This window comes from Trachurus trachurus, assembly GCF_905171665.1.
Source record: "Trachurus trachurus genome assembly, chromosome: 18".
NCBI classification, from domain to species: domain Eukaryota; kingdom Metazoa; phylum Chordata; class Actinopteri; order Carangiformes; family Carangidae; genus Trachurus; species Trachurus trachurus.
In genome coordinates this window covers 20,179,827-20,468,184 of record NC_139909.1, presented here as the reverse complement: position 1 = coordinate 20,468,184, position 288,358 = coordinate 20,179,827, and the positions used below count along the sequence as shown (strand labels likewise).

At 41.6% G+C, this 288,358-nt stretch overlaps 3 protein-coding genes across 8 annotated transcripts; 1 reads left to right on the top strand and 2 right to left on the bottom strand.

Moving 5' to 3' along the window:
• Positions 1 to 98,863: 98,863 nt before the first annotated feature.
• Positions 98,864 to 114,306, top strand: elavl2 (ELAV like neuron-specific RNA binding protein 2; the record flags this gene model as incomplete). 6 transcript variants are annotated; one of them, XM_083992500.1, is made up of 7 exons in its annotated part: positions 98,864 to 98,950; positions 100,116 to 100,359; positions 105,564 to 105,667; positions 108,688 to 108,841; positions 110,884 to 111,109; positions 111,833 to 111,871; positions 113,976 to 114,306. In XM_083992500.1, 7 exons carry the CDS (start codon positions 98,879 to 98,881, stop codon positions 114,304 to 114,306), a joined length of 1,170 nt encoding a protein of 389 aa, XP_083848626.1. The 6 variants fall into 6 exon arrangements, with proteins under 6 accessions (XP_083848626.1, XP_083848623.1, XP_083848622.1 ...); XM_083992497.1 differs by having other exon boundaries at positions 98,879 to 98,950; positions 100,119 to 100,359; positions 113,979 to 114,306; XM_083992496.1 differs by having other exon boundaries at positions 98,879 to 98,950; positions 100,119 to 100,359.
• Positions 114,307 to 137,547: 23,241 nt separating this feature from the next.
• Positions 137,548 to 276,702, bottom strand: LOC311001781 (glucosidase 2 subunit beta-like). Its single transcript, XM_083992938.1, has 15 exons — positions 276,493 to 276,702; positions 275,960 to 276,076; positions 273,482 to 273,577; positions 271,681 to 271,738; positions 270,511 to 270,628; positions 264,348 to 264,477; positions 257,395 to 257,461; positions 251,392 to 251,470; positions 231,209 to 231,295; positions 218,392 to 218,461; positions 183,260 to 183,329; positions 180,265 to 180,354; positions 160,374 to 160,445; positions 142,699 to 142,798; positions 137,548 to 138,549 (listed from the first exon to the last, which is right to left on the bottom strand). The coding sequence occupies exons 1-15, from the start codon at positions 276,572 to 276,574 to the stop codon at positions 138,412 to 138,414; spliced, it is 1,374 nt and encodes a 457-aa protein (XP_083849064.1). The 5' UTR covers positions 276,575 to 276,702; the 3' UTR covers positions 137,548 to 138,411.
• Positions 276,703 to 277,652: 950 nt separating this feature from the next.
• On the bottom strand, positions 277,653 to 279,164 carry LOC311001789 (doublesex- and mab-3-related transcription factor A1-like; the record flags this gene model as incomplete). The annotated part of the gene is made up of 2 exons (XM_083992945.1): positions 277,653 to 278,440; positions 278,687 to 279,164. The coding sequence occupies 2 exons, from the start codon at positions 279,162 to 279,164 to the stop codon at positions 277,653 to 277,655; spliced, it is 1,266 nt and encodes a 421-aa protein (XP_083849071.1).
• Between the last annotated feature and the right edge of the window lie 9,194 nt (positions 279,165 to 288,358).

Genomic DNA, 288,358 nt, shown 5'->3' with positions numbered 1-288,358 from the left:
CTGCCCCCTGACTTTTCCACTTTTTTTCTTAGACTTCGTATGTATTATCATTTTTTATTTAGCCTATTTTGTTTTGATGCTAATGCAGCATTACTATGAGTATTAGTCAGGGTCTTATGCAGAATAATTCAGTCATATAAAGATTAGACTACTGGGGTTTTTTGTGGGCCCCACTGGGCACTGGGCCCCTGGAATTATCATCACCTTTCTCCCGGCCCTGAGTACATGGTCAAAGACCATTGTCCACTGTGCAGTGCTTATCTTGGTCACAACCTTTGAAGAACCTTAAATAGTTGCCATTAGGGCTTGCATATAATTTCATTGCTATACACTAGCTAATCGAAATGTTGCTACTGCTACATTGTTAGCATCAACAGCTGTACCAGTCTATGTTGCAGTTCAGTACTGAGTTTCATCCCTTTACTTAAAAAGGGGCTCTTTCCAGCTTTAAGAAGCAATCATCTTGTTTTCTATCACTTTTTTTGTATAAAAGTTAGTATGCTAACCAGCTAGCCCCAGTCCAGCCAAACGGTCTTGTCTTTTCCAATAGCGAATCACTCTGCTCTAGTCCTGTATAAAAAAAAGCAGGTTGTTATCACCTACAGTTATATTTTAAATTCTGGGGACCGGACACTGATTATTATCACAGGAGGTAGAAGTGTGGTGATGTAGGCTAGTATAAAGAGTAGTAGTAACCATGACAACAGATATCATAAGGCTACAAATTATTTTAACCAAAATCATGATCTTTTCATAAACCCCACCAAATAGTTTTTGTGCCAAACCTCAATTGAGCCATAACCTTTTATTAGTTATAGTAACCATGGTAATAATTCATGCATCACTCTTGGTGCAGCGGCTTGTTCATTACAGTAACCATGACGATGATGTGGGTGACGCAGTAGGAGAGACTCCTGAATGTTGAAATTATGGCCCACATGGTTGTTCAAGTTAGAGGACTTGTTTAGAAGTTGTGCTGCTTATAGTGAATCATAGCTTCTTGTAATGTAGCTACACAGAAGACTGGGGTGATGGTGGGTGTGGTCACTGTGGACAGTTGGAGCATGTTGTCTATAGGTTTAGAGTTCTTCGTAATTGAACTTTAGATGATCAGAGATGCTATTGAACAGGAGATTCAGATTTCCATTTTTGAGACACATTCCTCCACAGCTCCAGGTGTAGCTACTGCAGTAAGTGAGTTTGTAACACATACTCATGACCCACATGAAAACACAGTTTCTGTCTTCATTTCTCTTTGTTGGTAAAATGACCTAAAAATTGAATAATTCTGGGAACTATGCAAATAGGCAAAGCAAATGACCATTATGATTATGCATCATTTAAAATTCAGATGAAAAAGATGAAGCCCCTATTTTGTAACATCCATCAATATGGTAATTTTAACATTTACTCCCCCTGTTCTCCTTTTCTTGGTTCTGTATTTTCTACTCTGAGACTTGAAAGTACTGCAGCTGCTTGAAAGCACACAGCCATGAACCACACATAGTCAGCCACACACAACACACACACACATACGGGTAGTGTAGACACACAAACACACACTGCTGCAGTGGTAGAATTATTCTGTGTAGGTAAAGTCTCATTTTCTTCCCCTCACCTACTTATTCTGATACTCACATTCCAAAATATTAATCACCGAATTATCTTTGGCACAAAATTTCATTTAATTTGCTCCAGGCACTCTGGTCTCTAGACAATCCCTGGTGCTCAACCAATGTATGCAAATAGCAAAGGAGTCTTTGTTAATTAAAGAATTTTCATAAAAGAAGAAAACACGGCGTATCCATTAACATATCGTGTGTTGTCTAGCTGTTTCTAGCAGCAGCTACATTGGCAGAGACAAACGGATGTTCTGTAACTCCTTGGGACAGGGGAGTTTGCTCTCATAGATGTTTATTTAGTTTCAACAGATTATCATAATGAAGATTAATGTGTAAACACATGAGGAGGTACAGCTTTAAGGTTTGCCTTATTTGAATGATGTTTATCCAGCAGGAAAAACAGGTGTGGCCAGTGCAGAGACATCCATTATGTTGAGGAGTAAGGATCTGACTTCATAGGTGGACAAAAGATATTGTATTTGTGCTGCAAACTGTAGTAGGACCAAATCAAGTAGGACCATTGAAAAAATCTTAGATTTGCTTTATTTTTTTTGTGTTGATGCCGTAAAAACAGGCTACATTCAATTGTCAGGCGACTTGCTGGGTCTGTATTAGGGGTCAGGGTAACACTTTACAATAAGGTTTCCCTTAATTAACGTTAGTAGTACATTATTAAGCATTAATATATAAACTAATGTGTTATTTAATGCTGAGTAATGCATACATAATGATAACTAATTACATTATTCAACTTTTATTATTACTTAATAATTTATTAACTAACTTTGAGTAGTAAACATTAATTAACTGCTTGCTAATAGGCTACATTAAAGCAGATATCAGTGGAATGTTTTTGTTAATATAAGTCCTAAATAGTCCTATTTTCCGTCAGCAATCACTTACATGAAGTATTTCAGCCTAAACACGAGTCTCTCCGTCACTCTGCTCTGCTGTAACCCGAGGAGAAAATTTTCCTCGTGGGATACAAGTGTTATCCAATGAGGAGAGAGAACGGCATGAAGGGCTGTGTGTGCAGCCAAGGGATGCGCGTGAATGTGGTGACGTAGCACGAGGACCAATTGATGCCTGACAAGGGCGGGGGCTGCTAACTCATGGTGCGTTCAAAGAAACTCGTACTTTGTGTTTTTCCTTCCTGTGAAGTCATACCAGTTCGATCTGGTACGAGTTCACGGGTCGGAAGTTACGAGTGGCCGTTATAGGGAACTTTCACAGACAACAGGATGGTAAAAACACGAGCTACGGGTTACCTGGAACGCTACCAAGTCGTAGTTGTGACTTGAAGCTGTAACTTACGGTTTCAAAAGCCTGCCTTGAACGCAGCATTAGCCGAAACGGCCGTGAAGCTGATATCTGCTTTAATTAATGTGTTTCCTAATCCTAAGTAATACATAATAATGATTGTTAATATATCTGTAAACAGTTCATTAATGCTTAATAATGTACTAACTAACGTTAATTAAGGGACCCTTATTGTAAAGTGTTACCGGGGTCAGTAAAGTTACTGACTTTTCATTTGAATTTAATAGATTTATTTGCAGTTTCTTTGATAAGACAATTCAGCGTTTCTCTTCTGAGTTACATTCACTGCATCCTGTTATCTTGCCAAAAAGTCATCTGATTCCAATGAGCTCTAAGGAGAGTACTGGTATGGGATCAGTAAGCTGTAGATGCAGTATTCTATATTGAAAATCAGTATTGGTAGACAAAAAGTTTAATCAGTGCAATGCTGATCTTATATTGGGTGTTCACCAGCAACAAGCACTGACAGCTAGCCGTCTATGCTTGTCTATGAACTTGTTCTTAATTTCATTTCCACATAATTTACTGTATCATGTAAAATTACATGCCTCACCCATAGTTTAAATATTGCACAATGTAAACAGAGTGGCGGGGATAAACACATAGGGCATACACGCTGAATTACCTTAATTACAGTTATATTGGATTGACATGTGAAAAATAACAAGGTCAAAACAAAACGAATCATTTGTCCATGAAACTCATACAACTGAAAAAAAACAGCTATGGGGTTGATTTTATCCTACTGTTCTAATTTTCACCCAATGTAGTGAAAAGATAGATACAAAAAACAAAAACAAAAATAAGTTATGCATGATAATCTTGAAATACTTTGTTACCTTGTCCATGGTTCTCAGCCCCCAGGCCTGTTTGATACATTTTAAAAAGCAAATCACACATTTCTATTTACCATTTAATCAAAGGCTAAATAATTCCCAAACAAAGCTGGGTACTGTACTGTAGTTTTCTGAAAGTGGGAGAAATTGCACATGCTAGGAAGATTTTCAATTGTGGATTTATACACATTTGGTTCACTTTTGAGTTTTTACTGCAGCAAAATGTCGTCTGAGGGATTGATGCAAAATAAACTCCAGTCCATGACAATGAAGGAAAATGTCACCCAGCAGTCCATTGATGTCTTTTAATAGGTTTTGCACACCAGTGGTGGTCTGTGACAATACCTGTTCATGGGATCAATAAATGATTGGCTTTGTTCTTCTGACTGGATTTGTTGTCAATAAGGGGAAAAAAACAACAACTTTGTCCTTTAACAACTTCAACAACACCAAAAACCAGAAAAAATAGACACCATATAATCCCAGTGGGAGCAGAATAGGCATGCCGCTAATTGGCATACAGTAAAATGTGATATGATATTACTTTTGTGGCACTGTAGATGGCTTATGTCCATTTTCATAAGCATTATAGTTATTTATGTCATTTTGCCTAACCCCAGTATGCATATAAGGATATCCATGCACTGTCATCAGGGAGATATGGAGTCATTTTGAGTCATAAAGAGAGCTTAAGTTTATGCTTCGAGCTACAAAATCAGTAATTTGTTGCTTTTCATCAAAATAAAAGCGATTATAGGGTGGAGTGCTGCTGGGAAAATTGTTGCAGTGCTCTCTGCACCAACAATACGCGGTTAGGTTTCTCCTCTTCAGCCTGACTAAAAATAAAGCTGAATTGCAGCCAGGGAAGGTCAGTATGGATTATGGAGCGCCGCGCTCCCCGTGGAAAAGAGTTGTTTGTTGTCCGTCCCAATGTCAGATCGAGAATCAGGAGGGAAAGTGCCTCTCTCAGCAGGTCCAGACTTCCTGTCAATGATAATCCGATGGAATGGCTGATCTGGGCCGGATGGACCGAGGCCAGCCTGGAAGAGACAAGCCGGACAGTCTGGATGAAGCTTGTGTAGTGCTCAGAAAGCGTCCAGGCTGATAAAGCAAGGAGGATAAATCGATTGCTTACACAGATTACACGTTGGATGTGGCTTTTTTTAAGGTATTCGATACCAATGCAGTTAAGAGACGTAGCATTTGTTATAGTTTGTTTTTATTAGGCGGTGAATCTAAAAATGACATGATGTTGGGATTTATCTCTGCTTAAGAAACAAAGCAGCCTCTGCCCTTTCAATCAGCACAGTAAAAAAATGCTTATTCACTGTGCAAAATCTATATCATCAACACCCATTGTGCATTGTACATAAACTGGAGAAACCCAGCATTAAAACCATTTACATATTCCCCTGAAATTGATTCTAGGCCAACCAGAGTTGGAGAAGAGCTATATTAAGTTTCTACATTTGGGGGAAAGGGAAAATAAGACCAATAGGAGGCAGGCAGAGATGGAGGTCACACCTGTGTTTGCTGACAGGACAGCATGTTCCACACTCAGGGCGATCACATCCAGATGGTGAAATCTCACGGAGGTATGAGATGAGGCCCAATTACTGGAGCCGCAGAGTAAATCTTTCTGGGCGATATGCTTTTCAACAGTCTCCGAGATCTGTCTGAGCAGCTGATGACGCGCTAAACTTCAGGTAGATGTTGCAACAGTCGTGGAAACAGCTCTCAACCTTGATGTGGGATGAATTCCTCTTTTTTTCCCCCCGCCGCTTCACAAAAAAAAAAAAAAAACTGGGTTTGCAAACCTTACAAAGCGAGGCGCTCGGAGAACGGAGGCCCGTCTAATTGCCAAATCTGAAAAGTACAAGTGAGTCATTGGACAAATTATGCGCATTCACTCAACTCAAATGAGCACACACATACACTCAAGCTCACCTCATTTTGAAGATCAATGCTCATCGTCGTCTTTATTACCTCTGTGGAATGATTTGACTTCTCAGCATGACACAGCATTAATGTCCGACATCAGCGACGATGACGCCAAAGGTGATGCCGCTGTTTTGTGTTTACTTCTTGTGTGATTTGGCCCCTTAAGCAGTCGCAACCTCGGGGCCCGCGCGGGGGGAGAACGAGTCCGCGTTCGCGTCCTTGACTAATGCTAATGTGTGATTGATTGATGCATTAAGCAGGAATCGATAAGTAAGCCTGTTCAAAATGAAATAGAATGATGTGCCTCGTGCTTTCTTTTTTTCTTTTTTCTCCATACTGTATACTAATTTGCGGCGTTGGCTCTTGTGATGTTGATTTGTGTTTGTTGAGTGGCATGGTGAGAGCGGTGCTACAGTCATAATACCACTATAGAGCAGAATAAAGCAGCAGAAATGGTTGGTTACCTAATGTCCAGGGCCAATTTTCCACTCCTGCCTATGTGCTTCATCTCCCCTGTGTTGCATAAACAGCTTCCACAATGTGATTCATGCTAGTGTGCTCGTGTGTTCCACCAGATGTCAAATGAAACATGAGCTGCGTCCAAATCCGTTCATTCTCTCAACTCCCCGGTCCTCCGAAGGCTCCATCGTGCTGGAAATTTTGTTGTCACAGAGTTGCGAAATTGACTCGCTGTGTTAATTACTGTATCTGGGTTGTATTTGCCTCAGATCACTACTCAAATTTTTACACCACATTTTGGTGAATTTATTGTTAATTTTTATGAAGAAACTCTTCAGGAATGAATAAATGTAGGAAACAAATGAATCAATCATAATGCCCTTATATACTAATTATAGATCAACAGTAATATAGGAAAAACATTGTCACGCTATTCATCCAAACTGAACAAATCAGCCAATGATGCCCTGTGGTCCATATTTGACACAATTCATGTACAAGCAGTGTTGAAAGACGTCTACCCTGTTTATCCAAGGTCATTATGAATATTTTGAATGTTTTCTCAATGTTTGTTTGCTTTTTCGTTTTCGTATCATGCCTAGTTTCTTTTTGGCCTCTGGAAACTTCGATGTTGTTGTACTACATTTGACAGCCTGAAAGTTGATTTGTGTTGTAGATTTAACTTCAAAACTAAAAATGACGAAGAAAAAGAAAAACATACAGCGTGTGCGAGTTTGCAAGGTTCAACATGGCTGACTACCACAACAACAACTCTGGCGTAATCACGTTACGTTACCTTCTTGCTCCTAGAGCATCATGGGTAATGAAGTCCATTATAATGTAACTCCAAATCAAATGAAATACAGTCTCCTTTTTAAGGGTTAACCACATATTCAACATATGAACTGTTTTTATCAATATTAATGTTAACTTGTATTTTAACTCATTAACTTATTTATCATTTATTTATTCTTCTGAAATAATGTCTTTCCAACGAATAAATTCTCAACAATTTGACAACACATTGTTCACCTTGTCATATTTACATACAAAAAAGAACATAGAATGTGAAATACAGAAACTAACGATACAGTGTATCAGCAGCAATTGGACTGTGGGGCTAATTAACCCTTTTTTTATTATTTCATTAATCTTTGATTTGCATTTTTCAACATCCTGTCTGTTTTTCACTACACTCTTCCCACTCCTATAAGACCTCAGAAATCTCATGGCAACACAGAGTTCAAACTAACGATTGTGTGGCTTTGTCGTCCTCACAGCCCTGTTGGGTAATATCAGTGTCATCCGTGATGGCAAAGAGGTCCAGCATTGTGACAGCCAGCCTAACTCCACAGGACAGCCTTCACGATATTACCCTTCACCTGTGATGAGTATTGAAATTACACTGACCCATGATGACCAATCCTTTATGTCTGTTGTAATTGTGCGTTCGCGTTTCTTCAGGTGGCAGCGTTAATTGCAGACAAAGAGAAAACCTGCAAAAGGACAAAAGTTGAATCATTTCCAGAAAGCGGCCTATTAATTATGATGTGCTGTAATTGCAGATCTTTGGGGCAGGCCAGTTATTAGATTGAAGTGGAAGCTGGCAGCCCAGGTCTCCTGTGTTTTGGAAATAACTGACACCACTAACTGTTAGATTGTCACTGCTGCGACTCAGTCACATCAGATCAGATCATATTTACCATAAATAGAGTCGGGGTCAGGAGGAGATATGAGGTTGGAAATGAACACGTGGCATGTCGGGACATTTCAGGGAATTATCCGGGGATAATTTCAGTAGCCCATTTTGTGTAGGGTGGTGGATGCTGCAGCCATCTTTGTCACACAAGTAAAAAAGACAAATTTCAAAATTCGTCTTTAGCCATTTTCCCAGAAAATTAAGCAAAGAAAAAAAACACACATGTAGCTATTCATGTGTTAAATGTTCTAGAGGCCCATCAAATCCATTAGCACAAGGTCTTTGCAATGAGGCCATGGTGAGCATTAGAATCAAATTAATCTGGGTCAACAAAGCAATCAACAAATATAAATAAGCCTTTAGATGCATAGGCTGGTGGCTGGTAGTTAAGAGGGAATACCATGGACATATGTCTAGACCAACTGTACAAGGACATTTGTCTTGGAGTCTGGAAATGCCATCACGGTGACGATGAATTTCTCCTCCACAATCAGACGTTTGGTTCTTTGTTTATGTGCAGCAAAAGTTGAGAACATAATTTACCTCATATTTCTAAATCTAATATTTAGAAGTTTGCTAATTTGATGGTGATAAAGACAATTTTGCTATCCTGCCGTGTTTCTGAAAAAGCTATTAATATGGAACATATTATTAACAAAACTGCTGATTCTAAAAGGAGCCATTAGTTAAAAACTGCATGTTGAAAATCTCTAATATGCGCTAATATCCCCTTGAGGGATCGAGATATTTTATGAATTGTGTTCCACATTGATGGCATTTGGGTGTAACAACGATACAGATGCCATATGTTTACATCTCAATCATTTCAGAATTTTTTTTTCAGAACCGTTTTGAGGAAGCAGATGGCTGCTTTGACTGCAGTTAAATAAAGAGCTTGCTGCAGGTTGAGAATGTACCCGGTTTTATTATTTCTCTTGACTATTCTCACTGTGATTTGATTTGCTCAGAAAGAGGCAAACAAACACTGCATCTGTGGAAAACACGGAGACCTTGGGATGATTCACACTTTGTTTGATACTGTTCAAAAACCTCTGACAGTTTCCGTCCATTCTCCTCCACCCTTTGCCGATTACAATTCCTCTGTGTATCTCCTCTGTTATCAATAAGCTACTGTATACGCAAGCTTCATCATCATGTGACCTGACTCGGGGTCTCGCTCACGCCATCCATAATGGGAATCAATTGTCCTGAGTCACTAAACAATTATTTAAAAAATTCTTATGCGTTCAAGTAAAAAAGAAGAAAAAGGGAGGGCCACTTCAGTTGGCTGATTAATTTGCCATATTTGTTGTGGACTTCCTATCTAATGCACCGGTTAACACACATATTATGGGGGGTTCGCCAATGGTCCTCCTGTCCATTACTGCTCCTTGTGGACACGCATCACTGACAGGGTGATGAGAGGGAGGCACGACTGCCCTTTCCTCTACATCTTTGTGACCTTTTTAAAAATTTTGAAATAGTGCTGCTCTGGGCTTTCGTTTGCCAAAGACGGGGGCCCGTGGTCTCGAAGAAAATTATACAGCACTTAAAAGAAAGACCTTGGTCCTGCATAGATGGTGGCTATGATGAAAATGCAATGTAAAACAAACCACAGTGCGAAAACACATACACACAAAAAAAAACATTTTTTTAGAGGTGGAGTAAAAAAATGTGGAAAGTGGCACTGGCAGCCAGCTAGTCAGTAATGTCTTTCGAACTTTGTGAAGTTGAAACGGGAGATCAGCGGAGATTAAGCATTAGCTTGTAGCTAATGTTAGCTAGCGTCGTTAGCTACTAGCTAGTGAGTGACCAAAACAATGATTTTTCCTGTTCAATCGCTCTTTATCCATGTCTGTCTTCTATCACGGACACCATTTTCCTGATGTATAAATTCATTCAAATTTTCATTACAAGCACTTTAAATCTGCCTAATTTTCACTGGTTTCCTTAACCCTTCCGTGACCATTGTTTGTCCAACCTAGCTACAGTAACCGTGGATGGCGGGGCTTGACAAAGGGTCAATTAGACGTACCGCCCCCTTAGCTCTGTTGCTGTGCCGGCGCTACACGTGTCGTCACATCAGTTTTTGTTGTGTGGACCAAGGACGTGCAGTCAGGGGAGGCAGGAGAGGCAGAGCCTCACCTGCCATCATGAGAAGAAAAAAATAATAATAATAATAAAATAAAATAAGTATTAATATTTTTCCACTGGCCTATGATTTGAATGCATTTTCATTGCGGTTCCGACCAGTTTTGATCATTTCTGTGGTCAAAATCGCCGAAATCCTGTATTTCCTGTTCAAATACAGTTAAGAGACGAGAGGTGCGGCAGCGCAGCGACGTGCCTCACCCCATACAGCTCAATCCCTCACTAAGTGGCTTGTGCTCGTGCACTTGGCGCGTGCTGGTTGCCATTTCTCTGTATGTTTCCAATATCCTGCTTTGAAAACATTTTTATTATACATCTTCATTGTTATAGTGTTTGGTAATGTATTTCACGTATGTATGTAATATTTAAGTTTAGTTTGAGTCTTTTGATCGGAGAAAAATACACAAGGAAAAAGCCTGCCTTGAGGCAGGCAGTGTCGGTGCCTCGCCGCTGGGGGCGATAGTGAGCCTGAAGTTCAATATAAATACCCGAGTTACTGTTGCTAACAAACAAACAATCAGTCCAATATGCTAAATTGAGACAGAGAGACTTGTAAAACTCAAACAAGATAAGGAGGACTTTTACAACGAGGTCACAGAGATCTTTGTCCAGAAGGAAAGGCGAATGGACTTCATTTACAAGTAAAGGTAAGAACACCACACCACTCGAGTCTGTGTATGTGGTTCTGTGATGTCCAGCTGCGGACTCTCCGCTCCGCTATCACACAACGTCTTTCAGAACCACTGGGGTGGACAGCGGCGCGGAGGGAGAAAAGCACTGTGTTTATGCTACTGTTTATATTTATTTCTGTTTGCCTATGCTACAAAGGCACGGATACTGATCCTTCGTATTTGTCAATCTCGGTGTTTTATTTTGAAAATAGTTTTTATTTTGAAAATTGACCGGATTCTCTCAGGGTTTTTTTGTTTGACTTCCTGTCCGGCTTGTCGCTGTCGCTCGCGGCTCGCGCACAACAGGGCTCCCCCGAAAATCACTGTGCAATTCGAACACTGCTAAAGAGAACCAGTCTATTTCTATTTTCTGGAAGTTGTTGTTTATGTACAAAATCTCTTAAAGCCCATGATCGCCCGTTTCAGCAGTTTAACATGCAAGCGATAGCCTGTGCGTCTCTCCCTCCTCGCCGCTGTCCACACCTGTGGTTCTGAAAGATGTTGTGTGATAGCGGAGCGGAGTCAGCAGGTGGATTTGTTGTGGGATTATTAGGAAGCTGCTGATTTTTGTTACATTTGTGGACTTGCATTGGCGGGATGAAAACCCTTTCACCCGAATTCATGCTATTTTATTAGAATTAGCCTACTATTGTAAATCTGACTTTCAAAGTCAGTGCCTTAGAATTACGATTGTAAATCTGACTTTCAAAGTCAGTGCCTTAGAATTACGATTGTAAATCTGACTTTCAAAGTCAGTGCCTCCCCAACTACAAACCTCACCGCACGTCACTGGTGTGGACGTAGAGCTGCCGGTAAAAGCAGAGTCTTTTTTTAATTTCCTGTTTATTCAGCTGCAGCGGTGGCGCCTGGTGTTATCACAGTACACACACAACTTTTTTTTCATCAACTGATCCGCAGACCACTTGTGTGCTGATCCATGGAGAGCGATCCAAACGGATCACGGATCAACAACGATCCGTTACACCACACATGCTCTGGTCCTGACCAGCTGAGCCAGAGCGCAATGGATGTGGCGCTGCACCACTGGCAAGAAAAAAAACTGATCGACATGCTGCTGGTGTTAATACACTGCTGTTTTTATTATGATAATTATGACAGTTTCTTGTCAGTTTTTTTATATTGGCTAATTTTTTCCTTAGTCTTAGTTGTATTTATATTTGGCTATGAATATTCTGTTCAACTTGCACGTCACAAAATGCCTTAAAATGAAAAGGCACCATTTTTGGGCAAAGTTTGTATGTTTTCCATTCTTTAAGCACCAGTTTGGGCACCTACCTGTAAGCACTGGCACTGTTTCAAAAGTACCAGTTTGGCACCGGTATTGGAAAAAACCTAAACGATACCCATAGTCAGTGCTGACTCCCACTAGACGTAACTCTTTGTTCGTGTTATTTTAAATCTACCGAGTCATTAGCAGCCACTGCACAGGTCAGTGTTTGAGCTACTCCTGCATTTTTGAAGGGAAGGGGGTCTATGCTAGTGTTAGCTCTCTCTCTTACTTGGCTCTAGTTGTGGTGACTGCAGATGTCAGCTTTAGATGGCACAACTCTGCAACTTTTATAAAGGCACAGCTTATGACAAGCTCCAATGTTGTGTAGGAGGTGTTTGATATTTGATGTGACCCTTGTGCCTAATGGCTCTAAACACACAATCACCAGCTAATCTCAATGTTGATGTTCCATTTCGGTGATAGAAACCATGCTTCCCCTGGCACTTGGCCTTTTCGCCCCACTTACCTAATAGCTGTCGGCACATTGATCAACCCCTATGCTGTCTGTCACCTCCCGTGTGCCGAACCACTGATGAGCTCAGAACAGACAGCGCCTCTCGCGTCGCCTTCCTCAAAAAGGAAAGGTACCGGTATCCGTGACCTTTTTACGAGTTTGGACCACAATTTACCGAAAATTAGCCCAGGCTGACATGTAAATGATCCGGAGAAAGGGCAGCGGAATCAATTTCCCTTTAGTTTAGATATTACTGTAGCTTCTGGAGGGAGAACCAGAAAACAATTACAAAGATTTAAAAGCAAAACAACGAGGGAGAGATCAGCGAAACCAAGAAAAAGACATGACCTTTTTGGTTTGAAAAATAAAGTGCGCAGGACCTTTATGAACTGTGCACTTACGACTCATCATTATCAACAATCGTTCAGACTCAGACTAAGGAAAATTGTAAACCGCGGCCTTATCTTCACATATGATAATTGTAGCTCTCAAAGAATCATATTTCATTTAAGTTGTGAAATGTTCAACTAAAGGCTTTCATGTCTACATTGTGCTTTCCTCCTGTCAGCTCCATAGTAACGCAGGACTTGCCGGAGATGTTGACCTGCGCCACAGGATGTCCTTTAAAGAGGCATCATTTACATCCATAATCACAGTGTTCTCGTCTCATGGGGGCCTTGCTCTTTAAATCCTCTTGTTAGGTCTGGATATCAGGCATTGATACGCTCTCCCCAATGGCACAATACTTTTTAAACCAATTAGGTGGCCCTGCCTCCCAAGACAACACCATTGACAAGTAGCCAATGTAATTTCCATAACAGAGCGATTGGCACCCTCAAGGCCGATCCTGCAGCTTTCAGGAAGGCGCCGCCGTGCATCTTAGCAATGTTCTCAATTTACTGGTTTGGAAAGTCACATCATCAACAAGCCAAAGACTTAAATGTCTCAAAAGGTTGGAGTCAGCAAAGTTTTGAGCTTTAATTGCCAGTCTGTAATAATGTCGTCAATACAGCTCATGACTGGCTTGATGCTTGTTACTCTACCAGTGGCTGTTTCTCAAGGACAATTACCAGTTCTCCTTCCTCTCGCGGCGTCTGAGAACACTGCGACCCCATATTACAGCCGCGCAGTGAATCAGCTTTATTGGATTACCTCTCAACCTTGACCCCATTCCCCACCCTGTCTGAGGAGGAGCAGACCATCTCAATGTGGGAACCCGTCTCCTGCTAAACTATTTCTACCTGACTCCATGCTCCAGTAATATATTAGAGCCTTCAGACTCTCTGGGGGTTGTTTATGTTGACCTCTGATCAGGCTAAATTGAGATTAGGGATGTCAAAAACCTACAAATGAGGGGATATAGAAGGGCTATATACACATACACAGAGGCGACATATTTAGGAGGATGTGTCACTGATACTAGTCATGCTGTTTTAGCTTAAATAATATGGATATATTGATGCTTTAACCTTGTTTTCATGTCCTGAACCTTTGAGGCATCTTTTGCCCTTTTAAATGAAATGGATGAAATTATGGCACTCGAAAGCAAAGCATTAACCCGTAATGACTTCTAAGAGGTCATGAAATGATGAAAAGCTACAAAAGATAGACTGAAAAAAAAATCCCTGCAGAAAATATTTATTTTGAAGCTAATGTTCCCCCAGCTGTTTCTATTTGCTGTGCTAGCTCTACCTCCTCAACCTCTGATATATGGGCTATAAGAGCTGGCTCACAGTGACATTATCATGCATTGCATTAACCATACTGCATTATTCAAATATATATTTAAAAACAAGGGAAAAAAAGGCCTTTAAGTGACGGCACAATTTAAATCAAGCAGCCGCAGCTCCCACAGTTGTCATGAATTGTCATGAAATGCCATGATTCAAACATGCCTTTGCTTCTTCATGGTCACCGTTGCCCTTTAGAAAGCCTGAAACGCGTTGCATTCACAGACGCAGACCACCGCATGAATAGTTGTCAAGAGATGTTATCACAAACATTTCAACCTTTTTGAAGTATCAAAAGCCTGCCTAAACATGTCGGAACACGCGGCGGCATTGCTCAGGCCTGCCAGGACCCCACTGATGTCCTTGATGAGATGTGATATCCATGTAATCAATCCCAAATGGATGCCTCATGCTCTGAACACCCCTTGCATTATAATTTTTTTATAGATATATAATCTGGGTGACACAGACAGCAGGGCAGTAGGGGAGATAAATGTGCAGCATATGAAATTTTACATGCTTTGTTCCTTTTAAAGATGTGCTTTGTGATAAAAGTCAGTCTTATCAGTGCTGGATGCTATGATAACAGAGGCCTATATTAAACCAGTCTATTGGTGAAACACTAAAGGGACTTTAGGCAGCTTTTTTCTGACTTTCCTGAAAGAAGCGTGATTTGAAGGGATAGAAAGACGTACGTCATTTTTACTAAGAGCAATCCCTAAGATACGGGGGTGAAGAACTGCTAAGGAAGAAAGACAGTAAAAGAATAACTTGGGATTAGTCAAGTTAGAGATGTCAAAGTGCCATTGTTCATGATGTTCAGGCTCCACAGACTTCTCCAGCTTAAGAGGCAGAAAAATCCATTGCACGCAAACATTCAGTTGACACCGAAACAACATCTAGAAATCATCAAAACAGACATTTTACAGCCACATAATCACAGAGAAGCCTCACAGTTACAGTGGTCAGGGCATGTCTCTCTGCAGCTGACACAAGACCAAAAAAAAAACTCAATTGAAAATCATTTCAAAACAGCAGGAGAGCAACGTAACAGACTTCCAAGGCAGCAGCAGCAGCGGCAGCGGCAACGGCGAGAGCTGCTGCATCCACAGTCTCAGGCTCTTCAATTGAGCCTCTCTAGTCACGTAAGGTGCGTGGGCGAGCGAAGGCTCTGGTTTCTATGTCTTTGCCGGCCTGTCGGTTTCATCAGCGGGTGCACCGCTCTGTTACCCGACATCCTCCTCCAGAGAAGACACCTGCTGTTTTCATCTTGAAATCTCATGTCGGTCTGTGATCAATCACTCCATGTCAAGAGAAAGCAATATTGATCCATGGCTGTAGTGTTTGGTTGTTCTGAGTGTGTTGGTTGCACCGCAGCCTACAGTACTCAAGTTGTTCTTCGTTTGCATCCGGCTTTCCTGTATCAATAACAGGTAAAAAAAAAAAAAAAAAAAAAAGTATATTTATTTTATATCTTTATTTATATATATACTGTATATATATCTATATCTATATATATACAGTATGTATGTACTTTTTTTACACATGTATATATCAGAAATTGCCATGCTTCAGGAGCAGACACAGCTTTCAGTGTTTCTACCTTTAACACAACAGCACCACTTTCTTGGTAACCCGTGTGTAAAGATAGAAAAATGTTTGATTTCAGGCAACACGGAGCGTCAGATGTGCCACAAGAAAGAAAGTAAGTGAGGACAGCCCTTAAAGTGGGTGACTTTCCTAGCTAATGGTGCTGTCAGCGTCTAATCACACTGTCAACTACCATTACGGTTAAGGCGTCCATCTTGTCTCTGTATTCAGCCTCAGCCTGAACTTTAAAGCGCTTGAATTCTTAGATGGACGCAATTACACAAACCTTAGAACCACAGTCTTTTTCAGATGTCTCCCTTGAGAAAACTTTTAACACATGAGAGTGTCTTTAGCAGGTTGTGTTCTCATCTCATATCTTTGTTATTTTGGTATTTTGTGCTTTTTTTTTTCCTTTGCATTGTTCCGCAGACAGCTAATGTTCAAGTTAACTTATAGGTTTTAAATTGTACTGCTATTAGCCCCTGTGGCTAAATTTGTTCTGTGCATTTGACCCTTCCTAACTATATAGGAGCGCTGTGCAGCGCCTGGGGAGCAACTCTACTTCTGAGGCCAGCATCTTGGTCAAGGGCAAAGACCAAACATGCTTGTCCTCAGGGTGGGAAAAAAATCCCACGCAGACACGTGGAGGACATGTGACCTCCATACACAAATTCTTGATCCGGCCTTAGTGAGGTTTACACCCAGGAGCCCAACCACCCCATAACACATTTAAAGGAGAATAAGAATATAGTAACGGTCCCTTGTGGGTGGCTATGGTGTCATTACCATTGGCAATCAACATTGTCATCAGTGCTTTGTGTACATGTATGCGTGAAAGTGGGTGAGAAACAAAACAAGAGCCACGACATGCATGAAATGATTTTTTGTCAGAAAATAGTGAAAAAAAAAAATCCCCATCACAGTTTCTCAGAGCCCAAAGCGACACCTTCGATTTGCTTGGTTTGTCCAACAGTCCAAGAAATTCAATATATGGCGGATCATATAAAACGAAGAAAAAAAAGCAAATCATTACATTTGTGAAGCTGGAACTAATGAGTGTTGGTCGATCCACAGCTGTGGTCCAGACTGAAATATCTCAGTAACTACTGGATGGATTGCCATGAAATTGTGTAGAGATGTTCATAGTCTCCAAGGAGTGAAACACCATCATTAGGTCAAAAAGGATGACATTTCCATCTGTGTTCACCGCTAAACAGCAAATATCAAAATGCTAACTTGCTAGGTGATGAACATTGCTCCACAATTGTGCCCAACTGAAAACATATTACTACTTTGTGAGCTACAAGTAGCCTACCTGCAATTGTTTCTCAATGTTGTGAGTTTTATCTTACACAGGGGCGTTGTCTCTTTTCGAGAGCATGGTGGCAATTGACAAGGGCGTCAGCCATCTTTTTCTTTACAATACAAGGGGTTATAGGTCAGAGCAGGGCCACATCTTCAGGGTGGACTTGAAGCTATAATGACTCGGTACTGGAAAATGACAAGACGGCTTGTAATGGGCCAGAACTAGCAAACTTGCTAATTGGCTACAAGGAAGAAGTGATACAAAAGAGTTAATATTGGAGTAGTTTTTTACTGCAGGAGGGTAAAGGACTTAAGTTGCATGTCTGTAAGTGAACAGCTACTAATGCTAACTTTGACTTCTTAGCAATGGCAAAACTCACAATTAGCTGCTTTAAAACAAGATTTTTTTGGACACTGCTCACATTTTCCCACAGCTCTAATGTGTTCCAACAGTGATTGATGCATCGCTGTTGGAAACTAGTTTGCATTCTCAATTAGTTAAATCAGATCACCAAACTCACTTTTTGAGCGGACTGTGTGTCAGATTTCACTGCCCCTTGTGTGCCAGATCAAAGCAGCTCATGAATAGATTCCTCCCCCAAATCCATGCAAATCAAACATGGCGGTTGTTGTTTGTCAGAGTGCCGACGTCTGTGTGCTCTTATTAATCTCTATAATTTCAACAGACACAAGTGGGGATGCTATCATTTTTGTGTCTGGAACATTGGCCTATTGGTTATGGTTGAATTATTCATGTGAACCACAGGATTGCTGCTTGGCTACGTGGTCCATGTCAATGACTGTCTGGGGGCTGACAGGCCGAGTGCTGGGGATGGTGCGATGATGGGAGAGTGAAAATGATGTATGCTCTCTCCGCTAACTTTTCTTCATCAGCAGAAACGGTAGACTTGTTTTTTAACCAGCACAATGGAGCTTGGCCACGATCCAGGATTGCTTCCTCCATCACCAACCCATATTGCCCAATAAAACATTTTCAACATGCTCAGATATCTGCTGGTGAATTGATCTCTACTGCTGCAGCAACATAGTAGTATGTCACGATGATGCATGTTTTGGTGGAACTGATCATCTCAAACCGCTAAGGCAAAGGCAATTTATGCCAACTGCTTGACAGCAGCATATATCCAAAGGTCTTCTGCACAGGAAAAGTTCCAGACAAAGTGAAACTGTCATTGTCTTTGAGATGAAACTTTGACTGCACTGTTTTTTCTTTTCATGCATCCCCACTTTTCATTATGCTTAAACAGACTCTTGAGATGAAAAGCCAAAAACTAGTAAATATGTGTTACTTCATGAGAACATTTGGTACCTAGCTCTTTCTAATATGATAGCTTTAATTAACAATTTGCAATTTGTAATTAATGGCTCATAACCATATTGTTTACCAAAGATTAGTGAAAAGCAACAAGGAGGCCTTATGTCTGAATTGTCAGGTTGTGAAAAGTGCCTGGGCCTGCTGAGTATTTGATGGTGAAGTCATTACCAAAGGATTGAGAGCCCCTAACATTTTAATAGGCAATCAAATCTGCATTTATAAGAAATGTTTGAGTCAATAATAAAGTTTTCCTACAAGAATCCATCAAGTTTGGAAGAGTTGTAAGTTTTAGAAAGTGGTTTTTCAAAGATTTTTCAGTAGTCAAACAAACAAAGTATAAAGTATTTAGATCCTCTTTGTCTTCTCTTTTCTTTTATTCTTTTTTTTTTTTTTTTGGACAAAACAAGCGTTTTGAAGATGAAAATTACGGAAATTATGACGGCCATTTTTCACACTCTCATGGACCAAACGAATAATCGATCATTTGAGAATATAACTGCCGTATTCACAGATAATGCAAATAATGCCGCCCCAGGTTTTTCATTCCCCGAACATTGTGCTTATTAATGGCTCGTAACTGATCAATAAAGCATTAAAAATGGTGTGCCTTTATGAGAGAGTGGTCATATTTTTCAGCTGTAACTCCTTCCTCCAGCCTTGTCATATATTTAGCCATTATTTGTGCACAGCCAGTTCTGTAACGGATGTCCGTCTACATTTGTGCCAGATGTGTTTGGCACCATCATGAGAGTTTTTTAACATGGAACTTTAATTTCATATGTTCTTTAAACTGAAGGAGTGGTGGGCCCTTAAGCCCACCAATGATAATGCCAAATAAAATGTAATAGCCCTAGAGCCTATGATTCATGTCTTGATCCCTGCAGCTACATTAAACAAGCATTGATCGTCCCCAACGCCCACCCTAATCCTAATGCAAAAAATAAATACCGTGTAAATTCCCCCAGCAGATATTCCTCCGCTTTCTCTGAGAGACCGTGCCGAGTGCGTGCAATCAATACATGCTTTTGGGTGTAAAATAACCTTTTGATGACCAGTGAGGAAATGCAAGCCATTCAGGCCGTTTCTCACACACATGTATTGATTTCCCCATCTGTGTTTTCTACCCCCCTCCACCTCCACCTCCCCCAGACTCCAACATGCCGCCATGGTCTTTTCTTGATTCTGGCATTGGGTGGAAATCCTCTTTCTTTTCAACTCATGTGGAAGCTCTGAGTGGAGTGTAACCTCAGATGTGGTTGTGAGTGCAAGCGAAGAGAAGAGGTGTTGTTGCCCCGCTCTGCCTCTTTCTCTTTGCCTCTGTGGTTTTAAAGGTTGGTTAAGCCGGTTTGTTTTCCCCTCTGTGGCGAGAGGGGAAGCTGTCCTGCTCTCCTTACTCAGCTGAGCAACCATCACAGTCCACTTAGTCTCCTTTCAACACTTTTTTTTCTCTAGAAATGCTGCTTTTGTGCGGAGCTGTAGCTCATGTGTTTGTTAAGCTGATATCAAACTGCAAAAATGTTGAAGGACATGAGGAAGTTGGATATGTAAATAAAAGTGATTGCACCTGTGAGAAAATTGAATCAAATCAGACTTTCCACTGACATTTTCACCACCCTGACCTTTAAAGCAATTCAGAAACTGCTTTATATTCTTATTTATATACTTGAATCATACACATAGGCTACGTATGTGCATGTCATTTGCTTTTACTCTTTCTGCCAGCTTGTGAAATATGTTTTCCCATTTTTTGTATTCATTGTGATCTACAGAAAGGTATTGATGTTTTACATTCTCTTAAAAATCTGGACTCTTTTTTTCATCCAACTCTCCTGCATCCAAAATACTAGAAACCTCATGGTCCCTGGATTGTTCAATATATTTAATGAATTATGTTAATAAATCTCCTTCTTCCACCAGAGTAAGCAGCCCCAGTGCAGACTCAGCTTTCTTTGTGGACTTTGGTGCCGGCCAAATAAGATTTGTGCCCTACATCGTGGGCATTTACTTTGTCAGACGGCTTATTACCATGCCCGTGTTGCAGCATAATCTACAAAGGGACGGAAGGCTAAGACTAATTTGTTAGGTCGTTAGGTTAAGGGTAAAGTTATCACGGGGGATGAGAGTCTATTGCAGATAAGCCACTGAAAAATACAGATGATATAAAGTGGCAAGAAAAACTTTTGAAGCCCTTTGGAATGAAATGGTTTTCTGGATTAATCAGTAATAAAATGTGGTCTGATCTTTGTCTAAGGCACAAGTGCAGGCAAACACACTGTGCACAAGATAGTTACACACAAGCACTTAAGTATATTTTTTATCTTTATTGAACACGACCTGGGAGATAAAAAGTTAGAGTTGGTCAAACTTCAAATCAGATCTGCATGATGATCGGGAGGAATTCGGACCATTCTTGCTGCTTCAACTCAGTCTTATTCTTTAGGATGTCTGGTCTCAACATGTCCATGGGTTAAGGGTTTGGGCTCGGCTTGGCCTGGGCCATTCTCTTTGTTCGGAGTCATTCTGTAAATTTACATAATGTTTAGGATCCTTGTTCTGCCGCATCTCTTAGCTCAGCTGCCCTGGCATCATCCTCAAAGACACCTTCATGGTTGCATTTTATTCTGAAGCTATTCAGTTTTATGAATCGATAAAAAACTTTCCCAGTGGTGTTGTGGAGTGTAAAGTTACTCTTTAGCAAACTCCAGGGATGTGATGTGTTTTGTTTTTTGTTTTTGTCACGGATGGTGTCCCTGCTCCATTTAACTATGTAGCATGATTTGCATATGGCAGACTCATGTCCACAGATCCGAGGCCGCTCCATCATCACTGAACATCTGTATTGTGCTTTTGGAATCAACATGCTGGACACCACGTAGCCCGAAACTAAATCAGTTTGTCTAACTCAGACTTAATCAACAATTGATTGATTGATTGTTTGATTATGAGTCCTTGGAGATCTCTTTTGTGTTGGGCATAGTTCACATTAGAAGTTGTTTCTTGTCAAATGGAACTTAAATGATTAGTCAAGGTAGCTGCAACAAACACCTCCAACCTGGTTTCATTGACCTGAGTCTGTTTGCTAACTCCTGACTCCTAAGACAGGGGTTTGAATACTTCTGGAAACTACTATTGCTGATGTTTGATTGATGTACTCAGTATGGACAAGAACAACACAATGTGTATATTAGTGTAAATGTTTTCTTGTAGTTTGTCTAATTGCAAATTAGATGATGACACGACCATATTTCAAGGCATATTTACAAATGATTCACTCACTTTCACTTGCAAATGCAAAGCATGAGGGAGAGAAAAGTTGAATTTTTTATTGCAGTTATGATATCTGTACTTAAAAAAAAAAATCCCAACCCCCTAACCCTTCTGCAAGTTTTTTCTAAATCAAGGTAAAAGTAAAAGACACAGACGAGAGTCTCTGATAACACCTAAAGAAGTGTTGAACAAACCTGCAGGTAAACGAATCAATCCGCTCATCACTTGGATGTGTCGGTGCACACGTGCCTCTGCCCCTTTTGTCCGTGTCAGAGTCGATATCAGCCATTGATTGTACATGTGCGGAGGTGCAGGAACCTTTGTTTGAGACAGGCAATGAACATCTTAAGTGCTTCATGTCAAGTGCTTTGGTGATAGCTGGTGTCATCATATACGCCGGCTTGTGCTGTATGTTAATTTGTGGTTATTTTGCAAAGCGATTTTCTGAATGTATTCGTGACACATGGATGCCACGGCTCGTGTATAATACCTGACAGCACTGTGACCGTACATGGCCACGTGTCTGAGGATTCTTTGAACACGTAGGCAGGAGAGCTCGCCTCGCCATCTCTTGGCGGAGCCATCCCCGCAGCAGCTGCTCCAAGACATTGTCATCACTCTCCCCATAATGAGCCCAGGGTGAGATGGGAAGGTAGGGCGGCAGGGGTGGGGAGCGCCACTTGGCGTTGAGTGGAAAAAACCTGCAGTGACACAAGCTGTCTACATGGACATGTGGGAACGCCAGACTTTCTGAGACTCCTCAGGTGCTTTCTTTCTATCTATCTATCTATCTATCTATCTATCTATCTATCTATCTATCTATCTATCTATCTATCTATCTATCTATCTATCTATCTATCTATCTATCTATCTATCTATCTATCTATCTATCTATCTATCTATCTATCTGTCTGTGCGGTCATATACTGTACTGATGATCTCATTGTCAGTAAGACTATACGAGTGCAATTAATAAACCTTTAACAGTGTTTGACAATTTAGCCACGGCACATCATCATTTCATGCCCTCTCAACTTGAATCACTTCATAGGAGGCGATGACACCTAATCGGCCTCAATTGTTGTTAATCAGCATAAAGATCCCTACAATTTCTTAAACCGCAACCGCTTCTCCCCCCCCACCCCCTCTCTCCCTCTGTTTCTCAGGGCCCAAGAACCTGGGCAGAGAAAAAGGCAATTAAGCTAATGCAGTATGGGTGTCATAAGGTTGTAGATATTTCAAGAGCAGAGCAATTTACCACTTGGAAAAAAAAAGAGGAGAGGGCTTGCATAAAACATTCCACTCTCTCCCAGATTTATTATGCTTTTAGTTGTGTTTTATGTGATACAATTAGCGGTAGGTGCCAATAAGGCTCGCAGCTCAAGGACGTGGTCATCGCCTGGCCATCTGTCATTAATTGCATTCTCCTGTTATGCGGCAGGCAGGCCGGCGAGCGGGCAGGCCCAAGGGGGAAGAGTTGAGCTGTGTGTCACAAGGCACCTCACACCACAGGTGTGGATTTAACATTTATGTCAGTGTGGATCTGCACTTTAGGAGATAAAAAATAGGACGGCAGACTTGTCCTAGAAACAGTTTAAAGTTAAGAACTGAGCTCTGAATGTTCTTTTGTTTCAGATGTAATGTTTTATGAGCAGATTTTTTTTATGTATTATTATTTTTTGAAGAATTTAATTGTTTTTGACTTTGGAGGGATCGAGGAATAAAAGAGCAAAGACAAGCAGAGCTGATATCTTCTAATTAGAAATGGCTGTTGTATTGTCATATATTTATAAGAATAAATGAATAATGCCTTCCACAGGAAAACACCATCACAGGACAACAAAAGCCTGCTCAATTTAGAAATTCTGCATTGTGATACAGCAGCACATTATAGCCTTATCAACTGCCTTGACTGTGACATCTTCATTAAGAAGCAAATGGGTGTAGAACTGCAGAGGGCAGCAATGGTATGAACAGGGATGGCCCCGAGTGCCATGTTATCTGTGAGAAGGGAGGGGAGACCTGACTGCAAATTTTCCCATGATGCTCACACACAGCCGCAGCGCGTATAACTTACGTCTGCGGAGAAGCCGAGTCGGCTCTTCATCTACTCTTTTTAATCAAGAATCTGGGACTAGTTTGCTTTATGGCTTCCGTTTTATGGGCTTTACATTAGCGTGTAGTCTGATATCTGAGCGCAAACAGGCCACCACAACATCCAGAGAATACAAAGCACCTGATCTGTTTCTTTACTGCTGTAGTAATGACTATGTTTCTTTTCCTTTCTGGCGAATGCCTACTGATATTGGTGTTTCTAGTGCTTTTTAACAGCTTGTTTCTATGCCCCAGCGGCATGACAGTAACACCCTTTATCAAGAGCTGTTAAGGTGCACTGTGAAAATTCAAAAGCAGGTGTGAAAAGCTTCCTATAGGTCAAATAAATCCGGTGTCAGGCTGATGTGCTCTATTCTGCAGTCTTTTGATTCAGAAATGAATACAGTGTGCCTACCCACAGCCAGGAAATGGGAGAATATGAACAGTACATTGCTTGTGTACAACCACATTCTGGGAAACTGAGTCAGATAACATATTTTTATACAAAGAAATTAATTTACTGCATTAAAAATCATCCACGTGGGAGATTTGTCTAGTGAAAACATGTTTTCCATCCTGTAGCAATAAGTCAGCTGAAAAAAGCAACTAAATAACAAAGTATGATGGACCACAACTGTAGGAGAAGATGCGCAAAATCAAAAGTAGCTGCCAAAGATTTCAGTGCATGAGCATCCACACCCTCCACCAGTGTGTCACTGATGTTTGCAAGCTTAATGGGATTTGATCTAAATTTAGAGGGATCATGTCTCGCTTGTATTTAAAATTTGGATTGCAGATACCTGGGCAAATTGCTACTTTGTGCAGCTTTCTGACAATGTGTCATGACAAGGAAGCCTCGCTGCTGCCTGCTGCCGAGAAGGACACGAGACGTTGGGGTCTATTTTGGGGGAATCGGGAGGGGAAACGGCACCATGTCCCCCCCTCTCATCAGCGGAAAGCGAGTAAAAGCAAGATGGCACCCCGTGGCGTTGTTGAAGGACAGGTGGGGAGATGAGTTCCTGACACACTTTGGCATGTGTGCGCAGAATCACCCGTCACGTCTGGGCTTGACAGCGTTCATTTTGTCGGCGAGGGTTTGACTTGACAGGCTGGCAGAGATGCAAATGATCATTTCCTGCTCGTTTTTCTTTTTTTTTTTTTGGTTTCATGAAAGCCAAAGGTTGGCAGGCGAAAGTTGCTAGAGCATTCAGAGCTGTGAGAGTGGATGTCTGGTCCATCTTCGGATTGGGTTGAGGGACTTGTGATTGACAGATATTTATGAGTGAGCTGGCAGAGTACATGCAAACAAATAGACAAGGGCGAAGTCAACATGTTTGAAATCTTTGGAGGTCCGCTGAGAATGGGAAACCTACTGATTTGATGAGCTCAGCATCAAACAGCTTATGAATATTAGCATGTGCATCACAGCGTGTACATATAAACACACTGTCGAACAGCCCTGAAACTATGAGAGAATCCAGATTTTATCTCAATCGTCTAATTATGAATTAATTCAATAAATGTGCATACCAGTTCATCTGAGACATCTTGAGATTTGTAAATATTTTGAAAGTATTTGTTAAAGGGGGGTGCAGAAGAATAGGCATAAAAAGGGCTTGCTGATGGGCTCGGGAATAGCAGGCTGGGATACACCATCTGGCCTATTCTGCATATTCTTTCCATTAGAATTGCAGATTGGAGGTAGACTGAAATTTTGGAACGTCAGCGGTGGCAGACCTCACAGGGAAACGACCAAAGCAGGAACAACAAACTGTTGAAGGCGATTATCGTTTAAGCCAGTGGATGATGACAACGACGGCTAAATTAAGAACGTGTGACTTTTTTGTTGCTCATTTTAGATCTACACGTGTTCCCCTCTTTCCTTGGTGTTCAGGAGGAAATGCAGTGTTGTCATTGTTGTAAAGCTTCACGTCAAGTGAAGAGAGTGTGTAAACATTGTTGGTGGATATTCAATGCTTAATGCAAGGCCATTTATTTTCTTCTCAAAAGAATACTCTGACTTTACTAGCCCGGCAAAGAGCGAAAGCAGGGTTGCCAGGTTTGCATTTTTCCCGCGGAATTGGGCTACTTTTTAAGTGTTGCGTCAGGTACAAAAATTATGTCCACGTTGGGCATAGGAATGATGATGATAATGCTTGAATAATATGATGAATGAATTATATTTTGACAAATGTTTACCCAAATCATGTCAAACTGACTCCAGGCCAGATCAGCATACCCCACATACACACCTGCATGCCCCACAGACACACAAATGATATGCCAATGCTGTATGACATCACCGTAGCACCTAACCAACCACAGCATTAGCACCACTGTCCAGTGCCCACCACTTGCCTGAAATACATACAGTACTTACTATATGTATTTACACAAGGCCATTTTCGGGAAAATTGCCTTTATGTTTATGGTGTTATTTTATAGATATTTGAATACCGGTACATATTGCAATTATAGCAATGTTGTTGGACTTTAAGGGCAACTTATATGTTTTTTTATGGGCAAATTTTGATTTCTGGTATTGGGTTGGTTTATAGGCAACCCGGTAGGTGGGTTGTGGGCTGGTTTTGAGTTGCTGTTTAGCTGCTTTTGCTTCATAGATCTGTGTGGAAGCAAGGAGATATAGCTAGCTAGAAGCAGCTAGCTTCAAGATTAAAATGCTAATTAAGACATTTTATTTTGTTAAATGTTTTACAGCATGCTAGTGAGGTTTAGGTGATGTTTAGTGATGTATTTTTTAACTTTGTAGAGAAAACGAGGTTAGCTGTTTACCATTATAGCCTAGCAGAATATGTCTTGCTAGCTAAGTTATGAGAGTGGCTTCAATATTCAAAGTAGAATGTTGAACTATTCCTTTAATATTCTGCTTTCAGGTGACATACAAGATAGGTTTTAGTTTACATTTTTTCGCTGAAGGTCCATTTGTAAGTGTTTGCCTGACCTTTCACCTGTATTTCATGGTTCTCATTGGTGTATAGATGCTGTTGTCATGGAGTTGATTTGTAGTTGTCATCACGCATGAATCCATTACTTTATTATAACCGGTAGATGAGCTGAGCAGGAGGCCCTGTTTGATTCAAGAGTCTTTGTTAGTATCAAACGCTAAAACACTTTTTCGTCCAATTCAAAGGTGAAGTTTTAAACGTGGTGATTCATTTTCGGCGGAAGTAAATGTACTTTAAGCAACCTCAGGTTTATGTACCTCATCTCTGTGGTTATAAACTCTTGCGCTGTTATCATTGTCCTTAATAATTAGTTTCACATATCTGAGAAGTGTGTGTGGACCTGGACCCCCTCCCCATCATTGACAATTTCAAGGACTTTGTTTTACTTAACACTTTAAAAACGTCGGCTATAATGTGCAACTGTGGTCAGTGTTTATGAACAACCATAAAGCCAAACTTAGTGTAGCGTCACAGCCAAGCTATTATACAATAAAAGTTAATGTGCATGAAGAGAGGAGAAGAGAAGAAAGGACAATGCAATCATTAAATAGGAAATTACTGCTGTGTCACTCAAATGAATGTGGTGCATAATAACAGCATTGGAGGTTTTAGTGGTAATGGTAAATGCAACAAAAAACTTAAACCTGAAGTGACTAAAGGGAAAAAATGCTGTTAAATTTTATGTCAAAGAAGAAGACAATGATTGGGATTTTGGTAAATGAGACCAGACTAAAGTACATATTGTGATTTCTCAAAGCTGAAAACACTTAATAACACCCCAAGGCATCGAAAAACAGATCTGCAAAGTAGTTTTGAGAGGGAGCCAGAATATATGAAACTCTCAAAACTTGGCCACTGAGTCAGAGCAGACATAGGAAAAATCAATAGAAGCAGATGCCCTATTTTCCCTTCGTCTTGAAAACAGATATATATATAAAAAAGCCTTATCCTCAAAGGTTAATGCCTGTTCTCTCAGCCCGTGTAGGAGCACTTGAGCCTGGGGACACGAGGTCTGATGGAAACGGGAACTGGGATGGAGTGCACATGGTCAGGAACATCTCTGGCATTTCATCCTCCTGTGGAAGTGATGCAACATTGCCCTGACATTACTCAGCCCGGAGAAGATGAATCAGGTGCAGACAGAGCCCAAGTCACACTGCAATATGTGGTTTTTGAGGCCAAAAAAAAAAAAAAAAGACGCCAGTATATTGAGGAATGAGATTAGAAATATGGATTCATGACTGATTGATGAAAATACATTAAAAACACCACAAATGAGAATTTAACTGCTTTTCCCAGGGTGAAGTGAAGTTGTCATCTGTGGCCAAAGTGTGTATTTACTGTAGAAGAATTATTCTATTATAAGTCTTTCGAGCTAAAATCAGGACACTGAGATAATGGAAAGTTCCTTGCAGGTTACAGAATATGTTTCCCTGCCCTTTAACTTAAAGCTTTGGCATATATATTTGCCAGGGGTTGACATAATAAGACATATCCTAAGCCTGTGAATATTCTCATTTGTCCAGGTCATAGTTATCTCAAGGAAATTTAAATCGAAAGCAACTGGACTTGGTTATTTGTAAAATAATAATAACAAATAACCAAGTCCAGTTGCTTTCGATTTAAATTTCCTTGAGAAGACATATCCTCTGGATGAGTGTTATTGGGTTCCAGGTAGAATATGGCCACTTCATGTGGGTGGTTTTCAAGAGGCAACACTACAGAATACAGAGAATACAATGCAGCTTGTACGGCTCATCAGGTATCAATGTTAAATCTATCTTGACTCAGTTCAAGGTCCCAATCATTGTATGCCTTTGTGTCAACAGTAACGTCATGAAAAGAGCTTTGCATGACAAATTTGTTTTTGCTGATTACATAAAATGCATCATCCCACACTTCCCAATGGCAGTTCAAGACCACCTACAGTACTTGTTGGTACCTTTAATGTGCAGGACATTTTTTTCCTCTTTGGGTTTTCAGGTTCATCGTATTTTGAACTTTTATTCTAGGAGCTTTCAGGACAGAAGGAAAGACTTGCCGCAGAGAAAGGCAGAGGAGCAAGCTGACCCCAGGAAAGGACACACAGCTAGCTGCCACAGACAGTAGATTACACTTTATCACATTTAAAGGATTGGGACCTTGAAATAATGCACCTTTAATATAATTACCTGCCAGTAGCACAAGAGCAGGAAAAAAACACACACGCACATCTTTTGAGTGTCACCTCATATCTGGCCTGACCTTCGGTGAGCCACTTAGAATTTCTGCTGGCATGAAATCTTTTGTCCTCCTAAACTTGATTTTCGTTTGAATTGGGGGGACAGAAGCTTTTAATCCAAGGCCTGAACCGTTTAATTAAGTATTTTCCTTATCAGTATTTCTTCGATAAGGTGTGTAGAATTGGTTCAAAAGGTACATTGATTAAGGTAAGAACGGGAAAGTGATAATATAGCTTATTTCAATACTCAAACTTTCCGGAGAAGATTGGAAATCGTAGAAATCAAGACTGACAGAAAAGTTGCACACGAGTTCGACAGAGAGAAAACTTAAAGGAAATTTGTGATGATTTGGTGCTATTTGTATAAGAACGCCATTGTTCCTTTAGATAATTCAGCCTGATTATTTTATTTCACTTAAGTTATTCTAGCTGATAGTAAGTGATCTCATTTGTTATATAGCAATAAGTTTTGCTGTTGCTATCAGGTCTTCTTTTCTTCAGAAATTAGCATGCTAACCAGCTAGCCCCGACCCTATTGTCAATTCACTGTAGCTTCTATTCTGCCCTGGAGATTAGCACTGCTCTGCAGACCTATTAAAAAATCTTTTAACGTCTTTTAAATGCAACTATGGCGGAAGGAAAGCCCGGCCAGAAACCATTTTTGGCGGGCAGAGAATAAGTTTCTTTTTTACAGCATCTTCTCGCCTGTTGCCAATTTCCTGTTGCCATTTTTCAATGAATGTTGCTAGTTGCTTCTCGCAAAACACACTCTCTGCCGTACAAACATGGCGGCGCAAGATGGCAACGCTCTCTAAAGCAAGACACTTGCTATATTAAAAGAATAATTATAAGGCTAAGAAACCAAACTAATTTTATTTTATAGCGGTCACACACTTATACAAATATATTCATGGGTAGTATATTCAGATTTTTCCAATAAACCTTGCCAAATATTACACTCTGGACCTTTAAAACACCCACCTAATATGTGACTGAACAGCTGAACAAATCTGAGCTAAGGGCAGTACTGTAATTGTGTTTTGTACAGATCAAAACTTTTTGAAGAATGATATGTTACAGTATAAAAGTCCCGTTGATCTGCATCTTGCAATTTTTTATTGAACCAATAACTATTTACCAGTATGAAAAGCAGTATTTTATGGCCAATTGCAGTTATAAGTTGCGTGTCTGTTAGCCTGATGCATCAGCCGCTTACTTCATTACATTTCATATAGCGTCTGAACACGAGCCATAGGGATTCGTTTGCTTCCGGGAGGCGGTTGCTTACATTTGCTTCAACTAATCGCTGCTGCTTGGTGGTCACGTGTGCTATACACCGGTTAAGCTCATAGGTTAATCTTGAGCGCTTGAGTTCAACGTCATCGCCTTCACTTACCCGTCTGTTCGCTGAGCGGACGGAGCAAACCGAAACGCATTGCTAGTGTCCTGACTACATTGTTGAGGCAAATGAAATTTGCCGGAACCAGTAGGCGGCGCTAGCCTGGCTACGTGTCTGTTGCACCACCTGTCAATGATAGGTTTGGTGAAAGGTATAATCTGCAGCATCTGCAGTGACACTCTACTGAACTCCATTTCTGTATCAATACAGCAAAATTAGAGTGTCAAACAACTTCAGATTAAAAATAATAAATATTTATTGAATGTATTCATCATTGCTGGTGGGAGCACTGACTATAAACCGTCTAACTACTAGCCATTTAGGGAAACTAATGTGCGTGTGATGCAAAGGACGAAGTATTGTGGAACGTCATTTGAATGTTAGTTCATCATACTGTGTTACACAAGAGTCTCTGCTCTTATTAAGACATATTTCTAAGACATATTCACATGTGTTGTGATGAATCCTTCCAGCCTAGAGGTTTGTTAGGGTGAGGATAGATTTGTTGCTTGTCTTCCTCTACATTTCTCACAACGTAACCTCTCAGGATGGGTTTGCTGTCCCTAATGCACCATACACGTGTCACTTTAAATGGAACTCTGGAGACTGTTTTATTAAAATGTCTTTGTCGTTATCACCAGTAACTGACACCAAGTCAACTGGGGTTAAGATTTTAAGGAAAAGAAAGGCTATTTCCAGGTGCTTATATGAAAAATGTATCACTGTGTGGATAAATTACCTCTAAAATAGTCTGTGCAAGGTGAATCCTTCAACATAAATCAAGTCTTATTAAACATTAGCTTGCTGCTGTGTGTTCTCTATTGCTATTCTTGTTGGGGTCAGCTGGATGTGTTTGCCCGGCCAGATTATGACTTGATTGGCTGCGTTGGTAATGATCTGCATTAGCTCCATTATTGGAAACCATAAAACTCAGCAAGAGAATGAACTCAATCTTGTTAATATCAATTTCCTTAATGTTAAAAGCACTGAGGTAGATATCTAAAGGGAGCTGCAGCTGAGAGGAGGAGAGGGAAGGGGGGAAAGACATGTTCTGATGCACTACAGCAAAGCGGATGCGTATCTAATCTGACACCTAACAGCACTCCTGGCTAATGTCTTGATAGGGCATAAGTGGATCATTTCTGCCCTTAGAAAATTTTCCCTGGTGCAGCTTAAAAGACGGAGAGTGAAAAATCTCTGCCTTTTCATCAAACTATGAACCCTCTCCGTTCTCTTTGCTCTTCGTGTAATATTTTCTCTGTCTCCAGCCTTATTGATTTTGGATTACAGTCGCTTTATGTTTCCCCGCATCCCGTGCGTCGGTACCGTGAGATACCTCACCCCATGCTTCCTACTGTGGTGTTGGTTTCCAGCTCATCAATTCCATGAGCTGTTTATAGTCCCGTGTTACTTTACTTCAAATGTCAACAGAAAAATTTCCCAACTCTACCCTGTTGAATAGAATACAGGAAGTGTGTGTGTGTGTTTCTTTCTTTTTCCCCAGGTTGATGCAGGATGGAGGAGGAGCGCAGACATCTATCACATCTTTGCTTTGTCATGGCTGAAATGAAAGTATGTCGCTGGGAGGAGCTTGTTTGAGTGTTGTGTTACTCTGTATTCCAGCAGTGGCACAAATGTCCCCAGTTGTGCTGCAATAATCCACCTCTTTTATACTCTACGAGGATAAACAAATCTTTTCACTCTTTATTGAACCGTGCGCCGCGCGCCGGTGAAGGTTAAGGCACGGAATATTTATTCTCCTCGTGAAACCGCGTTGACTTTGAAGTGAACGCTTCATCAAGCAAGTGACTCACCCTTTAATGTATGCTTTCATATGTAAATGTTTGACCAACAGATCAGTTTTGGAAACGGTAACCGCTCATTTTAGTATTTGCTCGACTAATAACATATAGGAGGCGAGAGCCAGCGATGTGGCTGCGCTGCAAGTCAACAATTACCCAACGGATGGTGGAAATAACAGGGTAGACGTAAGCCGCTCCCGTGTCCCCGCTCGCCACGATTGATGAGTTCATTTATCTCTCCTGTCTTCTGCCTTTTCGCCCCTCTGTTGCTATGAAAATGAATAGTCCATTTAAAATGGAGAAATCATGCCCTGAAAAAAACCTGTCTTTACAATACCACAGAGGCATATTTATTTCATCTTAAAGGGGAGGTTTGAGGTCACCCTCCAGTCCTTCCCCAGTGACATTTTCCGACTTGGCATTCTGTGACATTTCCAGTTAAATATTGCTGATATTCCTGCAGAGGAATTAAAAGCATGTCTAAAAGGGACACCAGCATTAAAGCTCTTTCTCTCCCTCTCTATCTTCCTCCCTCACTCCCTCCTTCTCTCTTCCTCTCTGTCTCTTCATCCTGAAACACTCCGTTTCCCTCCTCTTCACGCAGCAACACAGGCTTACATGCACTACCTACTAAGTGTGGTTGACTTGCATCTCCAGGTATTAGAGGAAGTCTTTTTAATCCAAAAGGATTACCAAAAATTCTATCACCCGGAATATACAGGAGACAGACACAGAGTGTGTGACTAGAGAAAGCTTATGATGCTATTTTGAGCAAAAATTTGCAGATTAAGATGCGGTAGCATGCCAAGAAGCACACATGGGAGACGAAATGGCCTTAACAAGTGTCCTACATATGTAAAAATGGATTGGCTGAAGAATATGAAGAATCTAAATTTACCCACCGGTGCTAAATATAGTTTCTATTTTCATCTTTTTCAAGCCTACAAAATGTTTTGGACAAAAAAACATTTGTTTTTGTTTGTTTTGTTGTTTATTTACACCAACTAGCTGCTAGCTAAACTAACTACGGTAACTAAACAGCTAGAATTAGCTTGTTCTGTCTGTTAATATTGAAACCACATTTTAAGTGTTGTTTGATCTTGAACATAAGTGTCTCATTTACAAGAGAGCATGATCTCAATGATCAGTAGAGAACTAAGCTATTGATACTGATATTTGAGTGAAATAATGATATGAACTTGTACATTCAAGTTCCTAACAGTCACTTCAGTTTCATTTGTAGCTACAGCACCAAATCGTCCTTTACCTCAAGGCACCTTACAATGAGCAAGCACTTGGTGACAAAGGAGTGGGAAAGCTCTGACAAGACATACCTCAACTTATAAAACGTTATGCAATTACTGGACTCAATGACCAGGTAACGTCGGCTTGGGTTAGGTAATATTTCCCTCTAAGTGTAATTCTACTAAGTGAAGCATTGTATTTAAAAAGGACAGGCAGGGATTTAACTTTATGATTTCTAGCTTATGACCCTACTGTAACTACTACTGTAACATAGTTGATTGCTTTTGATTGGCTGCCAATGTCCCAGCCACACAATGCTGAAGTCAAGCCAAAGTATTTCTTAAAAGGATAGTTCAACATTTTGGAAAATTGGCCCATTGCCATAATCCCTATAGTTTTAGGAGTAGGTTCGTTAGCTTTACTTGTCGGTGTAAGCTATTTTTAGAACGGCGGAGCAGAGCCGCGAGTTGCTCAGAGCTATACGGAGGCTCATGGGATTTCTTGGTTTCCCTCATCAAACTAATCAAATACACAATCCAACAACTCCAAAACGCTCTGGTGGACAAGTTGTGACCTGCACATTCACCACGCTATGAGATAATAACACAACGTTACCAGACAGAGTTGTTTTCGAGACTGCTTGCCGAAAAACTGCCCCTGACAGAAACGCGCATTAGCAGTTTTGCATGAATTTACCTCTAAAACAACTCTGTCTCGTAACGTTCCGTTATTATCTCATAGCGGCTCTGCTCCACCATTCTAAAAACAGCTTGCACCGACAATTAAAGGTAATGAACCTACTCCTAAAACTATAAGGATTACGGCAATGGGCCAATTTGCCAAAATGTTGAACTATCCCTTTAAGTTTTAACGACGCAACCACAACTGGTCAACATTTTGAAACTAGCTTGTGCACTTTCCGAGACCTTCGAAAGGACTTCATACACAAACCGGGTTCAGGGAGAATACACTGGTGCTGCTCATCAGTCAATGTAATTAAAAGAGCAACACTAATCAATGTTGACAGTCATTCATTGTCTCCACAGGGTTGCATGGTTTAGCCAGTCACTCACCGAGTGTTACATCAGTAGGACTTCTGCTCTTAGTGGCAGTGTTGTGTGCATCCAAGGTCTTTTAAGTGTTCCCTATTGATTCATCAGACCATTAGCTCCGATACACCGCACAGTCCCTAAAAGTGATTACTAACGCAGCATCATCTGTCATTTATTTAGTTTAACAAAGCACCTTTTTAGTTTAGTCATCATGACTAACGTCTTCTCTCACATTGGCATGATGAGAGCATGAACTGCTGCTCTCATTGTTCGAGAGACACGTCCGACTGTCATAACACATCAATATATTAGCCGTGTGTGGAAGTACCTCACGTCGGCAAAGGAGGAGAAACAGCAAAGCTGTTTTGCAGTTATTTAAAGTATCTTGCTAAGACATTGTTTGAATTGTCATTATGTAGTAATCAAAATAAAATCAGGCGTTTTTAGCACTGCATTTCAACAAAAACACTGTACTGAGAAATGCTAAACCACTTCATAGAACAGAGATAAACTACGGTTTCTCAGTGGGTATGTCACTACAAGCCATATACAGTCATCTTAATCTTTATTTTATAAAAAAAAAAAAATACTGATAAGAGCAGCTTTAAGTTTCAAATAGAAGGGCTGTGTAAAGGTTACACTGTGTAACTGTGTGAAGGTAAATATGTCGGTTTCTTCCAGGCTGCAGCTTGACTTTTTCTTGTGGTTTGTCATTATGCTCTTCTTGTCCTTGGCGGCGGAGCCAGGCTCTGTATCTGGCTGGGACTGATTCATGTGCCATGTCTCCACTCCCAACACATCATCCACACTCATCACAGAGAATCTCTGTAAATAATCCATGATAAATATGGTACTACACCCACCTATAAATCTTTGTCATTAGAGGCCTCTGGATTTAATTTTCTACTGCCATTGCCAGCAGGATAATGATCAGCGCCTAGGGTCAAGACCATAAATGCACAGAATTTCCGAGCCCTTAAATCGTAACTTTTATGAGTTTTCACAGAATTTTCACTTTTTTTTCCTTCTTTTTTAGACTGCACCTTGAGGATGCAGAGTCAAGCGTTTTTACACATTTGGACCGAACCACAGAACCAGATCTGCAGCAGGAGATAGTAATTGATCGTAATCAAAATGTAAAGTAAGCCCGAGCCTTCTCGCTAATGGATTTAATAGTTTATTTGACTGGAGAGGTGAATCAATCTTAAGATATTGACCACAGGATCCTGAAGGATTAAGGATGGGCCAAAGGGTCGCAGGGGCAGACCAGTGTTTTTGCTGCGGGAAGGCTAGTGCCTGCATAAAGTCCTGGATTTTAAGCAGTTTAGCATATTGAATGGAAATTAACCTTCGTCTGAGGGAGAGCCCAAGACAAGCAAATCCTCTTTCATTTGTTTATTCATTCATTAGTCCAGGAATGACAGGACTATTAAAGATGCTCCGATGCTCGGCATGCAAAAGTTTGCCAAAGACAAAATTCTTTCAGTAACTTACAGGGAACTGTTTACCACATTCTGCCAGTAGGAAGTTATTAATATTGGATAGATTTCATTTTGAAATGCAAACACGAAAAAAAATTAAAGTGTTTATAGCCTCACAGTGGCTGAACGAAGGGCCCGCCATTAAAATTATGTGTGCTTTCTCCGTTGCCAGGTTCCACTGTGAATATTTCCTTGAGGATAATGCAGGATCAAGTGCTCATGATATTGACATTGTAAGCATGGTGGTGATGGAGGGTCTCAGCAGTTAGTAGCCCTCAATGGAGCACAAACAATAACTTCTCTAGCAGCCGGTGTCAGAGCCAATCAATACCAGCCCAGTCAAAAAATAAAAAAAGGAAAAACTCCAGTGAATAAAATATGGATTATGAGCAGCTCCCAGCCTTCATCTCACATCCGTGGGTATACTGTATATGCATGTGGCATATTTTCTCAGCAAATGGAGATAAACCTCCAACCTATCTATTTATGTGCTGTTGACACTGGCACCCGACCATGCAATCAACACAGAGCACTCGCTTCAGTTTGCAAAAATTAGAAGTGAAATTTTTGATTGTGCCATTAAAGAGGGTCCTCATTATGACTTGGGAAGGACAATTTGCATGCTCTATTCCACAGAATCTGAATGAGGCTCAAATCAATTATACTCATTATCCAGGCAACTGATTGGTATGTGGTCAGATGCGCACCCTGCAGAGGTAGCGCCGTGGTTACCGGGCAGGCCAACAGCACACACACACACACACACACAAAAAGGGGAAAAAAAGACTTCATAACTTTAGTAGCTGGCCTTTTTACTTGAAGCACACATACACAGAGGTCATAGAAACACTGAGTAGTGTGTGATGCTGCACCACATTAATTAGCGCTTTAAAGCATTTATTTTGTTTTGTTGCTTCTCACGCACAAGAATGTGTGTGATTCACCTACGACTAATGAAAATAATTATTAGCCGCAGCTCTAGCCGTATTAGTGGTTTGTCTTTTACCTGAGTCAGGGTTGCAGAGCTGCTTGGCCGTAGCAGCACCTATGGGTGGCACTGTGTGAGTTCGTTTTATTCCTCTGCACCTCTGAAATATTCATCCAGGCAGGTGACAGTGTTGGAAATCCTATTTTAAGGTATTAAAGTATTCAAGAGCTGTGTTCTATTAGTATTTATTACATAAGAGCAAAGTCTTTATTCGTACATTCAACTCTTTTTCAGACCAAGCAGGTATAGTGCAAGGTTGTGGGAAGAATGAAGAGCAGCACATAATCCTGCAGAGCAGCTAACCAGGACGTTCCGGACTACGTCAGAATGTAAACAATTCGCCGTTTCCATTGTCTAACCCGGAGTGCCGGTCCTCTTGAGATGTTTAAAAGCAAGTCTGTGAAGGATTAGAGAGTAGAAGTCAGTGTATTTGGAGGTCAACATGTAATCTAGTTGAACTTTTGGCTGCAGAAATCGGGAAGAAACAAGCACAGCACAGCGTGTGTGCTGCTGTGATGTTATTTTAATGGGAAAAAACAGCCTAAAGCAATGTTGGTTTTTAATTATAACATATTTGGACCAGGCATTAAGATCATATCATGATGTGGTGAGATGATAAACTGTATTGAAGAGAATTTAATGCTTTGTCTTTGCAGTAAAAGTTAAAGTGAGTACAGTAATAGTAAAAGACAGTCAGTCGTTGGGTGTAATCATATCTTCTAATGTGATAAATCAGTATTATTTTTTTTATCAGTGAGCTTATCAGGGGAATCCCTTAGCAATGATGTACTGTAACTGCTGGCAGATGTTAAAAAGGTTGCTCCCGCCCACTCACTGTATCTGTATTGTAGATGAGAGAAGCTTCACCTACCACCCAAGTTGAAATATTAATAATAACCTTAGCAACCTGTGTTTGTCTGCGTTTTTTTTTTCTTTTCTTTTCTTTTTTCTTTTTTTTTGCAGCTTCAGAGGAATCCCCCAGTGAGGCTCCCCTAGCAGCCAGGAGGAGTGCATCGCGAGCATAGCGCCCACCCGACACTTTGCCAACTTGAGCAATGCCTTGGCAAGTTATTAGATAAGGTTTTCCTTTCGCCTGGTGGTGGGTAACCAGGCTGCTTTTCCCTGCCACGGGCTCAGCTAAGGCTGCGGGGCAATATTTGCTCTCATGAGTATCTCCAAGATCGTGCCGCTATTGGCAGGTTAAACGACTGGACAACAGCCAAACGCACAGTGGCCCCCGCCACAAATCAGCTCACCCCTCTGGCAAAATACGCTTCTGAACGGAGAGACACGGGCCCGGGGAATGGATGCTTGCATTTTCAGTGTGTTTGTGGAAGAAACACGGTGGCCTCAGTAATCAATGCTGGATTAATCTCTCTCATCAGATAGATATTTGCAGCCTCAATTTAAGCCACCGCCGCTCATGTTTTGTGCATTAAACCACAAATACCATGATTGCTTTGCCTATTTGCGCCTCGTCTATAGAGAGTTGTTCTTGTTGACAGAGCTATTAGTCTGAGAGATACCACAAAATTCATCATAGTCACCCTGCGGTTGTTTCACAAATTCATCATTTCATTACTTTTCCGCAGAGGGTGGCGGCGGCGGCGAGAGAGAGAGAGAGAGAGAGAGAGAGAGGGCTCATGGAGATACCGTGTTTTTGATAGCATCAAATTCCCAGAGGGGAAACAAAACACAGTGGTTCTTTTCAGCTGGTAGGGTGTGGCATTGGATTAAAGAAATCCTCAGTGATCGCCAAAACAAGGGCAGGAATTAAAATGTAAATTTGCGAGTGCTTGGTTAGAGAAACTAAAAAGGTTTTCATTATATCTTGATCAGAAAGCCATTTATCTCAAGGCTCTCAATATGACTGGCCCCCTAATCTGTCAGACAGATAATTAATATCTGCTTATTGAGTAAATGAAAGTCATTATCTTGATTTCCTTCAGATAATTTATCTGTCTGTGCTTCTCAGTGAGGACACTTTATGGTGTGGGCCACTTTGCCTCAGCAGGCATTGATTACAGTCCAAATATATGCTGTTAAGCTGCTTTTTTTTTTACATAATTAGCTGTAAGGTCAAGGTGGTCTTTGTCAATAAAACAGATTACACAAACAGCATTTAAACAATACATTAAATCCATTAAGATCTGCACAGATTCCACCAAAAACAACTCCTGACAGCCTCAAGCTGTTTCTTCTCTTCCTCTGGACATGCATCACAATCAAAACGCTCCTCTTTTCTTCTATTACAATGCCCCCACATCACTGCCGAGCCCACTCTCCAATGTAAATCACAGCACACATCCGGACGAGAAACCATGGCAACCAACATACATACATACGTACATCGATTGCTACACTCACTGACTATATTTGGGGATTTAATAATAAATAGTTTGCTGCATCAACACATACACAGAGGAGAGGCTGCAATTTAAATGTGAGTGTGTGTGTTGTTTTTAAAAAAATAATGTTGTAATTACTGATTTTCACTTTTCACATTTACATAATAAATGTCCTATTAGTATTTTACAACGGGCGCTCTAAATGTCACACGCTGATGTGCATGTGCGCATCAGCGTGTGTGCAAATGATTTTGGACCAACTTAAAAGCTGATTTTGATGAAAACACTGCATAACAAATTTAATTGGTCACCTCCAGTGTATAAGACCAAATTGCTGCATTACTATTGATAGGTTCTTATTTTCTCTGTTTTTTTCTCTCCCCCTCTCTTTCTGCAGGGCCCCATTAGGAGAAAGATCTGATCCTGGATCCACTGTGGTTCAGAGCGTAAAGCAGGTCAAAGGAAACTCACAGGTTGGTACCTTGAAATGCCACGAAGAGGTAACGTGTAGGGGAGAATGTGTAATCATCTCAAACCAAAATAAAATCCAAATTAGGCAGCAGCTTGTGTGACTGCATCTCCCCAATAAGAGACCAGTTACTCCTCTTAAAGGAGAATTCCGGTCATTTTTGACCCCTAAATCGTTGTCCTGATGGTCACCCAGTGTTGGGGGGAGCAAAAAAACGCGACTAAAATTGATGCAGGCAAACCGGAGTTACACCATGGCTAGACGGCGCTAGCAATAGCGACAACGCTAAAGTATGGGGGCAATTTTTTCAACCACAACAAACACTCAAAAAACAATCAAATATCTATGGTACATGACTCGAATCCTTACAAGACACCACTGAACTCATATAGTGTACAGTATAAACAGTATAAACTTTGTGGTTTTGCATGTAATCACTCACCTCAGACAGCCAAACTCTGAAACATCCTGGAAAGACATTATTATCCGATTGCAGAGCACCTGCTCTCCCCGCCACAGAAACAAACTTTTTCCTTTCCTTGTTGTGATGATTTATTTACAAAAATAAACGGTCGGAGATATTTTGGACATTACCACTGCACTGCTCGACCGTTTATTTGCTCCCCCCAACACTGGGTGACCATCAGGACAACGATTTAGGGGTAAAAAATGACCGGAATTCTCCTTTAATTCTCGACCGCACTTAAAACTCAAAATCTCACACCAAACATGGCCTCCGAGTCGACGGCATACATTTGCACTTCTATTTCCCTCTCTTTACTCATTGGATTTGGAGGAGCAAAGCGGCAGCGACTCTGTATCCACGCCCTGCTGTGAGCCCTCAGGAGTGAGTGGAGTCCGTGGCGCTTCTCACCCAGGTGGACATCCAGACAGGGAGGCCGCCTCAGCCCAGGCCAGGCGCCTCCCGCTGGCAAGCCTCTGGCCGGGTGCCTCGGCCCGGCTGCTCCCTGTCGTCTGGCTCAGCAGGGGGGGCGGGGGTCTGTGTTTGCTGACAGGGGTTGTCCCTGTGCCCAGCGGAGGCAGGGGTAGAGGGGGGGAAAAAAAGCGGTTTGACTTCTCGTCTAATGGGCCGAGGCATTACCGTGAGATTGTGCGACTGATGGTGTTGTTTACACTTGTGTGCAAAATCAAGTAAACATACAGTTAGTGGCTGGCAGGGTTGCGTGGGATGTTCACGCCTCAGGCTTAAATTTAAACCCAGCGTAGAGTATAGTGGCCGACGTTGCAGCTGTCCTCTTTTTATCCCGCATCTGCCCTACATTAATGCTGCAGACATTTATTTGTTGAACCAAATCAGTGCACTGTCCAACAAAACTCAAGTGCTCTCAAGCAACTAGTTGCCAGATCAGAAATTGTAATTTTCAATCACTTCAAAGTGAAGCAAACTTGATTTTAATTTTAGAAAAGAAAAAAAATCCTCAAAATGCAGCTGCATCAATAGCAACAGGAAACGAGCATCGAGAAATACATGTGCAATTGTTTTATGAGGAGGTTGTAGCTCATGTTTTTCTTAAAGGGACAATATGCCACTTTGGAAACTGTGTAGCCTATAGTCAGTCACTGTCACATGTCAATTAAAGAGGAACTATGCAAGTTTGTTACCTTAACTATGCTACATTTTTACCTTAAAGCAGAAGTAAGCGATCCGGTCGTTTTGGCTAACTTCTTGTCAGCCGATGGAGTTAGCAGTCCCCGCCCTCGTCCCTACGTCACCACATTCACGTGCATCCCTTGGCTGCACACACAGAGAGGACCGCCCCTTTATGCCGTTCTCTCTCCTCATTGGATAAAGGTTGTAGGATACAAGGAAAGTTTTCTCCTCGGCTTACAGCAGAGCAGAGTGACTGACAGACCCGTGTTTCAGACCAAACACTCTAAGTGATTGCTGTCGGAAGATATAACTATTTAAGACTTATATTAACACACATATTCTGCTTACTTCTGCTTTAATTAAACAGGTTCAGAGTAATTGTGATGGTTAAATAAATGACTTGTAACCTGTTACAGGGAGAATGGAGGCTCTCTGCTTTCCACCTAGCGTCTCTTGGCTGAAAATCAACCTTGCAAGATCCGACCCGGTGTCTCAGCTCTCATCGCGGCGGCACCACGACACAAACGCACCCCGTAACCCATAATCTCTTGTTTATGACAGATAAGACTACACAAATATACACATCATAACACATATTATATAACATTATCCACTACCCCATGGATTGCTTTCTCGTCAGCTTCTTTGAAAACAAATGCACATGGCCAAGAGGAGGGTTAGCAAAACAGCGGAAAAGCGACCAGTAGTTCCCCTTTAATGTTAATTAGTGAGCATGAAACCTGCTGGAAGTCTGATTTCTTTCATTTCATCCAGAACCAACCTAGCCGTCTCTACCTACAGGTAGGCTACTGTCTACAGGTTTTATGCTAAATTAAGCTAAACTAACAGTCTCCCAGCTGTATCTTTGCATTAATGAGACTAGCATTAATCCCCTCATCTAACTCTTGACAAGAATGTCTGCTGACAACGTACCAAGCTGTTCCCTGAATGTGGAGCTGCAGTGATGAGATGATTAGCTTAACATTAACAGCTAGCCAGGGTAAAAAATGTGCCTGTCGACATGTCCAAAGCTAATTAGCATGTAGCATTTACTGTGTAAAATGCATACACAAACAGAATATCTAATTCTGAGAGAGAAAGCTGATACAAAATATCAAACTATTCCTTTAAAAAATGTCAAAATAAAATAAACACTCAGTCAAGTCCCTGAAACAAGAATGAGAAATCTGCCCAGAGTGAAAAAGGTCAAGTCAAACTTGTCCGGGAGCATTTTCTGTCACCCTACTGTTTTTGCCATGTCACAACCTGAGCACTAACTCAGATTTTGTCGTCTATAGAAAGGAGTCAGTCAAGTCGGCTTCTCTCATCGCGAAGCCGATGTTTGGCTTGTCTAATGTTTAGGAGCCACGTGATGTATGGGATCTACTCTAGTCCTGGCTGCCAGGCCCCTCGGAGATGAAGGGAGGTGGCGGTTCAGGGCAACACTGACAGGAGGCTTTATCTTGAAATCTCCGTCACTCGCCCATGTTAGACCTTCTCCTGTACGTTCAGGAGGCTGTCGTGCACGCCGCTACTGCTTCTCCTTTGTTACATAACCTGCCACCCCTTACTGCAAAGACCTATTACACACCCCCTCACACACACACACACACACACACACACACACACACACACACACACACACACACACACACACACACACACACACACACACACACACACACACACACACACACATATATGTTCACTGCAGACACATCCAATGGCTGGAATGAGTTCTGACTGCTGCGAATGCACACGGTAAAGGGCGCTATGGAATATGAGGGTGAATGAGGTCCATAGCGAAGATAATACTGATCATATAGTGCTGGAGTCCAAAGCAATTTCCTCCTCTCTCCCCAGCACCTCCGCCTCTGTATCGGACATAACATCCTGAGACAGTGGAGATTGGTGGCCAGGATACTGAATTTTTCATGAGGCAGGAAAGGTTAGATAAGATCCTCCCACGTTCTGGAGATAGTGCACTTACAGATTTGTCTTTGGAGCAGAGTGGTAGAAAATAAATTTGGATGGCTCAGGTTTTGAATGTGACCCCCCCTCAGCTTAAAAGAACATCCGGAGATAAAATGTTCCTCAGGTCAGGAGCGCTGAAACTGATGTAGAAGTGAGACAAAATATTTTCTACCTGTCATGATGGCAGAAGCATGACTCATGGATTTGAAAAATACATCATGGCCTAAATACTGCTATCTATGAGCAGTACTTCCCCTGTTACTTTTTTTTTGGTAAAGTCACATTTAACAATTTATCTACAGATTACAATAGGTTATTTGACAATTACATTGATTGTACAGGATGCTGCAATGTGCCTTCTGAGTTTTAGAAGAAAAAACAGAAAGACAGAGCCACTTAGAGAGAAAAGGCGACTTAATTTTGATTGTCACGATTGTTATTATAATTTTTCATTTGCACACAAGAGGTAGGAAAATAAATATAAAATGATCACAAAAGACACATAAGAGAAAACAGACAATGGAAGAATATGAGAAGTAACATTGTTCAAAGCATTGGAAGGTTTTTCAACAAGAACAGATGTTTTATTTTTTATTATTTTAAACATATTGGCAAAAAAAATAATAATCGTGGATTTATCGTATCATTTCCTCAGTCTTCAATTTGATTTATTCAACTTTTAGTAGTGTGTAGCTTACTGTAGCAAGAAATATTCATGCTCATAGGTACGGGATGTGTTTCTTAATGTTTGGTGACAGTTTAAAACAGAAGCATCCCCATGATGATACTCGTGTTTTACTCAAAATGGTTTGTGGGGGAGAAGATTACAGGCTTAGAAACAACCACAAAGCCACACTGGGAGGAATCCAACACAGAGACATGGGAGTTGGATGGAGGGGAGGCTTGATGGTAGGCCTGGGTAAATGCTCCCCTGGGGCTTTTTTTTTTTTTTTTTTCTCCAGGCAGAAGACATCTACAAATATTTCCATAATCACAAGAAAAGCCCAGTGATTGCCAGGCCCAAAGCCCAGATGTAGCAGACAACATGTTTGAGCTCTTAGTTGGAAAGGTCAGTAGCTGCTCCTCAAACATGGATAAAAAGCCACGCTGCCATTTCCAGTCTCATCCTCAACACACAGGTTGCAGTCTTTTCTTGACAGGGAATGAGCTTCTCTCTCCTCAACAGCCCAGACAGGAGAATACCGGCAGGCCAGAGGAGTGAGGATATTGCTTTGTGTAGCATGTAGTGTAGACGTGCTGATACTTGACAATGATTTGATGCTTTTTGGTGTAGATTTTTGCATTCCAATCCAATCCAACTTTATTTGTAAAGCACTTTGAAGCATCCACAGTGGACCAAAGTGCTGTTCGGAATAATAAATAAAAGACATCAGAAATAAAAGACATTACAGCTCACACCAGGCATAAAATTACATGCAAAATACAAATAACATAAATTAAAAGACTCAGGTCCTCCGGCTTCCTCCCACAGACATGCAGGTGAGGTTAACTGCCGACTTTAATGTCCGTCTATTATACTCTGTCTGTATACATTAGCCCTATGATTGACTGGTGACCTGGGTGTATCCCACCTCTCTCCCTAAATCAGCTGAGATTGGCTCCAGCTCCCCCCACCACACCAGTGAGGATAAGTGGTACAGAAGTAAAAATAGTCAACGTCTCACCAAGGGGTCAAAGGCCAAGGAGAGGAGGTGGGTTTTACGAAGAGATTTAAAGAGGAACTATGCATGGTTTTTACCTTAACTATGCTTTATTTGTATCTTAATTAAACCGCTTCAGAGTAATTGTGATGGTTTAATAAATAACTTAAAGCAAGTGATCCGGTCGTTTTGGCTAACTTTTTGTCAGCCGATGGAGTTAGCAGTCCCCGCCCTCGTCATGGATCTATTGGTCCTCGTCCCTACGTCACCACATTCACGCGCATCCCTTGGCTGCACACACAGCCCTTCATGCCGTTCTCTCTCCTCATTGGATAATGGTTGTAGGATACAAGGAAGTATACAAGAAGTTTTCTCCTCGGCTTACAGCAGAGCAGAGTGACTGACAGACCCGTGTTTCAGACCAAACACTCTATGTAAGTGATTGCTGTCAGAAGATATAACTATTTAAGACTTAAATTAACACAAATATTCCGCTTACTTCTGCTTTAACTTGTTTCAGGGAGAATGGAGGCTCTCTGCTCTCCACCTAGCATCTCTTGGCCGAAAATCAACCTTGCAAGATCCAGCGCCCCGGTGCCCCAGATCTCGTCTCGGCACCACCGCACGACAAACGCACCCCGTAACCTGTAATCTCTTATTTATGACAGATAAGACTACACAAATAAACAAACCGTAATGCGTACATGATAAAGAATGTTATCCCCCGGCCCGCTCCATGGATTGATTTTCTCGCCGGCTTTCGTTGTAAACAAATGCACATGGTCAAGAGGAAGGTTAGCAAAGTAGTGGAAAAGCGACCGGACTAGCATAGCTCCCAGGCAGAGAAGAGGTCTTTCTACTGTGCTGAGGCATTGTATATGCATGCAGCATAATTACCTTGTGTATGGATATAGCTGGTTAAAGTCAGCCATATCTTTTTTTTTCTTCTTCTTCTTGCTGGCATCGAGTTGCCCACCTAATCAGCTCAGTCTCGGCTAAACCTCTCACTGCCTCACTGGAAGCCCTTCAACTGAGGACGTGTTTTGACATGCAGGTCAGCTCTAAATTAAGCTCGCATGACACTAGCAATAATCAAGAAATGGCATTCCATTTGTGTTAAACTCTGCTTGTTGAGCTGACCATTAACTGACTATGACTCACCACTTGTGTGGCGGCTGCGGTGACGTGCGCCAACTCTTTTGCAAATAATGATTAAAGGACTTTTTATTGGAGTGAGCTTTTCATGTTGCGGGATAAAAATGACCTTTTAGTGCTTTTCAGAGCTGAAGAGTTGTCAAAGCATAATGTGGGAGTGTGAGTTGATGGGTATGTAATTTATGGGGACGCTGTGAATTTGTTTTCCACATTAGCGCCAGCAAAAGAAGTCTGTAAATTCAGAAACTTTATGAAAGCCATTCTCCGCAAGGAATTTGTTTTCTCCAAGCCCATTGGTAAGCAAAAAAAATCGGCTGCATTTTTAATCACTGTTGAACAATTCAGGATTATGTAAAAAATAAATAAATAAATAAAAAATCTTATTCATGTCAGTTCAGTCTGCAGAGCTTGTACTCTAAGCTCGTTTTACCATATTAAGGATTCCTTTGATAATGGTTGGAACTGCCAAATCAAGGGCTGGCAAATATTCCAGAGGTGCAGGTAGTCACATCCTCTGACATTCAAGGACAGATTTGGTATAAGCAGGCAGGGGAGCCGGCCCGGCGTCCACAACGACGCGTTTAATGACCCCCTACAAACGTGCTTTGATAAATATGCATGTGTTACTGGTGTTTTGTGCAGTCAGGCAAGGTCACTGTACAAAGGTGAGTATTTGTAAATCTGGGATGGAAACAGGTCATGTTGCTGCACATGCCGATTAAAGAGCTTTTTTTTTTTTTTTTCCTCTCCGCGCTGAACAAAGTGACCTCTGAGAGGTTGAAGTCTTTTGTCACAGCTGAGATATTCTGTACATTAAACTAGGCAGCGTAAAAGCGTATCAGCGTCCAAACCTGCCTCCCATAGAAATTAGAACTGAGCCGCAGCAACAAAATGTTTTGAAGGAAGCTTAATCACAGGTTGGATTATGCTCAGAGTCAACGCAGCACTGGTGCTTAGACCTTAGCAGCAAGTGGATCACTGTGGAAGTGATGCATGGCTTTTTAAGATCCTTCCAGAAGTAGGAGTCATCTCCCAGAGCTTAGACTGGTAAAGGTGATGAGGAATGGGAACGTCATCATGTGAGGGAAACCTTTAATGGGATGTTTGATTGGAGATGATCTGGTGTCCATGGTTGAAGAACTATGGATTGGACACCATCATCAGTCATCAATAATCATCTCCAATCAAACACCCCCTCTGCTGAAGAGGCTGGGGGCAGGGTACAGAACCATTACAGTCCTTAAATAATGTTCCAAATAAAGTTTGGCATGTTACATGTGACTGGCTAAAGCAATGAATAAGTGGGTGGAGCTTGTAGATGTCAGTCGTTTATAGAGAGCCAAAGCGGAAGCAGGAAGTAACGTCGTCATGGGTCCTTAATTCGGAAAAAGTCTCCATGTAAGTGAACGGGAGTCAAAATTTTATTTCATAATCTGATTGAATTGTGTCATGAGAAAAAAATATGACCTCTACATGTTTAAAACATTGCGTTTCATGCCAAGAAATCAGCAGTTTATCGTAAAACTATTGTAAAATAAAATTCCAAAGAATCGTCACACACCAAATGCCGCCCTTTCCCGTGTCAGTTGGTGACGTATTTTGTGTGGGACACCAGATTTGTAGTCCGTAGAGCGTTGTCACATAAAATACATTCTTCCGTTGCCGTTTTACGATAAACTGCTGATTTTTTGGCATGAAACGTGATGTTTTAAACAGGTAGAGGTCATATTTTTTTCTCATGACACAATTCAATTGGATCATGAAATAAAATTTTGACTCCTGTTCACTTACATGGAGACTTTTTCCGAATTGAGGACCCATGGCAACGTTACTTCCTGCTTCCTCTTCGGCTCTCTATATAGCAGGAAGGTATGCATGAGGAGAGCTGAGCTTTGTTGGTAGCACTAAACCAGACCAAAATATTTCCCAAACCAAAACCAAGTGCTGTGTGTGCACAGTGATATCAATACCTTAAATAATGCTGTAGTCACCCCAAGAAGAACTTGTTCCGCAAGATCATATACTGTACTTTGGTGGAAAACTAAATTCCACTGATATGTTCAGAATCAGCATATTAACGACTTCCCAGATAAATTAATGATATTTCTAATGATCTGTGTATGTTGATAAAGTGATATGATCTCATGAATCTTACAAGTGCTGCTTTTGAGCCATTTGCTTTAGATTGGAAATGAGATTTTAGCCACTGAACAAACATTAGCATTAAAAATAAGTTAGTAAATAAAAGCCTCACTGGAAATAGATGGAGTTTCCAGGTGAGCACAATAATCCTATTCACTAAAGTCAAGGTGATGCTGACAGGTCTTACTGAATCTTTTATCTGGACTTGTTTTCTTTTTCTTTTCTTTTTTTTTATTAGCATAGAGCGGTGTAGAGAACATTCAGGTGGCAGGCTTATTATCTTCGACACTGCTGCTGCTGCTTTTTAAAGGTAAATAAAAAAACACATTCACAGAGGTAAATTATATTAGCTGTAGTTAAAGCAGAAGTGAGTGATATATTTGTGTTAATATAAGTATGAAATAGTTATATCCTCCGACAGCAATCACTTACATAGAGTGTTTGGACCGAAACACGGGTCTCTCAGTGACTCTGCTCTGAGAACGGCATGCAGGGCTGTGTGTGCAGCCAAGGGACGCCGTGAATGTGGTGACGTAGGGACGAGGACTGTTATGGTGCGTTCAAGGAAACTCGTAACTCGTGTTTTTCCAACCTGTGAAGTCGTACCAGTTCGATCTGGTACGAGTTCACGGGTCGGATGTTACGAGTGGCCGTTATAGTGACTTTCACAGGTAAAACAGGTCGGAAAAACACGAGTGGGTTGCCTGGAACGCTACAAAATCGTAAGTTGTGACTTGAAGCTGTAATTTACGGTTTCAAAAGCCTGCCTGGAACGCAGCATTAGCCAAAACGACCGGATCGCTTACTTCTGCTTTAATACAGTAAGCCTTATTTCATTAAAGGTCTTTCCCAAAGGCCAAAAGGAAACTGTAAACAGGTGCTGCTCTGCTCGGCGACCACAGGTGAGGTTGGATCTGGGACTTTTTGGTTTAGCTGTGTATAACTTCAGTGTAATTACTTACAAATGTTGAAACGTAATCTTTAATATTGAGTGTGAAAGTTCATTAATGAGCGTGGAAATTGTCGGCAGGCGATAAATAAGCTCTACCTTCCTCTGGAGCTTTCAATCACTGCAGACAGACTTCCTCAGCGAGTGGAGTGTGTGCAGCTGTCATGTGGATAATGTAATAATGCACATAAGCGCCTATAGCCTAAGCTGTGTGTGTGTGTCATCTTCCCTGCTCCCACATAAAGAAAAAAGAAAAATATAAATGCTCTAAATAATTGAAGCTCCCTATTGGCAGGATAATTAATATGAGTTTATTTAATGTCTGTTATATTTCATTTTAGTTTAGAATATACAGTTGTTGTTTTTTTTGTGTGTGTGTGGACAAAAGAGTTCCTCTTTCGATCACTTTGGCTAAACATGGCCCTCCTCAAGTCCCGAGGGGGTAATCACTACATTTCCCAGTGATGCCTGCTTGGCTAAGCAGTTTTAATACACAAATCAATTTTGCATTACCCCTTCTGGCTGTGAGTGCTCATAGTGTTAGAGCCATGAAAAATTGATGGGCCTTAGCATGCAGATTGCAACCCCAGTGAATCTTAAATCTGGCCAGGTCCTTTTTTTTTTTAACAAGACAATGTCATTGGGGTGGGCTGACTGTTTGTTTTGCTTGTAAAACGTTTCTTTTTTTGGGAGGGGGGGAGAGACAGCTGCTCCAGTGCAGGGAGGAAGAAAAAAAAACTGTTAAGAAGCACAGCAGGAGAGAGTATGATGTGTGTGTGTGGATGGGAGGAAACGGAAAAAGTTTTCAGTAACTCTAAGTGATACAGTACACACGCATACACAGACATGCACACTGTGTACACACACAATATAGACAATATAAACAAGTATTATTCCTGCTTCTCTGTATTAGAACGCTTTAAATATTACGCCCAGTATCTTAAAAAGCATTTGTTTTTGCCAAAGCAATTATATTGTGTCATTTGGTGAGCCGCTCTGTATTTGACCGGCTGATGACTTGACTGCTGAAAGAAATTATAGCGCCCATAATTAGCTTTCACTATGAAATGAAGCTATCATGGGAGAGAATGAGGAAATTTCACACTTTGGAAATTAGATTTTGCAAGGTGCTGTGCCGATGTCCTTGAGTAAAGGCACATCAAAAGCCTTTTTGTTCCCCCTCCCCCCCTCACTCGGTCCCTTTCTTTGACAAATACAGACAAAAAACTGCAATGAACAGCAAATTGAACAGCAAAGAGGCATTTGGAGGATCTAACTACCACATTTGCTAATGTAATGATTTCTTTCAGTCTAACAATACAGACGGTCTCTTCATTTCATCCTTAGTCTTGAAATGTGCAGGCGCTGGTATTCACAATTGAGTCTTTGCTTTGAGATTTTATAATGCTAACTTCAACATTAGATTAATACTAAATTGACATTGCATCTTATCAACAGTATTTTTTCCATTATCGTCTGACAAACAGTGTTGGGGAATGAAAAAGTCCACACCAGTCGCACATTTTAACCTGTTGGCCCATGGGCCATGGACACACAGTAGTTATCACTATATTATATCACGACTACTGGACCACACCCATCCTCACACTGGGCCTTCATTTTGTTGTCAAATACACACCTGGAAAGTTTTGTGACTGCATCATGCACAGTTGTGTTGTGTTGCAGTTGCAAAAAGTCCACACACACACACACACACACACACACACACACACACACACACACACACACACACACACACACACACACACACACACACACACACACACGAACACACAGACAGACAGACATATAAACACCTGCCAAAGTCTCTCAAATCTCCTCTGTGGGAGTTCCCACGACAGTAGGTGTCTCCAGAACCACATTTGGCCATGCTGACACGCGCACACACACACACACACGCACACACACACACACACACACACACACACACTAGAGCTGAACAGTGCAGATAAACAAATCTTATTTTGGCAAATATTGTGATTGAGACATGAGTCATGTTTTAGTTTGAATGTTCACTTTTGCGTTTTATTTCCACTGAAGAAAATGTAGAAGCAATGATGTGATTCCTTTTTTTTTTTCTTTTTTTTTGGAACTTGTACTAAAACAAGCATGTTCCCTTACATCTGAAGGACAATTTTTTTTAGTGCAGGGCATCTCTGTGGGACCAGATGTTTTGTTTGGGACACATTTTACCTTTACACTGCAGCACATTGCACTTGGCTGTATTGCAGTTTTTGATAATATCTTGATAAACTCTCCAGACCAGCCCTATAACACACACACACACACACACACACACACACACACACACACACACACTCACACTCACACTGTGCCCTTAGTCACACACCCACACACACAAACCCCCTCCCTGCTGTCTTTAAAGTCCTTAAAGGTGCCCTGTGGAGTTTCTAGTAAACAAACAGTTTGTATATCTGGGGCCTTCACCTTGCTGATTCTTTTTATTAAACATAAATGTAAAATTTGCGCACGGCACATACAAAGCGAGGACCCTGTATGGAGGGGGGGAAAAAAACAATAAAAGCACTACTTGTGCTTCTAAACTCCACATGGTGTCTTTAATGTGCAGCAGTACGCATGGCATTTGCATTAACAGGTCTGTAGGAAAATATTTATGCACTCAAAAAGAGTCGAGGCGTGCCGGTAATGGTGAACAACATTATGCAGCATGTCAAAATATTCGCCATCTGAACTATAGGTGCAAAAAAGTATGTGTACGCATCACTCAGTGCCCCCCCGTCACAGCTATACGGATAAAGGGCCGTATGAGTAGGAAAATGTACATGATTATCCCTTCACAGTGTAAATGTCAGGACATGTGGTGTGGATGGAGGTGACACGTGCAGATAATGGAGCACATGTAGTCCAGCGCAGGGGAAAAAACTGCTGTAGTGGCACCTCGGGTGGCAGAAGCCTGTGTTATTTGGACTGGGTGATACCTACAGTCTGACATAGTGACTTATATACTCCACTGCTCATCCACTGTAGCTCTGGATGCTGATTTGCAACACTGTGACACGCCGAAGGAGGTCTTAGGTGGTAAAAGTCACGATTTTTTTTTTTTTTTGCTTTTTCGGGGGTGAGCACGAATCTAAATCTCACACGCCTGACTCCAAAAAAAAAAGAAAGAAAAAAAAAGAAAACAGGATGCTGCACTCTACAGTTTCTCTATGGAGAAGGGGGTTTGTTGCCATGACAATAGTAATGTCACTTCAATGGCAGAGATGTTAAGATGGCGGGTGTGTTGCATTTCATATGCAGGTGCTATGCACAGAGGAGAAGTGATACAGATAATGGAATCAATTTCCTGTGATTTCTGAAGCAGAGAGCTCGCTGAGAAATAATAAAGGAATTAAATGAGCTAGCGCTAAACATCATTCACCGGTTACCAACGGCTATTTGAGTTCAGATTGCTACTTAGCCAGTAGAATTGAAAAAAAAAGAGAGACAGACTTTGCTTCCTCTCGTAATTCGCTGTGATTCCTTAAAAGCTCACTTTCTTTTGTGAACAAAACGCACATGGGGAGGTTTCAGCCTTTCTTTTTTGGCCACGTTCTTTTTTTTAAACATGTATGAGAGCTGCTGTGTAACAGGAACAGGAGGGAAGGGAGTGCTTTTACCCTGCAGACAACAGCCTAAACCACTCTAAAAAAGAATGAACTAAAATAAAGATCTGTAATTGACTCCACCACAGTGATAATTTCCCATTCAACGCACGGCTGACTTGCAGGTCTTGTTATTGCACATACAGTAGCAAGTAATCTGATCAGTCCTCTGCTGTATCTGGCTATCTGATAGCTCGTCGCAGGTCAATGACAATGATTTTTTCTTTTTTTTCTTACCATCTGCCTGTTCAATACTAACATGCTTATTTTGTACTTTTGACCTGCCCGGCCTCGTGAGCAGCAGTGTCCCCAGAAAAACAAGCATCTGTCACACACTAAATTTTCCATGGGGAGAAAGAATAAAAATCCTCTAAAAGCTCGGTTGTATGCAGTTTTCTAACTGAATCTGCTGTCAGCTCTGAGAGGTCGAGTTGTGACATATAGGAACTGACAACTCAAAATCATACTGGGTGCCCTGGATGAGCTGAAGATGTTTAGGCCATTAAATCAAACGTATACTTATCAAACATTGGTGCGCCTCTGGACATTTTGGATGGCTGCACTTTCATGCATTTCATTGAATTGTCAGTGTCTGTCCTCATGTCAGACTGCATGCTAGTTACTTTAAGCTAAACCAGAGACCACATGCAATATGACATTGGGAAATATAGAGATCATAGAAACAAAGTAAAAACAAGTGAGATGTAAGCAGGGCTGTTGTATAGGGGAGAAAGGTGATGATAATTCTAGGGGCCCAGCGCCCAGTGCTGCCCACAAAAAACCCCAATAGTCTAATCTTTGTATGACTGATATTCTGCATAAGACCCTGACTAAAACTCATAGTAATGCTGCATTAGCATCAAAACAAAGTAGGCTAAATAAAAAATGATACGTAGTCTGAAAAAAAAAACTGGAAAAGTCAGGGGGTAGGGGCCCACTTTAGTATTCTTTAAGGGGGCCCAGAATTCCTGGCAACGGCCCTGGATGTAAGTGGTTAAAGGGACAACGAGGAGTTTTGGAAAAGCGAAGCGTTTTCACACTACATTTATGAGCCTCCGCGCGCACCGTAAAATTATTTTGACCGGCGCAAGACGGACTCATGTTTTCATTCATCAAGAATTAAAGTCAGAGGTTCAAAGAGGTTCACATACCGACGTAGTTCCGACCATAAACGGCGATTCAGCTGCGTTATTCTCATGACTCGTTGCGAAACCGAAAGTAAAAAACGCTGGTTGGCTCGACCAGCATCTCCGCCACCACTAATAATAACAAAATAACGATAGAGACAGAACGATATATTTATCGAAAATGGGCCCATTAACAAGTGTGGGTAGCGGAGATTCATCCACATTAACGTGAGACTTTTTTAATAACCGAATAGAAACTCCTCGTTGTCTCTTTAAGACAAGGGAAGGCAGACATACAGTATTAAAGCTGCACCTATCAATATCATCAGGCTGTTGTCGGTTGCGCAGCAGGTTATTATGACCGATACATACATTTACAGTTACAGTTTGTTGTTATGCGACATCTACGGGGTTCAATCTCCAGCTGTTACGTGTTTATTAAAGTAACCATAACAACAAAGATCATCAAATGTTGAGGAAGTGCTTGTTGTAATTGAAATAACAATCTTTCCCTAAACCTAACCAAGTTGTACCTTGACTGCATGGTGGACAATCAGTACGCTGCTGTCGGTATACAGTTCATCATGGTAACCGTGGCAACTAAGGTCCGGTACGCATGGATGCCGCTGGAGGTGCACTTGTTTTTCAGGGGACATTACTATTGGCTGTAGCAGATGATTGAAAATATGGTTGTTGAGGTTGAAAGACTTGCTGTTACATATTGACAATGGATCAATAGACTACAAGAAGGTATAGAATTAACATCCAGCTCTGGCGTTGTATAGGTGAAACCTTCATGTTCTCCTTTCCCGCCATTCAAATCAATCCTTGTTTCCACCTCCCGGCAGCTGTCCATTGAAAAACACAGATGACAGATTTACAGTGAACACTAGTATAGCTGCTCAGCTGCAAACAGGTGGAGACCAAATTGTATCAAAAAGAAGACAGAACACAGGATTGATATGTATTAAAAAATGTAGCCTATGCTAACGTTGCTTTGTATCAGCATGTGAATTGGTTATTGGTATTACAGAAGAATACAGCCAGTAAAAGTGTTTATGACATAAAAGGTAGAAATGTGAAAGATGATAAGTCCGTTATATAAAAATAAAATTGGCTTTTTTTTCTCTAACCATGAACTTTTATTCTCATTTGTCTACTTTCAGTACTGTCTCATTGAAGGGAAATAATGTGGTCTTTAGAATGATGGCACTATACTTAACTGTTTTTATGATCTTCTCCTACACTTTAACTCTCTTCTTGTCTATATGTTTTGCAACCTCTCCACTTATATCACCCAACTTCTTTATCAGGACAATATACAGAGTCTGCAGACCGCAGTGTTTTCTTGTCTCCAACAATTTTCAATTATGTTTGTGGTATCTGGAAATAGCAGAGTGAAAACTATCTGCTTCCTCCTCCCCTCAGACTAAAATCCCTGCAAAGACCAATTCGGGCGCTGCAATAAATTTAGCTCACCATTATGAAACACCGACTCATTTGGCTACAAGGTGGCTCGCCCTCCCAGCGGTTGGACAATCCCATTGATTGGACAGTCCTCTGAACATAATTTTAGACGTGTTGAAAGGGACATTAGCTGCCTGTGCAAGCTGTTCTGGGGAATATTGGTCCTCTACATCAACTCAAAGAGGGGCCGGGCGGCCAAGCAATTCTCTCCCTCAGTCTGTTCACTGACAGTGAGTCGTATTACAGCAACTTAATGTATGACGGCTGTTGTGTTTACCGCACATCCACATGTGTCACTTCAAGGGGTGATCAGTGTGGCAAATTAAGCAATCGACGCTAAACGACCTCGCTGTATGTGGAATGTTCTCATCATTATTTTGTCTGTCCTGCTGCATCAATGTCTCCTGTCTCAAACGAGATCTATTCCCTTAAAGAATTGAAAGGTTTGGACGTTTTTATGCTTTGAAAATCGATTTTAACTTAAATATCTACCAGACTATGTTTTTACCACATCAGTCAAAAACACATTAGATGTTCAAAACAATCCGTGTTACACCCGCCAATTGACTTCTACATCTTGGCAGGGCTGCCACTGCCAGCAGACGATATAACAGGCTTATAGTGTGCTCCATATATCGCCTTAGTCAGTAAGCCAGGGATCATCTTTTTCACATCATTATATATAAGGGGCTGTATTGTATGGGAGAAAATTTCCATTTACAAGTAGCACACTTGAACGTGATTGACATATCAGAAAAAGGTAAATTGTACGTGCTTTTAAAATAAGCTTTAATGTTGGATGACATTTATCTTCAGTGAAAGGACGTGTCACGTCTAGCGTAACAATACGGTACACATACAGAGAAGTTGCCATGGAACGAGTGAAGGACTCACTTCTCATCATGAATAGTTGTGCGTTCGCATCCGTGTGTCATTGTTAGACATAAAACCAACATGAAATAATCATAAAATAAACATTGCGGCAGAGTTTTTATAGAATAGGTTGACAACAGAAATCAAACATAAACATCAGAATGAACAAAGTTGTCAAATGAATGAATGGGTAAACAGAGGGGGGAAAATCCTTGATAAATAAATCTAACAAAATAAATAAAAACTTACAGTACCGAGTAACTGAGTTTAATTAATCTGCCAGGTATTATTTATTTCCGAGGTCTCACCGAGATCAAGCTTCCTTTTACAAGAGAACAAAGAATTAATAAGATTGCTACCAAATTATCATTGTATACGCCAATTAAAGTAATCAGAAAGAATCAAACAAAATCTAGTGATGAAGTGGAAACAAAGCAAACTGAACTGTTTTTACAATGAGGGCTGACTTGAAAGACTTGTTGGGGATTATTATGGATGTAATTGGTCCTGGGAGTGGCACTTTTGTAGATTTACATATAAATGGATGAAAAGATCACTTCAAGCTCAGGAGGTGTGAGCTGCAGTCTTCGGGTATCTCCACAGATGTCGTGTCTATCGCTCCGATGAAGTCTGCGCTTTGGCTCGATCCACTCGAGGACAAGGGAGGGGCTTATTCTGACTGAAGTTGTGTGCTTTGGGTCACTGTTTTCACTGTCGTCAAGGTGAACCATCATCTCAGTCTCAGGCCATGTGCGCTCTAGAGCGGGCTTTTATTTGACAACTTCATCCAAAAATATTCAATCTATTGACCAAAAACTAGTGTTGTGGTCAAGACCGCTTAGACCAGTGTTTTTCAACCTTGGGGTCGGGACCCCATGTTGGGTCGCCTGAAATTCAAATGGGGTCACCTGAAATGTCTAGTAATTGATAAAAATAAAAAAAAACTACTGATAACAATTTTTTAACTAATTATTATTATTTTAAAAATTATGATTAAAAACACCACAGACAATCTTAAACAACTGAATTCTATACTTTCACTTTCTCTAATATAAATCGAGTTCAAATAAAATGCAGCATATAAAAACATATGAGCTGGCGCATCTTGATTGACGGGGTCACCAGAAATTTGTGATGTTAAAATGGGGTCATGAGCCAAAAAAGGTTGGGAACAACTGGCTTAAACCAAGACAAAGAAAAGACGAAGACTTTGAGGGGGTCGAAACCGAGTCAAGACCGAGCCCAAACCAATGTGAGACTATTTTCAAGACCATTACTGTATTCAGTACCAGTACTCATAATAATCATGTGGCTTGATATTTACTTTATTCCTCAGCTCAAAAGAAAAGGTGAATCTATACTATATTTAATTGAAACGAAGTTTGGATTGAACAGAATCTGCTGAAGTCTCCCACTTTTGACACTGGTGCAACCAAGTTTTTTTTCTTCAGATGATTACATTTTGTAGAACATTTTTTATTATAGTAAAGATCTTGAATTACATTACATAAAACAAAGTGAGCGACAGGGAGATATTTGTGGCAAGATTTCACTGCAGCTATGGTCTTGAGAAAAAATCCAGAGTCCTGAGACTGAGATAAGACCAAGTAAAAATGTAGTCAATTCAAGTCTAAGACCTTGAAAATGTGGCCTCAAGACCGATCTTGGGTACCACAGCACTACCGAAAACCCACGCAGCCCCTCCCAGCTAGTGCTTTAACTGTAGGCACCGGTGAGGTCGGTGATCATGAAACTGATAACAACTGGGTGTGATGTGCTACTGCAGGGCAGGGAGGGGGAATGGGACACAAAAGTAGTAAGTAATGTGTAGGAAAGTAAAGATTCATCAGTGGTTATGGGCCATTTAGCAGCTCATTTAGTGTTAATCAGGAGTGACTGGTTGAGAAAATGTTCAGTATGCAGATGCACATCCTAGTAACTAATCACGGGGCGTTTGTTCATTAGTATACCTAGCAGTTTGTTATCACCGAACGTCTCATTTACTATATAATTCTTTAGCAAAATTTCCTATTACCACCCATTAATCAGCAGCGGTACAGTAGCTATACCTGTGTTACCTGATGAAATGATCCTAAAGCTTGTAGAAACATGACATCAGTGAAGAGGGGGGGGTCATGTTATTGTTGCCATGTGTGCGTTGTATATTTGCTCTATGTCTCTGGGTGTGTGTCTGTCTGTTAGCGAGAGAGAGAAAAAAAGAATGGTGAAGGAGAATGGGAGAGATGTGAGTGGCCCATCTATGAAAGCGCCATTAAATTGTCAGTTATGATGGATGTTCCGCCTTTTCTGCATTAACTGGTACATTAGAAGTCATTAATTCTTCAGGATGTGCACTGGAGATCAGAGCCTCCCAGGGGGTCTCACTGCCTTGATAAAGCAGGGGAGAAGGAGAGGGAGAGAGAGAGAGAGGGATGAAGGGAGAGATAAAGGGAGTGTGGCAGCTGAAAGAATGGAGAAAGAGAGATCCTTGCAGAGTGATGACCGTTTTTCCTTTTTTTGGGGGGTTTTGATGCCTGCTCAGTTTGTTTCAGTGGCCTTGAGCAGAGAGACTGATGCGAGGGCGACTCTTTCGCAGCCCACAGTGGACATCTGAGACGCAGCTTCTTTTCTTTTCTTTTTTTTTGTTCTGTCAAGGAGAAGCAGCAAAACACAATTAGCGCTGTTTACAGCACTTTGCCTCCGACAACAGATAAGTTGCGTTTTGTCTCTTAACGGCTGAAGTATGCTTTTAAGATCACATAGCATCCTTGTCCTCGCTCTCCACTCTGTAGTGTTAGATGCACTTACCAGAGGTCACGTGCATGCGCCCTCAAAAAGATGGCCACGCTGTGTTTCTCATGAATTACGCACCAATCAGGAGTGACTTTTTTTTATTTTATTTTATTTTTTATTTTATCATAAGGCAGTATGTTTTCAGAAAACAGCAATTAGCTCACTTTTTTTGTAAGCATTAGAGGTGGATACAGCGGAATAGTTTCCCTCCTAACGTCCTTTGTAAATTGTCAAACCAGAAAACAACATTTCACCGCCAATTAAACAACAATTACCGGACATGGCGCACTTTGATGCGTGACTAGGAATTGCTCACAACATTGCTAATGTGTCTCTCTCCTTCTCCCACACACAGGCCTCCCTGATTTTTCTCTCTTTCTTTCTTTTTTTTCTTTTTTTAAATGAAACCTTGAAAAGTGGACGAGGCAGAGAAGAGCTCTAACTAGAAGCCAGCTAATGGAGATGGAACATTTCTGTTGCCCACCTCTGTGGGAAGTTAAATAACACCCGCAGGGACTTGAAATCATGCGGTATACGGCTCCTCGAGATTTTATTTTCGTGACCCGCTTTGCGCGAGAGCGACCCTCCCCCCACCCCGCCATCTGTTGTGTTTTAAAAGCAGTAAATATGTTAAATTGCGGGGTCAACAGGGACAAATGGAGGAAGTTAGCACCTCGCGGAGAAAAAACGAGACAAAGCTCCCATCAGTGTCCCACTATCCCCCTCAGACATGTTCCAGTCCACCACAACCGGCGCCAGGTATTTATCACACCGTGACAGGAGGTCACCGGCGAGTCGCACAACTATTGTTGCCATCCTCTGTATGAACTGTCAAACTTTCTGGGCTGAGGCCATAGCTGCTTTTCTCTTTCTCTTTCTCTCTCTACTCTCTCTCTACTTGCTTTGATTAATGGATCATCTCATCCTAAAAAGAGAGAGACAGGAAGTGCAAGTGTTCCAAAGTCGGATGAAGTTTGTTTTTTTTCCCGAATGATTCTAGAGGAAGCATGTGTGAAAGTTCAGACTTATCAAGATTAGAAACACAACCACGTCCATTGCCCAGACCTTTTCTTACAAAAACAAAACAAAGGCATGTTTTTTTGAACAATCCAACGTTTTCTCAAGGTTTCATTTTGACCCCTCCAGGTATTAAAGAGGAACTATGCAAGATTTTTACCTTAATTAAACAGCTTCAGAGAAAATGTGATGGTTGAATGACTTGTTATGGGGAGATAATGGAGATTCTCTGCCTTTCATCTTGCATCTCTTGGCCAAAAACCAACTGACCCGGTGTCCCAGATCTCATCTCACGAGAAACATGGTAGCCTACTGTATATGTTTTACGGCACTATGACATTAACACTTTGGGTAATCCGTAAAACTCTTACAGATTGCCTTCTGGCTGTCTTTGTTAAAAAGAAATGCACATGCCCTGGGAGGGAAGAGGAAATATGCACTCCGAAACTGTAGGGGGAGCTCCGTAGAGGAAAAATCAACCAAAACTGTGAAAAAGCGACCGGACTAGCAAGCCCCCAATTTAGAAACCCAAACAACCTGCTCCGAAAAAAAAACTCTTAAATTCCCCTTCTCTTTGACAAATACATCTTCCTCGACTCCCACATACCTCAAGTGAACAAAGGGACCATTCAGGTCTTTGAAATTTGACACAACTGTTGTTTTTTTCTTCTTTTTAAACAGTGTCTTGCACTTTTTCCATTCATAGTTGTCCCATATTAGATTATGTTGAAATAATCCAATCAAATTTGTCTTTCCATTATGAAAATAAAAATTGCTCCATTCATACATGAATTTCAATCTTATTTATATTTGATGTGAAAATTACAACATCATTCATATGCAAAAGAACAGTTCCCTTTGAATTCACATTTAATTTCATTACATCAATGGCAGGCCCTTACATTGGTGCATTGTTCATTTTGTCATTTAATGCCATACATATACTCACTTTTGTGTAAATATATGGTATATACATAAGTGGAAAATGATATTTTAACTGGACTGAATGCTGTCAGTATAACATGAGTAGTCTATAGGACAGATTTTGAAGTGCTATGATTGTTAAAATGTCATGTTTTATTCTCTGTCAGCTCAATAAAAAGGAGAATGAATTAGACAAGCAGAAGGTCCATGGACACCCAAGGTGTTTCAAACCAAGTTTGATCTTTGTCAAGTCAAATTCAAAGTCATTCAAAACATTGTCTCTGTTCAGGTTTTTGAAACTACAAGTACACACACACACACACACACACACACACACACACACACACACTTCTTTATTATTAAAGTACCCATTCAGTGAACAACGTGAGGCTTTTCAGACAACTATCTCCAGTCGCGGCCACTCATTCTCACCACTGTAACGGCCTCTCTGACTCACACCTATACCTTTTCTCTTTCATCAGCAGAAAGCCATACACTTGAGCTGATTCTTCCCACCTATTAAAATGTGTCAGAAATATCTCACGTCTATTACACAAGCGGAAAAAAAAGTTACCTCCAGTATAAGGTCCGACGACTCACCGCTCGTGGATCTTACCCCTCCCCCTCCCTCCGATCTCTTCCTGCTGGTATTGAATCTGTCAGCAGCAGTGTGTGAGAAGGAAGGATAGACTTTCCAGTGATCGTGTGTGTGTGTGTGTGTGTGTGTGTGTGTGTGTGTGTGTGTGTGTGTGTGTTTTTCCTTTATGGTTCTTGTCTGATGATGATCGTGGCTGACCTCGGGGGCGTTAAGCGTGCCGAACCTTCACTCTATTACTGCACTTCAATGCAGCCCACACATTTTGAGCGCCGAGTTGAATGGAGAGGGGCTCTCTAAGCACTAAACCCTCCACCGAGCCGGCTGACCTGTGGCAGATTTCTCTCATCACCCAAGACCTTCCTGGAATACACACTGGGCCTGACTAATTACTCTTAAAAACAAGTGGGATGTGGGTGGTTTGTAATTGGCAAGTGTCAGCATCCAGTGAAAGATCACTCGTCTTCGGGGCATGTGTGTCTGAGCCTCCCATTCATGTAGTCTCTCCTCAGCCAGCTGATTCTATGTGTTCGTGCTTCGCTGTTTTATCCTACACGCTGCAAATTTGTTTAAATCAATGATTTTTGTAATGGAGAAGAAAAAAGAAAAAAAAATTATCCTGGAGAGTCAAGTTGTGAATCTGTAGAATACAAGCAGCTTTATATATACTGTATAAATAGATATTTTAATTACGACTTCAACCTGTTACGAGCGTTTTATTCAGAAAAGCGAGTGCGAAGAGGAGAAAGAGGTTTCTCCCAGCTGTAAATTGGCCGGGCCAGCGTGCACAGGCAGTGTGGAAAACAAGCTCAGCATTAAGCTGCGGTGTGATCTGGAAGTGAGTGGGTGGGATGCCATACATTACAAGAGGCATATCCACTGACAGGAGGCAGCCAGAATAGTGGCACTTTGTTTCCAATTAGAATCCAGCAGTGGCCACATAGTAATTACATCTCTCCATGTTGGAGAGGGGGAACTGGACACTTTTTTAAAATCCATTTTGCACCAAAAAACGGTCGCTAAATATTCTATGAGTCACTGAGCGATGCATCCAGCTGAGGGTATTTTAGTAGGAGATGGAATTCCTGTTTAATAGATCAACAACACAATTCCTTTGGGAGCGCCTTTGTTTGCTCAAGGTATGAGTGGAAGTTGTTTTACTTGGTATGACAAGGACTAGTATCGACGTTCGCCGCTGCCTGAGAATGTGGGACACCATCCGTAGAAAATGTGAAATCCGTTTCCCCCCTCTCTCTCTCTGCCTCACGGCGAGGCGGGAAGCCCGGGCGCCGCTGTTTAAGCCGCGGCCTCCTCCATCGGTTCATCGTTCGCAATAAAGCCACGTGTCCGTCCGAAAGCCTTTTTTTTTCAGAGGAGGTATAATTACAACGCATTGGGGCCGATTATGCAGGGGCACCAAATGGCAGGGAAATAATAAAGGAGGTTTCACTTTTAGCTGTCACATGACATGCTGCCCGAATGACAAAGGAAAACATAAAAAGAAGGGAGAAGTAGGTTTCAAAAAGACGTATATGAGATATGCCAAGTACATCAAGAGCGACCTTAAACTTTTAAAGGAGAAGATATTGAAAATGGAATTATGAACTGTCATGGGCAAAAGTAGTAAGTCATTTCCTTTTCCCCCATGGCCATTCATGGCCTTTGCAGTGGCTCTAATATTAGAAAATATTACTGCAAGAATTATTTTCTGACATTCAAATGTTATTGCTTCCACCGGCGCGCTCCTGTCGCCGCTCCCCTCCTGTTCATTTGGATATTTGACAAGTGTGACAGATAAAGAGACAGAGAGACACTGCTTGGAGGTTTTTTTGTTGTTTTTAGCCGGTAAACCCCTTTTCCGGCCTCAAACTCTCAGCTGCTTCTTGGAAAGACCATAAATGTATCAATAATTGAGCGTCTCACTAAAAAGGGTGGGGTGTTGGGGGGGCATTAAAAATTTTATGGCTTGTCATTATGCCCCCTCTCTCAACACCACCACCACCACATCTCACCTCCCGTTTTTTTTTTTTTTCTCTTTTCCCCTCAGCAGTGTCTCTCTCTTCCTCCTCAGCAGGAAGCGCCGTGATATGAAGACGTCTCCCAGGAGCTCAGTATTCCCGCCTCGCCTCGCCTCGCCCCGGCCGGAGCCCTCAGCTTCACAGGGGCTTTTAAAGGTATCATCTGCTGAACCCCGAGAGGAAACAATACAGAAAACAAAGATGGCTTACTTTATTATTTTTTTTACAGTTCCATGACTAAAAGTGGCATGAAAGCAATCCTCTAATATAAGTTTTACGGCCTGAGCTTTGAGGTTTTAGTCACTTTTTCGCACCATAATCCAACATCAGCATTAACTCCACATGTGTTGCTTATTGTTGCTTCCCTTTTGATGTTTGACCTTCACTCTTTACATTTACAGGAGGAAAGTTTACCTCTGCTCACCATTAAACCAGGGTTTAAGACGTGCGCAGGTTTGGAAGCTACAGTAAATGTGATCCAATATCATATCTGACAAATTAATATTCAAAGCAGAGTATATTAATAAAACCTTAAAATGTGACTCAGGGGACCTTTAAAAATACTTTGCAGGCCTACTTTTAAGGCAGTCTGGCAGTTCAGCAATGTAATTAACTTTTTAAAAAATTACATTGCAGGGCTCTAATGATGTTCTAATTAAAACAAGTGCCTGTTAAAAGCGTTAAATTCACATCAGAGTCAGCGTTTATATATCAGTGTATTTTCTGAACATGTGTAAACTAGTTTGAACACTGAAGCAAAAGCCCCAAATTAAAGATATTAACTTATATCAGCTTTTTTTTTTACTTTTACATTAAAAATACACATAAAAGCACACACAAAAATGAAGCAGCTAATTTAATGGGAAGTGTTTGTCAGGCTGAACTAATCATGTAAATACTTGAGTGCCCCTGCATCAACAAGTCAAGCGATGGTAATACAATGTTGTGTCTAGACAAGGCATTTTGGGATTTTTTTTCCTCCTTTGCTTTTTTAAGGGAGGGGGGCTTAGTTGGTCAGACATTTAATAATTTAGAGCTGTTTTCCGCCTTCCCCCTACGGTGCTGAATTTTCAGAGCTAACAAACAAGCAGAGCCTGTAAAATCTTGTGTTATCTTCCGGGTTTCGATTGTATGGGATAAAAACCTAAATTAGTTCTGCGATCAGTTATAATCCAGACTACAAACTAGTTCCTCAGAGTTTTCTCCTCTTTTGAGTTGTTTGAGGCGTAACAGAGCGGCTCGTGGCCTCCCTCTTCCCGCTGACCCGACTTGACAGGAGGCCATTGTAGTTTCTCTGGGTATGTGTCAAGTTTATTCTCATATTTTATATATTTATTTCTCTCTCTCTCTTTTTTTGCACTTCACGGTCTCTCTGTGTGTACGCTGTGACATGGTGGTCCTTGCATGTTCGCCGGAGCGTAAAATTCTGTCGTTACAGACAGCAGGACTCTGGTTACAGCGCCTAGTGTTTGACAGCCTCTTGCATTCGATGACAGTGCTTTCTCGCCTGTGGCTTGTTTTTTTGGAGGGCTATTTCTGCACGCGTACGGATTACGATTGGCTCCATTCAAAAACGTAGAGATTTGTAAGGTGAGGTGTGTGGATGGTGGATCCCTGCGCCCGCGGAGACTTTGGTTTTCCAAGCGTGGGTGGGTGTGTGGTGCCTCCCTGGACTCCAGCACTGCTATAGTCACTATAGTTAAACTCCAGAAACAGCTCGGCTATCGAGCCAGTGGGTCAGGCGGGGGGATTCACCCAGCAGCCTGTCGCACCACAGCTTCCAATTACTTGTCTTTCACCCGCAGCCAACACTTCCTCCTCATGAAGCTTTGTTTTACCAGCACCATGCCCTGAAACATATCTCAGCTACACCAAACCTGTCAGTGGAAGGGGTCCTTCAGGAGCTCACTTTACTCTTCCTCTTCCTCTCTTGTTTCTTTTCCTCTCTCCCCCCCAACTCTGCCGCCTCATTCCCCAGAATCCTCCCCTCTTCCTACACTACCTGTGTGTCATCCTTCTGTTCTAATGAGAGGCAGGGATCAGCGAGGCAGACCCCTGGAGTTTGACAGAGCTACCTGTTGTGCCTCCACATTTCCTCCTCCATAGCTCGCACTCTCTCTCTATCTTTTTTTTTCTCCCGCTCGCACTCTCTCTTCCTCTCCCGCTCTCTCTCCCTAAACACCAGAGCTGTCGACTCTTGGCAGTTTGATTCTAAACTGTTCCCCCGTGTCGGGAGTAGCTGCCATGACAGAGAATAAAACGAGTGAAATGTAGAGTTTGTAGTGAACAATGTGAGGATTGGCTTCCTCTCTACATGGTGTGTGGAAGGCCAGAGTAGTCTTCTTCTTCTTCTTCTTTTTTCCAAGTCTAGCAGGGATTTCTTTGTATTTTCTTGATTTTTTGTGAAAGAAATAGTTCGACATTTCGGGAAATGCACTTATTTGCTTTCCCTCCACGAGGAAGTTGGGAGGAATTCAATCAAACTCGTGTTAGAGGAAGAGGAGACAGAGAGCAGGAGTCGGGTCTAGTCTGACTCACAATAAGACAGGAGGAAACAGCTGGCCTGAACCTGTCCAAAGTTTTTTTTTTTTAAAAAAAGCCCATTTGTGACTTTAAGGGGAGTTTCGAATGTGTCATCTCCTCCCCACCTCTTGTGTTAATTCTGTCCTAGTTTCCTTTCTGTTGTCCTTCCACAAATCCCTCTGTTCTTAAAGTATCAGGCCCAGATTTGTGTTGTCTGTCTGAGCCGAGCTGTCTCTGCCTTCCTTGTACAACTTGTACTGTACCCACTTCTTCTTCTTCTAGTCGTGGACAGCATGGACTACGTACGATACCAATACTGTGTGTCAGTCAGTTCTGCTGGGAGTACATTTCTGTCCATTAGCTGACCAAACCATAACTCCTATAGAGCTGCTTCCAGCCGAAACCGCAGCGTGGAAGCTTTGGCATGCCGCTCACTGCACCCAACGTTTGTTCACTTTGGGTAGCAACTCAGTGAATTGACATTCACTTTGTGTATGCACGAAGAGATTCAATTAATCTACTTAAGAAGTTGTTACTAGGCATGATATATTTCCCATTGTGGTCAAGTACAGGTCAGAGTTTTCTTAGCTTTGCATGTGTGAGGCTGGTATCGAAGTTTGCATCCTAATTTTGGAACTCACATTTGCATATTTGCTAAATATATTGATTCCTTTAAGTGCATTAGGAAGAGGGATTTACAGATGCATCCTGGGATTTGTATTGAAGCAATTATTTGATGAACAACAGGTTTATTTGTCCAGCCAGAAAAGGTTGGTTGTGTCTTGCTAAGTTTCCCCATCCTAAGGTCAGGTCTTGTATTTTGTTGTTCCTGTCCTTTAGTCACTTATCTCTTACCTCATTTCAGGTCCCTTCAGTTCGTAGTCTTTGTCTGCCCTAATGTCTTCCACTTTTGTCTCAGACCGTCTCCCTTGTCCTATTGTAGATTTGTGCCAGTTCATCTTTGTTCTTCAGTCAAACGTTCCAACCTTCAGTCCCTTGTGTGTTGATAGTCCTCTGACCTTTGACTGTGTTCTTGCGTCCCGATACAGATAGCCTCTGCCAGTGCTTTGTACAATTTGTTGTACAGTAAACCTGTATGAACTTAAACATGTCTACTGTCTTGGGTTCAAACATTGTTCCTGGTCCTGGTACTTAGGTGCTAAGCTAACTTCAAATATATTTATATTACAGGTGATGGCAGGCAGTTTTCATTTATTTATCTTTCATTTGGACGGAGCCAAGATACTTGTTTCCCCTGCTGCTAGCTTTGATGCTAAGCTAACTTTAACATGTTCTGATGCAAAAGCACAAACCTGGTGTCGATTTTCTCAAAGCAAAACACTGTACCTACGATTGGGCAGGATAAACAAACACAGTCCAGCCACATTGTAAAAAAAAAAAAAAAACATAACTAAGTTTGCAAGGGAAAGGACTTGCAAACTTTGGCGTCGTGCAAAAGGTGTCAGTCGGATCTCGGCTTGTGTGCAAACTCAGAAATGTCAGCTCCGCAGTGAGAATTCCTAAAGTAGCATGAAACGCAAACAAACCGTAGGATTCAACTCCCACCTCCCCTTGCCTCGACACTTATCCGCTCGCAACATCACGGAGATTGAGAAATCACTCTGCAAACGGTGGCACACGTGCCACGCTGCTTTCAACGTCAAGTCACTCAGGTACAAGCCAAGAGAAAGAGAAGGAGAAAACCCAACTCTTACTTTCTTTTTTTTTCCTTCTTTTCCTCATGGATTCAGCTGAAATATTATCTAATGGGGTTTTTTAGCCTCACCAGCAGTTACCATGGCAACCATATAATGAGTGACAGCAGGAGCTTTTGAGCAGCCACCAGTGAGGCGCACTATTTCAGTCTGGATATTTCCAGAATTAACGTAGACGTGCATCGGGTCAAGTCAGGTTAGCTTTGTTATTTGAACTGTGACACTTCAGCAGCTAAACTGGGGCCGTCTTTAACAGAGGCCAGGCTATTTGTGTTCACTGGAAAGATTTTAGATAAAATGGCAGAAGTGTAAATGGTGCTGTAACTGCACAGCACTGTGTTTCACCAACTTGCTGTCAGCGGTGCCCTTGGCAACTTCTCCTTCTTCTTCCTTCTCTTCCTTCTTGTCAGTGAGATATTGTCACAAAGAGTTCATTCAACCTAAATGCTTCTAATTTGATTTCTAAATAAACAAAATAAGAGCTGTGGTATTTAATTAGGCTCTTGAAATTGATTTTTATTCATAGTGAAATGCCACTTTGTCCTTTATGGTAATAGATTTATTTGTTCTGCGCTTCTCCGTCCCTTTGTGGAAAATACTGCGACTCATACAATGCAGCAAAAAGGCAAAAATGGAGAGACGGGGAGAAAAGAGGAAAGAAGAGACGGCGAGAAAGAAAAAGACAGACAGTGACTTCTCGAGCTCTCACTGTTCAGCTCACACACTGCTGTCAAGTAGGTCAATGCGACAGGCTTGACTGGTTTTCTCTTCTGTAGTGTTTTTTGTTCAGGCTCTCGCTGAATAGGTGCCATGGTGGATTCACCTGTTTGATAAAAGCCTGCACAAATGCAGAGTGAGCTGCACTGACTGATCTCATGTGGAGACACCACTGCGTGCTTCCTTTTCAAGCCAAAGTAAGAGATTATTCATTAACCTAAATGAGCTGGAGATTCACCAAAACAAAAAAAAAATCGCTTAAAACACCGAAAACTTCAAACAATGTTACGAAGTTCATCTAAAGTTCATCAAATGCCGTGGGACATATGATGATCTTTAAGCTCGGATGCTTTTTTTCGAGGGACAGATAATCTCCATGGGGACCAGCTGAGCCATTCTCATTGAAGTCATCTTCCTTCACAGTCGTAGATTTTGGAAAATGTTGAGCATAATGACTTGTACCCTCCACTTCACGGGCCCTCTTCCTGCACACTCGACTGCTTCAAAAAGACCACATCTGACTCATAATAGACCTCATTAGACTTGTATTGAATAAGCTCTGGGCCCCGAGTAACTTAGCCTCACTGTTAGCTGCTTTTTTTTTTGCCTCTGTGTGTATGTTCCATTAGAGAATTAAAGATTAATTGCCAAATTTCTCCGGTTTAAAGCATTGATTAATAACACTGCGAATCACTGGTGGATCCAGAAGATTAATGTCATGAGATTCGCCCCCTTTAGATAGCTATTGATTTTGATTTGCTCAAATATGCCTGTCTTCTCCTCCCGGGAGGGCAGAGGCTGTACAAAGCACAAACTATGAGCCAGCCCGCTTTAAATTACATTTAGTGAGTCAAAGCTTAAAATACGAGCGTTGTGGATTAGGATTCACTTAATTGGGCGGCGAGCATTTGTAACCAAAGAGGTTCCCAATGGCAACAAAAGATCAAAAACCGAAACGTAAATTCAAATCAGCAAAGAACAAAAAGATTAAACGCAGCCTTTTGTAACCGTTCCGATATCAATGGACTCCCGATTTTTTAAAATGGCGATACTGTCTAGTTTCTATTTCAAGAATCCAGTCTGTTCCTTTTTCTATAGCTTCAGCTTATGTTGTCTCCCGCTGCCCACGAAGCACGCACAGTCGCACAGGCAAAGAGGAAGACAATTGTCTTTTTGTGGTTGTCACATTTTTTACTGTTCAATTCCAATCTCAGTCACAACAAATCACAGCGACTGAAGCATTTCGTCTGTTTCAACAGGGATGGGGGTGGGGGGGGGGGGTTCTTTATTATTTGCGCGCCACTGGGAGGTAGTCTTCCAAACACGGGATTATGCCCATTGTGATCTGCTTAAGCACACCGTATTAGCCATATTCTCATGAAATTGCATGAAAGCCACTTTGAAACGTAGGATGCTTCTGATATGCCTGTGTCAGGGGAACAGGCGCCATATCTGGGAGCGCGTGATCTCAGATTCAATTATGGCTCCATTTTAAATGAGATATCTTTGCTGTAAAAAAAAAAAAAAAAAAAAAAAAATCCCAGATTGTAGCGCTTTGAAATGGAAACGGGAGTAATTCACGAGACCTATGTGTGATCTGCAAAAAGGAGTTGTATCAAACGGATTTGCGACGGCAGTCTCTGTAGAATATTCATCCGTTTTTTTCCACCGCAAGTGCAGGTATATTTAACGCTGTACAAGAATGGAGGGGAGAGATATGAGAGCGCATGAGACTGTGTCAATGGAAGATTGCACATATACAGCTGCTGCAAGTGTAAAATCAGAGCAAAGGCTTGTATTCTGGGAGACCTTGGCACCGTGCTCCACATGGCTGACACTCACTGGGTGGATAATTCGTTCAGAATGATCTCCTTTCTTTTCTGTCTTCATCCTATGATTCTCTCCTTTCTTTTATTTCAGTGCTTTGATATAATTATTTAGTGACAACAGCAAAGAAAAGTTGAGTGTCTGTGAGTTTCAAGTGGATGTCTGAGTGGACCCCGCATCCCAAGCCTGTTGAACTCAATCAATGGAGCTAAGATGGACCATCGGTTGCAGGTCACGTAATCTATGTTGGAGGAATGTTTGTCTCTTTGATTGAGCTGTCCCTTGGGTCTACATTAATTGGTCTCTCTATAATCACAGGCAGACCCCGTATGATCAGACTCCGCTGCCCTGGAAGGAGGCGGCTGAGATAATCCTCTCTCCTGGATGTTCCAATTTTTGAGACAGAAATCGAAATAGATTTTTGTCGTCTTCTTCGTCTCTCATTCGCGCTGGCACCTGAAGTTCTCTGACTCACCGGCTCTTCACAGACATGTACAGTGTGAAGACTCCCCAGAACTTTTTGATACTGTAAAGTTATGCATGCTAGAAGACGCCGGCAATGTCTGTCCACCGCAGCGACTGAAAAGTAAGACGGGTGACGCATCCCTGCTTCCTCCTACTGTACAAAACTCAAGGTAAAGTATGCTGGGTACGAGTACTGCCAGAGCCTGCACAGGCGTGATCACAGCTGTCAGTTATGGGGTTCCCAAACTTTTCCCTGCCAAGGTCTCCCAAATAGCATTAGCTTCTGGCTGGGGACCTCCTTTGTAAACCACCAGGTCAACACAACAGTTAATGACATCATGAATTATATTTTGACTGGCAGGCATTATTTCAATTATTATTTGCATTTTCTCTCATCTTCCCTCCAATTTGCTGAGGACCCCCTAGCACCCCCTGGCGGCCCCCCCAGGGGGCCCTGGCCCCCACTTTTGGCACTACACTCCTGTTTTAGAGCATCAAACAACTAATTATGACCAAACCCATCTGAAAACTGAGCTACCTACTATTGGCAGTCGGTCAGAATTTTTTTTGACTCTCAAGTAATCCATTGTGTTCCTGACACAACATCTCATATCCCAACATATCCCAACAAGTGAATTCTGGGATAGATTTCATGAAATCTGTGCAGGATGTGCAGGATGAACCATCATCAGTTATAATATGTGAAGAGCTCATTTGCAAAAGCAGATAAGTGCCATTTTGAAAAAAATGAGCTGAGGCTTTGTAATTATTCTTTGCATAGTGTTGTTTTCAATAAAACTTAATTTTTTTGAGATATGTCTGTTTTGTTACATCTCAAAGTCACTCAACTTTGGTTTGACTGATATCACCTTATTTAAATAAAAAATGAAGATTCTAGAATTTTTTTTAAACTGAGTTATCTGCTTTTGCAAATGAACTCTTCATGTGTTACCTTTTTATGTCTGAAACTGGCATTATTGTGATTCTTATTTATTTTAGGATGCCCTTTAACATCAGGCAGAGGGACTACCGAGGAAAATGTTTTGATGTTTTAAAAATGTACACTGTCCCTTTTCAAATAAACAAATCAGATTAAATTTCTTTAGTGTATTTAAAACATAAAACATTTGATTTGGAACAAAAATGACATTGCCTTGTGGTGGATCACCAAGCCTGCCAACTGGTTGACTGGAGGATATTCAGTTGTTAACACTGTACAGCAGCACTCCTGGGTCAAACCACACTCATCTTGACAATTGTTCTTCATTTTGATGTCGACCACATGCCTGTAAATATTTTGTGCCCGCATGGCGCACGGTTGGAAAGCTCAAGTATATTGTCCATTGTGAGCATGTTAGCTTTCCTTGTCTTGGCTCCATTTGATAGTTCTTTGAATGTCCTCACCCCCAATTTGTCCAATTTTAATAGACGTTGATGCATTCTAGCAGTGTAGGTCCAGACATAAACATCTCAAGGTGGAAAGAAAAAGTTTAGATCAACAAAGCTAGATGACCAAAGTTAACTTCCATCCTTCCTGCAGCGATGGAGGTGAATGTAGTGTTGAAAGTTCATGTAAACAATAAACCTACAGCTGCTCCAACAAAGTCTGTGTCTGTACAAAGGGTAGTTTGTCTGTACAGATGGCGTTACTACACCCTCTGATGCATTATTAAGACTATACTGTACTGCAGGAAGTAGTGCTTTACAATGCCATCAGGTCTGGTGAGAAAAAAGGCGAGTAACAAGGGAAGTCAGGCTGGATGGTCAGGAGTTCACTCTACAGAGAGATAATGACCCAGGACATTAGGAGTAAAGAAGTGGAGAGTGGCTTCACATGATGGAAGAGCAGCACAGTCTCCACACTTAAACCCCACGGAGCTTGTTTGGGATGAACTGGACAGAGGGGAAAAGAAAGGACACTACACTGCAACACATTGAATCATATTTTATTTCAATTGTAGAAAGAAACTGCATGTGTAGAAAGTGTGTTAAAAAAAAAACAGTGTCGTCAAACTTAGATTAGATTGAGTTCATTTGTCCTTTCCAGGAAAATTGTTTCCACATTCCGTAGGGAAGACCGGGGTAAGTTGAGCCACTTTTCATATTCAGGATCACGACATGAAGGCAATTATATATCTGCATATACAGTACTGTAAATTCTCGAATAGAAGCCCAGGCTTTTACTTGCTTTAACTGCCGAACTGACCCGGCTTATATTTGAGACAGGTGTCTATATGGGACAGGCTTTTATTTAATTTTGAACAAATCATATGCTCAGCAAAGAGAGAAAATACTCTCGAATCTTCTATTCTTACTGTTTTAAAGGGCAAGAATAAAGAGTCGGATCCAGAGCATACATTCATTTAGAAGTTTCATCAGCACCAATTAAACCTCTTCTGAATAAATGTGTGTTCCGGCCATGTATATACGCTCTTTCCTTGGGTCACTTGGAGTTCTCAACGGGCCGGGCCTTCAACACCTGCGGGTCAAACTGGGTCTTAATTTTCAGGCCTGTTGATGACTCCAGTACAAATTAAACAGCTTAGAAACTGCTCAAACAAGTGATTGTGGGCTTTGAGAGGTTTTGCACATCCACAAGAATTTTGAGAAAATAGAAATAGACCCGGCTTCTAATTGAGACCGGCTTTTATTTGCTCAAACCTGTAGCCAGACCCGGCCAGTATAGGAGGCCGGCGATTAGCCTACATCGCGTCTTGGGAAAAATCCCTCATCTTTCTATCTTCAGCTACGAAAACACTCACATGTCACAAAAGAACATAGATACAGGTCTGTGTCTTTTGATCTTTTTGAGGCAGCTTTCTGTTTGAAAATGCCACATTTACGTTTTCCCCTCAGACATCCAGATATTAGCCACCTAGCACATCGCTAACTCACCACGACTCCCATGCTGTTGCCTTTTTCCTGCTGCCTCTCTGCTTTATTACATGGAGATATACAGCCTCAGGATATGAGCCCATTTTTCAACTGGCACGAATGTGTCTTTGCTGTAATTGTCGTCTCCCGAGGCAAATTTGTGTCTGTTTACATTGACCCTCACGTGCGGTTGTGACACCCGTAAGAACGTGCTTTGTGTTTAGCTTTAGCCCAGCTTAGCCTGCATGGGACCAAAGTAGTTCTTAAATGAATCCGCGAGTCCTCCTTGTCCTCTATGGATGCATTTCCAATCACATCTCGATAAATCCTTTTTGCAATAATGAATGACATATATGCACGATTCATCTTCCCAGTAAAGCCAGGCTGTCTAATTTGGACAAATATTTCTTTGGCTGGAAGCAATTAAATGTAGTGATGCACTAATGTGACACTGCAGAGCTGAATCATACCTCAGACGGTGAACCAAAATAGGATCCAACGTGTTTCTCTTTAGTTAAATTCATTAGGGCGGAGAAGCCATTATCTCAGCAAACTGCCATGGCTGAATAATTAATCATTCCATCACTTGTTTGTTTGACCTGAATGTATAACATTTATCCCCCTCGCTCGTCGCCTCCTAATGAAATCCTTTCTTTAATTTGAGAAAAAAAAATTGTTGGCTCTTCATGTTTTAGTCCAGCAAAGTCCCGGCTGACTCTTGATTTGACTAATGCATAATAAATTGCGGTTATCCGGCACTTTTTGAACCACAAGGTCACAGACACCTTGAGGTATAAAAAGAGTATGATTCTAGTTAGTTTCCACTGCAGTGGGGTCAGTTTCCATCCTACCCAGACGTTTTGTCATCTGGATTATGGGCTTGAACATTGTAAAAGTCATAATTCGGTATCTATGTTCAGCTCAGGGCACATTCAGGCTCTAATGGGAGATAGTTTACTTGAACATAAACATCATAGCCTGATTGTAGGGAGAAGGCTTTGTGTTTAAATCCCTATAGAGAGGAACATATGTTCACATGGAGCATTTCTGTGTGGTGTTGGCATGAGACTCTGGTCCTATATAGTGCTTTAGAGAAAATAGCAAAACCACACTATATAATACTCAGTTAAGCCCTGAATTGGAAATGTCTCTTAAGTCAATATATAACAGTTGTGATATGTATTTATAGTATCAAAAATAAAAGTACTCCCTGTGACTGTTATGCCATTATAGAGGCTGTAAAATCCTCAGATTATTATCCTTACTGACACATTGATGTGGTAGCAGCGCTGTGCACTTATAAGTAGGTAGAGATGGAGCTAATAAACTGGCTGCTGATGATGAATCTGACAGTTATTTTCTTTCCAGATTGACATTGTTTGAGTTGTCCCTGAGGTTCAGGGTCATCTCAGGTCTATATCATGTAACGCAACATACTTTCTGAGCCTGGTCTTTTTATATAAAAATAAATCTTCATTTGTGATATAGCAAAATGTTTTGGAGTAAAAAATAAAATGTTCCCCTGTCTCCCTTGGAAATATGGTGGAATTATAAAGTGCCGTGAAAATGCCAGAGTAAGAACGAGTATTATTTATTTAGTTTTCCCGTCAGAACTATTTGAATAAATACATTTGTGGTGTTTATATTTGAACACCCCCAAAATGCTATTTTCATGTTTGTTTTGGAAAAGCTGACATTTCGGAGGTGCCGCATTAGGCTTTCACAACAATAGCAGGCAAAAGGTGGGAACAGATTTTGGCTGGCAATAACCACAATTAATTACACATGTGCCTGCAATAGGTGTTCATGCTTTTAAGCTCCAATGAAATAATAATGAAAGTAAAACACCCTCTGTGCTCTCTTTCTCTCTCTCTTGTGCTTTCACTTTCCTGGACTGATTTTCCTTATTGTAATTGATAAGTGGGTGAAATGATACAAGGACTGGGTGTGCAGTGCGCGGCTGGTAAACAGGTTTAAAAAAGAACAAGATTGTACTGTAAATTGACCTGTGCTTTTGTTAAGCAGGTTGGCAGCAGAAGATAAGTAGCCCTTTTTAAGGGACTCAGTGGAAAAAGAATGAGTGGAAGGAGCTCAGAGAAATTAGCTCATGACTAACTTTTCCACTGGTCACAGTTTGACCCCCGGTGTCTTCAGTGTTGAGCGCACGATGATGCTCTTGATGAAGCAACGCAGGCCTGTGTCATCAATTAAGACACAATGTGCTAAGGCGTTGCTGCCGTAATGGGCTTCTAATGAGCATGCAGAGCCGGCAAACAAAAATAAATAGTGGAGACACAGAGATGAAGCCGTTGCTAATCAAAGAGCTTATTTTCTCAAAACTCGGTGTATTTTCTCGCAGCCAGAGGTTGAAAACAGAGACAATTGGCTTTCAATCAGACCCAACGCTCAGAAAAACTCTCTTCTTCTACAACCTAAGACATTTGGATTTAAAAAAAAAAGAAGAAGGAGAGCCAAAGATCAAACTGCACTTAAGAGACAAAGTGTGAGCAGTCCGGAGACGCTGTTTAATGATGCCCTTTGTTTGTTTTCTGGGAAATTCACTTTCTAATCTCCCGGACTCTGTGAAGGCTTGCCAGGGAGCGGTGCCACATAAAACCCACCCTTGATTTCTTATTTTATCTGTGGACAACCAAATCGATCGTTTTCGTCTCCCCTGCACCTGCTCCCCCTCCTCCTCCCTCCCCCAACCCCCCACCCCAAAAGAGATAGGCCCATGCTGTCCATCCTGCTCTCCAATAAGACCATTTAGACCAGGCTATTTCAGGGGGAGAATGAGACACCGGGTGGTCAAGCGCTCCTCAGTGTCTCCCAGAGACAAGTGTGTGTATGTGTGTGTAAAAAAAAAAAAAAAAAAAAAAGCATTGAAATTTCCCAGGATCTTGACACATCTAATTGAGATTTCATGCCCTATTTTCCCAGAGATCCGAAACCTCGTTCTGTTCTACTGCAAGCAGTATTTCCCCAAGGATCCAGATGAAAGAAATTGTTTTCAGGTTTTATTTGGTTTTTGTTGCTTTAAGGGTTTTTTTTTTCTATCACATCGCTCGAGCAGCTTTTCAATAAAAGTGCCTTTTTTTTTTGTTCAGTAGACAAAGTGACTGCAGTTGATTTGGTTTGTCTGAAAGGTAGTGAAAAAAATGAATTCCAATAAACTTTCTGTTGCTTTCATCAGAATAATTCATTTGACTGCATGCATAGGTACTGTCATGATTGCTGCCAAAAAAAAAAAAAAAAAAAAAAACTGCAGTATTGTGCAGCTGCTCTCATTCTTGTTCATTTTTATGCATCGGACCATCAAAGAACGCCTTCAGCTATTCGTGGCTGTCACTCAAAATGTTTGACAAGTGGTTTTAAAAATTGATAATGCTCCTTTCAGTGTCCTTGACCTTGAATATCTGATCTATCTATTATATTTTATATTCTTTCTCTATCTTTTCCCCAGGTCTCTGCAGTCTGGAACAAACTCTGATGTATTTGGCAAAGAAAGACCCATGTTAAACAATTAAATACGCATGATAATTAAATTTCAATAAAGTCCTTATGTCTCATATTGTATAGCCCATATCAATTTGTCTAGCTGTATTATGTGCTACCATGTCACACTGTCATTTTTGTCTCAGCGGTCCCCGTGCTCCTGCAGTGACATCACCCAGTCTTGCATTACATAGCCGTAACAGTCACAGTGGGAGCACCAGCTTCCCAGCAGGACCCATATTGGATGCTCTACAATCAATGACATCATGCGTGAGCATCATCCTCAAATACCATGGGGAAATATACAAAAAGGGGTAGTGATCTCAGCCCCCCCCCCACTCCCCCCTCCCAAAAGGCTCTCTGTTCTGCTCATGTGAAGCAGGTGACATGACAGCAAGACATTAGCAGCACAAGAGCAAAGACATTAAGTGATTTTGTTCTTCGGGCTTTGAGGTTTGATGTTCTTTCTGTTTGTTCTTTTTTTTTTTTCTTCTCCCTGTGCTTTGTCAGTGCTTACATAGAAAGTATGGAGGAAAAAACGACCAAGTTACCTTGAATGAAACATGTTTATATTGAATAAGACTGAAGTGCAGGAAAGAAAAATAGGTCCATGCATAAGCTACTTTTTTTTTTTTTTACATTACATTTAAGGCCTTTCTCAGTGCTGCTACCACTTTGTAGAATATGAGATCATAATACTGAGCTCCTCTTTTATATAAGGGACAGTCTGTACAGAAAAAATGTGGGCGACACATGGAGTGACTCGTGTTTTATCAATATGTTGTTTCTTATACTAAAAGATCCAGATCATTTACTATGATTTTAAGAAAATGCTCTCTGAAGTCTGGTGTAAGTTGTTGGCTTTGAGGGAGGTCTGCGCTCTCAGGTTGCCTTTCTACTTCTTCTTTAGGTTTACAGTAAAATATCCAGTTCCTCAAGTCTGTCTTGAGTCAGATGTCTATATGAACAACTTCTTTTTTTTTATCATTCCTCTAGTGGCCATGATCCCTTTATATCCGACATAAGTGGTGTGGTGCAAAATCCACACGATCCATTCAATGCAAAAAAATGTATTCAGAAGTTTGTCTAAAGTTGAGAGGGTGCTTCAGCAGTCTCAGCTGGACGAATAAAGTGGATATACGTACAGTCTCAGGCTTTTTTTTTATTATGAAGGTTCCTATTTGTGATTCCACAGACAGTGTGTTCCTGCTGAACTTGGTAAGCCGGATCTGTGGAGGTTATCTACTTCATTTATCTAACTCTGCCTCATTTTAATTCAGATTAACCCTGGAATATGGGTCCCCTCTGCCCCCCCACCATCACTTACACTGGAAGCGTGTTAGAGAGAACAGGAGCGGTGATAATTGTGAATCTGTCCTTTTAACCATGTATCAGACCGGATCACCTAATGGCCATTTTGTGACACCCCAGTGACTAGTTTCCCCATTTCTCTGTCTCGCTCTTTCTCTATTTTTCACATTTACTTTGGAAATTTCGAAATTTTTCACATAACAGAGGAGAGTTTAGTGGCCGTTCATGATTCATGAATATGATAACATACGGGATTATCTCGGAAAGCTGTAAATCACAGCGTAATGTGACTTCACATACATTACTTTCACTAGTTAGTTAGATACACGATTGTTTGCATCATCAAAAGAGAGTGAATACAGTGACATTGCAAATTCGAGGATTACGTGTATCACAGTGTGGAGTAGTCCAAATGTGCCTATTAAAGTCACAGTAGAAAAACAGTTGTTATGCAAAGACACCATTGAGCCGAGCTGTAGTTACAAGAGCTGACATACCAGGTCATAACAATCTGCACTTCCCTCTGATCACAGCAATCTTTGGGCTAAAAGTGGAAACGACAATCAGAGAGATATTTTACCGCACATTACCCTCTTTTTCAGCTTTTCAAGGAGGCTCGTCTCCAGATTTTTTTTTTTTGTCCTTTCCCCAGCAGGGAGCATTAATAATCATCTCCATGCAATGCTGAGACCATTGTCACACAAGTGGCTCCAGCACAGGGGACGCTAATGTCTCACAGGAACCGCTATTGACATCTCAGTCTCTTTGCTAGAAGCTATTGGAGAGACAGAACCTGCGTGTGATAAAATGCAGGCCTGTCATCCTCGCGGGGTTTTGCCTGTAAGTGTGCAGGGAGGGCAAGGGGTGGAGGGTGGGGGGGTCAAGAGCACTCACCCTTGACATTTAATAGCAGGAGGTGGGACCCACTGGATCAGTCATACAGATAATCAATGAGTAGAGATGAGATGAGAGGATCCAAATGGAGAGGGGATGGTGCTGGAGGTGTTTTGTTCTTTTTGCTTTTTTCAGTGACCATCACTACAAGAAAGCAGGGCCGTATAGGGGAGAAAGGTGATGATAATTCTAGGGGCCCAGCGCCCAGTGGGGCCCACAAAAAACCCCAGTAGTCTAATCTTTGTATGACTGAATTATTCTGCATAAGACCCTGACTAATACTCACAGTAATGCTGCATTAGCATCAAAACAAAGTAGGCTAAATAAAAAATGATAATACATACGTAGTTTAAGAAAAAAAGTGTAAAGGTCAGGGGCCCACTTTAGTATTCTTTCAGGGGCCCCAGAATTCCTAGCAACGGCCCTGACTACAAGAAAGCATCAACTTTCAGTAACAGAAATACATATTTCATCAGCGTACCTTACAGAAACACACGAGCTGTGGTTTCATTTTCACTCACAGTTTGTTGTCGGCCGCCATTTGGATTAATTATGAGCATTTTTTCCTTTGAAGTGTGCTGCGCTTGAGAAATATTTTTTTTGATCTTTTAGTTTAAGTAAAAGTAGCAGTACCACAGTTTACAAGAAAAAGCCCTGCGTTAAAACATTTAAATCTCGCATTTAAAACAGCATTTTAATGTCACATCTGGCTGAAGTGGAGCATGCTAAGTAATTTACACCCTTGTATAGAGTTTAATCTATAACAATTCATCTCACCACAGAAGCAGGAGGTTTTTTATCCGTGACATGGAGGGACTGAAATTTGACATGTGTTTTGTGATATGTGGCATATTGTGATTTATGAGTCACCAAGGCAGAAGAGAGCGCCCCCTGCTGTGCCTGATTATTGACCTGCCGTAAGTTGGAAAGCGACCCACCTCCCCCTCCCCCCTTATGTCTGGACGGCTCAGATGGTTTGAGGCTTTGGTGCTCGGCAGCACAGAGATGGATCGGGTTAACGACCCCCGGCATTGACCTGCATCCCCTCCGAGGGGGGTGTACATATTACACATTTGTTCATATTTGTGGCCCTGAAATATAGATGGCTATCTGATCCCCAGTCAGGCTCCGATCCCGGTGCTTTCTCTCCATTAGAAGTATATTGCTTTACAGTAAAGAGTCCCCTGATTAACCTGTACTCCACCTTTTAGCCCACGACCAGTAAGTGCTGTGCAGCATTACATGATGATACCCTCAGATGAATATTGAGCTTTTCTAGCCAAAATCTTCCAACATTATTGTTTATTTTTTATTTTTTATATACTTTATCTCAATGTTTTTCAACCTTGGGGTCGGGACACCACGTGGGGTCGCCTGGAATTCAAATGGGGTCGCCTGAAATGTCTAGTAATTGATAAAAAAAAATTACTGATGAAAAAATTATTTTAACTCATTTTAAAAACACCACACACAATCTTAAACAACTGTATCTATACTTTCACTTACTCAAATATAAATTGAGTTCAAGTAAAATGCAACATATAAAAATATCTGAGCTGACGCATGATTGATGGCCACGATCACATGACTGCACCTGATTGGGGGTCGCCAGAAATTTGTTGTCAAAATGGGATCACGAGCCAAAAAAGGTTGGGAACCACTGCTTTATCTGTTTTGTTTTGTCTTTTCCAAAATGTGCTTAATTCTTTCTTCTTTTTTTTCTCTGTCTGTGCTTCAGCTGTTAGATGTTTCATCATGGGGGAAGAGACAATAAGGTGAACCTCTTTGGCCCCGCCCCTCAGACAGCCTGTCATGGGCGTGGCCAGGAAGCAGTGTGCCACACCACCAAGCTGCAGGTGGATATCAGAACAGGAAGTATCAGCCGATGCGAGTGGTAAAGTTGTTGTGTGTTTCATGTACAAAACAAAGGCTGCTGCTGCAGCACTAGGGGCAGTCTGCTGGTGCAACAGTAGAGTAGGCGAAGAGAAAATGAAATTCATGTGAGGAAGCTAAAAAAAAACACTTTCTCCAGAGGGGACACTAGCAATGTGCTAACCATGCAATTGTCAATTCAACAGGAAGAAGGAAGAGGAAGAGGCAGAGGAGGAAGAAGCCAGTGCACTGTTGTTTGTTGGCTTGTTCATCACCATGAAGACAATTTAAGCCTCCTGAACCCACTAAATCACTTTAAATTTGATTCATATGATGACATTCTGGCTGTAAAATGGTTTGCTCTGCTCCCAGGTGAATCTTTTATCTGACCGGCTATTTAAAAGGGGGGCTGCTTGCTTCTAACAAAAGTCAAATATGTCCATTCTCCCACACTGTGCTGTGCTTCTTCGTCTCCTTGGTGGAATCAAAATGGTTGTTTTCTTACCGCTGGCTGGGTGTGGTGTAGCTGGCCAGGAGCATGCTGTGAGGGCCTGACAGGAAAGACGGTGCTGGAACCAAAAGCTACAGGAGCCTGGTAAGATTTTCTAATGATTGTTGCCTTGGCTGCCACGCAAGCGAAACCTCCCCGAGCAGCATAATATTCAATACCCTATAGTGCAACCCCGAGCCTAAATTATTGACTGGCTCGCCTGTGATAATGTCGCTGGGTGTTTAACCTAATGTAAGTCAGGCTTTAAAGAAGGAGCCCAGCTGTAGGCTACCTGAAGTGAAAGAGTTTGTTGAGATGACAAGAGAAATTAGCTCAGCAGCCCCCTTTTTTATTAGGTGTTAATTTGCTGCCTCCATATTCTTCCTGTCCAATTCTATTCCTGGAAACGAGTCACTCAGAACTATTGGTGCCGTTATATTTCCCCTGATTTATCCTGATATATTGACCCTTCCCTGTGTCTGATCTTTTAAATATAATCTACCTAGCCAGTAAGCCTTCCTGACATTCTTTTGAGACACACTTTCACAAATCACGATTAAAAATAGGGCCAATAGGTCCATGTTCTTTCATTTTAGGAATTCTTATATGCTATCTAAATGCTAATGATCTAATTGATATTTGTGGGCATGAATAACTTCACCTAAAGCCAGAAAACCAGAATTATGAGAGTTAAACATCTACCACCAAGATGTAAAGCTTGGAAATACATTTTTTTGAAGATTGGTTTTGATTTTTTTTTATATATATATACCTTTGTCGTGAAAATATTGGACACTGTTGGAAACTGTCTCAATAGACTGTTAATCAGGCTGGATCTTAATGTGACATCTATGTAAGTGAGACACTTTGTTTCTCATCATGTCTGTGCTGAGTGACACATGTTCATACTGCACCATGTGAATAAGTCCAGTTTGAAAACATGATGTGCTTTTTTAAAATTATTTTGCACCAACAGGAAATGATGCATTGTTTGCGACAGCGCGAGTTATTCAGCTGCGACTGCTGAATGCCTGCGCCAAATTTATCTCTGAAAAACATCACAAATATGCAGTAACCTGAAGTACTCCTTAATGTTCTTTTTTTTCTACTTCTTCAGCATTTCAGCTGTTGCCAAGGTTGAGTTTTTTTCTGTTTGTTTGTTTTATTTATTTTCCAGGTGTGAGAAGACTTCTTTTTTTCTTTTTCTTTTTGCAGAACTTGAATTGAGCTATACTGTCAGCTGAATCACTGAGAATCTCACCAGACGAGTTGCACCTCCATTTTGTTTAAGCCGTGAACACGAGCACAGAGGTAGCTTTGTTGTGTTTTAATATTGTTTCTTCCTGGGCTCCATTTCTGAAGCTGTATATACTAAAGACCACAATCCAGAAGACTGTCTTGTCTACCCACTGAAAACATTTTTAATGTTCAAATAAATGCACTAATGTACACACAAAATTAACGTGCACGTTGATTTTTCATAATCTAAGCTTTGTTTTCAGACCAACTGCATAGTAAGACTGTGTTGCCGTATAGTGAAATTATCAACATTGCATCCCGTTATGAATTGAGTCTACTATAATGGCGTTGATCACAAACAAGTGCTCACTTATGCCTGTCATTGCTTTTGCTGTGGTTGGGTCAAAGGTTACAAAGGCCCATTGCAAAACTTTATCTACTTTCTTGTTTATATAATATAGGTATGTAAGAAAGTGGATAATGATAATACTAGAAATCCAGAGAGGTGTTTTCTTTATATATATCATATATATAAGGTCGGCTTCTCAATTACTCTTTGTATATCCTTAGGGATCCTGCTGTACAACTTGTGAAATGATACTACTGTTAGTTCATAATGAGAAACTCAGATTTTCAATTATTTCTACTTCATTTTAAATATGATTGAAAGTGTGTTGCAACAGCAATGACAAATTTTTACACTATTGTTTTATGATGTGAGGTTTTAATGCCCCCTATGAATGAGTGAAGTGTGTTAGTAGTGAGATTTACATGTAAACCACTGTAAGCATGCACTTATCTTAGCATGAAGTGTTCAGAAAACCATGCATGTAATTTTGTGTTGATTCGACAAGGTACAACTGTATGCCTGTCATTGCTTTTGCTGTGGTTGGGTCAAAGGTTACAAAGGCTCATTGCAAAACTTTATCTGGTGAACTTTCTAAATTTCTGGTTTTCTATAATGTAAAAAAGCAGATAATCATAATACTAGAAATCCAGAGAGGTGTTTCCTTTATATATACACATAGTTGTAAAGGTCAGTTTCTCTATTTCTCTTTGTATGTGCTTAGGGATCCCGTTGTACAACTTCTATGAATCTGTGAAATGATACTGTTGGTTTGTAATGAGTAACTCAGATTTTCCATTATTTCTACATAATCTTAAGTGATTGAAAGTGTGTTGCAACAGCAATAATTTATTTGTAGCCTACACTATTATTTTTTGATTTGGGGCTTGGGAATGAGTGAAGTGTGTTTAGTAGTAAGATTTACATGTCAACCACTGTACAGCATGCACTTATGTTAGCATAAAGTGTTCAGAAAAAGCATGCATGAATTTTTGTGTTGATTGAACAATGTGTAAGACGTTGTTGCATGGTTGGATTTTCTATAATAGGCCTGCTCGTGCTGTTGCTTTGAAGGGCTCCTGCAGTGAGCTTATGAGCCTTTAGCCTTTTTCCCGGCTCTACTGTGTGTATATATACTGAAGCACTTTTCTACTGAAAGCATCGATCTCCCCTCTCACTTGTATCCATGCGAGCCTAACTGTTGCTCCACCCTTCTGAAAGTCGACCAAAAAAAAAGAAAAATATGTACACGGGATAAGTGTGCTTCTGCCACTCCTGCTGCACACAAGTGCCAGGCTCACCTCACCAGTGTGCATTGGTGTGCTGTGATTTTACTACGAGTAAAAAAAAGAAAAAAAAGAAAAGCCGTTCGCTGTTGTTTTAATACATGTCAGGGGAGCTCGATATTAACGCCCACCTTTTGTTTCTAGCCTGTAGGTCGCGTATAGAGAGGCTGACCATTGACTGTGAGTCTGTGAGGCAGACAGTGAGAGGCACGTAGGCTGCTGAGTGAGAAGGAGGGAGGGAGGGAGGGGGGAGAGAGGGGTGCTGTCCGCGGTGCTGAAACCTGCTGAATGCACGGGAACCGAGTGTGTTTCTGCACCGACGCAAAACGTTTTGCAGCAAAAAAAAAAAAAATGAATCACCAAATTCAAGATTTCACACAAGAGGTTGACAGGAGAGTGCCGAAATGGCGCAGACAGACAGCAGAGGAGGGGGGGGGGGGGTATGATGTTAGAAAGAGAGAGAAAAACAAAAAGACACGGTGGAGGATAAGCAGTGGTTTGGCCTGTTAGGGAAAATGTTTCCGAGTTGTATATTATTGCCTGAAGTGGAGCAAAGCAGCACACAAAGCTGAGGTGGTTTTTAACAGGGTCAGCTGCTCCTTTTCTTGAAGGCAGTGACAGCAGCAGCAGCAGCAGCGGCGGCGGTGGTGGTGGTGGTGGTAGTGATGTATAAAACACATTTGTGAGAAAGGGTAAAAAATAAAAATAAAAAAAAAAAACGAAATCCACTCCAGCCTCGGTGTTATTCCCGCCTGCTGCGCTGTGCATCTCTTCGTCGAGGCAATGTTTGACTTCAAATGCCATATTTAGGAAAAATGCCTTGATCGCTGTGAGTGACTGGGGCGCGGACGAATGGCATCTTGTGATTTGGAAAGACGGCCGAGCCCGACGAGGGAGCGGGGTGAGAGCCAATGGTGTTGAAGAGCCTCTGTGTGCATAAGCGGTGGATGGAGCTACTCCTAGGTATACTTCCGCGTCCAATGCGTGTTCATGTGTAGGTTGAATGGATGAAACGGGGAGAGAGCGGAGAGGTATAGGCATGCTGTGATACGGCCCTATATATTTGCCGGCAGGACTATCTTCCTTTTAAAGACAACCTCCTTCTTGCATTGGTTTTCACTCAGTGATGTCGCGTATTTGTGTGGCGCACCTGTAAAGAGCGAGAGAGGCAGAAGCCGGCTTTTTTAATTATTTGATTCCTTTTATTTCTTCTGTTCTTTTTTCCTTATGTTTCATGCATTTGCTGAAAGGAACTCATTTCTGTGTTTTGATTTAATAAATATTTCATTTCCTCATTTTATCTTGTTTGTGTTGGCTTTTATGTTTCCAAGTTTGAACTAAGAGAGAGCGGAATTCATCATTTTACACGCTATTGGCCAGGTGTTTCATTCAGAGATTGTTTGCCTAAGGACGTCCATAACTTTCATTTATAGAAACGGTAAGATATTTTTATACACATTTGCTCATTCACCCTGAAACATTTTAAATCGATTCATTATTTTTTCTTTCTTCCAGCCTATGTCGGTTCTTTAGAGGACAGTGTGTAGCGCAGATCATGCATTTCACTGTAGTCTCCGGCTGTCTTAGTGCATGTGAACGCGATAGGAAAGTCACCGTGATGCATTCATGTTTCCATTGACGGCTGATTTTCAACTCTTGAATTGCGGTGCCTGGGCATATCATAGACTTACACGACAGGATAAGTGGGCTACCTCCGCACATGTGCTCGTTGCAGAGGGGGAAAAAAAGAAAAGAAGGAAAGAAAACCTCCCCAAGTCTTCAGACATGGACGGACGCTTCTATTGCTCCAGTGTGTAGAAATATAGGCCTTGGTGCTGAAACGTGGGATCCGCATAGTAGTCGGCTATTTTACCACATCTGAACTAAAAACGTTATCATGTTGGACATACTAGCGTGTTGGCGGTGTTTTATATGTGCGATTTCATACTGGGAGTTGCAACAATAGCTGCAGGAGGCAAACTGATCATTTATCTGATTTTCTTTTTTTTCTTTCTTTCTTTTTTAAATCTGAGCTCTATCATCATTATCAAAACTTGCATTTTGTTTAAGATTTATATGTGAATACTTGGCTAAATAGAAATGTGATTTAAACTTAGTGGGGGGGGCTATAGTATGGATATGTTCTTGGATTTAATAGTAAAATAGCCCATAGGGCTGACTGGAGATTCTGTCTAACTCTAAGAGGAGTAATATAGGTTAAGTGCAGCCTGTGTGTTGCACTACTTGGAGTTGCTGGATGGTATTGTTGAAGTTGTGCTATCATAGGCATATTTGTATGATATTCCAATATTTCCATGTGGGGTTTAACAGTCCTAGCTATAGCTACTACTCTGGATTTCTAGTCTTTAAAAAAATCAATTGAAGATTTGCAGCCTCACCTTTTAACTAAAGGTAATTTATCAGTAGGCTATAAGATTATTATTTTTTTTTTTACCTGTTATAGGCTACTCATTAATGTGAAATGTCTATTGCACAGGTGCAGAAATAACATCGGAGAGGAATCTAAAATAGGAATAGCAATGCTTAGCTATATATCCCAGTGGCAATTGTAGCTAGTGGATCAGATCAACTATCAGTAATCTTGCTGGTGTGCTCTGAATGCCCAGGGGATGCTTATGGCAACCAGACGCAGCTTTAGGGGCCTCTGCTCCAGCAGCTTCATTGCTCTGTATTGTTTTTTTTCTCTCTCCCCTTCACTGACACTTGGCATTGCATCAGGTTAGGTTGAATGGAGCAAAGTAGCCTACACCTGCAGCAAATCAATTGGTTAATAGTCTATTTCCGGGTTTGAGACGGGGTCTTCGCTGATTGGCTGACCGTCTGATTAGTTTATTTAGGGTGGCCGCGTTCCCGCCACCGCCCCCTATTCTCCTGCGCAAAGACTGCGACCGAAAGTTTAATGTCTGCAGACTTTACATCAATATATACCCGCGACGCCGATTCAGCACTTCAAGGTAAGACACCACAGAGTCAGTGTGAAAACGTTAACGACCCAAGTTAACTGTGACGAAAATGTACAGAGAAAATTAGCATTTTTAAAGAGCAAACTGCAGCTAACTCTAGCAAAGACGGACAGACGCTGCCACCGCAGTGAGACGCCCGAGTCGGACATGTTGCTTTCAGGACCTCCTTTGGAAATATTGATGATTTAGGGTGTGTTATCGGGTGTGTTCAATACTACATTGGCCAAATAGAGAATTGCGGTAGTAGCGAGCGCAGAGCCGCATTTCTGTGCTAGCTACCACGCAACATTAGCTCAACATGAGCCCCACTAAAACGTTGAAGTTTGCGGCCGCCGTCCGCACTCAGCGGGCGGATTCGCCACTGACGACGGACGGGCTGGCGGCCGTCCAAACCCGGGTGTAACTTTACGATTAGCATGGAGTTGCTTTTTTAAATGCTAAAGAAACAAGAAGCGAGTTTTGTTAGAAAAAAAGAAAAGGAAAAAATATTAGCATCTGGTAGAGATAAACGTGGCCTGGGAGTATTGGCTTTTAGATCACGGTCTGTGTTGGTCTAGTTGCACACGTTACCGGCGGCAGCACAGGTGTCGCTGATTAACTGATTAAAGCAGCTTCACCGTGTGCTTCAGCTAATTGGGTAGACATTACAGCTCACCGTTTAAACCCGGCTGATTTCAACAGTCACCTTTACCCTTTAAAGTGTAGGCTATATTATCTTTAGTAGCCTAATATTTTTTTAAATTCTGATTTATTTTAACATGCCTATCTGGAGCTGGGAAGCAGGTGTACTTTTTTCTAATGTTTTCCTATTTCTAATAAGTCAAATCAAATCCTGATTAAAACTGCAGGAATATGTACATTTATTCTGCGTGCACAGACAATGGCCTTTCTTTTCTCTTTTTCTTTCTTTCATTGCATAAACCATATTTTTCTAGGCATTATCTTTGACATTAGTGGCAGCAGTTTTAACCTGACATCAGCAGGTAGGAATAGCTGGCTCACTGTCCTCTTGTAAATGGTCAAAAAGGATGTTTTTTTTCTTGATCAAAGCAGCTCCAGGTAGAAGAACAGGTTATTGTTCAGAGAAGTTTTTTTTTGTGTGCTCAAAGGCTTTGAAGCCAGTAGTAAGACTATAATCTGTGGTATAAACAAAGGCATATTCTTTGCAAATTGCATTTTTGGAGCTTACGGGTGTAGTATGTGGCCTTGAATATTGAGTAGGTGAATGTGTTGAAGCCACAGGCTTCAATCTGAGTTATAGTTGGCAGTCTGCAGTGAGTAATCTTCAGTTGGTAGGTCATGAAAAGATTACATATCATCCAGCCAGCAGCTAAAAGCCTGACCAGTTAATTTACCAGGAGGTTGCCAAAACACAGGACATCTGTGGTCCTGTGGGTATAGGGGGACAGCCTAACGAAAGGGAATGAGGTTGTTTACTGAGGACTCAAATGTGATGCAGTGTTTACTGTAAAATTTGCATGTCGCTGGTATTCCTTTGATTGAGCACAATTCATTAGCAAGCCATTTGGACATTGTGATGTCTTGATTTACAGTCCATGTTTTTCATTCATTAAAACTTATTGCAAAGTATTTTGATACAGTATGACAGAGGAAAAATGTAGCGTTTTTTGCTGAATATGTGGTTTGCTATAATGCTTTTTATTCAGTTACGAGAAAATGTACCACTTCAAAATCAAATTTACTTCTTGATATAATAAGTATGCTGTTGGTCTTGTATCTGAACATTAGATATAAAGATGATTGTGCAATGTCAGTACTTGAGTGCCATTGCAGGTCTAATCAAAAGTTCAGCTTTAGATGGGAGATGCCAGCGTTTTCCTATTTCTATATATATCTCTCTGCCGTTTTTAGGCATATTTTTTTCTCGGTGTGCATGCAGCTTCCACCATTGTAGCAGCGTCTGTGCTCCTGAGAGGGACAAGAGATAAGAGCGGTTGTCTTTATGTATTATTGAGCCCCCACGTTTGCCTTTCTAAATAAAGGCTGCTGACAGAGTGACTAAAATGCAGGACAGTGAGTGAACTTCCAAAGGCCACATCTCTCTGCTCTGCACAGCAATGTGTGCCGCTGTCAAAACTGGGTTAGTGTACAGTGGGTGGCTTTAGCAAAAAAGCAATTTTGCCCCCTTTGTCCTTCTTAAATGCCCATCCCCCTTTCTTCTCCTCCTCATGCCCTCTCCCTCCGCTCCCCCCCTCTGCAGTTGATCTGGCCTGGTCTCTGTGGATGGAGCACAGGACTGTTTTCTCTCCTTCCTTATTGTCTGTTGGCCACAGGGTGGCCCTCCCTCTGCATGTGTCGGTCATTACTCGAGGCCAGCATTGCAGTGTCCCTGAACCCTGTCACTGCATCACAGAGGCCTTAATAGATCACCATACCCCATGGTCCATATAGGCCTGAGTCTAGTGAGTGTTGTAATGTTATTCATGTGGGGACAGAGGTGGTGTAAAATATACAGTGTGTCCATACATGTTATTTCTAATGTATAATTATTGGATTGATCCTCATTAGAAAGCAACTTTATTGTCATGACTAAACCCAAGTTAGCTGCTTAATTCATAAGGTCAAAGTAAATTATTTTTGCTCTAAATAGACTTTATAGCTGAAAACAAAGTGAACACTTTAGAAACTGAAATATCTCAACCATCTAAATTTTAAGCACAGTTGTAAATGGACGGCAAGTGTCACTTGCCTTTAAGCTTTACACATTTTGAATCTCCAAATGTGTTGTTTGCAGCTATGGCATCACTATCATTAAACCAAGGTTTAGCGTAGAACTGGCAGCTTTTTTTATACATTTTGTACCTGTTTAATAACGGCTGAGTAGTATGCAGTTTGTGTTGATTGTGGTTTCACTCTTAATTTTAGAGTTTAAATATGAATAAATTATCAGAATATACTATATTGAATACTAATGAGATTATTCATTAGTTGATTCTTTTTATCTAATTTCGGAAATCATTTTTTATCATAAATGACAGATTGTCTTCCTACTTTTTAATGAAATAGAATAAAGACTGACAGCAAATTTGAAAAATATTCTTTCACCAGCAACTTGTTGATATTTTTTCATTCGTTTTCTAACAGCATCAAGCCAGAAAGAATAAAAAAAAAAATGCCTCTGGTCAAAGTCAAGTCAATATTGATGAACATGTGTTGCAATGTCTTGAGCAATACAAACTGCCCAACAGAATTTTGTTGAATGAGAACTGTGTAGTGAGTGTATGTGTTTTTTTTATTTTCAAATATTTTTTTCCCCTCTACCAACATTGCTAGATTATTCCCTTTTCCACAATTGCTGGTGAGAAATTGTGCACTTGTACATTGGAGGCACACTGCCAATTATGACTCAGAGTTGCGTCACTTTTCAGTATTATTCTGACACGCTCTGGCTGACACTATACCCAACTTTCAATCCTACCCACTGTAGCCTGTCACCTTCGGGACAAACTTTATACATGTATGCTGATACACTACTGCTTATCTTTAAATGCTGAACTACAAAGAAGTATGCTTCCTAGCATGGACTGGTAGAGCAAAGATTGGGGGGAAGAAAAAGAAAACATTGTGCAGAGGTGTGGACTGCAGCGCAGCATAACATCGCTCGGAGATGTGATGTAGTAAATGACATGCAGCTTGCTTTCAGCAGGCCAGATTCAATTAGCGTTAGGGTGGTATAATCTTTGAAGTTAAAAATGTGTGTTTAAATGTCAGTGTCTGTGGTCAGGTAATGCTTTCACCTAGAAATATAACTGCTATTAGTTTCAGTGTTTGCACCTCACTGCTGCCATTACATTAGCTTATTTTTCTGGTGGTCCAGAACTTTCATCATTTTATGCTGTAGAAAGTTATGCTGTAGCATTTTCTTTTGTACACTTTAGTTTGTGTGTGTGGGTATACTAGTCACAGATATGTTTTCAGTTGGGATATTTTGAACTTTTACTTGTGGGCTTTTAGTTTTCAAGGACAGGCCGTGCATGTCAGTGTGTGCACTCTGGACTTCTTCACTCTGCAGCTTGTCACGCATACTTGGTCAATTTAATCCTCTGAGGAGCTAGTAGATTCGTGCCTCCTCACTTTTAAGTGCTCAGTGTCATAAAAGTACATGTTGATGTCACTGTTGACTTAAGGTTAAGGTTGTAGGAGTTCTGCAGTTATGTGATCTTTAGATTGGCTTTTTTCAGTTATTGATGTACATATATCCACATTTTAAAATGTTATCCTTCATTTACCCTCATTGTTTTGAGCCCATGCAAGATGCAGTTGACAGACTGACTGAAGGAATGCATGACACTGCTTTGTTTGACTTGCTAATACTAGGAGGGGGGAAACTTTAAAAAAGCAAACAAAAAAAAAAAACACTGTCAATTGAGTTTGCGTGTGGTGTGTGTGGATTTCTGCATGTATTGGAGTAAAACGTTTAGCTTAAGTTTGTTACTTCCCTTCTCTAAAATCTCAAATGTTTCAGAAGTCCTGAAACATGTAAAATGTTGAACTACAGAGGATTGCCCTTACTGCTGCTGTTAATTGAAATTAAAATGGCAGGTTAAGTATCCTCAAGTGGCAGTGGTGCCTTAAATACATAATTTGGATTGAACTTTGGTCTTTTTTAATTGTGGGTTAAACCTCTCTCTCCAGGTAGCAGTGAGTTTTATGGAGCTAGGCATGTGAGCAGGGCTAGAGCAGCAACTTCTTTTTCATGAGGATTTTTTATTCTTATTTGCTTAGTCAGTCAAATGTGACAAAAAATGGCAGAGCCCCTCTCGTGTTGCTTGATTTGTCTCAACATCAGACAAAACTCCTAGGTTTATGATGAAATAAAGAAAAAGTCAGTGAACAGATTTTACTTGATAGAATAACCTGAATCAATTATGAAAATAGAGGAATTAATTTTCTTTTGAGTCACTAATATACAATGATACCTCTAATCATTTCAGGTATGAAATGTTGTCAGTTTGTGATCAATTCAGCATGAGTTGATTGACAGCTGTATTTCAGTCAAGAGTTTGATCAGCTGTGAAATCTTTCTTCCAAACTCCTACTCAGTCACTTTTCCATGTAATTAATTAGCAGTGAGTGAGCTGCTAAGACGGAGCCAGTACCACCAGCTTCAGAGGTTCAAGGATGATACGTGGCTAAAGTCACTAAAGTGTAATATTTGTTGAAGTATTTTGATGGATGACTTGCATGTAGCTTTTCATTAGTTTTGAACGTCCCTCATGGTTTCTGCATATTAATGAGCGTTTGTCTCTTTTAGGTCACTATATTTGAGTTGGGAATCACTGCAGTCTCCTCATAGTAATACTGCATTCGGCGGCTTTTCTTCCCCTTGTGAGAAAGCTATGGGATCTGAGGGTACCAATAACTAGACACGCTACACTTTAATGAGTCCCTAAAAGGCAGCCTGCTCAGTAGGGTAAAATTGTGGAGGTGGATGGTTTATCTTAGCAGTGATGGGAAACAAAAAAAGAACCTCGTGGTCTTTATCTGGGGTTGGTTTCTGACGAAAACTGTGAGGCAAGCCCTCAAGGGGAACAAGATGCTCCGCACTGAAATGCCTGCACTAAGAGGCGGCTGCTGGCTGGCTGCACACAGTGAAAGCCTTGACTGAATTTTTTGGGGAGAGGCGTCTTGCCAAGCTTCCTCTTCCAAGTGTTTATCTAATGAAATATTTCTGCCTTGTGGCACTATCTCAGACGGGACAATAGCCAATGTTTGTGCTTTGTACTTAGAATAAAAGGTGAAGCATACAAAATAGATTGAAGTAAATCATTTTCTTCAACAATATGTTCTCATGTGGCCTGTTTTTCCTCCTCGTGTTACTATGCACGTGGGGGGAGGCTGCTTCTGGAGTGGGTAACTGCTTTTTGCAATTTTTGGCATATGGAACATTTTGGACGAATTTCACTTAGGTTTTTGGCTTTTCTCTTAAATGTGTGTCCTTGTATCCTTTCTGTCATGTTAACAAAAAAGCCAAAAAAGTTGAACTGTTGAAGCAGTACTTGTTTTGCAGTCACTTCCTGATTACGCTTTGAGACAAATGACAGATGGAAAGAGCAGCAGGAGGGTTAAGTTGACCCTGTGAAGTTTAAAACCTCATCCTTGTGTGGCCCGATTGGTTGCAGTGCGTTTGATGTAGATGTGGACTGTACTTGCCACAATTAATTTTGCTTCAAGTTGTTCAGGTTACTGGTGTTTTGGCATAAAATATTTGTGAACTGGTAACAATCTTTCAGTCAGTTTTGGGGGTATGACAATAATTCAGTTTTATCATTTAGTGTCATGTTTGATGTTTTTAGTCTTTACATATTTTCCCTTGATCTGTGAGGCCTCATTTACACTTGATAGGGGCTGTCTGAGGGTAGATTAAAAGTAAACAGCTGAGCTTATGTTTGACATAGTAAACATAAGCTATAATGCCCAAATGAACAACTTATTGTATCATGGCCTGCTGCCTTTTTATCCTTGCAGGGGTGAACAGCACAGCATATCGGTCTGTTCACCACTTTGCACGGCTACCATCTCTGTGCACAGCTAATGTTGCCCATCTTCAGCAATTAAGTTACAGCTTTTAAGGGATGCTAATGATCGATTTTCTGCCCTGGTAGAGTCTTTCTTGGGTGTGGTTTCCCATATGAGAGGAAATGTGTGGAAAGTAGCTACAGATAAAATATTAATTTAGTTTTTGTTATAGTATTGTTGTTGTTGTTGATGTACTGACATATCACACTGGATATGGAGAAACGGTTTTGACTAAACTTTGGATACCATAATGTGGTGAATACCGAGTGATAAAGCATAACGTACTTGTGGTCTGCAGAAATCCATCAGCTGAAGCTAGTTTGCTGATTTGCTTTCATTTCTTTGTGTTTATTAAGTTATATATAACACAGACTGTGCATATCATCTGTTAGATGTGGTCACTGGTAATGTTTCTGATGAGATTGAAACAGCTCTTCTTACTGGTACGAACCTCTTGCATTCATGTCACCCTCCTGGTTATAATCTTTGGCTGGCAGGCGAAAAGATGTGGCTACCAGCGCCATCTGTGTCGACAGGAAATGGCAGAGAGGTTGGCAGAGAGAGATCACATTTGCATAGGACTGGCTGTTCCTAAATTTGTAAATAAAGTTTTGATGCTTACTGTTATTTGTAGTTCAGTATGAGATTATTGCTTGAGCAATATTTAAGGGAGATGTAATGAAACGCAAAACGGTTAGGCTAAATGATGTAAAGAAAGACAAGTGTTGGATGTGTTCTTTTTTCTTTTTTTCTTCCTTGGACCAGTCTGCCTATTGGTTTGAAATTTGTCATAAGTTGTTGTTCTCCCGTTTATTGTTGTTGTGAATGTGAATGATTTACTTCTTTTTTTCTGCTGATTTTGCTGTTTCCTCTAGTGCAGGGGTGTCGAACTGATTTTAGTTCAGGGGCCACAAACGGCGCAATTTGATCTCAAGTGGGCCGGACCAGTAAAATAACAGCATGATAACCTTTAAATAAAAAGAACTTTGAATTTTTCCCTTTGTATTAAACTATTTATAAGATGTTTACAGTTAATGAACTATCCTTTTACAAAACATATTATGAACATCTTGAAATTTTTTGCTAAAAATATGTGCAACCTCGCAAATTCATCCTGAGGGCCGGATGGGACCCTCTGCTGGATTGGTTTTGACCTGTGGGCCGCACGTTTGACAACCCTGCTCTAGTGAATGAAATTTATCTGTAGTAATAGGTCATGTGAGTTGAAGCTGAAGCTATTTGCTGTATGGCTGTAATTCTGTTTTTTTTTTTTTTTGCTTAGGTTGTTTAGTCAGTAGGTTTTGACCTTGGTTCAGGAACATGACAGCGAATCAGATGACTCATGTATTTGCATTTGCGCACTGCAACATTGCCTATGTAGTTTCTCCACAGAATATTCAGAAGCCTGAAAACAGTGATGTGTTTAGGAGTGAATTTCATAATAACAGTCCATCCACACATCTCTCAAAACTGCAAGCAATGTGGGCCTGAATGTTCAGCATTCACGTAAATGACATTGTGCCCTGACATTTTAATTTCTAAATGTCCATTTTTATAATTTCATCAAAATGTCTTGAAAGATAAAGACGGTCCAATGAAGGTTGACTGTCTTTAAAAAGCTTGTTTTGTTAAATCAAAACTAAAAAAAAAAACATTAAGCTACCGCTGTGAGACACGATCAGCATATTTAAATTGTCAGGTTTTGTTACATCACTGCTCAGAATAAATCAGTCAAACCCAGTCACTATGAAGCAGCAAGCTGTTAAGTGATGCTGCTACTCTATAATGTATTTTCATGTGTGCACTGTGCCTTACGCCATTTTAAACATGGACTCTAAACTGCTTCGTATCTGCAAACACTGGGGCGAGCATATTGTGTGTGTGTGTGTGTGTGTGTGTGTGTGTGTGTGTGAGACATGGGATGTCGTGTAATTCAGTTGAAAATGTTTGTGAGGAGGTTCTTGCACAGACTCGCATACAGCTTCTCAAACACAGCTGACTCAACCAAAGTATTGGCTCTAGTCCACTGTGTCCTGTCACAACAGTGGATTCTGGGAGAAATAATGGGTAAATAAAAGTGACCAATTTATTTGCTGTGCTGTACCCAAAAAAAAAGGAAAGGACACTTTTGTTAGTGCCGTGATAATGGATTATAAGGGGGAAAGTGAACATGTGCTGGCAGAGAGTGGTCATCTGATTATTGACACATGGTTTCAGATTGAATTGAGGAAAAAACAAACTGTGTGAAACTTGGAAATCACAAAGCTGTAACATGCAGTTGACCCGTCCTAAAAGCAGGTAAATGCCAGGACTGCGTCACATATTTGTCGCTAAATGTCGTGCAGAGTCTGCGTCCTGCAAGAGTTCCTGTTGTCCAAAAACTGTAGTGTTACAGAAAAGGACAGAGGTGGGATTACTTTTTTCATCGGTGCTTATCTGGAATCAACATTTCCATTACTAGATATATCTGTATAATATGTTATATATTTACATATATACATACATATTAAATATATACAGTAACACATGTTGATAAATGCAAACTATTCAGTTTCTTTGGCATCCAGTTTAGTGCACTTTGCCCCTTTGGCAAAATACAGTCACCTATCTGGCAAGCTCTGTTCACCAAGATACTTACAGAATATGAAGATATGAATATATCTATATAAATAACCCTGTTGAGCACATTTGTCATTTTTAGTCAAGCCATCAGAGTGGACCCACATGCTTACAGTACTAAGATTTTTCACGCTTGGATGCACTGAGGTTGTAATTATTTTTTAATCAAATAAGAATCCAGTTCGGATCTAAAGCTGTTTGATCTGACTGACACGGAGCGGTTTGCTGCAGTTTGTCAGTTTATGTGCATTTATGTATCTTATAATGTGCAGCTCGGCTAATCAGTGCGTCTGTCAGTGACAGCTGAGCAGTGGCGGAGTTGTGACACAATTAACAGGCAGAGAAGAGCAGCAAATGAAAAGAAGACGGCTTGTTCAAAAAAAATCAAAGGTCCTTTTCTGTCATGACGACTGCACAGACTTTATTTTGTCAAGACTGAAAATACTGTTCAGGCAAGAAATTTCTTGAAGGACTCTGACTGAATATGTAAAGAAAGTGAAAGGAAAAGGATGCTTTAGCTGTGTTGATTGACAAGTTCAACATACACTTGTATGGACCACAGTTTGAGAGCACAGAATATGTTTTAAAAGGCAGATGGCTGAACAAAAATCGAAATGAAAAGTAGTGCAATCAAGATGACATAAAGAATTTATCGTCCTCTGGCTTTCTGAAATATTAGATTAGGGAGTCCTAAAATTTTAATGTTTTTAATGTGTGGTGAAATACTAAAAATGGCACATGACGTTTTACATGCTCTGCACTAGGAAATATTGATCAGGTTTTTGTACCTGTCCACCTGACAACTGCAATCCTGTTTTCTGCTCTTGACTGAAGAAAATCAATTTGCATCCGAGTTGACTTTTTACCTAGATGCAGCCAAGTAGGTGACACTAATTCATAAATGGCAGGCTAACTGTGCAGCCATCTGGGGTGAAATTTTGATAGTTTGTAAAAAACCCTTACAACACAAAGTCTGTTTAATTATGTTTTGCTCTGTAAATATATAAATGTTTCCATATAGAGACAGAGCGAAGCAGGCACTGGCGCTAGGCTACACCCTGACATTTATACTGCCCATCCTTTTGTTTTGCCTGACAAGCTGAACATGGAGCTTTTCTGTTGCTGCTACACATCTTGAAACAGAAAGTTGGTAAATGACTTATAATTTTAATTGCCAGCTGTGATCAATTTTCTTCATTTCAATTTAAAGTTAGCATAATGAATGTGCTAGTTGTTTTTATTGTGGTGATTTGACTAGTTGGATTTAAAAATCAGTATTATTTGGTAAATTGTTTATTGCTGTTTTACCTTATTTGTGGTGACTTTTTAGTTGATTGTCAGCCTTGGGTTGTGTTCTTGTTAAGTACTGTAAATCTGTTTTGTTTATGGGTGAACCTTTATCATCTCACCTCAGTGATGCCCTGAACCTGTTGTCAATGGTTTTTTTTTTTTAAAGTATCAGTATGTGAATACTTGTGTGAGAAATGTACATTATTTAGTTTTTGGATGCTTGCAGTTTTAGTGTGTAGTGTGCTAAAGTCTGGCTAAACAGAGGCAGGATGTGTCAGCGTAACATAAGCATCAGCTCTGTTGCTGGATGTGAGCAATCTGAGCAGATCAATTGATTTGTGCTTTCCAGTTTAAGTGAGCATCTTTGTGCCGCAATCCCATCCATTTTACTAATTGCCATTCCTCATGCTTATTGTCCTTGATGTTGTGGCCAGGTTTCTTTCTTAACTGCACACTCTACACCTCTCCGTTCTGCTGTTTGCTCCTCACTGTAGATGAACTGTGACTAAGTGAGACATTGCCTTTTGCCTTCTCCCTGGTTTAAGCCAATCTGCATGGACAGCTAGTTCAAAAAATATAGCCTCCTTCTCTTCTCCCCAACAATGACATGTGATCACCTCTGACTGTTGCTTTTGTTCTTGTTGATCTAACATGAAGTGCTTTTTGTGTCCACATTTTCAGACGGCAACTCCAAACTAACATGGCAGTCAGACTGTGCGATGTGGCTTCTCTGCTTAGAAGTGGTTCGTGGGCGCCTGAGCCTTGGACTGGGGTCTGTGGCACTTCTTTTTTGAAATCATATGGCCAGATGGCCTGTTTTTAGTCTCAGTGCTCAGGCCATACCAATGACGTTAGCTCTGTCATGATCAAACCAAATTAATCACGTGTTCAATTTGGAATTCGGGCACTTTTTTTAGGTTTTGTTTATGAAAAGCTACCAAGTTGTTAATGCTTGATTTAATTGGTATGGTCTAAACCTGTGTGCTACTCTGATTTATTTCTCTTATAGAAACACTTTCTCAAATAACAATGTCATGGCCCCTTTGCACAAATTACTCAAAATGTGATTGTCTAAGAATATTATGCATTGTTGTGTGTGACACTTATCTGCTTTCTGCACATGGTGAATCTGTTAACAAAGGATGTCTCTTCATACATTAACTTGCTGCTGGTTGCCTTCACTGATTATTATATTGTTTTAAGGTCTGTCGTCCGACGCTAGCATACTGATGGTTGCATAATTGGTGCTTCTATACGCTTTGCATCTCTAGTTTATTTTGTGGAATGAAAATGTTTCACTTTCGTCGACATACTTAACCTTGAAAGATATGTTTTAAATTGCTACCTAAAATTTTATATTGCTTACTCAATTGTTGAGCCTCTGACAGATTAATAGGCCGTCACATTGCTTTCTTTGTCCCAAGTCTCTTCTGTTTGTCCAGAAACAAAAGCAGCAATCATGAATAGCAGAGAGGAAATTCATTGTACCATCTTGTTTTCTTATTTTCTACTTTTTTTCCCACCTATGTTAGCAATGTAGGATCTAACATTTACATGTAACCAGATGTTTATCCTAAAGGCACCACATACATAATTGAGAAACCATTCTCAACCTGGTCTGAGGTGGACATAGTATTGACTTTTTATAATTGTGATGACCTCCAATGTTACTTCTACTTTACTACACTAAATTATAGAAAGGCACAATTAAAAAAAAGCATGAAGAATAGTTTTGACAGTTTGTTTTATTGAAACAAGTGGTTCAATTTAAAAGCCGCATCTTCTCTGTTGACAGAAAAAGGAATTTTATTTTGTTCAACCCAAAATCCCCAAGAAAACAATGTTTTATGTGTGAAGAGCATCCTTTTTTAACTATCTGGAAGTGTTTTGTTAGATTTGCATGGTTTTGATTTGATTTTTTTTTTCTGTTTCTTTAGCAGGTAATTGCTGCCATGGAAACACAGCTGTCCAATGGGCCAACTTGCAACAACACAAGCAACGGTCCTTCAACAATCTCAAACAACTGCTCCTCACCTGTAGAGTCAGGGAGCATAGAGGACAGTAAAACTAACTTGATAGTCAACTATCTGCCTCAGAACATGACCCAAGAAGAGCTGAAGAGTTTGTTTGGGAGCATCGGAGAAATTGAGTCCTGTAAACTTGTTCGAGACAAAATAACAGGTAACCCACCTGATCGCTTTGCTATGGCTGGTTAGTAGCTTTGGCCCAACAGATACTCTGATCTGAATTTGTCTGCAAGTATGTGGATTCATCTTGGCATTTAAGTGGCACACAAATTTAAAAAAAATGAGTATGCTAGATATCATGCAAGTTAAAAGTAATAAATGCAAAATGATCATCTTGACTTGTATTGAATCCAGATCGGGCATCAGTGGGGCCCTACTAACAGTATTGTCCACATCAAAGGTTTTTTGCATACAGCATGTGATTTTTTTTTTTTTTTTTTTTCCTCCTCTGATTCTGTGATGTCTTAGCATCATAAATTATGGATTTTTTTTTTTGCCCCCCAATAAATGCAGGCACCTTCATTTTGAAAGTCAGCCAATCATTCTGCATCTCAGGGAATATTAGGCACACTCACATAGCAGCCTTTGTAAAAACCTGGCAAGCTGCAACATAAGGACTGATTTTAATTGCTGTATATGCTGATTTAATATGTTGGATGATACTAGTGCTACTAGCAAAATGGCATTACCTAAAAAACTGTGCTCTAGGGAAATTGAAATGGATACTATGGAACACAAATAGGGTATTTCCTTGGCTCTTTATTAGAGAATTATTAGGGAATACATATTTAATTGTACAATTACATTCCTGTTATCTGGACAGATGGAAGACATGCATATGATCTTGGGTTGTTTTAATGGGAGGAATGCACCTGGCAGAGGCACGCACTGACATGGCCTGTTTGACATCAGCAGGTAGATGGTGCCTGAGGCTGCTGGATTCATACTGCTTGCTGTTTTGGTCAAGGTTACCAAGAACTTTCTCCATCTGTTCCTTATAATGCACTCGATTGGTCAGGCACATGAGGCGCTCTGGCCTTTTTAAGGATGTTTGCACACATCTGTTTCATTTGCATGTGATCCTGGCACATCAGCAGCCCTGGCTGACAACATATTTTTCTGTCGGAAAGAAGCAGGAGGGCACAGGGCTTCTTGAAAATCACTGTTGAACTAAGAGGCTAGAACTCTGATAATTATAGATTATCTTTATTCTGAGACTTCAAGGTTGCCACCTTCATTAAATTAACATGGAAGATGTGCGGCTGCCCACATCTGGCTTTGAAATATTAATACTATTCAATATTTCACGATGGTTATATGTAGCTGGCCAGTATGTTGTTAACCACCAACAGCCTGAACTCTAAAATTGTTGTCAACTTTGCTACACATGTTTAGCTAATCTGTTTGTCTCTTTGCTTTAGTCATGCATTTCTATCATAGATGCATTTGTAGTAAATAACTTTAAATAATTAAACAAAGAGAATTAAGTGAGGTGTGGCACTGCATAAGTGCAGCATGAATCAAAGCGTTTATATTTTATGTCACTGGAAACAAATGTCAGCAGGAGGTAGACCACAAGCTAAGAGTGGTGTTTGTAGGTATGGAAGGCATGGTGTAAATACATGAGAGCCTCATTATGCTTTTGTAGAATTTAGAGTTTTGCAGTGATGGTGAAATTTGTCAAGTATCAAGTCTTGCATGGAGTAAATGCCCTCGTGTAACCATGCATACAACAAATGCATTTGATAATGTGTGAAATGGGTTGAGCTGAATTGACAAGTGATCCTTGTTTAAAATTAGTGCTATGCAGTCTGCTTGGGTGATTGAACATAATGTGTTAATATGCAACATGATATGTTGCATATTTAGAGGAGCAAGTGTGAACATGGCCGAATGGAAGTAGTTTAAGTGCCAGCAGCTACATGAAACGAGTTGTTGAAAAGCAACCTGCCCTTGAGCGAAAAGGACTTGAGGCGTTCCCACTTGCCTTTCTTTTAAGTTGGCCACTACAGATGAAAACTGATTTACCAAAATATCTTAACCTTTTTGTGGTTAAGCTAGAAAACATTTTTCCATGGGTCCCCTGATTACTCAAGACTTTAAAATCAGGTTTGATATTTTAGCTGACCTGTACACAAATAAATAAAAACATTTGGTTCCTCTACAATGCCACCTTCCTACTTTATAGACATGGGAAGTTTTAAAAATGAATCAAAAACAGGATAAAGTAAAACAGGAAAGTATATCCAGACTGTTTAACCTTGTAGACTTGCTCTCCCACAATGTTTATTTAACACCAGGCACTTTTTTTTATACAGAACTGTAAGATACTTTTTTTTTTTTTTATAGTTTTGATGTTGTGATAAGTAGATGTTTTGAGTCCCTTTTCAAAAAGAGACCAACATAACTGAGTTTTTAAATTCAATGTGTGATAAACCAGATTATATTTTGACAGCATACTGCCACTGAAGTAAATGAAGTGTATGCCTGGAAAAAATATGCGTGGGGAAGCTTTCCAATGAAAATGCATTTCAGTCCAAAACAATAAAGAAAGCCTTCATTTGTAATCACAAGTGAAAAAACATTTATTTTGGATCATCCAGGCGTATGTTCCAACAGTACAGACCAAATGGCAAACCAGATTTTCATTTGTTTTTCTTGCATTTTTAGTGACCACAGGCTTTTGCTATTTAGTGTCATGCTACACTTTATAAGTGCAATCTAATCTATTTGAGTTTGAATATACTACTAGTCACATCTGGATATGTATGATTTTTTTTTTATTAGCTGTTTTTATTTAAAAGCAGCAAAAATCATTGTTTGCTTCAAGTATTTTTAGGAAGGCACCTATGCTTCTTTGACATGGTGCTGTCAATGTGAGTTACTTTGCTCCATGCCATAAGCAGCTGTGGCAGCTTATAAGTGGAGCTTGTAAGATTTTATTTGTCTGTCAAGACATATCCTGTTGTTGGAAATCTATGCATATTTATGAAGTTTTGTTTTAGTTTCTCATGAACACCTTTTACAAAAAGAAGTCATGTATATAATTAGTTTTCAAGAAGGGACCTGATAAATTATGTTGGATTAGGGATGGCAGTTGCACAAGGATCTTTAGTGAAACAGTTTGTTGTTCATGGAACATTTCCAAAGGAGCAATAATTTAAAAAAGAGCCTTTTTTTAAAAAAAATTCTGAAACATAAATGTATCAGGCTTAAAAGGGTATGTTCTTGTCTCTCGGGTTGGCAGTAGATGTTGTGTTAAGGACAACACCTAAGTAAGATTGAAAGCTTTGACAAACAAACTGAGGCTGATGTTTGTTTGGCTAAAAGTAAACATGGTCTGTGCCTCTAGTGCTTGAGTGGAAGAATGTGCTTATTACATCATGTGCTAGTATTCAATTTATTTGATGTTGGTCACAATCTTTTTTCTTTTTTTTTTTTATCCCATGTGTGAGTCAGAAAAGGGGGCTGATTTCTGTTGAACTGTAGTTTTTGTTAAGGCTGGGATTTATACGGTATCCATTTGATTATACAAAATGTAGTTCAGATTGATGATGGCAGCTTTGCCCAGTAACTAACCAGAGTGCTTTTATAAAATAAGTTGTTAAACTAGTATCTTAAAAAAAAGAAGAAGATGAAAAACCCAACCCTTTTAACCAATAAAAGCTTAAATTGGGGCAGGAAAAACTGACTTAAGATTCAATTGGAAGAAAAAAAAATTGGCTCTTAATGTTATTCAGAGCCTCCAAGTCATTTCTCAGGAATGATGCTCTGATTTCAATTTCTGCACTACATAAAACCCTATCCCCTCCAGACTATGTTGCTTTTGTCTCTCCCTTGGCCCTGTGGCAATGGATTTAAGCCAGCCTACATCTGTGTATTGGTGCTACATCAGATGCTAAGTAATCACCAGAGAGATCCATGCTTCCTCTTTGCTTTAAATGCTCTCGCCTTGGCTGCTGCTGCTGCTGCTGCTGCTGCTACTGCTGCTGCAGCGGCTTAGTCTTTGTGTCATTTTCCTCCCACTATGGGCAGCACTAGTCTTTTAAAGGAAGCTGGGTGCAGTTGTCTGTTTGAAAGTGCTTCCCTGCATACCGCCTCTACTCCTTAATGACAGCTGAAGTTGTTTGTTGGAGGAACATGCTTAGGGGCCTCCCCGTTATATCAGTGGACGTAGCGGGTATTAGACGTTCCATAGGAAGACATCACTATAAGGGCGTAACATGCCCACATGCAGCATGTACAGTGGAACGCAGTGTGGCAGGCGGTTTGCCCTCAGGGTTTAAGTAAAAGTGTCATTTCACCAGCTCATTTCAAAGGCTCAGCATGTTTCTCCTGGCTATAACAGTCCCTGAGATGCAAGGTGAAATAAAGTTTATGAACTTCTCTTGATCACAGATGAACAACCCATGAGAGCAATGACTCACAGTGGGAAGACAGATAATCCAGTATGATGCATATAGGGCTTTCAGATGTACAGTAGAGCCGACCTAATAGCAATGCTGCAAGCAATATTTAGCTGTCTGCCTGTATTTTTCATACCAATACACCAATGTATCCTGATTTAAATCCATAGGTTATTTTTTGAATTAGAGCAGATTTATATTCTATCAGTATGTGAGGCTTACAAATGTGTATATTTGAGACAATGGTAAAACCAGAAGTAACATGATTTTGATATTTTTTTAAAAAGTACAGCTTAGGTGCCTCATCCCTAGTTCATATTTGTGCATCTTGCTGAATCTATGCTCTGCTTCAACGTGATATTTGGATATATGTGGAAATATTAACATCTAATCTCACATGAAGTTCTCGATACAATTCAAGTTGCTTATATGTCGTATTAATATGCTGAAACTGCTTGAGCTGGTGAACTTGACCGGCAGTAGAATTGCGGAGAGACCCAGCAGTGTGGGTGGAGGAAATTGAATTGCCTCTGTGCACATAAAGAGTGGGTGTCAATCTATTGTACATTTTAGAGATAAACTGTAGAGAGAGGGGAACACATTGCGCCTCAGCTACTGCACTATGTCAGATGAGTTGGTGTGAGAGCAGAGCAATTGCTTGTCGTTTTTAATTTAAGACATGTTTGTCAAAGAGTTGGTTTGAGAATTACTAAGGTTGTAAGCTAAAGATGTGCTGGTTGGAAATTGGCTTTTGACTTCCTGTGTTCCTCATGCTCTCTCTGCCAGATAAGAAATGAAGACTGACTTGTTCATCTGTGTGTCCTTGTATTCCTCAAGCTTCATTTTCGAGTATTATGTAGTAGTGATACATTGTTGGTGTTTGCATTCAGCCGTCACTTTTCACTCTTTATTAAGTGTGACATTGAACATATTCTTGTTCTTCCGTTTTCAGGACAGAGCCTAGGCTATGGATTTGTGAATTACGTGGACCCGAAGGACGCAGAAAAAGCCATCAATACTTTAAATGGCTTGAGACTTCAGACCAAAACCATCAAGGTAAGATATCATCATTCTTTTAAATTGCTAGCAGGCATTGCCATGTACATTTTAATCATCTCCAATAAGCAAGTTAAGCAAACAGTCATATTGAACTCACCCAAATCTGTTACCATCCACGACTGTTTGCTAAAAATCCAAGATATGCTGAACATGTTTAGGTCTCTGGGTTGGAGTCGCAGCATAATGAGGCTGGAGAAATGTGGGGTGGAAAGGGAGCCTATTGTTAATCTGGTCACAGGCAGCTTTGCCTGGGCCTCAAGTAGAGCAGAACTGTTTCTATGGTTGCATGTGCTGTAGCACTGCTGTATGCCTTTACAGGGAGGTGGCTGCCATTAGCATTCATCAGGCAATGTAGCACTCAATGTGCTGGTGGAAAAACTCATTTGCTTCATATAGTGCTGCAAGATTTGTGGATGGTGGAGCCAGATTATTAGATGTGATATTATTTCACAGTGGCCATACAAGGAGCTAGCCAGATGCCTTCTCACATTGGACAGAGGGTATTAGAGAAAATGTCTGCAGGCAAAAGCACATTTTGTGATTTGAACATCCTGTTTGAATAGTACAAAAATGTGTATGCTGTATGCTTGATTTCTGTATCTAGCATTTAAATATCATTGTGAAAATGTAGAATATTTTGACAGTGGAAGATATGCCATATTATGAACCATAACACTTTATTTCTGTGAATCAAACACCAAACAGATCTTTCTCTCCACCTTCTTCACTTCATATATCTAAAAGTAGAACATGGGAACATTTTTTTATATATATATTGCACATCCAAAATTCTCTGGCTGCTCTGTCAGAAGTGCAAATAAACCCCAGTTGAGGTAGAGGAATATACTTTGCAAATATTAGCATCAAATGAAGTGTGAAGGTGAGACTGGGAGGGAGGCAGGGATGAGAAGTGGGGGAGTTGCCTGGCTGTGGGCAGAGAGCTTTAGCTATCACGTTCACTTTGTCAGCCTTCCCTCTAGGGCAGAAGCAGGGTGAGTTTTGAGGTAGGGTGACCAAGTGGAGTTTGTATCGATCTGAGAGCATAAAGGAATCCTTTTGAAGGTTTAATTAAAGTGCTTTTTTCATGCAATCCATTGCATAAGATTGCAGTGCGGGGCTTGGTATAAAGCCATTTAACACGTCTGACACTGTAATTAAATAGCCGTGTTGCGATTCAGGTAATTGACAGTCAAGTCAGAAGAATCTGCAGCCACCAGATGGAGGGAGTAGCAAGATGCAGCAGACCCTTGACTCTTGCTGTGTTACTTTCTCTCTCCCTCTCTGATTCTTTCATGTGGGCTGCAGGACCATCGATCCATTTTTACACATTAACCCCTGAATTTAGGTGGTTCAGTATCTGCATGGTATTGTATAAATGCCAACTAAACTGAAATTGGGATGTACAGAGAAAATGAATTTATGATTACTCAGGGATGTAATGATGTATTGATCCACAGGACCTGGATGGCTCTCTGCCCCCCTTCTGTGCTCTATGTTTGCTGTTTGCTGTGTTTATGCACTGTGTGCTGCGTGTTTGTTCCCCCCTGCTGGGGGATCTCAACGTACCTTGTCACTTAAAACAGGAATATGTGAGATTAGTTTTAAGAGACAGTCACACTGATATGTCTCGAGCAGTTTGCTAGAAATGTTGAATTTATTTTTAAATGAGAGCTGTCTAGACAGGCCTGATGCTGCATCTATCTATGTCAGGTTTCCAGCTGAGTTGATGGACAGAAAAGTGCCAGTTTGACTTTTTCTGGACAGGCTGATTTGTCACTGTCCGTTTTACTGATAAGAGTCATTCTTAAATTTGCTCCGGGGAAAGAAAAGCAGCCTGATAAACAGACCATGAAGCAGAGACATTATCCAGTACACCACCCTAATGTTGTGGGAAGTAAATGATATCAATCAAAATGGTCAATAGCAACTGTAAAAATGTAAATTTATACGGGCACAGCTTTGAACCAAATGTTTTTTTTTCTGTCACCATGTTATATTTTTGTCTCGCATGCTCCACAACAGCCAATCAACATATCTGTCAATGTTTCACTCTGACCGACTACTGTGGTTCCTCCCTTAAGATTAACAGGAGCTCTTTTTAGCAAATTTAACAGCTGTGGAGTGTTTTTGCAGTCTGTGTTTATTAGCCACAAACAGCCAACGACAGCAGGAATGTTTGCTGTAGCAGGCACCGACTGTGTGTGTACGCTACAACGCAGACTGATGTCAACTCCTACCAGAAACTCAGTTTGCTTATTTTCTTCAGACCCTCTCCCTTTCCTCCTGCCTGCACATTCATACAGTCTGATAGCTGTGGGCTAAGAACTTATGCTCCCGTCTGCTCAGTTCATGTCACAAATATTTGCTTCATTTAGCCTGAACACACCTTTAGTAGTTCTCCAAGTCATTATACAGGTTTTAAACTGGGGAATCATGTGCCATCAACAACTATGACTGTTGTATCAGTTATCTATCTATCTATCTATCTATCTATCTATCTATCTATCTATCTATCTATCTATCTATCTATCTATCTATCTATCTATCTATCTATCTATCTATCTATCTATCTATCTATCTATCTATCTATCGCAAATGCCTCCCTTGAATACTTTAGCAATCTTAGAAATACAAGTTTCATCAATATATTGAAATGGTATCAGCACTGTTGTGTTGCTGATTTGCCATACTGCACAGTGTCAAACAAATTAAAAGAATAGTGCAAATATTTAATCGTAGCAAGCTTTTTTTTGGTGTGCCAAAGCATCCTGTGGTCTGTGATGACCTTATCACATAAAGTATATTTAAAATGAACTGTCACGTTAATACCAGTTTTCAATCTATGTAATAGAAATTGTATCTGCTCATTTTCAATTTGAACAAATGTGCAGAAGTGTGATGAGTAGCCTCCCTTGACCTCAGACAAGATGAGGTGTTTTGCAGGTCTGTTGCTGTGTGTGCTAGAGCTGGTTGCAGTAATAATGTACCAATGGTTATGTTAACTTCTCTGCCTGTAGGTTTCCTATGCGCGTCCAAGTTCTGCCTCCATCAGAGATGCAAATTTGTACGTCAGTGGCTTGCCAAAGACCATGACTCAGAAAGAACTGGAGCAGCTCTTCTCTCAGTATGGACGCATCATTACCTCACGTATTCTGGTGGACCAGGTGACTGGTGAGTAGAACATGACAGCTGTCCCATGGTTTTGCGCCCCCAGCCCCCACACCCTTATTCCTTTTCTACTATGCCACTTTCCTCCCCTTCGTTCCACACTGGCTCCCTAACAAAATGACACAGCAGGGCCTGAGAAATATATCAGAGGTGGTGGTGGTTTGACGTCTCTAAAAAATGCAATTTTCCACTAGAGGTGTTCATAAATATGCATAGATGGATAGAATATGAAATGGGTGTTTAAGTAGCAGGACTCAATGCTTCATAATTTCTTTTTTCCCTCCAATCTCTCTTCTGCCTGCACTTGCCTTCTCCAGCTTTTGCCTTTCTTTCTTTTTTTCCCTCATCCCCAAGGTGTACATGCAATGCCTGCCTGATGGCGAAAAATTAAATGTTTTTAGAGTAGTTATATTCGCAACTGTCATGTGGAGGCAGAACCCACGTATGAAACACTAATAAACATAATCTTTCACTGGGACAGTGTGCTGCTGAAACATATAAAGTTCCTTCAGGCATGCATAATGGGAATAGCTGTCTTTATTTCTCAAACATAAAATCACTTGTATCAAGAGAATTTATTTTCCATTTACATTTGTATGAATGGAGAAATCTCTGGTGAAGCTGTAAGAAAGGGGAAATACAATCACTAAAAAAGAAAGAGAAATTGCAACCTGCTTGTGCAACCAAGCTCATGGACACTAGTTACTTGTATTTTCTTATGCATTTTAATGTTGTGTCTCCCAAGGATAAAACACATAAGATTAAACATTTTGAGAACACAAGTACTGGATTGCATACCAAATGCAAAGGCACAAACATTTAGTTTAAAAAAAAACAAAAAAAACATAACGTTTTTAACAGAAAGAAAGCAGATGTCAAATTGACAAACATGCAGCAAGTAGAAGTACTACATGCATCACGGGGGACTGGAGTGATGGACCTGTTTTTGATTTGGCAAAGGTACTACTGAAGCTCAAGGCTGTTTGGCAGTCAGCAGGAAGAAACAAGACCAAGAGTGAAAAGACATGTATGGATGTCCCAAGAGGGCAGGAAGAGGTAAAGAAGTTAAAGGAATAATGTTGAACTTGTAACATCTGTGGTTTTTAAAGGGGTTTTAAAAAGTATCCTTGTGGATTTTTTTATTTTTTTTTATTTTTTTATATCCACAAAATAGCTAGCCAACACTGAAAACCAATGTAGTAGCTAGATAACCATGGTAACTTGCTAAGGTTATTTTGTAAATTAATACTGATTAATTTACAATTGATTATCACAAAGATTTCTAGCAGTCATCAATATATTTTGTCTGTATAGGTTGAATGACAGTGATGCATTGAAGGGTTTCTCTTTTTCCACCTCTTTGTGCCGTCTTGGGACATATGTACATGTCACAATCTTCGGTCTTGGTCTCCCGCTGCTCAGTGTCCAATTATTTGAAGGTTTTATTGCTGCTGTGGCTGCGTCACTTTTTTCACCTCCATTTTCCCCCCTATTGCTACCCATGTTTGGTATTTGCAACTGTCCTTGATTTGGAAAGGGTCATTACTAATGTTAGTAGTTCTGCTTTGTGTTTCAGTTATTTGCACTTCTTCTGGGTTGTAGATCACATAATGTCATGGTCACATCAGCATTGGTTGTGAAACCTTCATGTGAAATTGGTTTGGGATTTGAATTATTGACTGGCAAATGCACAAAATGCAAATCTTATGTAAAAATATGTTTAAGTTAATGTAGCTCAATTTCAATGACCAAAAAAAAAACCTTTTTGCTGTACGTTGTACTTTGCATTGCAGTCCAATGACGCACCCTCAGAGCAATGCCCTGCACTTGAGATACCTCACTTTTTACAGAGGGTGTGGGTACAATAAACATGACTAGATAACATATTGTATCACTGTTCAGGGAAATAAATTGATAAGGAAATACTTCTGTTGACACAACTGTACCTATTTAAATTTACAGTGTAGATCAATAATGTAATATTTTCATGGCTGTCAATGGAAATTTAGCATGTAACTAATATTATGACTGTATGCTGTGAACAGGTGTTTCCAGAGGGGTTGGCTTTATTCGTTTTGACCGGCGAGTTGAGGCTGAGGAAGCCATTAAGGGTCTGAACTGTCAGAAGCCGCCTGGTGCCACTGAACCTATTACAGTGAAGTTTGCGAACAACCCAAGCCAGAAGACCAGTCAGGCACTGCTGTCCCAGCTGTATCAATCACCCAATCGAAGGTACCCAGGACCCCTCGCACAGCAGGCACAACGCTTCAGGTAAAAGGGGCACACCAAAAAAAAAAAAAAATCTGATTAGAGCCAAACACAGTTAATACTGTAAGTGATGCTGAATCTGTTGACCCTGTGAGGCATTTTGAAATTAGCATTCAAATTGTCTCACAGCAGTATTATGAAAATATTCTGTGTTGGAGCTCATCAATACTCTGAATGGAATAATTCATCCCCATATTCACATTTTCAACTTTGCTGTGTTCCTCCTGTTGCAGATGTAGGCCTACGACACAATTGGGCTGGAGCACATTTTGACACATATGGAAATGAGATGAGCAATACTCTGGTGGATAATTCAGTAGATGGCCTCAAAGTTTTTAGACAGTTACCCTGGTTAGTTGCCACAAATGTGGAAATGAATCCATAAATGAATTTGCTCCTCAATCCACTGATTGACCTCAGTGGTTCAGTATGAAAAAAGTATTTGTGGAAATTGAATTTTCACATCATATCCTGTGAAAGCTGCAATATTTGCAGCCTATCTCATGCTTCGTATGTGAACTGAATGGCTCCTCTTGGTTGGGTTGTGTAGGTTGAATATTGATAAACAAGTTCCGTTAACATGTTAATAAGGACACAAGTCTTGGGATTACTTTAATTATGGCAACAGGATTATTGCTCATCTCTGTCATCCTGTCAAAATGCATCATCACCATCATAAACAACTATCTTTATTTTGACATTAATTTAATGTTTGTTTTTATTTAGGCTGGACAATCTGCTGAACATGGCCTATGGAGTCAAAAGGTAAATTGATTTTCTTTTTTAGATTGTATAGGCTGCTTTAATTGATCCTGGGGGAAATTCAGACTTAACACCAGGGAGCTGATGGGATATATATTTTTTTTATGTTCGTTTGTTTTGTTTTTCCTTCATGAGCTTTTGGTAATTTTGCGTAGGTAGTGAACACTGCATAGGATAATTCAATATCAGGTTGTTGAGCAAAAAACTGCTTTTGTGTGTATGCATTGGTGCTAATATACATTATTTAGCTGTTGTGTTTGAAATGGGCTGTTTGTGTCTTAACAGCAAGTGATCGTGTAACTATTTAGTGTAAATGCAAGATGCAGAACTAAGACCTGTATGTTGGATGCGGGGAGGAGAGGGCCAGTGCCAACAGGCAATGGAGGGTGTCACTACCTGCTCTTCTGATCTGGGGCTAACACTAATTTGTGCCATGATTACATTCTACTAGTAAACATGCATTTAATATAAGTGTAAATCATTTAAGACTTGTTTATCAGAGTTTTATCTAAAGTTGTACCTTTTTTTTTTTTGTTACAAAAAAGGTGCATGGGCACATTTATGCTGTCCTCAGCCTGTCCTTAGGACAACATGTCACATCAGGCTCCAGTGCCATTCAAAGCCAGGACCTGCTGGATATAAGGTGCCATTGGATTGGCAACTGAAACGTGAAATTAAATCACTCATGCACAGAATTTTAGAAAAAGTGTCTGGGCTGTATGACCAGCCACAAATTGTAAAATATATATTTTGTTTTCAAATGTTTCTTTTGATAGCATGGACACAAACTTACAAAAGCAGAATAAGATAATGATGATTTAAAAAAAACACACATGGCATATTACAGTATCTTTTTTATGAGAGGGGGGAAAGGAAACTAAATGCACAGCATACAGTACCATTAGTATAAGCAAGGTAATTATCATACTGACACTCCATAGGCTGCAGTTGTGTATTTGAAGAGGGCACCTTAATGGTTCTCCATTACTGTACGCATATTGGGCAGACTGTACAACATGTACAGTTGAAGTTAAACGTAACCATGTGTAGTTTCTAGCAGGGGAAACTTAATTTATTTAGTGCCCCTCTCTAACGTTAGGTTAGTGACAGTGATGCAGCAAAGTGCTTTAATCCCAACATAATGTCACAACATGTCTAGATTAAAGTGTTGTCTACGCTGCTTGTCTACATAACAAAGGACAGAGTTTTACAATCTCTTTCTTGCTATTGCACAAAATTGCATACTTGTATTTTGAGCTACATACCCTTACCTTGATCTATTATGGACAGCCCTGTCCTGTTTAAACTTGGTTGCGTCAGACGTCTTTCAGGATTCGCCAGGATACCAGTTTGTCTAAGTTCAGTTTTATAAGAATGCCTTCCTTGGGTATGATTGAAGTCCAGTCCCCTGAAAGCTCAAAGGCCCATCACCAGCGACAATAGACTTGTGATTTCTTTTCTGCCCTGCTCGTTGGCTGACGTCTTGGTTGCCAAATCTCTCTCCGGGTCCTTGATGCTGGGAGCACACCTGTCATGGTGGATGTTCCCTGAGAGGCCAACTGGAGCAGCTAATCTTACATGACACCTGCTGCAATAATTCATAGGCTTTCTATGCACTTAGAATTTTGTTTTTTCAAACTGCAAAATCACATTTACCAAAGGCCGGGAGTTTGTATGCTTCTTTTTTCCAACTCTGGCACGAATTCCTACTTGGATATGGTGTTTATTTACCGTTTTAATTTTCCAGTTTTTGGTTTCCATTTAATTACTCTGTACGCTCATGGTCTGCTTAAAAAGCTGCTCAATGACAACTCAGCCTTTCTGTTCTTTTTTTTGATGTGGCTGATTTGAAAACTTATTTCCCAGCTGAGGGGGGAAAAAAAGAAAGAGTATCTTGTTCATCTAATGATTTATGTAGAAGTGTTAACACTGTGACTGAGAGTATTGTAAACATGGCACAGGATGAAGTGTGGCTAGCACTGATCCCTAAAAAGACTTGTCAGATTGTGTTAGGCTTGTTGGCACCATCTCTTGTCTTATAAAAAGGCCAGTTTTACCCTCATTGTGGCTCTTGCCTTGAACTATGTTACTTTTTGTATTTTTACAGCAGGTTCTCCCCCATGGCCATAGACGGGGTGACCAGCTTGGCTGGCATCAACATCCCGGGGCACGCAGGGACTGGCTGGTGTATCTTCGTCTACAACCTGGCTCCAGATGCAGATGAAAGCATCCTTTGGCAGATGTTTGGGCCGTTTGGTGCCGTCACAAACGTCAAAGTTATTCGCGACTTCAACACAAACAAGTGCAAAGGATTTGGTTTTGTCACCATGACTAACTACGACGAGGCAGCCGTGGCCATCGCCAGCTTGAATGGATACCGCCTTGGGGACAGAGTGCTGCAAGTCTCGTTCAAAACCAACAAAACACACAAAGCCTAATACCCACTGAGATTGTTTCTAGAAAACTCAGCAGAAAATGGAAACAGAAAATGGAAGCGTATCGACCGTAACTTTCTACATTAGTAAAAACAGCTTTGTAAATCAGTGTTACGAAGAAAAACAATATTTAGCGTCCAACAATGTGATTTTTCTTTTTTTTTTCATTGCTACGCTTTGAATCTTCTCAATATACTTTAAAACCGGAAAAAAAAATCCTGCAGGTTTTACTGCCTGTGATGTTGAATTCTCTTGCTGTCTTTACAGATGGACCATCTAAAACGTTACTATAGGTTTTGTCATTTTGTTGCACATCTGCTTTGAAACAGTAAGTCTTGTAAGGTTATGTGTAGTGATTTTCTTTGTATTTTTGTGTCCTGATTTGCCTTAGGTGCGTTTATGCCTTCAGTGGTTAGCAAGTACTTACTTTGATCTCTTTGCGGTTTTGTTGATTTTGCAAGTGTTCTGTTTATTGTAATATGAGTTGGTTATTGGTTGGCTGCATAATGTTGCTTATTGTAAACTTAACGGATAAAAGACAAAAAAAAAATTCTTAAAGCAGTACCTTGCCAAAGAGCTAAGAACCTCTTTGATGTGGGTTTAAAAAGCATCTATTTTTATAAAAAGAAAAATTTGGAGAAACTTTTTACTGGACCTGGAACTAAATATTTTGACTTGGATACTTTGAGAAATATCTTCATATGACACCTTGTGAGCTTTTGAACTTTACAAGAAAGTTTGCAGTGGTTGAAATTTCTGGAGAGATTTATGATGTAAAAGATACCTTTTGAGATCTTTGTATTATCTTTAGATTATAGAATCAATGGCAGTGCTGGTTTCATTTGTAAAATCATCTGTGGGTCCCCCTGTCATCCTGGTTGTTATGACTAGCAACTCGCTTTCCGATTCGATTTGGAAAACGGACAAAAATACAAAGGTTTATTCGCAAAAAGTGCATGCAAAATTATAAAGTGGAGATATCTCTTAAAAGGTAAATGGGGGGATAAAAATCAGTTCTTCCTAAAGGATTCCCTTCAGACGGAGCTCATGGTGTTCTGTGATGTACCTACGATATATCATTAGACTGATTTTGTCTTAATATCAACCAATAAGGGTTTTTACATACTTTGTATGAAAGAATGAGGACAAGCCAGTGAAGGCAGCAGCTTAAGAAAACCTAGTCTGAAGAATAGAACGGATTACTCCTGAGCTTTGAGCTATGTAAATAAGTCCTTTTTTATGTTGAGTATTTGGCAGACTTCTTTTGGTTCTAGTTTGGACTTCATTGGAAAGTGTGATATTATATATATCGTTTTCCTTTTACTTTTATGGAGTATGTACGGTATTTTCATTTTGGGTATTTACCTTTTTTTAATTTCAGTTTCCCTTGAGTTGAAAAACTTGATTTGTTGTCCTATGGACTAGCATTACAGTGCATCAAATTTGTTGGTTGTTTGGTCTGTAGATAGTCTTGCTTCGTAAAAAAAAAAAAAAAAAAGGTATTAAGAAACTATAGACATTTGTTTTTGTTTTTTATATATAAACATTATAGATATATATTTATGTGGTAAAGAATGGATATAAACCACAGTTTTGAACTATTTGATTTTTGTTTGTTTTTTTCATACTCATATATATATATACGTAATGCATATAACCTGTCTTTAAAATCGTAAAAAGGTGTATATTGCTTTATTCACTTCAGGGGAAGGTCAGTGAAGCAGTTCCATTAACAATAGCTAAATTGGTCGCAGGAGTTTGTCGAACAACATCTAATTCATCTTGAACAAACAAATGGAGGCTGCGGAGCCTTAGATGCACTGAATACTGCACCTGCATCCTGCTTGGTATTTAAACCAATTACTAGTCATGCTTCCCCTTAAATGAGCAGTGTGCTATGCATTATATAATTATCTTTGCGACTGCTTTTTCTTGTTTATCTATTCCTTCTTTGTGTTACTTGTAAAAGTTAAACTTTAAGTCTAGATGAGTTGTGATACTTGCTGCTGTGGGGTAGAGACAACATTTTTCATGCCTGACCTGTCATTGTTAAAAAAAAAACTTTTTTCTTTTTTGTAACTTCTTCATGATGATTTGGTCTTGACAAATTGTGCTGGTGGTCCGACATGAAAAAATGTTCCCTCCCACCCCTCTTATCTCAATTCTTAATATGAGAATGATTATTTATTTGAAGTTGTATAGTCTGACTTGGTTCACAGCATTTTTGGAATAGAATATCTTTTGTTGAGTATTTAAAAGGATGTACATGTTCTTTACTTTGTGTTTGGATACTTTGGATTTTTTCCATGTTCGGTACATCAATAAATAAGTTGAAGGGCAATGCAGCTTCGTGAATGGATCCTATCATTCCTTTTTTCTTTTTTGCTAACATGTGGTTGGCAGGTTTAGCATGTAAAGTTGCCAGTAATTCACATTCATGAAAGGGGAAAACTTTGAAAACTCAGTTCCTATGTTTTAGTTGAAGGTAGAATTGCACTCATTTTACTAAACTCATCTGATTAGCTTTAGCTATTACTCCTTTCACAGATGGTCAATATTTCTTTTGGGAAATTTATTTAATTTTTTTTTAATTTTTTTTTTTATTTCAGATCCTTTGAGGAGATGCCTTTTTATTTCCATATGGTAAATATGAAACTACAGGCTGAATAGCTCACCATAGAAACAGGAAGTGGAGAGAAGCAGGACTGAAGCAGGCAAGCTGTCTCCCACCACTTTACAGTCTTTATGCTAAGCTAACTACTGGCTGTAATGTCACATCTATCGTATAAACAAAATGGATTTCCATCATTCAGCGACAAAGTGAACAATTAACTAAAATACTGATTATTCTCAAGTATTTTTTTCTTGTCTGTAAATTATAATTATCTCCTGCTTTGTTTCACCCAGCCTCAGAACACCATGTTTTCATGTTGGAGAGCGAGCGCTCGGTGTTTGATGTTCGCTGCACTTGTTGACTGACAGTTTTTAGCGTCTCAGACCTCGATTAGATTTTCAGTAATTTAAGCTTCTTCCTCTTTTTTTTTGTTTTGTATCACATAAGTGTAGCTGTAGCAAGAAACAGCTCTTTAAATAAACAGTATTTTACAGCTTTGAGCTTCAAATGACTGAAAAATGCTAATCCATTTTCAAGTTACGTCAGCAAATACATTTGGGCAGATTTCAGGTGCTGGCTTGAATGTACCATCACAGGGAGCAGCACACAGCTTGAAGGAAGAAGCCTGATAGAGTATTGATTTTTTCCCCTTCTTTTTTTTATTTCTTTTTCCTTTTTTTAAATTTCTTTTTTTATATTTATATATATATTTTATTTTTTTTTTATCTCATGCTCCACTTGAGGCCGACAGTCTTGCTGAAGATGAAATGGCCTGCTTTGAAGTGCGCTTCCCTACTGCGCAGCCACCTCACACTGCCCGACTTGTCATTTTAGGGGCATCGCAAGGACGCAGATGGAAGTCGCTGAAGATGCCACGCTGCCTCTTTGTCTGATGTATCCTCTGTTTGGGGGAGGAAAGAGTTCCAGCATATCACTCAGTTTAATGAAAACAGTATTTATGGCGTGCTCAATCATGTAGTCATACTTGCACTCTGTTTGGCTAGCGGAAGATAAAGAGGCTAATCTGTGCTCTGCTTTAAAAAGCTTTCCCCGAGTCTCTCCCATATTTACTGTGCCATTAGCCTGCATGTTGGGACAGAAGTAATCTTTCCTGACAGCAGTTTTTTACTATAAAGGGAGTGGTTCTTTCAGTTTAAATACATCCCATATGCCAATATCAAGATTTGCACTGCACTTCTTACGTCTTGCCTTACTGGAAAGATCCTGATGTGAGGAGCTTTGGCTGAGTGACAGTATGTTTGGGTTCTTCTGGCATGTTTGAGGCTCTGAGACTGGTCTTACCATGGCAGACAAGTTGTTTGATTGGACGTCTTGGAGCTATATGTTGTGATTACATGCTGCTAGTAAAAATGGGATTAGGCTTTAACAGTTCACGGCCATCACTGATGAGTCGGCGTAACTTGATGTCACGTCCGTCTTAGTTATTTGACAATAAACGCAGCGATTTTTTCAGTCGCCGTGTTTTCCTCTCGACGTCGCCGTGGTTTCCACTGCTAGTTGAAAATGTCTTTGAGTTCTTTTTTGAATGCTTTGGATAAGCAGTCCGTCAGATGGCACGACGGAGTACAAGGGACGGAAATGAGCTTTTAACTTTTGAAGAGGACACCATTTCATCCTGAGTGACGTCTCGCTGCTTGATAGTCAAAGGGCAAAAAAATTAAACGGTGTCTTTTTAATAGAAGGTGTCTAATCAAAACTAACCCGGACCATAAAGGCAGAAGAAGTCATTACGGCTCGGCGGCACCGTCTGATCTGGCTCGCACGGCGCTCCCTAACCTTTTGTCAGACAGCCCCGTCAAAAGGCCTCAGATGAATTGCTTTTAAACTACAGCGGTGGGGGACGTATTCATATACTGTAATTGAGCAGAAGCAGATTCAACCCAACACTCAGAAATATTAAGTACATATTGTAAGAGAAAAGTACTTTAAATGCAATGAAGATTACATCCACTTGTCCTATAGTTTTCATACATTATCGAGCTGTTGCCTGTGAAGCGCTAAACTATAAGCAGCAGTTGTAGCTGGTCTGGGTCGAGTGAACTCTGTTTGTTTTCCACTTTCATAACAGTGAATCAGATCTCATCTTATAGCTGCTCAGTAGTGCATAGTTATGTGAAATCACATAATTCCCGGTGGAGTTCTGCTGGATGCGGAGCATGTGGATGGAAAAGGTCACTAGTAGCTGTAGAAATAAAGTAGAAGTTTGAAGTTGTATAACAAGTATGTCACATTATTGGAGTAAATTCACACTTTTAATTGTTTTTCAATGAGCACTTTATTAGGAACGCTAGGGCCTGTTTCTGCTGTTTGAAACCATCCATGTTGACTTGATTGTATCATATCATTTCTGCAGATGTGTCAGCTGCACATTCAGCCCAACAATGTCCCACTGTTCTCGGCTCTGGTGACGGTGGTGTGTGTCCACTGAAAGTTCACTGAACCGGTCTTTTTGCCTTGTGGCCACACAGGGATGCAGATGATTGGTAACGAGGTTCAGATATCAGAGCTGTGGTTGATTGGTACCACAAAAGCAATTCCTACGCCACCCGGCGCTGTAAACAGGAGGCAGTTATGGTCCATGGGTTTATGTTGTTGACCCGACCATCTGCGCCCCTTCATGTCCAGAGACTCAGATTTCTGTCCTCAAGGTTCAGTGTTTGTCCTCTCTCCTTCCCAAAAAGTGCTTATCTGAGGTAATGTAGCTCTCTCTCTCTCTGCTCCATCTACAGCCTGGCCGTTCTCCTCTGTACTCTCACATCAACCGTCATCTCTGGCGTTTTTTGTTTCTAGCCCCGTTCAGACTAAAAACTCCAGAGACTGAAAAATCTCAGGAGATCAGCAGTTTCAGAAACACTTAAACCGGCCTGACCCGCACCGACAATCACGCTACAGTCAAAGTCACTTTAGATCCAGGAAAAGTTCAACGGAGGGCAGCTGCCCCCAATTCAACTCCTCACGGCCTGAATGACTGAGAATCTTCACAGACATTACAGAGATCATTTCCCCTCACACTGATGTTTGAACATTAACCGAGGCTCAAGCATCACTGCATCCATCACTTTTACCCTCTTATAACTGTTTATCATCGGCCGCAGCTCTCTATTTCAACCATATATCGCTTTACATTCTAATTAATGCTCTTATTTCACAGTAGCTTAGTTACCCGGTAACTGCAGAAGGACCCCTTGTTGAGACAACCCAGCTGTCTGGTCCTCCCCCTTTTGAACATCTACTGCATTTTGTAGGGAAGAGGAACCCTTTATGGTGTGTGTCCTTGATGTACAGTAGCTGTAAAGTGATGCACCCCTGACCCGCAGCTCCCACGTGGCCGACATATAGTGATTGGAGCTCGAGCAGCGCGTTCGCCCTCCCTCCATCCCTCCATCCCTCCCTCTACCCTACATTTCAGTCCGTGTTAATGAAGAAGAGGGTCACCCAGATGGTCCCTCCATTACCACGCCACCCATTTGCCGCTCTCACCCTCATAACCGCACCCCCCTCTCGCCTCCGCCCCCTTTGCACTCGTGAAATCTAACATACTGTAGCTATGTAATGAGACAGGAGATAAATAAAACATGCTTGTACATTTTGTCCAGAGCTGCTGATGTCAGCAGGCGCACGTAAACACATTTGCATACCCGTCTGCCCATGTGATTTATAGCCCGGGTTTTCTATTACACTCATTTAGAACTTGCACCTACCCTCCTCCTCCTCCTCCTCCTCTGATTCTGCAGCATCACAAAGACCTTTTTAATCTCACGCTTCTCTCCTATTGTGCAACGTGGCCAGCTTATTTAAGCACAGATAAACAGGATAATAAGAGTTTGTGAATACTTCCATGAGCTTCTTTTAGCTTTTAAGATCTAGACTTGACCTGAGCGTTGACTCTGAACCTCTGATTTAAACAGGATGACCTGAGTGGGGAAGGTTATATTTCTTGAGCATTTACTTTACTGCCAATCAATTAATGTCACAAGGTGATTGATGATAAGTTTTGTGAACTTGAATAACGACAAACATGTTTTTTTTCATTCCATCGTGTTCAACATGGTCAAGTGGCTCTTCAAGTTTTAGATTGACAGCTCTAATTAAATAGCTAATTACGCTCAGGAGTCAGTCTGGACAACTCTGCAGGTTTGCTGTTGATTTGTTCTTGACATTGAGGGCTCGTCTGAGAACAGAAAGCTCGGGAAAAAAACGTAATGTGCCCTCATGTCATTGAAAATGATATTCCTGCATCTGACACGGAGCCAACCTTTCTCAAATCTCTTGTTTCACTTTGTCGAATCAGAATAACTTTAAAGTGTTTATGCATCACGGCATACATTTCATACAGATGTAGTACAGAAATGTGCGGCTCCTCAGGAACCCATCAAAGTCATTTTGAAACAATGAAAACATGGCAAGACGCATCGTTTCCCCTTGTTTTCGGTCCCAGAGACGGCGCCGCACAGCAAGCCACACTACATTAATTTCTCTGCTGGAATTGGATTAGATTGAGCCGAAAGAATTTAACATTAAATGTATTTACTTTCACCACATTACCCAGTTATCTGTTTGATAGAGTGAGGAAGTTTTTAAGTCGCAATAACTGACACTTTTCCAGTGTTTTATTTGAAGTAGGGATCCACGAGAAGATAAGAGTTGTGGGTTCAAGAGCCAAAAGCCGAGCCCGCTCTCTCAGGCTTCTCTCTGGAGCCATAGCAACAACGGGTCAATGAATTAGCACTGATTGGTTGATTGGCTGTTTTTGAATTATCAGATGGATTCATATCAGATTTTCCAGACAGTTGGATCAGGGTGGGCGGGGCTTGAGCACAGCTGAGGATGGTGACAGCATTGTGGATTTAAGGCTCTAAATACAGGCTGTGTGCTCTTTGATACTTTAACAGTATTAAAGCGATAGTTCAACATTTTGTCAAATTGGCCCATTGCCATAATCCCTATAGTCATAGCAGTAGGTTCGTTACCTTTATTTGTCGGTGCAAGCTATTTTTAGAACGGCGGAGCAGAGCCGTGAGCTGCTCAGAGCTACACTACAGAGGCTAATGGAATTTCTTGGTTTCCCTCATCAAACTCATCAAATACACAATCCAACAACTCCAAAACGCTGTGACCTGCACATTCACCACGCTATGAGATAATAACGGAACGTTATGAGGCAGAGTTGTTTTAGAGTCAGAGACTGCTTGCTGAAAAACTGCCCCTGAAGGCAACGTGCATCAGCGGTTTAGCATGAATTTGCCTCTAAAACAGCTCCGTCTTGTAACGTTACATTATTATCTCATAGCGTGGTGAATGTGCAGGTCACAACTTGTCCACCAGAGTGTTTTGGAGTTGTTTGATTGTGTATTTGATGAGTTTGATGAGGGAAACCAAGAAATCCCATGAGCCTCCGTAGCGTAGCTCTGAGCAGCTCGCGGCTCTGCTCCGCTGTTCTAACAATAGCTTACACCGACAATTAAAGGTAACGAACCTACTCCTAAGACTATAGGGATTATGGCAATTGGCCAATTTGACAAAATGTTGAACTATCCCTTTAATACAGAACCTGCTTTACAGTCAAAAAGCTGTTTGTTTCCCACTATATGTTGCTGTGTTGTGGTGTTGAGGTTTTTATTTTTTGCTTTACAGGCCCGTCGCCAATATCTGCTTAACGTCCTGTGAGCTGGTGTGTGCGTGGTCCTTGACCTCACCAGCTCATCGCCTGACCCTCCAGGTCGAGATGCACGGGTGTCATTCATCTCTCTCCGCTCTGCTACAAAGCAGCAGCGTTATCCACTCGGTATTCATCCTCTTGCAGAACATTGTCTTTCATCCAGCAGATGAAAAAAAAAAAAAAAAAAAAGCACTCTTAAAATTTTAAATGAAAAGGCCTTAAGCTGATTGTGGTGGAGTGGATGAGTAGTGGTCCTTTATGTGACTTGTATATGATCCCTTTAATGGCCCGGTGTCACGGATAATTCACAGGTAAATTCACAAGTGCCTTCTCTCTGCGTGCACGGTTCTTCCATTAAGCACACCCTGAAATTTTCTTTTTAACAAGCGGCTACGAAGGGTTAGGCGCGCTTGCACCTGTCTATTGGAGAGGACAAGTGGTGATCAGCGGTCCTTGTTGGTTGTGCACGAATCCAAATGAGTCAATTACAAAGTTGAAAACAGTGAAATGGAGTTAAAGTAGCGTTTTTAACCGGCTTGAAATTAATTAAATGTTGAAGGTCAGAGGAAGTAAGACCTTTTTTTTTTCTATTTTCCACTGTATTCAGAAATACTCTATTCTCCTTACTGCCACTGACAGATGCCATGTGGCTTACACAGTGTAATACACAATGTTGAATGCCTCTCTTTTGCATCATATTTCCATTTTGTCAGACATCAATGAGTCCCTGCTCGGCGTTGGACCTTGTTCTGCCGTCTTCCTATTCCTCGCCGTCCACGGTCAAACATGTTCAGTGATTGGATTTAAGTTCTTACATCACGACCGGTTGAAGCTTGGCGTCCTCCAGCCGCGTCAGATCAGCGAAGACTTCCATCAGCGAGGCATCATCTATCTTCCCTAACGACGGCTCCATGTTATTCTCCCTATGAGGCCTTGGCACCTCCATTCCATAATGAGGCAGTGAAGAAAAGGGGTGCAGATTAGAATAACAGCCTTAACTAATCCATAACAGGCCGATGAGGCGCCACGTTTGGGGAAACCGTGTCATTTCTCATTTTGCAGTGCCATGGCAAAATCTCTCCTCTCTCTCAAACCCCCCACGCAAAACAAGCCCCAAGAATAGCTGCTGTGGCAAGCCGCCGGCACAAGGACGGCAATCAACAACACATAGCTCCTTTCCCTGTCTCTCTCTCTCTCCCTTTTTTCTCGGCTCCCGCCAATAGTCTGAGGAGAGCAGACGGGAAATCCATGCCTCTGACTGTTGTCTTTGGAAATCAAAGATGAGTTTAAGCTCTGAGAAAACTACCGCGGTCTCCGACCACATCTCAGGGACAGAGGCTGTTCTGATTGCTATCGACAAGTTTTGTTCTTTTTTAAATGAAGCTTTTTCTTGAAGCGGCCAGGCTCCCAAGCCGATACGTTTTTAGAAAATGGGTTCATTTCTCAAGGTTTTCGGCGCTCGCCGGGGGCCCCTGCTGGTCGAAGGAATTCACAGCAGGCTCGTTTGTTAGAGATTAAGTCAAAGGTGCAACGAAAATGATTATTTTTCACTGACAAAGTACTTAACCCACAAAGAGCTTTGAGGTTAATGTAAGAGAAATAAACAACACTTTAGGTGGTTTATAGCTCAGGTCAACATCTCAGTGGCAATGTTTACCACTCAAACATAAGAACAGATAAGCTGCATTGTTTTCAAACCCTTTCCTGCACTTAATCAGGATCAGATACCAGACTTAAGAAATACTTAAACTTTCTAAGGGGCAAGAGTGTTCATCAAATGTGAAATTAACAATCTAAATGAATTACAGAATGATGGCATCTAAGCTTGTCTGCATGTAAAATTTAAATCAGCTTTGAAATGCTGTTTGGAGATCAGTAAAATCAAGCTGCGACAGTCCAATAGCTAGGTTCACACACTGAAAATTACAACAAATGCCGTCTTATTGGATTTAAATGTATTTTTCTTCATGTATCATGAACTGAAAAGGACCCCAAAATACACCCTTGAGGAACTCCTTTTTGCAAACACCTAGTAGCTGTTTCAGTTTCTTTCCTGAATCCAAACCATGACTTTTCGAATATGCACGTAACAAAACCCAATGTGTATTTTTAGTTCTGCTTAAAAAAACCATAGCTGCAAAACCGCTGTGCTTCTCCGTTCTGTTATGATGTTGACACAACCTGTCACAGTGTTGTGGTCAAAGTGAAATCCCCAGGAAATCGTGTCAGGCGAGAAGAGTCACGACCGTGTTGTGTGGCGGCTGTGTGCGAGTGTCAGGTTCTGTCGTCGCTGCGGCACAGACTGAAGAGCTGTTGCTGCGGTTCTGCCCATTTTTCTACCACTTACTCAGCAACTGTAGAGAATCACATGAGTGGTAATGATGAGGGGGGGGTGCAGAGCAGCTTCTGTTGTATGCTAAGAGTCAGGTTTATGACTGCAGTGCAATTAGCTGTACCAAACCAAACAAAGCAGAAAGCTATCTATCTGTGTTAGGTTAGGTTGAGTGTGAAACAGAGACACCAAAATCATGCATTTTGACATTCCTGACTGGTTGCAACACCCCACCGATGAAGGCGTGAGGTCTTAATGAAAGCTCAGCATGACTGCTGTCTGTTTGTCCTAGAAGCCCCGATTTCTGCGCGTGGCACATCTGGCCACGTTTTGCATGTTTATGATGCGCCCATGCATTTACATGGCGCGCGGCTTTGCATCGGCGTGTTTACATGTGCACTAGGCGGAGGCTGAAGTAGCTGCCGGCTGTTTTCGCCAGCGTCTGCTCTGCCGTAATAAGGCCTGATTTAAAGTTGACCAGAGCACACCAGGAATAGTGCCTCGCTCCTCATTTCCTCTGCCGCCAGTGGAGATGAGATCTCTTCACAATATTTACCCAGGGAATAATGATGTTTGATTTGACTCTCTTCTGGGTGTGTCTCTGTGAGGGCTATTTTCGCCCACTGCTGCCACTGGGAGAGGAAGCAGACAAGGAGCTGTGTCCACAAGAAAGAAAAAGAAGGAAAAAAAAAAAAGAGCCTCAGATCATTGTTTATGGATGATGCTGGGTCGGAGTATTTCTGTGCTCGGCCTTCAGAATGTAGAGCTACTGCGTTGCACTGTCGGTAGCGTGACTCACAGTCTGTTTCTTAGCTTATTGCATTTCACTTCAATGCTCCTGACCGACTCAGGTTAGAATCAGTGTGAGGATGCTGCGTTTCAGATGCAGGGAAGGAGAAGGGAAGAGTTGTCCCATCAGCACAGATATGTACATGTAAAAAGCTGCATCTCTGCGGTTGGTTAGCATCTTTCAGTTGTCGCTTTCTAGCTCTTTGTCTCCTCTCTTTTTGTCTCTCTGTTGACATTTTGCATCACTTTGGGTTGTTTCGTGTCTCCTAGTTGTTCCTCCATCTCTTTGTTGTGTAAATTTACATCTCTTATCATGTTTTTGTAGTCCTTTGTAGCTGTTTTGTGTCTCTTTGTAGTGCTATTTCCGTTGGGTTTGTCTCTTTGGTTGTTGCACATGTCTCCCTGCCTCCAGTCACATTCTGAGATTGTTTAACAAAATCTCGCTGCCCTTTTGACCCCCGGCCTGCTCAGTTTATCCATCCATAACAAACATGAAACATAATCATCTGTATTTGCGAAGCTCCAAAAATCACATGTTTTGAGTTCTGCGATAAATCACTTTGATTGATTTAGCGCCACGGATGGATTTATTAGATTTCTGCATTCAATTTTAATGTTTTATTTTGACACAGCATTAATGTGGAGTGTTTTAGCGCCGACAGAACCGAAGAGACGCGCGCTGTCAAGGCTTTATTAAACCTTCACTCCTCACCGTGCACGCCGAGGCAGATGTTGCTTTTAGGAGGCAAAACAAGTGGGAAAAGGGAAATGCTTAAAACCAGTTAGCTTCTCTAACAAAACCCTTTATTAAAATGTCAATTTTGATTGGAATTTATTATGCGCAGCCGCTATTCAAAGCTAAAGTAGAGCTCGGGAATCCTCTGGGATTGTGGGTTGTATTTACCCTCCACGAGTTTCCTTAGCAGCTCAGCTTGAACGCTGCTGACATCCCAGCTACAGGAACACACTGTAGTATTTACCTCATTACAGCCTGCACCCTCTGAGGAGGAGAGTCATTTGCATGGCTGCTTGTCAAACCACGTTAATATTGACAAAGATTTGCACCTATTTTAATCACGCCACGTAAAGAGGTATACAAAGTTGTTTATGACTGCTCCACCACTGAGCAATGGGCACACATAACATACTGCAGTGCACATTAAAAAAGATTGCACTTTGTTCCGAGCAGCGATTGCAAATCACAGACATCAGAGAGGCAGAGGGAAAATAGATGACTGCGATGGCAGTTTGAGTCGAACAAAAATGCATTTACATATTAAACCACACGGCAGCGCGTGGAGCGAGGCTCTGTTTGAATTGCACGCTCCAGCCTGCGAGGAGAAGCAGGGGCCTCGCCGCTGTGACTGCGGTACCGTAAATTTGAAGTTGTTTACGGATGCTGCCATCTTGGTGCGCTCCGGGAGGGAAACTTGGAGCAGGGCCATTTACCGGCAGCTTGATGAGAGTGCAGTGAGGCGAGTTAATTAATACAACATCCCTGGGCCCACGGGCTAGGCTGCAAAGCCAACCCGGGAGGGAGGGAGGGAGGGAGGGAGGAGATGGAGAGAGAGAGAGGAACATGGAGAAAGGGGACAGAAGGAATTATGTCTAAATACACAGAGAGAATCAAACTGTGAATAATACAGCTACAGTAAAACACAATGGAGTGACACAGCTTAGACCAGAGTGTGATATTTTTAGGTGGTTTTGAGCATCGCAGATGACAGTTTGGTCTCTGAGCAATCAGAACTTACACAACAATGAACAGCGACTTATGAATGAAAGTGACCTCTCATCACTCTGCAGTGTGTGAGTCACAGGTTTCCGTTGCCTCTTTTCCACCAAAAAGAACCTGGTGTTGGTGCCAGTGCTTAGCTGGTTCAACCATGGGGAGCGAGTCAGAGCCACGCTGCAATGGCTGCTCCTACTATAGAGTTCTCGACAGGCCTGAACATTTATTAGCATTAATTCTCAGCCAGAACCCAGACAAAAAAAAAGGAGAAAAGTAAGGCAATCTGCGTCATAATTGCAGCATTTTGACGGGGTGAGGTTTGGATTCTGATGAATGTTAACAGTTGTTGTTTGCTAGGGTTGACAACTGTCCCGTTTTGTCCGGGGCATCCTATATTTTTATCGTAACGATTTTGTCCCGTTTTCAAAATAAAATGTGCATTGTCTTTACATCTTGCATCTACAGTATGTTTGAGTGCCTGTATGTGAGACTGTGTGCTGCTGTGATAGGCTGGCTAACACATGACGCTACCGAGACAAGCCTGAAGAAAAGAATGATCGCAGAAGTATAGAAAAGAACCCGCCCGGTGCCCGGTGTCCCCGGTCCCTTTTTATCCACTTCAGGAAGTTAGCAACCCTATTGTTAGCTACAAGACGTTAGTCCTTAGTTTTAACTGCTGTGCTTGCATCTATTACAAAGCAGTTAAACTAATGTAATAAGATATTGATAATGTCTATGACCGAGGTTGCGCTGGTCCTGTTGGTCAGGTTACCCTGGCCTCAGTCTGGAACCAGTTTTAGGTGGTCGAAAAGCAAAGAAGCAGTGATACTAAGTCAGACTCTGGCTCCCAACTAGCACTGGAACCAGCTTGTTGTGCTGCGTCTTCCCCAGCATACAGCATGTCGTCTCCACCTCAGAGACTCAGCTCCTTCAAATTAGCATCTCTGTGGCTCCCTCCTACTGGAATAACTGGATACCACTGCTGAAGCTGGAGATGAGGGGGAGACTCGCAGCAGACTGGCGCTCCAGCGAGAGAGGACTTTTTTTTTTTTTTTAACAACTGAAGAGCATCCAGGTCCAACCCACTCCAACAGACACTTGAAACAAATGGATCCATCGGCCTCGGCGACCTCTTAAACAAAGCGGAAAAGCAGCAACTTTGGTTTCCCTTCCCCTGCAACCGATTTTTGGTAAACTGTAAAAGCTAAGATGTTTTCACCCGTCGCTCCGCGGTTGCTGCTTCCCCTTAACTTTGCCTCAGTGAGAAAAACTCTTGTCTGTTGCGCTCCATCAAACAAGAGGAAAAAACTTGCCTGGAGATAGAGGAGTCCGTAGGGAGGTCCTCGCCTCCTCCTCTCACTCTTTCTCTCTCCGTCTGTATCCATTTATTTTAGCTGGCAAAAAAACAACTTTGGGACCAAGGTTGTCAAACAACTCTATTTTTTTTTTTGCTCCCCAGCTGAGGTGCACATGAACATGGGAGGGATAAAACCAAATAACAATCTGCAAACTCAGCTTTCGAAGACTATTCTTGAATTCTTACTCGCGTAATGACCGCTCCTCCTCTACACCTCACAATGATACCATTTTTTTTCCTTCTCTTTCTTAATAATAAACTCCGTCATTCATTGACTGAGTTTATCACGTCCGCGGATCAGCCAAATGACGGCAGCAAAATACTGTAAATAGCTCCGGCTGCCAGAAGACACAAAAGAGATAGGGGCTATAAATACCCTGAATAAATCCTCCTAATCAGGAAGCGAGAGGAGCACGAGTTGTGTTGATATCGGAAACTGGTGGCTGAATCCCATTTTAAATGCTTTCGCCAGCTTTTCCTTTTGGTTAGTGTTTAGAATTCACTCGATAATTACCATATTAAAATGCATGTAGGAGTCTGTGCAGTTGTGGTGGGAAAAGATAAGGCTGCGAGAGTAGGGAGGGAAAGAAAAAAAAAAAAAGTCCACCGGAGGCCTATCAGTCAGTTCTGAATTGCTTTATAATTACTGAGATGCACAGACATAATTTCCTTCTAAAAATAATGCAAAGTTTCATTTCCCTCCTCTGCCTTAATACTGTTGTGTGGAGAAGGAGGGGAGGGGAGGGGAGGGAGCGCTCTCCTCCACCCCACTCTCTCTCTTTCTCTCCCGAATGCATTAACTTAACCTCTTCCTGTACGAGCCGGTGTGGTGCCATGTTAAGCACAGTGTAGCCTAGTTTCTGCACAGCGTGAGCGGCGCTGCCTCCCTGTTTTGGGATCGCAGAAGAATCCAAATTCTGACACATTGGGGTTGTTTTCATGAATATGACAGAGTCTCCAGCTGAAGTTCGTCGCGACTTGTTGGAGTTTTATTTGCATAGATTCCTCATAAGTTTTTATCTCCAGTGTGCTGTTGACACAAAGAGGAATTATCCGCGCGGTATCGAACAGCGAGATGTGTCGGTGTTGCTTTGACCTTAATTAGACCGAGCCTGCATGGTGACAGTTTAATGGGCTCTGTGATGGAGGTTTAGGCCAAAGGAGAGCTGGATGCTTCTTTTATTTTTTTTTATTTTATTCCCCCGAGTAGATCAGGGTCTGTCCTGGTTATAGTTACCGTCACTGTCGACTGGAACACAACTCATATAAAACCTCTGCCATCAGAACGAGTCCAAAGTGACAGATCACCTGAAGTTCTGGTTTGTTCCAGCCTCAAACTCAAATGCTAAACCTTAATGGAACAGAGCAACATGCAATAAATATACAGGGATTTTTTTTTTTGCATTTTTATTGATCTTGATTTCATGTTTCTGGGCTGTTTTGTGTAGCTGCTTGTCAAATTGTGTGTGTTTCTGTGTTTCTCAGGAAGCAGCAGACTGTAGCTCTGTGCCCAGGACAAATTCCCTTCGGGGACAACAAAGTTTACCCGACTCTACTAAAACAGAAAGGTCAAAACCTTCAGTGCTCCTGCTCCTATTAGTTTCGGCTAGTTTTAACAGGAGTATTTTACACACGAGCATCAGTGTGTGTGTGTAAAGTTAAAGCTAAATGATCTACAGACACTGCTACTTTTTCTTTTAGCCACGTTAGCAGTGTGTCCGGATGTAGCTTCCCCAATGACTGACGTGGTCGTCCTAGCATTTTGTGTTCTGCTGTGAAACATCTCAACATCTGAGGCTGGATGACAGATCAGCAGCTGTGTGTTTTTATCATTTAGACACCGTGTGATATTTATAGAGACCAGGGTTTCTCTTTTCGGAAGGCCTCGCCCACTGAAAGAGTAGAGCCTAGGAGAGGAGAGGGAAAGGAAAAGGTTGCAGGAGACGGGGCCTGCGTGACGACCGGCAGGTTCTCCTGTGATGAAATATTGATGGCGCTGACTTTGATTCTGCAATGGGTACTTTTGATCCAGATCTGTCGCGGCAGAGGAGACACCCTCCCCCCTCTATTCTTCCTCAGGTGCATCGCCGGCCTTTTTCGCTTTCGAAAAATGCCATCCACCCTCTGCTAGCTTTGATCAAATGTGTAGACTTTGAAGAGGAACTTATAGAGATCAATGCTGTGTGTATACAGCCAGGGCCGATACTGTCGGTCTATAACTCAATATGTTGCAGCGGCTTTTTGTTGGATGGGCGCCAGTGACCGAGGGGTGGGGTGGGTAGGGTGGGGGGCTTTGCCAGTTTGTCGGTTGTTGACTTTTATTTATCGCGGCTGCTGCTGTAATTGATGACTGAATCAGCACTGTCTGGAAAAAAAACTAACCGCTGACTTCTTTGCTTTTTTTCACCTCGCCTCCCCCTCGCAGCACTGATCTGAAATTTAAATCCAAATCTTCCAAAGGAGAGAAAAAGCACGCCGTCTATTATTTAAAGAGACAAAATTTCATTCACAAAATCTCAGGGCATTGTTCTAGCTTACAAATCCTGCAGGCTGCTCTTTGCAGATTTGCAGATCACCCCCCCTAGTGCAGCCGTACTTTGCTTTTCCACCGCTTTTTATTCTCTCAAAAGAGTCAAGTGCTCTTTTCTTTTGTCTGCCTTACAATCCAGTGTGTGTGTGGAGAGTATGAGGTGTCCAGTGCAGAGCTGTGTCCCTGGATAATGGAGCAGAGAGCCATCTGTCTGTCTGGCCGGCCATCCGTCCACATCCTCAAATCCTATCAGTGTGTCTCACCTGCTAATGAAAAGCTAGCAGGTACTCTGCTGCAGCCCTTAAAATGGATGACTTCCCTGCACAGCAGAGGCTGCCGCGCACACCATCACTCTTCTTCTTTGTCTCTCCTTCCCTTTTTCCAACCCTCCCTGCTGAATGCCAACTCCATTTCAACCATTTCTTTTTTTTTCTCCATTTCTTTTCTCCTTTTCTCTGCACAGGTCCAACTTGTTTGATTTAAATTCAGTGGAATCGCGCGACAAGCAAATATCATGGTTTTACCATCCGCCGTCTGTTTACCTCCTCCTCTAAATGAAAATCTCCTATTTGTTTTGAAAACTAAATTGGCTCCTCCTTGTTTACCCTATCACTTAGAAGAACCCGACACTTCCTCCTCTTCCTCCCCCCTCTCCCGCTCGTCCCCCCGGTAACCTGCATTATGCAACACAAAAATAATGGCCCAGCCCCGGCCACGCTATATGTTTGAAACGGCGGCTTCGTTAATAATTGCCATAATTGTATAAGTATGTGGAAACTGCTCCACAAAATGGAGCAATGACTGTTATCAGGTTGATAACCAATAATTACTTACAAACTCTGTGCTCATTAAGCAGCTCCTGTGGAGAAACCCAGCTCGATATAGCCCTCCAGAATCCCCTCCCCTCGCCCACCAGGATCCCGCTGCTCTCCCTCTCCCTCTTGTTATATCCCACTTTCTCTCCTCTCTCTCTCTCTCCTTCCATCCAGATCCTGCTTTTCATTCCATCTGTTATCCATGTTGTTCTGTTTCAATCACTTCCTATCTCCTCACTCAGCCTTTGCTTTTCTTTGTCCCCCTCTCTCTCCCTTCTTTCTCTTTCTCTCTCCCTTCTCGGCCCTCCATCCTCTATCTGTGACTAGTGATCACTGTAATCTTTCTCCCCTCCACACATTTTCCTGCTAAATCCCAACATCCTGTTTATTTATGTACAGGGCACGCTGCTCTCCACCTCCCCTCCTCTTCTCTGGTCTTTCTCTCCCTGAAAGATTAACCATCCCCTCTGCATCTCTTCTCATCTATCATCCTAATGGGGGCTACAAGAGGGAAAAAACAACAATTTGCTGAGGGAGAAACAGCCACAAAAGGGCACGGAAAGTGTTTGGATTGCCGCTGTCGATCAAGTCGCAGTCTGCTAGCTGGTGGCGCTCATCTTAACAGCGGAAATTGTCACCTGCGAAGGCACGAGCGCACTGACTCTCCACTCGTAAACACCTAAAGAAGTGACGTTTATGGCCCCGTTACACATTCACTTCGGGTTACTTTGCTGCACGAGGCCCGTCCTCACTTCCATTCTCTAAAAATAGAACATGAAGATGAAATAATAATCACATTTCTTTATTAAATCCCCAAAAACACCCAAAATGAACATCTTAAATCATTTGATATGTAATGTTAAAAAGGCAGTGAGCTGTGTCTCTGGCAGCAGATCATGTTAACATCTGTTGCCTTCCATAAACTGGCCTCAATATGTGAAGTTTTTATTGGCAAAAGAAAAAAAAAACGGATTAAAATGTTAGAAAACAAAAGAAAAAAAGTTAAACTTGGATTCAGAATTATAACAAAAACAGATTTTGAAACTTTAACATCATAAGCTGCTGTTTTGCATTTCCATTTGTATTTCTCTCAACTTCTTTTATCATCACAAACATTCGGTGACCTCTCCCCGTCGCTCTGGTAAACACAGGTAAACTGAAGCTCGCTGCAAACACGACTACAAAGGTAGGGCATTATTAGGTTTTATGTAAATCAGCAGCGGCTCCCGAAAACACTGTTGATTTGCGTCATCATCCCTGTTGGTTAATTTCAATTTGTAACCCGTGTTCCCTTTTGTCGGTGCACTTTGTCTTTGTTTGATACGCGCTGTCATGACGCCGGGATTGTTCCTCTTGACATTTGAAGCCATTTTCGCAGCGTTTTAAAGCAGCTCACCTGCACTCTGGGGCGCAGACAATTTGGTCTCTTTTCAACCACGAGCTGACATTAAACATAATATGACTTTTGTGGCAGTGTTGGTAATTGTCCTGCGTATTTATTTATTTATTTTTTGGGATGTAATTCATTCATTCCCTGGCTTCCTCAGGCCCCTGCTCCTCCTCCTCCTCCTCCTCCTCCTGTAAGTGGGAGCAGCCGACTGCAGGAGGCCCCTGGTAACCACATGCTATCACAGCTCGGCCTTCCAGCCTCCAACCGCGGCACGCTTACACTCATCCACTCCACAGGGGAAGTGTTGAGCCTCGCTCGCCGACGTGAGAGCACAAACACAGAAACATTCACCCTCCGCTAGGATAGGCTCGTACCAGCCCTCCCTCTTCAACTGCCACCTCCCCCTCTCTCTCTCTCTTTCCTCTCCTTCCCTCACTCTTCTCTCCTCAGTCAGCTCGTCCCTCTCCTCCTCTCAGAGCACAGTCTCCCCTCCAGCACCGTCCTGGTCGCTGTCATTTTTGTCGTTGTTTATTCCTCTATCTGTCTCCTTCTCCTCCTCCTGTCAATATTAGTCTTAGTTCATCTGCTTCTCTAATTCTCTCTCTCCTCTTCCTGGTTCTCCTGCTCAGAGAAGTGTGAGAACATCCACTGGTCCACATCCACATATTTTTTACATTAGAAATATTATTGGTTTGTTTGAGGTTTTGTTTGGATATTTAATATTCAGCTGTAGCAAAAGTTGTTGCAGTTGAGCTGAAGTGACACAGACTCACTGTAAAGTTGCTATAATTAACATTTTGACAGTGATGAAGAGTTATGATAAAGAGATCACGCTTAGTATCAAGTAGCCCCTGGGTCTTTCAGATTGTTGTTTTGATTTGACAGGCCATAACTTTATTGTTTTGGTCGGCTCGTTGACATTATTTCAGGATCAAAGCTGTAGCCTCTCTACAAAGCTGATAAGGAGTTGGTGGAGACCAAAACAGAGCTAAAAGGAGAGTGATGAGCACTAGAGCTCATCAGGTGGATCCTCTGCTGAAGTTAAATGAAAGTTCCTGTTGTTACTGGGTGATTTTGAGTTATTTATAGTTATATATTATTATATATAGTTATAGTTATATGCCGTTCTCTCTCCTCATTGGATAAAGGTTGTAGGATACAAGGAAAGTTTTCTCCTCGGCTTACAGCAGAGCAGAGTGACTGACAGACCCGTGTTTCAGACCAAACACTCTATGTAAGTGATTGCTGTCGGAAGATATAACTATTTAAGACTTATATTAACACAAATATATCACTTACTTCTGCTTTAAGTATTTAAAGACAGTAACTAGTCACAAGTTAGATTTGCCACAACATAAACACAAATATCTAAGATGTCTAAGTGATCTGTTGTCAGCTCGTCCTGTTTCATTATTGCAGGTTAAAAAAAGTTAATTTGTTGAAATGTTTTTTATATGGAGAGAAATAAGTAAACATTCAATAATTACAGCACAAAAACTCCATATGTTTACAGGCTTTAGTGCATAATTTGAAAAACAGGATCAATTAGGTTTTTAGGTAGGTCTTTTTTCATTAAATTAAATGTTGACACTCTCCACAAAGAGAAAAATAAAGCATTTAGTAGCTGTATAGAGTAGCCTCTACAGTATATCCTCCTGTATATACTGTAGTACTGAAGGCTCACAAAACAAATGCCTTTGAATTGCCTGGGAAAAAAAAAAAAAAAATCAAATATGCATGCTAGAGGCTGGGAGGCGTCAGTGACTGAATAGATTGGAGTAAGCGTGGACGTGAGGGAGATGGATGTGACTGTCGCACGCCGACTCAACGCCAGCGCCCTTTTTCTACTCCCTCTCAGCCCCGAGGGGAGAACTGGCCTTCCTCAAAAGAAGGAGGCTTAAAAACAATCTCTGAAAGAGTGAGAGCGGCGCCGTGGTGCGGTGGGCGTCAGTCAACCAGTCAGTCGACCAGTCAGTCAGTCAGTCAGGGCTCCACTGTCTCCCACTCCACAGAACAGGTAGCCTGAACTAGTTTCTACAAAGCTGAGTCGGAGATTTAATGCAATGAAAAGCCTCTGGGCCCTTTTAGCAATTTGGAGTCAACACACAAATACGCCCACGCTCAACTGGAAAGACTTTCCATCCCTGCCCCTTCATGTGCTGAATGGAGGTGTGTGTGCGTGTGTGTCTGAGCATGTGCTCAGTTTCCCTACTGAATCCCTCCCACAACTCCCTCCTTCCCTTTTCTGATCTGAAGCAGCACATCAAGCGGTCAGTCGGTAAAAAAAAAACAAAAAAAAAAACAGTGCGCTCTTTTTTTTCTTTCCCCAAATAACTGTCCATTTAAGCTGCAGCCTTCTAACATAGTTCCCACCCACGCGGTGCGGGGTGAGTCAGGTAATTTAACACATTATGATCAATGAGTAAAGCGAGGCGCTGCTGTTACCCCGCAGACTGTCCAATCTCTCCCTTCGTGAGAGGAGAAAGTTCTCTCGGAAGACGCCGTCACGTGGCCGCCATATGGCGACAGAGCCATATAAAGTTTTCTCCAGATGCCAGTGATGAAATGTTGCCTTCTGCAACATTAGACAGAGTGCTGCTCTTGACACTGTCTGTGTGATTGGCAGCATTTCCAGCTGTTGGTAAGAGTATCTGTGCAGGCTGACTGTGTGTGCTTTTTCTTTTTTACGCTGACGACATGAGCTCCGGCATCTGTTGCACGTTTGAAATGTTGAGCGAGTGCGAGATTAAAATGAACAGTGATACTGTGTTCATCAAAAACATTTCTGTGTTGCCAGCTTAAAGGGATAGTTCACCCATAATTCAATTCAAATTTCACTCATTATCTACTCACCCTCATGTCGACTAAGGGCTGGGAGAATTTTCAGAGTCCTCCGTGCCTTCTCTGAGTTATGGGGGGGTCCGCGCAGCAGTATTTGTCCATATAATGGTTGTGAATGGATACCACTTTTCTTCGTCCAAAAAGACACACCAAAAAATATCCAAATACCTCCATACTGCTCGTCTGTAATGTCTCTCTTGTATTGAAGCCCCGACATGAGAAATTGTTCCGCCGGTCAGTGCAAATCTCGACTACAAACAAGCTTAAAATATAGACTTATTTAATTTTTTTCGGAACAATTTATCATGTCAGGTCTTCAATACAAGAGGGACATTACAGACGAGCAGTATGGAGGTATTTGGATGTTTTTTGGTGTGTCTTTTTGGACAAAGAAAAAGTGAGCCCCATTCACAACCATTATATGAACAAATACTGCTGTGCGGACCCCCCCGTAACTCCAAGAAGCACGGGAGGACTCTGAAACTTCTCCCAGGCCTTAGTCGACATGAGGGTGAGTAGATAATGAGTGAAATTTGAATTTTGGGTGAACTATCCCTTTAACTGATCGATTTGAATTTTGTATAAAGAAAGAGTTTAGTTTTCGTAGACATGTCTGGCGTCTGGGTTTGGTGACACCCTCGGCAGAACTTCACCATTATACGGAAAAGCGAAGGTGAAAGCAAATAGTTAGATTCACCGTCAGACGGAGCGTGTGGACGGGAGCTGAGGCCGGGTAAATAAAAAGCAGCAGTCCCTGGGCTACGGGGCCTGAGGCTATTGCATTGCTAGCAGGCAAACAGCCACCCAGCTGCCCCAGCAGGGTAGGAATATATCAGGCAGCCTATTGGATACCTGACAGCTGATTTAGCTCCCCCTTAATGAGCAGAGGGCTCTGCTGCAGAAACCCCACAATCTATTACATAACAAGCACAGAGAGAGGCCCCACTGCAAGAGATGTTATATTCAGTAAACAATGAGCTAATAAGAGTTCAAAGCATGTAAGTGTTGTGAAAAAACAGTAATCCAGCACGTTAGTATATGATTCAGTATATTAGACCTTAAACTTATACGTTAAGTGTATATAAAGACAGTAACTAGTCACAAGTTAGATTTGTAGCAATGTCACTTTATTTCTACATTGCATTACACAGTGCAGTGCTTTATTTTACATTGTTGCTATTGTCAACAAATCAGATGTAAAGACCAGTTGATATTTAGCAACCTAACCTCGTAAACTAAAATGTAAACCTTTAAAAACAGGCCACAGATGTCCACAGGTTACACAGCATGGGGTCTAAATAATCTCCTAAAAACAGCTGGTTACCGAAGTGTTTGGCAAAACATTTGTCGAGGACTATTTTCAGCTGCGGATTTATACACATAAGTCGGTATTTACAGCAGCAGGAAGACAGCGTTGGTCATGATGAACATGTCACCCGGTCGCGGTGCATCGACACGTTTCTAATACATGCTGGTGTTTGCTCTATGCTAAGCTTCATCAGGCTTTGGCTAAATAGGTAACAGAATCACACTGTTGTTGGTTTTATGGATTTATTAGCAATGAGACAGAAAAGTGGATATGACCTTTGCTGAAGACTATAATAAATGTAGTTAAAGTTGTGCTTTAGAATAAGCAGCAGCTACATGTTATTACACACTGCAGCTGGTCTGCTGTAGTTGCACTTTATTTGTTCAGTTATTTACACAGTAATCTGGTTGGACCTTAAATGTAAACACTATTGAGGATTATACTGTGATGTTATTAATACTCGGTGTTCAGTAAATGCTGCATTCCAGTACGATCACATAACAGAAATGAAGCAGCACTGTAACAATCGATGGTCTAGGACCAGTGTTACGAAAACTCTGATTCTGACCTCAGCGAGTCTTGCTTGGAAGTGTATATGTTCTGACAACACAGATGTCAGAGGGGACCCTCAGGACCCCGGCCTGTCACCGCGGGCTAGCCATCCAGGGGGTTTGGGGGGAGGGCTAAATTAATCTAGGCTAGGCCAGTAAGGGAAGGGGTCACAGTTCGCTGTGTATGCCCCGCTGCTTTAGCACCGGCTGACAGGCCACAGGAGTCTGAAAGTCCATGATGTACTGGCATTTGCTGGGCTCCTTCACCGATCGCAAGGCTGTCTCTGTTCCGCATGTCAGCGTGACCTAGAAAAGCACAAAGAGAGAAAAGTTGAGGTGGTGTGGGGAGAAGTGCTGTTGTTACCCAGAGTCAAGAGCATAGCCAGTTTTATCTAGGGAGGGGGGAGGGGGAGGGAGGGGTGATAGAAGACGCTGTCCTGCCTTTTGTTTTAATGATTTTCCAACCTGTTTAAACTTTTGTGCAGGAGTGGGGAAACGGCTACAAATGACAGGATTATGCAGAAGGAGCTGGCATTTCAAACATATTCAGGTCTCTCCTCAAATAAAAGGATTGCTCTGCGCACAGGTTGTGTTTTTATCGCCGCCTCAACACTGCAATCAAGAAAACACGAGAACCCCAAGCGTTGCCGCGGCTGCGGGACACTGGCATTATGGGACATCTCGGCTGCCGTCGGCGGGACGGGGGGGAGAGGATGTGATTATCGCTGTCGTGTCATTTAATCTGTAACATTGACGCCACCCGCAAGAGGAGCGGGGAGGGAAAGAAAACACAACTTATTTTACTTCTAGGGGGTTTCCATAGCAACCTCTCACATCATACTGCACCCTGAACAGACAATCCCTCTGGCGAACAAAGGCACCTGGAGAGGGGGAGAGATAGGAACTTGACAGGTATTATTGTGCTGAAGTTTTGAGCCTGGTACAACCGCTGATTTGGATTTGTCCTGTCGTTGGATTAAAAATAGAGGCTTTTCTCATGTCACTTATGTATGTTGTTGCACTGATGTACAGGTGTGTGTGGGGAAAATGTCTGTAGTGGCAGATATATCGGTTCACAGACGACGAGTGTTGGGATTTTATTATATAAATTGCAAATTTGAATTACTAGAATATTAGAGTTCTTTGTCTGACTGTGTGTCAGTATTTCTGCTCATTTTACATGAATAGAAATAATTGAAGTGAAATTAACTTCATCTTGTTATATAAAACAGATGTTTACACAGTTTTCCTCTAAAACTTGTGTAAAAAAAAAAAAAAAAAAAGGTAATAAATAGGATATCGCATTCCATTAAAGGCTAAAAAGCCTAAAAAAATACTTAAATAGGATATCACGAAATAAATTGCGATAATATTGTATCATGGCTTAGGTATCATGATATTGTGATATATTGGGATTCCCACCTTTATAATAATTTCCCAATTGAGTTCATTTAGCATCTGAATGAGTATAGTCAGGACTGAGAAAATAAGCCACATGTCTGGGTTTTAATTAGTTTGAGCTGTAGATAAGGATATTGATCAAAGCTATTTCTAACAAACATGTGTTCAGATGGACTCACTACAGACACATACTGTATGTGTGTGTTAGTTGTAGCCAAACCCACTGCTCACGTGTAACAGTCACAGTCCACTCAAACAGTTGAGTTCAAGCTCCCCTGTGGACTTTAAGGATACACTGTGCACTGCTTGAGTCTTGGATTACCTCCATATCCACCAGTGAAACAATACATCATTGGTCCCACTCCTCAAGTATAGAGAGAAGTGTGTTTCAGAGCAGAAAGAAGAGAGCACTATCCAAAGATGAGGTTCAGCATTTCAAAAATAATGAGCGTCGACTTCTGACGAGACTTCATTTATGCCGACTGCACACGGTTAGGAGGTCGTATCAAAGGAATTCAGTTTAGTCTTTTCAAAGGCGGCCCCTGGATGGCATGAGTACATACATTCACAAACGGCATTTATTGGACTCTGATTTGAAGAGGGGGCCAGGCAAAGAAAAATGAGATGATTAAATGTGCTACATTTTTAATTGAGCAAATTCTCACACAAAATGTAAATGGGTGTCATGAAAAGTAACAGAAATGTGGAAGGGAACCCTGGGAAAACGGAGGGTGGAGGAGGAGAACGCTGCGAGAGAACGCAACGTAAAAACCAATGCAGACTGACAGAGAGAGGAAAGCAAGTCAGCTTCCATCACTTGGCTTCGGACAAAACATGTTTTTGCCAGAGTGCTGAGCAGGCCACAAGCTTCTGCTACTGATTGACTTCTCCTCCAGCGCTCAAACGCACACATCCTGTCCTGTAAAGAGCAGACTGGGCTCAAATGGTCCATGATGAATGTGAGGAGAGGAGAGGAGCGTCGCTCAGCCTCGCTTTACAATTAACTAAAGTGATATCCGCACGCATGGACATGATATCAGGGAACTTTGATCAAATTTGGTCTTTCAAAGAAAAAAACACATAAAGTAAAACACTAATTAGCAAAAATACACTGTTTTGTAGTTTTGTAGTTAACCCTTTTTCTTATTGAGATGAATGAATGGATGGGTGATAGATAGATACCAGACAGACAGATAGATAGATAGATAGATAGTAGACAGACAGACAGACAGACAGACATTTATGGTCATACGTTTATGACTGACAAATGCCGTAATGTCTCTTATTTTGAAATTTCCAGGACGTTTAACTCTCCTGTGGTATAACCATTTCCTGTTAAGCCTCCTTTACCAGCCTGCTGCAGTATATTCATACTGAGAATAATATATTCTATTCTTCTCAGCCATTCTTGAGGTCTATACCTACATACAGTACAGGCTCTTATTTTCTCTGGGATGTCACCTCAAACAGGGTGTGTTCCTCCATTGGTCTTTGATTACGGGGCAATCGTAGAAAATATGGAAGCGGTCTGCATTTTGCTTTCCGCCGTTTCTCCAGCAAACAGGGTGGTTACCGCTATAGTGGGATTTCTGAGGGGGTTGTAGCAAAATACCTTATCAGGTTTTTCCCTCCTTTTCCGCGAGCTCTATTGTTCCCTCCATATTGTCGTCTATTCTTCCTCAGATTATAATCCTTCCTTCTCCCATTTTGTTTAAAGGCATAAAGCCGAATGCTTTTTAGGATTTGACTGCATGAAATGATTCCACCGGTCTAAGCAGTTCTGTCAGCTTTTGTTATAATATGTTGCATCTGCAAATATTGATAAAAGTCTTGGTTTTCTAATAAGTGTCCCTCTGTAAGCACTTCTAAACAGATCAGTGTTCCCTCTGTAATTACACTGCATAGAGCTGTTATTCCATTAGCCGTCCAGTCCCTAAATTCAGCATCCAATTTATTCGGTGTAAAGTCTGACTCATATGCACACCATTTCAGAATAGCAATATCTCCCTCTAGTTTATATTCTTTTCTAATAGTGGTCTCATACTTTTGGACCCCATTGTATTCATTTTAATGGATTCAATCCTTGAGCTGACACTACAGAAAGGAAATAACTTCCATCTTTCTGTGTCCTTCCTTATTTTTTAATTTACTGTATAGGGAAATAGCTGTATAGCCCATCAGCCGACGCCATTGGAATAACTGGGTTTTACCAATGTCAATGTATCCTGATAATTTACCACCGATACATCAAAATGTTGAATTTCCCCTGGATTATGTCGAACAAAAACCATTGGAATTAATTAGAGTGTGAAAAACTTTCCGTTAAAAAAGGAACATTATACTGAATTTTCATGTAGGCTGCTGCAAATGAAGAAATCAGTGTTTCTTGGTGCAGTGCAAGCAGATGTAATTGAAACTTTATCAAGTCAAGTTGATAAATCATTTGTTGTTTCCCTATTTCGCATAACAATCTGTCAGGAGTCTGTCACCACTTGATGAATGTGGCCATCTTTATATATGATATTCCTTATATCACTTCTCCTTATATCAATTATATGATCAGGATGATGATGGAAATGTATGTTATACTAAATTGGAGGCAGAGTTGCATTTGTATAAATTGCAAATGAAAACAAAACAGATCAGAAACCCTATATCACAGTCTGTAATATAATATAAAACATATAAAACAAGTCAAATGAGTAATAACCACCTTGTTCTCTGCAGTTGAAAGTAAATAGAGTTCACAGTACATCATGGGAACATAAAAGTATTATATATTATTTGCTCGCATTTGTGTTGTTCAACAATGTAAATCAATATGTAAACTAACAATCATAAAAGCATCATTGGTATGAATATTTTCCTTGAGCATATTTGCGATTGTGAAACGGAGGCTGTGGAATCTCTCTTCTTTTTGTTCCCTCTATCCATCTGTTTATTTGACATTCTGACAGTGTGCACTTTCCATTTGTTCACCTGTCTATTAGTTTATTCATGCCTTCCTATGTCAGTGTGTGTGTGTGTGTTTGTATGTACATGTGTAGTACTCACTGTTGCACTGCGTGAACCTCCTTGCCAGCAGGGCTCTCCATTCTCATACACCATCTGACTGTACGGGTTCTCCTGCGTTCTTACCCACATCCCCCACTTCCTGAAAAAGAAAAACAGAAATAAGAAAACACATAGTGATTTTCGATACTTTGCTTCCACAGAGTTTTTTTTTTTTAAATCTGCAATTTCCTCTCTCTTTTATTCGCAGTTAGAACAAATTGAACATAGCAACACATCATTTTTTAAACGCCACTCGATCGGCTTATTGGAAAATACTTTCTCCCAGTAAAAATAAAAAGCTGGCAAGATGGCCGGTCTGGCACTGCCCTTCTTCTGGTTGCTGGCACCGTCGCTTTTCGCGTCCCTTCTCCTCTTCAACAATGGAGGGGAAATATTAATTACCATTTTGTCAGAGTTAATTCAGTATGCAATAACACACAGGGGAAGGAGAAGAGAAAAAAAAAAAAAAAACACAGTGAAGCTCATCTCAGACGAGCCTGTGCCTGCCCAGTGCTGGCTAATTACATTCTCACCAAACATTTCAAGGGGAGTTAGGGAAACCAAAGCAAACCGGGACACCGGTGGACACAGTCCAGCAACGTATCCACAGAGGCCGTGTGATTACGTGTTTTTTACCAGGTTTAACTTCCTCTGATCTTTCGCTGAACTCAAGCCGCTTCTTTGAGGCGGTGACGACCTGCCGTCGTGCTGCTGCTAACTGTCGTTTTTCTTTCTTTCTTTTTTTGTTTTGCTTGTAAAACATTGTAATTCTGTTAGGGAGGAAAATCTTTTTTCTGCATCTGGTTGACTGAAGATTTTTTTTTTTTTTTTTTACTGAAGTGTGCCTGGCTTTGATCTCCGTCCCACATAGGCTAGCAAACTGTTTTCTGTCTGCAATGCTAAATAGTCAAGACGGAGGAAATCAATCTTTTCACTTTCAGGTAAATGGGAAAAGAAACCTGATGCTCCGCAGGCTTCTTTTTTTAATCAACCCCTTGTCAATGGTCTGTTAATCATTCTAGATAAAAAAAAAAGAAAAAGAAAATCCTAACGGCTATAAATTCAACGTAACTTTTAATACGTCTAAGTGCTTTTCTCTCTGGTGCCAACCCTGTCACAGGTGCACAACACTTGATGAATGTGGCCACGCTGACCTTTCCACAGAGGCAACATCGCCCCTACTCCCTGCTCTCAGTCCTCATAGAGGCTAATCTGCTGTAATTCATGACCCACTGCTATATTTTCATTAGTCTTGATTGATCTCAAAATGACATTATACTGATGGACTGATGCTGAATCATTATGTCAGATTTGTCACTTGTCAACATCACTTTTTCGGGAAGTTTCCCCAAACATCAAACATGTCTGGATCACCAATTTTAAAGGGATAGTTCACCCAAAATTCAAATTTCACTCACTATCTACTCACCCTCATGTCGACTAAGGGCTGGGAGAATTTTCAGAGTCCTCTCTGAGTTACAGGGGGGTCCGCGCAGCAGTATTTGTCCATATAATGGTTGTGAATGGTACTCACTTTTCTTTGTCCAAAAAGACACACCAAAAGACATCCAAATACCTCCATACTGCTCGTCTGTAATGTTCCTCCTGTATTGAAGCCCCGACATGAGAAATTGTTCCGCGTGATTTGCACTGACACAGGAAGAGCAGTGAACTGAGACACTGGGAGCTTCCGCTACAAACAAGCTTAAAATATAGACTTATTTAATTTTTTTCGAAACAATTTCTCATGTCGGGGCTTCAATACAAGAGGAACATTACAGACGAGCACTATGGAGGTATTTGGATGTTTTTTGGTGTGTCTTTTTGGACGAAGAAAAGTGAGCACCATTCACAACCATTATATGGACAAATACTGCTGCGCGGACCATCCCCATAACTCAGAGAAGGCACGGAGGACTCTGAAAATTCTCCCAGCCCTTAGTCGACATGAGGGTGAGTAGATAATGAGTGAAACTTGAATTTTGGGTGAACTACCCCTTTAAAAAAAAGAAAAAAGAATATGGCAGGCTGTGGAAATACACATTTTTTCTAGTTCTTTACTTTATTCTTGTTTGACCTTGGAGAGGGTCAAACAGGGAGACCTCTCTGATTTGTAAAAACCACTCTGCGGTGGTTACAGACACGTCTGTCTTCAGGTCCCTCAGTGTGGCTTTTCTGCCGACCATGACGCGCATGGCTTATTTAAGATGCCTGAACGGGTTAGTCGGAGGTGAATTGCTCACACAAGTGGAAGCCGAGCTGGGCCCGAGCGTCTCGCCTTTTTCCTTCCAGCCTGTTTGATTGGGTTTTAGCACTCTGTTAGCACCGGGGAGGCCCTCAAATGGATTGCTGTCAGGGCCCGGCAGACATGGCAAGCGGAGAAAGTGACAGTGCTTCTGCTTCTCGCTGCTAGTTGACCGCCGATCCCTCGCGCATCACCTCCGCCACCCCCCACCCCCACAACCCCCAACATCCCCTCACCTTCGTTCACTTCCTCCTTTAATCTCCATTCTCGCTCTGTCAGCCGTCCCGCGCCCCAGGAGGCAGCGTAGGCCCTGTCAATTAGGCTTGAGTTATCACTGAGATGTGGCCAACACACTCCAGTCATCTGGACTCGCAGGAGTCACGAGATGGAATCTTATTGACAGATCATTCCCTGTAATAATACCTACTTGCACTCGGTATTGGCAGGCCTATTTCCTACAGTCATTCTACACTTATCACCAGAATAGTGCACACAGCTTGTTATTTACACCTTGGAAGGAAAAAAAAACACCACCACATTGGACCTTATTGCTTAATTTCATGGCATTAACATTTCTATATGTTAGTCTGACCCTGTGACAGACAATATAGCACAACCCAAATGTGTAAAATGGACCCCCTGGCTCAATGACAACTTCATTTTCTCCTCCAATTTATCACAGTTGGGCTTAAAGCTGCAGACATGCTACAGATGATGTCGGCTTGCTCTGGCGGCAGCAGCAGGGCCGGTCTCCTTAAATTATCTGGGTTACTGTACGTATTTTCTTCCTTCATAACATGTTGGCTGATCTGCCGCACCTGTTTTTCTGCAGCCAAGCTGGAAACCCTGTTCGCCTGCCCGGCATTAGAGAAAAAAAACAAAAAAAACAGCTCACACCCCAACATTACTATTCAGATCACTGGCTCCAATTTTTCCAAGGGAGAAGACACATTTCTGTTTTCAGTACAGTACAAGAAAAAAACAAACACAAATGGAGATAATTAAAATATGTAAACAGATTAACATTGGCAGTGGAGAGTAAATCACATCTTAGCTTTTGTGGAAATCCATTCCCAAACCACATGGAGGCAAGAGAGGGGCCACGGAGGCAGACTTCCTTTTAATGATTAATGACGGGAGATATTGAACACATGCTACTTTTAAGACTTAAAACGTCGAGAATCTTATTTAAGGATATCTGGGTTATGACTCATTCTTTGTCTGGTGTCCTCTAATACCATAAAATGCACCTTCCATCACAGATAAACCTTTAATAGCGGCGTATCAGGCCAGCTAAACCCATTACCCATACATTTACTTTACATTGTGGATGAGATAGTAGGGGGGTGGGAGAACTCAGACGTACCTCTAACTGCTCGCTTTCATTTAATTTCCTCTCTGAATCGCTAAGGTGTGATTTCCATTGATGCAAAGAATGGCAGATGGAGCTGTGATTTAATTACATCCACTAGCCACGAAAATACCATTAAAAAATTGCAGTTTCAGCTCCTTTAGAGCCAAGTTTACTGCTAAAGACTCAAGATGGAGCCGGAGAAGGATAGAAAAACAACAATAACGTGTCCAAACTTCCATTTTTCCCCCCATTTTTGTGAATGTTATGACAACATCGGGCTGCAAGTGATATTGTTTTACTGACTTTTTATAATCTTATCCTCATTAGGAATAATTAGCGTTAAAAAAAAGCTGATTAGCTTCCTTTTCTTCTTCTGATAATGGCTTGAGCTGATATAAGCTCTTCTTATTTCTTTAAAACGATGCGGTCGCCAGTGATTCTGTTTTAAACTTCACCGCGGCGCTAATCCTCACGCCTCGAGTGATAAATCCCGAAGATCCACAGCTAATCTTGCTCAACACTGAGTGGAGAGTTACCCCCTCTGATATAGCCACAAATCAACCTTTCAGAAGCAATTATCATTTAGACAACTCTACTCTGGTGTTTAAACACCCCGCAGATACTTTAGGGGGGGGGGGGGGGGGAGAGAGAGAGAAAAAGAAAAAAAAATCTGGGCCAAAAGTGTGTATTTGTGTATGCATTGATGTGTGTCTGTGTAAAGCTTGTGTGTGTGTGTGTGTGTGTGTTTTGAGACCCTGGGCCTTCACTGGAGAGAAACTGGATGAACAAAACCACAGGGAGAAAAGAACACAGTGGTGGCCCCGTTTGGTATGTCTGTGGTTTCCTCAAGTAAACTGAATATAAATTTGCTCATTTGCCTTCAGTCCTCTGTGTGTGTGTGTGTGTGTGTGTGTGTGTTTGTAGACATTAGAAAGCTGACGTAAGCTCCACTGAAGCATCATGGTTAGACTCAAAAACTGCATCCGTGAAACATGCTTACATCCATATGTATCGCATGTGAAAGACTTCTAACAGAAAAGGTGCTAATTTGAAAGGAGGAGAAGCTAAACACATTTCTCGGTGTGAGGTACTGAAATAAAAGGCCGTTAGGTTTTCTTTCTTTTTTTCCCCCAAAATCACACACTGTTCTGGCGCCGGTATTGAAACATTTCAGAAGCTAACCAGCCCTACAGGCAGCTCCTATCTCTTCCTATTAGAGAGCAGCAGCATCAGGCTAAGTCACTCAAACACACTCAGCTCATTTGCAGTAACTGATGTGCCAGCTCAGCATCAGATTACTTGTAAATACTCCTCTCTACCCGGCACCTCCTCATCCTGAATCCTAACCTTAGCCGCGATGCTAATGACATACAGTACCAGTGTTAAGATGGTGCAACGTCTGCGCTTATTACTGTCACTTTCGCACTGTAGCATCCGCTCATTAGCCGCCACGGCGATGAATTACACCTCGCAGCCCCTCGCTCGCTTTAACAAGGGGGTCTGGAGCAGCCAGTTAGCCCCCTCCTCGCCGCCCGCGCCCGTTAATGTGCTAATCATTTAAAGCCTGAGACGTGGCAGGTGAGGAGAGACAGAGAGAGAGCAATTTGGAAACCGCTGGTTCATTTGGGTTCGGTGAATCACCAAAAAATAAAAAAAAAAGGCCGACCACCACCGACCGTGTGCCACTCACGTAAGGTCACCAATCAGCGAGCGGCTGCTCTCAGATGAGCCCGGCCACTGTTATTACTGTGCCAGTCACTGATGCTCCTCTCGCCCTGCTGCCACCCATGGCGCCCAGCACCTTGCTAAATAATTTATAGGTGTTGGAACATGTGAAGGGCACATGCTCGGGCAGGGCTTTGCTTTCACTACATGTCATGTTCCTGATATACACAAAGAAGGCGTTCATACCTCCTCTTTTTGCCTTTGCTAGTAGGTATTTCTAAATTATGGAGTGCGGGAGTGGATTAAATATATTATTACATAATGAATACTAATGAACGTGGGGATATAAATAAATCCTCAACAGGTCAGATCTCCCACAAATCAGATGTTTCTGTTTAATGTGGATGTTTGGTTGGCCGGTTTTCATAGAGTGTTGACCTAATTATTTTACAACAGTGTGACACATTTTGTGTGTCTGTTCGCGCGCATAGACATCAACGGCGAGGCGTTACGCGGGCGCATCAGCGGCTCCTGACAGATATGAATCGGGGGCTGATGTCAAACCCAAATCAGTATTCTGTTAACAGCTCACTTGTGCCTCATTAACGACTGGGCTAGATGTTGCCATGGCTACCCAGCAGAAAGGCCATCAGGGGTTCACAGTGTCAACTCCACCCACCCTCCACTGCCTACCACTTTAACCCTCTCCTCAGACACACAAGAGTCATTACCCCCTTCACCTTGATTGCCAGATAGAGTGTGGGCCGATGGGTTCAGGGACACATTAAGAACACAAATATATAGGCGTTTACATTTCCTATAGTAGGCTAGTGAGTGTGTTGAGTGTGTTTTTTTGTCTTGTATGTGGTTGTCAGTAGCTGCACTACTGTACTGTGGCATGCTCCTCTTTGAGTGTTGGGCATAAGCGGCTGCCATGTTCCCAGGTAAAGAGGGGCCCTCTCTTTGCTAATGGCACTCCAGCAAATGACCTTGACAGCTTGAAAATGAGCGCATTAAGTAGAACACTTAAATGTATAATTATGCACTTGTTCCAGCGGAACTGTCACTACTCTGTAGGTTAAATCATTACGGCTTAGATAAGATGGAAAATAAATAAATAAATAATAAAACATCTTTTATTTTTTATTTTTTATTTAATGCCTATCAAAACAATTAAGAGACGAAACTGGCTTTGATATGAACATATGAGGGGGAGCATCACTCCACTCATTAAGTGAACGCATTCATAACGCAATGCAAATCAGTGGCGGCGAGTAAAGCAACAAACAGCCATTAGTCAGTTTACTGAAAAGAAATGTGCATGGAAATGTGATGTGCTTGTTTTCGACGTGACAGCGTGATAAAAAATTTAATCAGGGGAGCAAGATAATGAAGATTATGCATGTAACACTAGCACTGTGTGCTGCTTGTATGATGCAAACCTATAGAAATATTAAAATTAGGGATGTACCGAAATTCTGGGTCGATACAGATACCGATGTTTGAAATAACAATTTGGCTGATGACCGATGCTGGTACCGATGTTTTTTCTCGGTTGTTTATTCCACTTTTGTGTAAAGGAACCATAGAAATCTTCATTACTCACAAAAAAATGTCATTTTCGCTCACTTAACCTTAGCAAATTGAACGTGCACACACTCTCTGGTGTCTGTGGCGCAATATGCCACAATATCACTGCCAATGCCATCATTATTTTCCGATGGCCAATGGCAGTCAATGAGGCGAATATCAGCCGCATGCATTGGTGCATCACTAATCAAAATGTAAAATGTAACGTGTAATGCCTTTACATTAGAAAAATGTCTCATCATCCAAATCCAGGTGTCATATAAATGTGACGTCGCCCATACTGTCAACAATACGCCAGTATCAAATTAGCATAAAAAGGATTGTTATTCAACCTTCACATACAGATAGTGTTCACTCAGATGAACGCAAATTAATAAAACTTCACTCTAGAATAATTGATTAATTTGTTCTCTTAATTCGTCTAGACAGGGCTGATTATGAATAACTGACTTTTTATGACTGAGGTTTTTTTTTTTTTTTTTAGCAAAGTGATACTGAAATACATTTATTATTTCTGTCTTTAGTCATCCTTAACAAAAGCCATTTCCCATGAGCCCTTGACCGTGGAGAGTTAAAGGTCACCAGTTCAACACAATGAGGTGAGTCAATGAGCGGGTGGAGGGCCGGAGACAGCAGGACAGTAAAGACCGAGTGATGGAAATGTTTTTCAACAGCAGAGATTACAACTAAAAAAAAAGCATGTATGATAATTTATCGTTAGCTTGCCCACTTATAAACTGACGTTAGATGCTAATCCACTTTTTACTTACAACTGATTGTTAGAGCTGTGGTTGTGATTGCTGGTCATTTCTGTACTTAATTGACCTAACACTGTCAGTGTCTCACACATCAGAGCTGTTGGAAGCTGAAAACAATCAAATCGCAACACTGTCAAAACGTCGGAAAAATATCCTTCTTGTATTTTTAGCCCGTATACCTGGCGGCGCTAAGTCGGAGAAGCTACAGTATTTTGTCGAGAGCTTGTTTCAAGTGTGTCGTTCCCTGATTCCATCTCAGGTTGACGTTCAGCTTCTTTGTGCTCATTTGTAACCTGCTTGTGTTTGAGCAGTTTTACAGTAATAATCTTACAGCTCCCTCGCGATTGCTGTGCAATAAAATGGCCACCTATCGAGATAATTAGCTACAGTAATTTTCTCCTGTTTATACATGCGCAGCCACTGCAGAAAACTGCAAGTGAACAGTAATTAATCTTGGAAGGAGAAGGGACGTGATATATTTGCCATCACAATTTCATTCCCCCCCTCTTTATACTTTTTAAAATGACGTTTCTTTAGCTGCCCTCAAGACAAATTGACGCTTATTGATCAAATACATATTTTCATATTAGAGTAGTCTCCTGTCGTGCCAATGAATTTGCTCAGCTGGATCGTACATGCTAAGGCCTCTCGGAGGGGATTGACAGCCTGGAGGCATTCACATGGCTGCACCTCTGCCTCTCAGCACCTGGACATTTTCTCTGTTACATTCCGGGGGATCTATTATTTAAAGCGCTATAAGAGCTGCAAAACAATGTAAGGTCACAAGCCTGGCAAGTCGTTGTGAGAAAACTGTTGTTGTATGTCTGTACGTAGCTCCAAGAAAAAGAAAAAGGCAGATGTGGAGAAATCACACGTATACAGTATAGCTACAAACCGTCAACCTATTTGTATTTTCCACGGTGGCCAGAACATCCCACTCTCTCTGGGGTTGCTCTGTGCTGTCATTTCAACTGCCTGGCTCCTTCGCAGTGGGCACACACAGTCATTCACTGTGGTTTCAATGTTGCTAGGCTACCTCACTTCTCCACTGTTTGCTGTTGAAAATCTACTGTTCAATAAAGCAGTTCTAGGGAGACCTGTGGGTTTGAATACTGAGCGATATGAACCTGCAGGAGAAACTGACAACACTAATAGCTTCTTTTTTTTAAGTTTCACAATAGACTTTTTAAATATGTTTTATTTGTTCCTGTGAGTTGACAACATAGTAGCGCTATCTGTGCCTACCTACCTGCAGCCTATGCATCTCCTTCATAATATTCATGCATCTGGACATTTATAACCTTCATACATTGTGAGTCACAGCCCAAGTGGTGAAAATCTTCCCTTTTTGCTGCTCTTTTAAGCTTTGTATATTCATACCTCAGTGTCTAGGAGTTATTATTGTTATTCCTGTTTTGTCTATCCAGTTTTTCAGCTGGGCGTGTTCCAAGCTTGGACCGTTAAACGCAGTGTGTTTCCAAGGTTGAAAGGGTGAACAACAAGCAAGCTGCTCGCCGGGGCCCTGCACAATTTCAGCGCTGCCTTTTCTTCCTCCTCCTCCCGCCGCGTGCCCCTCGATGATGACGAGTGCAGAGCAGTTTGACCCCGGCACAATAGAAAGGCCCCGGCTCCTTGAACTTTCCAGGGCGACACACGCCGACCCACACCCCCCACCCCCCCACCCCCTGACCCCGACCGCGTGGCCACCTGATTTCCCTGGAGTCCCAAAACAAAAAAACTCATTGGATGACCCCAGGACTGATCCCTTCCTCCTCCGCTACATTTAAATCATCCCACCCTCCTCTGTCTGGAGGAAACAACGAGGATGCTATTCTTAAGGCTTCCTATTTTTATTCATCTGTCCACATACGTCTACGGGTGGATACGTCCATGTTTTTCGATTTTTTTTCCCACATCTTTTCCTCCACGCTGACCTTTAGAAAAGCATAAAAGATTACCGCTGTCACTTATTTGGCTCAACATGCAGAGCGAAGGTTTCCGAGTTCAAACCTCTCTGTCTGTCTGTCCTGTATCATTACGGCAGGAGCCATTTCCATGTGTTTATCCTAAGCTGACTCTGAGAGGGGGCCACATAAATATTTCAAATGCACTTCAGCTCGTGGTGAAAGGTTATTATGGCCAGGCACTGTTGTGAGGGCATACTTTAAAGAGTTGTTTTTTTTGTTGTTGTTGTGGTTGTTAGGAGCAAATGGCTTGAATACTGAGCTAATTACTGGGTGTTGACAATGTACTTCCTGGGGACTTGTGTTTTTAAAACTTAAATGGATCGGACTGATAGTGAGCTGTGGTGCTGCATGTGTTTAAGCCATTAGAGTCATTTGAAAGGAATTAAAATGAAATTATATATTGGGTGCTCGCTGCTGACTGGAAGGAGCCGTTTCCGGTGTCCCGTGTTAGATTTTATCTTTCAGTGTGTGTGGTCGGATATACGCTTCATAGTGCTGTGGTACCGGTCTCGAGACCACATTTTAAAGGTCTTTGTCTTGTCTATGATCGACTACATTTTCACTTGGTTTTGTCTCGGTCCAGCTCGGATTTTTTCTCAAGACCCGTCAAGACCATAGCTGCGGTGACATCTTTCATTTAACTGCCAATGTCTCTCTCACTTCGGTTTACGTAATGTAATTCAATAACTTTAAGATAATTCAAATTGTTCTACAAAATATGCTTGTGTAACCATCTGAAAAACTTGGTTGCACCAATGTGTTCTTATGTGTTCTTTAGTTCAATCCAAACTTTGTTTCAATTAAAAATGGTATAGATTTTACATACAATTGTCTTTTCTTTTTAGCTGAGGAATAATGTAAATATCAAGCCACATATAAGTACTAGTACTGAATACAGAAATAGTCTTGAAAATGGTCATACATTGGTTTGGTCTCGGTCTTAGTCTTGGTCTTGCCCCCCTTGGTCTTGGTCCTGACTCTGTCTCGGGTTAGGTGGTCTCGACCACAACATGAACGCTCCATATTGAGAAGTTGAGAGAATTAAATTATCATTTTTTGGCAGATGGAGTAAACTGTTTGTATTTGGGGCAAACAGCTCATTTGAAAGAAGCTGAACTAGCCCTTTTCCCTGCTTCCAGGCTACGCTAACTAGCTCTACATTTATGCTGCATGTATGTCTGTATGGATGAGTTTCATTGTGTTGATCAGTGTGTTTGAGTCTTCAGTGTTACCTCTCCCTCTTCCTCTTCCTTCAGGCTTTATGCTGAGCGAACCAGATGCTTCTATCTCCAAACTTGATTCGATGCAGATATGAGAGCGAGTGTCAATATTCATATCTCAGTCATCTGTTCCTATTGGTTTCCATTAAGGCAACATGGAACCAAAGAGGCTGGAAAGTTGCTGTTGCGTAAACTGCCAATGTATTAGTTGCAAATTACGATATTGTACTGAGAAACAAACAAACATTACAACCTTCAATACATCATTATTGATGAAAAACATCAATACCAGGGAGGCTGGTGGGAAATGAGTGTGACATGCTGGTGACAAAGTGTGATCAATGTTTGTATAGGTAGAGTATGCACTCTGTGTGTGTGTTTCCTCCTCTAACAAACAAAACTGTATGCTTATATAAGCTCATACAAGCACAACACAAACCCCTATATGCTGCTGCACATTACCGATTTAGGTATGTGTGTATTTGTTTGTCTTTTGAGACGTAAACCCCCGTGTTCGCCGTCCTGTCATTGTAACCGGCGTGTCTTGGTGTGGGTGGGGGTGCGGGACATTATGAAGATGGACGACGCTGTCACAGTGGGATGGTGTTTGTCGCAATGCAAGCATTTTCTTCTACTCTATTATCATTATCGCTGCTGATGTTATTGTTGCAATGGCCATTTCAGGAAGCGGTTGAGCTGCCGAGACCGAAAGGCAGGAAGGCGAAATGGAAAATGGGAGACATTGGAATTCAAGAGGTGAATATGAGTTGTATAATATCTACATTTACAGATAATTGGGAGCATACAGTATGACTGCCGTGCCTTATGAAATCTTTATGGCGATGCGTGTGTGGCCACAATATAAGAGCAAGCAAGCTACAAAAGAAAGTGTTCCCCGGCTGATTTATTGTTTCCTAAGAACATTTGTATGGTTAATGGTCTAACGCCAACTATTCTGCAAAACCAAGCATGAAGGAAGGTTAGGACTCAGGGAACAATTTTAACATTTATGAGGCTTGACGCACTTCACAAACTGAGCGCGCTTGGCCATGAGCCATAATCAGAATTCAGCAGCAACACCCTCGGTTTAATACAGCAGAAACGTAACATAACTAATACAAATTAGCGGGAATGGTAGCAGCGAGTATCAGCAATGTCATTGCCACAGTAGTCACAGTTCCGGCTTTGCACTTTCATTGACAGGCCACACATGTTAATGCTGTTTCTCCCTCTCTCTCTCTCTCTTTCTCTCCCTCCCCCCCCTTTTTTTCTCCTCCTCTTCACATGGTTGTCCTTTAGGATGCCGGAGCAGGTGTGATAAATGCTGTCGTTTAAATCAAAGCACTCCCCCCTCTCTCCCCAACCCCCCTCTGGGGAGAAGGAGGATGCCTCCATGCAGATTGATATCAGGAGGCCCAGCCATATCCTGCAAGGGGCTGACTGATGGTCTGTCTGGATAAAAAATGAACTTTATTCCCAGCGTGCGAGCTATGATTCATGTGCCGCCCCACCCCCCCACCCCCCATCCCTCCTCTCCTTCCCCAAAACCATTCCACATACACTTTCTGAAAACAGTATAGTACATCATATAGTGCTGCACTGCCTGCCTACACGCCGGCCAAATACCAATGAGGTGTTTGGGTTTGCATGTGATGAACTGAGCGAAGTATCAAACTAGTGCTAACCTTGACATTAACGCGCTGTGGTAAAATAAAATAAAAAATAGAAAAAATAAAAAAGGAGGGATCAGGATCATTCGGTCCTTTTTCATCTCAGCAACATCGCTCTTGCAGCATTTCATGTGAAATATATATTCTCAATCTTCCCCTCGGGTGCTGTTTGGCAAGCGATTTTGTTCCAGACAGAGTGACCAACCCGCGTGAGTCGGAGATGTGTTTGACCACTGGTACCGTTTGGTCCTTCTGCCCTTCCATACCATCATGAGTGACAGGCAGGCAGCAGCTCTGGGGGTCACATTACTCACAGTTAGCATTCTGTTCTTCCCTTTTCCTTTTTTTTCCTCTTCCTGCGCTAAAAACATGGTGAAGCATTTGCACTTTCCGCTCCAAAAGTGAGTGGGTAGTGTGGGAGATGGCGGTGCAAAAAAGAACACAGCCCTGCTTTAGATTCCAATTAATTTGCCATCTGAAAGCAAAACTATATGTGCAGGGACAGATAATTGCTAATAAATTATCTTCAACATCTTACTTCAGCTGCCAAGAAAAGACGAGCGGAGCCTAATGGCGTCGCATCTCAAAGGAGTCAAACTGTTTTGACACTGTGTTGCAAATCTTCCCTGGTCATTTAGGCCTTTATATTGTCTGTGCGTAAAACAAGTTGTTAGCCCGTGTGACCGCTCCAGCCAAAACAGCACCGCTATTGAGCCCCCCCACCCAGCCGCCCATCCATCCCTCTTCAGGGAGGAGCTGCAGCAAATCATAAAAGCCTTTTTTTTTTCTTCCAAGAGAGGTGTCAATGTCGATGGAATAGCTTTTCCGTAATTGCACCCTATAAAAGTGTCGGATGGCTGACGGTGAAGGCTAATGAGAGAGCGGAACAGGACAGTGAGGCGACATCCCGTAATTATCACCTCAAATCGAACATTCAAAGAAGAGGGAAAAAAAAAAAAAAGTGAAAGAACGGGGGGGAAACGTTGTATAAGTTTCTTTTTCCTTGATCTGTTTGACAAAGAAGTTGGAATGATGAGAAGGTGGAAAAAGGTGGTGTGAAAAGTTGTTGTTTCATAAAAAAAAAATCAAAACACATCTGACTGAAAGAGTTACTGTTAAAGTGCAGGTAGTGTTTTGGACTTGGAGCAATTTCACTTCCAATCAATGCACCGACACTCCTGAGGAACAAAGAATGAGAAAAAAATGTTCAGTGACATCTAAGAGGTTGAGGCTTGTACGGCTGCTGAGTGGCGTCTTACAGGCGTTCCCACACACACATATACACACACACACCGCTGTCCAGCTCGTCCACACTGTCAATCCCGGGGGGACGGTAAAAGGCCAGAGCATAATCCTTTAGATGAAATTGAAACCCTTTGAGGCTGAGGAAATATAACCCCAGCAGTATATGAAACTCACCCCCTGTTTGTCATTGATCAAAAGGTATTAAGCCTATAATAGAGATCTGTTAGCGATTGATTAAAGGTCATATGAAGCCTAACGGAGGTTGAATAACAATAAGAATAAAAAAAAAATCAATAGCGCAAAATATTGGTTTTAGGATAACTTTACACGAACACTGTAACAATGATTAAAGAGCTTTACGGGTATTTCTATCAGGTCCATTCATAAAAATGAAGAATGTGGTCATGTGGATTTATCAAATTATATAAAAAATGAAGTAATGGTTTTAATTTTCAGTGTTATTTCTGGATACCTGTTCTAACTCTGCTCTGCCTTTCCCTCCATCTCCACTGACTCTGCCAGATTGTCTTTGTACCACGTGCCTTATCTCAGTCTGTTTTGATCCTGCCCGTGCTGTTGACCTTGCCTGTGTTGTGTTTTTTTTTTCCAGGGAGTGGGATTTTGCCTCAGCCCAAACCTTTGTACTTGTGTTTTGCCTGTTTGGATTTATATATTCCTATGTAAAGACTGTTTACTTTTACATCTGCCTCCTGAGTGCTCTTGGCTTCCTTGTCTGAGAATCGTGACACTTTCTGGCTTTATTGGATGATAAAAGACCAAGGACGACAAAATGTATTTGGGATTCCAAAAAGCTGCTATGGAAAAAAAAACTAAACAAAAAAAAACCAACAACCAGCTTTTTGTGGTTTTATATTAGAAGTGTGAATATGCTCCGAAACAAACTCTGAAATGTCACAGCACACAATATATTCACAATGCTGTGAAACTCAAAGTGTCGAACTGCAAACGTTAAATTGTTACCGTCTAGTCCTGGGTGGTGCAGATGGTGCTGTAAGATGGCTGCACTGATGAGAGCTCTGAGTCAACTCAGCAAACCTGTGTGGATTTCCTTTTTTTATTACTGGCTGTTTTTTTTTTGTCTTTTTTTTCTCTCTCGCACGGCGGCGCTATCAAACGTTCAGTTTGACAAACACGGATCGGAGATATCATCATCAGACGGCTCGGACCTTTTGACACGACAGACGGCGTACTCCCCTTTTGTTTACTTACACGTCGGAGAGAGAAAACACAGAGAGGGAAGCTTGCAGGGACTCCGAAGAACCCGATTAAAAACAAACTAAACAAAACCAAAAAAACAACAACAACAAATCTACTTTTCCCAGTGTTCTGCTGTTTGATGCTCAGTTCCTGGACAAGAACCTACTGTAGGTGAGCTGCACTCATGGATTAACACCAAGAGGCGTTCACTGACACATGGCTGCAGCCCGGAGCACCCGACTGTGTCGTCACTCTGGAGGGTTTGTCCGGCTACCAACACGACACAACAACACACTGGGATACGCCAACATTTTTTTTTCGTGTCTTGCCTCACTCCCGAGTCCATGACAAGCAGATAGACACCATCCTTTCGACTGTGCGTGCAGTAACAAGGGAGATACGGGCAGAGCTGGCGCACCGCTGGAAGTGCATCAGTAGTGTTAGCCTGCCTCCTATCAGCAGTGTGTCGTTCATTTGTCTAAATACCAGCTTTCCAGCGAATTCGACGCTACTCAAGCTAGCCGTTGTGACCAACGCACTTCCGGCTACTTTCACAAAATAAAACACCCGTTGCCCTTTACATACAGAAAACCATGACGATAGAATTTGTGCTTTTACTTTGAAATAGGAAGCTAACCTACCCTCGATGTAGCTAGCTTGAACCAAAATAAACCGTCTTGGCTTGAACCCTCCATTTTGACCAATCTCGTCCGGAGAGTCAGCTCTGAGACGAAGATTGGTCCGTTTAGAGTTTCTGAAGAGTGTCTCTGATGACTTTACGTGGAGGCAGGCTAACACTACCTATGCACTTCCAGCTTTTGAGCTAAGCTAATTACGGGCGATACGGGCTCTCCCTTGTTACTGCACGCACAGTCGAAAGGATGGTGTCTATCTGCTGGTCATGGACTCGGGAGTGAGGCAAGCAGTGGTGGACAGTAACGGAGTAAATTTACTTGAGTACTGTACTTAAGTACATATCCAGAGGATTTGTACTTTACTTGAGTATTAGATTTATTTGGTACTTATTACTCTTACTTGAATACATTTCCAAGACAAATATTTGTACTTTTACTCGAGTTAATTTCTAGGAAGGCTGAAAAGTACTTGTTACTTTTTTTTTTTTTTTTTCTAAAATCCTATTGGACACAAGCTGTGTTTGTCAAAGAAGGAAACCCTAACCCCTAAAAGCAGCACATCAGTGCAGCTGGTTTCAAAGAGTTCATTCTCAGAAACAAGAGTTAAAAGGTCCTTAAATTCATTTAGAAAAAATTATAGACTAGTAGGCTAATTCATTGATGTGAAAAATAAGAAATGTACTCTTACTATTACTTTTACTTAAAGTAAATTTAAAATCATATAGCCTACTTTTGGATACTTAAGTAGCTACCTTTAAAAGCAAGTACTTTTTTACTCTTACTCGAGTAACATGTCGACTGAGCTACTTTTACTTGTAACCGAGTAAATTTTGACCAGTAGTATTTGTACTCTTACTCAAGTACTGGGGTCGAGTAGTACTCTGTCCATCTCTGGAGGCATAACACGTAAAAAAAAAAAAGTTGGAGTATCCCTTTAACTCTTCCTTAGCCATGGATGACTGTCTTTTAAAAAAAGTACTGTACAGTAAGTTAGATCTCTCTTTTTTTTCTTACTTCCCCACAGAGTTCAGTCCTCCTCACAGCTGTTTACCCCTCCCCCCACAGGTTGATAAATCTATCCCCAGTTGTGCTGTACAGGATTGTAAATGGACCGAAGTCTCATACCCATATGCTTAGTTCAGTTTTTGGGAGCAACTTTAACAGAAACAACACAAGGACGACTCTCCCAAAATACTATCAAGATATCACTTCCCCCACCCTGGTCTGAGTCTCTGGTGGTTCCTCTCCACTCAGACGTGTCTATCTGAAAACACTCACCTGTCCTTCCTTGTGGAGGGCACCACTACTGTTTTCTGTGTATGGGAGGAAACTGCAGAAGGAAGAGCTGGTTTCCGAAGTCGTTTACCGATGGGACAAAGAGACTGAGGAGGGTGGGGGTTTGGGGGGTGGGGTGGGATGCTTACACAACTACTGACTGGCAGATGTTTGAGGACACCGCCCATGGCAACATCAGTGAACACACACATAAATATCCGAGTGTTGTTCCAACAGCCACTGTCTTCACCAATTGAAAACACACACTGCCAGGGGAGAGCTCAACTCAAAGTATGGACCACTGTCTTCAGCTCAGGAGACACTGACATCCATAGAGCATCACGGAAGACTTTAGAAATGTCATATCCTCCACCCTCCATGGCCAGATGACGTCCCGAGTAACCAGGACAACAACCACCCTCTTACACTCATCATAACTCATTCAAACGACTATCTTCTGCTCCATCTCCATCTCACAGAGTGGTGGAGGCAGGACAGCACATGACTGCTGCTGTTGAACCTCTATACATGTCAGATACTGTACTGTATGTACAGCACAGTGTTATAATTTATTCATATTCTTATCCAATCTTTATTCTTCTTCCAATCTTGTATTCTATATTTTATGTAACTAGTGCTCTTATTGCTGATATGACCTGTTTTTTCCCCCCCATCCGGTACATTTCACTGTAGCGCTGACCCTGTGTTAACCTAGAAATGATTAATACAAAAGAACTGTCTGATTGCATTTAGTAGATTTCCATTGCTGCTGACATATACCGGCTGGTCATCTTTTGTGGTTTTACAAGAGGTGAGGTGATTGAGGTACTTACCCTAATGAGACCTCTGTTCCTGCAGTGTTCTTCTGTGTGACTTGATTGAATGGGCACAGGGTGTAAGTATACCTGCAGAGAGAAAAGGGAACATGAGGAGAAAATGGTACCCAAGATATAAAAGAGACCAGAGAGAAAATATTAGCTTTTGCTGTATCTCATTTTTTCTCATGTTATGAATAAAAAAGATAAAACATGTCTACTTGTCTGATTTAATTTATCACAGAAATAAGTGTATTTTTGTTCAGGAACTACTCCAGAAATGACACTACAGTGTAATAATGCCAAAGTCTCAGAGCTGTATGGTTTGTTGACCAGGTAACATGTTCAAATTTAGTTTTCAATTATAAAATGTCAAACTCAGCAAATAACAATGTAATGTTTTTATATTAAAGCTGAAAAACTATATATGTACCCCCTAGCTCTATGGATGTTTTTAGTGTCTTTCAGCTTGTTGTTTTGGTTGTATGGCACACACTTTAAAGGGATAGTTCAACATTTTGGCAAATTGGCCTTTAATTGCTGGTGCAAGCTATTTTTAGAACAACAACTCCAAAACGCTCTGGTGGACAAGTTGTGACCTGCACATTCACCACGCTATGAGATAATAACAGAACGTTACGAGACGGAGTCGTTTTCGAGATAACTCGACAACTCTGTCTCAAAACGTTCCGTTATTATCTCATAGTGTGGTGAATGTGCAGGTCACAACTTGTCCACCAGAGCGTTTTGGAGTTGTTGGATTGTGTATTTGATGAGTTTGATGAAGGAAACCAAAAAATCCCATTAGCCTCCGTAGCGTAGCTCTGAGCAGCTCGCTCCTTTAATTCCTAAAACTATAGGGATTATGGCAATGGGCCAATTTGCCAAAATGTTGAACTATTCCTTTAAAAGTTGCTCGTATTACAGCAGCAGTGATATGCCAGCATTATGTTTCCAGCTTGCATCTGCTCCACCAAGAGCCCACAGACATCAGTCCAGTATAAACTGTTACAACAACACAGTACTTAAATGCAGACAAGCAACAGTAGAGTGAGTAAACACACAGTCCAGCACCAAACAGTGTTTTACTACAGTATGCGGAATTACTGAAGAGTGAGACTGTCTGGGCTCAGCGGCAACCTACTGGGACAGAAGATTGACAAGGAGCTACCAGTTACACTGCCACCCACAGCTCCTCCACCACGGCAAAGAAAGACGAGTATGGAGGAGTTAGCAATTAGCAGAGACCATCACTAATGCATTCGCTGGATATAGCGCTGGAGTACAAGCGCCATCACCAGCTCCAGTAACAGACTGATCAAAGACCTTGATGGTGAAACCGACAGGGGCGAATCGGGAGCCAAGGCTTTTTTTTTTTTTTTCCTTGACATTTGAACCATTACAGTGTCTGTTATAAAAGAGCATAGGATGCCCAGACAACCACAACCAGAGAGAGAAAGAGAGAGAGAGAGAGGGAAAAAAATGCAGGGTGGAGGGAAGGGAGAAAAAAAAAATGGCGTAAGTAGATGTGGGCCGGGAAGTGCGGGGGGGATCAAAAGCTGTATGAGAGAAAAAGCAAGATGAAAGAAAAGAAAATGATGAACATCAGAGAAAAGGGGGGGATAGTGGGAGAGAGAGGTAAGTGATTGGCTGGCCGAGATCTTTTTTTTTTTTTTTGCTCATGCGCTTGTTTGCCGATTGCATTTAATGCCTCTCATCTCAGAGACTTTCATTTATCTGTCCATGTCTACTGTATGTTTTGATGGGGATGCCCCAGCTCCCATCCGCCAGATATAAAGGGCCGGAAAAAAAAAAAAATAAAAAAAAATAACAGAAGCATCTTTTTTGACTGCAGAGTAAGCAGTACAGCTCAGAGTAGAATTAAATGTGTCTCACCATGACTAAGCCAATTGAGAATCCATTGCCCCTCTGAGGAATTTGACACTGTGCAGCATGGTTCCTACTGGGCTGTGCTCATAGTGGTTTTATGTCATTGACTACAGTAGTTTATCCCTAAACTATACACACACACACACACACACACACACACACACACACACACACACACACACACACACACACACACACACACACACACACACACACACACACACACACACACACACACACACACACACACACACACACACACACATATAGTATATGTACGTATGTGTCTTTTATAGATCTGCTGTCAACCTCTCTCTTCCGGCCACCACTTTGACCTCGGTTGAAATAACTCAGTAGCGACTGGATGGATTGCGTTGAAATGTGATGCAAGCGTTCACGTCGCCCTCAGGATGAATGAAAATTTCAGCGACCCTCCGCGACCTCTTAATCCATCACCACCGCTGCCGAAGCGACGCCGCTTTGCCCACGGAGCCCGCAGCCTCTTTGTCTCCTTTCCCCGAGCTTACGGATTGGTTAAAGGTTTTTCTTCACAGCTGGCCTTGACCTCATCAAGGACACTCAACACCTTGAGTCAGCTGCAACCATCGCATTATAAGTTCGCCGAACACCCACAACTGAAGTACCTGAGAGAACTTACATAACCGCTGGATTTGAAATAGAAATGGACACTCGGCCGGAGCACCGAAATGCAAAATAAAATGTCAAATTAGCCAAATAACCTCACCATGCGACATAGAAAGAGAATGAATCACACAACGCTCTCTTGACACCTGCTTTATTGTTCCTTATACACGCCACTAGATTCATTAAGTTTGTAAAGCAGGTGTTTCAGCAACAACAAACATCCTCATCTGAGCCCAGAAACAGATGGCACTGATAGACGGAGGGATACCGAAGAGAGGGAAAGGGGGGAAGGAAAAAAAAAAGGGGTAACGCAGTGAAAAAGCAATCAACTGAGTCCCATAGGGGAGTTCCTCTGTATGTCTCTACCTTTCTCCCCCTCTCTATCACCCTCTCTTTTACCCTCAAGGCAAAGCCATTCATCCCTGCCCACTTTTGCTGACACGCCAGCACTGCACACACACACGTAAGAAGAAAAAAAAAAGAAAAAAAATGCTAGGCTATTTGTGTGCGGGGGCACTGTGATCTGACCTTGGATGCTCGCCTCCATGTGGCAGCTTGTGAGAAAACAAAAGCAGGCAAGGCAACACAGAAAACGTGTCGATGGTTTAGAGAGCGAGAGAGACAGAGACAGAGAGGAAGAAAAAAAAGAGAAAAAGTTCGGAGAGATTAGAAATGTCGAGCCCAACATGCGGATGGAGGCGCAGGTTGATTAGCTGTCTGTCTCCGAGACAGACACTTCACATTCTGTCGCCTCCATTACATAAACGGGACGCCGCAGAAAGGTCAAACAAGTACATTTACACAAACTGTCCCCAGCTATCCTCTGCGAGTTGAGCACAGTGTGTGACACGAAGGAGGAAATATCCGCCGAGATGGACGGGCGGGTGACAAAGGCTTTTTGAGGGGAGAAGAGGCTGACAGCGATGGAAATGTGAGGCTGAGAAACAGCCAAAGTCAGGAGGAGAGGAAAGAACGGGAAGGATGAAAAGCAATAATGATAAAGAAATTTTTTTTTTTTAAAAGTGGGCAAAATGGGAGTGGGAGAAAAATCAGACCGAGCTGGTAGTGACGCCGTGCAAATGAATCACCGAGCGAACAGGCCGCAAATATGACAGATGATGACGCGCGACAAAGCGGGGGGACACTGGGCGGAGGATTCAAAGGATAAGAAAGGAAGGAGAAACGAGGAGATAAATCCTGCTGGGCCTCACTGATTAAACCTTTGACAATAATTAGAAGGCTATACGACGAGCGAGCAGATCAGAAATGACTACGGTGATCCTCCCATTTGGGTCCTGAACTCCACGCTGAGTCTCTCTCCCTGTTCCCCCACGTTCAATCTGTCACCATCTGACAATGCGGCACTGACACCAGCCATAATAAGTCGGTGCGGCTGTGTCAATCTTCGGCAGGTGTTCTGAAGCTGGAAGGTACACGGTTAGAGAATAAATATCTTAGATGCAACCACTTAGGCCCCGAGGCGGTATTTCATACCTCACTGGTTCGGACCGTTGCCTTAGTTCACTCAGAATTCTGCTGAATTCTGGAGCTGAAGTGGAGCGAGAGCAAATTAATGAAATAAATTGAGATAACACTTATCTCAGTCTATGTATGCTAAAACAGAAACCACTGTTGACATAAGAAATTAAACAAACCGGTAACAATTTAACTTAATTTATAATAAGTGTGTGAATTTGTAATCACTTTTTTAATTTCTCATTTCTCTTTCATTTCTTTATCTTTGTGTATTTATACATACAGGTATGTGTGAATGTTACAATGTATGTATATAAGATCTCAGTGTTATAGGAATAAGAGCCAGACACAAGTTGACAGATGTATTATGTTATGTTGAAAAAAACAATAAAACGATGAGAAAGAAAAACAACATTCTTGATAATATACTGTTACTGTATATACAGTCCTGGAACATATTACCAGCTTACGTTAGAGACTGTGCCACTTACACCACTTTCAAAAAGACCCTCAAACAGTGGTTAGTAGCAAGCCAGACCTGCTCTCATACGTAACTTTTTGTCTTTCTATTTTTCTATATGGACTCTTAATGGGAATTAATGTGAATTGGGACCTATTTTTTGTGTAAAACTGTGTTTTATCTATTTGTATACTGGTATATTGTTTGTATGTTATGACTTGCCTTAGGACAACGGCTGTGAATGAGCAACTATGCTAACTCCGGCATATTTACATCGATGCTCTGGCTGACATGTTGATTAATATGCAATGTCCTAATCAAATAAATAATAAATAAAAATAAAATTATATATACATATATATATACACACATTTTCACAAAGGGAGTTACAGTTTCCGCATCCCCGTGCTACCAGATGTTCAGTTACTACTAATAACAATGAACACTACGATAACTGGACCCACGCTGTTATCAACGTCAATTCTGAGTTCTAACAGAGTCACTAAACTTGTGTTTTCACAGGGGAAAAAAGACATAAGCATATTTATTCCTGAGTCCATGGAGACCGAGTCAAGAGAGGGAGAAGGAGAGAGAGAGGGAGAGAGAGAGAGCAATTAGGCCTTTCTCCCACTAGACTGCTCTGTGACGGCGTGGGTGGAGTTCACGCAGGGTGACACTGCAAACTGCAGCAACGTCAACACTAGCTAATTGGTTTACAGGTAACGCTGTGTTCATTCGGCTGGCAGGCCAGAGGTCGGAGGTGACTCGGCAATGTACAGTGACGTGGTTAATTGTTTAGTAGCAAACTTTATGGAGAGCCAACACATTTATCAGTAGAGCGGCTTTCAAAATAAAAAACATCAACATTGCGTAACAGGTTACACTGCAGGCGCTTTGAGTTCTATATTTATTAAGCCGTCATGTTGTTGGTGATACTTCTACATTATTTACCAAGGAGAAGGAAAAGTACCTACCCCATATTTGAAGGCCTGTGTTAATATGTAAAGTGAGTTTATATATATGTTTACATTGAAAATACTGCAGGTCAGAGAAGGTAATGACGTGTAACACTCGAGTCTCAAAGAGCGTTTATGTTGTTGTTAGAAACACACCATTGAAACACAGTGTTGCAAACTCCAAAACAAATAAGCCCCTCTTTCTGCTGAGCTATGAGCAATTGTGAGAGATAATAATTAATTGCTTTAGCACCTTATTCGGGCAGTGCACAAGGTGTTTGCAATTAAATGCTAATAACAGTCACATTTACAGAAAAACAAAGGAACTTGTAGCAGAAGCGGCAATATGTGCAAATAACATCTGCCTAAATTGAATGGAAAAGAAATTAAATGCATGTACTGATCGTTTGGAGAGGACAATGTGTCTGGCTCTTTTGTTTCTCTGCGTTACTGCAGCTCAGGCTAGTAAAGAAAAAGAAGTAGCAAAGTGTGTGTGTGTGCTGAAGAAGCGAGAGACTGTTACCACTATGATATTTACAGCTTTTACTTGTCCAGAGAAACAAAACATTGTCCAGTCAAATGGCTTGCTTGGACTTAAAGGAGACATATTATTCCCCTTTTCCCACAAATTAAAATAGTCCCCAGGTGTCTTAAAGAAGTGTCTGTGAGATGCTTCAGTCAAAATACCCCAAGGATCACAGCTCTTTTCATCCACTCAAAACAGCCCTGTTCACAACGGCTGGTTTCAGTGCCTGTCCCTTTAAATGCAAATGAGCCCCCGCTCACCCCGCCCCCTCTACCGGTACTCACAGGTAGGGGTGGACAGCTTGTAAAAACCACAAGGATTTCAACCTTGGGAGTCTGCAAATTACATTTTTTTTGTTGTTGTCAATTCTCAAATTTTGAGGGGCGGAAGGTACGGAGCCTTCAAAAAGTGATATTTCCATGTCACCTTTAATGGAGTACACACTGACATTTTTGGGAAGTTGCTACGCCAAATAACTTAGAACAAAGACAACAAACTAGGGAAAAAGTTAGCTTAGCCTAGCCTAGCCTAGCTACCCGGATGTCACAGCACCCAGCTAAATAGTCGCACAAACATGCTGTAGCTATTTCCATGTTGAACCCACAACCTGTTGTTTGTTATCTTCAGCTAGCTGCTTCTCCTTCTTTTTGGTACATAGCCTACGCTAAGCCAAGCTAACCAGGTGTTTGGCTGCAGCTTCGTATTGGATTAAACTCAGTATCATTTACTAATCTAAAATGTTGGGAAACACAAATATGTCCCTTCTTTAACACTTGGCACACCCATGACTTAGCAGATTTAATCAGTCTGAACACACAGTAGCCCTAAAGTAACTAGAAGAATTTCTGACTAAACCCTGAGTCGACAGTGAATCATCTGACCTGCTTGTAAAGGCAGCAAGGTTGTCTTGCGTCTGTCTGCAGCGGCACCGGATGTGGGGGTGGGTTGTTTATTTTAGGTAATTTTTTCAATATTAAATGAGTAACCATCAAAGATTAATACAATATATTATTTACTATGTACTAGTCAAACTTACTGTTTCTTTTCTTGTTTTTTGGCACAATCTCTGTGTTAGCTGCAGACTGTGGTAGCCTACCTGTCAGACGAGTTGGTCATGGATACTGTCTGGATCACTACACAAAATGATGCCCATAGGCTGAGATGCATCAGTAACGACATGGATGGCCATAAAGGTTGTGCACAATCTGGAAGGAATAATCCTATTGATTTGATGACCTCTTGATCTTACTTTCTGTGCCACCATCAGGCCTTATTTTTTTATTTCCCATGTTCCATATGCACAGCTGCTTATTTTCTAGCTGCTATGTACCGTACTCTAAGTTTTATATCATTCTATAAATAATGACAATAATTTATTCTAAGTCAAGAGGTTGAGACATATTGAAGTTGTATTCATTTTAATTAATTGAAAGTTACTCAATTGTTTTTTTTACTATTGAAATTATATTGAAACTGTAACAGACGACTTTTAACACATTCCTTGTAGAGACTATCAGTCTTGCGTCAAATAGTGGATTCCACTGTATGCAGAATACTGGATGCAGGTTGATATTTTTCAAGGTTTAGTACTGTAGGTTTAGTTTGGTCTGCAGTGATGGGACAGACCCAAAATCTCTGTTGCCTTCCCTGTCTGTCTGTCTGTCTGTGTCTGTCCCTCCCTTAATCAGCAGATCCAGCTTCAAGCCTGTGTGTCCACAAGTCTATACCTTGCTGAAATGTCATTACAGTTGCAACTGCACCAATGTTACAGCCAGGTACACTGCAGAACCAAAACTTCTTCCTTCTCTCGGTGTCTCAGGCCTGTGTCTAGTTAAAGTATATTCTGACCCATCAAACAGAAAACAAACACCTATTATGGATTGTAGCCCTCACAGTGAAACCTGCAGAGCACACTGTGTACCTTGTTTTAACACACTCGGTAAGAATAAAATGGGCACCTGGAAAAGGGCATTCCCTGGACTAAACTCGGATAAGTGCTGATGAGGTGAGTTATGTTTTTTTTCCTGTTTGAGTTGAACTTACAAAAATGCAGAGCTAGTCATGCCACAACATATTGTATTGCTCCTGTTTGTGGCTTTTTTCTCTTCTAGTTCAGCTTGCAATGATTTTTCTTTTATTTTACAGTGAATCAATGTGACATCTGGAAATTAGAAGAGAGTTTACGTGCGCGCTTACAATACAGTATGTTTTTTTTTCTTTTTAGAAATATGGATGACTCAGTATTAAATAAGCCTTCAATCAAAATGTTGCTGTTGTTAGTTCCCAGACGCACAAAACACACACACTGAAGCAGAAAGTTTTGTAAAGATAAATAAAATATGAGGAATCACTGATTAATTTTTTTCAACCACAATAGTGTTTGTTCAAATAACAGTGTCATAATGTTAGAGCTGGTCAGCACATGCAGTATGGCCCTCCTTATAATGTACTATTTAACTACACATTTAAATTAAACTGCATAAATATACCGTGTATAATTAGTTAGCATACTTAGCTTTATCTGCTCAATACATTACAGTCAGGGATTTAACGCCTTCCAATGCAGCTTTTATTAAACCATTACTTATAATCACTGCTTTGTTATAACTATTGTTACTGTGCTTTCATTATGTAATAAGAGAGAGCCTATTTCTATTTTACAAAGAAACTGCTTCGCCTTTATACAGAGGACATTTTTCCTGGAGTGTATCTAATATAAGAGCAACCTACTGTGGGAGATGAAGGTGGGAGCGAGGCACTTTGATTTATGTCCTGATGGTGAAAAAGTTCTGCAGTGTTTGAATCTCTTTCCTACACTGAAAGTATTGAAAAAAAAAAAAAGTACAGCTGCAATGACAGTTTTTACTTTTAGTGCTGCTAAAATTCGAATGGTCAGCTCATCGGGCCGCGAGAGCAATTATGGAATCGAATTCCAGTAGTAGGACTGATATTAGGTAGACTATTTAAAATGACATCGTTATCACTGTGAGGTTGAGTCAGTGCAATTTCTTTCACTTGGTACTTGAGTGGAGGGTTTGCGGGCTGCTCAAAGACCCTGGTACTTCGCTCTAGAGCCAGTTAGAAAGAAGACATACTCAAAGTAGGCCATTTTTCAGTTTACCTTCATTTTCCACATGGCGAACCACAAATTCAAGTCTGAATAAAACGCTGTATGGTGTTTTTACCATGAGTCTGATTGAAGTTCGCTTTCCTGACAGCCCATCAAATTTTGGCCTTGAAATTCTCCATGCAAAGCTGAGAGCCAATGCACAAGGTTGATATACGATATACATTTCTTTTTCTTTCTTTTTTCTTTTTTTTTTTTTTTTTATCTTATTATGCTTTCTGTGAAGCAACAAGAAGAGGGAAGGTGAATGCACAGTAGAGACCTCTTTCCCACACAAATTACCCAGGAAAAAAAAAGAGAAAATAACACAGAGCGAAAGAGCCTCTCTCCCTGAGAAGATGCCTCCATTTATATGCGAAAAAATGGGAAACAAAACAAGCCAAACTTGAAGCCAATTTAGTTTTTAGAGCCATCACTAAGGGCAATGAAGCAAATAGCCTCTGGCAGATCATTTAAAGCTGCTTTCTCCCTGCCATCTCTCAAGATGTTACGTTATTATTGCCGTTATTTTCTTCTCAAAATAGGTGAAGGTTGAGGGATGTGGAAGATATGATAGGAACTAAGGGACAACAGCTGGTCTGTATGGCTCTTGAAAACCTCTGCTAATATATTAATCTATTGTGGAATAATGGCACTTCAAAAATGAAATCCACTGCACATAAATACCCATGTTAGTTCTGTTTTTTTTTTATATTATAAATTGAAATAGACTAATAAACCAGCCGCAACTCCCACATGTTGACCTTCCAGCCCATGAGTAATCAGTATTCACAGATTGAACCACACCCGTCTTCAAACACAAAGTGAAAGACACAATAGCTACTTATAATATAGGAACTACCTGATACTCATTACAGCTTCTGATGTGGTTGTTGGAATTTGAATGCAGCCTTTGTTCACATCTCAACTCCACACCTCTACAGTAGCTGCGTCTAACACACACAGACACATACACATTTGTTAGAGCGCTGAGAATACCTTTGTGGTAGTTCCTGCCACAGTTGGTGTCTTTAGAAACACACAGACACACACACACACAAGGTTAAAAAAAACAAAAAAACCCAGCAGCCTCTCTACCACGGCTGGTAATCAGATCATGTTGTCATGTTATTACTATTTCATTAGTTTCACGAGCAGAAGCTACATAACTGAAAAGATGCCGGGAGCTTTTTAGACAATTTCCATTGCGACCTCAAAGAAAACAATCAGAGGGCTTTCTTTTTCTTCGTTGGGCCTAAAGGGACCTTTCCCATAACGTGGTATACAGTACAATAATACAGAGCAGAATGTAAAGGATGCTACGTAGGTGTGGAGCAAGTTGGCTGAAAATAATATTTGACACTTTTCCTCCTCAAAGGTGTAAAAAACACGGCTCTTAACACTAAGGAGTGTTGGGGAATCTACTTCTACATAACTTAAGGTGATAATTAGAGTTCCCACTTTAAAACTGAGCTAGAATTATCGCCTCATGGTTGTATGGCTCCACCAGCCACGGAAACTGCAGTTGTACATGCACAATTGTTGAGCCTCATAATACATATGATACACACTATTAAGGAGTTAATAAAAGGCCTGCAGCCTTTAATTGTAACACGACGCCCCCCCCTTTGGTTTTTCTAGAGTCTTCAACCACATGTTGAGATCTTCATTAGCAGCTGGAGTCTTGTCAGTTGTCATGGAAATAATTGATTGCTAAGATCACAAGGTGGGGCTGAAAGGACTAAAGTCTTTTCTGAAACTATATTTGAAGATGCTTAAATACAAAAAATCCTTCTTTTTTTTTGAGACAGTTGTAACTACAGCTTGATTTGTGAACAGATTGTTCACATATGGCTGACACCAAGGCACTGCAATAAGATCAGCATCAACACCATTATAAAATCTAACATGTTGGATTGGAGCATAAGTGAAGGGGCAAATATGGAGAGAACATTTTTTTTTAAATAATGGGCTGATGTGACAGAAGAGGGTGAATCTGTGGAGCCAGGCTGAGGTCAATCAAGGGCTTACAGAGGTTTTTTTTTCTTCTTTCAATTCATATACGCATACACACCATGCACTCTGGTCTATAGGTGATGAGACGGCACCATCATGACTACTATTTTCATTTCTAAGTGTGCATTTGAAGATTACTCCCTTTCAAATGTCAGACGATGAGGTGAAGCAGAACTACATAACTACCTCCTGCCTCCGTCTGTGTGTTGAACATGAACACAGCAGACATGTCTCTCTCAGGGTGAAGAGTTCAGATGTGGATGGCCTGGCTGTTAAATATCACTCTTTTACTATTATTTTCGCTGCCATAAACTGATCAGGATGATTTATTTCAATAATGTGCTTCAAATTACACCAAACTATTAACTCCATTTCAATGCAGATATTGCTGAAGGTAGCTGATTACTAGATCAGAAGCACCATACTGTACTGTAGGTGTGCTAATACCATCATTAAAGGGATAGTTCACCCAAAATTAAAATTTCACTCATTATCTACTCACCCTCATGTCGACTAAGGGCTGGGAGAATTTTCAGAGTCCTCCGTGCCTTCTCGGAGTTACGGGGGGGTCCATGCAGCAGCATTTGTCCATATAATGGTTGTGAATGGTGCTCACTTTTCTTCCTCCAAAACACACACCAAAAAAAACATCCAAATACCTCCATACTGCTCGTCTGTAATGTCCCTCTTGTATTGAAGCCCCGACATGAGAAATTGTTCCGCCGGTCAGTGCAAATCTCACAGGAAGAGCAGTGAACCGAGACACTGGGAGCTTCCGCTACAAACAAGCTTAAAATATAGACTTATTTAATTTTTTTCGGAACAATTTCTCATGTCGGGGCTTCAATACAAGAGGGACATTACAGAGGAGCAGTATAGAGGTATTTGGATGTTTTTTGGTGTGTCTTTTTGGACGAAGAAAAGTGAACACCATTCACAACCATTATATGGACAAATACTACTGCGCGAACCCCCCGTAACTCAGAGAAGGCACGGAGGACTCCCAGCCCTTAGTCGACATGAGTAGAGTATGAGATATAATGAGTGAAATTTGAATTTTGGGTGAACTATCCCTTTAACTCCTCTGTAAATAAAAAAAAACCTTAATGTCTCACAAGATGCTAAATGAAATGCCTGAAAGTGAAACCTTTAAAAACTATGTCTAATTATTACAATGGATCCTCAAGAAGAAAAGAAACATCACCGTGTGCTGGATAGTAATTACACTTTGCTGGAATTCTTGCAGTTGTCGAATTAGATCATATTAGTTTTGATTAGATAAAATAAATTCTGTCGAGCTCGCTAGGAGGTTCAGGTTGTCGCAGCAGGAATTATAAGTGAGACACAGCAGGAAAAGAAATATAATATAAACATTGCATAACATTGGGATTGTAATTTTTATACACAGAGACACTTCGCTGTCTCTCTTTTAAGTTTATTGATTTTTTTTTTACTTTGTGCTTGTTCTCTCCCGGGTCTCTATGTTAAACCTGGATGATCTCATTGTCTGTTTTAGGTCAAACCAATTTAAAAATTTAAATGCATCTCTTTGGCCCACATTCTGTCCAAAACAAAGGGAAGGGCAGCGGCTAGACGACTGTTTCCATTTAACTAAACTGTAACAGAATATCTGTGTCATAGCAGACATAGTTACATTTTCTATTAATGTGACAGGGATGTGTTGTTAATTAATGTATTTGAAATCACAGTTATGTTGATCCTGAACATATCAGTAAAATGTCAGACAGCATATTTGTTTCCTGTCAAAACAACTGATCTGGCAGAACATCAACTTCCATTACAAAGCACTTTCTCATCTGTATCACAGATCAAGGTTTGACTTATACTTGTGCTTATATACAAAGTAAATGAAGACGGTTATGTCAGTGATTCTAGTCAGTTTTAGTTGGTTTTGTAGTTTCTTTCCATTATTACGCCTTTTTTTTTTATTCTAAAGCTGCTTTTCATTTAGTTTTAGTAGTTTTTATTAAAGATACAGTAATAACCACTGATCTCCAACCCAATGCAACAATGGCCATATTCGGTACCACAGATAGAAGACATTCTACAGTAAAGAAAATATATAAAGACATCATTGCTTTGACAGCGCTGCTTGCACATAGAATATTATTACACTGGAAATCAGAAAATCCACCTAAAGTATCTGTATGGTTTAGTAACTGAACGCAATTCATGCAGTTAGAGAAAATAAAATACACTCTCAGGGAGTCTAGGGACAAATTATTTTCTGTCTGGGATCCACTGTTGATGCACTTGGGTAAACTTAAAACTGTGCCCACCTGGTACCACTCAGCAGCCCTCTTTGCATTTGTATTTGTGATATTTATCTATGTAAACCGTTTGTCCTGGCAGTGGTGGCGAGCATATATGCTCTTTTTCTTATATTGTTTAAATTTAACTTAATCAATTGATTTATTTATTGGGTGTCCTGCATGTTCTTTGTGGTTTTGTGATTCAAGCATTGTTCTAAGGACCTTTCTGTTTTTGTGTCTATATACACAAGTGAAGGGCAATTAAAATAAAATTGAAGAAAAAAAAAAAAGGTAATAACCATGCTGCAAACTAACCTATTTCCAACAGAATCATAAAGGTGTCAGGTCTCCACATTAAAAAGAAAGAGCAGTTAAGTTTTTCAGGTATAGGTGCAGTCATAAGGTATGGTAGCACCTGGTGAACACAGGATATTTACAAGCCTTGGCGCTCACTGGATAATGCGTCCGTGACCACTTGAACCTGGGAGGAAGCACTGCAGTGTGCATGAGGCGACTCTTCCAGCTTACTGCCCACAGACTACATCCTGAATATGAACAAACCTTTTTGTCCAAACTGGCGCAGGTACCCGTCTGCTTGGGCCAAGCTGACCCAGGCACACGTAACGCAGGCGGGCTCCACTCTGGGTTCATGGTCACCTCCATGCACAGGAAATGGAACATACAGTAATTGCAGCCAGTGTTTTGGTGGTTGGGTTTTTAGAGGTCTGTCTTCTCTCGGACTGAGATGTAATAATGCCTGTGCAGGAGCGATGGGTTGAAAATTTAACTCGAGCTTCTTTAAAAACTTAAAAAACTAGGACAAGAATGACAACAATAAAGATGATTAACTTGGCTCTAATTTGTCTCGTTCTGAGTCAGACGCAGGAAGTCCTGGTGTGCTGTAACAAGCTGGGATAAACAAGATATGAAAAGTTGACCCACTATTTCAGCACAGCCCACAGATACTCTGTCCAACTCTCTGGCCATGAAGTTGTCAGGATAACAAAGACTGATGAGATATTATTATATGACCCCGCCAGACACACATACACTCCCTGCCAACCCACCGGTCTACTGGACCAATGGAGAGCTCCTGCTACTTCAGATGGTCGCCCCTGCTGGTGACTGGGCACAGTCCCCGCTAGTTCTCTTGCCTACAGGAAGGGACCGGCGTCGCCGCGGCCAAAGGCTTTGTTGAATCACAATCGGGTGAAGGAGGCAGCGATTCAACTGGAAGATTTACTGTCTGTGCTTTTGTGGTCTGCAGGAAACATTAAGAGCACCAAACTCTGAGAAATAAATAGCTCACAGCAGAGATGCTGCACCAGTTCACCTAATGGAATTAAACAGAAACTTGAAAGATGGAACAGATTTGCAGAAACACACAGGAGGAGGCTGAGCTTTTAATCTAAACATGTTTTGATGAAAAGCGCCGCATTACAAACTAAATGTAAAAGAATTACTCATCATAATTATGTAAAATGAGTTATAAAAGATGGTAAAAGTTCTACTGGTTTTAAAGAATAACTCTGAAATAATATTCTATGTCTTCCAATTAAATGAACAAAACCGACAACAGAGTGATTCTCCTAACAAGTACTATCTGTGTAGCCAAAGCCTGATATAGCATCTTCCTCTGTGCCATAGATTTCCATTGTTGTCATGTTTATTTTGAGTCCTGCTGCCGCAGATACTCGCTAGCACACCAAATCCCCGGCTGAAAACAGCCCCCAACAAATGCTCTACTTACACCTGTTTGAGTGAATTACACAATGTGGAGCTGTTTAGGGGGAATATTAGCCTATGTCTGTTTGTTTTTTTTTAATGAAAGTACATGTGTTTTAAAGGATGAATGTCTTCATTTGGGGTTACCACAGGCAGAGGGCTAAGATATTATTGATTTGGGTCATTTAATGTGAAAAATGATAAAATATTGGCTTTATTTTTCTTTAACATGTCAGATCTCCTGTGACACTACCTTTAAAGCAGATTAATGCAATCCTACTGCCCCCTCTGTTATTGACAAATGACCACATGTGACCTTTTGGAGTTAATTAATTGCATGAGGAGCTGATTAAGAGTAATGTTAAATTTCATGCTTTAATTTAACAACAGTGTCCGTGCCACATCTATCATAATTTGAAAGCTACTGGGTGTGAAAAGTGCTGGTGCTCTAAGGCACAGACTTGCATAAGCAGCCACTGCAGCACGACCACTTTATTTCAACAGCATTCCAATTACGGTTATCCAGGGCTCCTGCCTCTCTGTCCCTTTGATAAACCAGGACAAACAAGGTTTTCTTTTCATTTGTGCGTATGTATGCATTTGTCTGCTGTTCTATGTGGCCTCTGTTAGTTGCTCTTATGGCATCGCGCCGGTTTCTAAGAGCGGTCGGCCCTCGCGCGGCATCTGGAAACGACTGCTTAAGTTGCATTAATACTGAAAGCAACTTTTTTTTTTTTTCCTTCATTTCATTGGGAAACCTGAAATGACACATGCTCTTAACAACATCATTACCAGCAAGAGCTTCACTGAAATGTTTCAATTCCTGACAAATACTTTGCCATCCACAGGCAGAATGCAAATAACTTACTCTCTTAAGATCCCAATGGTCCTGTCAACCCCTATTTGCAACCAGATATTATTCATGGTGCAGCTGTTATGAAATCTACCACATATATGGCTCTTCATTTCCACGTTGCTCTCACCGCAGTCAGCAGACACATGTAGGGCTCCACGCCACCCGCCCTTGCCGTGGTTTGAAACAGCTCCCTCTAGGCTAGCCCGACGGAGTCTCTTTCTTCCCTGGAAGAACCCGGCGCGCTGTTAAGGCCATGTGATGTTCTACAGACAGTTGGAAGTGTCACTTGTGCTGCGTTATCCTTCTCTCTTCTCTGTCAAAGCTGAACCACAGTGGCGGGCATGACTCACTGAAGTGCTGTACTTTCTAATGACACGAGAGCGGAGGCTGAGTCAATCTGACCTGACAGTCTTGCATAAATCATGGCCCTTCGATTTAAGTTGCTTTGAGGAGTGTCAACAAATCCACAGGAGGAATATTAGACTCTGCTGTAGGTAGGGACTCCGCCTCTGAGAACTCATTATAGGGTGTCTTCCTTCATGCTGTGCCAGGCTGTGTTGACTGAATTGCCAAGCTTATTTCTGATTCACTGGCAGGAGCCCGCGTTTTAAATTCCCGACTCGCGATAAGAGCCCACCAGCACCCTAAAGACCATTTCAGGGGAAATACATGGGTTTTTAATGGGTGCATTTTCAGAGGTGAGGGTTTCAATTGCTTGTACAGCAATGTAAAAAAAAAAAAAAAAAAAGCTAACTCTGGGCTGGAAAGAGATGCATGAAAATATAGCAATAAATGCCATTAAATGATAATGCACCAAAAAACAAGCCTTGTCTCTTAGCTTTTATTCATGTTGTTTATGGTCTTTAGAGAAACTGATGAGAAGGCAATGTGCGGAGTGCTACTACACAGCGTTTAGCTTCTCATCTCGCCGTTAATCATTCTACTTGAAAGTGTTCAACAACAAAAGGCTGTTTCCCCCCTTTGAAATCAAAGTAATTATATATTTTTTTCTCCCCCGGACAAACAACAGAAAGCTTCAAGCCTCCTCTGTTCGCGGCACCATCATGAAGCAAGGCTGAGGAAATAACTCCACAAAGAGGTGCGGAGAAGCGAGTCCTCCCTCGCAAAGACAAAAGAGGACGATGAGAAATTTCGAGATGAACAACTGTGGCCTTTACTGTCTAAGAGTAAACACGACCAAACTCAATTCCTGCGCATCTCATCAAAGCTATTGGGTGATTCCAACTCCAATAAACCAAGCTGCTCCACATGTCAGTCCCGCCGCCAACTGATCCTCAACTCGTTCAATTTAAAGTCTTTTCGCTGCCACGCCCCACGCCCCACGCCAGCACCAGTTGAGTTCCTCTCATTTAAATAATGCACAGCTATTAGTTATATTAAAGACAGGCAGCGTTTCAGCTCAGGAAACTTTTATGACTCCAGGCATTTTTTCCGATATTGGCTGCCAGTCAAAGGAAAAAAAAAAAAATATATATATATATCAGAGGGAGCAATTTAATCAAACGTGAGAGATCTAAACACCAGGGAGGGCGGATGTAAGATGGTTTCAACCCGATGATGAAGAAGCTGGAGAGAGAAGTGTGCGATTCTGTTCCATTACTGGAGAGGAACTGTAGCTCTGCTAGTTCACTACTCGAGGGCATGGGAGGGAGTGCTATAGAAAGCCGTTGGTTTATGTGTCTGTCAATGTCATGTCTTCTCAGGATCACGGTTCAAGGCGAATGGCAAGAAGAAAGGGGGGCAGGGAGGGGAAGCTGGTACATCGCTGAGAGGGTGCTGGTGGGTCAAAGGACCTTCAACTGAGTTAACACTGGTGGATATTGTGCTCTTCGGTGATTTGAAGGATGGAAAATAACATGCAGTGTATGATGCCAATGGGCCGGAGACAGAGAGGTAACAGAGCGCAGCAGTGTGTGTTTTCTGTGCAGAAGGCTGGGGGTGGGAGATTGAGAGAAAAGACCCTAACTTGATACAGCTCGGAAGAATTGGATTAAACCTACAAGACTGTTATTCATTACAGCCTGTGCTACAGTTTCCTGTGGCTGAAACATTTTTTTTTTTTTGGTTTGGAGAGGTTAGTTTTCAAAACTGCGCACTGTGGTTACCAGGATACCCTTTCAGTGAGTGTGTCATCAGCTGTCAGGATGTAGCTCTGCTAACATCCAGGAAAGGCTTCCACACAGGAGGGAAACACCAGACAGGTTGTGAACACGGCTCTTTAAACCCATAACCCCACACTTTATTCAGCTGATAATACTGTAGGTCTCTTTGTCTTCAAAGATCCAGTTACCACTATACACAATTAGCTAGTGCTAATTTTAATAATGCTAATAATAATGCTAATATTTGGAGAAAAATACAATGTTTAATCTAATCCTCAAACTAGTTTTTCTTTTGATATATATATTTTTTAAAAACACAACTCTCTTGTGACCTGCCATGTCTGGTTACGGTTGCTAAGTTAGCTACTATTATCTGTTTGGGGGAGGGGTTTAAAAACGGTGGAAAAGGGTGGAATGCTAATGATCGCCATCTTGGCTACAGTAGGCTAGATAGCGAAAGGGAAGGGACTACCATACGCTGTACTGTACAATTATGTTGCATATAAGACATTATTGGGTTAATTTAGCGTCTGAACTGAATTACTGCCGATACGGTGTGGTGTCCGTGGCTGACTATCAACGGCTTAACGTTACCCACCGAGCTAATGCTAGCTGTTGCACTTTGCGAATATTTACAACTCGTTAAGCCTCTGACCACACATCTAATGCTAAAGTCTTCTACAGTGTTGACAATTTAACACGCATGAACAACAAACATACGCCATAACCAGTTAAATGCGGAAGCTACAGTTCGTCTGCTAGTGATGGCTAGCAGCAGTAGCTCAATTCAATGGGCGAATGTTGCGATCGTCATTTCTGGTAAGTGCATGACCAATGACCACTGTATTCGATTTGAGAAACAAAGGGGTAGTATTCGTCCATCATGGAGGTCATTGTTTGACTGCTCTGACAAAAACTTGTATAGCTCTCCTCCACTTGCTTTTTAAATGATGATTTAAATGAGGATCAGTACGACAGAATGCCCTCCACAGCTTAAAGCCTCTCATAACCATCATGCAGTGTTGTTATCCAACACTAAAAAAGACGGGTACATTTTTTCTAGTTGAAGTTTCTGGTCTGGGTACAAGAACTGCAACTTTCCTTTTCCTCAAGATGTTGCCTCATAAATGGCAAACTAAGCAAACAAATCACACTGGCGTACAAGGGCATGGGAAAACCACTGATTCCAAGGATATCTGAAAAAATGTATTTGCAGTGCAGATCTCAGATAATTTTCTTTCAAAACTGCAACCACCCACAGGCTTCTAAAGCTCCAGCTGGCAAGCAATCCTGAGGAGAACAGATTCTACCCCAGCAGGGGCCATAGGGATGCAGCGGGAGAGAGTAAAAGAAGCTCATTCTGTTGATTAAATTTAGTTGATTTAGCTGCTTGGCTTCTCCAGGGTGACTTGGAGCTCACAAATTATCAACTTTAAATGGTGGATCTTAACTGAGATGGTTCACATTTGCTACAGATAGAATTTGTTTTAGTACAGTTGCACAAAATAAGATGGATTCCAGCTTCTAGTTAACATATTGATTTTGTGATCTTTAAAACTGTTTTACTTTTCTATCTATTGAGTTTTATGGCTTCCTGCAGAGCACGGCTGTTGCACAAGTAATTGCTTTCCGTGATTTCCATTATTGAGAGTGCGCATAAGTATAAAAAGCTTTAACAATTCATTGTGAAAGGCATGAAAATGCATTTTTGACAGTGTGTGTTTTTCATTATTAGAATAAAAGCGTATTTTTGTATGCGACCACACATCTTAGGGCTAAATTCTATATTAATGCCAGACGAAAAAAAAAAAAAAGGCATATAAATCAAAAAGTCAAGAAAAGTCTGTCAGAACTTACTCATATACTTTCAGCTTGTAACACTGGCCGCTCAAAAACAGAAACTCCCAATCGGGTCCGTAGTCTATGGCCACCTTCTTCCGCAGATCACTGGGGAAACAAAAGTAAACATATTACATAGAAAATTGTGGAAATAAGTTTGGTAACACTTTACTTGACACCTATCTCTAAAACGCATTCTTACCATACTTATAATGAGTTATAATGCAGTTATATCACTGTATAACTATAGTTATAAACAATCATAAATTACCATAAGGCTTTATAACAATAAGCATAACAGAACATTTTTTAATGGCTTATAAGGTCAAGTATTAGAGTTATAATGCTCTATTGTTATTATGGTAATATATGAGTATTTATAATGATAGTTACACACGTCTATACGGCAATTATAACACATTATAACTATATTTATAATGTATTATCGATATGGGCATTGTCATTGAGTTACAAACAATTATAACGTATCATAATACCTGACCTTATAAGTCATGATAAAATGCTTTATAGTGTGTTGTGATTATTGTTATAAAGCATTATGATCATTTGAGTGTTTATAATTATAGTTATACAGTGCTATAACTGCATTATAACTCATTATAAATATGGTTATAATGCGTTATAGAGATAGGCGTCAAATAAAGTGTTACCATAAGTTTTTACTGATTCGTGACACCAAGCAAGATCTTAAACAGAAACAGGAAGGGTTAGATGTAGCGGGCCATCCACAGCAACAACTTATGACAACTTTAAAAATCTTTTTATGGTCGGTGGAGTCCACATTTCAACTTTACAGACAACTGTATCACCAGACTCATTGACAGCCAGTCAGAAGTATTTCTACAAAATAAGAATAGACAGAATAATAAAGATATCAGGTGATACAATCATTGAGCTCACCCTTAGAATCAGTGTCCATGCACGTTTTACTATCATTCATCATTATGGATGTTTGCCTCTTTATTGTTACAAGTTCATGGTGTGGACAGCTCATTTAAGCCTTAACTTACTTTATTTAATGGTGTTAGTAGTAGTAGTAGCACAGCGACACGAATGCTCCTTTCCTCATGAAAAAGACAGCTGTTTTTGAATGCATGGGGTGTGACAAGCAGCTGTAATAACTTCTGGATGACTCCTAACTGTGCTGACAATGTCGCTTTATTTTCCCTTTCTGCTCTCAGTGACTGACTTCTTGGATAGTATGTTGATGAGGTGGCCCTTTAAAGCCCATTTCTATGCAGTGTGTCCAATTATCTTAGCTGGTGAGGGCTGCTTTCCTTCGCTAATCGCAAATAAGGAAACCGAGCCCTATCTCTAACGGTGCATTGGCCCTAATTATCATATTCATAACCCAGAATTGCTAATGGGGTTAACAAATGTTTAGGGAGGGTGATTGTTTCGCTTGAGGTTGATAAGGTAGTGTAGCAGAGGGGGGTGATTCGGGGTCAGAAAACCAATGCAGGTTGCGTAACATAGTGTGCATGTTATTCTCAGTGGGGCAGGGGTCACAACACTCGTGCACTGAGTCAATTTTCCCAGAAATTGCCCTTTACAGAACGCTAAACGAATGAAAAGGTATGGACTAATACGATAGGGACTTTTTTTTTTTTTCCCCCAGTTCCAAAAGGTATGAAAACACAACGGCTGTAGCACATAACTGTCCACATACTGATAAAGGACATGGCCTCAGGAGAACAATGGGGGAAAGCAAATACATATCTAGTGCTCCAACACGCATAAATGATGGTGAGTAATTTGACCAGGAGCCATCGGAGCAAGGTGGACGAGAAGAAATGGAGCAACTGAAGTCATGCCAGATCTCTTTCCCCGCTCATGCTGGCATTTGTTTGGAGGGGGGGGGGATCTTGACCTTTTGGTAACTGCCATCTCTGTGGTTGGCCCTCCTCTCTCTGTACTGTAATGAACAGTTTGTGGGCCTTAGGGCCGCGGTAGCTACTTATCAGCTATTGCTGGCTGGCTCGGAGCTCTGTGAAAACATTTGAGGGGAAGAAAGAAGTCTCATCCCGACACGCTCAGGCCTTTTGTTTTTCCCTCTCAGCTGTTACAGGCATGAGTGTGTGAGCGTGTGGTTGAACACGATGCTACAGAATCATCTAAATGTCTTAATAGTACATTTAAAGGGATAGTTCAACATTTTGGAAAATTGGCCCATTGCCATAATCCCTATGGTCATAGGAGTAGGTTTGTTACCTTGTTGGTTACCAGCTGTTTTGAATGAATTTACCTCTAAAACAACTTAGAATTTACCTCTAAAACCACCTCTAAAACAACGTTTTGGAGTTGTTGGATTGTGTATTTGATGAGTTTGATGAAGGAAACCAAGAAATCCCATTAGCTTCCATAGTGCAGCTCTGAGCAGCTTGCGGCTCTGCTCCACCGTTCTAAAAATAGTTTGCACCGACAAATAAAGGGTATGACTGTAGGGATTATGGCAATGGGCTAATTTGCCAAAATGTTGAACTATCCCTTTAAAAAAGTGAAATATTCCTGGATGAAAATACAAGTATGAGGTTAATTTGTTATATCATGGTCATGTTTTCTATAATAATAATAATCATTACAGGGTTTGCCACATTTATTTATGCCATGTCTGTCTATCTGTCTTCTTTTTTTTTTGTAAATGCCACCAAAAAGTTTGGATGATTCATGCCCATGCAGAGAGTCCTCGGCTCTCGGAACTAAGTTAACAGACCTACCCACTAGAGCACAGTAGGCAACCAATAGCGTTTGTTTTTCTTCATTAAAATTAGCCTTAGGTATCACACAGTGCAAATTCATTACTGTGCAGCTTTCCTCACCACTGATGGAGTCTATTTTAAGGCCCCCCGTTACATATCATGCCACCCTGCTTACAACAGCAATGTGAGAGGGAAATGCATAGTCAACACAAAAGTGACAAATGTTGAGGATTTAGCTACAGACACATGACAATGGGAGCTAACCCCCCCCCTTTGTTTTCTTTTCTTCTTACCTTATTTCCATGTTGACTGTATCATAGGCTTCTTCTACCTTCTTCAGATTGGTAGCCTCCCACTTTGCAGCTAGACACAACAAAAGGTCAGACAATTTAACAATGCAGAGTTGTTGCATCTCAACAGATGTATGTTGCCTAACAGTATAGCTTCTTAATATAGCCTGTTACATCTAGTGCTGGGAGAGGAGCAAGGCTACATACTGTATATAAACAGGAAAAAAAAAATGCTATTTCCAGGTGTGGTAACTGCTGAAAGACCCACAGGCTTATTAGTCTCTTCGCACCGACAACTGTGTTAACCAAGACTGGGAGAGGAGTCGGAGGGAGTGTGTGAGAGCAGCAAAAGGTGACCACAGCGATGATGTGCTTGTCTGTCTTTGTCAAACTGGTATGTTCCTGGTATGACAACATGTCAGACTGTGGCGGAGAGCTACAACGATTCAAAATTCCTTCTGATAATTATGACAGGTAGAAATAACTACAGAGAAAATGGAATGTGTGACTGTAACTGTGAAGTGTACAATGCAGTTGTAATTACTTCTTAGTACAGCAATGACTTCATTTTGTAGTGTAGTAACAATATTCACCCTTCTTTTCCCTCTATTTTGGTTTCCAACAAATATCATGTTACTTTGTTCTTTTGTCTACTGATATAAAAACAATGATTGATGCAGATTTAAGATCTTTATGCAAAACATGCCCATGCTACTGCAGGATTTTTGTCATCGTGTTATTGAAAACTGAAAATCTCACGTTACTGGTCAAACTGAATTTGCAGCCTCCAGATGTGACTTGAGGATTTGGCATTATTACTATTTTTTGGCACTAACAATTCATTATCAAAGTAATCAAAAAAGCCTTTAATGGATAAGACAGTTGTAGAGAGACAGGATATGAGGGGGAATGGCATGCAGCAAAGGGCCATCGGTGGAATCGGACCGGGGCCGCTGCAGTGAGGTCCGACTGCGCTAAACGACGCCTCAGACTCATCGATTATTTAAACAAACTTAGAAATATTACATTGTTGTTTCACTTTCCATTCATCCTGTACCCTCTATGGCTAAAAAGTGAAAAAGCAGTGTTGTGTTTCATGTAAGGACACAAATGTATCCAACAAAATCTGAAGTTGCAATGCCAGTCAAATATTTGTCACATCAATAGGGTGAGAAATCAATAACACAGTCAATATTATGCAGTTTCTGAGCTATATCTAAAATGTGCAAAACACATGTCCATTCTTATTAAGAGCAACATCCCATTAAGTTATTGATTATCTGTTGTGGATCGCATTTCAAAAGTGGCTGACACCACAGTAGAAGCACAGCAGAATCATTGCTGAAGTGAACCATGTCGACCACAGTGTCTCTCTGCAGAATTAAAAAAACACCGACAACAGAAAAGAAAAAAGAGAGAGAGTGGAAACCTGGAGAACAGAAGGATGAGAGCAGAAAATAGATGCAGAGAACAGTCAGGTTTAATTGTCTCCTGCCGATGGACCTGGGGATTTAGTGGGGTTTCTGGAAGTGGACAGGTTTGTCTCCGTCGTCGAGGAAACTCTCGCCGGGGCCTGGCGCCGTGGCAACGGAGGAGAATGTGCATGCGGTAAGGACTGTGTGGGAAGCTGTCACAGCCCTGGCCTGAATACCAATTAGCATGTTCCTTGCATGTGGTCTCAGCTGGTTGCCCATAAAGATACCCTCCCCACACTATTCCCCCAGCACCTATTTCTTGCCGAACCTCGTACAGATGTGGTGCGTCCAAGAGGCAAGCTGTGATTTTCCATGCGGTAACGGCTATTTTTATAGCACCAAGAAGGGGGAGAGATCTGTCCCTAACCCACCCCCCGATCCCCTCAAACTCCTTCAGAAAATCCCAGTCATACACACAAGGATGTTCTTACCAGCCCTCTCTTGCATACTCTCATACTCCTTCTCTTGCCCTATTTCTCTCTCCCTCTCTCTCTCTCTCTCTCACACAGACACACCAATCATCGGGCTCAGCAATGACAAAAGGAGACGCAGAATCCCAAGTGGGTGACATTTGACCCCTTGCAGCAGCCCAGTCATATATGGAGAGAGTGGTGATGGTGGGGGAAGCAGGGAGGGAGGGAGGGAGGGAGGCGGTGGGGGCTGAGGCGAGAGCAGAGCAGCCAGCCAGGCGTACTGAAGTACCCAGAGCAGGGAACACAGGGCGAGTAAAGCCTCTCAAATGGTCTCTGCACCAGTCAGGCCGACATAACCTGAGGCCGATGTACAATGTACCAAAAAGACCTCGTGCTTATGGTCTAATGACTGCGAGGATTAAATTATGGGTCCTACGGTCAATGGATGTCACGGCTTCACAATCAGAGCGAGCACAAATTAACCGGACAAGCCTGTTTTTTTTTTCTGTGTGCTCATTCTACATCTTTTGTTAGTGTGCAAATTAAACCTAATTAGCATAATGGCTCACTTCAATAATCAGATCCTAACAATTGTTTATGCAAAGGATGAATATGGCTTTTGTTATCGGAAAAAAAAGACTTTCGTTTTTGCATTTTTAAAATTTTTAGGGGTGGGTGGTTCATATGGAAAATGTAGAAGACATGATTTCACACTGATGTAAAAAAGTGACCGGTGGGCGACACTTCCCTCCTCAAGAAGTGTACTGTACTTCGTTTTTAGCACTAGACGGTTGTTAAATCAGAGAGGCCGCGTACAAAAATAGAAGGAGGAATACAGTATATAGTATATAGTGTATGCCATCTTCTGTGGGAAATCTCCTGTGCATACGCACCTTGAGCCGGAGACCGGAGATGCTCTGTTTACATGCGAACGGATCAATAGGCGAGGCAATTTCTCTGCAGCTCTAAGAAAAGAAACCGGGGAGTCGGTCGGTTGGTTGTTGGTTGTTGGTTTGCGCGTCGTGGCCGTTCCTCAACAAAACAAAAAGGCAACGCAGCGAGGCCACCCTTGAACCTCGCACTCGCACAGGCACCTTTGGCGAGATTACGTCGACTAACAGGCACGTGTAGGAGTTTGCTTTGTTGTCTGCAAAAAAGGCTGCGCTTTAAAATAAAGACTGGCAGCTCACTCAAGCTTCCACTCTTCCTTCATAAACCCCCCACCCTTTCTTCATCGCCATCTATCATCCCCTCCTTTTCTTCTTGCATTTTGACTTTTAACATTCTCCTCTCCTTCAATATTTTCAGCATGAGCTCCTCAGAGTCTTCCTGTCACCCTCACCTCCCTCTCTCCAGCATTCCTCTCCGTTTCCCTCAGATTTCACTCCTGAGCTGATGAACTTGTTCTGCCTGCAGAGAGCGGAGGGGGGAGTGGGAAGAGATAAAATATAGGTTGAGGATTCTTGTAATGAAATGTTTATGGCAGGCTGTAACAATGAACGAGAGGCCTCTCAGATACCGTCAACAACAGGGATGGCTTTGGCGTTAACAGCCACCTGCTGGCACTGAACACCAACACCCTGAGGGGCAAATGACTCCTCTTTTCTAAGTGTATCAAAAATATACACTGAAGAAATGTAATAAAAGATAAATTACGTGATAGAAGATTGATTTTCATTTCTATCTTACATTGAATACTCAGAATAGACAATCTAACAAATTATTCCATTTCCTTATGTTTCTCTTTTGAGCCGTCCAAATCTCATAAATGATTCTGAAACTGTAGCACAGGCTGCTGGGAGTTGAGAGGAGGTCAATCTCGCCCCCTGCATAATCGTTGTGTTGGAGTGTCTGATTGTATTAGAGGTGAGTGAATAACAGTAGCTGGCAGAAATAGCATCATGTTTTGAACTATCAGTGCAATTCATAGCCCTGTGACTGACTCAGTTTGTATTCATTCTCCCACACTCTCCTGCAACTCTCTTTTTTATCCACGCTGGTTGAAGGACAAGCTCGGCACCACGACTTAGGACGCAATGAAAATTAAGAATGGGTCCATTCACTGCTTAACTGCTTTTATATTAAATGACGCTGCTGCCGCTGCTAATGGTGAGCATCGGTGACCACAATTAATGATATAATCATAAGAATACGGTCAAATATTGTAACTGCAATGTCAAATGTGCATTATCTGCTACACATAGGCATCTAACTATAATCCTCTTGCACCAGTTGCAGGCGACAAGGTCAATCACCGGGTTTACATATGTAAACATGATGCGTGAGAGATAGAATTAGTACCGGAACAATTAGTCAATTAGTAAACTGACAGGGAATTAATCAATTTAACATTTACAGCAATTTGTCAATAAGAAGAATGTTTTCATCTTTACAAATCTCTGAAGTTGGCCCTTTTCTCTTCTTTAAATATTTGAAAATAGCATCAAATACACTGTTAAAAAAAAGTTTTTAAAGACGTCAGATTCTAGAAAAACTGTAACAGGCATCTATGACTGATGTATCACTATGATTTATCAAAAAAGTAAGACACCAGCTAGAATCACATTATACATCTAATATGGTTGCAAAGTTTTAGAGACTAAAAGGAAATCAGTCTGTTAGCTTAGCTTAGGCTAAAAACGGCAAGCTAGCAACTAGCAAGCTAGCCTGGCTGCGTCCGAGGGTGTGTTTGTGCAAATATTGGTTAGAAATTCTACCTAAAAACTCTAAAATAAGCCTCACTTCAAGAACTTAACCATCACCTGATGAAGATATTTAATTTTTGTATTCAATGAGTCATTTATTCAGGAGTTCTGTGGTCTTGAGTTTGTCTGGAAGTACCAAGTCCCCCAAACCAAAACTTCTGAAGGTCACCGTTTAACACTCACCATGTTTTATCCACACCAAATCTGAGGGTGTCATGTGCTGGACAATGTCTTGGCCCGGAGCAGTGACTTAACCGGAGTCTTTTTTGTCACCTTGAAGTTGCCAGGCAACCAGCTGAGTCACTGCTCCTGGCAGAAAGAAATAGTCTGGCGCATAACACTTTGACCTTTGTGTGGAGCCGGCCCAGCTGTGTGACAGGTTCCCACTTTTTATTTATTTTTTTATGTTTCAACTACATGTGGAATTGCAGATGTTTTAAACATGTTCTAAAATCTGAACAAACTCATAAAGGTGCTGAGGTATTAATATGTCTGTAATAATAGTATGCAAAAGCAGTAAAATGCATGTAAATGCGGCAGTCACAGTCAACTGCTCATATTACCATGATGATGCGTAATTACTATTTAACATTTAAACGGAGAAGGGGACCCAATGAGCAGAATAAACAGTCTGCGTGGTGTGAGTTCACTCTGCAACAACTGGGTGCTGTTTATGAATATGTATGATGTAACAAACGCCTAGGAGCTGACCTACTTCTGTGTCTCCTCTGCTCATGACTTGGTCCCCTTCCGGGGTAATTCTGTCATCTTGCAACATACTGTAATAGCAGGAAGCATGCGACTCTCATGTACAAATCAACATGCTCCTTTTTGATGGTTTTGCGAGTGATGATCACCGTCTGCGGAAGGGAAGGCGGCTCAGTAGGTGGTTGTGCAGCCGTAGGAACAGTCAGGGTCTGGTAACGACAGGTTATTCATTCCCAGCATGCATCGCTGACATGAGCATTTTGACATGTTTATCATTTTTTTGGTTCGCCTAAATGTCGACGTTAGGATCAAAAACAGAGATTTTTTTCTACGGGAGTCGCACTCAAATCGACTTATGTTTGAATCTGCTCTCAAATAGTCATGTGACACAAATACAAGGAAACGCAGGAAATGGAGTAAATGCGTGATGGACATGTACGCACAGACGAAAGCGAGCTCTCGACATAACTGGGGCTGCACACTGGAGAGTACTCGTCTGCACCATCTCATAAAATATCTTTATCTTGGATCTTCTTGGTACGGTGCCAAACTGTGTTAGCTTCAGGAGCCGGGAAAGGGAAAAAAAAATCTATTTCAGACAACATAAGAGACAGAAAGCTGGCAGCTGCTCAAATCAGACTTCCAACATTTGATAAGTGAAAATGGGCTGATTTGGTGTATCCCTCGAAACGGCTGCAATCCAATACGTTCCTCCCGTGGCTATCAAAACACAAGAACAAGGGTGAGAGAGGGTGAGAGGCAAATCGTTTCAACCTCTCAACAGCTTAATGGAAGAAGAAGGAGAACGCACTAGTAGCTCATTCTATAGTAAAAAAAGGAAGCTCTGAACACTTTTCCACCCTGCTCCTCTCTTGACTCTCCCTTTGCTCCTCCTCGTCGTACCGGCACTCAAGGTGAGCACAATTATGTCTCAAGGACGCGTCGCCCCTCAGCCGGGGTCAGGGGTCTCGCCCGGCGCCACGTTAATGGCAAACCCCTCCTGCTTAACATTTCACATCTAATTTGGAAAGTGCTGAACAGAGCCTTTAATTAACATCAGCACTTGCCAAGGTTTGTAACCTGCCAGAACGCCAATCCCCGCGCTCTCTTACACACTGAAGCTCCTCTGCCTTCACATGCCAATTCATTTGTTGAGTGCTGAGATGCATTGGCTCAGAAAAAGGCTCCCTGGTCACTCCAATGTGAACTGAGGGACATGTTGAAGCGTTTGTATGTGGGAGACAGAGGTGTGGGAGTGCAATTTATGTAGAGAGCTGTCATGCCAGCATTTCCAAGACAAGATGCTTCTTAAATAAGCAACTAATTTAAGTTGAGCAGCAGCGTGTTGACAGAGAGTTATACTGGAATGCCGCTTAAGAAAAGTGCACACACTGATGTAATTAGATACGAGGTATGAAATAGAAAAATAGAAGTCTTCTGCTAAACATCCCCATATCTGGTCTTTAATTCCTGTCTGGAGTTATGGCTATCAAGTCCATGCAAGTTAGCTATTTTTAGAGATGCCCTCATATCATTAGATGGAACCTCATTAAATTAGATCTAAGTGAATCCAGCTTCACAGTACCCTTATGTACAAAGCTAATTTGTTTGTACTACTTAAAGCAGCAACATCTAAACAACTTCCATGACAAAAATAACACTGAACTGCACAAATGGAACCATCCCACCATGGATGACACAAACCAGGATCAGACTACACAAATTTCACACGATTTTGAGGTCGACAAATTTTCAGCGTTGGGCCGTCGGAAAGTCTAGCTAGTTTCTACAACTCACCGCCGAGTTTAAATGTCATACGACATGAACCGTGATGTTGACCAATAGGATGACAGAGCGCTCTGACACATTGTGTACACACAGTGAAGGTATGTTAGCTCGCTTCATGTATTCAATGTAAGTTAATGGGTTTGACAATGAATTTAATCAAATTAACTTTATTAATCCCAAAGGAGGGAAATTTGTTTGTCCCAGCAGCACACAACAATAAAAAAGCATACACAATATAAAAATAGACAGATAAATACTCCAGGCACACACACAACAATCATTCATTAAAACGTACCTCACATTCTCTCTTCACCAGACCCAAGAACGGCTCCACCATCGTTTTTTTCTCTGTTTCGTGTCTGAGCAAAAGACCGCTAGCATCACACACAGCGCTACGGTAGCTATGATTGACAGTTTGTTGTTACGCCTCCCAGATGACCTTTGAACTCGCACAAGGTCATGGACGATGATTGGTCGGGGTCATACTTATAGCGTTGCCAGTCTCCCGACCAAGAATTTATGCTACTTTGAGTGTTTAATCCGACATGGTGACCATCATGAAGGCCAAAAAAATTGTATAGTCTGATCCCGGCATAAGACTGTTTGCAAAATGCTACAACAGTTGTTCTACCTAGGTCTAGGTCATAAATAAAGTTTTCTCTAACTCGTGTCTTTTGTAAAAGTTAGAAATAAAATATTAATATAACAGAAAATGTCAGACATCTACTTGGTTTAGTAACCAGTGGAAGACCTTGTACATCCCAAACGGTGATGGTGAGCAGCACTAAAGAATATTTCATCGATGGGAATGGAAAAATCAGATCAAATCAGGTAATCTTAACTCTACCTTCCTGGCATTTTACTAATACTGGAGCCTTTTTTTTCCCCTGTGAGATTAGATATTAGAAATGTCACCTGGTTAGAGATTGATAATGAAAGTCAAAATATGAAATGAACAAGTTTGTGGGTGTGGGAGGGAAAAGCTTTAAATTGTGTGTCATCCAATGACATAACATAAGAACACAAAGTGCAGAACGTGGGTTCACCATGGCACCCTGCTGGTGCAGACAGGAAGCAGACGGCACAAAACGTGCTCAACCAAAATTGCAGCGCTGCCAAATTGCCACTGACACTCCCCTCACTGCAGCACGCGGTGAGTCACCAAAAAATACTAAACAGGGAAAATCCTCATCGCACCTCGGGAAAATGCCAACGCGCCTGCTACGAAACTACACCCCATAAGCCAGAAGCAGTGACAAATCTGATTCCTGATACACGTTTTAACTGGCAGGATATGAGCCGAGTATTTGAAAAAAAAAAAAGGTCGCTCCTGAGGATTCAGAAAATGGATCCGGAGTGGCAGTTAGCAGCTTATAATCTGTGGCAGGCATTGGCTCTGCCTGCACTTAGTGGTTACTGGGCAGCTCGAAACTGCATCGCGGGCGCAAACCAGCAGCGTTAGCACTGCGGATGACATGACTTCTGCTAGAAACAGATGAGGGAAGCACAAAGGAAAATAGGGGAGGCCGGCAAAAAAAGCGGATACAGTCAGCTGTAGCTCGGCGAGGACCAACTGAAATAGGACCAGTGATGATAGCACCATGGACAGCGCCAGCTTGCCCCGTCTAAGTCAGCACCATGGAGAGCGCTTGCTGAGCAGGCACCGAGGAAACTAGACCACTCTGGGGAAAAAAAAAGGCTGGGCTAAAAGCTGGCTGAGCTGCATCTATCCTAACACTATAATGCCAGTTAAGACACAGATTTAAGGCAGTTCTCTTCATACTATGCTGTTTTTTCCTTCTTTTTCCTCACAGTTTTGATCTAAACCACATCTGACCTGAAGGCCTAAAGACTGTGACTGTGCTCTGTTTGTGATCGTATTACTTTTGCCAGCATCCTGATACTGTAGGTAGTGACGTTTTTGGCTGTTGTGTTGAGCGCTCTCAGGGGACGGAGCTATCCGTGTCTGTACAGGAAGTGATTTCTGTAGACACAAGTGCACTCTGAGCGCTGCTATGCTAATGTCTCTCCAAATGGGGGCTTTTCAGGACATGTCAGACAAATTAGGGAACTAAAAGGCGAGAGAGGAGGACAAACAATGCGCGGGCACACGCGGGCAGACATGATGACACACGCATACACACAAACTGTGCGGTAAGATAACAACAAAGGGAGCCTATGAATGTGACAGAGGTAGCCTGTAGAACACACGGAGGGGGGAGGGGAGAGGGAGGGAAAGAGAGAGGGTGCATGTGTCTGTGTGGTAGTGTGTGTGTGTGTGTGTGTTTTTTGTGTGTGTGTTTACTGGGGGGTGGGGGTGGAGGTGGGGGGGCATTAAGAAGCCCGGGAGATGTTTTTCTGGAAAGTGGCTGGTTTGGAGAGGCAGCAGCTGTTGTTGGACTAAACTGAACGTCATTGACTGGCTCATCTGAGCAGCGCCGCTGTCAGCAGAGTGAGGGCGCTGCTGAGCATCATCACTGACTTCCACCAGCTCTAGGGCCCCAGAGGAGGAGGAGGAGGGGGGGGAGGGGGGTTGGTGGAGACGAGTCTGTTGACCTGCAGTCTTCTCACAGGCAACAGCTCTTTGTGATCATGCTGCATATATATATACAGCTCTGGAGACCACTTCAAAATGATCAGTTCCTCTGGTTTTACTATTCATAGCTATGTGTTTGAGTAAAATAAACACTTTTGTTTTATTCTATAACCTACTGACAAAATTTTCTTTCTCCCAAATTGGAAATAAAAATATTGTCATTTAGAGCATTTATTTGCAGAAAATGGCAACAGGTCAAAATAACAAAAACATTCTGTTGTTTTCAGAGCTTGTATAATGCAAAGAAAACAAGTTCATATTCATTTTAAAACAACACAACACTACTGTTTAAACTTAGGAAGAGTTTAGAAATCAAAATCAAAATTTTTAATCACAGCAGTGTTTTTTTAATTTATTTATAATCTTTTTTCCTCATTAAATATGGTTTGGTTCAGGTGATCAGCTAAGTAGAGTGAGGTGTGCTTGTGTTGGAGTTCAATAGACACTGGAATCGATGGCTGCCTTATACGGTATGAATAGAAGCTGATTTATTAAGAACATTTTTTCCACAGCTGTATATATATATATACTGTATTATATATATATATATACACACACAGCATGTGTGCGTGTGCATGCCTGCGAACAGTCCTGACATACATCTCCACCCTGCATCAGTCTAATCGGGGGGAAAGAGGGAGAGAGGGGAGAACGACAAGTGTGAGTCAAGTTGTCACGCTACGGCTGGCGATACACTCCGGGATAGCTCTCCCTGGCCCCGGAGCGTCGCTCTTTATAGCAGCAGGCTTGGTTCTGACACACACTTACAAAACACACGTAAAGAGAGGATGATGGCACTGCACCTGCATTCTGCCCTGCAGACAAGTCTCCAAACCTAAGACACGCACAAGTGGATATTTTTTGCGTGATGTGAAGTTGCCGTCACTTCCCACATGCAGAACTTCCGGGGCCACACTTTATAGATCCGTGGACCTGAAACTGTAGGATTGTAAAAAATAAAAAATACTGATGGTACAGTCCCCTTTTGAAATTACACAAAGTGCTTCAGCTTAACTATTCCATCTTTATTCCTCAAAGGAGCTTTTTTTTTTCTCTTTTTTTTCACACTACATTTGAAGACAGACCCATCTGCCTCATTTACTTTTACAACCATCCTCAATCCCCACTGGGATGAGCGTGTTACCTCCTTCTCTCCTGGCAGTGTCACAGTTATGATCAAAAGCTGCCTGCATGTGCGTGCAAATGCATGTTTGTGTGTGTGTGTGTGTGCGTGCGCGTGCGTGTCTGGAACAAGTGTGGACAAAACAAATAGTCAAGCCAACACCAAACCCTCTTGTGTCAGTTAATTATTTTCAGCGCTCCAGATGCTGTCGCTGACTGAAGACACTGCTTAAGACTTCGCTGAGGGCACAGCTTTGTGAAGGCGCGCCGGCCCTTTAAATAATACTAGAACTAAAGGCGAGGGACTGGGGGGGCGGAGGGGGGGCCCTGGCTACCAACACTGATACAGCAGACGCAGCCTGATGGCAATTATTTAGACGTCCACTTGCTAATTATAATAGAGGATGACAGGTGCCCAAAACAATTTGAGCGCAAACCGCCTGTGAGCTTGTGCGTGTGGTTGTCTCTGCTTATGGTTCCAGATAAAGATAGCCGAGGCCGAGCGTCTCGTCGAGCGAACGTCTCTCTCTCTCTCTCGCTTCTCAGCTGGGCTCCGCTGCCTCTGATCCTTTGTGATGAGCGTGTTGTTACTGAGACGCCACGTTGTTGGTGGTTTCAGCCGTTACCTGGAGCTAAGTGTAACAGAGCCGGGAGGGACGAGCCAGATCACAGAGGCCGTTCATTTACAGACAGGGTGTTGATTCCATCCATGTTTTTTGACATTTCTGATGACATCCTTGGAATTTATTTTTCACCAATCATACATAGGGGTTGGGAAACAAGGGGGAGGGGCCATTAAGAGATATTTAATTTTTGCTTGATCGCTGTATTTGTGAATACTTGAAGGCATTCCTGATTCAGCAGAAGTCCTCCATGGCAAAACCTGGCACCTACAAGTCGATCCAGGTGATCCAGGTGTGTTATGCTGCTACCTTACTGTGCGTTCACACCAAAAACTTCCAAAGCGTCAAAAACGCTCGAGGATGCGCTTCAGACAAGACAGCTTCCAAAGTGGCAAATATTTTTAGCCGCTCTTGTCGCTCATCATGATCGCGCTGGTCATTGGGGAGCCGAAGTACAAAAAAAAAAGGGAAGCCGAAGGACGTCTCTATTCTGACAGGTTGCCGCTGAGCCGTGTCATAGCTAATTACCATAAAGTTAACCAAGACTCAACTTCTCATCTGGTGACGCTTAGGACACTTTGGAAGTGCGGCTGACGGCAGTTGATGCTTTGGTCGCTCAGGTTGCCGGGCTCTCATTGAAAATGAATTAACTTCCGGCGTTTTTGACGCTTTGGAAGCTTTTGGTGTGAACGCAGTTAGCCTGGCTAACACCAGACCTCATCTCAGGCCTTATCCACACGAGCCCGGGTATTTTTGAAACCGGAGTTTTGCTTCGCGTCCACACCAGTGGTGTAATAAAAACACTCCGTACACACGCAACCGTGAAATCCGCTACCAAGTGACGCAATGCACGTGTGGAAGGCTGTTTTAACCAATCAAAATACAGTGGAAACCGCTTGGATCAAAAGGCTTGGGACGGAATCATTTCTATACAAATGCTGTTTAAATAATTCGTTATCAAGAAATCCGCTTATAGTGTTCATTTTTGGTCACTTTATGGATGTAAACATGCGCAAAAACCATTTCAAAACTATAGCTTTATTTCACAGACTCCAAGTCCAACAATTAAATATTAATTAATTTAATAAAAATGTGTAGCCTATTTATTTTATTTTCGGCGGTGTCCCTTTGACGTACACTGCTGCAGCAGCCTGCACATGTTGCTGAGCTGTGTCTTGACTCTTGTGCTGTGTGTTGTTGTGTGCTGTGTTGTTGTGCTGTGTGCGTCACCTGGCTGCTGAGCCACATGACTGTCTGTCGGTGCGGCGCAACTCTGGCTGTTGTGTTGTCTTGTCAAAACATGGATGAATGAAACATATCCACTTTATATCGACCGCGGAAGTCACGGGTACATTTTCGGCTTTTGGCTCGTTCCTCATCTCCGCATAGGCTCTTTTTATCACTGCATGACAGCAGCGCGACCGCCCCTCCCGTCGTACCCGGGACATAGGCTATTACCTGTTCATTCATGAAAATCATCCCGAAAAACTCTCAATCAAACAAGGTGGGGAATAAGAAACTGCGGCGCTATACTGTAGTAGTTCTGTAATTTTAAAAACAGCTGATCTGTAGCGTCACTTGTTACTGTAAATGATGCTGTGTGGAAAACCAGCTGTGGTCTGTGATTGAGGGTGAGTTTGGAGCTGACAAGAGGATCGCCCTGACGACCGTTTCGTTATATTTTTCCCATCGAAAAACTATACAAATAGCCTAGCATTTAGATGATGTAAAAAAAAATAAAAAATAAAATAAAAAGTGATAAAAATCCACTTTGTCACCTCCATTTTTGCGAGCTCACCTGCAAACCGCTGCAAACAACCTCTGCAGCTGGCAGTGTTTACATCAGCACGTGTGCAGCTATGACGTAAACGAGTAAAACAATCACGGTTGCAGTGTCCACACGCACCCGGTGAAACCAACCCCGGCCGAAAACCCCACCCTGGACCCCGGTTTCAAAAAACCACGGTTTCAGGTTTCCAAAAGCACGGTTGCATGTGGACAGGACATACAACCAGGAACATATGTTCACGGTTTCAAAAATACCCGGGCTCGTGTGGACTAGGCATAAATGTAGATTGAGATTCGGTCTGCGAACCACCCGTTCATTTTTTCGTATTTGAGGCGTGGTTTACGAAAGCCCAGAGCTGTTAATTGGGCGCTACGAATGTCTATCAAATGCGTCTGTACATAGCTTTTAGCCAATCGTATCAATCATACCCGATGACGTATGTAGAGCGACAGAAATCCGATGAGGAAAAAAACGCTAAACGTTGCTCTATTTTAAAATAAACTTGCGGTCTAAACTACTCTAAAACAATGTTTGATCGACAAGCTATCAACAAAGTCGCTTCGGTGTGTCGTCATCGTCTTGCTGCCCCCTCCCCCGTTCTGTGATTGGCTCTTGGGTCCATGGTTTCCAGGCTGACTTACAGAGCGAATAAAATGGCGCACAAGGCCGCATGGGTATACCCAGGCTACTGCTACCTGCTAATGCAGCCTGAAGACGCTGACCTCACCCAGAGTGGAGGAGTGGGCTATAGAGATCTAGAGTTCACTTCTTTCTAACTTCACACCCCCAGATTTTTTTTTTCTTCATTTTTAAACTTCCTCAGCCCCGACTGTAGCTGACTCAGCTTCCTTTGGAGCCATAAAAGGCTTTGAAAACTTTTTCTTTCCATATCCAAAAGTGCTCCCAAACACCTGTAACGCACTAATTTGTTAGTGAGAGTCAGTCTCAAATGTTGTGTAATCAAAACACTTTCTGAAAGAGTTTTTCCCTTCCTGCCTCTTTTCTTCTTTTTTTTTTTTTCTCTTTTAAGTCCTCATCAAATCATCCATACTCCCATACATCCCCAAAAGCCTTCTTAATGCCACACACCCCGCACCATTTAACATACATAAAAAGGCACACAGCCACACAGCACATACATACAGCTATCCACTCTAGGAGCTGAGGGGAGACATTGAGCCTTCCCATGGGAGCCAGGGAAGTGGGGGGAGGAGCCAGTAGGTGGTAGAGGGCATATCCAATCTCTGAAATCAAGGCAGTTGACTGGTGAATAATGAATATAAATTGAATGCTCTTCGCTGGCATCGCTGTGCGCCGCTGACGGTGAGTAGGAGAGCGAGCTGATGCACAGCTGTTGACGTGATGGGGTGATTGTGGGGTGTGTTTATACACACTTAAGACAGGACTGTATTACTGTCTGTCTGTCATTTTGTCCGCTTCTCTCCTTTATTGCTTCGCCGCGTGCGAGGGGTTGTGTTTGCGCGAGCGTGTATGTGTGTGTGCGTGTCTGTGTCTGTGAATGAGGCCTATTGACATCCTCTGCTGTGACCCTCTGACTCCTGACAACTCCAATCAGTAGGATGAGTGGGAGGCGAAGGGAGAGAGGGGGGAGGGTTGAGGGGGGGGGGGGGGGTGAGTCCACAGCGAACGGTTATGATGAGGGTGTGTGTGTCTGCGAGAGGTCTTGTGTGTGTGTGATGGAGTGAGAGACACGAGTGCTCTGCACGCAAATTGTTGCTGTCCACTGAAAGAAGTTCACAAGAAGCAGCACAAAAGTTTATTTTTCCTGATTTGTCATGTATTAAATAGATTTGTATGTGTATAGTGTAATGTAAATGAAGACAATACGTTTCTACAGGTCTAGTGTAATTAAAGGAGTCATAAAAGCTGTGTTTATACAAGAAAATCATATAAGTCATTTAAAAAGATACAACAAACGAGAAACATTCTATTAGTCACGCTGACTGTAGAGGAAAGAAAGAATTGGAAAAGAAACTAAATGAATGAATTTTGTTCAAGGCCTCCACCTGAAATAGATTAAAAAAAAAAGGTGGAGGTTGTGTTTTCAATAAAAGAATAAAAATCTCTGTCAGCGAGTTCAACATCATACAACACGTCATCCCTTATTAAGCAGCCAATTATCTATTAGCACCATTGCCCGCATTGGGGTTTGTGAGAGTCACATGCCAAACAGTGTGACCTGCCTTTTTCTATCGACCACGGTCCAGATTTAGATTCCATATCAGTCCCTACATGATGCCAGGCGCCTGTGTGAATGAGAGAGAGGAAAACCGTTGCACTTTGCTTAACACAAACACAATCCCAGATGGTTTTCTTCTCCGCTCAAGAGGAGAGCGAACCCGACGCCGTTTCACGCACACGTATGTGTGATTTTTAACACACGCCCCGAAAAGGAAGGAGAAAAAAAAAACAAAAATAAAACAAACAGTACAACCGTCAGCCTCATTCAGCCAGTTAAGCCACGTGGAGAATTCAGGCTCCCTTTGCTGTTATCCTGCCTGAGAGTTGTGTAAACAGAAGAACATGACTACAAAGAACGTGCAAACACTTTTATTTCTTTTTAAAAGTCAAAGTGGTGGCGTTGATCACAACTAGACAGCTCAGAGAGTTTGGTGTGAAGTGCGTTACTGCATCTGTTATTGGCGTCTACGGCCTCACCACCTGCTTTTATGCTAACATCAACATGCTAACACGCTCATAATGTTGCTGATGTTTAGTAGGCGCAATGATTTGTTATGGTCGCTGTATTAGCTTGGTGTTTTAAAGGGATAGTTCAACATTTTGGCAAACTGGCCCATTGCCATAATCCCTGTTGTCACAGCAGTAAGTTTGTTACCTTTATTTGTCGTAGCAAGCTATTTTTAGAACGGCGGAGCAGAGCAGCGAGCTGCTCAGAGCTACGCTACGGAGGCTAATGGGATTTTCTTGGTTTCCCTCATCAAACCCATCAAATACACAATCCAACAACTCCAAAACGCTCTGGTGGACAAGTTGTGACCTGCACATTCACCACACTATGAGATAATAACAGAACATTACAAGACAGAGTTGTTTTCGAGGCAATTGCAGAGACTGCTTGCCGAAAAACTGACCAGGTGGGAACACGCATCGACGGTTTTGCATGAATTTGCCTTGAAAACGACTCCATATCAAACCTTCTCCTAAAACGATAGGGATTATGGCAATGGGCCAATTTGCCAAAATGTTGAACTATCCCTTGAAGGTTTTACATATACTGAACATATTTAAACTGGTGCTAAACAAAAAGCACAACTGTTGAAGAGCAAGTATTGGGCAAAATATTTGGGTGATCGATGACACCTAATACTGTACAACCACTTGAAAACTATGTCAACGGTATAAAGAAATTACCTGAAAATGGCAATAATAACGTAAAAGACAGTTAGGTTTCAATTCATTCCTGCTGATTTGCATGAAAAAGTCCCACCGATGTGTTCTGATATGTTCACAGTCACAACCATGAACTCCAGTGAATCAATCTGACATGGTATTCACACAAACAGACGTATTTCCGATTTATACAATTTAACCGGCAATGAAAAACATCATGCCACTTCATGTTCTCATATTTCCCTTTCAACAGAAACGGGAAAAAAACATACAAAAGCTGAACACACAAAAGCCAGGAAGCCAATCTGAGCGAAGATTGAAAGGGCGACACATGAAGGAATGTGATTTATGCCTAATCTGAGCGCACGGCTTCATGAGGCTGGAACTGCACTTTCATTACAGAGAGTAGTTTGTTACAGAAGGGAGCCCTGTAAAGAAGTCTCTGCTTCATGCAATGACAGAGTAAAGGTACATGGGTCTCATGGTGCAGCACCCCGGTCTGCAGGTAAACCTGTTTCATATTTTCTAGTTGGGTGAAACTGAAGTGTGTTCCATTCCAGTGGTAGAGGTCCTTCATGAAAGGTTTAATATATGTGTCAGCCACATGACATATCAGCCAATAATAGGCTTTCCGTTGTTTACAACCAAACATGATTTTTTTTTTTACCCTTTTCTTCCTCCTCCCAACACTCGCAGGCTTTCAGGCACTCTTTCATAGGCACGTAAAAAGTGTCACATTATAAATTCCCTGGTCTATTATTACCTTTGCTGTAATGACACATCCCACACAGCCTGTGCCAAAGAGCTCCGCTTGGGAACAGGCCCAAGGCACTATGTTACACCTTGCTAACTGCATTGTAGTGATTGAAATCTGAAAACCGAGTGCAAGACCTCGTTTTTCTTTCTTTCTGTCTTTTCCTCCTTTCTTTCTTACTGTCTGCCACGCTCTCGTTCTGCTCATTCATCGACTTGCACGCGCTCAAACTTTTTTTTTTTTTTTTTTTTTTTGCTCTTTTCCGTTGAGGAATTCTAGGGCGACTCTGGGGGTCGTCCTTGGTTTCGAGAGGACACTAAATATCATGAATGACAGGCTTAGGGATGTTATTCTCAAGTACGCAATTATCCTGAAGAATGGCACTTAAAAAAAAAAAGAAAAAGTTGCAGTTTTGGCCTTGAACAATACAATATCTGCAGGCTGCTATAAAGAACACCATGTAGCAATTTCTGGTGGTTATAAAGCAAAGTGAAATGTGCACTAAACGAACCAAAATGCTCAAATTAGCATACTGTACATATAATTGAAATAGACAAACTAGTTGTGTACTATGTAGCACCATTTTTAAAATCCTACTGCACTGTGAGACACTGTTATTCCACTTCCTTTGCTACTCCATCTACTGCCCCCTGCATTCTACTATTTCTCATTGGCATATACAGTATGTATGTTTTGAAATTTAATATCAGTGTGCCACAGCATCCCCCATGACACGAGTGTAAGCAGCTGCTGTAAAATGTGAAGTAATCAAATCTCAGCTCGGTGCATGGGGAGAATATCCAGCCCCTCAGTACACACACTAGTCTAAAAACACAAACAGCACAAACTGCACAGATATGATTGACTTGCCTAATCCAATTACATTAAGGAACCGTTGTTCATTTAAGATGTACATTAAGCTCCAATTTGAAGAATATTTTCTGATTAGCAGACAGCAACAAACAGACTAATTGTTGTGTCTGGTGATTTGTGCTGCATAACATGATTCATGCGCTGTCAATCAAGCCGAAAGCTCCTGGACGGAAGGGCTGCGACCGTCGCCGATGTGGACCCGCGCGACGACATGCAAATCGCACGGAGGCGCGTCTTCATGTATGGTGACGCATGGGGTGTGCATATCGGTGCGTTTGAGCTCGCTTACATTTGTTTATCCATAGTTGTATTTAACAGCCCTGACATTTACCAAAATTGATTTCCTTCACAGCCTTGCATTTGTTTGAACATACAACGGCGATGACTCTGTAATCCCATTTTAATTAGAAAGATGTAGTGAGCACGCTAAGCTCACGCGCTCTATTCCCCACAGCGATGCCACACTGGCAAGGAATCAATCACCAAGGCACCGGTTGCCAGGGCAACGAACAGGGGGCTTCTGCACTACTGTCTAAGTGGTAAATGATTGCCGGTGTAACTCATTGGCGGATGTGAGGAGTTTTTATCTATCTCTCTGTCTCTCTCTCTCTCTCCTTTCTCCCCCAACCCTCCTCTCGTCGCATATCCAGAGAGTTAATTAAAAGCAGCCAACATGAAATAAATCTAAATCTGAGTAGAAATGAAACATACAGTACAAATTGAATTCCCACGTCAAGGGGTTTGAGGTTGGGCGGATAGGTGGAGGGGGGGGGTGGAGAGGCAGTAGTAGTGAGAAATGAATATGCAGTGTGAGAGAGGTGTGAAATGGAGGGGGGAAAAAAACATACACATGCCTGTAGAAGCAGCTGAATGGAGAAAGAGGGAGGGGTGTGAAGAGGCAGGTGAAGGCAACAGTTACTCATGTCAGAGTTGAACTTCTGCATAAGTGAGACACATTCTGACTCACTGTTTCATCTACTGTATAAGGCCATTAGACTTCCACCGAGGCCACAATCATGACCAAAAGGCCTAACTAGACTAAAATAATTTAATATGACCATGTTAAAGGATTCTATAAAAAAATCCAATCGAAAGATCAATCAGTAATCTGTGCGTCAACGCCTCCTTACCTCATCTGACACATGAATATAGTGTCCTTCTTACAAAAGGCTTAGTAGCTCCCCTAAAAACTGAACAGTACATCTGCTGGTGACTATTTTCAGCTGTGGATTAATACACATTCGGTATTTAAGTACTAGAACAGTGAATGTGGGAGTAATGAAGTGGCGATGAAGAAATATGTCACCCGGTGCAAAAGAGTAGTGTTTGTAATTCTGCGTTCATGTAAATCAGTATCCAGTATCGTTCCTATTTAGCCTTTTTGTATAAGAGGTCAACAAAAGTTGAGATGGAAGTCATTCACAAGAATATCACAGAATCAAGACTGTAAAGTGTAACAACAAAACACAAAAATATAAGCACAGTCTATGAAGATCTTACTCTGCCCCGGCTCTTAGTACATTGTTTTTTTTTGAGAGAGTGGGGGGAACTGTGTACAATACAACTCAGCAGAACACAGTGGCCCCGCACAGCACAGTGTCATTTCAATGTTTCGAGTTGCGTAGCGGCTCCTACCTGGCACAGATTTTTTTTTCTTTTTTTTTTTTGTTTTGCATCGCAACGGAATTCTTAAAAAAAAAAGGCAAGGACAGGGAACTGCTGCACGACTGCTCGTTTATATTCAGTTTCACAATGAGCAGAGCTTTGTGGGGGAAATCTTCTTCTGCGTGTGTCAACAGACCAACAGTAAACCTGTCCACAGCTCTCTCTCTCTCTCTCTCTCTCTCTCTCTGCCTGCCTGCCTTCTCATACATAAATTTCAGTGCAACCGCTGCAACATTTCGGAGACACAAATTGTTTACACATACATCTCTCTAGCAGCTAGCTGATGTAGCCACGGGCATCTTTTTAATTTTTGCTACATCATCTAACAATGACAAACGCTGATGCAGTCGGTGTACAGAAATATCTGATGTAAACTCGTCAATGTATCACACTGCTGGGACTGGAAAGAGGCCAAACGCCACTAAATAGTAATATATAGCTAAGCTTATTTATTCCCTTAGGACAACTGCAGGATGGGCAGGGGAGGTATTGTTAGGAAAAATGCATATACACCACTGATGCTGTCACAAGTGACCCCAAATTGTTGTTTGATTATTCCTTTGGCTCAAGCATATCATTTCAAACTCTTTCAACCACTGATTACTACTACTTACAGATGCTCATTTGAGTGCATACGTTCAAGATGTGCCAGAAAGTTGCTAGAACTGGAGAAGTGTAACTTACTGTATACACTTTATGTGAAATCCTGCAGTCTAACTGACTTAGATCCGAGGTATTTCCAAACAGGACTTTGCAGAGTTGGGTGGTGATCTCTCCACCCATGGTTGTTGTTGAATTATTCACTCATTCCAGCTTGACCCACATTTCATTTTTGGCCGACTAAAAGCGTGATGTTGGTTGACTCTTGTCCGTTGAGGTGTGTTCACTGCAGCAGCATATGTAGGAACTCAAAAAGACAGACGGATACGGAAAAGCGCTGCTTCGAATACTAATTTACACAACTGAGTGTTGGATTTAAATATTTGTTAACAGCCATGTTGGTGATTACAAAAGAGCTGAAATTTAAATCAAGCCAGAAAAGGGTCAACACGTTGACGGGTGTCATGGCTGATGGGATTGCAAATGATGAATTTAAAGGGATAGTTCAACATTTTGGCAAATTGGCCCATTGCAATAATCCCTATAGTCTTAGGAGAAGGTTTGTTACCTTTAATTGTCGGTGTAAGCTATTTTTAGAGCGGCGGAGCAGAGTCGCAAGCTGCTCAGAGCTAAGCTATGGAGGCTAATGGGATTTCTTGGTGTCCCTCATCAAACTCATCAAATATACAGTACAACAACTCCAAAACGCTCTCATGGACAAGTTGTGACCTGCACATTCACCACGCTATGAGATAATGACGGAACGTTACGAGACAGAGTTGTTTTCGAGGCAAATGCAGAGACTGCTTGTTGAAAAACTGCCCCAGACAAGAACATGCATCAGCTGTTTGCATGAATTTAAACGACAATGTTGTGTGGTCGCAGCTTGGAGAGTTTCACCGCCTTCTCCAGGGACTGTGCCTGTGTGATGCCCGTTTCCAGCGCTACCTAAGGCTCACCAGAGCCCAGTTTGACAACACATTGTTTGGCAGTCAGCTTGAACTTGCGCGACAAGCTAGTCGCCTCACGGAGCGACAGGTTGCGCTGCAGGTCTGTGGCGGCATCAAATGGAATGTCGCGTCACTGACTTTGTATGTAAATCTGTCGTGCCACAAATAAAAGTCGCTTTTGGTGTGTACACAGCTTTAGCTCTCAATAGCATGACGTTCCATAACATCTCATGCGTGAGATGATGGACAAGATTTTCCAGAAATGGAAAATGTCTGTTATCAATCCCCCGGCCCCTCCAGTAAGAAAACCTAAGCATTGCTCCTTTCTGATGCCGTCTTGTGAAAATAGCACCATTTTGCAGCACTTGAGATGTCACGAGCCGCACTCCGACTCTCTCCGCCGAGCTCTTTGTAAATGGAACACGCATCGCATTGGCCTGAGAATGAAATGGTGTGCACTCCAGCAGACTCAGGTTGTCCATCTGGCAGCAGGCACTGCCTGTCTTTCCACTGGGATCATTCCTTCCTACTCTTCTGCCTCCCACCACTGTCTCTCCAATTAAAAGTTACACATCAGCCTCAAGTCTGAGCCAGACTTCCAGATGGTTGGAATGATAGAGCAAGCTTTTCTTCTGTTGCATTGTCAGTGGAGAAATCAGTTACCTGTGTGTCTATTTTCCAAAAGTGCTGTGCAGTTGGGTGGTTGGCGGATGCTTTGGGAATTGAGTTGAGTTCTTGTGCATAGTTAAATCCCCAAACTATGCTCTGTACTTTTAGACACAGCAAGTCTGCAACTGAGGAAGGACCAACGTGTTTCAAATGTTCATATGGAGCTACATCTTGTTTCTTGTTAGGTTAGATGAGACTGTTCCATTTTTCACTTTCCTTTAACCCTATGGACAGACTTCAGAGGAGATCCAGTGATAGCTCTGGTTTCAGTAAAGTGTACATTTACATTTGATATCTTCCCATTTCATCACATTTCACACTCAGACCTTTACTGAAATGTGAAGCATATGTCAATTACAGGTCCGTGCTTTGACGAGACATAATAATTTAATTTGCCCTCCTACTATACCTTAAAGTAATCCCTTAAACTACGAAAGCTAAGGAATGAATCAAATAAAGAAAGTGAGCGCTTCATAAAATGGTGGCTTACATTTCAAATATTTGTCTGAGGTAAGCCGACATGAAAAATGATTCTGAAGAGACTCTGAGGGCTTCAAAACACAGACATCCATTGAACTATCTTTTAATGCAAGTTTATTTTCTACTTAGCTCGGAGGCACTGACATACATGAAGCCGTCAGTGACCGAAGATCACAGGAAAGGCGTGTCAGCCTTTATTTTACCATCACAGCGTCTAGCATATGTTATCCCACATGCTTAAGTGCAGTTGACAGGTAAATCCCACGGCTGAGTATTTCTGCTGCTCTCACGCTTCCCTGTGAAAGTCTTTCTGTGTATGAGCGACCATCACATCTCCTGAGACCAGAAGACTGCAGCTCTTGCAGAATATAGAATCCAATTTAAACGACCAGGACAACTGAGAACATAATCTCAGCAAACACAGGTGGAGGGAAAGGCAAGAGGGCATTGGGCTTGGTATGGTCAGCATCTCCTCACTGTGTCCAGGGCCAGGCCATAAGAGAAAAGCATCGGCTACTATGGATCTACCATGCAACTAATACCGATCCAATGTGGGAGACAACTTATGTTTTTCATGCATCATCACAAGTCTGGCAACCGCACCGTTTCCGTGATGTGAATTGTGTTAATTCCTCAGTAAGCATGAGTTTTTGTTCCAATAAAATCTGACAGGCACATTTAATGACAAACAGATCTTGCCAGTCGCCCAGTTTTTCTCAAACCGACGCGGGACTTTTTAGCGGAAATTCATCCAACGGTTTCTTGAACTGCCTTTCAGTCGGGCCGCTGGCAGGATATAGACTGAAACAGAACTTGCAAGCCTCCGATGGTCAGGCTGAATATCACTGTGGTGGGTATTAACCAGGAAGCCAAGAGAGGGGAGGATGCTCCGGTACACAGCAAAACAGAAGATCTATCAAGCAGAGGCTTTATACTTCATCAAGGTCTGATCAAAGCATGTTTAAATGATCAATTCTGTCTATCCATGTCAAATTAAAAACACCACTTTGTATTAGTTGCACTGTTATCCAACTGAATCTGCCATTTCTCACCTGTTTTTGAAATATTTGTCCTTTTCCTTCCATTTTTCTTCTTCTACTTTTGAGGATATATTTAGATAGATAGATAGATAGATAGATAGATAGATAGATAGATAGATAGATAGATAGATAGATAGATAGATAGATAGATAGATAGATAGATAGATAGATAGATAGATAGATAGATAGATAGATAGATAGATAGATAGATAGATAGATAGATTCTTTATTGTCTATATAACTATATAACTATAACTATATAAACTAGTCAAACACAACACCACAATTAAAATTAAACCTTAAAAATGACCACAGAGGTGAATCATGAACTTTCTGTCAGCAACAATTATAGATTTTCTAAAATGTTGCACATTAAAGAATCAATTACATTTACTTTTATACTGGAATGCATTGTATGCAGTGTATATAAAAAGGTTTCTAACTTTCTGGTCAGGCTTGATAATTACGAGCGTTCACCCCGATTCAAGTTCAAACTTTGAAAACCAAACACGCGCTGCATCCGCTTTCTGAGACTGTAAGATCTAAATCCCGCAGTGTGGCTTGCTCGCTGGAACCCACATTTACAATCCAGCCAATCAGAATATGGCATGAAACGATGCACAGACCCGCAGCTCACACAGCGCGACATGCAGTGAATGCGAGGGGTTTATAGGCACTTTGATGCTGTCAGCTTTCAATCCGCGACACTAATGCTAACTGAGCCCCGCATCTCTAAGAAAAAAGACAGAAGAAATGTGTCATACACCACGCTGACATCCATAAGAACCCCCCCCATCCCCAAAGGATTGAGGTCAATTAGTGTTTGAATAATAATCTTTTTGCCATGATTTTAGAGTCATACATCAATACAAACAGCCACGCTGGCATTCACCGGGGTCAACGATCTCTGACAGGAGGTATGTCCACCGCCGTCCCCTTTCGTCAAGCTCATTACCTGCCAAATGTGGGCTGAAGGTGAACTGTGTGGGTGAGCCGCAAGTATGGCCCCCCTAATAAGTGCTACTGCTGCATAGTGGGCAGGGAGGGAGGGGCTACATAGTGATAATTGAGAGCATAATGGTCACTTACAGCATGTACACCCTCTGTGTTAAATATAGCCAGACACATCCAAGAGTCCACAGCGAGCAGCGTATCAGATGACAGGCTTTTCGCAGTGCCCTCCATGCGGGGTGATGGTTGCAAGAGGGGGGTAATTCCACTGAGGATGTGGAAATGGAAGTTTCTTGCATGATTACAGTCTTCCATTGACTGGTTAAGGTGTTGTTTCCACCACAAATAGTACCTCGTGTTTACGCGGGGAGAAGTAAGTAGCTGTCCCTGCTCCCAGATGCCCTAGGGAACCCTGAAGCCTCTGGTTTATACTGTGTGTCATTTGGCTTGTGGTCATTTGATTCCTTGCGGTGCATATTTGTTTTTGGGAGTATGTACAGCAAGAGCAAAAAAAAAAAAAAAACATCAGCTGAATTTTTAAGGGTTTTACTGTACTGTAAGGAAGGTCTTGTATTATTTTAAGAGTCACCTTGTGCTGAAATGCTGTACATATATCGAGGTGCATACGAAGACCGTGTCAAAACAGAAGTAACTGGCACATACCGAACCTGGGACAATGTGCTGTATGAGAATTGGTTGGTTTTCTGGAGCTCTCGGCAAAATATAATGAACCTGCAATGTGTCTTCTATGTGTGTGCACTGTAATGGAGGGTCAGGCAGGGCGCACACAGAATGGAAAGCAGAATGGGAGAAATAAGGGGCCCTGCAGGTCACAGGCGCCCTTTTTTCACGTTTTTTGCTTTGGCCATCCTTGGAAATATCACAATCAGTGACTGGGAGTCTTTTCTGAAGCACAAAGAATCCAAAACAATCCCCACAATTCTCATCCCGCTGAGAAAATTTACACGACGGGGGTGTTCATTTTATTATTTGTGCACTTTTTTCTTACTTATCAGATGCTAAGAAATATTGCGTCGCAGCTGCACAACGTGTGTTTGAAGTGAGACTTGGTACAGCTGGAACTTACTGTCTAATAAATATTAGAAAATGGCTTTGACATTGAAAAACGATGACACTGAATCCAGCTGCAATAAAAGGTGGCAGAAATGAATTCGCTCTGTACTTTTTGCACATTATTCAAAAATTCGATTATATTCTGCAATGACGCAACACAACAACACTGCAATATTTGGAATATTTTAGGATAAATAGGAAATAAGAATTTGCATATTTCTACAGCTGAAGGATTTGACACAATAGTGTGTTTATCTGCTTCTTGAAACATGTTTGGCTACCTATAGTAGTGTTGTGCAATTGTATGCAGTGATATTTCCTGCAGTATTTGAAGCCATTTTTACAGCATTATTATCTTCAAACAAGTGAACTGGAAACATTAAATTACCAGCCGGAGATGTTGTTTTCCAGCGAATCTCAGATGTAACAGGAGCTTAATTAGCCAAGTAGCAACTAAAAGCAGCAGAGAAATGAAAAGTTACCTGCCTAGTGCCGATGTCAGCGCTGTTTTAAACGTAAACATGAATTTGTATGACACATCTGCCTAATAAGTTGTTTTCTATGTCCCTCTATGTTCATGTTTTTCCCCACCTGTCCTGTAACCATAGCAATATATAACCGTTAACAATTAAAAACCAATAATACCAAGAGTTATAACTGATCATGGAGGAGGTGACCTTCTATTTTAACATGCTGGAGTGTGTTTGTCCATTTTACTTTATGTGTCAGAGTTGTACATGTGAATTTTCCAGTCAACTTCAACCAGGTTCAACTCAAAAAAAAAAGAAAAAGAAAAAAATGAAATGACACATCTGCCACTGTTATCACTATGTCATGGCGGAAGAGAAAGTAAGACGAGCATAGCGACAGTAACCAAGCGGGGGGAGGGTCGGTTCAGGCAGAATTTAATCACTTTATCCCCAATTAGAAGTTAAAAATGAAATCTTATTATGTTAATAACATGGAGATCTAAACTAGTAACGCACGTGTAAATGTACTTTTTAATCACAATCTAACAACAGACGACGAAACAGTTTATCAAATCCAACCGTTTAAAACAACAAGTAAAGAAGAAGCTGCTTTAAATCAGAAGATGTTTAGTGAGTCAGTCTCCGAGAAAAGCACAATGTCTTTGTTGTGCCAGCGAGCAAGGGAGGTCAAAGCAAAGTCATTTATCTCTGTTGAGTTGGAAATTAACTTCTGCCTCCGAGCAGTTCGACCTAGTAAGAACCCTGCTATGCCGCTGACCTCTCAGGCAACATGTGTGTTGCAAAAATAGCATAGTGGTGGGGGTGTATGACAGCAGCAGATTAGCATCACATTGTGGATATGACATATATTCCCAAGAAAAACGAGCGAACCTTTCAACCGTTTAAGAATCGGGATAAAAGATTGGGAAGTGGGGGGAAAGTTGGGTTATTCCCATGACAAGCGAGGGGGCAAGAACTTGTAGCAACTGCTTATGTTGAAAACCACAGGGTATTTTAGGAGTAATGATGATTCCTGTCTGCTTATAATTCAGCACAGGGATTTACATTGCAGTGATTCGCAAGTAATTTGGACAGCCTGAATAAATATATTTCCCTCAACCAATTTTTTTCTTTTTAAAAGTCAGTGGAATTGCAGCGACTGATGTGCCGTCATTAGCTGACTTTAGATTTCAATGCTTCTCCCCCCTTGTACAATAACACAAATAAAACCTGAAAGTGTGAAAAACTGAAGAACTGCGCTGTACACTTAAATCTGTAAAAACAAAAATGCATTCTGTAAGTAAATAAGAGATAAAGCTGTCATAATAAATAGACTTCCTATGTGGAAAAAGCTGAAATGTGACTGTGAAACTGTGAAACTCTGAGTATATCTGTCAAATATGAATAGAAGACTGAAGGCTTCCACACAGAGGAACAAGCCCAAACAAGTCAAAGTTTTTTTTTCTAACTGCATGTGTATGTACTACAGTATTTGTCATTAAAATCAAATTAAAATCAAGCTATGACCTGGTTCACGACCGGAGCCGCTGCAAATGGTGCATGGCTACCAAGCACCATTGAAGAGCCCATTTCAGCCAATTTCATACTAATATGCACATGGACCCTTGGACCCAGCTTAATGTGGTTTGTCCTTTTCACAGGGCAGGTTTCATCCCTCTCTGTTTCAGTTAAGGTCACCTGAAAAAAAAAACCCTAAAAAAAAACGAGTTTTAAGATTATAATTAGAGCGTTTTGACATCCAAAAGTTACGTATTGTAGCTGGAAGTCTTTTCCGCGGACAACACCGAGTCGCCTTTGTCCGCTCATCCACACAAAGGCTCAAAAAGCCTTAAGAGATCAATTTTCTGAGCCCTGCTTGCTTTTGTGTGGCCTCGGAGATTCTGTTAGAGGGGATAATTGTTGTCTTTCCATACGCCGGCGCTGGCTGCAGGGACTCACCTGGAAAAGCACATGCAATGCGGTGCAGAGAAATCAATACAACAGGGCTAATTGGGCTCTAAGCAGGGAGTCAGGAAATGGCTGGAACTCGTGCCCATTTCTACAACCCTGAGACAATGAAGAGCAGAAATTGAATATGACATGCAACACTGTGCATCTCTTAGCTACCGGTGGGGGAAAGAGAAAGCAGCTCGGCTAAAATGTACTGTATCTGCTTCTTATATCTGCTTCAAGTCAGTATGAATCATGTTCCAAACACTGGATAATAATTGCATGTCATATTATATACACTGTTAATGACTGTTTTTTATTAGGGCCCGAGCGGCGACTGCAAGTCGCCCAGCGAAAGCCCTATTGTAATTGCTCTGTTTATTATTATTCTTTCATTCTTTTTCTCTCAAAAGGATCGCATTTTTGGAGGCTTCAACATGCCCCAAAACGCGTAAATTTTGGCATGCACATCAGGACTGGCGAAAAATTTGATATTTTAAAGTCGTTGGAAATGGGCGTGGCCAAATGGCTAAATAGCGCCCCCTAGAAAATTTCAAAACATCAGCCCCGCCTTTGTGTGTCACCTAGACGAATGAAATTTGGTGAGCTTATAGAACATGGCAAGACACACAAAAAAGCCTCTTATGTCATGGTGAAATCACAACAGGAAGTCGGCCATTTTGATTTGAATTTTTGACCTGTTTGATCTATCTTCTCCTAGGGATTTCGTCCGATTGACTTCAAATTGGCTAGAGACCACCGAGATGCCACTCTGATCAAAAGTTGTGCTCCGCAGGTCTCTAGGTCAAAGGGCGTGGCTTCTGGGGCCTTGAGGATTTTGGCGACTTTTCGTTTCCTCGCCATTTCACCTTCGAACAGCTCTAACGCCCACATACTTTATCCGATCAACTTCAAACTTGCTGGACATGATGACGGCTCCGCCCTGAACGTCCCCATATATTAATTTCCTACTTCACTCATAGCGCCCCCCGGTGGTAACAGGAAGTGGCCAGGTTTTACCTTAACGTGTACTGATGCCACATAGTTGACCCCATCAACTCCATTCCACTTCTACAACATGCAGACTAAGGTGGTGAAGCCACATCATGAACACTGTGAAGCTACGAGTAATGGCGTCCGTGTGGCGACGCGGCCACCATTCCTCGCCATGACAATACGTTTGGCTTTATGATGGCTTTAATGAACTCGTATCAACATGAAAATTGGTACACAGGTCCAGGGTCATGACCTCAACGTCTCCATATGCTCATAGGCGATCTCACTCATGTTGCCCCCTAGTGGAAACAGGAAGTGGCATATTTTACATCAACATTGTCCGATTTCCACAAAACTTCACATGTGTGATAAGGGGCTGACCCTGAACACACCTGTAAACATCCCATTACTGCCCCCTGGTGGACGGACCTTTAACTGCTCATAACTCCTTCATGCTTTGTCCGATTCACTCCAAACTTCACATGTGTGATGAGGGACTGACCCTGAACACACCTGCACGCATCCCATTACTGCCCCCTAGTGGATGAACCATTAACTCATCATAACTCCTTCATGCTTTTTCCGATTTGCTCGAAACTTCACGTGTGTGATGAAGGTCCGCCCCTGAGCTCATCTGCCTACATTTGGTTACCGCCCCCTGGTGGATGAACGAAATATTGCGTTTTTTTGCTCCTGCCAGGGTTTTTCTCCCTTCTCACCACAGCCCCCGCGTGCCTCAGGCCCCGCGGTGGCGCGGAGTCGCGAGGGCCCGATCATCGCCGCTCGCGGCTTTAATTATTATTATTTCTCTAACCACCTATTCTAGGATCTCATTGCCACAGAAAATATTTGCTCACTTTTTCGGTAGCTTATCTTCCCAGAGCTGCAAACCGCTTCAAAGCTCCTGATTCATATGTGTCAGTCAAACATCATTAGATATCCCTCTAGCCCTTTATAGCATGGTAAAAAAAAAAAACTCTTATCAGCTTACAACACCTTGGGTTTATTTATTTATTCAACACGCCTTCCACTGCTATGATGTAAAACAAGTATCCACAGGTTCAGGACATTTTAATGCCTGAAACAATGGGCATCAGAAACATGGATCCTATGAACAACGAATAATCAGGACAGAGGAATCTGTGATCTCCTTTAAAACCCCTTTTAAAACCTTCTTTTGTCAAAAGGCTTTTTCTGGTTTTATCTTTTGTTGAGGCTCAGTACTAGTTTTTATGCTCTCCACTATTTTTAAATGTTCAATCACTTCCTTTTGATTTCAAATGTATTGATTTTATTGATTCTAATGTATTTCTGCTAATACAGAAACATAAAAAGATGTATAATCCTTTCAAAATGTGGCTTCTCAAATTCTTTTAATATTTACAGTATGCATAGGATTTTTTGACCCTATAGCGCTACAGGTCACATGATAAGTAAACAAGATTTCCTCTGTGCTCAGTGTTACAGATGCATCTTGGTAGCTGTTAAACATCCGATTTTAATGCTTTATAGGCATTATACAGTAAGTATATATGTGACAACGTGTCCTGCCAGAACCAGTCGCTCTTAATGTAAACAATCCTGACTCAATGGAATACATTTTAAAGGTTTTTGAAGCTGTGAAACAACCAAGAAATTGCCCGACACCCTTCGTTTCCTGATTCAAAGGAAAACCACTGATTTGGTTGCTGGTGGCTGCCTTTGTGCACTCACTCTATGTCTCTCTCTCTCTCCCTCTCTCTCTCTGGTTGGGATTGTTTCTCTCTCTCTGTCTCTCTCTCTCTTTCAGACTCTGAATCAGCAGGTCCCTTCGGTAAACAAGGCAGAGTGATTGTTGGATTTGCATATTCCTGAATAAATTATATTGCATTTCTGCGATAAGCAGTGCACTACTGTTTGGTAGCTTTTCCTCCTCCTTTTCTGCCTCCGCTCTTCTTTTTCTACACCATTCACACATGCTGCCACGAATTAACCCTGATCATGAGGGACCACGGCGAGTGAGAAAGTGCTGCTGAAAATTCATGTTTTCAGCGGTAGGAAAAACCATGCCATTGGCCCCTGGTGGGGGCCGGCACTGCCAACTACGTGGATGGTTAATCAGGCCTGATAATGATGCATGTCCATGTCCGCCGTCGAGGACAAGGATGGCAGCCGCGCTCAACAGTGGGAGACGGTGTGTGTGTGTGTGTGTGTGTGTGGTGGGGGGTGGTGGGTTAGAGAGACTTGGAGGAGAGGAGGAGGAAGAGAGATTAAAGAGACTGAAGCTACAGAGGATCTGGGTGGTTAAAGAGATGGAGGTGGAGAGGAGAGGAGGAGAGGAGAAGAGAGGAGAAGAGAAGAGAAGAGAAGAGAAGAGAAGAGAAGAGAAGAGAAGAGAAGAGAAGAGAAGAGAAGAGAAGAGAAGAGGAGAGGAGAGGAGAGGAGAGGAGAGGCGAGGAGAGGAGAGGAGAGGAGAGGACTCCCAGAGATGAGTCTATGAAGAGATGCAGAAGAGGCTCCATCCAATAGATGAGGTTATTTAACATGGGTGCAAATCGCTATGTTGTGTGTGTGTGTGTGTGTGTACATGTGTGCAGCCAGACAGGCATATGGACATGTGTGCATATTCACATCACTGTCTCTGATGGCGCTGGAGACTGGGGGGTGCTGGTTCTTAATATGAACACATCTACATCTACAGACTGTAGACTGCTTTTTAATTACAGCGCCGGCGTGCTAAAAAAGCGGCCAGGAGGAAAAGAAAAAAAAAGAGAAAAACTCCTCCATTAAAGCCTGCATGTAGGCCTCAGCCTTTCTCCCCCCTTATCAGTTCAGCTGATGACTGCTATTTCACTTCTCCCCTCCTCATTCTCCCCCCTCAACCACTTCCTTAGGAGAATTGGGCTGGTGGTATTTTGGCTGTGAAAAGGAAACCATCGGACGGCAGGGGCATGAATATTCCAAATGACTAATGTTGCACATGCTTATTTTTGACATATCTGGCTTCCGCAGGGAAATAAAACACTTCTAATGCAGGGGGACCATCTGTTATCTGTTGCTGGTGTTTCAGAGCAGGCAGGCTCGGTGTGCACACACTCGCTCGCACACACACAGGCACAACACATGCGCACGCAGGCAGACAGATCGACACATTCTCACACAGCGGGGGGGTTGGTGCGCATAGACAGCGAGACACATGCACACACACATGTACTAACAGCAGAATCCACTGGGAGCACACGCACAACAGACAGGCTCTAAACTCCTATACAAATCGAACACTCCTCCTCCTTTTTTTTTTTTTTATTATTTCAGTGTGTTTGTCAAATGTGCCGTAAATCTGGCGCTGGAAGGTGACAGGGAATGCACACACTTTTTTATGCTAGCCATAAATACCTGGGCCTGTCTCCCCACAGCAGCTGGAGCGCGATAATATGCTGGTGGTGTGAAGGGGGAATAAACTAGCTGCATCACCTTGAAAAACAAAAAAAAAACATGAAACGCACAAACCCCCCCCTCATCTCTCCTGCATCAGCCACACATCGACGCTAAGTGCATTCTCACTTAGATTTGTTTGGAGCTATGGCCAAAGGAATAGGTGCAGGAGGTATGGTAAACAAAGCTCTCTTATGCATGGATAATCTGTTTGTTATTTTTCACACAATAGCCAAGCTTCTAGGTATGCCAGGGTACTTCTGTTCAATAGAATATTTTGGGTAGCTAAATTTGCTGTTGAATTCCCTCTCAGCTCCTGTGCCTGTGCATTTCCAAGGTGCAAATGATGTTTTCGAAAACCGTTCCAGGGGATATCAAACACCCAGGAATGGTATATAATACACTCATCCATACGAATCAATAGCAGCAAACATTTTGTACATGTGTTCATGGATCTATATTTACATTCACGCTCTCACCAAAACACATTGTGGGCATCCTTGAAGCCTAATAAATGCATTTCCGTCCTTATAAATCATTTTCAAACCTAATTTCTGTTGGACGCCATCTCAATTCATTACCATTATGCATTATTTACGGTACATCCATGTTTAGTAGCTGGCAGTCACAGTAGTCGTCTTCCATGCATTTTTTTTGGCACATTGCTAGATTTCTTGGCATGCTCCTGTTACAAACTGTCACCATAGACAGTTATTGTTTTATTTATCTATTAAAATATTCATATTTTTATTTTTATTGTCCAGTTAAAGTCACTATGTTGAGAATTTGTACATTTTGCACTGTGGAGCCCTGCCCAGTCGTAGTATAAAAATACCAGCAAGGCATTTACATTCGACAAATATTAATCTTTTAATAAATTATCAGAAGGGTAGCCTACTGCATCAGGCTTCTGTATATATTGCGTATTCAGAGTTGGAACTGAATGATGCATAACCAGCACCAATCTGTTACAAAAAACAACTAGAAGCACTCAACCTATTGCATGTGTGTGTGTGTGTGTGTCAAACTGGCTGGTTGTAGCTTGGTTTTCAGCACATTGATAGCAGCCACTGAACTCAATAGGACCACCTGTTACTATCAATTCTCTGTGTGTGTCCTTGTCAAAGTTGACTGAATGCAACACCTGCGTTTCCTCTGAGCGACAGATCTCGGAAAGGTAATGCTACATTTCATTGCTACAATATATCTTCTTGTGATTAACAGTGAATCCTACATTACCAAGGACTTTTTTTTAATCTAACAGGTCTAGTATTTTTACAGTTTCCTGTGTTTTATTTAAAGTGTTGAGATCTTACCTCAGGCTTGACTGTTTTCTGAATGACTGAATACAGGGTTTTCGCAGGGGGCTCGCAGGACATGTCTGCAGTGTACAGGTGCATCTCAATGAATTAGAATATCATGGAAACGTTTATTTATATCAATTCAATTCAAAAAGTGAAACTTATACATTATATAGAACCATTACACACAGAATGCATAGAAATAAAATAATTAAATTATTTTATTTCTAATGGTTTTGGCTTACATTTAATGAAAACCTAAAATTCAGAATCTCAAAAAAATTGAATATAACAAAAAAGACCAATTAAAAAATATGAAAATGTTGGCATTCTGAAAAGTAAGTCTGTCTACTGTATATGCCCTCAATACTTGGTTGGGGTTATTTGACTTGAACTCCTGGAAATAGACATGATATTCTAGTTTATTGAGATGCACCTGTAAAACTCAAGGATGTGGGACATTGAAACATCCTGGGTGACAAGTAAACAGCCAGGCTGGTGGCGGTGAGAAATGTAGTGCTGCATGGCGGCCGCCACCAAATTCTCTATGCAGGAAAAAACCCTGGAATAATACTGTAGCTGATTTCAGGTAAACACTAAGAGAAAGCAAGTTCTAGTATTCTGTTATGCTTTTGTATGTTTCAAATGTCTTCTGTCCTTATATGTTTTGTGTTTCATCTCGGCTATATTGTAAATGAGGTTACTCCTCAATATATCTCCGAGTTTAAATAAAGGTTATGAAATTAAATTAAATGAGTACTTCAAGGCTGGGCAGTGGGAGAGAGTGGGCCCAGCTTGGTAAGCAATTCCTTGTGACATCACAAAGTTAAGGAAGTCCTGTTGGCTCATTAAAAGGCATAGTTTCTGAGTACAGCCTGTGTGCACTTCTTTGTGGACTGAGCACTTTCATTCTTTCCCAGTATTCATATATAACATAACCCGGCTACTGTATATACTCAAAACAGAAATGACAATCCCACCATGTCACTTTACATGCGGGACCTTTAATTAGTATACGTTTGTGTGTTCATATTTTGCTACTCCACACCTCCCAGACCAATGCTATCATTTGCTCCTGTCACTCCTCTCCCATTGGTGAACCATTTTGCCATCAACATGCATGTGTTACATCTTCGGTGTTTAACTCGAGGTTTATCAAAGGTTCATCAGGAAATCAAATCTTAAAGCTGTGGGTAGCGCTGGGTATCCATAAAGCGTCACATACAGTATATACATGCAGACGATGTAAACCGATCTTGTGTATACAGGATAACAAGAAGAACAGAGGGGTTTCAGGCAGGTAGGTTCAGAGGAGAGGTGCAGGTAGAGATGGTGACAGTTGGGTTTAATAACTTACCTCTGTCAGCTGCCATTAAATGAGGATCCTCAGCGACAGGACTGTCTGGTGCACCGTGTGTGTCTTTGATCTACAGGCACATAATGGAAGCAGAGAGGGAGAGAAAACAAGGTCAAAGATCTATACACTTATAAGACCTTGGGTATCACCTGCATTAATGTATACAGCGACAACAAAAGCCAGCGAGCGTGTGTGTGTGTGTGAGTGTGTGTGTGTGTGTGTGTGAGACAGAGAAAGTGATTCCTCCAGCTCATGTCCATGACTCTAATACGCGCCTCCCAGCAGACACTGTGCGCTTGATGTTGCAAAATACAAGGCTCCTTTCTGTGCTCTAGGAGGCTCCCTGGAGCCTTTGGAAGACAGTTTAATGATGAAAGACAACATGCCTGGATGCTAGTGTTCTGTTTTAGGTCACGGGGGAAAAACAGGCAGAGCCAAAACAATTTTAGGTCTTTAATTTTCCTTTTAAGACGCCACGTTCATTTAGAAAGATCCAAGTCACATTGTATCCTCACCTTGCGGATGGCGTTAGAGGGTAATGATCCCTGCATGCCTACAAGAGTAAATATCCCTGATTGCCAAGACACAGTGGTAAAATATTGATATACCGAATATCAAAATATTGAAATTTATTTGTAGATGGGAATCTACCTTAGGTTAGAAAAATGTTTGTTATCACAGTTGTGCTACTGTATATCTTCTTGTTGATGCTTGTAGGCATTCTCTCTGTCTTTTTTTTTTTTAAAGAGAACAGTAAAAACACTGTGCAAAACATCCATTCTTTCTGTAGCATTCATGATGCCGACGGGGACTGAATATAACAAAATTCCCACATATGGGGCAGAGGAAATATAGGTCTGATTTGATGACTTGTCGCATGCTACATGCTGTCAGTTTTTCCTTCAGTGGAAACCAGACTGTAAACTCAACTGTGCAAGTGAGAGGCGTCGCCAAATGCAATGTGACTCACCACCTCTGAAGGGAACAAAAACCTGCTTAACATCAATGTGACATTGCATGCAGTATTTGCAGTTCAGAATATTTGAAAAGACTGGACCGAATACAAAAAAACCTTAAAGCAAACGGTATCTTAACTATGTCCTCCTCCTCCTCCTCCGGAAAACACGTCTTGGTGTGGAGGAGTGAGAGAGGTGATACTCCTTTGTAAAAGTTTCCAGATCTCGCACCTCTAATCAATCAGAGAGGGTCAAAGTCTGGGTAGGGAGCTCACAGCTGTCAGTCAATTTCTGGTCCACTACTCCTCTCACACCGAGGCTTCTTGGCTTCACTATGGCTGACTCACTGGCTAGCAAGCACAGAGCAGGGAGAGAGAGGGGGGTGGGTGTTAGCATTAGCTTGACTTCCAGAAGGCACATATTGAAGCTTTAAAGACAACATGTGACTGATTTACTCTGCTGGACTTTTAGTCTTTTAGAATAAAACTTTGAAGTAAAAAGTTTTGAGAGTTTGAAGCTGAATTTCTGATCTATTGAGTCCAGCTCTGTGTTTTGATAGATTTCTTGAAACAATTCTTGATCGATTGTGTCACAAATTGTAAAAGACAGGCTATTCACCAAGTCACAACTAGTTCACCCTTAGTTAGTCCTCTTTAAGTTTAACCATCTACTGGTGCCAAAATAAAAAGAACCCTAACTCTTTGCCACGTTATTAAAGAATGCCCTCAACAAAAAAAGTATAAGCTAACACTGGAGAGCTAATCGCTAAAGAAAACAAGTAGGCTAACTGACTTATCTGCTGGACAAGACTTTTAGAATAAAACTTTAAAGTAAAAAGTTTTGCGAGTTTGAAGCTGAATTTCTGATCTACTGAGTTCAGCTCTGTGGTTTTGATAGATTTCTTGAAACAATTCTTGATCGATTGTGTCACAAATTGTAAAAGACATTGTATTCACTAAGTCACAACTAGTTCACCCTTAGTCCTCTTTAAGTTTAACCATCTACTGGTGCCAAAATAAAAAGAACCCTAACCCTAACTCTTTGCCACGTTATTAAAGAATGCCCCCAACAAAAAAAGTCTAAGCTAACACTGGAGAGCTAATCGCTAACTCTAGTCTGTCACAATAACCCCTCGGAGAATCAATCTACTTTCTTTCTACCATTCTTTTTACTTTCCCCTGGCTTTCATTTCCACCATCGCACACCATTTCATTCAATAAATGATCAAATGAAGACAGAAAAGAAAGCACTCTGAGATAACAAGCCCGCTATCAGTTAGCAAACTCATTAGCTTGTTAATTTGGCTCGGATGTGAACGTGACACAGTTTGTTCTGAAAGGCTCCTTCCTACCAACCGACTCCTGTCACATAAACGTCTGCTGAACATTGTTTCTTTGTGCTGCGATGAGCTCGCTGGCACGTAAGGAGTCCATCCTCTGATCGTGCCAGTTCAACCAGAATGAACTGACAAAATGCCACGGGCGTAAGTCTTTGTATACTTATAGAGGGCATGCAAAACTCTGGGCACCCCCGGTCAAAATTTGAACAGTTAAGCAAGTGGAAGATAAATGATCTCCAAAAGGCACAAAGATAAACATGAAACACTCTTTTGCAATATTTTAAGCAATAGCCTATCAGTGTATTATTTTTGTTTTCTACAATTTTAGATTGAAAAGGGGAAACAAAGCAGCAGCCTGCAAAAGAAGGGGAAACCCAGATAACTTTGACCAAGGTATGCAGGAGGCCCAAACCTTTGCTGCAGTCCCCTTTCCTTTTCTTTCATTTTGAAAATGTAAAAGATGATTATATTGTTTAAAATATAAAGGAAATGTTCCATCTGTAACTTTATGCCTTTCGGAGATCATTTAATCTTCCACTTGATTAACTGTTCACATTATCAGAAATTACTTATTTACTATGAATATGTTCAAATGTGTTTGGTTCTAAGCCACATTTGGGTTAAAACTGGCCCAGGATCGCCAGTTCTTACCGTATAAGAGTGCAGGTACAAATATCTTAAGCACTGTCATGATATTTATAATAGTCACTGCTCACCCAGCCAGAGGGGCCTCGACAACATAAGCCTCCTGCACATTTCCTGATTCACTGTGAGAGGCAGAAATAATGGAGGCATCACTTCAAGCTCAGTCCTCACAGTCTACCTATCTTTTCATGTCCACGTCCACATTCTCCAGTTCTTGTTTGCGCCTAAGAAGGAGACACCAGCAGAGTAAAGCCTTCAAGCAGCCTCGTACGCTTCTCCCAGAAATCAGCCGGCGCAGAAAAACAGAGGCTCGCTCTTGAAAACTGTCTGCCTTTGAAGGATCTTTATTCTCCGTTCCCCAGCTGCCGGAGATGTGTGTAACGGCTTAGACATACAATGGGGTGCACCGCGGGTATTTGTCCACCGAGAGCCGGGGCCCAGCAAATGAAAAGAGGGGCGCACATGCCCAGGAAGCACCTAATTAATTGACAAGCAGATATTTCTGAATTTATAATCATCAAACAGACTTCATTTTGTTCCCCCACCACCATCCTCGCCAACCCATCTTCCCAGGCGACTAACTTAAGAGACTTATCTTATAAATACAGCCCTAATCAAAATAAATGACTAAAAGCTCCAAGGGAGTTGAAGGCTATACACATTTACATCAGAGGAACCGATGCTGCCTGTGTGCACCGACTTAAGGTTCAAATCGGAGAGAATCCGAACTTATGTAATACTTTCTGTGTTTTTTCTTTTTCTTTTTTTTTTGTGTTGGCTGCTGAGTTTGGCAGACCTACATTCATAACAGCCAAGTAGGAGAGACACGGCCTCCTTCTATGTGTGTTATGTTGAATTCCCTCAGCAGCATGCTCAGTTGGTGAACGTGTCATATTTTACGGAATATCTTTTTTAATATTTAATGCGTCACATGCTTTTTTTTCTTGTTTGAAACATGTGTTTGTGCGCTACACATGTCTTCCCGTGTATGTTTTGTGCATAACATTCATCCCTGTTTTGTAGTGGGTAGACATAGCTCGTAAAAAGTAGCAATGACTGATTCTTCTTCTTTCTTTCAGCCAGTGGCTTAGAGATGCTGTTTTAGCCCGTCGGCGATGTCTGGCTGAGGTGAAGTGCGGTGATGGATTGGTCGTCAAAGTTTCACCTGAGTCCAGGTTTTGATGGATACGTTACTGCCACAGAGCCCGACACAACAGATGGCACAGACCATGAAGCCACAACTCTCAGTGTATTAAAAGTCCAACGGCTCTCTATTAATTTTGAGAGAGGCCAGTGCTGCAATTTAACACGGAGGCTTCAGCTGTTCCAACGTCAAATTTAGGGTTTATGTGGAGACTGCAGTGTTTGGGTGGGAGGGGAGGGGGGGGGCACGGCCGGTATCTCTGCAGAGGTGCCCGGTTTAATGCTAAAGGTGGCAGGAGCGCAGTGTTTGCAGAGCCTCCGGAATCTCATCTGCTTCGTGACACTGTTGCTAATGCAAACTGAACTTGACTGTGACATTTGTGGAAGCCTTTGCAGAGTTTAGCTCCGGGACGGGAACGCAGCCGCAGAGGGGTGGATGCAGGGATGCAGACCCCCACGAGGAGGAGACCCGCAGCGGACCTCGACATTCAGCAAACTGCATCTTCAAACTTAGTGGAAAATTGTTTTTTTTTCTGTTTGTTTGTTTTTTGTGCCTTCTGAAGTCGTGTAACTATTCCATTAAGAAGAACTGAGGACTTTCTGATCAGTCAACTCAACCTGGCGACGAAGTTACTAGATTAAGGTTAAAGAAAGACCACCTTCATTCTCAAAAAGATTCGTATTTGCCGGTCAAAGTTCGCCTCACAGCTTGAAATCTGCAGCACAAATCTACTTTGGCTCAACAGTGCTGATAAAAACGCTGGTGACCAAATCCCTAATGATTACAGCCCACTGGGAGCCAACAATTTGCACAAAACCACCTCTGCCATTTCTCACTTGCAGCTGTGAGTGTGTCAACACTGGCTTGTTAGCAAGCAAATAAGAAACCTACATTGTTCTTGAACAATTTAAGGGGAAATTTTCCGAGTAGCTCTTTTCTCACCAATTTTTTCTCATTGTTTTCCGCGAGATAAATACAGTACTGCTTTCATTTGCATTAAGTAAGAAATTATAAATTCCTAAATCTTCCTTCTTTTCATATTATTGGTTATTCCAAGATCAATTGTCATTCTACTTTGGTTACTAAGTCAGTTACTGACCATAGGCTCTGTGAACACACCATACAGCTATTATCTATAGGGGTGGCGGAAAAAATCAATACAGCATAGTATTGGGATATTTTGCATGGCAATATTGTATCTATACATAGACGCCAAGTATCAATCTGAAAAGACTGGGAAGTTTATCTTATTAGAAAAAACACATGTTACATTTAGAAACATCATTTGTATTTGAAAAAAGCAAATAAATTGCAATACCAGTACATCTCAGCATATTGCAAAACTGTCAATATTGCAATAATATCATATCGGGACAGAATTGTCATATAGCAGGACCTCTGGCGATTACCACCCCTATCATTTAATGCTGAAATGTGGTTGGTCCGTTTAAGTGAAGTGAACATAAGCACCAATCAGAGCGCATCACAGCTCAGACAAGTTCAGCTGACACTGACTGACACTGATTGATACTGATGCCAAGTACAGGTTTGGAACATTGAACAATAACTAGGTGCAAATTATTTTTTAATTACAGCAACACTTCCCATGCTTCTACTCTAACAGACTAATCATGTGGTGTAGCAGTTTAATAAGAAGTGCATTTCTCTTCAAAGAAGACAAATTTGCTTGGACGCGTTTTTTTTTTTTTTTCCCCACTCTGTTTAAGTTTGGCCGTGTTTCAGGATGTGACGCTGGCAGCATCGAGGAGAAGATCAAGGCGGCACAAAGGACAGCGCGCGGCGGTGTGGATGTGCATATGTGCGCCTCGGAGACGGCGTGTGTGCGCTGCGAGAGGTAAAATAATGACAGGCGAGGACGGATGGCTGGTGACGCGGCGACGGGGAAAAGCGCCGCAGATTTTGGGCCTCAGGCTGGGCAGCTGTGAGAAACTTCTTCTCTCTTATCCCCCCACCCCCTTTCCCTCCCCCCCGGTTCCCCACCACCACAACCACCCCAATACCCCCCTCCATCCCTTCTGCGGCACTGTTCAAACAGAGGACAAAGACGCCCCGAGTGATTTTCCTTTTTTCCGATCCCATACATGGCTGCTGGCGCTTTCCTCTTCTGTATCTCCAGCTCACAGCGAGAAGAGTGACAGAGTGAGTCATGGTGGTTTTAACGAGTGAATCTTTTGATTAATTTTAATGGCACTTCCGAACAAAATCCTCCTCCACCGGGAGACGATGTTCCTATTATTATATGTTATCATGTTTTACTTTCACGCATGAGTTGAGATCATGTTTGATACTCTGAAGGATTACGACGGCAGCCGCAGCTGCACATTTTGCACCTTCTCCAGTGTGAGTCACACTTTCTGATATACCATGTTTTTAGACTATAAATGGCACCGGTAGAGTCAAAAGGCCACCTGAGAAGAAGGCTGTATCTTTTGAAGTTGGCGGGTCCTTGTTTGAGTGTGTGTGTGTGTGTTTTTTTCTAAGCAGCACACTTGACTGTAGAACCTCCAGTCAGCTGTAATTTCATGGACATATGGCAGATTTATGTATATGTGCTTTAGCTTGATGAAAACACACAATCTTATGGAAATGAAGGACACACACGTGCACAAAACACACAGCATCTTTTAAACATCACCGCCGCATCCCAGGACGCCCAGTTCAGACAAGAGCGAGAGCCAATTAACATTTATGCATTTCTCCGTGTGTACGTTCGCATGTTTGGATGAAGAAGGGGGGGGGAAATGGCAGCTTGCGTGTCGCCGTCACACTTTTAGGTCATGCCAGTTGGCTTCTCTCCCCCCTCTACCCCCCCCCCCCCCACTCCTCGATGTGTGACAGCGGTGAGATCCAGACAGAGCAGGAACAAGAAAGCAAAAGAGCAGAAGGGGAGAACATGGCAGCCGAGGACTACCACTTCTACATCAAACGAATGTTGTCACAACAGAGCAACAGAGCCGCCCCTGTTAACTGTGACACCATTCAGCTGCTCGTCACACTGAGCAAGGCGAGGCGGAAACCTACTGTAAGTCAAGCAAGTGCGCTGTTTATTAAATAAGAGAGCGGGAGAGGAGGAGGGAGAGGAGGGAGAGGAGAGAGAGAGAGCGGTGATGTGGCAGCGGCGGCGGCGGCAAAGCAAGCATACTGTAGTGGTGTCAAATCTTCATAAGTAGCATGGAAAGGCAGTATTTTCTCATCCCTCCATGAAATTGAATGTTGGGGAGGGAAATGAAGCGAGCCTTCCAATAACAGTGAAGGCAATCATTGAGGCTTGAGAAATATGAGTCTGGGAGGGGGGGGGCGCTGGTGTTTGAGTAGAGCTGAAAGAAACAACAAAAGTGATTATTTAGTGGTATTATTCTATGGTTGATACAGCACATTTTTGTAATGTGCAGCTGAATGAAAAGCGGAAGGCTGAGCTAAGCTGAAAAGGTGAAGGCACATGGGATCACCACGCGACACAAAAGTGGACGATCTTGTAAAATTAGCAGCGTTTGACAAAGAAAAGCACTTTTCACATTTGTTAATGAAATTATTCGTTCCTTGAAATAAATATCAAAAGTTGGCAAAAGAAGCACAGCTAAAGTTTCTGTGTGTGATCTCGAAAGCTTGTAATCAAATCATTAAGTGCTATAAATGTTGCAGTCTGTGCTTAAACAGATTTTTTATCCATATGTTGGCATTTTAACTAAGAGGATCAGATGGATCGGCAGAAGTTCTGTAGTCATGCAAAAAAAAAAAATTTAAAGAAACAGCTAAGTGATCAGCAGCCAGACTCTCAGATTTCTTTGCGAGGACTGTTGTATGTGACAGAAGGAAACCGAGGAGGGAGAAAGCAAAAAGAAAAAGAAAAAAAAAGGAGTGGGAGTGTCAGGACAACAGACCAAAAAAAGAAAGGCTGTCTCCTAGCGGACGCCGGCGTATGGGCCTGTCAGTCGTCATTGCGTGCCACTCTCCCTGCTCGACACGGTGAAACTGAGGCAATGTACCCCATGAAATATTCACCAAAGTTGTCTTTGCTTAAAAAGGATTGGGGAGAGGTGGGGGGAGGAGGGAGGGAGGAGGGAGGAGGGAAGAGGGGGAGAAGAAAAAAAAATGCTGCGATAGACAGACGGAGAGTTCCCCCCAAATGCCCTTGATGTCAGGTTTGCTTAGGCTTCTTTTACATGTGGGGTAAGAGGTGGGAGGGGGGAGGGGGGCGGAGGTGGGGTGTGGACTGGGAGACCAGCAGGGGGTCCATTAAATGTTCACACAAATGCACCCCCTAACAGCGTGTCAAGTCCCCACAGCGAAAGCCCACGATGCCCAAAAATACTCCACTGATTCCGCGCTACTCCCCGAACACCCACAGCACGCTTCTTTACTCCTGCCGACACTTTTGGTTCCTATACGCCTCCGAGAGATTTTTAAGTATTGAGACGATGTCCTCATTTTCACTGTTGACACCTGATGAGAGTGTAGCACGCTGTCATCGTGACGCTCGCTGTTAACTGTGGCTAAATGACAAACTGATAAATCACAGTTTTTAACCAGGACACTGCTGTTATGTCTGAATCTGAACTGACTGTTTACAAAAAGTTTCATCGACCTAATGTCTATTTGTAAGTTTTTAACTTTACAAAATATGAACAAAACAACGATGTTAACTGAAAAACAGTCAAACCTAGAAGAAAATAGAGAGGAAGTAGAGAGAGTGACACTGTTGCTGCCAGAGAGTTACTGTATACTGTACATTTACAGACTTACAGAAAAAAACATAGTTGCAGTAGTGAAAGTAAAGTAAGTACCATGTGACACAGTACCTGCTCCAAAGGCCTCACAGGTTAAGGTCACAATATTTGTGGGTTAAAGGAATAGTTAACCAAAAAATGAAATTCAGTCATTATTGACTCACCCTCATGCTGATGAATACTCCGGAGTAGTTTTTTATTCCTCAAAGTGCATCTGGAGACCTGGGAGGGGGGTTTGTACTCCTTATACGAGACTCAATAGCGCCCGACACAAAAAGGTCCATACACAAAAAACATTGAATATTCCTGCTCGTCTGCTGCAATCCAAGTGTCCTGAAGGGATATAGTCCAGAGTTTACTCGAAACAACATCATTTAGGACATTTTTACAGCCTAAACAGTCCTGCATTGCGTTCTGACGTTCACACGCGTGAACGCGCACTAGGCAAATTAAATACAAGACTGTTTAGGCTGTAAAAATGTCCTAAATTATGTTGTTTCGACTAAACTCTGGACTATATCCCTTCAGGACACTTGGATTGCAGCGAACGAGCCGTATGGAGGAAGATTACAAGGTTTTTGTGTAGTTTTATGGACCTTTTTGTGTCGGGCGGTATTGACTCTCATATAGGGATTTCGTTGGACTACAAACCCCCCTCCCGGGTCTCCAGATGCACTTTGATGAATGAAGGTGAATTTCATTTTTTGGTGAACTATTCCTTTAATGTGACACTGTGCTAGGAAGGGTCCCCAAATTCTCTCAAACCTGTTCTGTTGATTGGGTTTCTGCAGGCGCAGTCTTTCCATTTGAATAACTGACAACATGTCACTGAGCCAATGAGAGAAGGTGGGTGGAGTGGTAGCAAATTTTATTATTTCAATTATTCATTTGTTTCCTCAAAATTTAAACAATAACTCAAAGAAAAAATCTGAGAGGAAGAACTTTGGGGCTGGGGGAAGCACAACTCCCATCTCACATCTCTTCATGTGTCATTTACCTTGGCCAACGGTGACCTGGCAGGCCTTAGACAAGTCAATGGAGGGCAGGTTAATGTCACATTAAAATTAGCTCCTAATTAGGCTTATCAGAGATGCGGTGATTCATTAGCAATGTTTGCTTCCGAGACAGAAGCAGCGCGTGACTATTGTGTTTGTGACAGTCTCCGTTGCCGGGATATGCGTTATGTAGTGAGACATGAGCGTGGTACGGAGTGTGGAATGCAAACACGCCATTAGCCGCCATAGCTACCGCGCGAGGCTTCGACATAACACAATTACACCCAGTCCTTTTGTGTCTGTGTGAAAAGGTCAAATCTGTCACCGGTTTTAATGTAACACTTTCTATGATAGACTCTTCCAGGCATCGAGAGCTTTGATTTTTAGGCATCTCAAGAAAATGAAAGACTTGCATTACATGTAAATGAATTGCCCATATAGATGGAGCTATAATGGAGATGCTCGATGACACGCTGAAGAGCCGGAGAGTGAGAGGAATGGAAATTCAAAAGCTAACAAGTGGCGTGCGGCTCACTGAGAAGAAGGCTACGACAAAACAAGTGTGAAATAGTGAGTGAAACAGGGCCGATTAAGACAGGGTGCTAACCTGCAGTCACTTCGAAGCCGCTGCTCTGCACTGCTCAAATCCTGATTTCATACAAAGCTAAGATTTTTTTTTTTTTTAAGGAAAAAAAAAAAGCCAAAATACCATTAAATTAAGGGAAACGTATTTTTCGCAAAGAAATGCAATGAACATCAAATGTTTTACAAATCATTCAGAATCCAAAGTAGTTTTTTTCACTGTCCCTCAAATGTGTCTTCCTTCTAATAATATAATAAATAAATATAATAATGAACACGAATAAATAAAATGACAGTACAGTGCTGCAGCCTTTGTGTGCCTTTTGTTCAGTCAAACACATTTAATACTTTAAATATCTTGAAACATGTCCATGGCTGAGAATCTAATCCAGCTGACACTCTACCTTAAGTGTCAAAAGGCATCAAGTACTGAAAAAGACTAAATTTAGGATCTTTATTTCACATTGTACACTGAGCAGTGTCATTTATTTTGGAAAAAGATTCAAATATTTCTACAGTTCCAACATATGATACATAAAAAAGGATTTGTTTTTTTATGGTTTTTCTTAGACTTGCATTGCTATGTCAGAATATATGAACCTACCTAAGAGCAGGTTTTACCCCCTTAGTAACATTCATATTGGAAATATCAGGCATATATTGATGCTAGTGGGCATCACAATTCAGACCAGTGCTTCTATTGCAAACAATAATGGTGCAAATAAAACCATTCCATTTTAAATCCTATGTATTTCAGTGGTGTTTTCATGAAGAGATGGGGAACAGGAGTTTGCCTTATAAAATTCACATTCTATGATGGAGCAACACCGAGATAAGCCAGGCGGATGGTGAAATCTAATCTGAACCCCAATGTTTTTTTGTCTATGGAAATGACTAGCTTCTTATCGGCAGAGTGGGTTATTTGAGCAGATTCTCGCTGTGGCTTAGCGAAGGGACTCAATCACTGCTGCCCAGCGATAGGCCTCACTTTCGTTCTCTCCTCCTCTCATCTTTTTATCTGAAGGAGCGGAAATGAAAGGATAGTATCTCGCACTCTCTGCGTCCCCCCGGTTCAGGAGATGGAGGGAGGCGCATACATTTTCTTTTAGGGCCTTAGCCGTCAAATGAAAACATGTGGTTTTATAAACCTGCGCTCGGAGAGGAACACGCCGGCAGTTTAGGCGCTTTAAAATCCGCTCCCGACTCAAGAAAGGCATTGTGCTGTAATTTGTGCCACCGCTGCTGCTGTCGCGGTAGGACACGACCACGAGATAAATCTAATCACACTCTGGTAACTAGAGGAATACGACTGCGTCAAATCAACAGCAGCCAACGTGTACGACTTCGGAGTAATCAAGCTTTTGCACATTTCTCTTCTCTTCTCTTCATTTTCTGCTCATTGTCTAGGTTTGTCTTGTCCCCACATTGTTCCTGGAGGATATTGCACACAGTCAGTGGAGATAGCGATGCTTTGTTTTCCCTATGTACATCCATTTCATAAACAGAGCCGGTGGTTTTACGGTAGGAGAGGTACAAGAATTGGTATGGAAGGACTTGGTTGCACATCATTTATGTATAGTCAGTCCCTTTGAATATGATTTAATAGTATCACCTAAAAAAAATGGATTCACACAGTCCAAACTGGTGAAAACTATTGTGGTAGCCATGAAAATACCTCGCCATTGTGGGGAACTGTAGGTTGCAGTAGAAGTCGACACATACATTTCACAAAGCTCACAGATGTGTTAGCGGGCTCAACACCTCAAACAGGTCAATTGGTACGACAGGCACAGTTTTGAAACAGACAGAAAAAAAACAATATGGGGCCTACACAGCTGTGGTAGCAGCTTTGAGGGTGTACTATATGTTACAGAGGTGCTTTGAACTCCCTGGTATGCGACTCCATGGTAAACCATCTCACTGTAATGTGTCGGCATGTGAAACACAAGTCGTTAGCTGTGCAGGTGACCTATAATGTCGGAGTACGATGGCGCTACACCACGATATTTCACTTATTTAGAACCATAAATGTCAGGTGCCACTTGTTGCTAGAGGGGACTCCATTGGATCAGCAGATTAATTTGACCTCATCAGCCATAGGGATAATGGATACCAAATTTCATCCAAACCAGCCAGCCCAGAAATATGTTCATAAGTGTATAATTAAAAAAGAAGCACACATGGACATTCCTGGAGAAACATGTTCCAGAGTTCATAAGAGGGAATCACATGACTTGGACCAAGCAATAAATTTAGCTGTGCCAATTTGTGTTGGAATCCAAGGAATAAGGGAATGAGGGGCTGAATGAAGAGTATAGTTAGCTATAGGAAAAGATGGGAAAAAGCTACGGTAGAGAGAGAGAGATGGACAGAAGTGGCTGGTGGAAATGAAGAATGATGGAGCTCACCTTGACGCTGTCTCCTTTGGTCAGGCTGTCCCAGAGTGTGTGTCGAAACTTGGTGAAATCCATCTGATGGCCTCCTCCCAACAAAGCCTGAGGAAAAGAAGATAAGAGTTGGTCCATGAATAGTAAAACATTATCAACGAGCAGTAGAAAACAATTAAGTTACACTCCATATTGTCATATGATATGAACACATCCAATGTGCAACCAACCACAGTCAAAAAACCTCTGCATTATAATGCGTTTTCTTCCACCTGTTTCATGACCTGCATCACAAGAGTGTAAATCTCCTCAAAAGAAAGAAAAAAAGGGGTATATACATTCTGACACATATCTCGAGATGCACGCAAGCAAACAATCTCACATCTCTCGCGGAGTGCCTGCTGGCCCCATAGGTACGGACTTATAAAACGTGCATTACATAACCGATAATAAACTGCACATCTCCCATTCAGCTCACCTCCTCGATAATCGCTGCTGCCATATCTGCTTATCTATTCAAGTCACTCTCTCATTAAATCAGCTTTTTACAGCCAAACGGAAGAAGTTTACTGCTTATAGAAGTCAAATACCATTCATCACGGAGAAGGGCTGTAGTTATACAGATATACTGCATGTTTTAATTCACTGGGGAACAAACACATCATTCCTCCTATCTGAATAAACATAGGCTCTTGCAGGAAAAAAAAAAAGTCGAGGGGGGTGGTGGGGGGGGGGACTGACAACCGCATTAATCTGCTGCCTTTTGCCAGCTGAAATTGAAGTCAGTGAGGCGGTGCGTACCAGTGGATGCCCATCAGTCACAAGACCTTGTGCAAGGCCTGAAAAAAAAAAAAAAAAAAAGCCGAATGTGACGCTGCTGCACATTGGGAGGTAAAGGATGAGGACGGATGGGTGGAAGGTGGTGCAGCTTTCAGTGTTTATTCATCTGAAACAGTGTCCCCTGGAAGCCATTTTGGCAGCGATGTATCACAGCAGGCGCTGACCTTTAGATACTATGCACAATTAAGCTAAGCTAATAAACACAACTGTGGGCCTGGACATTTGGACTGGGAGGCAGGTGCTGTGAATCACCTTGGATGTGAGCGAGTTCTTTTGTGCTTAGGTAGTCTCTCACCCCGCAAAAAAAGAAAAAAAAAAAGAAATGAAATGTGTTTTGTTTGAAGCGTGTTCCAGGAGGAAATGAGCTGAATGGTACTTTTGTTTGAGGCTGAAGTTCACTTTCACTTTTCATCTCACTCACTGGTGAAATGCTCTCTGGGTAATATCTTAAAGTTGACCTTTGTTTAAGGAGTCAGCAAAAGTACGGTCAGGTAGACTGTGTACTGTGGTTATAAGGCTGAAATAATTGAGGAATCCGTTATCTGACTGACAGAAAATGAATCTGCATCAATTCAACAAACAGAAATATTTCAGGTTTTCATCAGTTTTGGATTTGTCAATGTAAGATAACTTTGTTGGTTGTTCCAAAGAAGACATTTAAAGATGTTTACTCGAGCTTTCAGAGCTGGTGATTTTCACTCTCACTTGAGATTTAATGTACTAAACGATAAATCTATCATGAAAAGATTCCTTTTAGTGACAATCTGTGTGGTAGCTTGTTAGATTTATTTGGGTTTTCAGCCGCCAAATATTCAAGAAATAGACTTGCAATTGCAGCCATCCATTATCTCTTTTAACACCATGGATATGAATCATCTCCTCTTGCTTTACCAACAGTTTCTATATTCATTTGGGAAACTACCTTCTACTCCCCAAGTTAATTTTGTATCAGTTGAAAATGAAAATGAAACTAAGGGACGACCTTATTCAGGCTAATAAGGGAATGGGTAGAGACTCAAAATCAATACTAAATAGATAACACAATAACATTTCTATTTCAAAATTGTCTAAATTCGAGTTATTTTGTGTCTGCTCTTTGAAGTTTCTGTGTGTTTATGTGAAGGTAACCTGATAAGCCATTTAGGCTTGACTGCTTATCATAAATTTGAATTATCATCTTTGAATACTAATGGCATGCTCCTGTTTACAACTACATCTGAGAAGGACCGACTGAATAAGAGTAAGTGGAACAACTTCAGCAACTTTAAGTGCACTTGTTAACTTGTTCTGGAGTTTTCTAACTGTATCCAAAAGTCCTCATCAGAAATGTTCTTGGTTGTCATTTTTTTTTTAAATTACATTGGTGGGTCTTCCATTTCCCACAAGAGCTCTGCCTGAATGACTCCTAAAACATGAGCATTTTTGTACCACTGGTTCCCTTTTCCCCAAAAAATTAATGGGTTTCCTAGATTGGCTTTTTGATTAGATACCTGAAATGAGGCCTGTGGTTCACACAAGCTCAAGACATTTTTACATTTAATTCCATGACATAAAATACATCAGTATGTAGCCTACTTCACTCAACTTTTTTTTTCACTTTTTGAGGTTTTCAGTGTTTTAAATGGGTTTCATAATGAGATTAACTAATTAAAGTCCTATTCATAGGCCTACAACTAGTTTAATATTTCTGGCGATTTCATTGGGGCGTCAAAAATCATACAGAGGTGTTAATTTGTTGAGATTACACTGCTCAACAAAGCATGCAATCACAAAGTTTTGTTTATCACAGAATATCTTTTCTGCAATAATCCAAAAATCCCATTGGGGGATGCCAACTTCCTGGTTGACCAATGAGATACACCATCCCTGCAGCACGGTGTTGTTGTGTTGTCCCTACTGCCACCCACTGCAGTGGAGTGTGTTCACAGCCATATGGAGACACATCTGGGATGTGATCATTCCTAACCATTTTAAAAGAAAGCACCATTTTTGTAGACAAAATGAAAGTTACAGTGGGTGTAATGTATTATTTGTATCACTTGCATTGCTTGTGTTTGTCTAATCTTCATTTTTATGAGGAAATACTTTTTTTGTAGATTTCATTTACGTAGCTTTAAGAAAAGAGAGGGGAGGAAAATTTAACTAAAATATTCTGTTGCTTGTAAGATTCAGACCCTGAAGGCGTTTTTCTGTTATAGAAATCAAGCATCTATTACTTTTATACACTCCACGTAGCAGAACAGTTAGTCCGCACACTGTGTCTGAACTCCAGTTTCTCCAAGATTCAACTCCCGTTATGTAAAAAAATTCACCAACGGTCCTGACAAATAAGCTCCACGCTTGATATAGTCAAACTAACACAAGGGCTGATAAAACAGTATGCAAAGATATTGCCTTACGGAGAGAGGAGAGGAAAGATCAAATAACATGGTTACATACTGTGCTATGTTATTTGATAGATCCAGCGAGTCACAGAAGCACAGTTCTACAAATACCACTTATATCCACCTGGCACGGGAATATTGGGTTTCTAGTCGGAGTTATGAAATGTATCACCTTGCAAATATGTGGTAACAGCACAAACAAAAAGATGAGACATCCATTACCATGAACCCACACAACTGAAAATATTACCACTCCTCCTACACAGTATTAAAGCCCATACAGCATGTGCGCGCATGCTGAATGTACACATACATGAGCAGACAGTCACGTATGTAATAAAGCTGTCAGCGACTTATGGCAGTTTGGCACATTAAAGCGCCTCTGTCGTTCAACTTGTGGCTTTTATCCTTCGCTCAGTCGAGCACCCGGCGACATGTACGGCGGCGCAGCGTGTTGTTCGGAGACAAAAGTACTCACTGGTGATCCCCTTTCAGCCCCCTTTTGACAGACAACGACGGGAGCAGCGACCAAAATAATAGAAGTCAGAGGGAGATTTCCCAAGATGGCAAGAAGAACGCTGGTCATCTTTGCTGATACCGAGCGGTACATACAATCCCCTCGAGTCCCGAGGTCCAATTTGAAGCACAGATGGTTTTCACTGAAACTTTCCCCGGTAATTTCAGCCAAGACCACTCTGGAACCAGACTGACTCAAATCACGGCTTTAATTTGGTGATGGGAGATTATTCAGGGAAACCTGGAGTGACTGTCTGTAGGATTATGAGATTCTTATACCCTGATAGTATTTGCATTTGTAGAAGTGCAAGACAAAGGTAAAAAAAAAAAATTTAAAAAGTGCTACAACTGCAATTATTAACATTTGTTATTAAAACTAAGGAGTGATACTTCTTTATTTTACCTCCACGTTCATGAAAGACGAAGGGAAATCAGAGGAGAATGATACAAGATAACTGAGGCAGGCTACTATGCATGGGAGCTTTTTCACAAGCTAAATGCATGTTTACAGTAATTGTGACTTAAGCATCAATTGAGACATCCCCGAAGCTGATAAGCCTCATAATAATCTTACAATGTACCAAGGCTGATTAGACCACCTGAAGCAAAGTCATTAAAGTAAAGCAGAATCAAACTTAATGCTCTAAAAGCTTTTTGCCTAACTTCACAAAGATCTGCTTTGGCATAATCTTGAGGGGAAATATATACTCCAGCAGCTGAGTTTTCACCTCTTCTCTGTCATTTCTTTGCTTATTCAAAGTGCTGCATTAATGTTATACACAGAATGTGATATACAGATTCAAGCAGATTAAGCCTGGGCCAAAGTGAATTGTTTAGATGTTTGCCAAACATCTTACTGTATTTTTTCTTTTGAGGAATCTGTTTTGAATGTTTGCAAAAGAAAAAAAAAATGAAATGAGTATATTTCATAACTGAAAATGGTCCCAGTGGCTTAAGGCATTTATTTAGCTGAAACTACTTCTGCATTCACAGAGAAATACACTATGCATGTTTACAGCAAAGCCTTTAATGGTGTAAAAAAACCAGGTGGTGTTGTTGTTGTGTGATTCTTTAATCATGCTAAAGAACAGAGCCTCTTTTCTTAAGATAAAAGCAAGAAGGACAGGCAGATGGATCGATATATAGCATCACATCAGTCTATATTTTGCTCAGTATCCGGGCCCAGGGAACATTTCATAAAGGCCATAGGGTCGGCTTATCACGGAGCTAAATGCCAATGTAATTATTAGTGTCTGAAGATAGTGGAAAGGGAAGCACATCCTGCGGCAGTACACCATATTTAATTAATAAATGTCACTCTGTAGAAGGAGTGAGGGGAGTGCGTGAGAAAAGAAAGCGAAGCAGCGAGGGAGGGAGGGAAGGAGGGAAGGAGGGAGTTGGAGTGACAACAATACTGATCCTGACTTAAGTGCGTAGACACAAAACCACACCTGGTACATATAGAAATGCACTCGATGACAAACACGGGGGACACAGATTATACAAGCGTGAGAACATGAGAACAATCAGGTCCTGGCTTTAACCCGCTTTGTTATGAAAAATGCAACGACGGAGGGACACGGGGATGACTTTGTGTTCCGCTACATTGCATTTTAGTTCCAAAGGAAATGGTGCGATGTTCTTATAGCGCGGGGGGTAATCTAAAGGAGTCCTCGGTTGGGAATAAAGTGTCTGACTTTGACGACGGAGGCCAGAGTTCAGTTCATCTAAGACTAAGTGAACCGTTGCTATTACAAAGTGATGCTATCTGTATAATGCAACTATGACCTCAATCTTTTGTTAACCTGAGCTGTACCCCCATGTTAGTCACGTTTAGTATGTCGCAAATGGACACTGAACAGAACAGACACTGAAAAAAGAAACTGTTTGCAGGGAACTATTGGGTATTTGTTCTGTATTTTCAAGATTTGTTAGAGTACAAACGTAACTTTAGGGTTACATAATACGTAGGGTTACGTAATACGTAATTGGTTGATGTAACTGACACTAGTCTGGAATCATTTGACACTAGTCTGGAAATATATTTGGGATCTTGTGCTACACGTCATTATTTCTGTTTGGAGGTTTTGAATGATTTGATCTGAATAAGCTGATCATGTATGTAGGGTAGGCGAAAATAAGCGTTAGCTTCAGCCTATGCCTTTTCGATTTGGTTATTTTTTAAGTTAAACTAATATTTTCTATTAAACTGTGTAATTTAAATGACCTGATCGAAATAAAACAATTTTCATTCATTCATTCATTTTTCATTCATTCAACTTCGATGAAATGAGTATCTGTAAAATCTTCACTACTTTGTTTTCGTAGAAAATCCACTCATGGCAACTGAAGCTCGACAAGACTGTGCTCCTAATACTTGATTTAATTTGGGGAACGATTGGTAGGACAAAGGGTTAGGGGTTTTACAGGTTCTCTGTATTAACATTACCCAACCTAACCTAACTAGTGTGCCATTGTTTGCCTGAGAATTCAGGATTAACACCACTGCCTCTGGTGTTAAAGTCCCTCTGTTCTCCCGCAATCACCTCCTAACCATTCCACTGTGAATGTTGTACTTCCCGCTGTCGAAGGAAATACTGCCAGGGAAAATATTTCAGGCAGCAATTATGTTTCTCATCGCGCCATAATTGGGAAAACAAATTAGTCCGATATAAATGTGATTTATAGGACACAGGGTTGAAATACTTTCATTGTGGGATAATTCACAGGAGAAAAAGGGGGAGAAAGTTTCCAATTATGGAATTCTGCTCTTCCCTGAGTGCCGTCTTTGATATGTGATTGACAGCTTCATTACTTAGCCAGGAAGACTTGCCAGAATGGCGAAATAATAACAATGAGCTGTGCGTGGAATACTGCAGAGGAAGACTGCCATTTTTTTTTCCTTATCATAGGAAGTCACTAATTCCAAGAAGGTGATAATGAAAAATGGATTGAATTGTATTCACTCATTTCAGCCTGACGTCAAATCCAATTGGGTCTGGGTACACAAGAACAAATACAGGACCGTGTTCATTTATGTGGTGCAGATTTTCCCCCCAAGTTTATAACTGAAACTATTATACGGAGATGGACTTTAGCAAGATTCTGACAATTAAGGGCGATCTTTGTGGCATTTTTCACCATTTGCACCATTTACTCATCCATAGGTTCTGACTGGAAAGCGAACAAAGCCCCAACGAATCTGGATCAAGATAATGAACTCCATGCTCTGCTAATACCTTTCCCTGTCTAATGACTAGCACTAGTGTAACTTACATTGAATTCTACTGGCGAGCCCAGTGCAATTAGTTTTAGCTTCACCTTCCCACAAGTAAGCAATCTATAATCAGTGTAGTAGATCTACAAGCCCAAACTATGGCCTGTCTCCTCACTGCAGCGGGAACTCTGACGATGAACATGACTTTTCTTTTTAGAACAGGCCATTGCAGATCTAAAACGACTTAACAGTAACTAAAACAAAAAAAAACTGCATACACAAATGTCTTCTCATAGCATTTTGGTCCCTCCAGTCAGCAAAAATGTCTGGTATCTGAACACCAGTGACGTCTAACAGTTCAACCCAACTTTACTAAAATAAAAGCAGAGACAGGAGAGGTGCACACTCATGCCACTACTGTTCAGAGGCAGAAGTCTGAGTCCCGTCTTACTTTGGTGGAGGTCAACGGGGTCGGGCGTCCTGTCTCTTTGCTTTTTCCTGCTGTCAGGGAGTATGAACACAACAGGCAGCTTGTCACACAGGACGCAAGCTCCCATGATGCCCCCCCACCCCACCCCCCCCCCCACCTTCCTCCATGCTTCTTTTTCGCTCCTTGCCCCCCTCAATCACAACCCCCCTATCTTGGAGTGCTACTTGAGTCATGACTACACCTGGGACCCCTCTCGCCTCAGTGCCATTTCTGTCATTGGATCAGCTGCTGACTCCAGCCCTGTATCTCCTGTCTTTTGTTCCCTGCCCACGTATTAACTCTGAACTGCCTGTAGAACAGAAAAGCAGTCGAGGCAGCTATGAAAAAAGAAAATAGATCAAGGTCCTGGAAAGCTGAAAAAAAAAAAAAAAAAGATGTTTCTAAATGTTTCTTATGCAACAATTTCTATCCCTCTCACACATTTCTTCTGAAGGCGACACTCCTCGGCACAGAGAAGTGGGTATTCTTGTTTGGAAACAATAGCAGGCGTGCTTGTGAGGCAACTGTTAAGCTATTGCAAAGCAGATGCTTTTTTCTCTCGCCAATCAATTTAACACCTACACCTCCCCTCTCCTCCTTCATGCTGGCTTCGGCTCATCAGTTTTAAATGGCACAAGACATTCTTGCATTGTTCTTTTGACTTACTCAGAGGACAAGAAATGTCTCTGCTGAAGTAACAGCCCCATCAAGCCTTAATCACCAATAGGTTGGGTCAGCACAGACAAAAAAACATATATATAAAGCGCAGCATGACAGCACATTACAAAAATACAACAAATACTGGTGCAGTATGCAAAGACTGTGGTTTCTTAAACTTTTGTAGAGGCAATTATGTTTTAGAGAGTCTGTAAAAACAGGATGAAGATTTCTGGAAACAATTTTTGCCCCTCCCCCCACTGAATCTTGTGCTAGACAGAATTGCAAGGGAAAAAGCCATCTGTGTCTGACTCTTATCCCTGGCTTCTCCAGAGCCTGGATGAGCCTGAGCCAGCAAATGTCAGTCGGATAAAGACCAAGCCTGACAGACAGACACAGGAGTTTTGTCATTCCGTGTGTCATCCCTTTGCTAGCAAGCCCAATCTTTGCCGGTCTCAAAAGCCCCGAGATGATGGGGGGTGGGGGGGGGGGGGGGGAAGAAACATTCTCAGGGTGAACGTCAGGTTGTGTAACTCCTCCAAGTGCCACAATAGCTGAAACGTTGAGGACATGCACTATTGTGGTGCCCCCGCGGCCTTTGAGAGCTTTCATTATTGTCTTATGTGCTGTGCGGTGGGGTCACCATGGAAACACAAAACACATCAAGCAGTTTTGCCCACAAAAGGATATGAGGTTCTTCAACGAGATGTTCTTCCAGGAGCCAGTGGTCTGTGTGGGGGTCAGAGGATATTTGATGAGACTTTATATATTTTCTTTATGGTCCTGAACCCTGAAATTCATCTGCACACAAATGCAGTTCACACTTGTATTATCTGCAGGATGTGTGGTGAGCTGGTAAATATATACTGCAGGGCTAATTCAATATTTCTCTTTACTGACTTTAAATGAAACCTACTGTGATGATATAATAATAGTATACAATCTAGTGACACAGGAATCAGCTTTTCATTTAATGATAGAGAAGTGTAGCTAATTAAAAACGTATACAGGGTACTCAAGCATTAGCTTTACATTATTGAAGGATTCTATTTGACACAAGGAGCAAAGGACTTTACACACCAGGGGGCGTATTTTTCATGCGAGTAAAAGAGTAGCAAAGTCCCGCCCCTTCCACTGGACCCCCATTGGACCTTTCAGAGCGTAAAAAAAGAATCGTGTTCAATGGACAGAATATAATTATTTTCTGATCCCCCAGTCATTATGCCTTGGATTTACACAAATGTCGTTTATAGGCTTAACTTATATTTTTCATGTCAAGAGTTTGACCGTTTATTATGTCATTGTTCAGTTAAATGCTGTTGAGAAACCACAATGAGAAAGACGACATGTTATGTCGCGTATGTGACGTCACGTCATCATCCTTTCCCTCCCTTCCTTCTCAATTTACACCGATTCAACTCTCCACATGCCCCAACTTATAATGATTTTCTATGCTCTTATCCCGCCCTTGGAAAAAGGCGGTGAAGTGGAGAGATGGCCATGTCTGTGGCAAAGTTCAAGTGCGGGTGGTGATGTATATCATTTGCGTCAAGAGCAGCAAAGAGCTGTAGTTCACAAAGTGGGCTCACACAAAACCTAACATTATCAAAATTCTTTGTGCTAAATTGTGAAAAATTATCTTTAAATATCACAAACAAAATCCATAACACAATTCAAACGGGACCAGAAAATAATTTTATCTACTCATTGAATCTCAGCTTTTGTCCAGCGACTAAACGCATCAACAAATCATGTAGCATTAAGGAGCTGTCACAACCCTACAGTACACAACACCGTGGCAACAATGTCAACAACCGGTGTCAACATGTGAACACAAATATTTCAAAGACGACGAAATGAAGGACAATGTGTTGCAACATCGCCAAACAACTCAGTTGTCAGGACAGTGATCAGATAGTGAGTTGCTTTTGGAGGTAGTACAGTTGGTAACAAGACGACAGTGGCATAGCAGGTTTGGCTAACACAAACAAACAGGTGTTGTTGTACACGTTGTACATAGGGATGCAAACAATTAATCGACTATCGATTAATTGTCGATAAGAATTTAATCGATTAAATTAAATTACTTGCAATTAATCGTTCCTTTTCAATGGGAGTTTTACTGTGAAATGTAAACAAGCAAAGCTGACATAATGTAGCGGATCTCTGTGTAAACGTGTGCAGCGCAGCGCACTGCAGCACTCAAGGGAGAGAGGGAGAGGAGGTGAAAAGAGACAACAACACCTGTTGTAGCTTTACGGGACTCAGGCTGTACCATCGCTAACACACAGACGACCAGTGAGTAACGAGTCAAAAAGCCGCCGACACGGAGCTGCCTGAGGAGTTGTAATGCAGCCTGAACGCAGCTCAAACCCACGGTGCCTCAGCACGGCACCAAGCTTTGATAAACACACCGGATCCGCGCTGGTTTACAGTATCCTTCCGTAGTTTAGCCGGTCGCTACCGGAGCTTAATTTTTAAAAAAAAAGAAAAAGAAAAAAAAAGCGCTCGTTGCGGAGCCGCGGAGAACAGCGCGTGTGTCCACGCTGTGTTGGTTTATGTAACTTGAGGGGACAAATGAACCACATATTTATTGTCATGCATTGCTGACCTGGGCATTGTTTCTCATTAAATTAGAAAACCCTTTCCTATCATTCCCCTTTTCCGTGCATGGTTGAAGGAGACTGGCTCGCATCCACACTCCCATTCCCTCCTGCGCCGACATGTCGTCACATAAACCTGTACGGGTGTGTGGACACAACCACCTATATTGTTGTCAGCGCCTCATCACCGCTGGTGTTAAAAGGCTCCGTTCTTTCTGCAGTCAGGTTAAAGCGCACATCCGCCGTGTTGGTAAACAAATAGTCCCTCTGTATCAACGGAGGAAACCGTGCTTGAGCAGCTTGGGTTGGAGGTGGTGTGAGTGTGGGCCAGCGAGGGACAGAGGAGGGGGCATTAGAGCTTCAGCGCGGTACAGAACAACTGGCCCTAGTGTGAGTGCGTCCTTATCTGTGGCCGCTGCCAGCGCCACACGGGCTTTGCCTTTCAGCAATCAAGCGCTGTTTTTGTCAATGTTAAAAACAATAACAGCAACAGCTGTCGGCAGCTGAGATTGCTGTGCCGTCACCATAGAAACGCAAGACGCATTACGGCTCATTAGCAAAATATCTTTCAATGGAAACACCCGCAAATGGCAATTGCACTTTTTCGAAGTTTCAGAAATATCGCTTTTATTTTGCAAAAATCTGTAATGGAAACGCAGCGGTGTCTCTCATCTCATCTCATTATGATAGGACTTCAACCTCAGAGCTCTATGTCCCAATAACGTGCTACTTAAACATTTTCATTGTGCTGTGCTCTTAAAATAAACTAACAAATACTAGTGTAAGTCCATAAGGAATGTTGATCTTAAATTTTCCCCTAAAATTTAGGTTCTCAGGAAAATCGCCGCTTATCAATTAATCGATCATCGATCGATAAGGTCTATCAACTATCGATTAATGAATTACTCGATAATTTGCATCCCTAGTTGTACATTTTTAAGGCCCGACATAGGCAAAGAACCACCGGACACAAACTTTGGTTTATAACTGTTGTGTCTGTCCTATATTTGCGTCGCCACCGGTATGAATGGCAAAATATTCACCGGCGAATATTTCAACAGTGTCTTTTATTCGCCAAGTCCCTGGGGTGAAATACAGTTAATTGTGTTGAATTCCAGCTTTGATTATGTGATGATTTAGTACACATTTTAAATATTGTAGTATTCATCAAGTTTGGGAAACCAGTGAAAATTCCAGTGTTTTCAGTCTGGATCACTTAATAGTGGCTGAACTGTTTGTGTGTCAGAGGTGCCTTGGCAGTTAGCTACAATGGCTAATCCAGAAGACTACCTGTGCATATACTAAGGTTTTTTTCTGCCTACACATTGTGGTTTCTAGCCACATGGTGGTTATAGTCGCTATCTTTGTGTCAACATATCAGTACAACGTATTCAAGGCAGATAATAGATGGCAACAACTAGCTGTTACAAAGCGACAAGACAAGCCAGGGTCATCTATTTTCCATTACGGTCTGACTTTGTTTAAACCTGAGGTCATTTCCTGTTTTTATTTTGAAATAACTTACTCTGCTCTTTTTCTGCTTTCCTGCTTCTGTAAGAGTCTGCCCCATCCTCATATTTTCACCTATGTTTAATTAACCTCGCCTCTCCTTTGTGTTCAAGTCTGTGTCCTTCCCTCCATCTCTGACAATTCATCCGCTGTTATTCTAACGTCACCTTGTGCCTCCGTTTCCCTTATTGCCCTTCGTTTTTTGATGTCACTGAGCATTTGGCCTTGATTTATGGACTTCGTATTCCATCTTAGCGATACATCTGTGTTTTTCTTTGTTAAATCTTTGATCTGCTTGCACTGGTTTTGTGTTCTACTTAAATCTGGGACCTCTATCCTGTCCCCGTCCAACCTTGACACTTTCAGACACTGGCAAAAACTTGAGAATAAAATGTTCCTGAAATGTTAAGGGCGGTATTCAGAGACTGCCTCCCTCGCTATACAACATGCCTTCTGTTCCTCTGATACAGTGCGAGATCGCTGATCAATGCGTTCGCTTGGGAGGCGCCAGCATGGATTGTCCCATTGTACAGTGTGTACCATGTTCTCAGGAGCTGCAGTTACACGGGTGCAACATCAATAGTATTTGTCAAGTGGTTAAAGCTGATAAGAATACAAATGATTGCCTTAAGCTTGCTTTAAGGCTTTTGTGTCAGTACAGCTTGTAAGACAGAACTTTCAGCGATGAAGTCAAAGTGATAGAAGCTGTGTGATTCAACTTTATATATATATCTGACACTGGGGGATGAATATTTATGCGCAACACGTTATTTGTTGCTTTTTTTATTCTCTATATTTTCCAGTATTTTTTTTTTTATCATGAAAATGTTGATAAATAAAAAGTAAAATATATTGTATATGCTTTGTATGAACAGACAGTCATGCCGACGGATCAATAGGACGGCTCTCGATGTAAGACACCTCTGTCAGGACTTGTTGGAGCAGCACAAAACGATGCCTCTTCACTTTGCTCCTTCCCTCTCTTGCCTTTGACCTCCCACTGGTTCCATTACCTGTGCCACCCGCGCGACCTCAAGCGCATCCAATCTCGACGGTTACATAACAAAAGACGAGCGCGGAGAATATCTGAGGTGCAGCGAGGGAGAGGGCAAGGCGAGAGACTGAGGAGTGTCAGGTGCGCAGGCTGAAACAAGTAGAAAGTCTTTCGCTGTTACCACCCAGATCATTCGTTGCCCCCCCCTCCCTTTCTCCACCTCCCCTCAATGTCCTCTTATCTCAAAAGAACATGACACATTACCGCGTTTTTTTTTTCTTTTCTTTTTTTTACCAGGTCAGTTTTCTCTAGCACAGCTCTACAAACCGCATATCACTCCACCTCTGGTTTCAGCCTGTCATTTCGGATTATATAACTTGAAAGCACTCCAGCTGGGAAGCAAAAACATGACGCGTGTGATGGGAGGTGATGAATTGGGGGGTGGGGAGGGTCCAACAAGCCCCATATACCCAGCAGCCTTTTAACTCACAAGTATAATCTCATTGGAAACAGATATGCAAAAAAAAACCTGCATACGGCTGGTATAGTGTTTACTATCGGTTGCACGTAACTCATTACAACATCTAAGTTAGTGAGGTGCAAGCTGTGCATGCTTTACCTTAAAAGCGATATAATCCACAACCAAATACAAGTGTGGAATGGCAAACCTGCATGCGCATAAGCTATAAAGAAACATCATGGCCTACATCCCTACAGTCAGTTAAGTAAGACTGGATTCCTAAGTACAGCTTAGGTCTGCAGATAGAAAACTTCTAGGTTACTCTGTGACATTGTTCCAAAGTAAGACATTTCAGAAAGTTAAATACAGTTTAAAAAAGAAAAAAAGAAAAAAAACCATGCTCTTATAGTAACACGCAGCCATCAAAAATGTCCCCAGAACACACGCATTAAATCCTAGAATAACTGCGAGCTTACGAAACCTCCCAACAAATGCATGAAAAAGGAAATTCTTGGCAGCAGATGAGAACTGTTCATTTCTGAGCAGGAGGGATATCTCTCCCTCTCTCTGTCTCTTTTTTTTTTTTGAGAGAGAGAGAGAGAGAGGGAGAGAGTGAAGGCAGGAAAACCGCACCAGAGGCCCAGCCCATGACAAAACAAAGAGATTAAATGACCTGTGAATGTGACTTTCCATTTTTCCATTAGCTGGCATTCAACTTAGAGGCCTGCTGCCCCCTTCTGGAGGCTCGCAAGACATCAACCAGTAAAGATGTGCTGTAAAGCCTGCCTGCCCCCCACCACCACCACCACCTATTGTCATGGCAGTGATTTGAAGTATAACCTTATTGTCTCTTGTATTGATTAAATGTGCAACAATGGCAGTCAGTGTCATATCTGGACTTTATTCCTTTTTGGTTTGAATGCAGCAGTAGTGTATCAAAAGCCAGAAGCTATTATAGTGTTTACAGCACAGCACTTTAAAAGCCTACACACTGATTCCCCTAAGCATCGCTCTGTGTCTCCTTTCTCTAATATCTTGCACTAACATCAACATGTTATTTCTTGCCATTGAGATACAAAATAGCTGGAATCCAACCTTTTGACATACATTCATAAACAGAATGCAAATACACCACCCTCCCTCCCTCACCTCCCCCCTTTCCTGAAGTGAGATTTCAGCATTGGCCAGGGCCAAATGTCAACCAGCTCAAACAGATGGTGTGAAGAGCCCAGCCGAGTGGGTGACCTTGGCCGGTCGGGACTAGGGAGTGGGAGGGCAGCGCTGGGCATCGGGTGTTTTTGTGTAGCAGTGGATGTTGTGAACACCGAGAGAGCTCATTGAAGTTGGAAAAAGATAGAGAGGGGAAGTCATATCAGGCCGGCTTGTTGTAAGAGGAGCTTTTAGGCTCGGCTCTATGGGGATCGTGTCATAGAAAAATGTCAGGAACGGGTCAACAGCACGGAGACGGGTTCCTACCTGTTTGATATACGAGTGTAAACTACACTATTTATTCATCTTTTTTATTTGTTCCCATAAAATGTTTTTAAGAAATAAGTTTGAATGCGATAAATGAGAAAAACTATTTAAACATAACTTTGTACGGAGCTGCAAGTCATTTATTTTCAGTTATTTTCCCTATCACTAGTTCAGTCTGTCGTCTTTTTATTACATTTCAATTGTCAGAAAGTATTAAAATGACTTGTTTTATCCTAACAGCAACCAAACTCAAAGATATACAATTTACGGAGACATAAAACACAGAGAGAACAAATCCTCACACTAGCTAAGTCCAACCCTGTCAAATGTTTTGTGTTTTTGATTGATAAATTACTCAAAATGCTCATTTCAAATTTGTTATTGTAACACTGTCAACCGACAAGTGACAAGTTTTTGGGACTAATTCATATGAAAAAGTTTACACTGACCTGGAGACGCCAGCTGACAACGTCTCCAATTCCTTTACAATTGGAAAATACTTCATCTGCTGGTGAAGATCATGCAATATGGTCAAAAGCTCCAGAACAGCTGCTACATAGAGGTGAGATTTTCTTTGGTAAGAATCATAAACTTGTAAAACATGGTTGTAAAAAAATGTGGTTTTCTGTCAAACAGGGTCTAGCTGGATACAGGAATCTCCCAGTGCTCGAACATTACTGGGTTTCCTGAAGTCAGTTATAGGATGCCGAAGAGTTCATTATAATGAGATCCTTAAGGTTCTGTTTTTCCCTTTGTCCATGCACCACTACCTTCCAACTACACTACAGTAGCTACACTGCCATCCTTTCAGCCTTGTTACCAACTAATGTCAGCTCTTCTATTCTATATAGGAATCCCTGGGGTATAGCCAATACTATTAAAGTGTGAAACAAGCACCATTTCCATACCCACTAGCAAGCTGTTCTTGGGAATTCCCAATCTTCAACACACCTGCAGTAATGTTTTTCATCAAGACACTTTTGAAAAAGTGTAAATTCCCCCAAACTTTGCTCTTCTTATCGACACCAAGAGGCGCTTTAACGGCAAAGGGTTTCTCTTGCATTCTTGGCTCTTCCACTTTTGCATTCTCCTGTTTGAGAAGAGAAAGAAAAACACATTCTGTGCCCGGGCTCTCTCCCTTTCTGGTAGACTGGGTAAGGGGCTTTGAAGGAAGATGGGTGGGTAGTAGATAGATAAGTGAAATTCACCTCTGCACAAATGCCTATTTCTTGAGAGAAGGCAATTTCCTGCAGCTCTGTTCATCGCGACAGTCCGAGCTTGGTCACACATCAGTGCTTCTGAGAATGTATTGTCCTATGGCTAATGCCAAGAGAGAGGAGAGGCCGCTCTTTGCCGGATGCTGATTAAATGCAAATGTTTCGGTTTGGGTATTGCGACGGTGATATGTGTGCAGGTCAACGCTGCGTTTAACGCACTGAAAAAGGGGGGAGACAGCTCAACGGCAGTGTTTTTCATCTACACGCTTTTAAAAAGTGAAATTCTTCCAACTTTGCTCTCTTCTTATCAACGCCAATAGGTACTTGAATAGCAAAGGTGGCCTTTTTTTTTTAATCAGGGGGATTTCTTGCATCCTGTTGTTGAAGAGGAATAGGGGGAAAAAAAAGAAAAACACATATTCCATGCTCAGTCTCGTCGTTTCTGCAAGACTGAGTAAGGGGCTTTGAAGGGAGGTTGGGTGGGTGGGTGGGTAGTAGATGGATAAGTGAAATTCACCTCTGCACTAATGCATATTTCTTGAGAGAAGGCAATTTCCCCTATTCATAGCTACAGTCTGAGCTCGGTCACACATGGGTGCTTCTGAGAATGTATTTTCCTATGGTTAATGCCAAGAGGGAGGACAGTGCGCTCGTTGCAAAGATGCTGATTTAGTGAAAATGTTTCAGTTTGGGTATTGAAATGATATGTGTTCAGGTGGGCGCTGTGTTTAAGGTGAGACGGCTGGACGAGTATGGCGCCATTTTTTTGGGGGCAGTGACAAGACATTCTTCCCGGGCGGCTGTGATTACCTTCTAAATGTGAGCGAACTTGACTCGACATTAACGGTGGTTTCTACGGGATATGGAGGGCTATAACATAATGATAGAATACAGAGTTAGCGCCACTTCAGAACATCCCTTTTCCCCCTCCCGAGTGGAGTGCCTCCTTTGATCATCAAATTGTTCTCCTGAAAATCCTCTCTGTTCTTGAATTATCTGGGCCGCTGAAGTGGAAACTGAATTTTCTGTGGAGGCCAAAGCTTCTTAAGAGAAAAAGGGAAAAGACGAGGGGGAAAACTCATAAAAAGGTGTGAAAGTGACAAATATTCAATAAGCGTGTAAATATATATATATATATTTGGCATTATTCATGTGACGAAACAAAAGTAATCAAGGTCTGACCACAGTTGGGGGAAATAACTCTCTCTTTCCCTTTCTGCCCACATAAACACAAAAGAAAACTGCGGTGTTGTAAAGTAATTTCAAGTACTGTGTTATTTATTCATCAACCTGGAAGGATCTACACATATCTGGGGTATGGACTGGCTACAGAGTGACTAAAGCGCCAAATGTCAAAATTGTCAGGAAATACCTGAGAATGTATTTGCATAATAGAAACACTAAGTAGGCGATAACAAAAGAATTAATAGGCTGTTAGGAAGCAAAAATCACTTATCCAAATCTGTCCCAATACACAGAATTATATGGTACAACTGTTGCTGCCCTTGGACCTTGATTAAGGTGCTAACACGGGGCCGCTTGTCAGTTCTAATGTAAATTGCCTGTTAACTACTGTCAATGGCGCCCTGTTTAATTTGCCCGGCTTGATCACCGTTTGTTGTGGTAGCAGTTAAGTACAAATTTTCATATTCATGCATATTCATATCAATTCATCCTCTTCAGATGCAGTTGAATTCATTAGGACTGCCTCCCCGTTCGACAGCAGAAATAACAAACGAGCGCTGATTTCTCTCGTCCCTTTCATGTCGGTTACAGCTCTGGTGCTGCTCGGTTGTGGGTTTCTTTTTTCTGTTTGTTTTTTTTTTCGTTTCACACCAAACGCCCGACCACAACCTCCAAAACTATTTCTCGAGTTGGACATTTCACAGGAGCTAAAATTAGGAAACCCATGCAAAATACACACCGTCACCCCTTAACAGAGAGGAGGACATTTCTGCTTGGCTCCACACATAACGCAGAAAACTTCATTTGTGGAAACGTCTCTGAACTTTTCCTGCCCTGCACCAGGAGAACGAAGAAGCATTTTTTTTTGTATGTTTGTTTTGAGGTTTTTGTGTGCACGCGCAAGTGTGATTGCGCATACCAATCGCCGTTTATTGTAGAAAAAGAAACATGGGAGAGGGGGGTAGAGAAAAAAATTGAGCTCTAGCCATTTTGTTTACAGCCAGTGATTTTGATATCTGCTGCCTGGTTAGAGGGAGGCTCAACAAGTTTAAAGTGAACAAGACAGCCACATTCTCACACTCTGCAGCTTGAGGGAAGAACAGAAAAAAGAAAAATCACTGTTGGGGGAAACTGTGTTCGTCCTTGTTCGGAATTCAAATGAATATGGAAGGGACCCTGTTGTGTGAGTGGTGAAAACAGCCAACACAGGCAAGACAAGCACTCCGACAAGGATACAAAACACAGAGCAGGCTAAGAGGTAGGTGGATGTATACAGGTGGAGTGTGTCAGCTATGCGGCTAATATTAGCCAGGTTCTATTAAGTATACTTAATGTGCATATGAGTATGTGATGTACGCATGAATCATGGTGTGATTTTCAATAACACTTATAAATATAAATACTCACTAATGTACCAAATGTGTATTAATCCACTACTGAAAATAGTCCCAAATGACGGCTTTTTGTGGAAAAAAAAAAAAAGAAAACTTAAAGGGATAGTTCACCCAAAATTCTAATTTCACTCATTATCTTCTCACCCTCTTGTTGACTAAGGGCTGGGAGAATTTTCAGAGTCCTCCGTGCCTTCTCTGAGTTACAGCGGGGCTCCGTGCAGCGCTGCATGTCCATATGACGGTTGTGAACGGAGCTCAATTTTCTTCGTCCAAAAAGACACACCAAAACAACAACAGGAATTGTTCCGAAAAAAATTAATTATGTTTTAAGCTTGTTTGTAGGGGAGGCTCCCAGTGTTGCTCTGCCGGAATCTTGCGCGATTTGCAGAGCCGTGAACTGGGTGTCAATGCAAATCGCGCGAGATTTGGACGGACCAGGAAGAGCAGTGCTGGGAGCTTCCGCTACAAACAAGCTTAAAACATATACTTATTTAATTTTTTTCTGAACAATTTCTCATGTTGGGGCTTCAATACAAGAGGGACATTACAGACGAGCACTATGGAGGTACTTGTATGTTTTTTGGTGTGTCTTTTTGGACGAAGAAAAGTGAGCTCCGATCGCTACCGTCATATGGACATGCAGTGCTGCACGGAGCCCCGCCGTAACTCAGAGAAGGCACGGAGGACTCTGAAACTTCTCCCAGCCCTTAGTCGACATGAGGGTGAGTAGATAATGAGAAATTTCAATTTGGGGTGAACTATCCCTTTAACCCTTTTAAGAAAAAAAAGAAACTTTATATATGTGACCTATTTTGATTGTAAGATTCATGTCTTTTGAAAGGATGAATGAGTTTGTGGCTGAGTGTCACACAGGTAGTTGTAAAAGGATCCAGACATGGACTAATGGATGTTGGTTTTGGTCTTTCAATGGGAATAATAGACTGTGAAAAAAAATAGCTGCTTTACCTTTGGGGGAAACATTAGGGGGGACACATTTCAGGAGGATTGTGTGGGAGCTATTCTATTTTGTCACAACATTAATCATACCATTCAGTATAAAGCACTTCACTGTGAGAGCATTTGCATTTAACTGATCTAATGACGGCATCAAAGAGGTGTTAATTTAGGTCACAGTCATCCCTGTAATCTAGCGTACAACGTCGCTGCCGAAATTTGTCATCGTTTTGTTAGGGAAGGCCTCGTTACCCTTTCACTACACCTGCCGGCATTGTAGTACAAACTGCGCGCATGGAATAAAAAAAAAAAAAAAAAAGACAACTTACCACGGCTTCATCCTCAGAGAGAACCCGCTCCTCATCGTGGATGAGTGCCACTTTAGCTTGGAGTTCATCCACTGTTAAACTGTTATGGTGAAAAAAGGAAAGAAAAAAAAATAGATGCAAATGACAATACTGTGAGTTCAGTTAGTCTTAGTCATTTAGGGGAAACAATGAGAAATGTCCCAGTCAGGTTGTTGTTGTTTTTTCCTGCTCCTACAATAATAAGATTTTCACATAATGATTCACATGGGTTATGACACAGTAGAGGATTAGATAATGTAAAATTAGTGAGTCCATCATTGAGGCCTTCATTACAGCATACAAACCAACAACCTGTTCATAAGGTATCCTACACTACCAGTCAAGGGTTTGGACACAGCTTCTCATTCAATGGTATTTTCATTCATACTGGAGATATCAAAACTATGAAAAAACATATGGAATTTTGTAATAAACACAAAAGTGTTCATTAAAATAAAAGGGTTTTCTGTGATGGTTTGGGATGAGTTGGACTGCAGCGTGAAGGCAAAACCTCTGGGAACTCCTTCAAGACTGAACTGGAGTGGTTTTCTACAGAATGTCAAGAGTGTGCAAAGCTGTCATCCAAACAAAAGATGACTTCAAGAAATATAACATGAAAAAGTCTCAAACAAAGCAGAATATGTTTTATGTTTACTAAATAATTCCATATGTGTTCCTTCATAGTTTTGTGTCCAGTATTAATCTACAATAGGTGGGTTGGTAGTGTACGTGTACATATACATATACATATACCAGAACACCTGAGGACTCACGAGACATTTCAACCTCACTTGCTGTAGAAGCACTAAAGGTTTTTTTTTTTTTTTTTGAAGTTTGAAAACCCGAAGCTAATGAAATATATATATTACACCTTTTGACTCACTGCATGATCTTCTGGCTTCAGAATACATCAAATTTAGTGCAAAAGTTATTTGGACTTATCAATAAACCAATACTACTACGAGTTCTGTTTCTCCATGCAGGGAAACTTGCCTGCTTTTTCACCTGACATGAGTAATAAGTTGAAGATTTGCATTTTTAGGTCAACTCGGTCTTTAGATTTCACAGCTGCACTGACTGAGATTCTCTAATCTCTATTCTACCAATACCCTGTAATGCTGCTGTGGACAAGACTCGTCATTATGCTGCCTTTTGCTTATCTACTCTAAAACCAAGCAAAGTTGTCATACTGCGTGTTTTTTATTTATTTATTCCAGCGTCCTGGAGGTATGACATGTACCAAAAAAAAACAACAATGTCAACCCAACTCCTCCTCTGCCAGCATGGAGGTAGAATAACAACCCCTCCCATTCCGTGTTCGAACCCTTTATACCGAGCGGCGGGGCAGAATAAAGGCTCAACATTCCCGTCTTGATGGTCGTGTAAAAAAAAAAAAAGAAGAGGTTTCTGTCCTTTTAGCCCATCTCGTTCTGACTGCCACACAACACAACGCTGCACACAGCAGCAGCACAATCAAAAATCATACACCACCACCTCTTATCCAAGAACACTTAAAGCCTTTCTTCGGCCATTCTTCCCTGCTGGTGTCTTTCTTCCAGAGGTTCCACCTAAACTAACACTGCTGAGCTGAGATAATGACTGCATAGCCAAGATCAATCCCGGGAGTCCATCAAAAGTGGAAGTGCCGGCAAACATACAAAGCGAATAGCTTGTTCCACTACAGAGGATCAATGCTTGGGGTAAGTGCTGGAGAAAAACAATGGCTCTCTGCATTGTGAGGCTGCACAGAGAAGCAGCTCTGGAAGGGGAGAAGAAAAAAAAAACTTGTGCAAAGAAAAAAGTGGCTTTGGCCCCAATCACAGAGGGCATTTATACACATATACACCATGGCATCATAGGAGCAGGTGCTCTGCAATGCACACCTACACTCGGTCTCACCGAGAGAGACAGTGATGAACATTAGGGAGCTCACACTCACACACGCGCATGCACTGATAAATCTGGACAGAGGGGAGGGGATAAAAAGCACAACCTGTTCATGGGCCTTTGGGAGGCTCCATCATGGTTCATTTCCTGAAGCAGTTGGTAGGTTCTATTTATAGGCCGGCATACTGGTACCAGTTAATCCTGCACTGGGCTGCCAACTTCCTGCCAGCTGGCACAGTGGGCTGCACTTGTGTGTGGCGCTAGGGAGGGCTGAGGATGAAATAATGGTGAGGAAGTCCACAAGCTACCTTAATGACCGATGTGTGGGGGAGAATTCTTTGTTTCCCGATGGCACAAACTCACAGGAAGAAAGTTTGCACACTGAATCTTTAGTAGGGAATCCAGGATTCAGTTTCCGATGCAGCCGAATTTTGGGGCTCTTTGATGGGGTTTGGTTTTTGCCAAACCTTAGAACAACTGAACCCTACGCTTGCCCTATGCACGTCGACGTAATGACGCTGCCAACGTTTATAGAGGATCCTTTGTACCTTTAGTCATCAGGCTTTTTCATTCTTCTGCAAATGGTAGATGAGCTGATGACAGACAAGCAAATTTCCCTTTGGGGTTTAATAAAGTAATTCGTATTCGTAACGTTTAGGCGAAGGTTTACAAACACAGCCGGAGGTGAAAATGGAACTAGTGCGCAGAAGAGTATTGTTTGGCAGTACTTTAAGACTAAAGAAGGCGATTCAACTGGAGCTATATGTTCAGTTTGCAATGTTTACCTGTCTTGAGATGGTTAGGACCCAATGGTACCCAGACCAACATTACCATCTTTACTAAATGTTCTGCTCTCAAAATAATGGTGAAATTTATTGGCCATTGTTTTTTACTATTAGAATAAAAAAGGTTGGTGTTTACTGCAGTTATAATGTGTTTACAGCATAGGCCAGTGTAGGATTTGGTTTCGCATTCGGCTGAATCTTAAACATCAGAATCGGTATTCGGCAAAACCCCAAAAATGTGAAAAATGTCCAAACCCTCTCACTTCAATAGCAGCAACAACATCTCTGCAGAGTTCAAATATAATTAAGCTGATAATCACCAGTTTTTGACACAAGCTGAGGTGTTTTATTCAGGATTCAAAACTTCCCGAATAAACTGTTCTCGTTTTTTGTTTTGTTTTTTTTTTCCCCATGAAGCAATTATCGGCGGCTGAATGGATGCAAAAATGAGATTAGTTCAAAGTATAAATGAGAGAACAATTATCTGCATTAAAGATAATTAGCAATTCCAATTGCGTGGATTAAGAACGGGGTAGTGTTTTGCTAAGTGTCATTAGGGACAAAGCCAGGAGCTTTTTTTTTTTTTTTTGGTACAAGATAAAGAGTCTGCAATGTGCATGCTAATCCGCTTCAAAGTCAGCAAAAAAAAAACTGCCTAGCAATGCGCATGCAGCAGGTACGCCGGTGACTTTCGACTTTGCATTTATCATAACAGCGGCTAAATCAGGCTTGACACTTCGGGGGGTGTGAGCTGCGGAGCCTTACAGGGGGAAAAATGGTGATGTAGCATACATATACAAAGCCTCCACCTCCTGCTTTATTCAAAAGGGCATCAATACATGTCCCGCCTCGAGATAGCCAGCTCGCTCGAATCCCATTGACTGACAGACTGAAACAATGGCTGCGGAGAAATAAGCGGCACTTGCAGATATTTCAGCTTAGTAATGTGTTTGTTTAAGCGCGGCCCGTGGAGAGACACCACTTGGGATGGAGGGGATAGAGTGGATGGATGGAGACAGGGGCTGGGCAGGGAAGGGGAAGGGGATTGGGAGGAGGTGGGGGTGGTGGTGGGGGTGGGGGGGACCAGAAGGGCTGAATAATGGTACACATCCAGGCGCAGGAATGCATAAGTGGGCACATAGCGCTCCCCTGGAAAATCGCTGCACAAGCACTTCATCCTCGACGCGGCCATATGTTTTATAGCGCTTTCAGTTTACTATGCCCAGCCCCGCTTCCTTTCCGGGAGAATATGCCCAGTTAGCTTAAGCAGTATTGATTTTTTTTTTTTTCCAAGCGTGGCGTGGGAAGGTGAGGAACAGGAGGGGTGGTGGGGGGGGGGGGGGAAAGCATGAAGGGGGACAGGCTCGTTGGGGGGTGGGGGGGTGGGGGCACGCGCTCTATATTTCTGCAGGTCAACAGCAGATTCACACGTCGCCTTGCGGGGGAAAGGCACAAACGGACGGCGTTCTCTTTAAAGCCGGCAGTGGTTAAACATTGCTCACGACTGCAAGTTAAGCAGCCTGGGTGGCTGGGGGGGGGGGGGGGGGGGGGGGGGGGGGGGGCTGGGAGGGAGGGAGGGAGGGAGGGAGGGAGGGAGGGGGGACAAGTGGGTTTCTGTTGGGACACGAAGATTAAACAAGGCAAATAAAGCAATGAATTACTTTTTGAAGTTTGCAGAGGAATAAATAGGTGTAGGAGTTTTCCGGGGAATGAGACATGTGCGCTCGTCTCAGACTGATGAGACTTCACTTCAGGATTTAAGGTGGAACTAATGAGTGGTGGGGCATATACATATACATATTGATGCAGATTGGCTTCCTCGTCATTCATCTTATAGCGAGGAATGACACCATAAACGTAAAAGCAAAACATAAAAGAGTCACCGATTTTTACCCCACACTGCTCTGGATCTTCTTTATCTTCGTTCATCTGTTGTGTTGTTTTTTTTGTTCCATTAGCAGGTTTTCTCTCGAGGACTTTGAGTGAGCACGAGTTCTGTGAATTTGCTTCTCCATCTGACGTGGTAATATTCACTAAATCTCCTCTTATCCACACTGGCACAGACAGTACAGTGATTCCTTAAGGTGTTACATAAAGCCGTCTGGTCTGTAAACTCAATACCTCTTCCGTAGGACATCTGGATGTTTAGTTTTGAGCCATTTTAATGTCGTTAGCAGGTGTTAATGGAGATAAAATGGGTGGATTTTATGAAAGAAAAACCAAAACAACTACATTTACCAGACTCTCAGATCCCCAGGCAGCCCTGCTGTTTGAGATGTTAACTTGTATTTTGAAGCTTGCTCATAAAACATAATTTGAAATGACAATGTCAGTCACACTGTCTAAAGCTGACTCCTTTTAGCATGCAGCGGTTCAGCTGAGAGAGTAGATCATGCGGTGGGGGGAAGAGGTAAAGCTAGGTTTGAAAATCTTCAACCTTGTTGCACTTTTCACACTCCCCCGGTCTTCTTTCCCGCTGTGCTACATTTTCCTAAAACTGCGCAGGACGAGGAGAAAAGCACAAACTGAGAGCAAATGCGCTTTAAGAATTTCTTTAGTGTTGGATTTCATAGCAATCTAAATACTGTGACAGAAACATTTTCACCCTGGCGAGAGTAAAATCCTGAGGGAGAAACTGTTTCAGGATAAAAATATCAGTGGTGGCCTTCAAAAAAGAAAAAAACCTCAATGGATCCCTATCGTTTGAAAACCTTTACCAGCACTGTTTTGATTTGAAGCTAGTCAAACTATTATTACAGCATGTTTATATCTACATCATACATTTCCAGCACAGGGACAAGCATGAACATGAAAACTCATGGGGTCACGTGGCGTTCAATAGTCTACAACAGAGGTCTTCAACAGGGGGTGCGTGACCCCTAGGGGGTCCGCGGAGGAGCTGCAGGGGGGTCGTGGAATTTTTGGTTGATCTCATTAGACAATGTTTTGTATCTTTTAGTTTCCACATTTATGTTTCAAATAAAAACGTCATTTTGAAAAGCTTGTCTGCATGAATACCATGCAGTTGACAGACATTGTTGATACTGGCATTGCTATCAGTGAACAAGGTCTGTTTATGAATGGCAGAGGGACGGCTACTCTACTCACTGTGCATTGTACACGTTTAGAAAAAACATGACTATATCAACTTGTGTGTTATTTCAAAAGCTTAGTATTGAATGCACAATATCAAGCTACGTTTATACATGGTACTGGGCCTAGTACATTTTTTTATATAGTAGGGGTCCCTGCTCCATGTCTCCGTCAGTTTGGGGGTCCCTGGTCTATAATGAAATAACAGCATGTTATTTACCTTCCGTCCTTATTGCTGTCCAGTAACTGGAAAATGCTGTTTACTGTGCTGTTCTCGTGTCTGAGACCTAAAAAAAAAGAAGAAACAAATCATATCTGGGTTAATGCAAAAAGTACCTGATACTTTAATGAAACACCAGTTATAGCAGTTCACATTACAAGCACAATGAGCTGTGGAAACAAAGAGGCGATATCTTTTTTTTTTTTTATTACAAATGTATGTAGGATGTTCTATTTAATCGCCAATCAGCACAATAAACACTAATCCATCTGACTGCGAACTGAGAGGCAGGGATATGAGAAAAGAGCAGAGCTGGAGTTGGATTTAAAATATGGGGAGCTCGGGAAGGGGTGGGGGGCGGGGGGGGTGAGGAGGGAGAGAGGGACAGGAGGGGAGGGGTTCTTGGGCAATCAGGCAATGAGTCAGTCACACTGTGCAAGAACATTTGGTTTCCCTGTAGGAAAAAAAAAAAAAGCATGTCAGAGTCCAGAATGCAATCAGGAGGCTTTGTGCTGGAACGGCTGGTATGACAGTGATTTCCCTCTTCTCCATTCAGATTCAGGGTGCAGATGAAAAAAGGGAGACGCACAAACTTCCTCAACCCCCCACCCCCTCCTCCCCTCGTTTTTTTTTTCTTTTTTCCAGCGAGCATGTGACCCCAACTGATTCATTTTGTGAATGGCATTCATTGGAGTGGGAGGGAGAGGAAGCTCTCTTATGTTCGACACTAAGCATCTCCCACATCATCAGCAGAACGCAGAATGTAAAGGGGCAAACTGATTGGCCCCTAAGTCTGGGGAAAAGCACTTTACATAATGCTAATTGCACATCCGCTGCAATTACCTTTCCGTACTAATTACAGAAAAGCTAATTGTGAAATTAGCATTTTTTTCCCTCTCTCCCCAATGTACAGTACAGAGAGTGTGCAGTCGGGGTGTAAAAAACAAAACAAAAAGGGGAGAACTAAAACCCCAGTTCATGAACTCAAGACTTGCCTGAATGAATCTTAAATCCATATTTATAAAGTCATGCTGTTTTTTGGGGGGATTTAAGTTTAAAAGATGCAAGATTATACAGCACATCTCATCACCCGCAACATGACTGGAAGCTGCTAATGTCTATAGAGAAGCCAGATTCCTCACCCCGGTTGTTGACTCTACTCAGCCGAGGGGGAAAAAAACAAGATTTGCTAATATTCTTCTGTAATACACACAGCATCTGTCATATTAGTGGCCTATTCTTTTGTTTGAACAGCGCTCTATTCCCAACCTAATGCTTGACATTCTCAACCCATCCTCTAGTCCCTGTGTCTCGCAAAAAAAAAAAAAAAAAAAAATGAGCGCACGAAAGGAGGGAAGAGAAATGGTCTCATCCCTCCCTCCACTGCTGCAGAGCTGTAGCTATGAAAAACAACCATAAGGAGGATAGATGGAGAGGGGAGGAGAGGAAGGCAGGGGGAGAAAAGGATAGAGAGGAGGGAGGAGGGGGGGGGAGGGGGGTGTTGAGGTGGGCAGCAGAGATGTGGTAAAAAAGGTAAGAGGAAGAGCGGGGAAGAATGTGGAAAATAAGTGGAGAGAGAGTAAGAGGGCGAAGAAAAGAAGAGAAGGGAGGTTCAAGACACGGGCTCTTTAGGCCAATGGCACATATAGGGGGCTATGTTTACTAATGGACACCATCACTCATCCGCCCATGTTGCCCTGGCGATAGCACTGCACACTCGTAAAATAAAGACAGGCACAAAGAGAAGAGAGAAAATGGAACATATCAGCAGGAGACTGCAGATCTTTGCCTGGGCTGCAGACCATGTTATCCACATAAAGCTCCCTTTGTTATTCTAGGCTCTGCACTCCAAGGCTGACAAAAAAAACATAAAAAACATATTTTGCATTCTTTTATACACTTATAAGCAGTATTTTCCAGGTAGAAAATTACCTAATTCATTGGGTTTTTAAAAATGTCTTGAGATGGAAATGAATCGAAGGGCTGCAGGTGTTGTCTTGAACTTTTACTAAACTGAGAAGAGCAGACTTTGTGATGAATACAGAAACAGTGTGAAAATGAGTGTTTTAACTTACATGGTGCATTCAATCGATGACTTGGAAACTGAATTAAATCTGGTCATAAATTCATCGGGGATGTCATTACAGTGACTGAGCCCAATGATTTATTCTCTGTGCTCATCTCAAGGTCCCCACTTATGAGTTTTCAGGATATTTTAAAGAAATCATGTCTGATGTGAAAGAAGCTTTTTTTTCTATGAAATCTATTTAAAACGAGCTATCAAATTCAGATTGTGCTTTTCAGTGTTTGCAGTTGCTTAGTTCAGCTTCCAGGTTGACTGATTCTCAGGGTATATGTATAAATATGTATAGCAATACCCACAGCTGACACAGTTCATGAACTCGAACTTGGCTGGCAGTTGACTTTTAATGTGGCTTAAGGGTTAAGGCATTGACCATAAACCAAAATGTCTGGGTAACGGTTCCACTGCGGCCGGGGACCTTTATTGACCTTTGTCTCCACTCCACTGTTTTCTAATCAAGACTTTAAACTCTGAGTGAGTTTCTGGGCACTGCACATGATCTTTTATAACGTATTAAAGACTAGGGGACAAATACTTTTTTCTAATATCTATAGAGGCTTATGTAAAACCCTGCAGATGTATGCAAAGATTTGACAAAGATGCTAAATTGATCTGTATTGGTGTTGGTACTGGCCTTGTTATGTGGTACAGAATTCATATTCATAGCAGGTATAAATGTAAAGGGCTCTGATCTTGATAGAGATAATAAAGCCCAGTTAAGATCACATGTAAATGGATTTTATGGTGAAATTCTTCTAAGCCCCTCCTCGTTGCTAATTCAATGACTCTCACACTCTTATGTGGTAAAACCATAGACTGTAAAAATAATGGACGTAGCACCCGTGACATCACCCATTGGTTTGGGGGAGTCTGTTTTGTGCCGCTACTACGGGGGTTTGAACTGCGCCATGTTGGATTCTACTTGCCATATTTGGAGAGGTGCGGCAGTTGGCCGGCCGAGAACCCGCCCACTGGCCTCGAAGCAGCGGTCTCCGGACCTGTCACTCAACGTTTCCGCGGCCAGAATTTTAAACCTAATAATAGTAAAACGGGGTGTGCGGGGGTAGAAACTATCGGTTGAGACCAAAAAAATTAAATGTACCAGGCTGTAAATATGTTTTTTTAAGCTGTAAAGTCGGCTATTTTAACATGGGGCTCAATTGGAGTTGCTCCCTTCTGGAGCCAGCCGAGGGGATTGCAGTTTTTTGAACGCGGAAGTGAGCTTCACTTCTCAGACCGACAACTGCCCCCTTGGGTAAAACACAACAACTGTCTTCCTTCCAAACAATAATGAAATCGTTTAAATTAAGGTGTGGCAGGGGAACAGAAACGCTTTTGTTATTGTGTGATAATTAGTTCTCTAATAAACCACACACCCTTAAATTAATGTCCTTTTCTTATTTATCAGTCAAATATTTCAAAACGGTCTAAAAATACTGTAAGCTACTGGCTTTATGGACTGTTCCAAACACAAGTAATTCTAATAACGTCATAATTTAAAATGTTTTTAGATATAAAAGTGAAGAGTAGGAGCTTCTGCAATTAGTCAGTAAAGCAGTAAATCAAAAAACGGTTCATTTAAAACAATCAGTAACTGATAAATTGTTATTTTTCCTTGTGAATCTTGACCCAATGTTAAATGGTTCAAGGAGGATTTGATTGATGTGCCATATATGAAAGTAATCTAAATATACTTGGGTTTTTAGACGATTGGCCCTTATAAAAGAGCAGCATACAGTATATCACATTAAGCAATCGGTTATGATAAAACACTGACATAATGTGGAGTGAAATTTGAGAAAATAATTACCAGATTAATCCAAAATGAAAATAAGTGTTAGTTGCAGCCCTAATATATTTAGCGTGTCAGAGATGGACGTAATTAGAGCTGAAATTGCATGATTTTCAAATCTGAATTGACAGACCATGAATTACGTCCATATTTGACATAATTGTGAAATGATGGATACGACGTAGAAAATATCTATATCTAAAAGAGCTAGGAACTATTTATGCAATCTTTTCCTTGACAACAAACTAAGCCGGTTTGACAGCTGAGGCACACTGCCCTCTCCTTACACTTAATTCATGCTATGGGCTGTCTATTAGTGCGCTCGTGTACCTTTGGAAAAAAAACAAAAAAAAGACGAGTAGCAGGGAGATGGTCTGCAAGACGGTCCGCCAGAGAAATCAGGTCAACGAGTGGATTAGCGATGAACTTGAGGAAATCCCCTCAAACTGTGGGTGAACTCCAGACAGTGTAGCTTTGAACCCACTAAAGACAGTACCAGACGCACAATACAATACGATTTATATGTATGAGGGGGGAGTATCATATCAAATAAACATCATTAGAAAAAAGGAGGAAACCTTTACGTGAACCCAAAGCTCATCAAGGATGGCATTAAGAAGGACTTTTTCAAAAACAAGCACGCCAGATCAGCGACTGCACGAGAGCAGCGCAGCCTTTGTTATTCAATGAGGATTTGCTCCTGACATCCCAGCATGCTTAACAAAATGTTAAAGACCGTGAATACCAAATGTAGCACTCGGACGGACAGGCCATATCTCAATTGTGCACGTCCTGAAGTGTTTCCTTCACTACGCAATACGCACGGCTGCCGTGAGAGCTCGTGGTCTTCAGGGGTACAAATAACCTGTTTGGCCCTTTAAAACTTCTCAATAACTGTGCACGAAGCCCTGGAGACACGTTTGAGCGACAGCGGCGGTGAAGGGAAAGTTTCTTCGTCGCAGGCTCAGCTGCTTGTTCTTCTGGCCTTTCATTCCTATTTTGACACGGGTTATTGACAGGTCATAAAGGGAACGACGTGAACAACTGTGCGTTTCTTTGTTTTTGATGTTCCTATATTTAATTAAAGTGACTCTGTGTTTGTCCTCGTGGGGGCTTTTGAAGTTTAAGAGTCTTTTGAGGAGGTTTCAAACTAAGGTTCATCTTATTTAATCATGTGCTATACAACCAAAATGTATAGGTGAGGGGGGATTCATGCAACATCTAAAAGCATTACTGTAGTTCAGGCTTTTAATATGTGGTTGCTGCATTTTGCATCTGAATTTTGATGAGTGTTGTGGAGGCCCAAGAAACTCTTAGGTGATGAAAATTAAATCTTGATTTAAAGGAATGAAAGTTGCTTTGAATATGAGTATGGTCTTAATGCATGAGATGTAAATGTAAATGTAAAATGCAATGCTATTGGTTAGGAGTTACATGGTTTACAAGGGCAGTGTAAGTTATCCCAAATTGTTGCCTAGCGCTATCAGGAAATGCAATTAAAATAAAGGTAATAAATTCACAACTGCTTGGGTCTCTCCTGAAAAAGTTTAGAAAAAAACAAAAACAAGCTCAGGGCTATACATTAGCCAGATCACATTAAGAATTCAATCGAATATAAAAGTTGGAAAAAAAATACTTCCCTGATTACTTCACCTATACAATCTCTGCTTTAATGTTTTTTTGTTGTTTTTTTTTACTGAAGGAAATGTGCATGAAAGCCTTATCAGCTAGTGGCCAAAAGCAAATAATAACAGTGGGGCCCATTGGGGAGCTGTAAAGTGTTTTCTGCTGAGTTATACTGTTGGCAGATTAATGGTGCTTATTCACTAAAACTCAAGTATGAATCAACATGTAATGTCATGTGCTGCAGGAAGGGGGGGAGGCGGATAAATACCCTTAAAGTCTCTGAAACTTCCCGTCAAAACTTCAACACACACACACAGTGGCACCCACACACACACACACACATAATAAAAGCTTAGATGGATCGGCAACATGGACAAGACATGCCAACGACGCGACCGCCGACGAAATGAAAATTGATGGTTGTTACGCCTCGATGATGAGCAGTAATGGAAGAAAAGCGATGACAGGCTTCGGGGATTGCAGGGGGGGGCGGTGAAGTCCAGCAAAGATCAGCAGCTCGCACAGTGGGAGGCTCGACGGATGCACGTTCGGAAGAAGAGCCAAAGTCAGATGACCTTTACTGCAATTAAAACTTTTGTCTGAGAGGCAGTTTGACATGAGACAATTACCGACAGCTTAGATGAAAGTGAGAAACAGGACTGCAACGTAAAACTGCCATCAGGAATGAGCCGGTTGATAGATTGACAAACCAGCAGCAGAATGTCAGTTTAAGAGACAAAAGATGTTTCGAGGAAAACACAGATCGTGCGTCACTACTCCCTTCTGTTTGTGTTGAATATTTATAGATTATTAAAGGAATATTCAACGATTCTTTTTTATCTTAAACCTTGAGCTCATTTAACTCCACCAATCTTTCTCCTGCGCACGACGGACTTGTAATGATTCCAAATCCTTAGAGACTCTGTGGGAAAAGAAATGATTGAGTGCCACCCCCCACCCCCACCCCCACCCCATGCAGCCCCACAACTTTCTGTACATTCACATACGCACGTCTGAACGTCACTTAAATGCCGAGGCAGCTTGTGCTCGGAGCGATAAGGGAATTTTCCTGTGAGTCATAAGCAACTTCTCCCTGAAGGTTTGGGGGAACGTAAAAAAAAAAAAAGCAGAGCGGTGGGAATGTAATATGCCGTTGCTCAGCACTCCTCTCTCAGCCCATTTAATTCAACAGCACAGGCATCTGTATTTAACCCTTCCAGCTGTTTTCTCATCCTCCGCCATATGTCATCCTGACCGTCCGGCCCGAGGCGCCGAGGTCAATTTACTTTTGTTTCGACGTAAAGGAGCTGAAATGAAACGGAAGCAGCCCTGTGGTGGCAGTAACAATCTCCTAATGTCTGCTAAAATCGGAGCGATTCGGTGGATTGAGCAAATTGCCAGAGAATGGACTCAAACCGAATCACAGCGGGTTAAAGGTTGAAGGACACTTACCGGTATCGCCTGCCTCCAGCGCCTTTAATGTTTGTTCTTTGAGCCGGTCCGCCTCTTGTTTCTTCCTTCTGTGCTCCTCTAGTTTAATCTGTAGGTCCTCTGCTACCTGCTGCAGCTCTCTGAGCTGGGCCTGATGAGGGAACATACAGAGACACAAACAATCAGAGGTACATGGAAAATATTTCAACTGTTAACTAATGTCTAAGCTTAAAGCGTAATTTTAAATAGTAGTTTGTGTCACTATAATAATGATTAAAAAAATTCAATAAGCCAAAAATGAAAAGAAGCCATTAGCATCTTGAAATTCTGGATGAATCCTGCTTCACTCAAATTAAGGCCCGACTGATAAATCGATTAATTTGAGCCTTTCTTAGAAATATATATAAGTATTTGGCAGATAAAAACTAACGTGAACAGTTTGTTGTGCCTTCAAACTTTGCAGGCAAACTGCAAACTGGCTGGGGTTTAATTTTGAAACGATGTCCTTGCATTGGGTCTCCACTGGAGAAAAACAATGTTAGTGTTATATTCATTCAGTTTTGGGTTATGTCACATAGGCACATTGCTCCACAAAACGCTGTAAGGACTGACAGAGGCTTGTGACAAGACACGGCGCTATTTGCATTTTTGCTTTTTGTAGTTGTTTCTATTGATTTTATTCACAGTTTCTAAAAGTTGACTGCAGTGCTGCACTGGTGACATTTTGAATAATATTAAACGTTATTTAACGGTAAACAGAAAGATGTTGTGTTTGAACCATATTTTAGGGATCATTGCAAAATATGTATATGAAATATATACATGAAGAATAACTGCAAATTAATCAGTTAGCAGAATTTCTTTTTACACCATTAAATCAGCATTGGCCACAAAAATCCCATATCATCTGGGCCCTAACTCAAATGAGCCATGTCATTTTCTCACCACCATCTCATCTCCCTATTTTTGTAAATTGAAAGTCTTCCACTGCATATTAACATACAAATGACACTAACCAAATGCCATATACTCTACAGTTACATGTAGTTTTCAAATCAGATGAGCAGGGCTGATATCTTCACTCGTCACTTGGTCAGAACCTGCGTCGACTTCGGCTTGGTGTTGTGGCCTAATTAGCAATTTTACATGGCAGCACGCCAGCCAGCATTGTCACTGAGACTACATTTGCATTAGCATTAGCTTAGCCTGTGCCAAAGTACAGCTGCAGGCTTTTTAACGATTGTTGGCGTGAAAACAATTGACTCATAACCTCAAAAGCACTTTAAAAAAGTAGTGCCTGTACTGACATTGGCAGGTTTTGAGGTTCGACTCTGCCTCTGCACTCGTCCCCCTCTTTGCCCACTTTTCTTTATGCATCGGTATATCTACCTCCAAACCAGAGCCAGCCTGTGTATTTACAATAAAAACTTGTGCGACACCGCCCGGGGGTCTGCACAATGGACTATTTAAATCACTTGCGTCAGGAGGTGTTGCCGTCACACCAAATATGACAGCTTTTGACAACCAAGCATAACCTATCATCACTCTCTGTAATGGACCAATTAATATGAAAGAGCAGCAGCTCCTTGTTGGTGTGTGTATGTGTGCGTACGTGTCAATACTGACTTCCAATCTCTCCTCAGAGACTCTCATAATGCGGTGATGGATTCTGCTTGGTTCGGACAGGGATGACTACCTTTCTAGGCCACGCTGCTTGCTTAGCCACCTCCGGTTTGCTGCAGTGATTTATGGGCTCCATTTTGAGAGTACAAGAATGTATTTACTTGAATAACACCCAGAACATTCCTCCACAGTGTGAAAATACTGTGTAAAGCACCGGAATTGAAAGTACATGCATGCGCATATGTGTTTCCATAAACACATGAGTTCTAGAAAGACAAAAAAAACAGTTTCATCACATACTTGTGTTGAAAATAAGCAGTATTCAGACATCTCCGGTCTGTGTTAACTCTTGGAAAGCTGTACTACAGTTCAGACAAGGCAAATATTTCCGAACATTCCTCTGAAATGCTGAGCAAAGATTTGAACAAAGTTACGCTTGAGAGAAACATTTTTGAAGGAAATGAAGATAAACGACTGCTGCGCATCATTTCCTGCTTTACAATGAACACTTACAGGGCTTTTTCACACCTTAAATTCATTTGCTCTTGCTTTTAACTTGTAGCATTTTCCACTTGTTCAATTGGCTTTAAAGGGATAGTTCAACATTTTGGCAAACTGGCCCATTGCAATAATCCCTATAGTCATAGCAGAAGGTTCCTTACCTTGATTTGTCGGTGCAAGCTATTTTTAGAACAGCGGAGCAGAGCCGCGAGCTGCTCAGAGCTATGCTACAGAGGCTCGAAATAGCTCGCACCTACAAATAAAGTTAACAAATCTACTGCAATGGGATTATGGCAATGGGCCAATTTGCCAAAATGCACCATTACAAACCACGAGAGACTGTTCACTCCTCTTATTGTTGTTCTTTTCATTATTCATTCTTACTGATGTGTTTATTGTTGTTTATTCTGTGCTTTTTAATGTTGTTTATTCCGTGCTGTGTGTTTTGTTTTGGTATTGTTTATTGATGATTTATTCTGTGTTTTGGTGCTTGATGATTTTAACTGCTGTATAGTGTCCTTGAGTGGCGTGAAAGGCGCTTTCTAAATAAAATTTATTATTATTATTATTATTATTATTGGTCGATTAGTAGGAGGAGGAAAGCAAACACAGGAAGAAGGTTGCGGGAAATGTCAAAATCAGAATTGTAAGTTCACTAGTTTGGTGGGATCGCATCAAGTTTAGAACTCCCCCCCTGCAGAGTTCGTGTAGAGATCGGACCAGGACCACCTCACCTCACCTCCCCATCAAAAGTGGTCTTGGTGCAATTGTTTTGGTCCACACCTAAGCACAATTACTGTTTCGACCTGCCCAAATTGCAACAAACAGGGAAATGAAGTTCAGTTTAAATGGACTAAAAGGTGCAACCGTGAAATACCCTTGAAGGTCAATCAAAAGAAAGATAATCACAAACCTCAACAAAGAGGATTCCATTGAATACCAATTAGTATTCAATTAACATCAGCATTCCCATTTCTGCCGGTTCCAGGGCGCACGGTGCAGACATGCTACACTCAGCGTTCTTTGTGTAAAAGGATTCTAATTTGATTAAAAAAGTTTTCTAGTCTGCCGTTTCTTTAGCGGCAGATTCTTCCTTAACTCTTGAACCATGGGAAGAGTTCACTTTTGAGTTATTGTGTAAGGTTTTTTTTCCGAGACGAGGCCCCGGAGGTAACCCTGCCATATCAACAGAGACACGCTAAGGGAAGAGGATCACAATGTGCGGCGGGGCTCGGAGAGCCGGGTGACACTTCAGCCTCGATCTGCCAATCAGCCGCCGCAGAAAAAAAAACATGTGAAAAAAAAAAAAAAAGGAGAGAGAACAGAACAGAAAAGAAGGGTGCAGGGCACACACACGCTCAGAGACCATCAGCTGGCAAATCAAACACGTGTGTGTCGCACAAAAGTGGCCTTCAGTCAAAATCACTGTTGTGAAATAAGTCATATCTTTTAAATTGTATTTTTCACGGCGTATCTCAAATAAGCATGGCTTTTTTTTTCTTCTTTTCTCTATTTAACAAAGGCTGTCGTATAAAAGTCCTTCAAAGTACTCGAAATAATGTAATTTCTCACATAATCAATGCAAAGAAAAATAACAGACGGGTGGAGGGCAGTCCAGAGAAGGTCGAAACTGTGAAATTTGCAGCAGCAACATTTTCAAGCTGCCAATACGTCCTTCAGGATCCCCGATGAACATTTTAATATTCAGTTGAAATGGCTGTAACTATACTACCACCACTACTACTGCTGCTGCTGCTGCTGCTGCTGCTGAGCACACTATCTGCTGCTCTTACAGTTTTCAGTTTTTCTATTACTAATGTGGGCGGCGCAGTGGTGCAGTGGTCAGCACTGTCGCCTCACGGCCAGATGGTTCTGGGTTTCGGGCCTGGGAGTGGGTTCCCTCCCACCGTCCGCGGACATGTGCGTTAGGTTTAACTGCTGATTTTTAAAAGTGTCCATTGGTGGGTGTGTGCATGTGAGTGAGTGGTTGTTTGTCTCTATGTGTCAGGATGGTGTCCATGCTACACACCCTCCCCTCCCTGCGACCCCATGAGGATAAGCGTTATAGCTAATGGATGAATGAATGTTACTAATGCACTTTAAAAAAAGAAAAAAAAAGAAAAGGGAAGGCAGACTTGACCACCCAACAGTGGTGGGAGGGCAACTTGTATTTCCTAAAGCACAATAACGCATTAAGTAATGAGAGCACTGAAGCAGTAAATACAACTTACAAACATCTAAAGACATCCTCAGCTGCCAAATTTACCAATTTAATTTGCGCCGAACTCCGGGGCTCCGGTTTCTAATTTGGCCCTAGTGCTTGTTGAACTAAATGTGCAAATGGAGAGCAGAGGGGAGAAGAGAAAAAAAACAGTTTATGCTTCTCTTCAAACTGAGCGTGTGGATTCAAAATGGGCTTGATCACTCAGGTATTTGTTTACTTAACGCTGGCTTACCCCCAGCATTCACTCCTCACCGATTTGAAATGGGCACAAATGAAGCATCTTAAAGAATATACAACTGAATGCACCTGATAGCAGGAGATGAATATGATGGGTTATAGATGACAGTATAAAATACAATTCTTTGGATAGGAGCTGTGCTATATCCTGAATGTAATCATAATATATTGATATTTTTGTACTGCTAAAATGGCATAATCTGATCAATTTAAACGCCGATCCTGGAGGTTAATGTCTAGAAAAAAATGCTTGTCTGCAGTTCTGAACGTATCACGTCGACAGGGCAGAGACTGACTGCGCAGCGGGCTAAAAAAGGTTTTGGTGCTGCAAACTGCACAGCAGATGCCTATGGCAGCAGGTGCCGCGAACATGTTTGGTCACAAAAAAATATCATAGAGCGCGAGGCTGCTCATTTAGACGAGGAATTCACAGAGTGAGGCGCATGAAAGCAAATTAACCTCAATGTCCCTATCAATCAAGTGCGTTAGCAAGGAAGCCAGGCAATAACGCAACTGTTACCGAATGACAGGTAGCCCAGGTGAAAAGTTAATTAAATCTATTGAGGATGGCTGAAACAACATAGCCAACGGAGTAAAAAAGTGCATCGGTACATTTTTATGATAATTTTAGGGGGTTGGTTGTGCATGATTTGTTTGCCGACCGTGATAAAAAGGTTAAAGGATGAAGATAAAAACAACATGTTAAGTGCCCTGGCCAGGACACGTGATGACAGGTGATGAGAGCTAAAATGTCAGACTCCAGATCAGTGGTATCTTGGGCCAAACAATCAGCAGCAAAATGCACCCAGATCTTAAGATTGCAACATGTAGTGTATATGAAACATATGGAAATGAGCTCTGACTATACCCAGTATTTATAATGCATCTACAGGATTTTCATCTAGGGGCATATACATTACTGATGCAACATTTTACTCATGCAACAAAGGTTTGTACTGAGGAATGATTGCAGTTGCCCAGACAATACTGTTCATCCCAACAACATCAGTGGAGCCCCTATGACAAACCGTACTGAAGGAAATTTGGGGAATAGCCAGTTTGTAGGAGCTGATTGGATCATTTATGGTAGATCCAGGACCTGATGTCATGCATAACTGATACATTTATGATGATTCAGGCTGTTTCCAAATCAGCCATACCTTTCACTTGTACAGCTAAAACCGAAACTTCTAAAAAGCTTAAAATGATTGCACATTCCTGTGCTTTAGATTTGCTGTTCATACATTGTAACACAAGCCAAACAAAACCTGGTGTTACATCGGACAAAGCTGTTTTATTTTGTTACGTGAAAACTTTCCTCTGTATTGTCACAGAGTAAATGTAAGCATATTTATTTTGTAGCTCTCTGGAGCTAAGTTTAAATACATATGCTGCCTCACAAACCACTTAATGAATCTGGTGTGTGTTTTTTTTTGCAGGTTAAACCCAACACAACAACAACAGCACACACAAAAAAAAACGTACTAGTGTTCTCACAGCAGGAACAGGATAAAGCTTTTCAGTGGAAAAACCCCCGAAGACTCGACTTTACAACTACATGCTCTATGGTGGTAGTTACTCCGGCAGAATACAGTGTACCTGCTTCTCCCTCCAGAGCAGCACTCCCTCCTCAATCAGCTGCTGCTTGAGTCGCAGACCCTCGTCCAAGGTCTTCATCTGGCCCTCCACGTATGCTCTCTCTCTCTGTCCCAGATTCCTAGTGGAGAGCGGAGAGAGAGAGAGGATGCACACACACTCCCATCATTACTGAGAAAACATCGGCCACCCCTGCTACGGTCATTGAGATGGCGCAATCCAATTTTTAAGGGCCCCCACAATACAGCAGGCATCCAAATGGGAAAATAGAAAAGTAAATAAGACGGAGGCTGATGCTCTGTGGCTGAACTAAATTGTTTTTGAAGTCTAGCAAACACAATATGAGTGTGGACCTTGTGAAAACATAATGAGATATACTCTGCTTGTATACGGCTTTGAGAGGGGGAATGGCGGCGGATTAAATAATAGAGAACTGTCAACAGAAGAAGTGGGATGCCGCATTAGAAGTTGCATTTACACAGCCAGCTTCATGTCAGCGTCATGGTACGGTCAATCTTTGGAGCGTGCGGCACTGAGACGATGATAAATATGACCTGGCAGGAGTCTGAGGGTCTTATAAATATTTTCATTCACAGCCCACGATCTCTGTAGTATGTAATTTATATCCGTAAGACACTAAATCATCTGCATGAGAGCCACCCCTGGGTGAGGGGGGGAGGGGGTTATTGAGAGTGCAATTTACGTTGGGGGAAAAAAAAAAAAAAAAAGGAATGTGTAATGCGGTGGTGAGTCAGATGTGTCTTTGTCATGGATGAACTCCTCACTGTATGTGAGGCATGTACAGTACATTGCAAGAGACAGCCTGCCTGAGCCGCATGAAGTTTTTAAAATCAGTGACACCATGCCCCCTGGTGGCACAAAGAATGACTCACTCAACATGGGTGCAGCAAGTCAACAGTCCATCACACTCAATAGCCTTATTTGAAAGTCAAATTGGATCAAAGAAAAATCTGTATTTCTATCACATTACCCACCACCCACCCCCAATATACACCATTTAACACGTTTCCAAAACAGAATGGACAGGATGAGTATTCGTAAAAAATAAAAATAAAAAATAAAAAAGCTATGCATGGGGCTCTAATAACATATTGTGAGTCAAAATCTGCATGTGTTATTTCATAAATATTGAATCGCAGTTTTTCCACTGACCAGCAAGTGTTCTGGCAGCGAGCGTGGCTGTTGTATTCGTCTGAAGCATCGCAGCAATCTGGCGAGAGACACAGGAGAAACCAATCCAATGCACATAGATGAGCACAGAGGAGCACACACATCAACAAGGAGAGGTTATTCCAGACAATAATAATATCAGTTTCACAATGGAAATAAACACAGATTAATATTCAATTCAATACGCACTAAAAAGACATTATGACCAATTCAGAATGATTCATTTTTCAGATATGGCTTATATTTACCCCTAAAAAGTGACGTTTTAACCACTGACACTGAAAAAAGATGAATGAACAGATGAAAACAATTTGCACAATTAGCATTAGCAAGAAACATGAAGCGCAGAAAAATGCAGGGTTAACAAAATCTATGATGCTCACATGGCACAGATTTGTTTGTTTGTTAGTTCCCACAAAAATAATTGATTAAAAACCAGAGCTAGGTTAGCCATTCTGATTTGGTCCCAGTATTTGTGCTAAGCTAAGCTAAGCTAGGCTAAGCTAACAGGCTGCTGAGACATGAGACTGGTGGCGATTTTCTCATCACAACAGTCGAACTATTCCATTACTATTCCAACTACATTGTGTTTACTTTTGATATTAGCCAATAAGTATGGCTAATATTAAATGGCTTATATACTCAGCTCACACCAATTATCTTAAAACTACTGGAACAGACAAATGAGTTTTCTCTTTAGTGCCGATAATGTTAATCAAGCCAGTTACTATTCATCCTCAAAGAAGGAGATTAGATCTTTGCATCTGCTTTATACATCTCTCTCTCCCTCTGCCTGGTTCAGAGAAGGTCTCCTGAGATCCGCCGCTTACAAGATCAGCCGCGTGGTGTTTTCTAAGTGCTCAGATCAGGCTTTTGCTCAGATGTTTTAACCCAAGAGAGCAGGCACGGGGTTAAACTTCTCAATTTTTTTTTTTTTTTTCTCAGAACCCCATCGGTCACCAGTGGAGCTCAGAAAAAGGAAGTATGAAAATTTCTCAACATCCAGTCGGAGAGGGAAAAGCGACGATGCGTTAGCTGCTAAGCTGCTCCATTCAAGGCAGGGAAGGTACGAGAAGACAAGTGGGAATAGAATAAAAGGAGGGAGGGAAAGGGAGATGGCAGCTTTGAGAGATATCCCCCTACTGTTATTTCATTCCTACAGTTTTTTTTTTTTAGTTGCATGCCGTCTAACGCTGCTGAAAGAGAGATGTCGACAACAGAATGTATTGATTTTGTCCAAAGTGGAGAGCTCCCGGAGAACAAAAGTAGATGAGAAGGGAAGAGGGGGGGCTGAAAAACTATCTGATTAGACACAGAGTGCGGCAAATTTTACAAGACAGAATGGAGAAAAGCCTCGAGGAAAGGGACAGGATGTTTCTCAAGGAAAGCTGAAGTGTGTACGCCTGTATGTGTGTGTGTTAGAGAGCTGAATGTTAAGCATGTACACACCTTTACCCAACAAAATGAGGAGTTACGTATATTTTGATTAAAATCTCAAGACTGTTTGTGCATAAAAAAACATTCCCAAGATATAGATATAGATGAACAAAAAAAAAAATCAAATTACCTTTATTTTTCAATTATTTTCTTTTATTTTTTTATTATATCTATATATATATTTCTTTTTTTGTTCATATGTTGTTTTTGCAAAGTTTTTATATGTTATGTCTGTCCATTTCTGTATTATGTTTTATTTCTTTTAACATGTCCGAAAAATAATCTTAAACTAACTAACTAACTAACTAACTAACTAACTAGATAGATAGTATATAAAAAGCTTTACCACAGATGCCATCATTGACCCGCGATGATGGGATGTAGTGTGGGCGGAAACCCAGATTGGTGCAGTAGAATCGACCACGAGGACACGCTGACGTTCCTGCAAAGAGGCCCAGAGCGAAGGTCAACATTACATCATGAAATAACTTCCAGAAACAAATTAATTAAATCAATGATGTTAATGACTCACATACATCCAGCTGCTGGTGTGATGAAAAAGTTGCTCCAATGATGTTGATGTTTTTGCTGTTGTTTTATGTTTTGTTTTTTTTGTGTGTGTGTGTGTTGACATTTTATTGTTTAAAGGCCGTTTTAAGAGTGTGCCTCAGCGACGGTCAAAATGTTTTGCGTGGCCACAGTGAACTTTGACCTTTTGCCACCAAAATCGAATCAGTTCATCCATCAGTCCGAGTGAACTTTTGTACCAAATTTGAGGAAATTCCCTCAAGACATTACCGAGACACAGCATTCACAGGACACACAGGACGGATGAACATAATACCTGCGGCCAAGGCAGTCACCAGCACGGAGGCAAAAAAATAAATAAATAAATAAAAAAGGTCACTGGTTTGCAACTTTTAGGAGTGACAGTCTGTATTTTGTGTAACACACTACTACATACTCAATATAACTCTCTTTTTTTTCCCGACTGGACTGGACTGGATTGGCTGCATCAGCTATTTGCAGTCTAAAATCTTACTTCAGATTATGTAACCAACAGGTGTGTGGTTTAGATTTACATTTTTATAACACCCCTACTCCCCCCTGTTGCAGTATGGAACAGGCAGAACATAAAGTTTGGCTGCAGAGTAGATACACCCAAAAAACTCTTCAAATAGCCTGTAGACTAGAAACTTAAGATTGTGCTGCAAAAACTTGAGTCATCCTCATTGGCATTAATAATAAAGCATCTGCTGCTCAGGCTGGAGATCCAAAAGTAACTCGACAGACAATTAAGCTTATTATTCATCTCCAAAAGCCAACTTCATGGGAAATGCGTTGTGAACATCTTTTTACTACTCAAATGTACCATAAAGTACACTTGATGCTTCCCTGTCTGTATACACCATCTATTGCCCGTCTGCCCGTCCTGGGTGAGGGATCCTTCCTCTGTTGCTCACCCTGACGGTTCTCCCATTTTTTTCCCTGTTAAAGATTTTCCTCAGTCGATGTGAGGGTCTAAGGGCAGAGGATGTTTTTATGATGTTGTGTAACACCCTTTGAGACAAAGCCTTTGTAAAAATGGGCGATACAAATAAAACGGCCTTGCCTTGATAAGCAAACTTGAGCGTCTACAGTGATGTCATTCCAACAAAGTATTTCACATACTCAAATATTAAATCTGGGGTAGGCTGGCAGGATTTGTTTTAAAAACAAAATACTTTTCTTCAAGAAAATTGTGTTTTCCCATTCAGCTATCAGTAAGGAAAGGTCTGTGTGTTTGGGGCGATCACAGTGTTTCTCTATGTCTCTGTATGCAGCAGCCTAAAAAGCCTACAGCTCCCAGTATCTTTGAACAATCAAATCTATTTTGGGTCGGGTGTTCCTGATTGGTTGAGGAGCTGGCCCTACTCTGTCCTCCCGATTTGTTAGGACAGAGTAGGGCCAGCCCTTCAACCAATCAGGAATGTGTAGGCTTGTTTTCAAAGCAAATCCTGCCTACCCCAGCTTTAGAGGGACAGTTCAACATTTTGGGAAATTCACCTATTGCCATAATCCCTATAGTCATAGATGTAGGTTCATTACCTTTAATTATCGGTGTATGTTGTTTTGAGATCCACGGGACGGAGACGTGAGCTGCTCAGTGAACACAATGGAGGTGAACGGTACAGGTCCTCTGTCCCTCATCAAACTCATTAAATACACAAACCAACAACTCCAAAACGCTAGAAGAACGAAAAAGCACTGGGCTTTCTCCAAAACGCTCTTGTGGACAAGTTGTGACCTGCACATTCGCCACGCTTTGAAATAATCATGTATAATATGTAACATTACAACACATGAAGCAAATACTCGGAACTACTTGCACTTTTGAAATCACTCCGCCCAGCAGCCGTGTCTGGAATGTAGTTCCATGCATTTGCCTGGAAAACAACTCTGTCTCGTGACGTTCCGTTATTATCTCATAGCGTGGTGAATGTGCAGGTCACAACTTGTCCACGAGAGCATTTTGGAGTTGTTGGATTGTGTATTTGATGAGTTTGATGAGGGTCAGGGGACCTTGTACCGTTCACCTCCATTGTGTTCGCTGAGCAGCTCACGTCTCTTTCCCCCGTGGATCTCAAAACAACATGCACTGATACTCAAAGGTATAATAAACCTAGCCCTGTGACTATGGGGATGGCAATAGGCAAATTTGCCAAAATGTTGAATTATCCCTTTAATGTCTGTGTGCTGTAATTACCAACAGTGCACCTGTGAAAACTGATGGACACACAGTTTACAAACATTTGGCAAAAACACACACTGGTTGATGTTTCACCTGGTTCATCGGAGCCGTCCTCGCAGTCACAGTAGTCGTCGTTGACCTGCTCAAAGGGGATGATCTTGGAGCCATCGATGCACAGGAAGGACTTCCTCTCTCTGTAGAAACGTTTGTCTGTCACAGAATAAAAAAATAAGACACCCACACACACTGAAGCACTGATGCTGATGACCTTGGGACTGCAGCTACACAGTAACCAAAGGAAAAAATACTGTCAACAACATGTTGTATCTAAAACATGAATAAAAGGGTAGTGCTGAAGATCTGAGCCTGTGATAAAACACATCTTTAACTAGATTTATAATAAGCTGCTCATGCTGCTGTCATTGTTGCTACCTTCATATACAACATTTATGCTATTAGAAAGCACCTGCAGTGATGACAACTGCATAATAGCTTTCTATATGTTCTGTAGTCTGAGGAGCTGCTGCTGCCGAGGTTACAACATGCTACATATTGCAGGATAAAAACAATGTTTGCTGGAAGCTACTTAGCTTCCAAGCTAGGTGGTAGGGGGACAGTGAACTTACAGGACGAAGATATCCCTCTTACTTTCCGCGAGTCTGCGAAACCACAGCAGAAGACAACACTGACAATGACGTGGAAACGCATGTCAGGGGGTAGGAAGTGTAAACTGTCTCCCACCCTGTGTCACGGGAGGGGGAATGAAAAAAAAAGACCCGCTCAAACGTGTTTAAATCTCATGGAAAAACGCAGCTGACATTCAAACTGGCTGTTTCCACGACTTCCTGAAACAAGCGGTCACGTGACGCGGCTCCGGCTTCCTATTGGTTTTGATTGGATTTCCTTCGGCCAATCACGAGCGAGGACGGCTTCCGTGGCAAAAAGGAAAATAGTTTTATTCAGACTGGGATGAAGACGGCGATATATTGGGGAGGGGGGGGGGGGGTATTTTGTGAATAAATATGCTTTTTTTTTTTTTGCTTGTTTCACAGTTCATGGAAGAAGTCTGTGAAATGCACAGCAGATAGAGTTGTCTATAAGTCCTTTCAACAAGATACAGGGGCCAGAACTTATTTTGTTCCTGTATTTAGGCTACTTCACCTGTATGAACAGGTTCTACACATTCAATACACTCTAATTATAGTAAAGTGACATTATAAAAACTGTTCGATCTGAATTTTGACATTTTGACTTAAATTCCTTTAGACCAGATGGGCAAGTGCTTTTCAGCAGATAGGCTACTTCGTGTGATGATGGTTTATTATGCACACAATATAGGCTAGCTATGTGAGTAGGTAGGTATGTGAGCATGGGTTTAAAGAAGTCTGTTAGTTAGTTAGGCTATATGCCAGTCTCTATAGATAGATAGATAGATAGATAGATAGATAGATAGATATAGATAGATAGATAGATAGATAGATAGATAGATAGATAGATAGATAGATAGATAGATAGATAGATAGATAGATAGATAGATAGATGACTAATGAACACAAAAGAGACATGTGCACCTTTTACTGTTTTTATTAAAAAATTAACAATAATTACAAAATATACACAATAAAAAACAAACAGAACATTAATTGTCAGAATGCAGCATGTTTAATCGGCACTTTAATTGTCTTTGAGGCACTTTAAAGCAAGTTCAAGTTAATTCTGAGAGCCAATTTACAATAAAGTTAACAAGAGAATCAGCATTTGTTGTGATATTGATATACTGAGTTTGTTATTTGTCGTTGAGCCGTGTGTAAAGGCCTGCGTTGCATAGCGACTCTTTGCTCTGAAGGTAGGATAGGTCACGGATCATGCCTGGGAAAGAATAGGAGTCCAAGGTTGGACGCAGTGGAAACACTGGCATCAGTCCTGATGTCATGTATGGTGACATGAAACCAGCCATACCGCCGCTCGCAGAGGAGTAGGCCAGCCTTAAGGGGCTGACACCGAGGCGAGGGCCGAGCCCGTACAGGCTGTCTCCACCGGCGGCTGTCGGGGGGATGTGGAGCGGGGAGAAAGCTGATTTGCTCCCCAGCGCACCGAGCGCTCCAGGCAAAGATGGCCTGAGCGCAGTGGGGTGATGAGACAGAGCCAGGCCATCAGAGTCAGCGCTGTTCTCTTTAGCGCTCAGCACCAGTTCAATGGATTTGACAATGTCACCCTTGCACGTTCTCACCATAGACTCCAGGGTGTCCCGTTTCTGATGGGGGAAGATCTTGGCCATGATGTCGGTGGGGTCGCGCTCCAGACTCGGGTAGGAGTCCTTGGGTTTCTCCGCTTCGCTCCCGGACTCCGGATCCGAGGAGGAGAGCGACCTTTGCGGACTCTCGGTGTGGTCTGAGCGCTGATCGAACACCGGGGACGGACTCGCGCTGTCATCGGTGAACGACATAGCGTTGTTGTCTTTGCTTGGAGACAGCTCCTTCTGGCCGCTCGGAGAGGGCAGCCGCGCGGCGTGGGGCGCGAAGAGGGGTCGGCCCATGAATCCGTTATAAAAGTTGTACTTGCTGAGTTTGTCATCTGAAACATGGATAGAAGAAAAACAGGTGGTTTAAAAATCATATGCTGCTTGCATGGCCACATGTGCACTTGCATCCAAGCTGTGCGTAAAATACGAAAATAATGCAACTTATAAACTAAAAACTCTTAAATATACCTCTCTATTAACAACACCACACATGATATACACTGAAACATTGTTTTTCTTTACATTAATTCGGTGAAATAATCTAAGAAATTAAAGGCCTACTTTTCGTTTTAACTCACCGTCTTTGTGGTTCTCTGTTCCAAAAACATCAAAACTGGGAGCTGCTGCAATGCTGCTGGTTGTTGCTGGCACCCCCGGGCCTACGGGTGACCCCTGAGGGATCCCAGCATCCCCTCCGATCCCCGAGCCTGGATACATGAGCCGGAGTTCCCGGGCCTCGCTCTCCTCCTGAGCCTGCTGCCTCCTCAGTGCCACCTGCGCGGCCATCACCCGCTGCCTCTCCGCTATGAGGGTGCACTTTGCGCACACGCAGTCTCTCCAGCGGCAAAAGCGCTTGTGGCCTTTGAGCGCGGAGACCACGCCGTGGTTCCTGCATCTGGCGCACTTCGGGGTGCGGGGGTATCCCCTCTCCAGCGCGGGGTTGCACGAGCGCAGGAAGAGAGGTGGAGGACGCAGGAGGGAAGGGGGCATTTGCAAGCCACCGAGGGGGTTGGCGCTGTGCCCGGCGAGGCCGAGCGGTCGCATCCTGCTGTCCATTGATCTGCTGAGGAGGGGGGAACCAAACGCAAAGTCCAATACAGTTATTCAAGTGTAGTCATTCAAAGTGCTGTGGCCTTCTCTCTGAGTGACTGGAGACTCTCTACTGCCGCTGGCACCCTGAACCAGCGCGCCTTAAGAGTCTCCTCTCCAGGTGGTTTGACATGTAATACAACACCCTCGTCACACCCCTTTCCGCTCCAGCTTCTTTACGCCCTATCATGTTTATTTGCATCCCGGATGAATAGTGGTCTAATCTGATGCAACTGATCTTATACGCAGCTGCAGTTAAGGAAAAAGTGAGGCCTGTAGGAACAGACTTTGTAGGATGTTTAAACCTACTTTTACATTTTAATCTAGGGGGGAAATACATTCAAATTCATTTAAGTATTAGTTACTGTAAGATTTTCCATATGCACCACACTGGACTAATATGCAAAAATGATGCTGTTGAATTACAGGAAAGAAGGAGAAACCCATGTTGCCTCAGGTCAACTCCATACAATGACCCCCCTTCGGTTGCCCTACTGAACAATGATCATTCACTATTAGGATGTTTTTAACACAACAATGGCCCTAAAGCAACAGGTAATTATCTACCTGGTTATTCTGTTGAACAAATTACCTCGACAAAAGACCCATCTGTCAACAAACACCCGGCGAGATTGGCGGATAACTAATCACACCTTGTCACATGTTTCATTCATTTCTACCCCATTCAAGCGGGATCCAGTTACAAGCAACAGATTGCCTTTCTGTTATTACACAGAAAACAACTTGAGCATAATGTGACAAACACGGTGGCAGTCACCAAGGGAAACACATCTCTACAACATTGCCAGCCATGCATTTGCACATATGCACACTGTCTTTCTTAATCATGCACACTCTGTAGTGCTGCTCCCTCTAACAGCCGTGCAATGAATTATGGATCCAATACTATAGCAATAAATTGAAGCTTCATATGTTCTATTTGTTTCGCCCATGTTGCCCTTTTCTGGGCTGTCACGTGTCTCCAAAATAATAAATAAAATGCTAATGATGGCTTTATCCTCGGCCATTAGACTTCCCCTAATCATCTGTAGATGTAAGAACGAGACTTCAGTGGCTTCTCTTGATCTCGTAGCTCTGTCTGCACTAGACTCCCTCTGAATAATGGATGTGGGTTAAAGAAGCTGTGGATGGAAGCACTCATCCCCCTTGTGGCGTTTTACTGAGATAATGATTCCCTGAAGGGCATCTCCGAGGAAGGTCTGCTGCAGCACGGGCCAGGAAAAATTGCTTATTGTATAATATACAATGATGAATGCAGATATAGCTATTATTAGTCACTGATGTTACTATTCACCACTCTCACAGTCAGCTAGGTGGTTCAACATGATGATAAAGGAGGAATTGCTCTTCTCTGGGATCAAAACTTATGTGACTGATGCTACTCTTTATGCCTCTCTCCCTCACGTGGATGCCTACTCCATCAGTCCCTAAGTGATGGATCTTATCAGCGGCATACTCCACCTCCCTCCTTCGCATATTGGGAGATCTAATGTGCACACCTGCACACATACAATCATGCATGTATGCAAAGTGCAAACGCACATTGTGCAAAAACACAATCTCGGGTATTATGTGTGTACAGGCATTTGTCGTAACAAAAGCATCCCGATAATGACTTGTATATGGAAAAAAAAAAAAAAGGCTTTGAGAGGCGAGTCTGCTATTTGCAGAAAGATGTACCAGAAGTTATGAGGCTTAATAGATAGGGGTTGGTACAGACTCACTCCAGCTGTGCAGGACATGAAGATAATCTGAAATGCATCCATCAACACAGAGTACGTCTGCTGTTAAGAACATAAATAAATGCCAGTGATGCAGATGCTGTGTGGACGCACATGCAGCTTTTATCATTTCATCCACTGTGAAGTGGAATTTGAGGTTTGGATTTGTGGCTGGCAAGTTTATCCAGGCACATTAAGCTGCTCTCACCTGGTGTTTTATTCAGACTGCTTAGGCTGTTCATGCGGACCGGTTATAGCTGCATGGACAACGGCTGGAAACAGCGTGATGTAAATGTATGCTTCTCGTTCGAATTTATTTTGTATTTCTTAATTATCCAGGGGAGGGAAAGGGGACAAAAACAGCCTTTTTAGGAGAAGCCTCTATAAACTGGGTAATGGATAAAAGCTGTTTACTCCCTCCTCTGTTCTGTTTGTCTCTAGATCATTGGATTAAAAGGCCAAAGCAGGCTGGTTGTTTCAAGTGCTTTCAATCCACATCAGTTTCACCTTGAAACAACGCAGTTTCTTAACTTTTTTCTGCCTGTCTACAGTTTGATCAAGCAGTATACGCTCTACTGTTATCTCTGCATGGGCAAACCTTTAGCCCAGGTCATCACTTTCCACAGAAGATGCGTTTTTAGTCAGAATTTTCAACCTCGCACCCCAACACAGAACTACGGGATTATCAGGGATAACTGCAGTTAGAGTAGATATGGCTAGACAGTGTCTTAATTGTGTTCTTAACAGATCTGCTCATGTCAGATATGGTGTTTCATCACAGCCAAGCGCCTCCTAGGACAGGGCTTTATCAGTGCAGCTTCTTATCTGACACAAGGTGGCTGCTAATCTACTCACAAATCTCACAAAACCTGATTATGTCTCCCACTGTCAGAGAGATGGAGAGAAGGAGGGAGGGAGGGGGGGAGGAGAGGTGAGAAGGTAAGGCTTAGACGAAGAGAAGCTCAAAAAGTAAATCACAGCATCTGGATTAATGGTAAAAGACAGTGCAAATCCATATATCATATTGAAATATGCGGTATATTATTTACCCAAACAGCTTTAAATCCTTCCTCGATTACTTGAATCTTGCCAGGCAGGTCCAACTTTTTTCGATGCATAAAGAATGAAAATCAGGTCATGTTATTGTTGCCAACTCTCACATAGACGTGAAAAAAAAAGAAAGAAAGAAAAGAAATCCTCATGTGACACAACTTAAGACATGGAAACATTTCGGCGCCTTAAGTTTCGCAACTGTGGCATTGTTTCTGAAGATGAAGCACTCACATTACAACAAATTCCCCTTTCTTCCAGCATGTGAGGGGTCTTGACCTTTGCGTGTTTGCTTTCTCATCTGTCACTTCACACCCTTGTCATTTAAGTGCCAAACAGTAGCCTCCACTTCACTGCTGACGGTCGAATGGCCACCAACGATGGCCGTCAGGTTGCTGAAGCTGCTGCGATCAAGTAAAAAAAAAAAACATAAAAAAAAGAAAAGACACATTTTTATTTGAATGTAACTTTCTCCCCCACTGTTGCACTTTAATGGTGCTGACGCTTTGTTGCATGAAAGCCGTGTAAGGAAAAAAAAACAGAGTAAACTGATTTGTGTTCCATGTGATGTGTGCAGCCCCAGTGGAGTTCAACAGGCAACTTTGCTTTTAGTGGAGCTTTCAAGATTGTTTCCTCTGTTTTTATTTTCGTGCCAAGGGATGTTGACTGTTGCCGTGCTGTTGGACTTGGTTTCTCTGTTTACAACGCCTGGGGCACGAGTGACGCCTTTGCCAGCATCCTACGGAAAGATTCTCACACAACTTTCTCTGGAGATCAGACTGGTAGCTTCCTTTGAGGTGCAAAAACTCACATTGAAATATGTAGCCGAAGTTGTTCTCCAAAATAAAATCTTTGTGACAAAAAGGTCACAGTTTGCAAGAATAATAAATTGCACCAAAGTAAAATTCACAATGCCACTGAACAGCAAAACAGTAAATTATCTGGGATGCTCTATATTTTTAGGGAATACTGAATCCCACTTATTTAATCTTTTAGTCCCCTTGATTGTGTTTGGACATTATGAATTCAAGACTTAGCCTAATTTAGGCTAAATAAACTGAAGAGCCTAGTTCAATTGGTACATAGGCTACTGCTACCACCACAAAAAGCATTGACATTACAATGTGGCCTCAATATAAACGTATCAATCGTTTATTGATTTAAAAGTAGCCAGACTGTATGTAGGCTACCTGTAATTTGTTTGTCAGTACCATTTCTGTACTTTTAAGTAATATGAAGTTAGAGCTAGCATGCAGTTAGCCTAGAACAAAAAAAACAGGAGGAAACAGCTAGCCTTGTACAACTAATTAGCCTTTTTCCAACTAAGTTATTGCATGCGCCCAAACAAGTAGCAGTTAGCATATAATTCCCCATGAAAATGTTTCCTTCTTACATTTGAATGTTTACGGATTACTAAATAAATCCTACAACTGCTGGTCGGTGAAATTCATTTCTGCTGGGAAGAGCCATGTGGGTTTCTTTTTCAAGTGTTTCTCATCAGCTAAGTAAACGGTCTCCCAATTTTAGCTTTATATTTAGCTGATACACATAAGTTCCAGTTTCTCATTTTACTTTTGCCAAAAAAACAAAAAAAAACAAATGAGCAAATTTTCTGAAATGTCCAATCATTGCAATTACAAACAACATTTTGCTTTTAAGCCTGCAGCAGAGTGATTTCTTGTAGAAATGCTAATTTTCCCAAAGTACAGAATCTACAGAAGAACAGGATGATAATGTTATAATGGCTGGATGGAAAATTCAGGTACTGACTGTGCTGCAACTAAAATTCATATTGTGGAGGTTTTTTTTTATTTTTTATTATTCCATAAAAAGATAACTGGCATCTTATTTCACAGCCTGTGCAGAGATGGGAAACATGTATATTACACACCTGTGCATTTGAATACATGGAACAATAGGTTATTTTTTTCTTCTCACAATTGCCTGCCTCTTCCATGGATTCTGTATTCTGCTATCTTCTGCTATCTTCATGTCCCCTATTCTATATTCCTCCATTTACTCTCTTTCTCCTCCTCTCACACCTCTATTGGTGGTCCGAGTCTGGTAGGTATCCATCAGGGCCCCTCACTTAGCCTGGTAATGCCTCAGTGCCAGTGAACAATGGTGGGCCAAAGACAGCCAAGTTTGCTCATGAGGACTGTGCATGGGTGTGTATGTGTGTGTCGGAGTGGGTGGGTGGGTTGTGTGTGCAGCCATGTGTGTACCTGTTTTAATCATGCATATTACATCTGCATCAACAAGGTGCATCTACAAGGAAATGCAGGTTTTCTTATACATACTGGCTCACTGTGTGCATGTGTATGTTTGTGTATGCATTTTAACGCTTTAAGTGCTAATGACGTGACGACTGTGTGTGTGTGTCTGTGTAGCCTATGTGTGTGTGTGTGTGTGTGTGTGTGTGTGTGTGTGTGTGTGTGTGTGTGTGTGTGTGTGTGTGGGTAGGGAACATTAGTACCTTGAAAGGTTCTGGTCAGGTGCCAGTGAATGCAACCTTCACTGTCTAAACAGGTTAAGATTGAACCCTGAGTTCCTCATTCTGCACTTACCATGGTTACACTCTCTATTTGTTTCCTGCCAGGGATGCGTCTTCGTTATTCAACAATACACTTACAAGGAGAGCTCTGCGGCTCAACAATGCATAACTTTGTGGCAGATGAGCACAACCCTCTGTGAAGGATTTGAAGAATCAAGTTTCTGTGTGTGTGTGTGCGTTTTCATAAAAATGTGACACTTGATAGAGAGCTAAAGAAGTCATCAACAAAGGAATGACTATGTTAATGAAAGACCCTGCATGGGTGCTGTGGCGTATATGAACTTTAAAATCTCTCTATGCATTCAGTGAACACTTGAGTTTTGAATATGTCAGATAATGGATAGGAATGACATTTGGTACGAGTTATGAAGGTTAAAGCATGTGTTGTATAACCTTTAGATGTGCACATTTTTACATTTACATAAAACATAAAACAAGCCTCTTTTGCTTCTTGCCATCAAAAAACCTGAAGAAACCGAGATTCTCCCGCCTCGTGTACAAATAGACAAACAATCAGACCTCCAAAGCGTTGTTTACTCAGTCTCAAGGGAAGGGATCTGTCGTCATCCTAATGGGAAAGGGCTCTGGTTAATTTCTGTTTGCCGAAGAGATCTCTGCCAGCTGTGAGGGTCTTCAGATGTCTTTACAATCAGATCAGGAGAAAATCCTCGCGGTACACTCAAATCTGATATCATCAATGAGAGAAACGTAGACAATGACTGCAGGGAACAAATTCAAATAGCCACATTTTAACCCAATGATGGTGTGATTCACTCTTCTCCTCGTCTGTTTTGTCTCCATCTATTCTGTAAAACAAAATATATCTGGCTTGGAGAAAAGATACAAATGGAGCAAGAGTTAACAATGGTGTTGCTTAGCTCTTGGTGATTGGTGTAATCGCTCCAGCAGTTAAGTTTCTAATATTTATCTCATTCACCTTTTATCATATCAGTATTTCATTGTTTTATTATTGTTATTTTCTTTTCTTTTTTTTAGCTGTAATTGTTACTGTAAGAGCACAGAATATTTTAGCTTAAATTTCATATTTTATAGAAACTTTTATATAAATAGATCTGTTTTTTGTGGGGGAGGGGGCACTTTTATGCCTTTAATTGATAGGACATTTGTGGGGAATTATATGCATACGTGCATGAATGTATGATGTCGCTGCTGCTGTAACTGTAATTTCCTGTGAAGGATTTTTGTATGTATCTATCTAAAAGGAATCAAGTTTGATGCTGAACTTACAACATTTCCAAGTAAAAAGCTGTTATCTCTACCGCAAAAGCGAAATTTACAAAGAAGTCCTTTAAGCTGACTATGAAACCAAAACTATGAGCTAAAAAACCCTAAAATGTTCACATTATTGTCATGAAATGCTGATTATAACAGCTTGAAGAGGAGATAATTTGCATACAACCTGAAAGAAACAAAAACATGTGCGTGAGTGTGTTTTGGTATCACATTCCTACACTTTCTAAAGATCTGTGATACTTAAGTGTTTCACTGTTGCGATGCAGTGAAACAGTCTTAAACCTGCCCAGATTGCGGTAACATTATTAAAAGTGCAGAGGACCGTTGAGGACAAAAATCGCAAACAAGGAAAGAGGGAGGTGAAGCATAAAGAAGGTAGGGTGAGTGTGCTATCAGATGAACGTGGAGCACAGGGAGAGACATCAGCACTGTACATCTCTGCCAGGGTGTTATGGGAAAATATTCCAGGCTTTCAGTAACAGACAATAACAGCTTAGAAATTGTTAAACATTGTCTCTGATAGCAACTGGCATCTGCAAACAGATCAGATTTGAGTTGCTACTGAGATCTAAGGAGAAACTGAAACCGCCAGAAGAAGAGGAAGCAGTTGCCGAGAATATACCGTATGTACTATTCCATGTTACACGTTACATTACGTATGCTGTACGGTTTGTGGGTTTAAATACAATCACAAAATCTGGCATTCTGAGTATTTTACTAAAAAAATATTCTTCTCCAAACAACTGTATCATCTGTGAGGAGTATTCTATTGGAAATACTGACCAATCCTTGCTGCCCTGCTGCCTTCGTCCCCAGCATACGTGACTCCGAGTCTCACCTGAACTCTGCATTCCACACAACGGGAACCACTGAGACGTGATAAACCTGTTACAGTTGAACAGAAAGATCACAATGCTTTCTTTATTTTTATCTGTGCTCCCACACAGTACATGACCTTCAGTCAGATGGTGGAACAGAGAATCGCATATGCAGGCATCCAAACTGTCACACGCTGATAATAATTTTAAATGACCTGCTGCCAGTTTGCAATGGGACACTGGTTTGAAGATATTTAAATGATCATAATGCTTTATATTCTAAATGTCAGTCCTAAAAACATGGATCAAATAAATCAAGACGAGGCACAAATGAGAGTTTCAACACTTCATCATCATATTTTATTCAGTGATTTATGTATTTTAACAGGAGTGAGGTGTGCACTGAAGGTCCTGATCATTAAGCAGCTAATGAGTGCAATCCTCTGCAAAAGAAGCGGGAGTCCATGCTGCATATCTGTGATTCTTTAAGTCTCTTTTCTCTAGGTATTATACTTGTTTCCAAGATTAGGGCCACCGCTGAGAACATTGAGGTTACATCAATGTTTTTAACACAGCACTTTCAGCTGTGGGTGGGTAATTGCGTTAGAGCTGCAGATTCCATTGCAAATAATATACATGCATGGAAACATAAAAGATGCTAGATTCAGTACATTTAATTAAAAAATATATAACTGAACAAGTGTATATGAAACATCTTAATATGGTAGTTTTTCAACACACTTTATCTTGGTGTCTGGGGTAGAGGGAATTGGAGTCATTCTTTTTTCAAATAGGACCTAAGTTTAATTGAATATTGAATATGAATATAAAGAAGGCATGTTTTTCAAGAAATGTATACTTTTTAATGCACTCCATATATTTTTGTCAATTGCAGAGAATTGGGAGATTCATATTTCCATTCATGCACTGTATAATGAAATGTAATGATAAGAGTGGCAGATTTACACATACCTGACTTCAAAACCCTCACAGCACAATACATCATGAACTTGTGAGGTGGAAAAAACTGCATTTGAAGTAAGATTTGTTTCCTTCACATTTAGTGGAGTTGGCACCAAACCACAGTAACATGCATCTACACGGACCGACACCTGGATATGGTTCAAATACACTGGGGAACCACAGCCAGAGACAGAGGAACAGATAACAATACACACTGCAGTCTATTCAGAAGTATAGACTGCAAAATGCTGGCTGCATGCAGATTAAACTGAGATAAAGGAAAAAATACAAAATAAAGTGCTGACCACAGGTGTGAACAAAGCACCATTTTTCAAAAACATCTCCAAATGGGGGACTCTACGGATCTTTGGGGGAACTTTTGAAGATCTTGCCCCATCCCATCTACAAACTCCAAAAGATAAATGGGATCTTTTATCAGTTTAGAAGTATAATTGTACAACTGGAGTCCCAACATCAATGCGGGCTTTAGATTCTAAGAACTGCAACCTTAAGTTCACAGGCTTTAGGGAATTTATCTGATCATGACGCCCTGAATTGCAAACACAGCTTATCATCGCCATCGTTCACATTTTGGTTAAGATCCTCATGAAGCTTTAGAGAGTGTGAGAAAGTACTCCAGCTCATTTGAAGTTATAAAAGTGTTTACAAACTTTATAAAGCTTTGATAAAAGCCACTTTTATTCCACGATATTGTCTGAAGTATATCCTGGATCTTAATCAAACTCAGAATAAACTAATTTTTTTTCTTTTAAAAAAACA

What these genes read in the sequence shown, in the direction of transcription:
- LOC311001781 (XM_083992938.1), bottom strand. Translation starts at nt 276,574, where the DNA reads ATGCGTTTCCACGTCATTGTCAGTGTTGTCTTCTGCTGTGGTTTCGCA. An exon ending in GACAGCAATAAGGACGGAAG is followed by an intron (nt 251,471 to 257,394) that starts GTAAATAACATG and finishes TCACCATAACAG; the next exon opens with TTTAACAGTGGATGAACTCC. An exon ending in TTTAATGGCAGCTGACAGAG is followed by an intron (nt 183,330 to 218,391) that starts GTAAGTTATTAA and finishes TGTTGTGTCTAG; the next exon opens with CTGCAAAGTGGGAGGCTACC.